At 46.7% G+C, this 258,471-nt stretch overlaps 2 protein-coding genes across 11 annotated transcripts; both read right to left on the bottom strand.

Moving 5' to 3' along the window:
- Window positions 1-44,068: 44,068 nt before the first annotated feature.
- LOC139226472 (septin-5-like) lies at window positions 44,069-182,363 on the bottom strand. Of its 10 annotated transcripts, none has more exons than XM_070857269.1 (13): window positions 126,748-127,091; window positions 124,942-125,093; window positions 119,268-119,609; window positions 108,778-108,874; window positions 107,649-107,735; window positions 95,835-95,958; window positions 93,709-93,843; window positions 88,315-88,432; window positions 83,978-84,079; window positions 81,958-82,054; window positions 79,003-79,165; window positions 48,098-48,197; window positions 44,069-44,402 (listed from the first exon to the last, which is right to left on the bottom strand). In XM_070857269.1, the coding sequence occupies exons 2-13, from the start codon at window positions 125,083-125,085 to the stop codon at window positions 44,331-44,333; spliced, it is 1,581 nt and encodes a 526-aa protein (XP_070713370.1). In that variant the 5' UTR covers window positions 125,086-125,093; window positions 126,748-127,091; the 3' UTR covers window positions 44,069-44,330. The 10 variants fall into 10 exon arrangements, 8 of the variants coding, with proteins under 8 accessions (XP_070713370.1, XP_070713369.1, XP_070713368.1 ...); XM_070857268.1 differs by lacking the exon at window positions 126,748-127,091 and adding an exon at window positions 125,654-126,351 and having other exon boundaries at window positions 124,942-125,100; XM_070857267.1 differs by lacking the exon at window positions 126,748-127,091 and adding an exon at window positions 126,237-126,351 and having other exon boundaries at window positions 124,942-125,100.
- Window positions 182,364-197,447: 15,084 nt separating this feature from the next.
- On the bottom strand, window positions 197,448-258,245 carry limk1a (LIM domain kinase 1a). The gene is made up of 16 exons (XM_070857265.1): window positions 258,139-258,245; window positions 257,571-257,667; window positions 239,921-240,059; window positions 238,114-238,223; window positions 236,946-237,152; window positions 230,754-230,859; window positions 229,544-229,722; window positions 227,293-227,467; window positions 223,349-223,435; window positions 217,307-217,438; window positions 215,858-215,917; window positions 214,014-214,079; window positions 213,290-213,461; window positions 208,678-208,733; window positions 207,371-207,528; window positions 197,448-203,184 (listed from the first exon to the last, which is right to left on the bottom strand). The coding sequence occupies exons 1-16, from the start codon at window positions 258,194-258,196 to the stop codon at window positions 202,977-202,979; spliced, it is 2,010 nt and encodes a 669-aa protein (XP_070713366.1). The 5' UTR covers window positions 258,197-258,245; the 3' UTR covers window positions 197,448-202,976.
- Between the last annotated feature and the right edge of the window lie 226 nt (window positions 258,246-258,471).

The raw sequence follows: 258,471 nt of genomic DNA, 5'->3' as shown, positions 1-258,471 counted from the left end.
TTCACTGCAGGATCAGTACCCGCGACCCAAGGCAGACGACCTATTTGCGATGCTGGCAGGAGGAAAGACGTTCACCAAGTTGGACCTGACCTCGGTCTACATGACGCAGGAGCTGGCAGAATCTTCGAAAGGCCTCACCTGCATCAACACGCACAAAGGTCTGTTCATCTACAATAGATGCCCGTTTGGGATTCGATCGGCCGCGGCTATTTTTCAAAGGAACATGGAGAGTCTGCTTAACATCGGTTCCGGGCACCGTGGTTTTCCAGGACAACATATTGATCACAGGTCGGGACACCATCGAACACTTGCAGAACCTGGAAGAGGTTCTAAGATGACTAGATCATGTGGGACTCAGGTTGAAATGCTCGAAGTGTGTTTTCCTGGTGCCAGAGGTCGAGTTCTTAGGGAGAAGAATCGCGGCAGACGGCATCAGACCCACCGACGCCAAGATAGAGGCCATCAAGAACGCGCCGAGACCACAGAATGTGACAGAATTGCGGTCGTTCCTGGGACTCCTCAATTATTTTGGTAATTTCCTACCTGGGTTAAGCACCTTGCTAGAACCTCTACATGTGTTGTTATGCAAGGGAGGTGTCTGGGTATGGGGGAAATCACAAGAGACAGCTTTTGAGAAAGCCCGAAATCTGTTATGTTCCAACAAACTGTTTGTCTTGTATGATCCATGTAAACGTTTAGTGCTAGCTTGCGATGCATCTTCGTACGGGGTCGGGTGTGTGTTACAACAAGCAAAGGAATCGGAAACATTGTAACCGGTCGCTTATGCATCCAGGAATTTGTCCAAGGCCGAAAGGGCCTACAGCATGATTGAAAAAAAAGCCCTGGCATGCGTTTACAGGGTAAAAAAAATGCACCAGTATCTGATTGGGCTTAGGTTCGAGTTAGAAACTGACCATAAGCTGCTCATATCTCAGAGAACAAAGGTATCAATACCAATGCCTCTGCTCGCATCCAAAGATGGGCGCTCACGGTGTCTGCATATAACTATGTAATTTGCCACAGGCCAGGCACAGAGAACTGCCCTGATGCCCTCAGTCGGCTACCATTGCCCACCACCGGGGTGGAAATGGCACAGCCTGCAGACTTGCTCTTGGTGATGGATGCATTTGAAAACAAAGTCACCCGTTACGGCCCACCTGATCAGGACCTGGACCAGCCAGGATCCTTTACTGTTCCTTGTAAAAAACTGTGTCCTCCATGGGAGCTGGTCCAGCATCCCAACGGAGATGCATGAAGAGATCAAGCCGTTCCAGCGGCTTAAAGACGAAATGTCCATACAGGCAGACTGTTTTTTGTGGGGTAATCGCGTGGTTTTGCCCAAGAAAGGCAGGGAAACATTCATACGCGACCTACACAGTACCCACCCAGGCATAGTAATGATGAAAGCTATAGCCAGATCCCATGTGTGGTGGCCCGGCATCGACTCAGATTTGTAGTCTTGCGGCAATAATGCAACACTTGCTCTCAACTGAGCAATGCACCCAGGGAGGCACCGCTAAGTTTGTGGTCATGACCCTCCAAACCAGGTTCTAAGATCCACATTGACTTCGCTGGCCTGTTTCGAGGCAAAATGTTCTAGTTTGTTGTGGATGTTTATTCAAAATGGATTGAATATGTAACAATGTCTGTAAGCACGTCTACTGCCACCATCGAATTCATGACCCGCAATGGGATCAAGCACATCACATCTGCCCTGTTCAAACCCGCATCCAACTGCCAGGCAGAACGGGCAGTCCAAACCATCAAGCCAAGCTTGAAACGCGTGTCGGAAGGCCCTCTGCAGACCCACCTATCCCGAGTCCTGCTCAGCTACCGCACTAGACCCCACTCGCTCACCGGGGTTCCCCCAGCTGAGCTGCTCATGAAAAAGGCGCAGAAAACAAGGCTCTCTCCAGTCCACCCTGATCTTCATGATCACGTCGAGGGCAGGTGGCATCCACAAAGCATGTACCATGATCGCACAAATTTATTATGCGATATTGAAGTCAATGACCCTGTATTTGTACTCAACTATGGACATGGTCCCAAATGGCTTGCTGGCACTGTCATAGCCAAAGAAGGGAGTAGGGTGTTTCAGGTCAAAATTCGCAAATGGACTAACTTGCAGAAAGCATTTGGACCAAACCAAACTGCGATTCACAGACAGCCACGAGCAAGCTGAAGAGGACACCACCAACTTCGACCCTCCGACACATACAAGTGGCAACCGACATCACGGTTGACCACGAAGCTGAACTCATCATCACCAGCAGCCCAGTAAGGCCAGCTTCGCAGCAGCCCAGTGAAGAACCAACCAACTCACCTGCAACTGCATTTGTACTGAGATGATCGACTAGAGAGCAGAAAGCCCCAGATCGTCTCTGCCTGTAAATAAGTGTACTATTGACTTTGGGAGCGAGTGATGTTATGTATGCAACTCGATGTAACCAGCATTCTACTGCCACCAGAGGGCGTATCTGTTGGAGTCCCAAGGGATCCCAGCATCCCTTGGGAGCACTGTATATAAGCAGACTCCCCATGCTGTACCAACACTCTGGAATTAGAATAAAGAGACTAAGGTCACACTTACACACGTCTACAGTACTCAGTCACATTATTTTATTCATGACTTAACACCCAGGGTGCAGGGAGCTATACAGTGCACTCACATCGCCATGCGGCCACCTTCTCAGAACCCGGAGCGTTTTCGTAACAGAAAAGGATTTCACTCCCTGAAGATCCAATTAGTTGTCGACCAAAACCAGATCATACTGGCAGTGAATGCCAAATGTCTGGGCATCTTCGATGAGGCTCACATCCTGCATGAGAACACTGTCTCTGACATGTTTAAGAGTCAGCCACAAGGACAATGCTGGATGCTTGGTGATAACTGATATGGCCTAGCCACCTGGCTGATGACCCCCCCTGCGTGACATCCACACCGAGGCCGAGAAGCGATACAACTGGAGCAACAGAGACACACACAATGTGGTCCATGTAATGTATGTATGGCTGGGTTTACCTGCCACCAGGGGGAGTGACCGTCGGAGGTCATTGGGCCACAGACACACACGTGCAGTCCTTGTATATAAAGAAAGCCTCCATGTTTAATCCTCACTTTGAGAGCCAATAAAGTAGAGTCAGGTCACACCTGATTGAGTTCACGGTACTAAGCCTATTGAGTTATTGCATATGCAACAGTCCAGAAAACAATAACTGTGCTTAGCAGCGCTTCAGATGTCTGGACCATTCAGGAGGGGAGCTACAATATAACCCTGAGCAAGTAGGTAAATTCGTGGTCGTGTGCTCCATGCTGCACAACCTGGCTATCAGGAGGGGACAAGAATTGCCAGGAGGGACTGATGCTCCACCTCAGGAGAGAGAGGAAGAGGACAACGAGGGGCTGGATGCTGACTTAGGGCCAGACAATCAGGCTGGCTATACAACCATGCCCACGACCCTCTCCAGACCGCAGGAAAGGGCCCGTGGTGGCTACATAGCTGCAATACTCTTACGTCAGGAGCTAATATCTGGACGATTTGCCTGAAAGAACGTTGCTGTAAGTGACAACGCTGACACACTGCTGTGTGTGTGCAGCTCAGACATCAATGGAGGGCATCACCTTGGTGCCAGTTAAAGTTTAAGTTGATTGAACTTAAGTTGTATTTAACCTTTTCATGTTAAGGAATCACCAGTGTGTAAAGGTTCAGCTATCTGAGACAATGTGTAACAAGTTATGTTCAATAAAAAATGTTTTATACCAACATTGGTCTGAAATCATAAGTATCACAGCCAATGACACCCCACCCCCATCCACACCCCACCTTTTCCACCATTGACATCAATCAAATGTTCAACATGTCCAGCAACACGGAATACAAAGGCAAAGCAGGAGGGTGGCCCCCTCCCCCCATACATTACAACAAATTGCATACACCCAGATGAAGATATAACACAGCCATCACCTACGGACATGCACCTCACTTTCCTTCCTCCCTCCCCTTCTTCTCCCCACCTCTATCCCTTCCGCTCCTCGCTCCATGGCACCTGGCCGAGGAGCTCCTCAGGCGGTGCCTCATTGGGGGGGATGAAGGCAGAGGCGGTGGTTGCACGGATACAGGAGCAGGGAGCGGGGGGGGTTGCCGAGGGGGTAACCTTCTCTGATGCAGAAGCAGGATCTTGGTCCTACCTCTCATCTGTTATTCGCAGTGGTGGTACGGAACCTAGGGATGGAGTGCCATGCTCTGGGGCCATTGGGAGGCCTGTGCCAGCAGTGTTCCTCACTATCGCATCCAGGGCCTCCGCCATGCGCGGAATGTACTCCGTCATGGTGACCACCTGTCGGGGTATGCCCTCCAATGTTTTGATGAGCTGGTCACCAATATCTACAGTCCTCCTGGACAACTGTACCATCTCTCCGCTCTCATGTGGTGCTCGTGGAACAGACCTGCCGCATCCACGAGGCTTCCGCGCGGTCGGTGCCGTCCTGGGGACAAATGGGGTGCCCTGTGGTGAGGTGCTTGGGGCTGGTACTTCCAGAGTGGAGGCGGGAATGACCGGAGGACCACTAGATGGCCTTGGGGTGGAATGGCTTCTGGAGCGCGGCGATGTAGGTTCCTCGAAGTTCGCGCTCTCATCCGTGGAGAACAGACCCAGCGGATTGACGGGCGAGAATCGGAACTCCTCAGCAGCAGATGTAGGATCTTCCGGAGAGTCGGGCCCCGTGCCCCCACCTTCTGGTCTCTGTGGTCTTGCATGGGGCCGCGCTGCTGGTTGAGCTGCAAAACACAAATTAGGTTATTAGAGGAGAAGGATGTGCTAGGGTCACAAGGTAAGCCCAGCGCTACACACAGCATATGCACGACAAAAGCATCACTGCTCTCAAAATCATCACAGGCATCACATTTCATGACCATCAACACATTTGCATTGCAATGATTTTCATTAGGCCAGTATTATTTCTATGACAATTTTAGAAATCATCTATCATATATGATTGTTCGGATATGAGTGGGTGTGGCATCTATTGACATTACATTACGCAATGGTGCAAGCTTTACTCAAGTGGCATCACTTCAGGGTCTGCAGATGCATCCGTGGCTGACCAGGGGTGCTTCCCCACGACTGTGAGCACCCGCTTCTCCATCTCAGTGATGTCGCTGGGGACTGGTGGCCCCCCACCCGTTCGCCTCGGCACAGACTTCATCGTCGATAGCTTCTTCTGTAAAAGGTGACAGGGCAACATGGCATGAGATCATTGGGTGATATCATTGCTAGGTACTGTCACAGAGACTGCTACAACACATAACCAACAGATGTAATCATGATTATTATGATAATTATCATTCTTTACCTAAAGACGTGCACTGTGACCGCAGGCTTTGAGTAAAACATTCCCGGTAAAAGTGAAAGACCTCACATCTGCTGATAGTCACTCATGATTGTTACAAATCAAATTATATAAATACATAATTACATGTAAATCAATGTAATATTTACTCTTGCGGATCCCACAAGGTCGTTCCATCGTTTGCGGCATTGGTTCTTTGTGTATGTAGGCACCTTGTAAATGATTCCACGAGGCAGGTATTTAAACTGTGAAGACTGTAGTCCTTTATTGCAGTTCCTAGAGTGAGGGCACCAAGAGGTGAGCTCTCTTTGTAGGCTTGCATACATAACAACAGTCCCCTCTAAGCATTTTTCAAGTCCTTATTGCCATGACCCGGGGAGATGATCAGTAGGGGGCTATGGGAGGTTGTGGTGAGGGTTGTGTGGGTGCCAGGTGTGATCCCTGTGCTTGAGGCTGGCCTCATACATTCCCCTCCCCCCCCCCCACTCACACACAGACCATGTGGGTGTGACTGTTGTGGGATCCCTCAGTGGGGGAGCCAGTGCAGCAGTGGATAGGGTACAAACTCTGTAGAGTGGGTAAGTGTGTGGTGGTTGTCCTCCATTTGTGAAGAAAGTCTGATCATCCCAGGGTCCGCCAGGGAAGCTGGAGGGTACTGGCCTCTCTCTCCTGGTGTTGGCCCTGGTGGCCAGGGGCTGTAAGGCCGATCTGGGGCAGGTTGCCAGTGGTGGTGGCTGTGCTGCCCATTGACCACTGTCCCTGCAGTGGGTCTGCTCCCACTGTGTGTGTGTGAGCCCTTCCTGGGGCATCACATTTGTCCCAAAAGTCCAGGCTACATGGTCAGGTAGCCTGCTGGACCTGGAGGTCTCCCACAGGGGGATTCCTCTAGCATTTACATTGTCCCTGTAGAACCTGGTGTCCTTTAACAGTCTACTACCTGTATACATGACACATTGGCTCCGATCATACATAGTCGAGTCTACATTGTTAACTCTCTTTACATTGTTAATTACAGTATTTACATCACTTTCTTGTATCTTGGTCTCTCCATACATGGTAACATTTGTCATTTTAAAATTTCTATCATCATTAGACATTACAAACTTGTTCTTAACCTTACTTACACAAGCATTCATTTCATTTTTCTCATCAGTTACTCCACGTTACATTATCATACCTGCATTCGCTAACTGCATTTTTAACTTTAAAGTCCTTGTCATCTTTAGATTGACACTGTCCCTTTAAATTCTTTGGGTTACCTGTCTCCTTTAAAGGGGGCCTTCCAATCCGGTTCGCTGCTAGGTGCCACGTGTCGCTCCTCCAACGCTGCCCCTCGTGGTCTGGTCGTGGCCATTTTGATTTTAGGTTCTTCTCCTTTTGGTGCGGCCGCCATCTTCTGGCTCTCTTCCAGGTAGGCTGTGGTGATCTTTTCCTTCTCAGGTTCAGCCACAGACGCCGGGAATCCACTTTTTTTGACGATTTTCTTCCCTTGGAGTTCTGCCACAGCCCGGAAGGTTAAGTCTGGATGTTTAGTTTTGGTGATTTCGCCACGGTGTTGTGAAGTCATCGCCGCGCTGTCAAGCTGGACGGTAGGATTTCTAGGTGCAGCGATGGTTCCATGTTCAGGACTGCATGGGATGTGGCTTGCTGGAGCCTGGAGGCCGTCGTCACTTCAACCGACTTGGACCGGCTTCATCCAACTTCTTCCCTGCAGCGTTGGACCATCGCCAGCAATGATCCACTGGGGGAGTTTGTTCATCACGCCGCCCTGGGAGACCTGGACAACCACGCTGCCAACGACCGGGATTTTGCCTTTGGTGTAGGTGAGCAGCTTCGCTTGGACAGGAGACAGTTATGGTCGTTTGGCAGGATTGATCCAAAGTTTTTCAAAGGTTCATTTGGCTCATCAAAGACTGGCTTGCCCCTGTGTCGATCTCCATTGAAACTGGAACTCTGTTGATGTCTACTTCCATCGTCCACGGAGAACTTTCGGTGGAGCAGGTATAAACTCCACACTCTTCTTCCAGGGGTTGAGCAGCTTCACCTTCATCTGTGTCGGAGCCTGGGTGATCAGCCAACTCTTAAGCGACGTGGTGAGTAAAGCTTTTTTTGCACATTCTCTGAAGGTGCCCTTTCTCTTCACAGCCTTTGTAGGTATAGTCTTTGTAGCGGCACTGGTGGGCCCTGTGGTTTCCTCCACAGCGTCAGCACGGGGCCAGCCGGTTGGCCCCATGTGGCGAACTCAGGGTTGCGGGACTCTGGACAGCCTTTCTGCCTTTAGAAGTATCCATTTGGTGCACTGCATTCGTTAATTTAGAGTCCTGGGTGTGGGTCAATAATGGCCTGGAGTCACCGACCGAAATCACGTAGGCCTAGCTCACTTTAATTGCCTTCTGCAGGGTGACTGTGGTGTCCGCAGAGAGCAGTTTGTGGAGGAGGCCCTCGTCGCCGATTCCAATAACAAATATGTCCCTTAGTGCTTCGTTAAGGTGGTTGCCAAAATCACATGGTGCAGCTAGTCTTCCTAAATCTGCAGCATACTTAGCAATTTCGTGGCCTTCGGGTCGCCGGTGAGTGTAGAACTGGTGCCTGGCTGTGAGGATAATTTCTTTGGGTTTTAATTGCTCTTGTATTAGGGTTACAAGTTCCTCATAGCTCTTGGTTGTTGTCTTCTCTGGGGCTAGCAAGTCCCTGCTTAGTAGTTGTGGACCATGGATAGTGGGCCCTGTGCTTGTTCGCCAGTGTGGCTGGTGTGTCCCCATCCAGGTCGCTCGCTATGAAGAAATGTTCCAATCTTTCCACAAAAGCATCCCAATCTTCCCCATCGGTGAATTGTTGAAAGTTGCTGAGATTCGACATGTTGTGCGTATAGTTCGTGACCTCGTCACCAGTTATTGTAGATGTAGGCACCTTGTTAATGACTCCACGAGGCAGGGGTATGGTACTTAAACTGTGAAGACTGTAGTCCTTTATTGCAGTTCCTAGAGTGAGGACACTAAGAGGTGAGCTCTCTTTTATACTGGGTTACCTGCAGTGACCCTTAGGTCTCCAGCAGCAACACCCTCTGGTGTACAGGTAAGGTGCGTACAGGGTGAAGGTACATTCAGTGTTACAGTACATCATAACATTGTAGGCATGCATAGATAACAGGTTGCCCTCACGAAACTCATTGGTCGCCGATGAGACCACCTCTGCTATCTCGGTCCATATCTTCTGGTAGGCCTTTGGGGTGGGCTTCCCACACCTTCCCTGTGTCAAATCACCTCAGCGTAATTCGACCTCCTGCAGAAGGGAAGCATTTGCCTCGTCCAAAAACCTCCTGGCTCTTTTGCGCCCTCCAATGTGCTCCTCTCCTGCCTCACTGCTCTCTCCAGCGTCAGTGTCCACAGCGTGCTGTGATGCCTCCTCCTCTCCCTCCATTATAGGCCAAATTCAGGCAAATATGTGGTTGGTATCAGCTAATTTTTCTTTCCTTACTTGCTGTGAAGCTCTAAAGTTTCCCTCCTTCCTCCCAAAGCAGCCACACCACACCTAGACACGCCTTCAGTCCCTCTGAGCTCCCTCTCTCTCTGTCCCTTCTTCTGCGCATGTCAAGATGACCCTTGACCTCCTGGATCGCGGGAATCGAGTGTTGCCATGCCGTTGCTAAGGACGGCGCCATTTTACGGCAGAAGGTCAACGAGATTTAACGCTACCACCCATTTCATATCGCTCGCGGTAATACCCATTTTCAAAAATGGAGACTAGGTGCTTTGAGAATGGGCGAGAAGACAGCGATCTGAAAACTCTTTTTTACCACCCACACAGGAAATAACGCCATTTTTGGGTGATAAGCACAAAAGTGGAAAATCTAGCCCATGGACTTGAATGTTGAGGGTATGATCAAGTAGTTTGCAGATGACACTAAAATCGGCTGTGTGGTTGATAATGAAGAAGAAAGCTGCGGACTGCAGGAAGATATCAATGTACTGGTCAGGTGGGTAGAACAGTGGCAAATGGAATTCAATCCGGATAAGTGTGAGGTAATGCATTGGGGAGGTCTAACAAGGCAAGGGAATACACATTAAATGGTATGACACTGAAAAGTGTAGAGGAACAAAGGGATCTTGGAGTGCAGACCACAGATCCCTGAAGGTAGCAGGCCAGGTAGATAAGGTGGTTAAGAAGGCATATGGAATACTTGCCTTTATTAGTCGAGGCATGGAATACAAGAGCAAGGAGGTTATGCTTGAACTGTATAAAATACTGGTTAGGCCGCACCTGGAGTACCGTGTGCCTTTCTGGTCACCACATTACAGGAAAGATGTGATTGCACTGGAAAGGGCACAGAAGAGATTTACAAAAATGTTGCCTGAACTGGAGAATTTTGGCTATGAGAAAAGATTGGAGATGCTGGATCTGTTTTCTTTGGAACAGAGGAGGCTGAGGGAAGATATGATTGAGGTGTATAAAATTATGAGAGGCCTGGATAGAATAGATAGGAAGGACCTATTTCCCTTGGCGGAGGGGTCAACAACCAGGGGGCATAGATTTAAAATAATTGGGGGCAACTTTAGAGAAGATATGAGAGGAAATTTCTTTATCCAGAGGGTGGTTGGGGTCTGAAACTCACTGGCTAAAAGGGTGCTAGAGGCAGAAAGCCTCACCACATTTAAAAAATAATTGGATGTGCACTTAAAGTGCCGTAACCTACAAGGCTATGGACCAAGAGCTGGAACGTGGGATTAGGCTGGATAGCTCTTGATCAACCGGCGATGGGCCGAAATGGCCTCCTTCCATTCTGTAAATTTCTATGATTTTATGATTCTATGAACACAGTGACCTACATGTTGGATACAGTGAATGTTAGTGATACAGTGACATAAATGTTAGAAAGACAGTGACACATGTTAAACATGGTCAAACATGTTGGAGAGACAGGAACATGCATGTTGGGGAGATAGGAATATGCATGTGGGTGAGGTGGGGCAACACATGTGGGGGGGACAGTGATATTTATATTAGCGAAATCTAAATGTTGGACAGACTGGAAACATGTCAGAGAGGTAGTGACATACACCTCTCAGAGAGGTTGGAATCGAGGAAATTGGGAGTGGTGACGAGCAGAACACATTCTCTCTGCAGCATGTTTGATTTTAATGTTGGAATTTTTCACTGCTGATCTTTCTGTCATTCTTCCATTTTTTAAATTATTATTTTTTAATTCTGCGATATGATGAACTATCTTTTAATTTCACAAATTGGTCCAACATAATTATCCCAAAAATTTATCTTTGTAAAATTCCCAGATGTCAATGTATGAAATCTGGGGATTTGTCGAAGAAGGATATATTTTTATACATGAAAAATGAATAGAGAATTCCTCCAGGAATATAAATAAATCTGTGTGATTTATGAATAAATATTTAAATCATTTTTTTTCAACTGCCCATGAATTTCACGTTTTTTTATTCAAAATTTCTGGTGAATTATTTTCCACGTTTCTTTCTCAAGTAATTCAGCAGCAAATTATTTGATTTCCAACATATATATGACATTGCTTTGCAATATTCCTTGAATTTTCTGTGGATTGCAATTTTCTAAATAAAAAGTTAAAAATTGCTAATATATTTAAAATTATTATTTAATATGCCCCTGGGATTTGTTGTAGATTCATTTTCTATCTTTTGATTTATGGAGAAACTCTTAAATAATCAATTTGCCCTTGAATTTTGTAAACCCTTTTTATAAAAAAAAACATTATTTACCGAATAATTGTGCAAATAAGGATCATCTTGGTTTGACATCTCCCTTTCAGTTAGAAGGAGGGAGGGAACTCCCCTTCTAGCCAGTAAATTAGTCAGGCCAAGTATGCCTGCTTTTCCCAGCCAGTGTAATTGTATAATGCTGAGACTGGCAGTCAATGCAGTCACACTAAGCTTGCTCAACAATTTACATCAACATAGTGTCTGCAGTGTCGCAAGATGCTTCACATCTGGGGGTTACTCCCAAACAGCAGTAGAGGGAAATTGGGAGAGGTAGGGGAAGGAGATGGCAACAAAAGGCAGGTTTTAAGTGGGCTTTTGTCGGCGGGGAGTGATGCAACAATAACTTGCATTTATATAGTGCCTTTAACATAGCAAACATCCCAAAGTGCTTCACAGGAGTGTTATCAGACAAAAAGTGATGCTAAGCCACATAAGGAGACAGCTGGCCAAATGCTTGGTCAAAGAGGTACCTTAAAGAAGGAGAGAGGGGTAGAGAGGTGGAGGTTTAGGGAGAGATTCCAGTGTTCAGTGTTTAGATGGCAGGAGGCACGGCTGCCAATAATGGGGCAAAGTGGGAGATGCACAAGAGGCTAGTTGGAAGAACGCAGAGTTCGCAGAGGGTTGTAGGGCTAGAGGGGTTAACGGAGATAGGGAGGGACAAGGTCTTGGAGAGAATTTGAACACGAGGATGAGAATTTAAAAATCGAGGCATTGCTGGACTGGGAGCCAATTTAGGTCAACGAGCACATGGGCGAGCAAGAGAGAGTGTTTGAGGGAGGAAGTTCTAGAACCAGGCTGAGATGGCTCTGGAACTGCTGTGTAAGACTACAGCATTTTCGCCGAATATTTTTCTGCGAATAACTGCTTTCTTGACTATTTCTAATGACCCAGCAAAAATGAACATTTAAGAGATCCCACAGCTGCAAAGTGACTTTTCCACAGGCAGTGGGAGATGTCCTTGAATTGTTTACAAACTGTGAAGAAAGCTATGGTGATAAGAAATTGTAAGAAATGACAAGATTTCTTCTGTCTACAAACTGTGACGAAAGCTATGATGATAAGAAATGACAAGACTTCTGCTGTTCATTTAAGAGCATTTTCCTTTGTCTTAAACTGTGCAATTACATATGCACCTTTAGGTTAGTTCCAGAAAAAATGGTATAATTAGTGGGCCTTGGGAAAGGTTGAGGGCTGCAGTCAGAGAAGCAGTGACATTGACCAGTTACTGCACGGCCGTTATTTTCCAATCGCTGATCACAACTGGGTTTAACGCGGCAAGTATTTTTGTTTTTTCATGAATCATTAAGGGATAAGCAATTGTAACCGTTACAAGAATTTAACGGGATAGTTTGATGTGAGTTGCTAATTAGGAAATGATTGTGCATTTGATGCTATCGGTATTGCTTGAATTTCTTTTAATTATACTAAATAAAAGATTGAACCCCTGGGATTGGTGTAATGTCCAGTTGGGGTGAGCAGATTAAGAAATTGTTGTACAATTGATCTGTATTGCTTGTATTTCTTTTAATTGTGCTAAGTAACAGGTCAATCATTAAGGGGATGGGCAATTGTAACCGTTATACGCATTTAATAGGATCGTTTGGTGCAAGTTAATAATTAGGAAATTATTGTACATTTGATGCTATCTGTATTGCTGGTATTTCTTTTGATTATTCCAAGTAAAAGATTGAAGCTTGGATTGGGGAATTTCAAGAAACATCCTGTGTCCGCATTGTTTTATTTCACAAGTTCGAAACCTGAAAGTTTAGAGATAAGCTTTGACTCCATTGATAACTAAGACAAGTTTTACATTGGTCAAGTCATAGATAAGACTTGATCCTGAATGACCTGTATATTGGTCAAGATGGAGATAAGTCTTGATCGCGAATTAGCTTTTATCGAAGTCAAGTCATAAATAAGGCTTGACCTGACTTGATTAAAGAGGTGGAGTGAAAGTCTTCCAGATGCTAGAGTGGAAAGAGGGATTGACTGCATGGTGGACCAGAATTGGATGGGCAGAGTGCACTGGCACATATCCATACACTCGGGTACTTTTAGGCGGCTGAGCAGTGGAGTTAAAATACCCAAGCCTTGAATCTACACCAGCGAGAGCGTTTTGCTCTCGCTCCCCCATCCCCTCTCCCACCCTCTCCCCCACCCCCACCCCACAAGCTCATCAAAACCCGCTGGGCTGGGAGTGAAGACCAGGAGCCATTTTGAGACACTGATCTCATTTAAATGGAACTGGCGAGTGGGCATTCCAACGCAGCTCACCGTCTTAGGGCCTGAGGATTTTTGGCTGGTGGAAACCGGTAGGGTGGCAGTTAAAACCGAGTCGGTTAGTTACCCGCTTGAAACTTGGCCTTTTCTCACTGCCTGCGAGCTTAACCTGCAGGATGCTGCAGGCAGCTGAGGTGTACACCTAAAACAACATGGTTATTCAAATTGGGGCCCTATTATGTCAATAGAGCTTTGAGCATTTGAACTCAGGCCTGAGCGGGAAAGGACTCAGGCTCCCTCAATAGGTGAAACCAAGTTGGCAGCTGTTGGGAAGGACAAAGAGACCCAAATGATAAGTGTCAAACTTTAGTTTGTAGGGTCAGGATGAGCTTCTCCTGCCCCAGACTCCCTCCCCCACCCTCCCCCACCCTGTCACTTTTCTCTCCCACAGGACCCTCCCCCTACCTGCTACTTCGCAACAGACCTTCCTTTGGTGCGAGACACCACCCTCTGGTTGCCTGAACTTCCTGTCCCGCCAGCTGCCACTTCCTGCCCATTTCAGGCAGGCAGGTGACCACATAGATAAGGCCCAGGAGTTAAAATATCCCAGGCTCAAACATACGCCAGCTGGTAAGTTTTGCACTCGCTCCGCACCACCCCTCCCCTTCCAACCAAAACCCACCGGGAATAAAAATCAACACTCTGCGGGCGAAGTTGCCGTGCGCCCTGTTTGGTGGCGGTAACCAGCTGGGGGTGGGACTTTCTGCGTCTGGTGCAGAAGTCCCACCCCCGCCGCTGAACTGGGCTTACCGCCCCTCAAAGTGAAGCACAATCTCGCGCACACCACTCCCTTTGGGGGCAGTAACTGGGGCGATACTGTGGCGCTGTGTCAAGCACTACGCGGATGTTCCATGGAATGCTGACGCCCTTCAACACCCCTCCCCTTCGCTTAAAGGGGAGGGCCGCCGTGCACTGGGCCACCAGGGCAGCGTGGGAGTGGGCCTGTAGCCCGGCACCCAAAACAGAGTGCCGTGCTGCATGATGGCGGCCCGGACCACACGAGGGCCGCCATCCTGGAGCCAACCCGAGAGTCGGCAAGCCAGAAAAGATGGTGGCCCGGGATGTAGGTGCCCTCCCCTTTAAGTAGCGCACCGAGAGAGTATGTCGGCCATTTCGCGACCCGTGAAGCTGGCGTTGACGTCCGCTCATGCCAGCCTCGGGCCCGCGGGGCAATTTCTCCAACGGGGCAGTAAGAGGCTGGCGCGGGGCGGTGAGGTGTTGCCGCGCACGGGAGGAGGTCATCGCCGGTTGTGTGGTAGCCTGGGGCGCTAACTGTAGGGTGCGGTGCTGCCATGGCAACGCCTCCGCAAACTCCCGAGCAATTTCCCTGGAGGCGCTAATGGACCTCTACAAAGAGGGACAATTTCGTCTGTTTCTTACACTATCCTTCTACTGCTTTATAATCTGCAGCTCCATAATATGATGGATATACGGGGTGTAACAATACTGTGTGCACCCAACTCAGTCTGCATTCTATTCCTGTCATAGTGACTATTTGTCCTAACTCTTGCATCTGTGCACATGTCTCCCGTCGCCTGTGTAGAAACGAGAGTTAGGACAAATAGTCACCGACTGGCCGCCCTCCCAGTGCAATTTACACAAACCCTTTTCTGCACATGCGTCCTCCTCTCTCCCTCCCTCCCCACCGATGCCTCATTCGAAACTGAAACCAGAACCGGCCCCAAACACCAAGTTGCAGCTCCGAGCTTCAACGGCAGCTTGAGTGAAGATTATGGAGGGCGGGGAGAGAGAGAGATGGGGGGTAGTGGGGGGGGAGAGAGAAAAATGGAGCGGGGGGTCGGGGGTGGGGGAGAGAGAGAAGTGGGGTGGCAGGGAGAGAGAGAGAGAGAAGTGGGGAGAGAGAAGTGGGGCGGGGGGGCGGCGGGGGTGGGGGGGAGAGAGAGAAGCGGGGCGGCAGGGAGAGAGAGAGAGAAGTGGGGAGAGAGAAGTGGGGCAACAGGGAGTGAGAGAGAGAAGTGGGGAGAGAGAAGCGGGGCGGCAGGGAGTGAGGGAGAGAAGTGGGGAGAGAGAAGTGGGGCGGCAGGGAGTGAGGGAGAGAAGTGGGGAGAGAGAAGTGGGCGGCAGGGAGAGAGAGAAGTGGGGCGACAGGGAGAGAGACAAGTGGGGCAACAGGGAGAGAGAGAAGTGGGGCAACAGGGAGAGAGAGAAGTGGGGCAACAGGGAGAGAGAGAAGTGGGCGACAGGGAGAGAGAGAAGTGGGGCAACAGGGAGAGAGAGAAGTGGGGCAACAGGGAGAGAGAGAAGTGGGGCAACAGGGAGTGAGGGAGAGAAGTGGGGAGAGAGAAGCGGGGCGGCAGGGAGTGAGGGAGAGAAGTGGGGAGAGAGAAGTGGGGCGGCAGGGAGAGAGAGAAGTGGGGCGGCAGGGAGTGAGGGAGAGAAGTGGGGAGAGAGAAGCGGGGCGGCAGGGAGTGAGGGAGAGAAGTGGGGAGAGAGAAGTGGGGCGGCAGGGAGAGAGAGAAGTGGGGCGACAGGGAGAGAGACAAGTGGGGCAACAGGGAGAGAGAGAAGTGGGGCAACAGGGAGAGAGAGAAGTGGGGCAACAGGGAGAGAGAGAAGTGGGGCAACAGGGAGAGAGAGAAGTGGGCGACAGGGAGAGAGAGAAGTGGGGCAACAGGGAGAGAGAGAAGTGGGGCAACAGGGAGAGAGAGAAGTGGGGCAACAGGGAGAGAGAGAAGTGGGGCAACAGGGAGAGAGAGAAGTGGGGCGACAGGGAGAGAGAGAAGTGGGGCAACAGGGAGAGAGAGAAGTGGGGCAACAGGGAGAGAGAGAAGTGGGCGACAGGGAGAGAGAGAAGTGGGGCAACAGGGAGAGAGAGAAGTGGGCGACAGGGAGAGAGAGAAGTGGGGCGGCAGGGAGAGAGAGAAGTGGGGCAACAGGGAGAGAGAGAAGTGGGGCAACAGGGAGAGAGAGAAGTGGGGCGACAGGGAGAGAGAGAAGTGGGGCGACAGGGAGAGAGAGAAGTGGGGCGGCAGGGAGAGAGATAATTGGGGCGGCCAGAAGTAGTTCATTTCTCATTCAGTATCAGTTTGAGTGAAGAGTCAAGCGGCACCATAAAGTGCTCCATGAGGAGAGAGACACGGGGTGGTGGGTAGAGACAGAGAGAGCCGGGGGGTGGCGTGGTGGGGGAGAGAGAGAGAGAGCCTGGGGGTGGGGGTGGGGGGGCGGGGAGAGGGAACAGAGCGAGCTTGGGGAGAGAGAGCTTGGGGAGAGAGAGAGAGACAGCGGGGGTGAGAGAGAGCTTGGGGAGAGAGAGAGAGAGACAGCGGGGGGCGGAGGGGGAAGTTGCAGGGTGGGGGAGAGAGAGAGCCTTGGGGCGGGGGGGGAAGAGAGTGACAGCCTGGGAGTGGGGGGTGGGGAGGGAGAGAGAGACACGGGGGGTGGGGGGAGAGAGGGAATTCAGGGAAGACGGATCACGTTCTTCCAACTCCCTGGTGCGTGCAAACTCAGTGCCTGTGTTACAAGGGACATCATTGGGGTGGATAAATCCAGAAGTCACGACACTGTCACTATTCACTTCCTACCCAATAAACCTGTGAACAATCCGTACACAATACCCCATCTATTGTGGGGGGGGGGGCAAGGGTGGGGATAAGGCTTGCGCTGGGGCACAAGGGACTTCGGCTGGGGGAGGGATGCACTTGTGTTGGGGTAATGGACTTCGGCTGGCTTTGGGGAGATCTATCCTCTGTGACTTCTGAAGTCAAAATGGATCGAATTACAAATTGGAAAGTCATTCAGAACTTGGGCTGGGTGATTCCAGTTACACATTCCAGAGAAACTTCAGGGTGTGGCTTATTCTGCAAGGGGACCAATCAGTATTAGATTATATGATAATGGAGAGCAAATCAGAGAAACGGCTTCTGTTATGTCTCAAATAAAGCAATGTGACTTGAGTACTGTAGACGTGAGTAAGTGTGACCTTAGTCTCTTTCTTCTGACTCCAGAGTGTTGGCACAACATGGGAGGCCTGCTTATATGCAGTGCTCCCAAGGGATGCTGGGATCCCTTGGGACTCCAACAAATGCGCCCTCTGGTGGCGGTAGAATGCTGGTTACAAGGTGTTGCATCCATAACATCAGCCCGCCCACCTCCCAATGTCAATAGTACACTTATTTACAGAGTGAGATGATCTGGGGCTTTCCGCTCCCTAGTCGATCGTCGCGGTACACACACAGGTGCAGGTGAGTTGGTTGGGCCGTCGCTGGGCTGCTGCGCAGCTGGCCTTGCTGGACTGCTGGGGATGATGGGTTCAGCTTCGTAGTCAACCGGGATGTCGGATGCCACTTGTGTATGTGTATCGGAAGGTCGAAGTTGGTTGGGTCTATTGTGTTCCTAACACAGATGAGGCTGCACACAGGGAGATTAAAGTAACAGTGACCTCAGTCTTTATTAAGACACTCCAGAATGAGCAACAGGCCTTAGGGGCCAGCTTACATACATTGCTCCCAAGGGATACTGGGATCCCTTGGGGCTTCAGGGGATGAGCTCCCTGGTGGCGGAACATGGGAGTGCATGCTTTACAGATACACAAAATCTCCCCCCCCAAAATCAAAGTGAAAACTATTTACAAGGTGAGGCGGTCGGGAGCCTTTCTTTCCCTGGTGGACCGCTTTGGTACAAGTGTCTGTTATGGTGTGTTGGCTGTGCCCTCGCTGGGCTGGCGTGTTGTTGGCCCTGCAGGGCTGCTGGGTGAGCCGAGCCTTGCTGGGCTGTTGGGCGTGATGGGTTCGATTTCCTGGTCCGGCGTGGTGTCATTGATCCTTTGGGTGTGTGTTGTGGGCTCGAAAAAGGTGGTGTCTGCTGTGGGTTGTTCAGGGCAGTCAGTGAACCACAGCCTCGTTTGGTCCAGGTGCTTGCAAATTTGTCCATTGTCCAGTTTGACTACAAACACCCTACTCCCTTCTTTAGCTATCACCGTGCCCACGATCCACTTGGGACCATGTCCATAGTTTAGCACATAAACAGGGTCATTCAGATCAATTTCCCGTGACACAGTGGCGCGACCATCATTTACATTTTGTTGCTGCCGCCTGCTTTCTATCTGATCAGGCAGGTTAGGGTGAACCAGCGAGAGTCTGGTTTTAAGTGTCCTTTTCATGTGTAGCTCAGCCAGGGGCACCCCTGTGAGCGAGTGGGGTCTCGTGTGGTAGCTGAGCAGTACTCGGGACAGGCGGGTTTGGAGTGAGCCTTCTGGCTCTGTTTGATTGTTTGTACTGCCCGCTCTGCCTGCCCATTGGAGGCTGGTTTAAACGGGGCCGAGGTGACATGTTTGATCCCATTGCGGGTCATGAATTCTTTAAATTCGGCACTGGTGAAACATGACCCGTTGTCACTGACCAGTATGTCAGACAGACTGTGGGTGGCAAACATGGCCCTCAGGCTTTCAATGGTGGCGGTGGCGATGCTTCCCGACATTATTTCACACTCAATCCATTTTGAAAAAGCATCCACCATCACCAGGAACATTTTATCGAGAAACGGGCCCGCATAGTTGACATGGATCCTCGACCATGGTCTGGAGGGCCAGGACCACAAACTTAGTGGTGCCTCTCTGGGCGCGTTGCTCAAATAAACACACACGCTGCATTGCCATACACAGGACTCGAAGTCAGAGTCGATACCGGGCCACCACACGTGGGATCTGGTTATCGCTTTCATCATTACTATACCCGGGTGTGTGCTGTGGAGATCCGAGATGAACGTCTCCCTGCCATTTTTGGGTAGCACTACGCGGTTACCCCACAACAGGCAGTCTGCCTGAATGGACAGCTCATCCTTTTGCCGCTGGAACGGCTTGATTAGCTCTTGCATTTCAACGGGGATGCTGGCCCAGCTCCCATGCAGTACACAGTTTTGACTAGGGACAGCAGAGGATCTTGGCTGGTCCAAGTCCTAATCTGGCGGGCCGTGACAGGTGATTTATCATTTTCAAATGTTTCTATGATCATCAACAAGTCTGCGGGCTGCGCCACCATCAACAAGTTTGCAGGCTGCGCCATTTCCACCCCCGTGGTGGGCAATGGTAGCCGACTGAGAGCATCTGCACAGTTCTCAGTGCCTGACCTGTGGCAGATGGTATAGTTATACGCTGATAGCGCAAGTACCCACCTTTGTATGCGGGCTGAGGCATTAGTATTTATCCCCTTGTTTTCAGCGAACAGGGATATGAGGGGCTTGTGATCGGTTTCCAGCTCAAATTTGAGGCCAAACAGGTACTGATGCATTTTCTTTACCCTGAACACACACGCCAATGTCTCTTTCTCAATCATGCTGTAGGCCCTCTCGGCCTTAGACAAGCTCCTGGAGGCATAGGCGACAGGTTGCAACTTTCCCGCAACATTAGCTTGTTGTAATACACACCCGACTCCGTACAACGATGCATCACATGCTAGCACAAGTCTTTTACATGGGTTATACAATACAAGCAGCTTGTTGGAGTATAAAATGTTTCTGGCTTTCTCAAAAGCAATTACTTGGTTTTTTTCCCCATACCCAGTTCTCACCTTTACGCAATAACACCTGTAGGGGCTCTAAGAGGGTGCTTAACCCTCGTAGGAAGTTACCAAAATAGTTGAGGAGTCCCAGGAACGACCGCAGCTCCATGACGTTCTGTGGCCTGGGCGCGTTCCTGATAGCCCTGCCTTGGCGTCTGTGGGCCGAATGTCGTCCGCCGCAATCTTTCTCCCCATAAACTCCACTTCTGTTGCCATGAAGACGCATTTCGACCTCTTCAGCCGTAGCCCAACGCGATCCAGTTGCTGGAGGACCTCCTCCAGGTTTTGTAGGTGCTCGGCGGTGTCCCGACCCGTGACCGATATGTCGTCCTGAAAAACCACCGTGCGTGGTACCGACTTGAGTAGGCTCTCCATGTTTCTCTGGAAGATCGCTACAGCCGACCGAATTCCAAACGGTCATCTGTTGTAGATGAACAGTCCCTTGTGCGTGTTGATGCAGGTGAGGCCCTTCGAAGATTCCTCCAGCTCATGCGTCATTTCGGCCGAAGTCATATCGAGCTTGGTGAACGTCTTGCCTCCTGGCAGCGTCGCAAATAGGTCGTCTGCCTTAGGTAGCGGGTATTGGTCCTGTAGCGCGAAACGATTAATAGTTACTTTATAATCGCCGCAAATCCTGACCGTGCCATCACTTTTGAGTACTGGAACAATCGGGCTGGCCCACTTGCTGAATCCCACTGGGGAGATGTTGCCCCCGCATTGCAGCCTGTCCAGCTCGATTTCCACTCTCTCCCTCATCATGTGAGGTACTGCTCGCGCCTTGTGCTGAATGGGTCGTGCCTTGAGACCAAGTGGATCCGCACCTTCGCCCCGAAAAAGTTTCCAATGCCTGGCTCAAAAAGGGAAGGAAATTTGTTAAGAGCCTGGGTACATGAGGCCTCATCGACATGTGATAGCGCTCGGATGTCATCCCAGTTCCAGCGGATTTTGCCCAGCCAGCTCCTTCCAAGCAGTGTGAGGCCATCGCCCGGGACAATCCAGAGTGGCAGTTCGTGCACCGTGCCCTCGTAGGTGACCTTGACGATGGAGCTGCCCAGGACAGTGATGAGATCTTTGGTGTACGTTCTCAGTTTCGTGTGGATGGGGCTCAGGGCTGGTCTGAGTGCCTTGTTGCACCACAGTCTCTCAAACATCTTTTTACTCATGATGGATTGGCTAGCGCCAGTGTCCAGTTCCATGACGACGGGTAAGCCATTGAATTTTACATTTAGCATTATAGGTGGCCATTTCATTGAAAATGTGTGCATCCCGTTTACTTCAGCATCTGCCTCCTCTCTCTGAGGCTCGAAATTGCTTTGATCCACCATGGATGGATCTTCCTCTGCCACGTGGTGGTTAGCAGGTTTTGCAGAGCTTGCAGCTCGTCTGACAGCTCGTTGGAGGTGCCCCATTGTTCCACAGATCTTGCAAATAACCTTTCAAGCGGCATGAATAGGCTGAATGGAAGCCTCCACAACGCCAACAAGGTGTGAATTGCCTTGCATTCATCCTTTGTTGCGGACTCTGAGTCATCTGGGTCACCTGAGGCCTGCTGGCAGTTGCAGACTCGTGGGTTCTGCCCTGTGCATTTCTGCTCGCAGACACAGTTCCAGGTAATTTATGAACATTACTAGCACTTGTGTGCTGAGAGATTTGTTTGGTGTTATCACTGGTAGACATAATCGCCTGTGATATTGCAATGGCCTTACTGAGGGTCAGTGTTTTTACAGTCAAAAGTTTTTGTAGGATGGGCTCGTGGCCAATGCCCAGTACAAAAAAGTATCTGAGCATCTGCCCCAGGTAGCCATCAAACTCACATTGTCTTGCAAGTCGCCTTAGCTCAGCAACGTAGCTCACCACTTCCTGACCTTCAGATCGCTGGCACGTGTAGAACCAATACCTCACCATCAGCACGCCCTCCCTCGGGTTAAGATGCTCCAGAACCAGTGTACACAGCTCCTCATATGACTTGTCTGTGGGTTTCACCGGAGCCAGAAGATTCTTCATGATGCTATAGGTCGGTGCCCCGCAGACCGTGAGGAGGCCCGCTCTCCATTTTGCAGCACTTCCTTCTCCATCCAGCTCGTTGGCTACAAAGCACTGGTCTAGCCATTTGACATAGACTTCCCAGTCCTCACCCTCCGAGAACTTTTCCAGGTTGCCCACAGTTTGCTGCATCTTTGCGTTGGATTCATATACTCGTCGCCAGTTATTGTGTTCCTAACACAGATGAGACTGCTCACAGGGTGGTTAAAGTAACAGTGACCTCAGCCTTTATTAAGACACTACAGAGTGAGGAACAGGCCTTAGGGGCCGGCTTATATACAGTGCTCCCAAGCGATGCTGGGATCCCTTGGGTCTTCAGGGGATGCGCTCCCTCGTGGCGGAACATGGGGGTGCATGCTTTACAGATACACAACAGTGTCCTCTTCAGGTTGCTCGTGGCTGTCTGTGAATTGCAATTTGGTTTGGTCCAAATGTTTTCTGCAAAATTGTCCATTTGCAAGTTTGACGTCAAACACCCTACTCCCTTCTTTGGCTACGACAGTGCCAGCAAGCCATTTGGGACCATGTCGATAGTTGAGTACAAATACAGGGTCATTGACTTCAATTTTGCATGACAAATTTGCATGATCATGGTACATGCTTTGTTGATGCCGTCTGCCCTCGATCAGTAGATCAGGGTGGTCTATAGAGAGCCTTGTTTTGAGTGCTCTTTTCATGAGCAGTTCGACAGAGGGAACCCCGGTGAACAAGCAGGGTCTTGTGCGGTAGCTGAGCAGGACTCGGGAGAGGCGGGTCTGCAGGGAGCCTTCCGACACATGTTTCAAGCTTTGCTTGATGGTTTGGACTGCCCGTTCTGCCTGGCCGTTAGATGCGGGCTTGAATGGGGCCGATGGGACGTGCTTGATCCCATTGCGGGTCATGAATTCCTTGAATTCAGCACTGGTGAAGCACGGCCCATTGTCGCTGACAAGGACATCAGGCAGGCCGTGTGTGGCAAACATGGCTGGTAGGCTTTCGATGGTGGCAGTGGACGTGCTTACAGACATTATAACATACTCAATCCATTTTGAATAAGCATCCACAGCAACCAAAAACATTTTGCCTAGAAACGGGCCAGCGAAGTCAACGTGGATCCTAGACCACGGTTTGGAGGGCCATGACCACAAACTTAGCGGTGCCTCCCCGGGTACATTGCTCAGTTGAGAGCAAGTGTTGCATTGGTGCACGCAAGACTCCAAATCTGAGTCGCTGCCGGGCCACCACACATGGGATCTGGCTATAGCTTTCATCATTACTATGCCTGGGTGGGTACTGTGTAGGTCGCTTATGAACGTTTCCCTGCCTTTCTTAGGCAAAACCATGCAATTACCTCAAAAAAGTCAGTCCGCCTGTATGGACATTTCGTCTTTGCGCCACTGGAATGGCTTGATCTCTTCATGCATCTCCGCTGGGACGCTGGACCAGCTGGAGGACACAGTTTTTTACAAGGGTCAGTAAAGGATCCTGGCTGGTCCAGGTCCTGATCCGGTGGGCCGTAACGGGTGACTTTTCATTTTCAAATGCATCCATCACCAAGAGCAAGTCTGCAGGCTGTGCCATTTCCACCCCGATAGTGGGCAATGGTAGCCAATATCAGCGCAGTTCTCTGGCCCTGTCCTATGGCGAATTACATAATTATATGCAGACAGCAAGCAGAGGCATTGGTATTAATACCTTTGCTCTCTGAGAATAGCAATATGAGCGGTTTATGGTCAGTTTCTAACTCGAACTTAAGCCCAAAGAGATACTGGTGCATTTTTTTCACCCCGTAAACGCATGCCAGAGCTTTTTCAATCATGCTGAAGGCCCTTTCGGCCTTGGGCAAACTCTTGGATGCATAACAACCGGTTGCAATGTTTCCGATTCCTTTGCTTGTTGTAACACACACCCGACCCCGTACGAAGATGCATCGCAAGCTAGCACTAAACGTTTACATGGGTCATGCAGAACAAGCAGTTTGTTGGAATATAACAGATTTCTGGCTTTCTCAAAAGCAGTCTCTTGTGATTTCCCCCATACCCAGTCATCTCCCTTGCGTAGCAACACATGTAGGGGTTCTAACAAGGTGCTTAACCCAGGTAGGAAATTACCAAAATAATTGAGGAGTCCCAGGAACGACCGCAGCTCCGTCATGTTCAGTGGTCACGGCGCGTTCTTGATGGTGTCCGTCTTGGCGTTGGTCCATTTGCCGCGATTCTTCTCCCTAAGGACCCGACCTCTGGCGCCAGGAAAACACACTTCGAGCGTTTCAACCTGAGTCTCACATGATTTAGCCGACTTAGAACCTCTTCCAGGTTCTGCAAGTGTTCGATGGTGTCCCGATCTGTGATCAATATGTTGTCCTGGAAAACCATGTTCCTTTGAAAAATAGCCGCGGCCGATCGAATCCCAAACAGGCATCTATTGTAGATGAACAGACCTTTGTGTGTGTTGATGCAGGTGAGGCCTTTCGAAGATTCCGCCAGCTCCTGCGTCATGTAGGCCAAGGTCAGGTCCAAATTGGTGAACGTCTTCCCTCCTGCCAGGTCGTCTGCCTTGGGTAGCGGGTACTGGTCCTGCAGCGAAAAACGGTTAATCGTTATTCTATAGTCCCCACAAATTCTGACCGTGCCATCGCCCTATAGAACCGGAACAATTGGACTGGTCCACTCGTTGAACTCAACCGGCGTGATGATGCCCTCTCGTTGCAGCCTGTCCAGCTCGATCTCCACTTTCTCTCGCATCATGTATGGCACCGCCCGTGCCTTGTGGTGGATGGGTCGTGTACCGGGAATCAAGTGGATCTGCACCTTTGCCCCAGAGAAATTTCCGATGCCTGGCTCAAACAACGACGGGAACTTGCTCAAAACCTGGACACATGAGGCGTTGTCGATGGACGAAAGCGCTCGGATGTCGTCCCAGTTCCAGCGGATGTTTCCCAGCCAGCTTCTGCCGAACAGTATGGGGCCGTCTCCTGGTACAATCCATAGTGGTAGTTCGTGCATCACTCCATCATAGGAGACTTTTACTGCTGCACTGCCAATTACAGGGATCAGCTGTTTAGTGTAAGTTCTCAGCTTGGTATGAATAGGGCTCAGCTTGGGCCTTTGTGCCTTGTTGCACCACAGCCTCTCGAAGACCTTTTTGCTCATGATGGACTGACTCGCACCCATGTCCAATTCCATGGATATTGGAATTTCGTTCAGTTCAACTTTTAACATTTCGTGGTAAAGGTGTGTACCCCGTACACTTCTGCCTCCTCGGTTCAAGTCTCTAGTTCAGTTTGATTCGCCATGGATCGGTCTTCCTCTGCAACGTGGTGGTTTACAGGGTTTGCAGTTCGTCTGCACATTCGCTGGAGGTGTCCCATTGTTCCACAGCCTTTGCACGCAGTGTTTGGAGCGGCATTGATAGGCTCGATGATCACCTCCACAGCGCCAACAAAGTGTTAATTGTTTCGCATTCACACTTGATGGCGGACTCTGAGTCATCTGAGGTCGTGCAGCTGCAGACATGTACGTACTGCCATATGCATTCCTGCCTGAAAATGATGTTACTTTGTGTACAGTACTTGCCGATGCATCTTTATGTTGTGAAATTTGTTATCGCTGCTGGACATAAATGCCTGGGCTATCATTATGGCTTTGCTCAGGTTTGGTGTTTCAACAGTCCATAGTTTGCGAAGGATAACCTCATGGCCAATACCAAGCACAAAAAAGTCTCTCAGAATTTGCTCCAGGAACCCATCGAATTCGCAATGTCCTGCAAGGCGCCTTCGTTCAGCGACGTAGCTCACCACTTCCTGGCCTTCAGACCGTTGACACGTGTAAAATCGATACCTTGCCATCAGAATGCTCTCCTTCAGATTTAGGTGCTCCCAGACCAGCATACACAGTTCTTCATACTATTTGGTTGTTGGTTTCACCGGAGCAAGAAGATTCTTCATGAGGCCATAGGTTGTTGCCCCGCAGACGGTGAGGAGGATCGCCCTTCGTTTGGCAGCATTCTCATTCCCTTCCAGCTCGTTGACCACGAAGTATTGATCGAGTCGCTCCACGAAGGCTTCCTAATCGTCACCTTCTGAGAATTTCTCCAGGATACCAACAGTTCTCTGCATTTTCGCGTTATCTATTATTCGTCGCCAGTTGTTATGTCTCAAATAAAGCAATGTGACTGAATACTGTAGACTTGAGTAAGTGTGACCTTAGTCTCTTTATTCTGACTCCAGAGTGCTGGCACAGCATGGGAGGCCTGCTTATATGTGGTGCTCCCAAGGGATGCTGGGATCCCTTGGGACTCCAACAAATGTGCCCTCTGGTGGCGGTAGAATGCTGGTTACTAGGTGTTGCATCCATAACAGCTTCCTTTCAGTTAGTACAAATAAACACATCCGTAAAATATAGCTGTGAATTCTTTCTGGCTGGAAAATAAAATGTTGAAGCAAAAAGTCACTACTGCTCTCAGGCAGCAGAGGTCAGTGTTGCACTGTGTAAAATTCTGAATTGTTCAGTAGAGCGTAAAGAAAAGACTTTACATTAATACATCTTCTTATCTCATCTTCAGGTTGTCCCAAAGTGCTTTACATGTAATTAATTACTTACTGAAGTGGGGCCAGTGTTGTTATTTGCATGTGTGTGCATGTCTTTGTGAATATAAATGTATGCGTATATGTATGTATGTATGTGTGTGGAATGTATATATATATAAATATATGTGTGTGTTTGTGTTTAATTATGTATGTATACGGGTATTTTCAATACATATAAACATATATATGTATGTGTGTATGTATGCATTTGTGTATTTATATATTGGCGTGTGTAAGTAATTGTGGGTCCATTCAGTTATGAGTGTATTCATATACATGTTTTTAATGTGTATATGAATTTATGTACAGTGAAATCTGTAAATTGTGAACACCCAGGGGACTTCCATCAGTTATTTTTTTTTTGTAGTGTCATTATTTTTAAAGATGTCCTTATTTTCAAAATTGTCATTGTATGTACCGTAAAAATAATCCCAGCAATCTTGAAGAATCCTCTGGGTCCGCGTGGGGTGTTTGCGCATCTTCCGACGTGTGTTGTTAACATGGACTCAGAAGTTGCACAAACACCCCACATGGGGCCCAAAATTCCACATTGCCTTTTTTTGGCGCTATTTAAGATGAACGGCCAATTTTGTAAGCCGACGTAGCGGCAAAAAAAATCCAAAGTTTCACCATTTTTCTCTTCGAATTTGGCGCTGTGCAGGAAGAGCTAATTGGTAGCACCGAAAAACTGAGCCCAAGCATTTAGGTTTCCAGGATAACGTGTAAATTTACAGCTTTACTCTGTAGCTAACCCATGCTGAACTTTCCTGTGCCGACCCGCTGAGATTTCCAACATTTTCTGTTTTTATTCCAGCATCCAGTATTTTGCTTTTGTATCCATACTGTACCTGCGCTGGGAGTGTTATGATGCTGAAACTCCCCGTCCCAGCCGGCAGCTCGCAAATGCCCCATTGCCACCCCTATCCCTGGCCGAATGGCCCCCCCCCATTGCCGCCCCTATCCCTGGCCGAATGCCCCCCCCCATTGCCGCCCCTATCACTGGCCGAATGACCCCCCATTGCCGCCCCTATCCCTGGCCGAATGGCCCCCCATTGCCGCCCCTATCCCTGGCCGAATGGCCCCCCATTGCCGCCCCTATCACTGGCCGAATGGCCCCCCCATTGCCGCCCCTATCCCTGGCCGAATGACCCCCCATTGCCGCCCCTATCACTGGCCGAATGACCCCCCATTGCCGCCCCTATCCCTGGCCGAATGACCCCCCATTGCCGCCCCTATCCCTGGCCGAATGACCCCCCATTGCCGCCCCTATCACTGGCCGAATGTCCCCCCATTGCCGCCCCTATCCCTGGCCGAATGGCCCCCCATTGCCGCCCCTATCCCTGGCCGAATGACCCCCCATTGCCGCCCCCTATCCCTGGCCGAATGGCCCCCCATTGCCGCCCCTATCCCTGGCCGAATGGCCCCCCATTGCCGCCCCTATCACTGGCCGAATGGCCCCCCATTGCCGCCCCCTATCACTGGCCGAAAAGCCCCACCACTGCCTCCCCCATCCCCAGCATGGCTTCCACCTTCCCAAGCGCTGAGCTCCTGTGTCCAGCCAAGGGAGCGAACCTGCCAGCTGGCACTCTGACCCTGTGTGCCTCGAGCCCGGTGAGCAGTGGTTCGATGGTGGAACTTCAACTCGCAATTTACTACAATAAATAAAGTTTCTCTAGTCCCTCCACATAAACAAACATTTTTAATTAGTTTGGATATAATATAAGTCTTGTTCCTTCCCTCCAAAAGCTATAACTCAGCTCCGATAAACAAGATGGCGTCTGTAACGCCGATTTCTATCTGACTCCGACTTGGTAAGGTAAGGTTTTACAAATCGGTCCCCAGGACCGTTTAAAAAAAAATCCTTATTGGCGAAACTCGCAAAAATGGCATTATCGGTGGGTTTGACACCGAGTGACGCCATAAAAACGTTAACTAAAAAAATCAGCTGTTATCTGTTGGCGTTATAACATTGGCGAAGCTTTCAAAATTAAGTTAGCCCCAAAAAACAGTTAGCTCAAAACAAAATGGAGCTAAATGGTGGCAAATTTTGGGCCCATGGACCCAGAAGATGCACAAACATCCCACACGGTCCCAGAAGATGTGTGCTTTTAGAAACATAGAAACATAGAAAATAGGTGCAGGAGTAGGCCATTCAGCCCTTCTAGCCGCACCGCCATTCAATGAGTTCATGGCTGAACATGCAACTTCAGTACCCCCTTCCTGCTTTCTCGCCATACCCCTTGATCCCCCGAGTAGTAAGGACTTCATCTAACTCCCTTTTGAATGTATTTAGTGAATTGGCCTCAACAACTTTCTGTGGTAGAGAATTCCACAGGTTCACCACTCTCTGGGTGAAGAAGTTTCTCCTCATCTCGGTCCTAAATGGCTTACCCCTTATCCTTAGACTGTGACCCCTGGGTCTGGACTTCCCCAACATCGGGAACATTCGTCCTGCATCTAGCCTGTCTAAACCCGTCAGAATTTTAAACGTTTCTATGAGGTCCCCTCTCATTCTTCTGAACTCCAGTGAATACAAGCCCAGTTGATAGGTCAGTCCCACCATCCCGGGAATCAGTCTGGTGAATCTTCGCTGCACTCCCTCAATAGCAAGAATGTCCTTCTTCAAGTTAGGAGACCAAAGCTGTACACAATACTCCAGGTGTGGCCTCACCAAGGCCCTGTACAACTGTAGCAACACCTCCCTGCCCCTGTACTCAAATCCCCTCGCTATGAAGGCCAACATGCCATTTGCTTTCTTAACCGCCTGCTGTACCTGTATGCCAACCTTCAATGACTGATGTACCATGACACCCAGGTCTCGTTGCACCTTCCCTTTTCCTAACCTGTCACCATTCTGATAATAGTCTGTCTCTCTGTTTTTACCACCAAAGTGGATAACCTCACATTTATCCACATTATACTTCATCTGCCATGCATTTTTCCACTCACCTAACCTATCCAAGTCACTCTGCAGCCTCATAGCATCCTCCTCGCAGCTCACACTGCCACCCAACTTAGTGTCATCCGCAAATTTGGAGATACTACATTTAATCCCCTCGTCTAAATCATTAATGTACAATGTAAACAGCTGGGGCCCCAGCACAGAACCTTGCGGTACCCCACTAGTCACTGCCTGCCATTCTGAAAAGTACCCATTTACTCCTACTCTTTGCTTCCTGTCTGACAACCAGTTCTCAATCCACGTCAGCACACTACCCCCAATCCCATGTGCTTTAACTTTGCACATTAATCTCTTGTGTGGGACCTTGTCGAAAGCCTTCTGAAAGTCCAAATATACCACATCAACTGGTTCTCCCTTGTCCACTTTACTGGAAACATCCTCAAAAAATTCCAGAAGGTTTGTCAAGCATGATTTCCCTTTCACAAATCCATGCTGACTTGGACCTATCATGTCACCATTTTCCAAATGCACTGCTATGACATCCTTAATAATTGATTCCATCATTTTACCCACTACTGAGGTCAGGCTGACCAGTCTATAATTCCCTGTTTTCTCTCTCCCTCCTTTTTTAAAAAGTGGGGTTACATTGGCTACCCTTCACTCGATAGGAACTGATCCAGAGTCAATGGAATGTTGGAAAATGACTGTCAATGCATCCGCTATTTCCAAGGCCACCTCCTTAAGTACTCTGGGATGCAGTCCATCAGGCCCTGGAGATTTGTCGGCCTTCAATCCCATCAATTTACCCAACACAATTTCCCGACTAATAAAGATTTCCCTCAGTTCCTCCTCCTTACCAGACCCTCTGACCCCTTTTATATCCGGAAGGTTGTTGGTGTCCTCCTTAGTGAATACTGAACCAAAGTACTTGTTCAATTGGTCTGCCATTTCTTTGTTCCCCGTTATGACTTCCCCTGATTCTGACTGCAGGTCAGTTTGATTAGTTTGTCTTTACTAATCTTTTTCTCTTTACATACCTATAGAAACTTTTGCAATCCGCCTTAATGTTCCCTGCAAGCTTCTTCTCGTACTCCATTTTCCCTGCCCTAATCAAACCCTTTGTCCTCCTCTGCTGAGTTCTAAATTTCTCCCAGTCCCCGGGTTCGCTGCTATTTCTGGCCAATTTGTATGCCACTTCCTTGGCTTTAATACTATCCCTGATTTCCCTTGATAGCCACGGTTGAGCCACCTTCCCTTTTTTATTTTTACGCCAGACAGGAATGTACAATTGTTGTAGTTCATCCATGCAGTCTCTAAATGTCTGCCATTGCCCATCCACAGTCAACCCCTTAAGTATCATTCGCCAATCTATCCTAGCCAATTCACGCCTCATACCTTCAAAGTTACCCTTCTTTAAGTTCTGGACCATGGTCTCTGAATTAACTGTTTCATTCTCCATCCTAATACAGAATTCCACCATATTATGGTCACTCTTCGCCAAGGGGCCTCGCACAATGAGATTGCTAATTAATCCTCTCTCATTACACAACACCCAGTCTAAGATGGCCTCCCCAGATGGAAGCATGGACAGTAGCCACAGTGGGGACTCAGACCCCGACACCAGCAGGGACCAGGGACACAAAAGGATTCAGTAATCGATCATCATGATCTTCAGACTCAGTCATGGTGCTTTGAACATTTTAGAGTGCGATATCAGGCGGTGTTTTAAGTCAGGGTACAAATTGTCCCCTTGCCCAAAACAGGGTGCTCCCACCCCGTTTCCATGGTTTTTACTACAGCTGCGGTTCAGGTTGACTCTTTTGTGAAATTGCACTCTTTGTTTTTTTTGTTTTGATCTAGAAGTCGGTGTAAGTGGGGGCGGTGACTACTCCTGGGGGGCGGTGACAGCAACTGAGGGGCAGAAGTTGGGGGCGTGCGGAGTCACCGCCGCGATGATGTCATCATGGCGCCGTGTCACAACGGCTCTCCCCTTCACTTAAAGGGGAGAGCCTTTGCTATTTTTAAACTTCAGCCCGCTGGGCCACCAGGGAGGGTTTTGGCTTGGCCAGCGGCCTGGTGCCCAAGAGGACGTACCAGGCTGCCTGTTGGTGGCCCGGCTGAACCCTGGGACATAATTGTTGGGCCGACATGGCAGTCGGCTGACATTAAAAAAAACATGGCGGCAGCAGCAGTGAGCCCTCCCCTTTAAGGGAAGCTGCACCGCCATTACAGAAGGCCATAGCCTCATTGGACCACCGGGTAAGGTTGTTTTGCCACCACTGGGTGGGCCGAAGATTTTCCGAGGGGAAGGTCACCGTCGGGGGGTTAGATCGGCAGCAGCGGAGCGGTAAGGGGGCGGATTGGGGCACCACCAGGAAAACTCGGGAGGGCAATTGGGCTGTCAGCGGCCATTGCACCAAATGTCGGCAACCACTCCACTCCGCAGCGTGGCCGCCAATTTGCGGTGGTAACAGGCCTCAAGGAGAGGGGCAATTTCGGCCCTGTAATGTGTTTGGTGCATTAAAGGCTGTTCATGTTTCGTAATTTGCGAGTGTTCAGGGCTTCAGAGTGCCTCTTGTACATGTTCCAGTGTAAGTGGGTCTCTCAATGAGTGTCTGTTTTTACAGTTTCAATGTCTATGTGTAAGTGTATGCCGTCTACGCCTCAAAACCCACCTGGTCAGCCTAGTCTAAACATCTCCCTATTCCTGCTGATTGTCCAATCTGCTGCCCCTTCTGATGCCCTTGGAATATTTCACTGCGTTAAAGGTGCTGAATGTAATTGTTATTTGCATGAAACTGTTCCTTAAGCAGACTAAAAGGGCAGGAAATATATATATCCCAGGGATAAATGACATTTACAAATATTAAGAGAGACAGGAGGAGATTTTGAATATATTTAAGGTGGAGATAGACAGATTTTTGAATGATGTGAGTCAAAGGTTATGGGGACTGGTCAGTGAAATGGAGTTGAGGCCAGGATCAGATCAGCCATGATCTTATTGAATGGCGGAGCAGGCTCGAGGGGCAAATGGCCTACTCCTGCTCCTATTTCTTATGTTCTTATGTGCGAGGCATTGATGGTTATTATGAGGGAGTCACTAGACATTAGTGAGGTGCCAGTAGATTGAAACAAGTTAACATTCTGCCCATATTCAAAATGATGGTGAAGCAAATGGAGAAAAATACAGACTCAGTTCAATTCCATGTAAAATAATGGAATTGATTATTAGGTGTAAATTTGCAGAGTAAACAGCAACTTACATGGATCCAGAAGAAAATCTGCCCGACCAAACATATTTGAGAAAATGTCATCAAAAGTGGATTGTGGAAAACCCAACAACCTACTATATCTAGATTTCCAGAAGGTGTTTGATAAAGTTCCACACAAAAGGCTTTAAAATAATGCTATGGGAATTCAGGGTAACATTGGGAAAGGATAATACATTGGCTGAAGGTTAGAAATAGAGTATTGGTTAGATGAGTTATGTCAGAGTGGGGGAGGGGGAGGGGTAATGCTAAGCGGGATGGACAAGGGATCAGTATTGTGATGCAAAAGCAAAATGCTGCGGATGCTGGGATCTGAAATAAAAGCAGAAAATGCAGGAAATCTCAGTGGGTCAGGCAGCATCTGTGCAGATTAAAACAGAGTTAACATTTCAGGTCTGTGACACTTCAGTATTGCTCCTATTGCTGTTAAATGTAGTATCTCCAAATTTGCGGATGACACTAAGTTGGGTGGCAGTGTGAGCTGCGAGGAGGATGCTATGAGGCTGCAGAGCAACTTGGATAGGTTAGGTGAGTGGGCAAATGCATGGCAGATGAAGTATAATGTGGATAAATGTGAGGTTATCCACTTTGGTGGTAAAAACAGAGAGACAGACTATTATCTGAATGGTGACAGATTAGGAAAAGGGGAGGTGCAACGAGACCTGGGTGTCATGGTACATCAGTCATTGAAGGTTGGCATGCAGGTACAGCAGGTGGTTAAGAAAGCAAATGGCATGTTGGCCTTCATAGCGAGGGGATTTGAGTACAGGGGCAGGGAGGTGTTGCTACAGTTGTACAGGGCCTTGGTGAGGCCACACCTGGAGTATTGTGTACAGTGTTGGTCTCCTAACCTGAGGAAGGACATTCTTGCTGTTGAGGGAGTGTAGTGAAGGTTCACCAGACTGATTCCCGGGATGGCGGGACTGACCTATCAAGAAAGACTGGATCAACTGGGCTTGTATTCACTGGAGTTCAGAAGAATGAGAGGAGACCTAATAGAAACGTTTAAAATTCTGATGGGTTTAGACAGGATAGATGCAGGAAGAATGTTCCCAATGTTGGGGAAGTCCAGAACCAGAGGTCACAGTCTAAAGATAAGGGGTAAGCCATTTAGGACCGAGATGAGGAGAAACTTCTTCACCCAGAGAGTGGTGAACCTGTGGAATTCTCTACCACAGAAAGTTGTTGAGGCCAATTTACTAAATATACTCAAAAAGGAGTTAGATGTAGTCCTTACTACTAGGGGAATCAAGGGGTATGACGAGAAAGCAGGAATGGGGTACTGAAGTTGCATGTTCAACCATGAACTCATTGAATGGCGGTGCAGGCTAGAAGGGCCGAATGGTCTACTCCTGCACCTATTTTCTATGTTTCTATGTTTTTAATTTATATCAAGTTCATCACGTTCAGAAACAAAGACATTTGTCAAATTTGCAGAAGATTCCAAATTAGGATTAGGAAGAGGCAGCTTGGGAAATAAAAATTGAGACGGAAAAAATATGTAGATGAGAAAAAAAATTGCAGATGTCATTTAATGTGGACAAGTGTAAATTATTGCACACAGAAAGAAGAAAATTGGCAATACATGGTACTCGGGGAATGGAGCAGGAATAGTTAAACCTGAAGTTAAAAAATACCTAATTTTATCCGACTCACTGCTTCCAGTCACTGCAGAGAAATAATCAACAATGCAAACACAATGTGGAACTATATAGAAAACAGTACAGTGAGTCAGAGAAAGTCATGCTCAAATTATATTGTACTCTAGTCAAACTACATCTTGGGCACTAAGTCCAGTTCTGATCACTGAGTCACAAGTTTGAACTGTTGCTCTCCACTAACTGTCCTGTGACAGTGGGAACTGGTGCTCTCCACTCTCTGTCCTGTGACAGTTTGAACTGGTGCTCTCCATTCTCTGTCCTGTGACAGTTGGAGCTGGTGCTCTCCACTCTCTGTCCTGTGACAGTTTGAACTGGTGCTCTCCACTCTCTGTCCTGTGACAGTTGGAACTGGTGCTCTCCACTCTCTGTCCTGTGACAGTTGGAACTGGTGCTCTCCACTCTCTGTCCTGTGACAGTGGGAACTGGTGCTCTCCACTCTCCCATCCTGTGACAGTTGGAACTGGTGCTCTCCACTCTCTGTCCTGTGACAGTGGGAACTGGTGCTCTCCACTCTCCCATCCTGTGACAGTTGGAGCTGGTGCTCTCCACTCTCTCTCCTGCGATAGTTGGAACTGGTGCTCTCCACTCTCCCATCCTGTGACAGTGGGAACTGGTGCTCTCCACTCTCTCTCCTGCGATAGTTGGAACTGGTGCTCTCCACTCTCTCTCCTGCGATAGTTGGAACTGGTGCTCTCCACTCTCTCTCCTGCGATAGTTGGAACTGGTGCTCTCCACTCTCTGTCCTGTGACAGTTGGAACTGGTGCTCTCCACTCTCTGTCCTGTGACAGTTGGAACTGGTGCTCTCCACTCTCTCTGCTGCGACAGTTGGAGTTGGTGCTCTCCACTCTCTGTCCTGTGACAGTTGGAACTGGTGCTCTCCACTCTCTGTCCTGTGACAGTTGGAACTGGTGCTCTCCACTCTCTCTGCTGCGACAGTTGGAGTTGGTGCTCTCCACTCTCCTGTCCTGTGACAGTGGGAACTGGTGCTCTCCACTCTCTCTCCTGCGACAGTGGGAACTGGTGCTCTCCACTCTCCCGTTGGTGTAGGAGGGAGGGCTTTAGTTTCCTGAACAATTGGGACCGCTTCTGGGGAAGGTGGGACCTGTACAAGTCGGACAGGTTACACCTCAACAGAGACGGGACCAATGTTTTTGCGGGTGGTTTTGATAGTATGGTTGGAAGAGCTTTAAACTAGCTTGGCAGGGGGATGGGAACCCAGGAGAGGGCTCTGAGCTCGTTAGAGTGGGTGAGAGCTCAGATGAACAGAACCCCAAGAAAGAATGCAAAAGGCAGGAGGCAACAGAGCAGAGTAGCACTGGGGTAAGTGTAAACCACAAGGTGATAGGAAGGGACAATATGTATGAATATAAAGGGGCTGCAGGAGGGGTCAAAACTAAAAATCATGGTTTAAAAACTAGTATTAAAAAACTCTACGTAAACGCACGCAGCATTCGAAATAAAGTAAATGAGTAGACGGCACAAATCATTACAAATGGGTATGATTTGGTGGCCATTACAGAAACGTGGTTGCAGGGTGGCCAAGACTGGGAATTAAACATACAGGGGTATCTGACAATTCGGAAGGATAGACAAGAAGGGAAAGGAGGTGGGGTAGCTCTGTTAATAAAGGATGATATCAGGGCAGTTGTGAGAGACGATATTGGCTCTAATGAACAAAATGTTGAATCATTGTGGGTGGAGATTAGAGATAGTAAGGGGAAAAAGTCACTGGTGGGCATAGTTTATAGGCCTCCAAATAATAACTTCACGGTGGGGCGGACAATAATCAAGGGAATAATGGAGGCATGTGAAAAAGGAACGGCAGTAATCATGGGGGATTTTAACCTACATATCGATTGGTCAAATCAAATCGCACAGGGTAGCCTTGAGGAGGAATTCATAGAATGCATACGGGATTGTTTCTTAGAACAGTATGTTACAGAACCTACAAGGGAGCAAGCTATCTTAGATCTGGTCCTGTGTAATAAGACAGGAATAATAAACGATCTCCTCGTAAAAGATCCTCTCGGAATGAGTGATCACAGTTTGGTTGAATTTGTAATACAGATTGAGGGTGAGGAAGTAATGTCTCAAACAAGCGTACTGTGCTTAAACAAAGGGGACTACAGTGGGATGAGGGCAGAGTTGGCTAAAGTAGACTGGGAACACAGACTAAATGGTGGCACAATTGAGGAACAGTGGAGGACTTTGAAGGAGCTCTTTCATAGTGCTCAACAAAAATATATTCCAGTGAAAAAGAAGGGCGGTAAGAGAAGGGATAACCAGCCGTGGATAACCAAGGAAATAAAGGAGAGTATCAAATTAAAAACCAATGCGTATAAGGTGGCCAAGGTTAGTGGGAAACTAGAAGATTGGGAAAATTTTAAACGACAGCAAAGAATGACTAAGAAAGCAATAAAGAAGGGGAAGATAGATTATGAATGTAAACTTGTGCAAAACATAAAAACAGATAGTAAAAGCTTTTACCAATATATAAAATGGAAAAGAGTGACTAAAGTAAATGTTGGTCCCTTAGAAGATGAGAAAGGGGATTTAATAATGGGAAATGTGGAAATGGCTGAGATCTTAAACAATTATTTTGCTTCGGTCTTCACAGTGGAAGACACAAAAACCATGCCAAAAATTGCTGGTCATGGGAATGTGGGAAGGGAGGACCTTGAGACAATCACTATCACTAGGGGGGTAGTGCTGGACAGGCTAATGGGACTCAAGGTAGACAAGTCCCCTGGTCCTGATGAAATGCATCCCAGGGTATTAAAAGAGATGGCAGAAGTTAAAGCAGATGCATTCATTATAATCTACCAAAATTCTCTGGACTCTGGGGAGGTGCCATCGGATTGGAAAGCAGCTAATGTAACCTCTGTTTAAAAAAGGGGGCAGACTAAAGGCAGTTAACTATAGGCCGGTTAGTTTAACATCTGTAGTGGGGGAAATGCTTGAAGCTATCATTAAGGAAGAAATAGCGGAACATCTAGATAGGAATAGTGCAATCAAGCAGACGCAACATGGATTCATGAAGGGGAAATCATGTTTAACTAATTTACTGGAATTGTTTGAGGATATAACGAGCATGGTGGATAGAGGTGTACCGATGGATGTGGTGTATTTAGATTTCCAAAAGGCATTCGATAAGGTGCCACACAAAAGTTGCTGCAGAAGATAAAGGTACGCGGAGTCAGAGGAAATGTATTAGCATGGATCGAGAATTGGCTGGCTAACAGAAAGCAGAGAGTCGGGATAAATGGGTCCTTTTCGAGTTGGAAATCGGTGGTTAGTGGTGTGCCACAGGGATCGGTGCTGGGACCACAACTGTTTACAATATATATAGATGACCTGGAAGAGGGGACAGAGTGTAGTGTAACAAAATTTGCAGATGACACAAAGATTAGTGGGAAAGCGGGTTGTGTAGAGGACACAGAGAGGCTGCAAAGAGATTTAGATAGGTTATCGAATGGGCCAAGCTGCAAGATGGAATACAATGTCGGAAAATGTGAGGTCATCCACCTTGGGAAAAAAAACAGTAAAAGGGAATATTATTTGAATGGGGAGAAATTACAACATGCTGCAGTGCAGAGGGACCTGGGGATCCTTGTGCATGAATCCCAAAAAGTTAGTTTGCAGGTGCAGCAGGTAATCAGGAAGGCGAATGGAATGTTGGCCTTCATTGTGAGAGGGATGGAGTACAAAAGCAGGGAGGTCCTGCTGCAACTGCACAGGGTATTGGTGAGGCCACACTAGAGCACTGTGTGCAGTTTTGGTCACCTTACTTAAGGAAGGATATACTAGCTTTGGAGGGGGTACAGAGACGATTCTCTAGGCTGATTCCAGAGATGAGGGGGTTACCTTATGATGATAGATTGAGTAGACTGGGTCTTTACTCGTTGGAGTTCAGAAGGATGAGGGGTGATCTTATAGAAACATTTAAAATAATGAAGGGGATAGACAGGATAGAGGCAGAGAGGTTGTTTCCACTGGTCGGGGAGACTAGAACTAGATGGCACTGGCTCAAAATACAGGGGAGCCAATTTAAAACCGAGTTGAGAAGGAATTTCTTCTCCCAGAGGGTTGTGAATCTGTGGAATTCTCTGCCCAAGGAAGCAGTTGAGGCTAGCTCATTGAATATATTTTTAACCAATAAGGGAATTAAGGGTTATGGGGAGCGGACGGGTAAGTGGAGCTGAGTCCACGGCCAGATCAGCCATGATCTTGTTGGGTGGCGGAGCAGGCTCGAGGGGCTAGATGGCCTACTCCTGTTCCTAATTCTTATGTTCTTATGTTCTTATTAATGTTGGGGAAGTCCAGAACCAGGGGTCACAGTCTAAGGATAAGGGGTAAGCCATTTAGGACCGAGATGAGGAGAAACTTCTTCACCCAGAGTGGTGAACCTGTGGAATTCTCTACCACAGAAAGTTGTTAAGGCCAATTCACTCAATATATTCAAAAAGGAGTTAGATGTCGTCCTTACTACTAGGGGGATCAAGGGGTATGGCGAGAAAGCAGGAATGGGGTACTGAAGTTGCATGTTCAGCCATGAACTCATTGAATGGCGGTGCAGGCTCGAAGGGCCGAATGGCCTACTCCTGCATCTATATTTTATGTTTCTATGAGACATTTGAGTGTTGGAGGCAGAACAGAGAAAGGGCAAAGGGCTTATTCCTGGTGTCAAGGGTCTAAGGAATGAAGAAAGGAGGTGAGTGAGAGGTGATGTTATTGAGGTATGCAAGATAGTAAGTAGCATGGAAAAGGTAAATCCATAACATTATTTTCGACTAAACCAAAGTGTCGGACAAGGGCACAGGTTCAAACTAGTGAAAGGAAAATTCTGGACGAGTATCATGAAATTCTTATTTGCACAGAGAGTGATCAATACTTGGAATGGACTCCTGGATAGAGTGGTGGAATCAGTCTAGAAACAACCGGATGCTGCAATGGGGCGGGGGAGCGGGAAAGGGTGGGGGACATGGGGAGAAGTGGGGGCTTTCTAATTAGGATTAGCTAAAATGGTCTGTATGGCCTTTCTCATCTATAATTGTCCTGTGATGTGAACCTCTGTCCCAGCTCAAACTTTTTAATGCAGCACCTAGGGTCCTGGGCCCTTCCAAACATGACTGTCCATCCCACACTGGACGACATATTTACCCACTGAGCTTGGAATGCTGCCTTCACCTCTGTGAGTGGACGCAACATCTCCTTGGAGATGATGTAAGCTGGCTGGGCAAGAGCTCGTGGGGTCAGCTTCCAATCCTGAACCCATTAAATGAAATCCTGCATATTACAAAATTGCAGAGGATCGTGTGCCTATTGACCACTTTAGTTCACAATGTGAAGATCCTGCAAGTGTGCAGTGATGATATTTACTAACCAAACGGAGCCTGTCTGATAGTAGACAATAGATGATTGTGATGAGAGAATAAACGTCTCCATATCAGGCAATTATGGTTAAGTGACTAGCTGCCACAAACCACTGAAAAGTATAGAAACATTTTGCGTTTTGACCTACATTTGAAGAGAAAAACAAGGTCGCTAACTTCTCCATTGGTAAGAAAAAAAGCAGATGACACACCAGTTCTCTCAGGATGGAGGTTTGATCACCCGAGTTCTGAATCACATTGCGCAGTGGTAATGATGAGATGCTTAAACTTTATTTTTATTTATTCGTTCCCTCATTGCCCTTGATAAGGTAGTGGTGAGCTGCTGTCTTGAACCGCTGCAGTCCGTGTGGTGAAGATACTTCCATAGTGCTGTTAGGGAGTTCCAGGATTTTGACCCAGCAATGATGAAGGAACGCCAATATATTTCCAAGTCAGGATGGTATGTAAAGTGGAGGGGAGTGTGGAGGTGGTGGTGTTCCCATGCGTTTGCTGCCCTTGTCCTTCTAGGTGGTAGCGGTCGCAGGTTTGGGAAGTGCTGCTAAAGAAATCTTGGCAAGTTGCTGCAGTGCATCTTGTAGATGGTACACACTGCAGCCACAGTGTGCAGATGGTGCAGGAAGCGAATGTTTAAGGTGGTGGATGGGGTGCCAATTAAGTGGGCTGCATTGTCCTGGATGATGTTGAGCTTCTTGAGCGTTGTTGGAGCTGCACTCATCCAGGGAAGTGGAGAATATTCCACAACTTTCCTGACTTGTGTCTTGTAGATAGTGGAAAGGCTTTAAGGAGTCAGGAGGTGAGACACTCGCCACAGAATACCTAGCCACTGACCTGCTCTTGTTGCCACAGTATTTGTGTGGCTGGACCAGTTAAGTTTCTGATCAACGGTGACCCCCAGGATGTTGATGGTGGGGGATTCGGCGATGGTAATGCCGTTGAATGTCAAGAGGTGGTGGTTAGACTCTCGCTTATTGGAGATGGTCATTGTCTGGCACTTGTATGGTGTGAATGTTACTTGCCACTTATCAGCCCAAGCCTGAATGTCATCCAGGTCTTGCTGCATGCGGGCATGGACTGCTCCATTATCTGAGGAGTTGAGAATGGCACTGAACACTGTGGAGTCATCAACGAACATCCCCATTTCTGACCTTATGATAGAGGGAACGTCATTGATGAAACAACTGAAGATGGTTGGGCCTAGGACACAGGAACTCCTGAGGACCTGCTGCAGCAATGTCCTGGGGCTGTGATGATTGTCCTCCAACTACAATCACCTTCCTTTGTGCTAGGTATGACTCCAGCCAGTGGAGAGTTTTCCCCCTGATTCCCATTGACTTCAGTTTTATTAGGGCTCCTTGATGCTACACCCAGTCAAATGCTGTCTTGGTATCAAGAGCAGTCATTTTCACCTCACCTCTGGAATTCAGCTCTTTTGTCCATGTTTAGACCAAGGCTGTAATGAGGTCTGGAGCAGAGTGGTCCTGGCAGAACCCAAACTGAGCATCGGTGAGCAGGTTATTGGTAAGTGCCGCTTGATAGCACTGTCGATGACACCTTCCATCACTTTGCTGATGATTGAGAATAGACTGATGGGGCGGTAATTGGCTGGATTGGATTTGTCCTGCTTTTTGTGGACACAATATACCTGGGCAGTTTTCCACATTGTCAGGTGGATGCCAGTATTGTAGCTGTACTGGAACAGCTTGGCTAGAGGCACAGCTAGATCTGGAGCACAAGTCTTCAGCACAACAGCCGGGATGTCGTCAGGACCCATAGCCTTTGCTGTATCCAGTGCGCTCAGCCGTTTCTTGATATCACGTGGAGTGAATCGAATTGGCTGAAGACTGGCTTCTGTGACGGTGGGGACCTCAGGAGGAGGCCAAGATGGATCATCCACTTGGCCCTTCTGGCTGAAGATGGTTGCAAATGCTTTAGCCTTGTCTTTTGCACTCCATGCCACCATTGAGGATGGGGATATTCATGGAGCCTCCTCCTCCCGTTAGTTGTTTAATGGTCCACCACCATTCACGACGGGATGGGGCAGGACTGCAGAGCTTTGAGCTGATCCGTTGATTGTGGGTTTGCTTAGCCTGCCAATGGCACGCTGCTTCCACTGTTTAGCTTCCCCTGGCTGGCACCTCATTTTTAGATACGCCTGGTGCTATTCCTGGCATGCTCTTCTGCATTCCTCATTGAACCAGGGCTGGTCCCCTGGCTTGTTGGTAATGGTAGAGTGAGATATATGCTGGGCCATGAGGTTTCAGATTGTGCTGCAATACTATTCTTCTGCTGCTGATGGCCCACAGCGCCTCATGGGTGCCCAGTTTTGAGCTGCTAGATCTGTTCTGAATCTATCCCAGTTAGCACGGTGATAGTGCCACACAACACGATGGAGGGTGTCCTCAGTGTGAAGACGGGATTTCGTCTCCACAAGGACTGTGCGGTGGTCACTGCTACTAATGCTGTAATTGACAGTTACATCTGCGACAGGTAGCTTGGTGAGGATGAGGTCAAGTAGGTTTTTCCCTCGTGTTGGTTTGCTCACCACCTGCCGCAGGTCCAGTTTGGCAGCTATGTCCTTCAGGACTCGGCCAGCTCGGTCAGTAGTGGTGCTACCGAGCCACTCTTGTTGATGGTTAAACTGTAGTAAAAGATTGTCAGTGAAACATTTGACTTTCGAAAAATCAATTGCCAAGTCTCGCTTCTTGGTCTTTCAAGGCTGAACACCTTACACCAGCCAGAGGGTTGCTTCATCAATCAGTATTAAGGAGCATTGTGCAACCCCCTCTTGTATAAGTGTAGCTGATAAAGGCGTGGGTGAAGTAGCTGCAACTGATTTATTGAAAGACAAGGTGAAGATTAAAGTTGAGTAGCTGAGAACAGTTCGTAATGTGGAACAAAGAGGAAATGTGAACAGTACACCATTTTTAATAGCAGTATTTATTCAAATTTTAGCAATTTACTGGAGAGGAGGGGTCTCATTAGATTGGCAAATGCTATCACACTACCTAATTACACCCGTGGAGCTAAAGCTTGGTTAGTGCTTGGTTGGGAAGCCAACAATCGTTTCATTCAGAGAACCCTATTAAGCAGTAAATTTTAGACGGGAGGTTTTACTTCATCATCATCAGTTTTCTGTCCTCATTCTCCCGGAGGTATTAACTTATGCTAGAGTACAGTTCCACAGGCACCAGCTGCTCTCTAATACCTCACCCAAATGGGCATTCTTCATTCATCAGTAGGGTGTTAGATTGAGGGTGGGAACAACATAGCGAACGCTGACACAACCCCTGCCCTCACCCCCTCATACACAGCCATCTTTTCCAGCAAGTGTTATAGGAAGCGATGTGAAGGGGAACCCTTGGCTCAATTCTCCATTCCCTCGTCCAAGGATACTAAGGTCCATTGCAGGGCCCCTCACCATTGCCCTGACTGGGATCAGCAAATATAATAGAGACCAGGGATTGAACCCTGGGCCTACTTGGTCTGCATGGCTAGCAATCACACTGGGCAGTGCACACCCCTGCTGAGCCATGGGCCACCCTTGTCTCATGGTTTATAGATCACTTGACTTAAAAAGGAATACAGTATTTTTGAGTCTACAGTTTCTTTGAAGGAGCTGATGCCAACCTATATCAGTTATATTTATTTTATATCAACTTAATGATGGATATTATTGTATAGGGATTTGAAAACCTTTTAAATAAGAATTAGTAAATCACTGTTACTGTGTATTTCAACATTTTCTAGAAACACCAAATATCTGTTCAAGAGAAGCCTTAAGTTGTTCTTGTCCTCACTCAGAATGACCTTGTAATGGTTCCAAATATTAATAGTCTGCTTTCACATTGTTTATTCCTGCTGCCAGCTTGTTTTTCCCCAAATTTCCAGTGTTTTTCTCCATATTCCGGTGTCCTCTGTCATTTCCATTTTTAGACCATTGCGTTTCCACTAGATCAGCCGTTTTCTTTCAGTAAGGTTAAAACCCGGCAAACCCTGAAACAGATGTGAGGATGTGACTCTTGACTTTAGTGGTGCGAAGCTGCCTCGGGACTAAGTTGAAATTTGGAAGCAATGAGTAGAAAGCTTGTGCTGCCAAAATGTTGTGCAAATCTCTGTCAGGTTCTATCCGTGCCATAAACGCTGACCGCAAATGTTCTGGCTGGAGGTGTTTTAGTAGTCTAACTGCGACTGGGAAACCCTAGTAACATAATAGGAGCAAGAGCAACTCTTACACCAGCAGGATAGATCATTGCTACATCAATCTGGGAAAAGAAAGAGATCCAACCTGTTCTCAGCAAAGCAAAATGGGATTCTGAAATCATCTTTAAAATACCTCAAACTTATGGTCAACACCCAACATTTATTACGGTTATGAATTCTAGGTTTGATTCCTATTTTAAGTGCTTTAAATTAGTGGGACTAATAAAATGGATACATTTATTCCCAGTGAAAGGCGAGATGTCGAATTCTGAAGTTAGTGATTTAGACAGTCCAAGCTCCAAGCCCTGAAGCTTTGTGATGAGGAAGGGTGTCCGTGCCCTTGGGCAGGGGTGAAGACTGTAAACTCCTCAAATCCCTGAAGAAAGTGGCGAGCACCACGTGCTACAATCCTTCGGGCTTCTGGCTGTTCATTTGTTGCTGAATCTTCTGCAGCTTTTCTTGCATCCGCCGCAACTAGAATACAAAACAAGCAACAAGGCTATCAGTTATTTCACAAAATAGAAACGGCCTCCTCCCGACCTCCCCCTCTCCCTCCCCCTCCCCAGGAGGGCTGCTGCTGCAGCTGGGTGTGCTACTGGGCACTGGCAACTCTCTGCTATCTTACCCAACTGGCAACGCTGGGCATTACGGCCAAGTCTGACCCTGTCCTGACCCCCAAGTCCACACACATGCATTTTCCAGCAGGGGTCATTAGACAGCAACTAATAGCAGGACCCTTGGCTGATTTACCCCCCCCCCCCCCTTGCTCGTGAGCCCTCGGAACAGTTGTAACATCCCATTACTAAAAAAAAATAAAGATCTTGCATTGATATAGCACCTTTCCTGCCTCGGTTTTGCTGCTTGGAGAAGGCTAGAAGGAAAAAGGCAGATTTAGGTCAATGGAAGGCAGACTGAATAACTTTTCTGCCGATCTGACCACTTCCCCTCTTCCAACTCCTTCACATTGACTGTTATAAGAACATAAGAAATAGGAACAGGAGTAGGCCATACTGCCCCTCGAGCCTGCCCCGCCATTCAATAAGATCATGGCTGATCTGATCATGGACTCAGCTCCACTTCCCTGCCCGCTCCCCATAACCCTTTATCCCCTTATCTTTCAAGAAACTGTCTATTTCTGTCTTAAATTTATTCAATGTCCCAGCTTCCACAGCTCTCTGAGGCAGCGAATTCCACAGACTCACAACCCTCCGAGAAGAAATTTTTCCTCATCTCAGTTTTAAATGGTTGGCCCCTTATTCTAAGATCATGCCCTCTAGTTCTAGTCTCCCCCATCAGTGAAACATCCTCTCTGCATCCACCTTGTCAAGCCCCCTCATAATCTTATATATTTCGATATCATCTCTCATTCTTCTGAATTCCAATGAGTAGAAGCCCAACCTACTCAACCTTTCCTCATAAGTCAATCCCCTCATCCCCAGAATCAACCTAATGAACCTTCTCTGAACTGCCTCCAAAGCAAGTATATCTTTTCATAAATATGGAAACCAAAACTGCACACTGTATTCCAGGTGTGGCCTCACCAATACCCTGTATAACTATAGCAAGTGTTCCCTGCTTTTGTACTCTATCCCCTTTGCAATAAAGGCCAAGATACAATTGGCCTTCCTGATCACTTGCTGTACCTGCATACTATCCTTTTGTGTTTCATGCACAAGTACCCTCAGATCCCGCTGTACTGTGGCACTTTGCAATCTTTCTCCATTTAAATAATAACTTGCTCTTTGATTTTTTTTCTGCCAAAGTGCATGACCTCACACTTTCCAACATTATACTCCATCTGCCAATTTTTTGCCCACTTAGCCTGTCTATGTCCTTTTGGAGATTTTTTGTGTCCTCCTCACACATTGCTTTTCCTCCCATCTTTGTATCGTCAGCAAACTTGGCTACATTACACTCAGTCCCTTCTTCCAAGTCATTAATATAGATTATAAATATAGACTGTTCTTTGTTAGCTAGGCTCATTCAGAGGTAATTCAAAATTGAGTCCGGCACTTTTGTTTAGTGTGGCTCTACAACGCATTTGCAATATTCATATTTAAATATGGCTCAGAAAGGTGGATATGTAAAGAAGTGATTCATCAAATTGATGGGTTTGATTCGAGATTGCCTTGCACACTGTGAGCGGTTAATCCTCAGAACCAAATCTAAATGAGACTGTACACAACATGACTAATCAATCATCGTCAACCCGTTTCATTGATTATTACCAACTCCTCCAGTATGGGCACCTCATGCCCGAGTCTGACCTTGCCAGGGCATTCACCACCAAATCACCACCAACATGACAGATACCTCGAAGCAGGCTCGGGATGACAATATACAATTGTTCCTCAACAACACGGATGATAAGTAACGTCCTGCTATGGATAAGCCCTTAGATGATGATGAAGTTTGTTTCACTGCAGCTAACTCCTCTATGACCTGGACGGCCGTTTTTCACGCCACAAAGAGCGCCTAAAAAAAAACTTATCTATTCTACGGCTCCCTGCAGGTCGTTTGCAGCCGGGCGCAGCGCAGCAGGAGCTGTAGGGGGCGGAGCTAGGTTCCTGTGCTGAAAACAGTGCCGGGACCTCTGCACATGCGCGCTACAGTGGGCGCGCATGTGCAGTAGCTCCAGGCACCCAAAGCTGTGTGGGAGGGGCCCGAAGCACGCAGCCCCTAGCCCTGGCTGAATGGCCTCACTGGGGCTGCGTGAATAAGGCTCCTCCCACGACCAGCTCTTGCTTCCTCCCGACCCGACTCGACTCCCGCTTCCCCCCCGCCCCCCGGACCTGACCCAACCCCCCGGACTGGACCCAACCCGACTCCCGCTTCCCCCCTGCCCCCTCCCCAGACTGGACCAGACCCGACTCCCGCTTCCCCCTCCCCACCCCCCGCCCCGACCCCCCGGACTGCACCCGACCCGACTCCCACTTCCCCCCACCCCCCGACCTGACCTCCCTCCCAACGACCCGAACCGACCTCCCTCCCACCACCCCCCCGACCCGACCCAACGCCACCTACCTGTAAATCTAGTGCTGGGGACGGGCCCTGCCTGAAGTCTGGGCCCGGCCCGTTCAGCCTCCTTCCCCCTTCTCCTTTCGCCCCCCCCCCCATCTCCTTTCGCCCCCCCCCCCCCCCCCCATCTCCTTTCTCCCCCTCCTCCCCGTCCTCTCGCTGTCAGAAACACAGACACTGACAGAGAGAGTGAGAGACACACAGACAGACAGATAGAGACACTGACTGGGGGGGGCATCCCAGCACGCTGTTGGAGGGCTCCCGGTGCTGCAGTCGGTAAGTAGGAAATGTTTTATTTCTTGATTTAAAAAAAAATTTTCTTATTAATTTTTTTTGATTGATTTATTGGTTGATTTATTGATGTTTTTATCATTTATTATTGATAATGGCTCTTTATTTGTAAAACTGAAGTGTTTAATGTTTGTAAACTTCCCTTTAAACCCCCCCCCCCCCATTCCCTACGCCTGATTTGCAACCTACACCTGATTTTCTAAAGTGTAGACAAGGTTTTTTTCGAGCGTACAAAAATCTTCACTTACTCCATTCTAAGTTAGTTTGGAGTAAGTTTTCACTGACGAAACTTTGAAAACAGGCGTAAGTGGCCGGACACGCCCCCCTTTGAAAAAAAAATTCTGTTCCAAAGTGAAACTGTTCTAACTGACTAGAACTGGAGCAAACGAAATGGAGAGAATTCCGATTTCTAAGATATTCCGTTCTACACCAGTTGCTCCTAAAAATCAGGAGCAAATCATGTCGAAACTTGGGGCCCCAATGAGGAGTAGAGAGTAGCACTGGGAGTTTTTCCTGCCTACTTAATTGATCCCAACCCAGGAAAATGAGATGAGATGACAGTGGGGTTGATCCAACACGTGGAAATCCTGCCCCAATTCTGGCGACAATTCCGCCCTTGAGAAAGACCCACACTAAATGTCAGTGTCACAGCAGGAGATGTATGTTCCTCGTGAAGTGTTGGAGTGAGCGAAGTACATGCAGTATAAGGTCAAGCTGCACATTTACCTCACGAATACCAATTTAATCCCGGCATTCTTCAATACACTAAGTAAAATTGTAATTTTCCTCACAGTCCTACAGGTCTCAGAGCAACCAAACACTAAAAAAGTGTTAATTAAATTAGACAGAGCATTTCTTACCTCCTCATCCTTCTCCCGGATTATTTTCTCCGTCTCGGTATCCGTCAATCCTGATACAATGGGAATTGGGAAATCTGTGCCACTCTCCCTCGTTAGTTTGCTAAAAATAGATTATAGGGACATTTGAGTAAACTTCCCACAGGGTGTGTATGTTGTAGGAATGGTCATCCTGTGAAAATCTGCAGTGTACAATAGTGTAAATTAGTGAAACAGTTAGACAGCACCTACATCATCACGGGACTTAGGAGATCCCAGAACAAAGCCATGGAGGCAGATTACAAAAGGCACTTCTATTCCATCCTGGTTAAATCCCCACTTCCCACTACTTGATGTATGTTGAAATAATTCACAATACTTATGCCATTTAATACTGTATTCACCTCAATAATATGCAATCTATTCACCTCAATGATATGCAGCCATAATCATTATTTGCAAAGCAACCTGTGCTCATGCAGAGAAATGCTACCAGGAATATAGCAAGGAAGTGGAATAGCAGGATAATAAAGTTATATTATGTTTACTCTGATGGGAAAGCGAATATACTGCAGGAATATATTCAGAATGAATTTCTACCGGTTAAATCACCCTGTCGACATCTTTGGTCAAATCACCTTGTGCATATACTCACTGCTCCATCTCTAATAGAAAAGCTGATTTATAACTAGAGGCTGCAAGCTGCAAGAGGTGCTCACATCAGAAAATTCGAACACCCCACAATAGACAAAAATGAGTGAAGCCGAGAATTTCACCTGCTGGATAGTGATGAGGTGTTGGAATCGCAGGATGAAACTAACCCAGGCTGTACCTGACCTGGGAGTGCTAATGGGACATTGTAAATGGAGATTTACTCTGTATCTAACCCATGTAATACTTGACCATGCGAGTTTTTGAAGGGACTGTGCAGAGAGTTCTTTACTCTGTAGTTAACCCATGTTATACCTGACATGGAAGTGATTGAAGGGGCAGTGTAAAGGGAGCTTTACTCTATATCTAACCCATGCTATACCCGAAATTGGTTTTGCTGACACTGGGTGCCTCAAACAGCATAGTGCACTGAGCACTAATATACATCATTTGATGAAACCCCAAAATGGAAATAAATTTTTGAACTGAACAGTCACTCAGGGACTGTACCTTGTCTCATTGCTAAGCCATAGCAGCAGATTGAACCCAACAGCATCTATATTAATACAAAAGCAAAATACTGCGGATTCTGGAATCTGAAATAAAAACAGAAAATGCTGGAAATCTCAGCGGGTCAGGCAGCATCTGTGGAGAGAAACAGAGTTAACGTTTCGGGTCTGTGACCCTTTGTCAGAACTGGAAAAGTTTGCGATGTAACAGATTCTTAAGGAAGTGCAGGGGCAGTGAAAGGGGGAGGGGAGGAAAGAACAAAAGGGAAGGTCTGTGGAGGCAGGCAGGAGAGATTAGAGAGACAAAAGGGATGATGGGCAAAAATGAGATGGTAATGGTACGTTAGGAAACACAAGCATCGATATTAAGATCTTACAGCTGTGTGCACTTCCTGTCAACATTTTCCCATCATAAATTCCTCTGTCCACATTTATAATGGAAACCATCCATTTAGAACCTCAGCCATGCCCTCTGCCTCCACAAGATTTCTTTTTTGTCCTTAATCGGCCCCACCACTTTTTTGACTATCCTTTTACTCTTTATATGTTTATAACAAACTTTAGTGTTCCCTTTTATGTTGCCCACTAATCTTTTCTCATCCATTCTCTTTACTCCTCTTATTTCTCTTTCAGTTCGCCTCTGCATTCTCCTGTATTATGAACTTGAAATTTATCGTAAGCCTCCTTTTTCTGTTTCTTTAGTCATCCAGGGAGACCTAGCCTTGGATGCCCTTCCTTTCTCCCTCATAGGAACATCTAGTCTGTACCCGAACCATCTCCTCGTTGAAGGCCTCCCATCATTCATTTACCATTTAACCTACCAATCTGTGTTTCCAATCCATCGGGGCCAGATCCCTTTTCAACTCACTGAAGTTAGTCCTCCTCCAGTTGGGTATTTTCACCTTTGATTGTTCCTTTTCCCACAGTTACTCGAAACCTGATCATATTATGATCACTGTTCCCAAAATGCTCCCCCACTGTAACATGCTGCACTTGCCCCACTTCATTCCCCAGAACTAGATCCAGCTCTGCTTATTTTCTCGTTATAAGTTATAATGGAAATAGGAATAAGGATTTTAAAATGGGAACTGAATTATGCTGCATGCCCTGGCCCAATGATCCCCTACGCTCTAACTTGAGTTCACCTGAAGATGACCCTTGTTTTGACTCCCTGGACTTTGTACGATCGTGTAAAATAGGTGATAATGACTCAGCAGTCTATTTTACATCTCTTTCTATTTTGAATTCCATCAAAAACAATGGAAATAAAAGCAGGAGAGGTGTAAAAGGGGCTGCCGATTTGCTATCAGCCGTTCTACACGATCGCACAGTCAAAGTCTACGCCATTGTGTGCAATATCACCGGAAATCGACTAGGATAGAAATTACACTCTGGCAATGTTGTAGTCTGAATGTTTAACTTGCTCATATCAAATCCCTCTCTGCTATTTTACCCTGTTGATACAAACATGTTGAACTCATAATAACATCACAGACAGTCATTTCTACCCTTACATATCAACTCTTTAAAGACAGAGGAAAATGGTATGAAAGCCCATATATTTATTCACATTTTACCATTCAGTAAAGGTATCCAGAATGTATTGAATCCGATAAAGCACATCTCTCAGTGAAGTGTTCTAAGTGACTGAACTTTTGACACCGAGCCACATCAGGAGAAATTAGGGCAGGTGATCAAAAGCTTGGTCAAAGAGGTAGGTTTTAAGGAGCATCTTAAAAGGAGGAAAGGGAGGTAGAGAGGCAGATAGGTTGCGGCAGGGAATTCACGAGCTTAGGGCCTAGGCAACAGAAAGCACGGCCACCAATGGTTGAGCGATTATAATCAGGGATTCTCAAGAGGGCAGAATTAGAGGAATGCAGCTATCTCGATGGGTTGTGGGGCTGGAGGAGATTACAGAGATAGGGAAGGGCGAGGCCATGGAGCAATTTAAAAACAAGGATGAGAATTGTGAAATCGAGTCGTTGCTTAACTGGGAGACAATGTAGGTCAGCGAGCACAGGGGTGATGGGTAAGCGGGACTTGATGCGAGATAGGACGTAGGGTAGAATGTGGGAGGCCAGCCAGGAGTGTATTGGAATAGTTAAGTCTAGAGGTACCAAAGACACGGATGAGGGTTTCAGCAGCGGATGAGCTGAGGCAGGGGTGGAGACGGGCGATGTTACAAAGATGGAAATAGACGGTCTTAGTTATGCTGCGGATATGTGGTCGGAAGCTTATTTCAAGGTCAAATATGACACCAAGGCTGCGAACAGTCTGGTTCAGCCTCAGACAGAAGTTGGGGAGAGGGATGGAGTCATTGGCTAGGGAACCGAGTTTGTGGTGGGGAACGAAAACAATGGCTTCGGTCTTCCCAATATTCAATTGGAGAAAATTTCTGCTCATCGGACAAACAGTCTGACAATCTAGAGACCATGGAGGGGTCAAGAAAAGTGGTGAGGTAGAACTAGGTGTCATCAGCGTATATGTGGAAAGTGACGCTGTGTTTTCGGATGATGTCGCCAAGGGGCAACATGTAGATGCGAAATAGGAGGGGGCCAAGGATAGATCCTTGGGGGACACCGGAGGTAACAATGTGGGAGCAGGAAGAGAAACCGTTTCAGGTGATTCTCTGGCTAGGATTGGATAGATAACAATGGAACCAGACAGGTGCACTCCCACCCAGCTGAACGACGGTGGAGAGGCATTGGAGGAGGATAAACTGGTAAACCATGTCAAAGGCTGCAGAAAGTCAAGAACGACGAGGAGGGATAGTTTGCCTTTGTCACAGTCACGAAAGATGTCATTTGTGACTTTGATGAGAGCCGTTTCGGTACAGTGGCAGGGGTGGAATCCTGATTATAAGGGATTCAAACATGGAGTTGCGGAAAAGATGGGCGCGGATTTGGAGAGAGGTGCGGGGAGGGTCGGTGATGGCTGCCCCACTGCCTGCGTCCACAGGGTCAGCGCTGGGGGGATGAGTTGGACAAGGAAGAGATTGGCAAGATTAGCCCCCAGTGGGCACGCTGGGCGGGAAACGTGGGCGAGAGAGTAGGATGGGACAGTTGGGGTTGTAAGGAGGCAGCGATGATTGCCTCGATGGGACCTTTGTAGGAAGCCAAGAGAGGCACAGAGGGAAGCTGTAGGCTTATCTAGGAGGGAGTAAAGCCTGGGATGGCGGCAGGAGAGTAGGAAGGTCGAAGAGTAACGAAGCAGGAAAGAAAGGTGCAGAAATCAGTGTGAGAAAAATAAATGGAGCTGAAAAGGATCGAAAACAAAAAGTCAAAACATGAGGACAAGTGAGCGAGCTGAGAGTTGATAAATTGTTGAAATAAAAGATTCTGGTACAGGCAGAATGAAGGAGAGGAGAGACCAGAAATAGAGGAGTAATACGAAAAAAAGTGTGTGCGCATAAGGGGCAAGTTTGGTACAGTAAACCCAGACTGAAGAATGTGATCACTGGAGAGCCCAGACTGAGGGCGACCCCCCCCGTCCCCCGAGAGCCAGGACTGAGGGTGACCCCCCCCTCCCCTGAGAGCCCAGACTGAGGGCGACCCCCAACCTCCCCTCCCCCGAGAGCCCAGACTGAGGGTGAACCCCCCCTCCCCTCCCCCGAGAGCCAGGACTGAGGGTGAATCCCCCCCCCTCCAGAGAACCCAGACTGAGGGTGACCCCCCCATCCCCTCCCCCGAGAGCCCAGACTGAGGGTGAACCCCCCCTCCCCTCCCCCGAGAGCCAGGACTGAGGGTGAACCCCCCCTCCCCCGAGAGCCAGGACTGAGGGTGAACCCCCCCCTCCCCTCCCCCGAGAGCCAGGACTGAGGGTGAACCCCCCCCTCCCCCGAGAGCCCAGACTGAGGGTAACCCCCCCCTCCCCTCCCCCGAGAGCCAGGACTGAGGGTGAACCCCCCCTCCCCCGAGAGCCAGGACTGAGGGTGAACCCCCCCCTCCCCCGAGAGCCCAGACTGAGGGTAACCCCCCCCTCCCCTCCCCCGAGAGCCAGGACTGAGGGTGAACCCCCCCCTCCCCCGAGAGCCCAGACTGAGGGTGACCCCCCCCCTCCCCTCCCTCGAGAGCCCAGACAGAGGGTAACCCCCCCTCCAGAGAGCCCAGACCGAGGGCGACCCCCCCTCCCCTCCCTCGAGAGCCCAGACAGAGGGTGACCCCCCCTCCCGAGAGCCCAGACCGAGGGTGAACCCCCCTCCCCCGAGAGCCCAGACCGAGGGTGACCCCCCCTCCCCTCCCCCGAGAGCCCAGACAGAGGGTGACCCCCCCCTCCCCCGAGAGCCCAGACAGAGGGTGACCCCCCCCCTCCCCCGAGAGCCCAGACTGAGGGTAACCCCCCCCTCCCCTCCCCCGAGAGCCAGGACTGAGGGTGAACCCCCCCCTCCCCCGAGAGCCCAGACTGAGGGTGACCCCCCCCCTCCCCTCCCTCGAGAGCCCAGACAGAGGGTGACCCCCCCTCCAGAGAGCCCAGACCGAGGGCGACCCCCCCTCCCCTCCCTCGAGAGCCCAGACAGAGGGTGACCCCCCCTCCCGAGAGCCCAGACCGAGGGTGAACCCCCCTCCCCCGAGAGCCCAGACCGAGGGTGACCCCCCCTCCGAGAGCCTGGACAGAGGGTGACCCCTCCCCTCCCTGGCATTAGAACATTGACTGCAATTCAAAAAGTACTTCATTGGCTGGAAAGTGTAGTCAATGTTGTAATGCAGGGCAATGCTGCAGCCAATTTGCACACAGCAAGTTTCCATAAACAGCAATGTGATAATGACCACATAATCCGTTTCAGTGATGTTGGTTGACGGATAAATAGTGGCCAGACTCCGGGGTGAACTCCCCTGCTCTTTGAAATAGTGCCACGGGATCTTTTACGTCCACCTGAGAGGGCAGACATTTAACATCTCATCCGAAAATATGACACTTCCGACAGTGCAGCACTGCCTCAGTGCGTTGGAGCAGCAGCCTAGATTGTGTGTCCAAGTCTCTGGAGTGGGACTTGAAACCACAAGCTTCTGATTCAGAGGCGAGAGTGCTACCCACTGAGTCATGGCCAGCAACATTAAGGCTGAGGAGTGAACAAATTTAAAATGTTAAAAGAATTCAATACAGTAGATATAGAGAGCCATTTCCTATGGGAGGGAATCCAGAACAAGGGGCACAATCTTCGAGCTAGGCCATCCAGGAGTGAAATCAGGAAGCACTTTGTCAGACAAAGAGTAAAGGAAATGTTGAACTCTCTCCCCAAAAGGCTGTGGATGCTGGGTCAATTGAAATTGCCAAAACGGAGATAGATAGATTTTTTTCAGGTAAGGGCACCAAGAGATACGGATCATATGGATCAACGGTGGGTAAATGGAGTTGAGGTCCAGATCAACCGTAGTCCAATTAAATGGTGGAACAGGCTTGAGGGGCTGAATGGCCGACTCCAGTTCCTATGGAAGGGCCATCTCGGTTAAAGTTAGATGTGCTAACAAGGATGTTCTCTGCCTTTTCTGCTTTTTGTGTTTTATTTCAAGTCATCTACAGGATCAAATCTTTCAGGTCCAGTTCGCCCGCAAAATATCTTGATAAGATGAGAAAATGGAAGTGTTACTTTTTCCATCCTACCACAAGGGATTGGTCATGATCTTGCTTAAGGTGGTGAGATTCTTTTTCAGGGCCTGTATTGGCACTAAATAAAGTGGCTTCAATCTGAGGCAGTAATACCATTACCGAATGCTACTTTTCCATGTGATAAAATGGGTGCTAATGTTTGATCCAGATCTACTTAGTATTACTCGAGGAAATATTTATAAATAACCAAGGGACTACAAAACTTTCTTTCCAGCTTTAATTGGTCTTGTTTATTGGTGGTTTTACGACAGACAGGCTGAGAAGACTACAGGATCTTGAGTAAAACAGGCCTGAAAATGACGATTTGAAGGGGACTCGACCTAGCTCAACCTGCAACAGAACCAAAAACATTTTTAATTTAAATTCTTAATATGGATTTCAACATGATTCAGTTCACTCGGTCCCGAGTCATTCCACACAGTAAAACTCGGAAACAGGCTGGCCTCGGTATAACTGGGACATGGGCTGATCCTAAGTCGCTCTTTTTTTCGGGCCGGTGGGTGGAGAATTCATTCAGGTATAGGAACAGGAGTAGGCTATTCGGCCCCTCCGCCCTCGGTCATTCAATGAGATCATGGCTGATCTGTACCTCAACTCCATGAAGTCGCCTTTGCTCCGTGATACCCTTACCTAACAAAAATATATCCATCTCGGACTTAAATTTCAACTGACCCAGCATCCATTCTTTTGAGGGAGAGACTGTTGTGTATCTGCAAAGCATGTACTCCCATGTTCCGCCAACAAGGAGCGCATCCCCTGAAGTCCCAAGGGATCCCAGAATCCCTTGGGAGCACTGTATACAAGGCGGTCCCTAAGGCCTGTTCGGCACTCTGGAATGTCTTAATAAAGACTGAGATCACTGTTACTTTAACCTCCCTGTGTGCAGCCTCATCTGTGTTAGGAACACAATAACTGGCGACGAGTATACAAATCCAATGCAAAGATGCAGCAAACTATGGGCATCCTGGAGAAGTTCTGGGCGGGTGAGGACTGGGAACCCTATGTTGAACGGCTAGACCAGTACTTTGCAGCCAACAAGCTGGACGGAGAAGGAAGCGCTGCAAAAAAGAGAGTGGTCCTCCTCACGGTCTGCGGGGCACCGACCTACAGCCTCATGAAGAATCTTCTGGTTCCGGTGAAACCCACAACTAAGTCGTATGAGGAGCTGTGTACACTGGATCGGGAGCATCTTAACCCGAGGGAGAGCGTGCTGATGGTGAGGTATCGGTTCTACACATGCCAGCGATCTGAAGGTCAGGAAGTGGCGAGCTACGTCGCCGAGCTAAGGCGACTTGCAGGACAATGTGAGTTTGATGGCTACCTGGAGCAAATGCTCAGAGACTTTTTTTGTACTGGGCATTGGCCACAAGACCATCCTACGAAAACTTCTGACTGTAGAGACACCAACCCTCAGTAAGGCCATTGCGATAGCACAGGCGTTTATGTCCACCAGTGATAACACCAAACAAATCTCTCAGCAAACAAGTGCGAGCAATGTTCATAAATTAACTGGAACTGTGTTTGCGAGCAGAAATGTACAGGGCAGAACCCACGAGTCTGCAACTCCAGCAGGCCTCAGGTGACCCATATGACTCAGAGTCCGCAACAAAGGATGAATGCAAGGCAATTCACACATGGTTGGCGTTGTGGAGGCTTCCATTCAGCCTATTCATGCCGCTTCAAAGGGTATGTTTGCAAGAGCTGTGGAACAATGGGGCACTTCCAACGAGCTTCCAGACGAGCTGCAAGCTCTGCAAAACCTGCTAACTACCACGTAGCAGAGGAAGGTCGGTCCATGGTGGAACAAAGCAATTTCGACCCTCAGAGAGAGGAGGCAGATGCTGAAGTACACAGCGTGCATTTTCAACAAAATGTCCACCTATAATGCTAAATGTAAAATTCAATGGCTTACCCGTAGCCATGGAACTGAACACTGGCGCAAGCCAATCCATCATGAGTAAAAAGATATTTGAGAGACAAGGCACTCAGACCAGCCCTGAGCCCCATCCACACGAAACTGAGAACGTACACCAAAGAGCTCATCACTGTCCTGGGCAGCATCATGGTCAAGGTCACCTATGAGGGCACGGCGCATAAACTGCCAGTCTGCATTGTCTGGGGTGATGGCCCCACACTGCTTGGAAGGAGCTGGCTGGGCAAAATCCGCTGGAACTGGGATGACATCCGAGCGCTATCACATGTCGATGAGGCCTCATGTACCCAGGTTCTTAACAAATTTCCTTCCCTTTTTGAGCCAGGCATGGGCAAAGGTGCGGATCCACTTGGTCCCAGAGGCATGACCCATTCAGCACAAGGCACGAGCGGTACCTCACATGATGAGGGAGAGAGTGGAAATCGAGCTGGACAGGCTGCAACGCGAGGGCATCATCTCTCTAGTGGAATTCAGCAAGTGGGCCAGCCCGATTGTTCCAGTACTCAAAAGTGATGGCACGGTCAGGATTTGCGGCGATTATAAAGTAACTATTAGTCATTTCTCGCTACAGGACCAATACCCGCTACCTAAGGCAGACGACCTATTTGTGACGCTGGCAGGAGGCAAGGCGTTCACCAAGCTCGATCTAACTTCGACCTACATGACGCAGGAGCTGAAGGAGTCTTCGAAGGGCCTCACCTGCATCAACACGCACAAGGAACTGTTCATCTACAACAGATGCTTGTTTGGAATTCGGTCGGCTGCAGCGATCTTCCAAAGAAACATGGAGAGCCTACTCAAGTTGGTACCACGCACGGTGGTTTTTCAGGACGACATATTGGTCACGGGTCGGGACATCGTCGAGCACCTACAAAACCTGGAGGAGGTCCTCCAGCGACTGGATCGCGTAGGCCTGCGGCTGAAGAGGTCGAAATGCGTCTTCATGGCAACAGAAGTGGAGTTTTTGGGGAGAAAGATCGCGACGGACGGCATTCGGCCCACAGACGCCAAGACAGAAATGCGCTCAGGCCACAGAACATCACGGAGCTGCGGTCGTTCCTGGGAATCCTCAACTATTTTGGTAATTTCCTACTGAGGTTAAGCACCCTTTTAGAGCCACTACCTGTGTTATTGCGTAAAGGTGAGAACTGGGTATGGGAAAAAAACAAAGTAATTGCTTTTGAGATAGCCATAAACATTTTATGCTCCAACAAGCTGCTTGTATTGTTTAACCTGTGTAAAAGAATAGTGATAGCATGTGATGTGTCGTCGTATGGAGTCGGGTGTGTATTACAACAAGCTAACATTGCGGGGAAGTTGCAACCTGTCGCCTATGCTTCCAGGAGCTTGTCTAAGGCCGAGAGGACCTACAGCATGATTGAGAAAGAGGCATTAGCTTGTGTGTTCGGGATAAAGAAAATGCATCAGTACCTGTTTGGCCTCAAATTTGAGCTGGAAACCGATCACAAGCCCCTCATATCCCTGTTCGCTGAAAACAAGGCGATAAATACTAATGCTTCAGCCCGCATACAAAGGTAGGCGCCTACGCTTTCAGCGTATAACTATGCCATCTGTCACAGGCTAGCACCGAGAACTGTGCGGATGCTCTAAGTCGACTACCATTGCCCACCACGGGGATGGAAATGGCGCAGCCTGCAGACTTGTTGATGGTCATGGAAGCGTTTGAAAATGATAAATCACCTGTCACGGCCCGCCAGATTAGGACTTGGACCAGCCAAGATCCTCTGCTGTCCCTAGTCAAAAACTGTGTACTGCATGGGAGCTGGGCCAGCATCCCTGTTGAAATGCAAGAGTTAATCAAGCCGTTCCAGCGGCGAAAGGACAAGCTGTCCATTCAGGCAGACTGCCTGTTGTGGGGTAACCGCGTAGTGCTACCCAAAAAGGGCAGGGAGACGTTCATCTCGAATCTCCACAGCACACACCTGGGTATAGTAATGATGAAAGCGATAGCCAGACCCCACGTGTGGTGGCCCGGTATCGACTCTGACTTACAGTCCTGTGTACGGCAATGCAGCGTGTGTGCTCAGTTGAGCAACGCGCCCAGAGAGGCACCACTAAGTTTGTGGTCCTGGCCCTCAAGACCATGGTCGAGGATCCATGTCGACTATGTGGGACCGTTTCTCGGTAAAATGTTCCTGGTGGTGGTGGATGCTTTTTCAAAATGCATTGAATTGTGAAATAATGTCGGGAAGCACCGCCACCGCCACCATTGAAAGCCTGAGGGCCATGTTTGCCACCCACAGCCTGCCTGACATACTGGTCAGTGACAACGGGCCATGTTTCATCAATGCCGAACTTAAAGAATTCATGACCTGCAATGGGATCAAACATGTCACCTCGGCCCCGTTTAAACCAGCCTCTAATGGGCAGGCAGAGTGGGCAGTACAAACAATCAAACAGAGCCTTAAACGAGTCACAGAAGGCTCACTCCAAACCCGCCTGTCCCGAGTACTGCTCAGCTACCGCACAAGACCCCATTCGCTCACAGGGGTCCCCCCGGCTGAGCTACTCATGAAAAGGATACTTAAAACCGGACTCTCGCTGGTTCACCCCAACCTGCCTGATGAGGTAGAGAGCAGGCGGCAGCAACAAAATGTAAACGATGGTCGCGCCACTGTGTCACGGGAAATTGATCTGAATGACCCTGTGTATGTGCTAAACTATGGACATGGTCCCAAGTGGATCGCGGGCACGGTGATAGCTAAAGAAGGGAGTAGGGTGTTTGTAGTCAAACTAGACAATGGACAAATTTGCAGAAAGCACCTGGACCAAACGAGGCTGCGGTTCACAGACTGCCCTGAACAACCCACAGCAGACACCACCTTTTTCGAGCCCACAACACACACCCAAAGGATCAACGACACCACCCTGGACCAGGAAATCGAACCCATCACGCCCAACAGTCCAGCAAGGCCAGGCTCACCCAGCAGCCATGCAGGGCCAACAACACCTTGTAAATAGTTTTCACTTTGACTTTGGCAGGGGGGGAGGGAGGGGGCTGCGGAGTGATGCTGTGTATCTGTAAATCATGCACTCCCATGTTCCGCCACCAGGGAGCGCACCCTCTGAAGTCCCAAGGGATCCCAGCATCCCTTGGGAGCACTGTATATAAGCCGGCCCCTTAGGCCTGTTCCTCACTCTGGAGTGTCTTAATAAAGACTGAGGTCACTGTTACTTTAACCTCCCTGTGTGCAGCCTCATCCGTGTTAGGAACACAATAGAGTTGTCTAGACTTTTGCTTTCCATGGTGTGGAAAAGTGCTTCCTGAATGGCCCAGCTCTAATTTTATTATTCCCCTTGTTCTAGATTCCCCCATCAGAGGTATTAGTTTCTCTGTATCTACTCTATCGAGCACTTTTATTGGGCCGAAAATTGCAACCTTGCCGGGTGCGTAAGAAGTTTGCAGACACCGGGCGAGGCCTCGCAAAAGCTGGTTCTCGGGGCGTGATGCACGTGTGTCGAGAACTGGCTTTTCCCATCTGTCAAAATTTCTTTAGATTCTATGCATCCCCGCAGGAAGTGCAGCTGCATGGGAGGGATTGGGCTATTTGCCCAACTCATGCCCACGAATACCCTTCAAACCTTTACGCCTGGTTAAAGCAGACGTAGAGCCTAACTTTTACCAGCGTAACAATTTTAAAACATAGAAAAATTAAATGTAATCATTCATTTTTATATTAAAAAGTCTATTAAGGGAAGATTATTTTGAATCCTGTTAAAACACATTAAAAAAAATTCTCCAAAATATTTTTTTTTCTAAAACATTTAATTTCAATTAATTTTAAATATGTGAGGTGTTTTTTAATTTATTGTGCTGTGTTTCTTGTTTTAGGCGGTTATTCTCATTGATAGTAATGGGAGGCCCGTACAAACAGAGCTCCATTATTATTAATGAGACTACTGCATAGTTCAGGCCCACATGGTGATTGGTGGTCCAGGTCCACATGGTGATTGGTGGCCCAGGTCCACATGGTGATTGGTGATCCAGGTCCACATGTGATTGGTGGTCCAGGCCCACATGGTGATTGGTGGTCCAGGCCCACATGGTGATTGGTGGTCCAGGCCCACATGGTGATTGGTGGTCCAGGCCCATCGATTCCAATCTAGACTTATGTATGTGGAAGACATCTCCCCATACGCTGCGTAGCAAATGAAGGCCTCAAACCTCTGGAACAGCCAGGAAAAAGTGGTGGTTAAAGAGTGGTTCTCGGGCAGAATCGCTCAGAAAGGAAGGTAAGTTTTTCTCTTTATTTGTTTCTGCGTGCTTTCATTAGTTTTAAGAGTGGGAAGTGTGTGTGTGGATCGGAGAAGATTTAGGTTTTTTTCCCCCAGCCTGGCGGCAGCCTCCCATTGTAAAATTGAACCCGCCTCCTGAGCTTCCGCCCCTTGGCGCGAGGATGAGTGTGCAACGCCACCAGGTATTTTCACAGATTTTTTGGGGGGGGGTTGGAGACGCTCGGACGAAGGAAACCTCCGACCGCAATACTCGGCCTCAATTAGATCATCCTTCAACCAAGCTTACGTAACCTATCTTCGTAATTTAACCCTTCCAGCCTTGCATCAGTCTGGAAAATCTCTTCACTCTACCGCCCCAAACATGGGATTCGACAAACATGCACAGCCCCTGAGCTCAAACTGTCTACAGCCCAAACAATATTTTTGTACTTAGGAAGGTATTATCACGGTGCACCTCAATACTTCTGTTCCATTACATTACAGGGTTAACTCTAGAGCCATCTACATCACTGAAGGCAGCCATCAGTGCCGCTGGAGGTGGTAGTGTGCCCTGTGCACCTGGCTGCAGGGATGCACTGACTGGCTCTGGGTGCTAATGTGACATTTTACTTCTTGCTTTCGGGCATTCCTCACTTCTGCATGAACTAATCTGCCCAATTGTTCTGTTGTTGCCAAAACCACTCCACAATATCATTTTGGGATTCAACATAAACCTTGTAAAGGAAAAGGTTCTGTAATACACAGAACATCGGATGCACTTCCCTGCCTTTCACAGTAGACCCTTAATACTCCTTTAGTATCTAAGCAACAGCCTATAGACATGAGGGGGGGAAGGGGAGCTTCCTCTAAACTACACGTTTATCATTCAACCTGAGAATTTGCAGAGAGAAAGGGTAATCGTTACCAAGCACCAATAAATTTACAGTTTGTTACTAATTTCTTTCATTTTCCATGGATTGGCCCAGGGTCATTTACGCCCTTGTTTAATATCTCGGGGGAACCATTTGTTTGTCATTCATCTATTTTTGTTCAATTACCTATTTAATGAGATTTGACATTCCAGATGCTTCCCATGTGCTTCTGGGATTCCTCGTTCATCTAGAGTCCATGTCAAGAACATCTTGGGCTGCTTATTTTCCTTTTAGAACACAAAACAGTAGGAATGAGAAGTCTACTGGCTCACCCCATCACTTACATTCAAGTACAGCCCTGTCTTCAATCTCCCTCCTGCAGTGGTGTTTCTACGTATGGACTCAGTGGTAGCACTCTCATCTCTCAGTCGGAAGGTTGTGAGTTCAAGCCCAGCTCTAGGAATTGAACACATAACCTAAGATGACACTGTACTGAGGGAGTGCTACAGTGTCGGAAGTGCTGTCCTTCAGATGAAACATTAAACGGAAGTCCCGTTTTCCCTTGCGGGTGGATATAAAAGATCCCACACAATATTTAAAGAAGAGCAGAAGAGTTATCCCCAGTATCCTGACCAACATTTATTCATCAATCAACTAACTGGTCATTTATCTCACTACCGTTTGTGAGACCTTGCTATGTACAAATCGATTGCCACATCTCCTTACGTTACAACAGTAACTCTGCTTCAAAACTACTTCAGGTGCTTCCGGACATCCTGAGGTCATGGAAGGCACTATATAAATGCAAGTTCTATCTTTACTTCTTTCCTTCATTTCTATTGTGGAACTAAATTGACTTTTGAGAGAGTAGATGATGCATTTTCAAGAACTGAAGTGTAACTGGAGTGGGCACGGGTGGAAAGCTCGTTATCAATCATTATGCTGCCTCCCTCCTTGCCCCATCACTTCCATAACCTTCTGCCTGAAGCAACAAAGGACATACATTAGCCTGGTCACATGTAGGTAGGTGTACTGCAACCCTTCGCAAATAACATGAATACACCATCCGATGTAGTTTCTGTCATTTGTGCCATCGAAATGCTGGATGTGAGGGATACCCGTTTATTCCTCACATCCAATGTTGCTATGGCAGCAGGGGAAGGTGTAATATTTAGCTCTTAAAGTTTGGAAAGTCTGCGCAATTGATTACAGAATGATTAATTCTACAAAGAATGTTTTTAAATGTAAGTTGTTGTTAAAATGTTGTTCCCTTTGGCAACTTGCTGCAGCCGATCTATGCCGCACCCCATTCCCCTGAAGACTCGTTGACAGAGTTTGGGGAGACTGCCACAATTATCCACCGTGCCCGACCCCAGGAAATCAGCCAGGTTCAGAATGGTCCTCCCGCAACAACTCACATGTGCCGGCTGTTGTGTATCTGTAAAGCATGCACTCCCACGTTCCGCCACCAGGGAGCTCATCCCCTGAAGTCCCAAGAGATCCCAGCATCCCTTGGAAGCACTGTATATAAGCCGGCCCCGAAGGCCTGTTCCTCACTCTGGAGTGTCTTATTAAAGACTGAGGTCACTGTTACTTTAACCTCCCTGTGTGCAGTCTCATCTGTGTTAGGAACACAATAACTGGCAAGGAGAATACGAACCCAACGCAAAGATGCAGCAAACTGTGGGCATCCTGGAGAAGTTCGCAGAGGGTGAGGACTGGGAAGCCTATGTCGAATGGCTAGACCAGTACATTGTAGCCAACGAGCTGGACGGAGAAGGAAACGCTGTAAAAAGGAGAGCAGTCCTCCTCATAGTCTGCGGGGCACCGTCCTACAGCCTCATGAAAAATCTTCTGACTCCAGTGAAACCCACAGATAAGTCGTATGAGGAGCTGTGTACATTGGTTCGGGAGCATCTTAACCTGAGGGAGAGCGTGCTGATGGCGAGGTATCGGTTCTACACGTACCAGCGATCTGAAGGTCACGAAGCGGCGAGCTACGTCGCCGAGCTCAGGCGACTTGCAGGACAATGTGAGTTTGATGACTACCTGGAGCAAATGCTCAGAGATTTTTTTGTACTGGGCATTGGCCACGAGACCATCCTACGAAAACTTTTGACTGTAGAGACACCGACCCTCAGTAAGGCCATTGCGATAGTACAGGCGTTTATGTCCACCAGTGATAACACCAAACAATCTCTCAGCACACAAGTGCAAGCAATGTTCATAAATTAACTGGAACTGTGTTTGCGAGCAGAAATGTACAGGGCAGAACCCACGTGTCTGCAACTGTCAGCAGGCCTCAGGTGACCCAGATGACTCAGAGTCCGCAACAAAGGATGAATGCAAGGCAATTCACACATGGTTGCCGTTGTGGAGGCTTCCATTCAGCCTATTCATGCCGCTTCAAAGGGTATGTTTGCAAAAGCTGTGGAACAATGGGGCACCTCCAACAAGCTTGCAAACGAGCTGCAAGCTCTGCAAAACCTGCTAACCATCACGTGGCAGAGGAAGATCAGTCCATGGTGGATCAAAGCAATTTCGAGCCTCAGAGAGAGGAAGCAGATGCTGAAGTACATGGGGTGCACACATTTTTGATGAAATGTCCACCTATAATGCTAAACGTAAAATTGAATGGCTTACCCGTAGCCATGGAACTGGACACTGGCCCTAGCCAATCCATCATGAGTAAAAAGATGTTTGAGAGATTGTGGTACAACAAGGCATTCAGACCAGCCCTGAGCCCCATCCACACGAAACTGAGAACGGCACCAAAGAGCTCATCACTGTTCTGGGCAGCGCCATGGTCAAGGTCGCCTACAAGGGCACGGTGCACGAACTGCCAATCTGGATTATCCCGGGCGATGGCCCCACACTGCTTGGAAGGAGCTGGCTGGGCAAAATCCGCTGGAACTGGGATGACATCCGAGCGCTATCACATGTCGATGAGGCCTCATGTACCCAGGTTCTGAACAAATTTCCTTCCCTTTTTGAGCCAGGCATTGGAAACTTTTCGGGGCGAAGATGCGGATCCACTTGGTCCCAGAGGCACGACCCATTCACCACAAGGCACAAGCGGTACCTCTCATGATGAGGGAGAGAGTGGAAATCGAGCTGGACAGGCTGCAATGCGAAGGCATCATCTCCCCAGTGGAATTCAGTGAGTGGGCCAGCCCGATTGTTCCAGTACTCAAAAGTGATGGCACGTTCAGGATTTGCGGCGATTATAAAGTAACTATTAATCGTTTCTCGCAACAGAACCAATACATACTACCTAAGGCAGATGACCTATTTGCGATGCTGGCAGGAGGCAAGACGTTCACCAAGCTCAACCTGACTTCGGCCTACATGACGCATTAGCTGGAGGAGTCTTCAAAGGGCCTCACCTGCATCAACATGCACAAGGGACTGTTCATCTCCAACAGATGCCCGTTTGGAATTCGGTCGGCTGCAGCGATCTTCCAGAAAAACATGGAGCGCCTACTCAAGTCGGTACCACGCACGGTGGTCTTTCAGGACGACATATTGGTCACGGGTCGGGACACCGCCAAGCACCTACAAAAGCTGGAGGAGGTCCTCCAGCGACTGGATCGCGTAGGGCTGTGGTTGAAGAGGTTGAAATGCGTATTCATGGCAACAGAAGTGGAGTTTTTGGGGAGAAAGATCGCGGCGGACGGCATTCGGCCCACAGACACCAAGACAGAGGCTATCAGGAACGCGCGCTGGCCACAGAATGTCACGGAGCTGCAGTCGTTCCTGGGACTCCTCAATTATTTTGGCAACTTCCTACCAGGGTTAAGCACCCTTTTAGAGCTCCTACATGTGTTTTTGCACAAAGGTGAGAACTGGTTATGGGGGAAAAAAACAAGTAATTGCTTTTGAGAAAGCCAGAAACATTTTATGCTCCAACAAGCTGCTTGTATTGTATAACCCGTGTAAAAGACTTGTGCTAGCATGTGACACATCGTCGTAAGTCGGGTGTGTATTACAACTAGCTAACGTTGCGGGGAAGTTGCAACCTGTCGCCTGTACTTCCAGGAGCTTGTCGAAGGCCGAGAGGGTCTACAGCATGATTGAGAAAGAGGCATTAGCATGTGTGTTCGGTGTAAAGAAAATGCATCAGTACCTGTTTGGCCTCAAATTTGAGCTGGAACCCGATCACAAGCCCCTCATATCCCTGTTCGCTGAAAACAAGGGGATAAATACTACTGCCTCAGCCCGCATACAAAGGTGGACACTGGTGCTGTCAGCGTATAACTATACCATCCGCCACAGGCCATGCACCGAGAACAGTGCGGATGCTCTCAGTCGGCTACCATTGCCCACCACGGGGGTGGAAATGGCGCAGCCTGCAAACTTGTTGATGGTGGCGCAGCCTGCAGACATGTTGATGGTCATGGAAGCGTTTGAAAATGATAAATCACCTGTCACGGCCCGCCAGATTAGGACTTGGACCAGCCAAGATAATCTGGCGGGCCGTGACAGGTGATTTATCATTTTCAAACGCTCCCATGACCATCAACATGTCTGCAGGCTGCGCCACCATCAACAAGTTTGCAGGCTGCGCCATTTCCACCCCCGTGGTGGGCAATGGTAGCCGACTGAGAGCATCCGCACTGTCCCTAGTAAAAAACTGTATTGCATGGGAGCTGGGCCAGCATCCTCGTTGAAATGCAAGAACCAATCAAACCGTTCCAGCGGCGAAAGGACGAGCTGTCTATTCAGGCAGACTGCCTGTTGTGGGGTAACAGCGTAGTGCTACCCAAAAAGGGCAGGGAGACGTTCATGTCGGATCTCTACAACACACACCCGGGTATAGTAATGATGAAAGCGATAGCCAGATCCCCCGTGTGGTGGCCCGGTATCGACTCTGACTTAGAGTCCTGTGTACAGCAATGCAGCATGTGTGCTCAGTTGAGCAACGCGCCCAGAGAGGCACCACTAAGTTTGTGGTCCTGGCCCTCCAGACCATGGTCGAGGATCCATGTCGACTATGCGGGCCCGTTTCTCGGTTAGATGTTCCTGGTGGTGGTGGATGCTTTTTCAAAATGGATTGAATGCGAAATAATGTCGGGAAGCACCGCCACCGTCATCATTGAAAGCCTGAGGGCCATGTTTGCCACCCACGGCCTGATCGACATACTGGTCAGTGACAACGGGCCATGTTTCATCAATGCCGAATTTAAAGAATTCATGACCCGCAATGGGATCAAACAAGTCACCTCGGCCCCGTTTAAACCAGCCTCCAATGGGCAGGCAGAGTGGGCAGTATAAACAGAGCCTTAAACGAGTCACAGAAGGCTCACTCCAAACCCGCCTGTCCCGAGTACTGCTCAGCTACCGCATGAGACCCCACTCGCTCACAGGGGCGCCCCTGCCTGAGCTACTCATGAAAAGGACACTTAAAACCAGACTCTCGCTGGTTCACCCCAACCTGCATGATCAGGTAGAGAGCAGGCGGCAGCAACAAAATGTAAACGATGGTCGCACCACTGTGTCACGGGAAATTGATCTTAATGACCCTGTGTACGTGTTAAACTATGGACATGGTCCCAAATGGATTGCGGGCACGGTGATAGCTAAAGAAGGGAGTAGGGTGTTTGTAGTCAAACTAGACAATGGACAAATTTGCAGAAAGCACCTGAACCAAACGAGGCTGCGGTTCACAGACTGCCCTGAACAACCAACAGCAGACACCACCTTTATCGAGCCCACAACACACACCCAAAGGATCTACAACACCACCCCGGACCAGGAAATTGAACCCATCACGCCCATCAAGGCCAGGCTCACCTAGCAGCCCTGCAGGGCCAACAACACGCCAGCCCAGCGAGGGCACAGCCAACACACCAGAACAGACATTTGTACCGAGGCAGTCCACCAGGGACAGAAAGGCTCCTAACCGCCTCACCTTGTAAATAGTTTTCACTTTGACTTTGGGGCAGGGGGGTTGGTGGGGGAGTGATGTTGTGTATCTGGAAAGCATGCACTCCCATGTTCCGTCACCAGGGAGCTCATCCCCTGAAGTCCCAAGGGATCCCAACATCCCTTGGGAGCACTTTATATACGTCAGTCCCCAAGGCCTGTTCCTCACGCTGGAGTATCTTAATAAAGACGGAGGTCACTGTTACTTTAACCTCCCTGTGTGCAGCCTCATGTGTGTTCGGAACACAATACCGGCAAAATGAAACAGGAAATCCCAGCCAGATCAGGAAGCTAGTGTGTGGTAATAACTGCTCCCACTAGATGGTGCTGCATTCTTATGTTCACACCACATCTCCCCTTTTCATCTTCGTGTAGTTCGAGAGCCTCAGTAATAATGTATTTCAAATGTCCATTTGACGTTTTATTTTACTATTGTGCATTAGAGTTCTTCACCTTTTTTTTATATTTACGTTCATAACGTGATCTGTTGTTCTGAAGCAAAAGATTAACTGGAACATTCAATCCAGCTGTGTGTGTCTGTGGTCACTTCATGTCCATCTTTTCTGTTCCTTCATCCAACTACATTTTAAGTACAGGATTAAACTTGAGAGGAGTGGCTGTGGGCTCTTCACCATTGAGCTGAGTCTGTACCAGTCATTTTCTATCAGCAAGTTTCAATCAAATCCTCTGGTTTCTGGACAGCTCCAGGAAATCACCAACCATGATCAGTTCTGGCAGATTTTAGAGGTTGATCAGTGAGTGGCTTTTCACTTTTCGGTCCTGCTGCATTGATATTTCCACATTTGCTTCTTGTTTGATGACTAGAAGTAGTTTTGTTAAATTGTCTGTCTCTACTGAGGTGCTATTTCTCAGTGAATGGTGCCTTGTGCAGACCATATATGATCTCTGGGATTCTTTGTTCAGATTCAATTGCCAGTGGGGAGTAAATTGCACTCTGTTTGCTCATAGTACGTCTTCCATTTGTATCTCTGCACTCATTTCTTCTCAACCATCTCTAAATCCTCTGAGTGAAGCAAGTTTTCATTCCTGTGCAAAGTTTGGCTTTACATTTCACAAGTAGCTCCATTCGAACATTGTGCCCCCGTGAAGCAGAAGACAGTTGCACACAGCTCAACTGCTGTGTTTCGTGCTCTGTGATTTCTCCACTAATCCACTGGATTGGTGGTGAGGACCGGACAGAGTATACCGTCCTGTGCACGTGTTGGCATTATGACCAACTGGACTGTGGATCATTACCTGAAGAGTCTTCACCCAGTACTCACTGCACTGCATTTAGAGGGAGCAGGGTGCAGTGGCCCGGCCGGAAATCGGCGTGGTCCCGGCCTGCAAGACCATCAGCAGGCCGGGGACATCAGAGGGAGCAGCATGCGGCAGCAGCATACCACTGCAGGGGGGGCGACGGCTGCGAAGTCAGGCTGCTAACTGCAGTGCGGGCAGGCACAGCTGGAGGGGCGAAGGAGTGGCAAGAGTTTGTAGATGGAAGTGATCGGGCCCAGGAGAGGTGAGAGTTCAGGGCCAGAAGAGACAAGGGCCCAGCGGCAGCATGAGCCAGCCCACACTGCTATACGTGTGCGCACTAGGTCCGTGCAGCAGAACTGGTCTCCAGTCGTCTTGGGTAATCCTTGCCACTGGACCAAGACCTAGCTCTGTCAAGTCCGTGTGGTGGCTGGTGTGTAACAGCGTCACACTTTAAAAAAAATCCAAGCACAGGCATCTTCCCCCCTCCAAGATGTAGTTCAGGACCTGGAATATTAGTTCCTTCATTGAAACACTGAACTCATTCCTTTTTGGCGTGGAAGCAAGTCATCCTCATTTCGAGGGACTGCCTATGATGATGATGATGACTGCATGGTGAATATTGATCTCATTGTATCTATCACAGCCCTGCTTGTAGTGCCACTCGGGGAAGTGTTCTGTGCATAGAACATATTCTTGTCCGGCCAATGTAAATACCCTCTGTGTAACTGGATGGAGATTCAGCGGTTTAGTTTGTTGTCTAGGCTTGTACAAACTGTCATACACATGTTGACACTATCCGTATGATGTCCTGATTCAGTTTTGGCCTATATATTTTGATTGTAAATGCCTTTCATTGATCAGTGAAATTCTAAATATACTTTTATATAGTTACTGTGATTAGCTTCCTTTGTTGGTTTTTTGATCATTTTACAATACCAGCTGATGGTCACTGTAATATACGCACCTGTGAGTATGTTCACAGGTTTGCAAAGCTGTTGACCCCCCCCCTCCTTTAATAAGGAGGCACTTGATTGAATTGTTTTTTGTTTTGCAACAAAATAATTGTAGAGCTATTGAGCTCAAGCACGTGGGGCGATTCCGTCTGAACTGATCCCCGTCCGCTGTGCGGAGGAGATTCCTGTCCGGGTTGCTCCTGCACACTCCACCTGGCCATCCTCGGCTGCCGTCCGGACACGCCATGGCGCACCATCTTGTCGGAGGAGGCGGGGTCCCCAATGGAGTGCACTCTACGCAGGAGTCCTCCCTCTGTTTATTGGGGACTTGGCCTGAGGGTGTTGCATGGAGCAATAAGTTTTTAAGTCGGTTCGCGGGCTCCCAGGCCGCCTGCAATTTCTGCGGTCTAGAGGAATCCGTGTTCCACGTTTTTACTGAGTCTGCGAGATTGCAGCCCCTATTCCATTATTTGAAGGGGCTGCTCCTCAAATTCAGGTTGCACTCCAGTCCCACACTCCTGATCTTTGGGCACCCTGTGCGGAGGGGAACGGGCAGGTTGGAAGGCCTCCTCATAGGAATGCTCCTGGGCACAGCCAAGAGGACCATCAGCCGGTCCAGGCAGCGGGCGGTCGAGGGGGTCGTTCAGCCCGACTGCCTGCCTCTCTCCCGCGCGTACATCCGAGCCAGGGTGTCCCTGGAGCTGGAGCACGTAGTATCCACCGGTACGCTCGCGGCCTTCCACGAGAGGTGGGCGCTGGAGGGACTGGGGTGCATCACCCCCAGCAACCAAATTTTAATTTGATCCATTAACGTCAGAAGTTTAATTGGTTTATTTTGTTGGTTTTAGCGCCCCCCTGATCTACGGTTCAAATTTTAAAACAGTTGTAGAGCTGTTGAGTTAGGAGTGGCTTAGCCAGTCACGTGATGTTCACAAGACTCAATAAAACGCCAGTCAGTTGGGTTCAGGGGATCCACGATGAGGTTGTGAGCCTGTGGATGAACTGGTAATATGTCGTGTGATTGTAATCGCTTTGTTAATAAATCGACTAGTTCTTAATAGCAATGTGTTGCTATGAATTCTTAAGCAAAGAACCCATGAAGCAAATATATTACAGTCACAGCATTGAAAATAAAAATGTAATCAGACAGCATGGCAGCCTGGTGCAATGACTTTATTCTTTACCTGAGCTCGGGCCTGAATCCAGTCCAGACAAAAGTCTGTTAAAGGAAAGAACTTGCATTTATAGCGAAGCCTCAGGATATTCCAAAGTGCTTTATGGCCAATTAATTCCTTTTGAAATATATTCACTATCGTTATTGAGGCAGACGTGTCAGCTTTTTTATGCACAGCAAGGTCTCACAGACAGTGAATGAATGATCAGATTAACCCCTTATTGGTGGTTGAGGGGCGAACCTTGCCAGAATACTGAGAGAACACCTTGTTCCTCCTTGAATAGTGCAATGAGATTGTTTACTTCCATCTGAGGGAAGACAGTGCCTCCACTTAACATCTGGCACACAGGACCACTAGACCAATTAAGAAATCACTCTATCCGTAGACCCCAATGGACAGGCAAACTCAGCATTATTTTCAACAAATATCCAGCATTCCCTCGGCTGTTATCTGCTGTAACAAGCAGATAATCAAAAGGTAACCAGATCATCTGTGATTGGTAATGCATTGCTCCTCTATCCATTCCTCAGGAAAATTGAGAATCTGTTTGCCCTTTTGCAACGTAACAACTTTCCTTGGCTGAAGGCAGGTAGCTTCTTTCCTTGGACCATATTGCAGCTGCTACTGTAGCTGCTTGAGTTTGACCTGATGTCAGGGTGAGGCCCTGTGACCTGCCTGGTTTCAGTCGTGCCATGCCTACTAGAGGAATTACAGTGGTTATCTTAACAAGGCTGACTACATACTGTGATAGACTTTCAACAAGATATCATATTGAAGAGTCGAGAGAGAGAGAGACCTTGCCGTGGGTGGGGGGTGGGGTTTATCAGGGGTTGGAGAGGCTCTTCATTTTGCAAGAAGAATTCATGGAACATGAGGGTCAGTTCCATGCCTTAGACCATGTCCTTTGGGGCAGGGACTTGGATCAACACTTGCTCTGCAATCTGGTCACTTAATGAGAAGCAGCACCGGTCGCCATTGAGCCGGGCTGAAGATGCTGGTTGGGCTGATTTGTGACCAATGAGGGTGCAGAGGCAGCTTGCGTTTGTATAGTGCCTTAAACATGGAGAACCATCCCGAGGTATTTTACGGAGGCATAAGGAAAAGAAATGGACACTGGGTCAAAGAAAGAGACCCAAAGCTTAGTCAAAGAAGTTGGTTTCGGAAGACGTGAACAGGTGGAGAGGCAGAGGGGTTTCGGAGATGATTCCACAGTGTGGGGTTTAGGTAACTGAAGACATGGCCACCAACACTGGGGCAAGTGTGGACAGGGAGAGGGGAGGATGTGCAAGAGGTTGAAGTCAGAGGAACGGGGTGACAGAGATAGGGAGGGTTGAGGCCATGGAGGGATTTAAACACAAAGATGAGAACTTTAAATAAGGCACTGGAGGACCGGGACAAAGATCAGAGAGTACAGGGGTGATGGGCAGCAGAGTTTCGGGTGAACTGAAGTTTATGGAGCGCGGAGGTTGGTAGAACATTAGAAAATGTTAAATCTGGCGATGACAAAGGTTGAGGTTTGCAGCGGCAGGTAGGCTGAGGTAGGGGCAGAGGCAACGTTCCCTTTAAGCTGCACTCGGCAGATCCCACGCAAGTAGAGAGCCGGGAAACTGCGCATGTGCGGAATTTTCAACGGCCCCAAAAAATTAGAGGCAACATCGAGCAGAGGTGGGCAATGTTGGGAGGGTGGGACAGGTGGGCTTTCTGGAGGAGAGAATATGAGGTTGGGTACTTGGTGGGGGTCTGAGACACTGTGGTTGCCAACAGTCGGGTTGAGCCTGAGCCAGTGACCAGGGAGTGGGAGATGGAGTCAGCGAACAGTTTGTTGTTTCGTAAATCTCTAAATTCAATCAGGATGAACACACCAAGGACAAGGAGGAGTGACCCAAAGCTTGGCCAAAGGAGTGGGTTTTCGAGGAAGCGAGCAGGTGGAGAGGCGGCGAGCTTTAGGAAGGCTGAGCAAAGTGGCGGGGGTAGGGCGGGAATGCACAAGAGGTTGTAGATTACCTTGGGATGTTTCTCTACTCTAAAGGCGCTATACAAATACAAGCTGTTGTTGCCACCATTGCTGCCTCAGCACCCACATAGGTACAAATCAGCTCACCTGGCAGGTTCAACCACCAGCTCGATGTTGGCCAGTGTTGCTTCTCATTAAGTAATTCATTCAAATAACTCATGGCCTTTGTGGCTAGGTGGTCTTCTCCTACTCTGCTGTATGTAACCACCTGTTCTGGGCCAGGCCCTCGTATCACCCATTCTTGCCAGTAACTTTCTTTTCTTACTTGCTCAAGTGAGAGTGTGTAGTTTCTGTTCCTTAGATATCTGTTAGGAGACAGATTAGGGCCTTGCCTGTAGTCTGAGGGTTGGTGGAGAGAAACCATTCTCTGGACCTCTTCAACACTCAGAGAAGCCTTTAGAGAGAAATTACCTTCAAACTCGAATCAAGATTGTCTACATTTATTTTGTTTACTCAGACTAAAGTTCTTGCATCATTTTTATTTTCCATTCATGCCATCTTGAGGGGCATTCGACTTTTATCTAGCCCCTGATGGGTTACATTGCTCAACATCATCTCTGGAGCCAATTGCCATGGATTCTTCCCACTGACTGCCTGCCATCTTTCAGAATTTCTGGGACGTTTTTCCACAGAAAGGATTTGAAAAAAATATTACTTTTACCACTTTCATTTGGCAAAGTGCATACTTACAGGTTTAAAAACAGGCAAAGGGTGCTTATTAATATGCTAAACGGATGTTATTTTCCCCAGATTCTAAATAATAACCAATTTGTTAGCTTATCTGAGTAATCAAAATCACCTCAAAACCATTGTGTTGCAAATTCCTTTGATTTCTGATAGTCTGTGGAAAAGCTGATATAGAGAGAGAGAGAAGAGAGAGAGAGAGAGAGAGAGAGAGAGAGGGCCCGAATTTGATGAAGGCCTTTTCCGCCCATGGGACCGTCAATGGCCGCCGAGGTACCGGACGGTACTTTGGGCGGGGTTTTCATCAACAAGGTCCCTTGAAGGTCGACGGGCGGCAAATGAGGGACTTACGCCGCCAATCTGGGCGGCAGCCGGCGGGAGCTCCCAATCTCGGCGGCAAAGGCGCTTGCTGCCCAAGTGCCGCCAAGGATGGAGTCGGGCCCACGGAGGGTCGAAGACCTGCAAAGAAAAAGCATTAAAAAAAACCATCGGAACACCTTCAGGGGACCCCATCCAGGTAAGTCTCTGTAAAGAAAAAAAATTTAAAAATGTTTACTCACCTTTTTCTTTCAGCTCTTCAGACCGACCGTCGGGGACAGACCAGTCTCCTCGCAACGGTCCTTGCCCGTTCTGGCGCCGACTCCCACCTGCACCAATCTGGCATCTCGGTGGGCGGGAGTTCACTTAGGCCACTCGGCCGGCCGCTGACGTCAGCGGCCGGTTCCCGGCGGTTCTCCCCTCCCGCCCACTCCTGACCAGATCGAAAGTGGCACTGGGCGCAACCCGAGGAGGAATGTCGGTGGCAGTGGGCGGTGAGTCCATCAATTTCGGGCAAAACAGAAAACCCGTCATGGAAGTCAGACTTTTCAAACAGAATGCTTCAAAAGCTTTCGAAAGGTTCAGAAAGTCAGCTATGCCAGAGGAACAACTAAAGTTCAGGTTATGTCAGCTGACCCACTAATGTGGCGTCTTTGTTATTTTGTATCATTACACAAATATACAATGGGGTAAAAAGCCTCCGACCTGCAAAAAAAATCTATGGATTTACCTGGTGGTCCGGGAGGTTAGTGGATTCGTGGTCCTGGGCCTCTCGAGTACCCACGGGTACAGGCCCACGTATCCCAGGGGCGCACGCGGTTCGTTTGGGCTTGGCCAACCAATAAACGAAGAGAATCCCCATTCATACTTATGGGGAGTTCTGAACTCTCATAAGTATGAATGGGGATCACTTAAAAAATACACGAACAAATGAAATAAATATATTTTTTGAATACATATTTTAAATTAATTAAAATGCCATTTAATTAAATATTTAAAACAAAAATACATTTTTTTGGAAAAAAAATTTACACAGGGATTTTCGGTTCTGCTCATTTCGGGGCGGTAAAGTTTGCAGTCAGGAACAGTTTGCACCTCGTTCAGCAAAATTCATTAGCTGGGCCCGGAGTGTGGGGTGGAGTGCTAAGGAGCGTGGTGATCCCGACCGGCGAGGAAACACCAGCGGCAGGTCGGGGCCATAAAAGGCGAGCGGCCCCTGGAACCACTCCAGGGAGCAGCGCTAGCTGGTGCAATAGGGCGACGACTGTGAAGAGGATTGAACATCACCAAGGTCCAGATCGGTGATTGGAGCGTGGGCAGGTACGGCGAGGTTGGGGCGAAGGAGCAACGAGTGATCGTGGAGCGACATGATCGGGGCCTAGGAGAGGCATGAGTTCGGGGCCCAGAAGAGGTGAGGGCCCAGGGGCAGCACGGGCCAGCCCACACTGCGATATGTGTGCGCACTAGGCCCGTGCAGCAGAGCTGGTCTCCAGTTGTCCTGGTTAATCCTTGCCACTGGACCAAGACCTAGCTCTGTCAAGCCCGTGTGGTGGCTGGTGTGCAATGGCCACCACACGTTAAAAAAATCCACGCACAGGCATCTTCCACCCTTCAGTATGTAGTTCAGGAACGGGAATATCAGGTCCTTCATTGAAACACCTGTGAACTCATCCCCTTTTGGTATGGAAGCAAATTATCCTCGATACGAGGGACCACTTAAGAAAAAGCAGCTAAGGCAGCATTTCACACCTCTTAAGGCCCTAGGCCGGCTGAACAAGTGAAAATTCGAAGCTAAGAGCTAAACGCTCTAAGAGAGGCCTGGGGGTAAAAAAAAACCTTTTAAAAAAAACCCACCAACAACATTCCCAAGAGGAAGTGCTTCCCGCCGCCATCGCTGCCCCTCTGGGGCGCTAATAAGGGCGGCAGAAGACTGAAAATCCAGTCTGAGATGTTTTAACGGGGCTAAAGATAAACTGACCTTATTGGACAAGGTTTTTAATGTACAAATGAGTGATAAAATGTTATTCTATTTTTAAAAAACTTTTACGCTGGTAAAAACAGGCCTTATGCCTGCTTTTACCAGGCGTAAGAATTTCAAGGGCATTCACTGGGCAGAAGTTGGGTAAATAGCCCAAATCTTCGCCCGCAAATGCCCTTTTCCTGGAGATGTGGTGGATTTGCCAAGAGGATTCTTGACAGAGCGCAAGTTCCGGGTTTCAGCGCATGCGCAGTGCATGCCCAAACCCAGAACTTGCAGGGCCCCTATGGGCACGTGTGCACTTCGTATGTAACCGTAGGAACTACAAATTCAGGCCCAATTTAATCAACAGCCCCCTACTGCAACATTATGGCATTCACAGTCAATAGGTAGAACATGTAGCACTCAGAGTGTCAGCATCAGGTCAGTATCAATCTAGCATTGCCAGGTCAGATACATTATGTTATACCTGTAGTTCCTTCTACTCAGCCCCAACAACATGCTTTATCCACCGTCTCAGAAGTGCAACCCTAACTGCACGAATGTGACATTTTTCTATTTCCCATACCAGCTTTCCTGTGGCCTTCTGAGTGAGATTGACAATTTACTCATTTCACACACCAGTGTTACAGAAATCAAACAGAGGATTTTTATGCCAGCAGTCTGAGCTGGATTAGAATCCAGGTCCAAGAGGTGAACAGTGTCCAACTCATGCACCACCCAATCACTCTTTCCAAAAGAATAGTGAGCAAAATCTAGTCATGTTACCATGGTTTCAAAGCAAATAAGGTATCATAAAGACAACACAAATACAGGTTGGACCTCTCTGGACCGGAAACATCCATGGTTTGGCATTAGTTGGACCTGAGGGAGAGGAGGATTTCTTTTTAAAGTTTTGATTGGCTGGAGCGGCTGTCAGTCAGTGAGTGAGTGAGTTCGGCGCTTGGCTGGTGCGGCTGTCAGCCAGTGTGTGTGTTCGATGATTGGCCGGAGCGGCTGTCAGTCAATGAGTGTGCTTGATGATTGACAGCCACTCCAGCCAATCATCGAGCACACTCATTGACTGACAGCCACTCCGGCCAATCATCGAACACACTCACTGACTGACAGCCCACCAGCCAGTCAGTGAGTGTGTTCGATGATTGGCTTGAGCGGCTGTCAGTCAGTGAGTGTGTGTACGGGTGCTGAGGGTGCTGCCCAGACACACATACAGGAGCCCGGGCGCTGTCGACCGGTACGGGTAAGCGTGACCTCCCGTGGTTCGGAAAAATCTCTGTTCCGGCACCGGTCAGGTCCCGAAGGTACCGGGCCAGAGAGGTCCAACCTGTGTCATGACTGTTTATTTTATTGGTTCTCAGGATATGGGCATCACTGCCAAGTCGGCCTTTATTGCCCAAGTGCATCAATTACATAGGGCTCAAGTTTCCACGTGATTTGTGCCTGATTTTTTTAGGAGCAACTGGTGGAGAACGGACAATCTTAGAAATCGCAATTCTCCACATTTTTTTTTCTGCAGTTCTAGTGAGGTAGAACAGTTCTACTTTGGAACAGAATTTTTTCTTCAAAAGGGGGCGTGTCCAGCCACTGACGCCTGATTTCAAAGTTTCCACAGTGAAAACGTACTCCAAACTAAGTTAGAATGGAGCAAGTGAAGATTTTTGTAGAACTGAAAAAACCTGTTCTACACATTAAAAAATCAGGCGCAGGTTACAAATTAGGCGTAGGGAACGAGGGGGGGAGGGGGGGGGGAGGGGGGGTGGAAAGGGAACTCATTAAATTCTACAATAAATCCTTATTTATACTTCTACAAATATTATGTTTATTCAGGTTGGATTTATTTGTATAAGCAAAGAAAAGATTAAATAAACCATCTTCCTACCTGTGTGAAAGTGCTTCAGGCACGGAGAATGCTGCAGTCAGCCTGAGGCACCCGTTCTTCCCGCCTGGGGGGGGGGGGGGAGAAGGGGGAGGAGGAGGCGCCCGTTCTTTCCCGCGGGGGTGGGGGGGGGTGGGGGAGGGGAGAGGAGGCGCCCGTTCATTCCCGTGGGGGGGGGGGGGGAGGGAGAGGAGGCGCCCGTTGTTCCCGCAAGGGGGGGGGGGAGGAAGGAGACAGTGAGAAGGCTGCAAGTGCTGATGTGCTGATGGCAATGTGCTTTTATTTAAAAAATGTTCAAAAATTAAACAGCTACAAAGAACTACAAAAATGGCCGAGTGCCAATGTTTTTTTCACACTGCACGTGCGCGAACGCTCCAACGCGCAGCGTTGCCGGCAGGAAAAAAATGAATTTAAATAGTACCCGCCCCCTCCCACTTACAAAATCGGCGCGAGTGTAGGCTCCGCCCCCCTGGGCGCCGCGCCAGGCAGACAAGGTGCTGCAGAACGCTCCAGAATCGCGAGGTTTTTTTTAGGCGCCGTTTTAGGCGCGAAAAACGGGCACCCAGCTCGGAGGGGCGCCCGTTTTTTATCGTGTGGAAACTTGGGCCCAATGTGTGGGACTGGACTCATGTGTAGGCCAGACCAGGCACGCATAGCAAATTCTCTTCCCTGAAGGACATTAGTGAACTAGTTGGGTTTTTACAACATCCACGGCAGCTTTTGTAGTAACTTTTTTCCAATACTAGCACACAAATGATCAGATTTATTGAATTCCATTTTACATCTTGCCATGGTGGGATCTGACCTATGACCTCTATGGTTACCAGTCCAGTATCATAACTACTACACTATTATACACACACACATGTGATGTGTATTTTGGCAGCAATGTATTAACAACTAACACATTCCAGCTCGGTAAAAGTGAATGCACTTACTTCCTGTTTCGCTCTTTCACCACCATCCTGGTCATACTCTGAATGCAATGTGCTCGGTAATTTTCATAGTGTATGTCACGTGTCACATCTTTCAGGTCCTGCATATGTGTTCGGATCAACATGTTTCGTAACCTCACAAAGTCACAGTGAGCTGGATTCTCCACTGCAAAGGGACGTAGGATAAAAAGAACTTGTGGTTATAACACCATCACGTAATGGAAGATGTTCTAAAGCACTTCATATATACGGAATTACCTTGGCATGCACGTTTGTTATGTGGGCGAATGCAACAGACAACTTGCATACATTGAGGTCCCACAAACAGCAATGAGATAAATGACCAGTGAATCAGGTTTTAATGGTGTTGTTGAGGGAGGAATACTGGCTAAGACACTGGGCCATCTCTCTGAATAGCGCTGCACAATCTTTAACATCCACCCCAACAGACAGAAAAGGCCTCAATTAGCATCTCACGTAAAGAACAGCACTTCCAACAAAGCAGCACTCCCTCAGTACTGCATGTAGTGTCAGACCAGGTGATATGCTCAAGTACCAGAGTGCGGCTTGAACCCACAATCTTGTGACCCAGAGGCAAGAATGCTACCAAATTGCCAAAGAGGCTTTGGAAGATTAGTAGACACCCATCAAACCCAAATCACCAAAATGGGACTTTTGTTTCATGTGAGACAATCTTCATCATCAGGGGAGTTTAGACTGAAAACGTGTGCTGCTCTTCGGTCTAGTTATTGGCTAGAAGGGGTGAAGGTTTCCCCTTTTATAGCGCGTTGGTAGGACAATGCAGTGCTTTGCACCGTGGCATTGCTCATGAGTATGGGTTTTAGCTGCTAAGATGGAGTGAGCTGTATTTAACCTGGCCCCTCGAAGGCCACTGCTCAGTTGCGCCCTGTGAAGATGTGGTCAATCAGAGGCCGAGTGCTGGGGGTAGTTTCAGCAGATTGGTGGGTGCTCAGGAACCCCTCCTTGTCTTTGATGAAAGGCCCAGATTATCAACGTGGAACCAGCAGAAAATGACTGGCTTTTTTTTTCTTGTTTTGCATCTGTAACAAGGTGCAACATCTGGAATGATGCAGAGGTGTCCTAGACACGTATTAGGGACTGGGATCTGCAGTTTACTTCACAGATTCCATGGCTCAAATGTTATCAATGTGCTAAACAATTGGAACATTTTTTAACGAGGAAATCAAACTGACATCATGAGGGAAGATTGTGTGGTCCTTGCATGGAAAACATAATGATCTGATGATGTGCTCAGTTATACACTGACCCTTGTTAAGGACTTGAACCAAATAAAGAGAAAAACTCCCAAATAACAACTGAAATATATATTTTTAAGGGGATAGGCTTGTTTTGCCATTAATGAGGTGCTCCTGGTGCTTCCTGTCCACCTTGTGAGGCTTCAAACATGCTCATCAGTCGACTGACAAGTGACTATCCTTGGGAAAAAGGTGGTCGGTTAGCAGGGGTCAAGGTGGCTCCAAGATGATTTGGCCATCTACAGAAGTCAACCTTCTGTGGCCAATTAGTAATCAAATGCCTGAATCAGGCAGGCCCACAGTCCCCCAGGCATGGTTGATGATTCCCTCGCCAGTCTGGATCAAAAATGGAACCTTGAGGATTAGCCTGTCACAGGGGGCCAGGATTATTCCCACCAGGCTTTAGATTGCAAGCCAATATCCTACAGGCTGGGCTAGTCCCACTGGAAGCAGTTCTGGTAAATTGCATAGTTTTAGTTAGTTAATCTCCAGTCGGCACATGATAGAGGCTGGGGGGGCTAAGCTTCAGATCTGTCAACTTGTGCCAAACTCTCTGGACTTGGAGCAGTGGGATATGTCCCTGTGGGAAGTGTGTGCATTTAGCCCGGGCAATCAGAAACTCTGCAGGTGGGTATAAATTTATCAGTAGTTTGGCTTGGAGTCGCTCAAACATGATGTGTGTCAGACATCATGCTGACCAAAATAAAAGTACCCACCTTCACATTAATATGAAATGTTCAACCAAATAGAGAAGCATCCAAAGGATAGAGAATAATCTACTTTTTTGCCTTCAATTTATATTTTTTTATGAAGCCATTATTTTACAAAACCAGGGGATGGAAATTCGGTCTTTTGCCACCTCTGTTTGTGCCCCGGAGGGGCGGTAATGGCAGCAGAAATAATTTCCGGGCGGGCAGCCAGCTTCCAGCACCCCGCTGGGACATTTGGTGCCGGTTTTGCAGGTGGCACGGAGCAGTACCGCCCTGGGAGAGAGGCGAGTCGTTGTGCAACATCGCTAGTTGTGTCACCGTTTTGAAATTTGTTTTCTGGGGGACCTGTAGCATCTCATTGCGCCCCCTAGTGGGACCGCCTGGGAAAGCAGGTGGTCCGAGCTGTACCGGCGGCAGTGAGGGAAGGAATGTCTACTTGAGGTAAGTGTGACTATTTTATTTGTTTAATTTTGAGATTTATGTTTATGTGGCATCAGTAAGGTATTGGGAATGTTTTTGGTGGGTTTTGTGATAATTTTTTTCCCCACGCAAGCCTCTCTTAGGGCACTCTGAGGCCGGCTCTTTAGCTCGGGATTTTCAGTTGCTCAGCTGGCCTAGCACCCTTTGAGAGGTGTGGAACGCCTCCCTTAGTGCTCCGCCCTACACTCAGGGCCCAGCTGATGAATTTTGTGGCTGCAGACGCAAACCATTTCCCGCCGCTAAATTTACTGCCCCGCCGCCATTAGCGCCTCAAAATGGGCGGTACCGAATTTCCAGCCCCAAGTATTTAACATTGTTTTCATAGACAGAGCACGTGTGTGTTTTGGAACTTTGAACTTTTGAAATGGTGCCTGATATTGGTGCTTAAAAGACATCGATCCAATCAAGTCACCATCTTTTTCCTTTAACCAGAGGAGCAAGACACAGTTTAGATTCAACAAACATTAGAAAAGATTTGTGATTGTGCATACCTTCTACAATACCCCAGGGATACAGTCGCCCCCGAACTCTCCTTCCTTTGGCTTCAACCACAGTATTGCTACCAATCACAGTGAATGGGATGCTGTCCTGGAACAGAAAATTAAAGGCCAAATAAAAATAAAACAATTGAAATGAATAAACTCTTTGGAAGCAGAATCCACAGCCTCTTCAGTGTTGGGTATCGAGCAACACTCGCTAGAATTGACTCCGAGACTGAAGTGAATGAACATTGTACACAGAACGGTCAGAAACTGGATCTGTTATTTAGATAACCACATGCTCCAATTATTTGGGAGTTCTGTGATTGTTCCATGATGCTGCCAGAATCTAGTGAAAAATTATTTGGTGAGCTTTACCTCCACAACGGCTGCTTTGAAAGTGCTGACGTACTTAATGGTAAGTGAAGGGTTCTCATCATCGAGGGTTACAATCCCAGAACAACACTGGGGACGCAGGACTGAGACACACTGTACGAGTTGTGAGCCCTGCTATAAGTCTGCCCCCAATTTTCATCCCAATTCTTGCCACATTGCAAACTCACCTGTTTTCACCTTGAGAGGATTGCTGCCCTGTTGTTTCCTCTCTCGGCCTCAGCCACATTTGAGTTCCAGTTCACTGCCACTCGTGACCCTCCTGCAACTGCACACTAACTCTGCTGGTGAGGAGTCCACATCTTTGTTTGTGAGGCTCAAATCTAGACCCATGTGACCGCAACATGGAATAAGATCACCAACAGGGGACAGGTTCTCAGTCGAGATACATCGGCCCCAATTTGCAAGTGGGAGGGAGGAGGTCTGGTCCCTCCAACAAACGCCATGGAGTTTCGACCCCACAGCATGTGTGCATTGTTTTCAACAGGATCTACTCCTGGAAGCCAGCCTGATTGGAGGGCTTGGCTCCCAGTTGGATTGGGAACATTGCAGCAGAGACCACAGCCCAGGAGCAGGGAGGTCTCCTGCTGCTGGGGTAGGGATTGCATGAGGGGAGTTGGTGGTTCGGGATGTTCCCGGGGGTTTGGAGACAGATCGGGGTACAGAGATGGGGGCTCGGGGGTGGGGGTCGGTGATCATGGGGAGAAGGTTGGGGATTGCGGAGGTAGGTTCATGATATCGCGTGCGGGATGCGATCACGGGGAGGGAAGCAGGTTAGTTTGGCGGACTGAGAGGAAGCCCTCCTGCTCTTCCTGGTCCACAAGCAGTGCTGGAAAGGCACTTTCCTCTTCCATACAGCAGTCCTCACCTGCCTTTAGCGAAAGTATCAGGCTTGCAGCCTCATTAAATATTTAAATGAGCAATCCAGCTTCTGGGAGGCAACGTGTCACAGCCCAACCAATGCCGTACTGTGTCACGCCCCAACCAATGCCACACTGTACCATACCCCAACCAATGCCAGACTGCGATACATCTCAACCAATGCTGTACTGTGATACATCCCAAATAATGTTCTGGGAACTCTGAAGGCTACTTCTGCAATCTTTTCCTGCACACACAGAAAATCACTCCATTTCTGGACCATGTTATTGAGACTGTCACAAATAGATCCGTTTACTCCAATATACTGTACAATCACCAAATTGGCGTTGAGATACAGCCATAATTTATGTCCAATAGATCCCATCGAATCGATAGGTACAGTGTTTACCTTTATAAAAAGCAACTGGGCAAATTATTCGTATAGGATTCTACAGGGCGGTAGGCAGCATTTACACTGTAACTGCAGTGTCGGTACCAAATGGTTTTGTTCCCCATCGATGCTATAGTTTTAGTGTAATTCCGGAGTTAGGGATCGACCCTGATCTCACGCAATGGAGAGTGCGGCTCCCCGGACCGTGTAAATGCCACCCGTAATATAACAGGTATACGCACTTCAACCATTCTTTACAGTTCTATTCATGACTGTAGTGTCTCTGTTTATTACACACTTTACATTATCATACAAGAAGTGTGACTGACCCTCACATTGTAGCACATCTTGAAGAAATTCAACAGACTCCCATTCGCTCCTCCTCACCTTCAATTCCTGATCCTGCCGTTTAAATTCTTCATCCTCATCGGAGTCACAGTCTGGGAACTGGTAGATTTTGATCCCATAGGATTTGATTTCTTCGCGGATCTGTGGGGAAAGTTTAACCAGCAATGGCAGGTTACATTTCAAAGGTGCAACAGAGATTTCTTTCCTGGTGGAGGTTAAGAGAATGTTGGACCTTGAACATTAACTGAATCTGGAGTCCTTGTATTTTTGAGTCACCGATCTGGTAAGCACAACCACAGGCCTCTGGCCTCAGTGTCAGCAGCCCTTGCGATGCTGCTGGGGCCATACTTTTGTGCAGAATGAACAGCCCAGACACAGCTCACACAATACACTTTGGCATGGAGTAAGCCATCCTCATCCAATCCAATGGTCTGATAGGTCTTGATCAGCACCAAGCTCTGGGTTAGGGGATGATTGGGTTTTCTCCACCATGTGTTGACAGGGCTACGATATTCAGTGACGGGATAACTCACTTATAAGCACGCCCACCCAATCAGTGAACTACATTCTGTGTGTGCTCTTTTCACGGAGGTGTTAAAATCCTAAAGTGTAAGGGAGGTGTTTCCATGGCGATGAGAGAAAATTCAGCACTAATTGGAAATCTTGCTCAGCAAGATCACAGCATGGCTGGTGTGGGAAATGGAAGAATGTCACATTGGTGACATAGGTTGGAATTGGATCTGCCGGTCAGTGTAGAGGCATCTAGCCAGGCTGTAATTGGCCTTGGAGCGCTTGATAGCAACACTCGGTGCCTGAAACTGAAAACATTCCATTCCCTAGCACTGACTTTCTACATCGAGATGAGCACAAAATTCACAAAAGGAGTGTTTTTTTTCTGACTTTATTAAGTCGTATTAGGACCCAAATCATCATCCCATCATCATCATCAAACAGAACCACAGTAAGCTTGAAAGCATCGGGTTGACTTTTTCAGTAGCAGTTTAATGGAGGCATTTTACTTTTTTTTGATGAGACTATCGAAGGATCCTTTAAAAAGACAGTGTGGCTGATTTTATTGAACACATCCCATGTTTTTTTCCTCTTTCAGACGTCTATGTAAAATTTGAAAAATGGGCAAGCAGGAAAAAAACCTATCCAGGAACATGTAAATCATGCAATTTATTGATAATTACTTATAAATATGAACTTTGGATCACTGTATAGACTGCTAAAATTGATTTCTTTCTTATTTATCATACTGTTGAATAAACTGTGTGCAACAGCGACACAACCTGTTTAACAAATAACAAGGTGGCACCAGATTCCGGCCGTGGTTGTTTGCTGATATTTCACATCGAGGGCAAGGTTCCACTGGCTATTGTTGATTGAAATCTCTCGGTGATGTTACTGAAGGTTCTCACATTAATTTCCCTAACCGCTATTTTAATGGCGGTGGGGGGGGGGGGGGGGGCGGTTATCCTTTATTTTTCAGCATCACTGTGTAACAGCATCATAAATGTGTATGGGAAACTTCTCACTGCACAAGATACGGAACAGAGGAAAGCTGCAACACAAGATTGCATTTATATCGCAGCAGATCACAGTTCAGGAACAAACGTGACGTGACGTACAATAAATTACTTTGAAGCACGATCACAGTTGTTATAGAGGTGAATGCGGCAACTGTTTTGGGTATAGCGATCCCACACACAACAATGAGGTGAAAGACCAACTAATCGATTTTGATGGAGGTTGTTGAGGAAGGAATAATGGCGAGGACACCAAAATCCACATCCCCTCCCCTCACTCTCTGTTTAAACCTGTGTGTGTGTGGCCTGATCAGTGAGCTTATGTTTGGCTGAAAAGGCTAAATCCACTAAATCACTATATGCCTCTTGTATCTCTTATCTCCTCCAGCCCCACAACCCTACCCCGAGATGTCTGCGCTCCTCTAATTCTGCCCTCCTGAGCATCCCTGATTATAATCGCTCAACCATTGGTGGCTGTGCCTTCTGTTGCCTCGGCCCCAAGCTCTGGAATTCCCTGCCTAAACCTCTCCGCCTCTCTTTCCTCCTTCAAGACGCTCCTTAAAACATACTTATGTGACCACCTGCGGTAATTTCTACTTATGCGGCTCGGTGTCAAATTTTTATCGCATAGTACTCCTGTGAAGCGCCTTGGGACAGTTCACTACATTAAAGGCGCTATATAAATAAAAGTTGTTATTGTATCCAATCGGAAAGCGGGATCAAGATTACTCTACAACGTAAACTCAACCACGTTTTTCAACTGATTTAAACCTTGAAGCCACCAAAGGGTTTACATTCAGTATAAATGGTACGTGGCAAGTATCTGAGGTTATTCTGCTTTCTAACTCCAGATATTTTATCTGCTACAAAACTAATCTGCTTCACGGCTGTGTGGCAGAGGGTATGGAGCCAATCCTGGTTCTAAAAACATTGAGGCGGTGGGGGATGACAGACGGGCCGCTGTGTGATTGGGGTTTAGCTGATGTTGACCCCTGCTGGTCACCAGAGGAATGGCACTGCTCTGCGCAGCAATGCTCGTGCCACGGGCTGAAGTGCCGACTGGCCAATGTTTTCGTCACACCAGGAGAATCAAAACTACCACCAGGAAAACAGAGCATCTTCTGAGGGGTTGTTCTCCTGAGAGCAGAGAAGGCTAAGAGGAGATTCGATAGAGGTGTTTACAACTATGAAGGGCTTAGAGCATATAGACAGAAACAATTTCCAAAGTCTGAAGGGTTGACAAACAGAGGCACAGATTTAAGGTGATTGGCAAAAAACCCAGAGCTGACATGAGGAAGAATGGTTAGGATTTGGAATGCTCTGCCTGATAAGGTGCTGGAGGTAGATTCGATACTAGCTTTCAAAAGGGAATTGGATAAATAATTGGAGAAAAAAATTGCAGGGATTTAGGGAAAGAGCCGGGGGAGGGGGACCAACTGGATTGCTCTTGGAAGGAGTCAGCGCAGACTCGATGGGGCGAAGGGCCTCCTTTTGTGCTGTATAGGTTGAACCTTCCTTATCCGGCACCCTCGGGACCTGGCCTATCCTGAACGAGGGATTTTGCCGGATATGGGGAGGTCACATGTTTGGGTGGACTACACCTTTAAGTGCTGTTGCTGGGGTAAATGTGTGTGTGCGCGCTGATTGGCTGGACTGACTGTCAGTCAGCTAGTCAGTCAGCCAGCCAGCCAATCAGTATGCAGGAGGCCCCGAAGAGTCGGCAGGCCCAGAAGAGTTGGTCCGACCTCCCGGAGGGAGCGTTGTGGGAGGAGCGGCCGGCCCGAGGACTGTGCCTGTAGGAGCTCCAGCAGGGCGACGAGGAAGAGACAGCTGATCGAGGAGGAAGATTAGGATTTTGACGGTCACGTTCTGCGCATGCGCCACCCGGCGTCCGGGAATGGTCCCGGACGAGGGGTGGTATTGGAGAAGGGAGTCCCGGATAAGAGAGGTTCAACCTGTATTATGATTATACAAACAGAGCGTGACTGAAATGCACAAGTAGATCAGCATCTGAAAGAGAAAAGACAGGTTAAAGTTTGAGGTGGGACTTTCCATTAGAACCGTAGTGCATTGCGGTGAATGTCATGTGATCAAACATCATACAAATGCAGCATCCAGAATCCGGAACTCTCGGGACCAAGGCCATTCCGGATTCAGGGCTTTCGATCGTCTTTCTGACGTCATGAATCCAGAAACACCCGAGCCCAGGTTCAGATATTTCAAGATTTCGGAATGTCAGAAAGTGGGGGAGGAGGGGGGGGTGCTCGCTGAGTAGCTGTTCGGGCCACTGGCCCCATTGATCTGGTCGTCGGGCGGGGCCCCGTCGTCGAGGAAGTGTTCGGGCGGGCCGGCGAGGAGCCCAAGGTAAGGTGCAGCGGCGGTGAGGCGAGGCCCGAGGTCAGGCAGCGGCGGGACCGCGAGGTCGGCAGGTCCGGACAACCCTGCCGCCAATCGTTCCGGAGTCTGGATTCCAGAACATTCCAGATTCCAGAACTCCGGATTTTGGATGCTGCACCTGTATAACCAAATGTCATGTGATCAAGCCGTTCCGAATATGTGCAATCAGAGTTGGCAACCCTCGCGTGAACCCGCAATCTTCTGACCCAGAAGTGAGAGAGCTGCCAACTGAGCCAAGCTGGTATTTGAAAACACACTTATAATATTGCTAAGGGACGAGAGCACAACCGTCCCCAGGGTTACCAGCTGGTTATATCGAGTTGTAAATAGTCCATGCCTTTCCCATTCATTCCCACTAAACAGTGAATAAATGACCTTGAGAACCAGACACAGCAGAGGTTTATTGCACAGTGCAGTGCTTCTTGTGACTGATATAAACAATCCAATTACCTTTGTCTTCATTTTGGTAACCTCTGGAGGGGTCAGTGTATCTGCTTTGGCAAGGAGCGGTACAATGTTCACCTTATCGTGCACAGCCTTCATAAATTCCACATCCAGCGGCCGTAACCTTCAAAACCAAACAAAGCTCAATCACAAGAAAGACTCAGGTCAGGTTAGCGGTGTTTTGTAAGTGTTATTTAGAACGCCGTTTGAACTAAAACCTATCACAACATTGATTAGCGTGTCCAGGCTTTCTGTCTTCATGGGTTTTAGGATTGTCCCATGGAGCCTAAAGCGCCACATATGATGTATATATCTCAAGCTGCTGATATTCGTTGATTTTGGTGTGCTGAGTTAGGAACTTGTCACCAATGAGGAGGCAGCAGTACTAACCACAGCCCTTCAGGCCCACGAAATTCAAACTTTCAGAAGGTATTCGATGATTATTAACAGAAATGAGAGCACATGGAATTGGATGTAGCCGTGTGATATGGGTTGGTAATTGATTGAGAGGTAAGAGGCGGGTTTGTTCTCAAATTGGCAGGATTTGATTAGTGGGGTTCCCCACGGATCTGTACTGGGGCCTCAGCTTTTCACCATATAGATTAATAACTTGGATAAAGAAATAGTGAGTTGGTTATCCAAGTTTGCAGATGACACTAAGGTACATAACCTAGTCTGTGCTGGTTACACTCCTCACAAGGTTCCTCCCATTCAGTTGACTTTATCTCAGTCTTTCAGCATACCTTTCTATTCCGGTCCTCTCATGTACTTGTCTAGTTTCCTTTAGAAAGCATCTAAAAGAATGCTTTCAAAAGGGAATTGGATAAGTTCCTGAAGGAAAACAATTTGTAGGGCTACGGGAAAAGGTGGGGAAGTGGGACTAGCTGAATCAGCTAGTCCCACTTCTGTGGTAGCGAGTTCCGCATTCTAACCACTCTGAGTGAAGACATTTCTCCTCATTGCCCTATCGGAATAATTAGTAATTATCCTGTAATTATCTCCACATCCACCATATCGAACCCATTCCTGATTTTAAGACCTCTGTCAGGTTACCTGTGTCTTCGTTTTTCTCAGGACAAAAGCCTCAACCGGTTCAATCTTTCTCAGTAACTGTAAATCGCTCAGTTCTGGTACCATCCTTGTAAATCTTTTTTGCACTTTCTCCAGTGCTTCTCTGTTCTTTTTATAGTAAGGAGACCAGAAGAACTGTGCACAGTGCTCCAAGAGATGGACTATGTAAAGTACTTCATTGGCTGTAAAGTGCTTTGGGATGTCCTGAGGTTGTGAAAGGTGCTATATAATCATAGAATGGTTACAGCACTGAAGGAGGCCATTCGGCCCGTCGAGCCCGTGCCGGCTCTCTGCACGAGCACTTCAGCTAGTCCCACTCCCCCACCTTTTCCCGTAACCCTACAAATTGTTTTCCTTCAGGAACTTATCCAATTCCCTTTTGAAAGCCACAATTGTGTCCGCCTCAACCACCCTTTCAGGCCGTGCATTCCAGATCCTAACCACTCGCTGTGTAAAGAAGTTTTTCATCATGTCGCCTTTGGTTCTTTCACCAATCGCCTTAAATATGTTGGGCCAAAATTTGATGAAGGCCCCCACTGCCCAAAGGAACGTCGATGGTCGCCATGGTACCTGACAGTACTTTGGGCGGGGTTTTCATCAAAAAGGTCCTTAAAAGGTCGGCAGGCGGTAAAAGAAGGACTTACGCCGCCAATCTGGGCGGCAGCTGGCGGGAGCTCCCAATCTCGGCGGCAGAGGCGCTTGCCGCCCAAGTGCCATTGAGGATGGAGTCGGGCCCACAGAGGGTCGAAGACCTGAAAAGAAAAAGCATTAAAAAAAAACATCGGAACACCTTCTGGGGACCCCATCCAGGTAAGTTCCTGTAAAGAAGTAAAATTATAAAATGTTTACTCACCTTTTTTTCAGATCTTCATACAGTCACGGACAGACCAGCCTCCAGCCAGCAGTCCACCCCCGTTCTGGTGCCGACTCCCGCCTGCACCATTCTGGCATCTTGGCGGGCGGGAATCCACTTACGCCATTCGGCCGTTCGCTGAGGTCAGCGGGCGGTTCCCGATGGTTCTACCCTCCCGCCCACTCCAGACCAGATCGAAAGTGGCACTGGGCGCAACTCGAGGAGGAATGTCGGTGGCTTTGGGCGGTGAGTCCATCAATTTCGGGTCCTGTGTCTTCTGGTTCTCGATCCTTCCGCCAATGGAAACAATTTCTTTCCATCTACTCTGTCCAGACTCCTCCTGATTTTGAACACCTCTATCAAATCTCCTCTCAGCCTTCTCTGCTCTAAGGAGAACAACCCCAGCTTCTCCAGTCTATCCACGTAACAAAAGTCCCTCATCCGTGGAATCATTATTGTAAATCTATTCTGCACCCTCTTCACATCATGCCTAATGTGCGGTGCTTAGAATTGGACACAATACTCTAGTTGAGGCCGAACCAGTATTTTATAAAGGTTCATCATAACTTTCTTGCTTTTGTACTCTATGCCTCTATTTATGAAGCCCAGGATCCCGTATGCTTTCTTAACCGCTTTCTCAACCTGCCCTGCCACCTTCAACGATTTGTGCACATATACCCCCAGGTCTCTCTGTTCATGCACCCACTTTAGGATTGTGCCTTTTAGTTTATATTGCCTCTCCCTTATTCTTCCAACCAAAATGTATCACATCGCACTTTTCTGCGTTAAATTTCATCAGCCACATGTCTACCCATTCCACCAGCCTGTCTATGTCCTCTTGAAGTGTATCCCTATCCTCCTCACTGTTCACTATACTTCCAAGTTTTGTGTCATCTGCAAATTTTGAAATTGTGTCCTGTACTCACAATTCTAAGTCATTAATATACATCAAAAAAAGCAGTGGTCCTAGTACCGAGCTCTGGGGAACACCACTGTATATCTTCCTCCAGTCCGAAAAACAACTGTTCACCACTACTCTGTTTCATGTCAGTCAGCCAATTTCATATCCATGCTGCCACGATAAGTACATGCCACTAGAAATACAAGTTTGTTCTTTCTTTCAGAAAGATAGCTTTATTATTTTCTATGTTATGAAGAATTTTATGAACTAGAATGAAATACTATAACATTTATTCTGTTCTTCCACAATGTCCTTGTAAAATCATCAACCTATTTCTTTACAATTGGGCTTGTCTAACTAGAGTGTGTGGCAGTCCACATTCTGGAAGATTGGAGAAACGCTCCTGGGGACAGGTGTGAGTTTGATGGTCCAATTCTCACAACGATCAGTTTCATTGGTATGACCTTCTATCATCTGACTTGATATCGGTCAGTAAATATAAACTGATCACAGGGGACATGGGGCCCCCTTCTAGGAGATACTAGCGATGCTGAGTCTGAGAGAATATCGCGTAGACCCGAAACTTGTAACAGTGCATTACTGGCAGGGAGCTTCACTCACTAGCCATATATGTTGGAAAGTGACTGGGACATTGCACATGACAAGCACACCTCTGATTTCCCAGAATGCACAGCTGATGGATTGACCTTCGCATTTGGAAAAGCGGCCTCAATAGTTTTGTGGTCTCAGCATGTCAGAAGCCATCAATTTTCAAATCATTAATTTGCCTCAACTTGTACTTATTCTAAATTCAGTGCTATCCTGATAGGTCTGCCTTCTCTTTTTGTAGTTTGTTTCTCCCCATTTCTTCCTCTTCATGCTGAGGTACAGTTCCACAACACAAGTAGAACCTCAGTACTTCCCTCACTCAACCATTCACAGACAGTGACTGTCAGCTGGCTACCTGACTGGGCGAAGGGCAATGGAGCTGAGCTAAACTCCAACTGGAAACAAATCTGAAAGAGACTCGTGATTAGAAATATTATTTTTTTGTTAGACAAAGCTGGTGATATGTGGGATGGACTTAGAGAAAACAGTTGCTGCTACTCTGAGTAACACCTTGGAGAAACAGATGGACCTCTATTTAAAAATGGCACTGATCAGGATACAGATACGCTAACATTGGGAGGAACACAAGAGTTACCCATCTACTAGGACAATGGAGATATCATAAAGGACCAAGGAGGGAAAATGGGTCTGGATGTAAAATACATGCAGGTGGTGATATTCTCTAGCCTTGCTTGATTTGTCATGGAAGGCCGAGAGAAACTTCACAGAGCTTTTCGCTGCAGATTAACGGTTAGAGTCCACAGTAAATGCTTTCATTTCCTACACGTGAGCTTTATCCTCTATAACTAAGTATGTGATACCTGACCTGGGAGTGCTGGCAGATGACACCAGAGAGTACATTTTCTGACTCCTCACCCAATGGGATTCTTGCTCGACTGGAGGCCAGTCAGAGAATTGGGAGCAGAACTCAGCAAGCCCATTTGTGGAAGAAAACTATCTAAGTCCTATTTTAAAGGAAAGGGTTAAGTTCACTTTTTGCTGATTTTGTAGAATTAGGGGAGCTAGAAAAAACACCCAAACCTCTCAGATCTTGGAACAAAGAATGTTGTAAATACATGACTATCTGGTGTTTACATGAGTTTCCAGATACCCTGCTTATCAGAATACGGACAGGGAGAAACTATGCAAGGACAAGATAAAGTGTGCCTCCTGGAATGACCTTTGTATTTACAGGATGTATGATTAATGCTCAGATGAGGTGTTTTAGATAAAGTTCTTGCTTTGATTGCATTTACAGAATGTATGATTAATGCTCATGTGAGGTATTTTAGATAAAGTTCTTGCTTTGATTGCATTTACAAGAATGTATGATTAATGTACATGTGTGGTGTGTTTTAGATAAAATTCCTGTTTCAACTGTATAAAGATAGAGCGGGTTTACTTGTAAAACTCAGAGTTATTGCCTCGGTACGGACTGAGCAAGCTCTCCGAGATATCTCGTTAGAAAAATTCTCTCGAAGCACGACTTTGAAAGCCTCCGCCCGAGTTAATTTAAGCTAAAATTTCCTCGACAGTTTCTGGCGTAGTCGGCAGGATCTCTAAAAAACGAGATCCAAAAGAACTAAATTTAACTTTTAAAGAGAAAAGAGGAATTTCCTCGACACCATTTCAGGACACTCCGGATTTTCTGTCCATTAAAATTCATGGCCGGCAAATCAGGAGCATTCCAAATCAGCCACTCTGGCCTGTGTGTCTGACTGGCACTCGGTCGAATGAGACTCCTGTCGGGTATGGACTCTCAGAATGGGAGCATAATCCATTCCTCATCATTAATACACCTCATCGTGCAAAGTGTAACATTTACAGGAACCTTGCTAAGTTCCCGGATTCTTAGCTTCCCATAGCTCTAATTGTGAAGCAAATTGCTGATTTTCAGGAGCAACACTCACATTGGACTGGAGCTTAGACAGTAAATGTGGCCTGCTGTTTAACCCTGTCTGCTTACCCATGGCCAAAAGGAGAGATGAAGTAAAGGCAGCAGTGAATTCGGTTGTCGACAATGTTTTTCCTGTTCAGACCACTCTCGTCACGGAAGTACTGCTCAAACTGCTGGTCTATGTAATCGGCAACCAGTTTCCAGCTGAGAACAAATACAAACAAAATGATTCACAAAATACTACACTGGAGAAGCTCACAGATTCGCTTCAGTAACATGGGTGAGGGGAAGTGCAACATCAAGAAATCTATACAATGAGCGAGGAGGTCATGTTAACAGCACCGTGCCACTATTCCATTGGGGAAGGGAATGTGAATTGATTTTATTACACAGGGATAGGATGCCAAGAGCACTGTACCATCGCGGATGGTGACGGTCACTGGCTCTGGGTCATGGTGACACAGAAACATAAATACCCTGGGGAAGGTGGGACATCAATAGCACTGTGCCAAAGGGAGGAGCAATGTTAATAATAACTAAAGAAGGCATGCATTAATAACATAAATTTTTAAAGGGCTAGAGATAAATCCATTTCATGTGAAGGGATGTAGCAGTAATAGGAATGTGAGCAATACAATACCACAGCATGATAGGGCAAGTGACAGGTATCTTACAGGGATAGGGCAATGACAGGAATAATAATCAGCCATGGTGTGAAGGGACATCATTCGATCAGTAACACTACAATGGGGAAGTGATGGGAACAAAAACTCAATGGCTTCTTATCTCTTAAAGTTTGTTCATTATTCAAGTGGATGAACGCAGATGTTAATCTCATACATCATCCTCCAGTTCCCAAAACACAGCCAATGTGCCAGCCAACTTCCTTCTCAGCTGTTGTTCTCCAATATGTTTGTGTCCCTCTTTCGCCCGATTAGCACCAAGTTCCCTTCCTAGCCATTTGTGTGAGTCAGAGTCACGGTTCCCTCCTGCTCTCTGAGAAAGGGCACACTGCTGTTCCCAACTTCACGTTTGATCATTACTCGATACAGGCCTGGCTTTTCTGTGCACTTCCACTGGTCACTAGCCCTACTTATACCAGCAGAAATAAAAGGAGTCCCATCTTCTTATTATTGAGTTGTAGCCAGGATTGTCTGATGGGTTAATAGGAATGTGAACACTACTATACCACAGCAGGATAGGGCAAGTGATAGGCATATTACAGGGGTAGGGGCAATGGCAGTAATAATAATCACCCATGGTGTGGAGGGACACCATTCGATGAGGGAGGGGATCAGTAACATTACAATGAGGAAGTGACCGTATCAAAAACCTGCTTCCAATGGCTTCGGATTTAATTTCAATTTAATTCTCAAATATTTTCTTAATCTTTTTCATTACTTATTACCAAATCATCTGAAGCATTGAGCAAACCCACAATACAAGGACAGCACATCGACTCGTGGCTTTAGGAGATAGGCAGCGAATTTTCTCAAAAGCCTCTTGAATCTTAAGAGACATCCGCACGGTGCGTGAGAGATGGATGACCCACAGTCCCTTTGACAGAATGGTCTAGATTGGGAACTGGGGGGGGGGATACTTGCACACCACTCTGAAGCATAATGCACTGCACCGCCACATCATCTAATGGCAATCATTATGTATTTAATTTATGGGCTGGTGGGAGGTGGGGAGGGTGGGGGGGGAGTGGGGTGGTATTGAGTCAACTTTCTCTCCTCCTTTCCTGAAGGCACAGGTTCCTGCTGGGGTATAGTTACACAGGTCCTCCAGTGCCTCAACTATATAACCATTTATCACGTGTGAGTATAGGCAGCAAGTCCCTGCAGGTGATACCAACATGGGAGACATCACATTGAAGCCTGATCTGGTTCTTACCCAGTGTGCACTTTGTACTAGATAGCCAGCAATCAGGAAGGATGGCTCGTTTTCTCCTCCCTAACCCAGGGCACTGAGGCTAACTACAGTACCCCTAGACCTGTCCCAGCTGAGGTCAGCTAAGACAGCACAGACCAGGAATCAAACCTGGACCTTGCAGTTTGTACAGTCAGCACTGCACCAGGCTGCGGCTTTACCCACTGGGAGCTTGCAGTCTTTCAACACTCAAATCAGTGTTCATTCCATCTTGCCTTAAATGATTCTATGAAAGCTTATATGTTATGGCCGGTTCCATGTACCATTCCTGGTTATTGACAGCATCACCAAATCCCGGTGTATCCAAAATAGTGAGCCGGAGTCGAACTCCCTTCTCCTCAATCTCCACCGAATGTTTGGTGATATCAACAGTCTGGGTGATCCTCTCTGGAGAGAAAAATGATGACTGGGTTAGTGCAGAGGTTAAATCTTGTAAAATTCAATGACGAGGACAATATTTAATCCATCGAATATAACGTCCTTATTTCCTGAATAAAGACCATTGTTTGATTTGAAGTAAAGTCACTTTCTTGTGTATCAGTCCAGACTAGGAGATGAAAGTTTCCCCTTTGTTAGCAGTGCACCCCCAGGTGAAGTGAGCTTGGGAAATCTCAATCCAATTCTTTAACGGAATGCACCAGTGCACAAAACTGGCATCAATTCAACATGATACTGGCAACCTTGGTCAGCGGCCACAGCATGGTCACTGTGGGAAATGCAAATGGAAAGATTGGTGCAACAATGGGGGTTCTTCTGAGTTTATAACTGAGTTATGTTGGGCAGAGTGGAAGCAGCTTTATTCTGCATCTATCGTACTATAACCAACCTGAGAGAGCTTAGTGCTGACATTGTGTGCTCAAAATGTGCTAATTTCTCTGATGATTAAGATGAGAAATAATGAGCACAAAATGAATTAACAAGTACTTTACAAAATACAGTGCTCCTTTCAGATTGTAAGAGCAAATAATATTCAAGGTCAAGTTTCAATGGTTCCGATCCATTCGTTACATGAAGAGCTAACCGGGCAGAAAGCCAGATGACACTGCTTTGATTTTTATTGCCTCATTATGCAGGATTAGGGGAACAGCTGCCACTGTCAGCACACTGTGCATCACTGACATGGGAGGGAGTGGCCCTGGGAGTTCTCAACATTGACTCCGGACCCACGAAGTCTCATGGCTTCAGGTCAAGCATGGGCAAGGAAACCTCCTGCTGATTATCGCCCTTCCTCAGCTGATGAATCAGTACTCCTCCATGTTGAACACCACATGGAGGCAGCACTGAGGGTAGCAAGGGCACAGAATGTACTCTGGGTGGGGGACTTCAATGTCCATCACCAAGAGTGGTTTGGTAGCACAACTACTAGAAACATAGAAACAGACAATAGGAGTAGTAGTAGGCCATTTGGCCCTTCGTGTCTGCAACACTATTCAATATGATCATGGCTGATCCTCTATCTCAACACCATATTCCCATTTTTTCCCCATACCCCTTGATGCCTTTTATTTCTAAAAATATATCTATTTCCCTCTTAAATATATTCAGTGATTTGGCCTCCACAGCCTTCTGTGGTAGAGAATTCCACAGGTTCACCACCCTCTGAGTGAAAAAGTTTCTCCTCATCTCGGTCCTACCCAGTATCCTGAGACTGTGACCCCTTATTCTAGACTTCCCAGCCAGGGGAAACATCCTCCCCGCATCTAGTCTATCCAACCCATTCAGAATTTTATATGTTTCAATTAGATCCCCTCTCATTCTTCTAAACTCTAGTGAATACAGGCCTAGTCGACTAAGCTGGCTAGGTCCTGAAGGACTATAGTCTATAGGCTAGATAGCTCTTGATCGGCCGGCGCGAACACGATGGACCGAAATGGCCTCCTTCTATGCTGTAAATTTCTATGATTCTATTCTATGATTCTAGAACCCAGCTGCCAGATTGGGCCTGCGGCAGGTGGTGGGAATCAATATGAAGGAAAAACCTATTGACCTCGTCTTCACCAATCTACCTGTCGCAGATGCATCTGTCCATGACAACACTGGTAGCAGTGACCACCGCACAGTCCTTGTGAAGATGAAGTCCCGTCTTCACACTGAGGACACCCTCCATCGTGTTGTGTGGCACTACCACCGTGTTAAATGGGATAGATTCAGAACAGATCTAGCAGCTCAAAACTAGCATCCATGAGGTGCTGTGGGCCATCAGCAGCAGCAGAATTGTATTCCACCACAATCTGTAACCTCATGACCCAGCATAGCCCTCACTCGACCATTCCCATCAAGCCTGGGAATCGTCCCTGCCTCAATGAGGAGTGGAGAAGAGCATGCCAGGAACAGCACCAGGTGTACCTAAAAATGGGATGCCAACCTGGGGATGCTGCAACACAGGACTACATGCATGCTAAACAGCAGAAGCAGCGTGCTATAAACAGTGCTAAGCGATTCCACAACCAGTGGATCAGATCAGCGCTCTGCAGTCCGGCCACATCCAATTGTGAATGATGGTGGATAATTAAACAACTAACATCCCCATCCTCAATGATGGTGGAGCCCAACACCATTACAGAAGCCAATGTTCAGCCAATGATAGAGAATTCAAACAGGCCACATTCAGACAGGCTGTGAGAATTCACTGACTTCCCAGTCAGAGATGCTACGTGAGTGGGAGCATGTTGCATTAAGTCATCAATCAACTTGACATTTTAGGACCTTTGGTAGCGAGCCAATTAAAGGTTAACAGTATATCAATTGAGCCAATAAGGTCAAAGAAGGCACGTTCTTTTCTGTAAACGGAGCCAGGTATAAGAACAGCCATTTTGGCCATGTGGTCTCAGTAAGACAAAGGAACTGGCAATCAGCCAGAAGTTTGTTGCTGCTGCAAGAATAAAAGTTATGTTAAAACTACAACCGGAGTTCGCATTTCATTGAAAATGAAGAGATCTAACAATGTTGGCATCGCGAACAGGATCGCTGAGGGAAGAAATCGAATTTTGGACATCGGACCTACATACTGAGGTGAGGACTCCTCTTTATAAAATTCCTCGGTCAAAAGTCTAAATTCGCCTCTCCTTCTACGCGATTCCGAAAGCCTCCGGTTTGCGAACCCTCTGGTTGGTAGTCGGCTCGAGCTCCCATAGACGTCTAACTTCGGCGGTGTGTTAGTTAATTAATTAATCACCGACCCACTGATCGGCTGGAAAGCCTACGACTTGAGACCCCAGTAAAGAAATCAGTATTATGGCAGCAGGAAATAAGAGCAAAGAATTGCCAACAACTGTTAAAGGTGGGCAGGCACCACCTGAGGTTCCGATCGATGAAATGCTCCAACAGTTGAAAGAATACATAGAGCAACAATTCGACTTATCTAAAACCTGTATTAAGATCGAACAAAAGTACGGAACCTCCAAAGGACAATGGTCCTTGGACGAGATTAAAAGGGTCTGGGGAAAAACGACTCGTATGAAAAATAAAGAGCAAATCCGATGGTCCCTAACCGTTATGGGACAGATCCGAAAGCAGAATGAAATTATAATGCGCTCTCAACATGATGGGGACCTGACCAGTACAAAGGACGAATTGCAAGCTGTTTGTGCACAGCTGCAACAGAAAAGACTTGAACTTGAAAAGTCGGAAGCGGAAGTTAAAGATCTTAAAGGTGAAATTAAAGAATGGAAAAAATCATTAGGTCAAGAGACAGTAATAGGAAAAGGAAAATGTATCGGTCAATTCCCAGGGTACCCATGTTTGGATAAATTAAAAGCGCAAACCCGAAGACACGACCGAGGAATAGATACAGATTCTGAATCCTCTGACGATACAGGGTCGGAGGATGAAGAATTAGGGGTGCGCTTTGCCCCTTTTAAAAAAATACGAGTTTTAGTCAAATCCGAAGAGGATGAGGACGAAATCAAAACAACGAAGAACAGGGGGTATGCAAAATATTTAGTTCATGATCCGGCGGACCCAGAGAAAATTGATAAATGGTCCAAGGAACTGCCCAATCCAAAGAAAGGGGGAGTGAAAACGTGGGACCAATTGGACCGCTTAAGAAATATATATCAACTTCATCCCTGGGATGGAGTGCAAATTTTGACCATAATGGTGCCAAAAACACAAAGAAGAAAATTGCACGATAAGGTAGAAGAAGCTTTGGGGCAGGATGAGCAAGAATTAGACGCAGGGTGGGAGGCGATTAAACACTGGCTGCAAGCCTTCAGTCCAGCTAAGACAGACTGGGGAAAAATTGCAGCCTGCCAACAGAAAGGAACAGAGGAGGTCCTGGAGTATGACGAGGGGTTTAGATGCACGTGGCTAGAACATTCAGGTATGAATAATATGGATGAGGAAATGGATGAACAAGTGTTTGGACCCCTGAAAGCAGCTTTCGTGGCAGGTCTAAAGCCAGAATGCTTAAGGTAGTGTTACCGGACTGGGAAGGTAGAGGAACTACCTTTGCAGCATTGGTGGATCGATGTAACCAATTAGATCGGGATATGGGAGCTAAAGTCCGAGCTGTATAGGCTATGGGATGGAAATCCCAGGATTCCGATAAACAGTCATTCGGAAAATTACCTGGAAAATTTCATTATTGTGGGAAAGAAGGTCACTGGGCCAAGACGTGCAGGGCAAAACAGAAAGGTCGTGGCTGGGGAAGAGGACGCAGCCAGGGATACAATTCAGCCAACAAACCAGGCTTGTCACAAGATAATAACCTCATAGAAACATTTAAGCGACTGACAATACAACAACAGAAGGAGTTACTTGGGATAGCAAAAAACGATTAGAGCCCACCCTGGTCCACCTCCTCGCACTAATACAACAAAGGGGAGATGGGCTATATATAACTGTGAGGGTGGGCGATAAGGATGTGGACTGTCTTTTAGACACAGGGGCGGAATTAACATGCTTACCCCTACAATATGGAGACTTTTTGCCGTTGGATGGTAGAGCACGTACAGTCTATGGAGTTGGGGGCCATAAAATAGAAATTAAAAGGACAACACCGGTACTTATAGGGCAGGGTCCACATGAACTAACCATGCCGGTCTGGATAGGCCCAGTCGATCAACCCCTTTTGGGAATGGACGTTTTAATCCAAGTAGATTCATCGTTGCATTTTGAGGATGGTCGGGTGACATGGTCAATTAGAACTTTGAAGAAAGAAGAATTGAAGGAACACCCGATATGGGCTAAAGATAAGAACGATTGTGGCCTACTCCAGATGGAGCCTGCGTCATTTACCGGGACCAAGCCTCCATGCACTAAACAGTATCCCATCAGTCCAACTGCAATTGCGGGAATCTTACCGGTTATTCAGCAATTGGAGAAACAAGGGTTGCTTATTAAAACGCAAAGCTCCTCCAATAGCCTCGTGTGGCCGGTACAGAAATCTAATAAGACTTGGCATTTGACTGTCGATTATAGGAAAGCTAACCAGTGTATTAATCAAAAAACTCCTTTGGTTGCAGATCCCTCCACAATTTTTAATGCCCTCAAACCAGAACATAAATATTTCTCGGTTATAGATATGGCCAACGGATTTTGGTCGGTGCCTCTGGCACTGGAGGTTCGACAGTGGTTTGCTTTCACGGTCCAAGGACAACAGTATACTTGGACCCGGTTACCGCAGGGTTTCCACAACAGCCCTACGGTATTCCACATGGCTTTACAAAGCAATTTGCGAGAATTACCTCCCCTGTCATCCACAGTCATCCAATATGTAGACGATATCCTGCTCGCTTCAAACACGGAAGAACAGCACGAACAAGATAAATTAGCTTTTCTGGACCACCTTTGGTTAAAAGGACATAAAGCCAGCATCGACAAAGCACAAATATCCCAAGAAGAGGTTGTATACCTGGGACAAAAGATTTCACAAGGAAAGAGAGAACTTACCCAGGATAGAACTGCAGCCATTCGGGCTGCGAAAAAAAACACCACTATTCAGGAACTAAGGTCTTTTTGGGGATTGTGCAACTTTAACAGAAATTGGATTGACTCCTTCACACAGCTTGCTCAGCCATTGAATGATATTTTAAAGGGGAAATGTGCCTCTAAAGAAGCCATCACCCTCAATAAGAAACAGCAAGAGGCCTTCCTTAGTTTGAAAAAGGCTTTGTGTTCGGCACCGGCTCTGGGAATCCCCGACAGTGGTAAGCCATTTACCCTGTTTGTCCATGAGAAAGAAGGATATATGACAGCTATACTGACACAAGAACATGGGGATCGGCAAAGACCTATTGGCTATTATTCGGCAAACTGGATGCGGTAGCCCTCGGATGGGGAAGTTGCCTAAGGGCCATGGAAGCTACATGTCGAGCGGTAATGACCACTGCGGGTCTAGTCCTCGACCAAAAGCTGATTGTCAAGTGTCCCCACACCGTACACACTTTGCTGTCTATGAATAGAATGTCTCAGGTGACGGCAGCTAGATGGACCCGCTGGACAGCAGTTTTGGAAGCTCCGAATCTCCATATCGTCCGGGCCAGCCCGGTTAATCCCGCAACTATGCTCCCGATGTCAGAATCGAGGGAGCAAGAGGGGAGAGAATGTGAAGAGCATGAATGCGTGGAGATTTTAAAAGAAACAGAAGAAGCAGCCTTAGCAGCAGAGGAGCCTCTGCACAACCCAGACCTCATCCTGTTTACAGATGGTTCCTCCTTTGTTGACAATGGTACCAGAAAAGCAGGATGGGCAGTTACAACCTTATATGAGGTAGTGGCAAAAGGATGTTTACCCTCAGGAACGTCAGCACAACAGGCCGAGTTACGGGCCCTGTCAGAAGCGTGTCGAATAGCAGAAGGACAGACAGCTAATGTCTACACAGATTTGCGTTATGTTTTTGGAGTCGCTCACAACTTTGGTCTGTTATGGCGGAAAAGAGGATTCCTCACTGCTGCTGGTACACCTATCCGAAATGGAAAAGAAGTCCGAGACTTACTGGAGGCCATACAATTACCTCAGGAAGTGTCCATCCTGAAGTGTAAGGCCCATACCAAGGCAAATACCACGGAAGCACAGGGAAATGCCCTAGCCAACCAGGCAGCTAAAGATGCCGCCTCACAGGGCGCTCCCCCAGAAGAAGCAACACAGATGTGCAGATTGAAAGCACTCAGGACTCTGATACGAGACCTTCAAACAATGCAAGGCGAGTGCTCCCAAGAGGAAAAATAGACATGGATTGAGGCAGGAATTAAGTTATGTGAAGATGGTGTCTGGAGACAAAGAGTTACCGACAAGCCAGTCGCGCCACAAGCACTTATGTATTTTTTAGCCCAACAGATCCACTCGTGGGGACACTTGGCCTCACAACAGATGACGGCACAGTTCCAGAAAAGCTGGTGGGGTCGGGGATTTAAAAAACACGCCCAGCTGGTAGCAGACCGCTGTGTGGTCTGCCAGAAAAATAATTCTGGACCCATCACGGTAATGCCCCAACTGAGGCCCCCTGCCCCTGTCGGACCATTCCAGCATCTGCAGGTTGATTATATATCTCTTCCTTCATGCCAAGGATACACTAACATTCTTGTCATGGTCGACAGATTCTCTAGATGGGTAGAAGCTGTCCCAACTAAAAGAGCCACAGCCAATCACATTGCAAAGGTCTTGTGTAAGGATTACATTCCCCGATGGGGAGTTCTGAGTAGCATTGATTCAGATCAGGGAACACACTTCACAGGTGCTGCCTGCCAAGAAGTCTGTAGGCTACTGAGCATTACGTGGGATTTACACTGTCCTTATCATCCACAATCATCAGGACAAGTAGAGCGAATGAATCGAACTCTGAAAAAACCGCTTGCCAAATATCACCAAGAAGGAACACCATGGCCCCAGGCACTACCAATAGTGCTATGTAGTATTAGGGCAACCCCAAACAGAACTACAGGTCTAAGCCCATTTGAAATTATAACAGGAACGACCCATGTCGCTGCCAGGAACTATTGATTTACGGAAAGCTGATGTTCACTTAATGAGTGACACTTTGTTATCATACTGTCAGAAGCTAACCAATGCTATTAGTTCTGTATCCCGACAGGTATCAGCAGCTTGGGGTAATCTACCCGAAGGAGGACACGACATCATCCCGGGAGTCTGGGGTGTATGTGATAAAGTTGCATAAAGAACCTTTGGGTGCCAAGTGGGAGGGACCTTACCAAGTGTTATTGACCACCCAGGCAGCTGTTAAAGTCCAAGGAAAGAAAGCCTGGATCCACGCTTCACACGTTAAACGAGCACCCGTAACTGAAGCTGAAATCTAATAAGGACAATTACTTTTTGCCAAAATGTATAAATTTACTGTATTACTGATTGTAGGTATTCTAGGCATAGGCCTACTTCTTACTAGCTGACCCTCTGCACCAAAGGGAATAGTAGGGTAGCAAGGGAATTACATGTAAATACCTTTTTATATATGTCATACATTTATGCCAAACAAGGTAACATTTCTAGTTGTTGGATGTGTGCGCATATTCCTATTCACTCAAAGGGAGGGATTCCCTTGAGGCCAGTTCCCTTGAATATCTCGGAAATGGCTGAGTGGATAATTAATCAAAACAAAACAGGCAATGCATTTCAGGATATGGAAAACTGGGGACGTAAATGGAAGTCAGCAGGTTACAATCTGACTACCTTTGAAGGGGGATACCAACCGTGGTACAATAATTCCAAACGGCCCCCATTTTTTGTTATCACTAATACAACGGGAATAGGAAGACCAGGGGAATCGGTCTGTCTGATTAGAAACATCAAAGGAGGCCAAAATATGGGGTATAGTAACTGCTCCCGGAATTATAATGTAATCAAGCCACAGAACCGGCCAAACTGGGCCGATGTGGGAATTCTTAACGTAACGGGGATTCTGAATAAAATAGATGGAGAAGCCTGGACAGACCCCGGAGTGTTGCTGACAAAGAAACAGCTAACATTCATTGCCTATAATGGCACCTATTGGGTGTGTGGCCACAAGGCCTACCCTTGGCTGCCCCAGAATTGGACGGGATCCTGCTATTTAGCCTATATTGTGCCATATATGTATCATATAAAGTCACTGTCGGAACATTTACACCGTCCTAAGAGAGCTATCACAGAAACAGCAAGGTTCTTTGCCATTCTGACCCGCAGGTATGGGACCGCCAGACTGGCAAGGGAATCCATTAACATGGCATCCGTTGTGGAACGGGTAGCCAATGATACCTCAGATGCCCTAGTTAAAATCAATGCAGAAATGGTAGCAATCCGCACAGTAGCGCGACAGAATAGACTGGCCCTTGATTCCATCCTGGCTGAAAAGGGAGGTACTTGCGCCCTACTCGGAACTGAGTGTTGCACGTATATCCCAGATAGCTCCACTTAGCGGAGCATATCCAAAAGGAGGTAGAAAAACTTAAGCAACCCCCATCATTCACTTTGTGGAGCAGAGCCACTGAATGGCTAGGTTCAATAGGAACTTCATTGGTGAAAGGTTTAATTCTATTTGTTGTAATTATTTTACTTTTATATTGTTTGTTTATGTTGATTAAATGTTGTTGCGACCAGGCGGCTGTAGCTGCTGTCCCACAGGTGAGACACCTTGCAGGTCCCAGCAGACCGTCTGTACGTGGCACAGGGGTATGTTATGCTTAAGGGAAGGTTGTTTACTGGTTGAATTAAGATATTGATTTGGATTAAATTGGAATAAGGTTAATTAACCTACTAAAACCAGATGAAACACATCAACAAATTTTAAAAGGAAACTCGATTAACATGTATGAAATTATTTTGTAGAATGTTTAACCAGTGATAGCTGATGTTTTATGATTCAGTTTGTGAAAGAATCAAAGGGGGGATTGATAGAGAATTCAAACAGGCTGCATTCAGACAGGCTGTGAGAATTCACAGACTTCCCAGAGATGCTACGTGAGTGGGAGCATGTTGCATGAAGTCATCAATCAACTTGACATTTTAGGACCTTTGGTAGCGAGCCAATTAAAGGTCAACAGTATATCAATTGAGCCAATAAGGTCAAAGAAGGTGCGTTCTTTTCTGTAAACTGAGCCAGGTATAAGAACAGCCATTTTGGCCATGTGTTCTCAGTAAGACAAAAGGAACTGGCAATCAGCCAGAAGTTTGTTGCTGCTGCCAGAATAAAAGTTATGTTAAAACGACAACCGGAGTTCGCATTTCATTGAAAATATTAAGAGATCCAACAGCCAATTCGATTCACTCCACGGGATATCAAGAAACGGCTGAGTGCACTGGATACAGCAAAGGCTAAGGACTCCGACACCATCCCAGCTGTTGTGCTGAAGACTTGTGCTCAAGAACTAGCCGCACCGCTAGCAAAGCTCTCCCAGTACAGCTACAAGACTGGCATCTATCCGACAATGTGAAAAACTGCCCAGGTATGTCCGGTTGATAAAAAGCAGGACAAATCCAATCTGGCCAATTACCGTCCCATCAGTCTACTCTCAACCATCAGCAAAGTGATGGAAGGTGTCGTCGACACAGTGCTATTAAGCGACACCTACTCATCAATAACCTGCTCACCGATGCCCAGTTTGGGTTCAGCTAGCACCACTTGGCTCCAGACCTCATTTAAGCCTCGGTCCAAACATGGACAAAAGAGCTGAGTTCCAGAGGTGGGGTGAGAGTTTCTGCCCTTGACAATAAGGCAGCATTTGACCGAGTGTGGCATCAAGGAGCCCTAGTAAAATTGAAGTCAATGGAGATCGGGGAAAACTCTCCGCTGGCTGGAGTCATACCTAGCATAAAGGAAGATGGCTGTGGTTGTTGGAGGCCAATCATCACAGCCCCAGGACATCACTGCAGGAGTTCCTCAGGGCAGAGTCCTAGGCCCAACCATCTTCAGCTGCTTAATCAATGACCTTCCCTTCATCATAAGGTCAGACATGGGAATGTTCGCTGATGATTGCACAGTGTTCAGTTCCATTCGCAACTCCTCACATAACGAAGCAGTCTTTATGTATGCAGCAAGACCTGGACGACATTCATGCTTGGGCTGATAAGTGGCAAGTAACATTCGTGCCACACAAGTGCTACGCAATGACTATCTCCAACAATCGAGTGTCTAACCACCGTTTCTTGATATTAAACAGAATTACCATTGCCGAATCCCCCACCATCAACATCCTGGGGGTCGCCATTGACCAGAAACTTAACTGGACCAGCAACATAAATACTGTGGCTACGAGAGCAGATCAGAGGCTCTATTCTGTGGCAAGTGTCTCACCTCCTGACTCCCCAAAGCCTTTCCACCATCTACAAGGCACAAATCAGGGTGTGATTGAATACTCTCCACGTGCCTAGATGAGTGCAGCTCCAACAATACTCAAGAAGCTCGACACCATCCAGGACAAAGCAGTCCACTTAATCGGCAGCTCATCCACCACCTTAAACATTCACTCCCTCCACCACCGTCACACTGTGGCTGCAGTGTGTACCATCTACAGCACTGCAGAAACTCATTGAGACTTCTTTAATAGTACCTCCCAAACCCACAAACTCTACCACCTAGAAGGACAAGGGCAGCATAGGAATTCCAACACCTCCTAGTTCCCCTCCAAGTCACACACCATCCTGACTTGGAAATATATCACTGTTCCTTCATCGTCGCTGCTTTAAAATCCTGGAAATCCCTCCCTAACAGCACTTTGGGAGTAGCTTCACCACAAGGACTGCAGCGGTTCAAGAAGGTAGCTCACCACCACCTTCTCAAGGGCAATTAGGGATGGGTAATAAATGCTGGCCTTGCCAACGACGTCCACATCCCATGAACGAAATAAAAAAAACATCCTCTTCGAAACTGGATAGGCATGAGAGCTAATTATCCGCAGAGTGAAGGACAGGAGAAAAGGACATTAGTGCTATTTTACCACATCCAGTGGTGGTACTGTTCCCAAAAAATATTAGCCTCAGAGTTTGATTGAGAGATTACAGAGATCCAATATTTAACGGCAATGATATTTTCTGCAGCTGCTGATCTCATTAAATGCTGACTCTCCCATTCCCATTGCTGTCTGAATACTGAATTTCAATCAGACTAGTTCAGCAAACAGATTATCCTGATGAAGTCTGAATCTGACCTTCTGTGTTGAGGAACTTCTTCTCCTTGTACAGCTCTGTGAGGAAAAGGCTGTTGACCAGGGTTGATTTTCCAAGGCCCGATTCTCCTGAAAGGAAGGAAAAATACAAATGGGTCAGATTTGAGCTGCTAAACATTTTGGACTAATTTTACAGCTCTAAGCTAGCTTACTTTGGATAACATTTTTGGATCTGGTTTCGGGCCTATTAGACAGGTCTGGTTTATTAGGGCCTATTATAGAGGTTTGGTTTATTAGGGCCTATTATAGAGGTTTGGTTTATTAGGGCCTATTATACAGATCTGGTTTATTAGGGCCTATTATACAGGTCCGGTTTATTTAGAATGAGGCATACAGGTCTAAACGAGGTTATTCAGGACTTCTTGCACAGCTCTTGTCTGGTTTATTTAGTACTGAGCATACTGCCTACTATGCATTATTAATTGAATTTCAAACAGCTGAAACTTGGCTAAAATAGCCAGTTTTACATGTACAGTTGTTTGAAAACTGAGATGTGTGACTTTATTTTCTGTCTGCTGAACCCTTCCTATGGTTGGGAAGGTTTGAGTGCCCAGTGATTGGGAAACTGTGTTGTTGCCCTGTATGGCTGGAGTACTCAGCCTGCCCATAGCCAGAATAAACTGATAGTCGTGCTATGGGAGGCAGCATTTACATCGCTGCAACAGCCTCTGGGGTGCTGGGGGAAACCATCTCTGTAGGTAGCTCTCAGTGCCTCTAAAGGGGATACTGCTAGTTCATGGTATCAGGCCAGCTGTTGATGACAGTGCTGTACATGGTCACATATATGTACTGTAACAGTGTCAGTCATCACCAGACTGGCAAGTCTGAAATTACCAATGTGGGGTGTGTGGTATTGCCAGAGCGGGGTGCCTGGTCTTATTAGAGATGGAGACTTGGTATTGCCAAAGTGGGATATGTGGTATTGCCAGAGCGGAGTGCCTGGTTTCACCAGATTAGTGTGTCTGGTATTGTCAGAGCAGAATGCCTGGTTTTATCAGATAAATAGGATGTGTATTGTCAGAGCAGAGGCCTGGTATTACCATGGACCATATTTGATTGAGGTCGACTGTTATGGTAATAAACAAAATCCTACTGTTACAAACAGTTTTACCTGCCACCAGTAGCGTGAAATCAAACCCTTTCTTGACTGACTTGCGATGTACCTGGCTGGGTAATGTTGCAAACCCGACATACTCTTTCTCCTGGTCCTGTGGAATTAAATATGGCAGCATCATTCACCAATTCATGCGTTACTGAAAATCATAGACATCAGTCACATCCTTTGAAATTCCTAGATGTGCTCTCCATCTTCCATTTATTTACAGTGCTCGTGGTTCTCTTTTTTTCCACCTTCCCATTTTCAACCCTCTTCTCTTTGTGCACTCTCTCAATTTCATAATGTTCCCCTTCACCATCTCATTCCTTTCCTGTAAATTTCTTTTGAACCTCCACTTTCTGCTCTTTTTACACTCTCCTTGCTTACTGTCTGGGTTCTTTCTTTGGTTTCATTTCCCTCCTCCATTCTGCATTTCCTTTTTCATACTGTTCACACTCATTTCCACACACTTCCCTTTCCATACATTACACATCCCTTTCTACACTTTACCAACTCAAAACGTCTATCTGATTCTGCTGCACGCTCTCCTTTCGCTGTTGTTCTTGGAATCTCTTCTTCCCTTTCTTCACTCGATGCTTACTTTCCACCCCACCCCTTCCTGCCGCTTTCTCTCCTGCGCACTATGTAACTTGCTATTTTTCTTTTCTACATTTTCCATAAACTTGAATTGATCCAAGACTCTGCTGCTCATATCCTAATCCACACCAAGTCCCGTTCACCCATCCGCCCCCCGCCTCCCCCAGTGCTCGCTGACCTACATTGGCTCCCGGTCTGGCAAAGCTTTGATTTTAAAATTTTCATCCTCGTTTTCAAATCTCTCCATAGCCTCGCTCCTCCTGGTCCAACCCATTCTTAGATTGATTTATACTGGCATTTATAATGGAGAAAGTCTGGTGAAAATGCTGTACCCTCCCACTCCCCAGTATCGCATATTGATGCTTCCCTTGTAATCACTCCCTTTCTGTTCTCTTCCCATAAAGTTTAAGGAAGCAACACTAGCATGTTATAAAGTACTGGTGAAACCACAGACTGTGCCCTTACTTACACAGAGATGGAGGCAAAGGAAAAGCTCAAGAAAGGATAGCATGGGCAGTATTGTAGGTTTAAATGAATGAGCTATGAAGAGAGACTAAGGGAACTAATCCAGTTCTGGTTATTAAAAACATCATAACATAATTATAGTTCGACATAATTCCTGCACAAATAGCATTCTGTATTACTATGTATAAAGAATACCAGGTCATTATAATCAGTTTAGGTACAGAACATGATGCATTAAGGGCATAATGTGCTTTTGCATTCTTCTACAAATGGCCAGAGAAAGAGACCAACAATAATTAAGGACTAAGTGACAGTCTAAATCACTGTGAAAATAGGTTCAAAGGTCAGACAAGGACCCAAGTCCACACTGCGAGTATAAACCTCGTATAGAGTAACATTATGGAGCAGGAAGTTCTTTATTATATTTAATGCGGTGGAAATTCGGTCTGCGGTGAATTTTGCGAAGAGAGGCCCGTTCGAAACATGAAAACTTAAAGCCAATGCCGTCCTATCGTTGTTTTTTTAAATACATGAGCGCACACACACCACAGTCTGCATAAAACAGGAAGCAGGGAGTAGGAAAAAAAACACAAGATTGGTTAGGTGAGTGGGAAAATGCATGGCAGATGTAGTATAATGTAAATATGTGAGGTTCTTCACTTTGGTGGCAAAAACAGGGAGGCAAAATATTATCTGAATGGTGACAGATTAGGAAAAGGGGAGGTGCAACAAGACCTGGGTGTCATGGTACATCAGTCATTGAAAGTTGGCATGCAGGTACAGCAGGCGGTGAAGGCGGCAAATGGTATGTTGGCCTTCATAGCGAGAGGATTTGAGTATAGGAGCAGGGAGGTCTTACTGCAGTTGTACAGAGCCTTGGTGAGGCCACACCTTGAATATTGTGTACAGTTTTGGTCTCCTAATCTGAGGAAGGATATTCTTGCTATTGAGGGAGTGCAGCGAAGGTTCACCAGACTGATTCCCGGGATGGCAGGACTGACATATGAAGAGAGACTGGATCGACTAGGCTTATATTCACTGGAATTTAGAAGAATGAGAGGGGATCTCATAGAAACATATAAAATTCTGATGGGATTGCACAGTTCGATGCAGGAAGAATGTTCCCGATGTTGGGGAAGTCCCGAACCAGGGGTCACAGTCTAAGGATAAGGGGTAAGCCATTTAGGACTGAGATGAGGAGAAACTTCTTTACTCAGAGAATTGTGAACCTGTGGAATTCTCTACCACAGAAAGTTGTTAAGGCCAGTTCGTTAGATATATTCAAAGAGAGTTAGCTGTAGCCCTTGCGGTTAAAGGGATCAAGGGGTATGGAGAGAAAGCAGGAAAGGGGTACTGAAGTTGCATGATCAGCCACGATCATATTCAATGGCGGTGCAGGCACGAAGAGCTGAATGGCCTGCTCCTGCACCTATTTTCTATGGTTCTATGTTTCCCACCAATGTTTGCACCCCGGAGAGGTGGAAATCATTTCCAGGCAGGCGACCGGCTTCCAGCACCCCGCCGGGACATTCGATGCCGGATTTGCGGGGGGTGCAGAGCAGTACCACCCAGGGGAGGCGACGTCTCTAGTTGCAACACCATTTTGAAATTTGTTTTCTGGGTGATCAGTAGTGTCTTGTAGCGCCCTCTAGTGGGGCCGCCTGGGAAAGCGGGTGGTCCAAGCTGTACCGGCGGCAGTGAGGGAAGGAATGTCTACCTGAGGCAAGTGTGATTGTTTTTTATTTTTGCGATATGTGTTTATGTGGCGTCAGTAAGGTATTGGGAGTGTTTTTGGTGCTTTTTTTACCGATTTATTTGTCCCATTGAAGCCTCTCTTCGGGCACTCTGAGGCCGGCTCTTCAGCTCGGGATTTTCAGTTGCTCAGCTGGCCTAATGCCCTAAAAGAGGTGTGGAACACCTCCCTTAGCGCTCCACCCACACTCAGGGCCCAGCTGATGAATTTCGCGGCTGCAGACACAAACCATTTCCCATGCAAAATTTACCGCCTGCCGCCATTAACGCCTCACAATGAGCAGTATCGAATTTCCACCCCAATAGGTTTTATTTTATTTTTAAGTTAATTAAGGTTGTAGTGCAGGAACTCTTCCCATTTCAGGTACGCAGTGGCAGCATCAAGAACCCCCGAGGTTGGGTATAGCAGAGTGACGCTTAAGCTACTCTTCCCCAACACCATTTCATAGCTCCCACCCTCACAACAGTCTACCGCTCTGAACCAGTACAACACTTTGTCCATTCCCCACACAGCGCTGTAAGTGAGATTTCCAGTTAGTGCCGATGCAAGCCAAGAACTGAATTGGCACTATTCAAACTCACTCTACACAGTACTCTTACGGCCAGCAGATGGAGGGAAATTCATCTGTCTGAGCTGGACCCAGCTCGCAGAGGTGAACGGTCAGTGTCTAACCCACTGCGCTTTCATGAGGATGAAGATCATCTAGCATCCTTCTCATGGGACTGCTTCTCATACAAATCCCAATGATTGATATATCACAGTATATGAGCTTTAGTTAAACTAAAGCAAAATGAATAAAAATTGTTTACACAATAGCAAGTGTATTTCTTCAATTTTTTTTGATGTTTCAAAAAATGTTGTGTATTAATGCTTGGGGGCCACCAGTCCCTAGAGGGCACTGCAGTCGGAGGTCAGCGGGTTGTACGCATATGGCATGTGTGCTTGGTCACCTATATATAGGCTGGGTATCTTTGTCACGCAAGCACTCTTGGGCTGGAATAAAGATGGATCAGGTTGCACCTGAGTGAGTTTACAGTAACTGGACTTGAGTCATTACAATTGGCGACGAGGTAATTTAAGAACCTTTGCATGCACAATGGGCACGGTTGGAATTCTGGAGAGATTCATGGAGGGCGAAGATTGGGTGGATTTTATCAACCGCCTGGCTGGAAGACATGCTGAGTGATGTCTTCGTGATAGGCAGCAGCCATGATGCGATCCTCAGGAAGCTGTTGGCTGCAGAGACGCTGGATTTGAAAAGGCCATCGCGACTGCATGACAACGGATGATAATTTGAGGCAGATATCATAGACGAGTCGGAGTTCCACGGCAAGTACTGTAAACAAGATGCCGTTTTTGGGCAGAGCTGCTTACGCAAAACCTGTCGCTGCTCAGAGTCCGCCAACTGGTTCGAACCAGATTTCCCCCTGTTGGCGTTGTGGGGGCAATCATTGGCCTCATCAGTGTCGGTTTAAACAATACTCATGCAATGGATGTTCGAAAGTGTGGCATCTTCACAGGATGTGCCCACAACGGAGCAAGCGTGGTGCGGCACACCACGTGGTTGATGAGGACTAGTTCAGTGATGGCCCGGATATGCAACCCGAGGAGAAAATGAATGGACTGTATTCGTTCCTGAGCAAGAGCCAGCCAATAGTCGTTAATGTGAAGCTGAATGGTGTGCCTGTATCAATGGAGCTGGACACGGGTGCGAGCCAATCGATAATAAGCCAAAGGACATTCGACAAGCTGTGGGACACTAAGGCTGCAAAACCGAAGCGGAGTCCAGTCAATGCCAGGTTGCGTACTTACACTAAGGAACTCATACCAGTGCTCGGCAGTGCAGCAATCAAAGTGTCACATGACAGTGTGGCTCACGAGCTACCATTATGGATCGTCCTAGGTAATGGTCCAATGTTGTTCGACAGGAATTGGCTCGAGAAAATCAAGCTGAACTGGAATGATGTCAAGATGTTGTCCTCGGTGGATGATACTTCGTGTGCTCAAGTATTGAAAATGTTTCCTTCTTTGTTTGAACTGGGCATTAGTATTTTACGGGAGCCAAGGTGCAGATTCACCTGGACTCCAATGCAAGGCCTGTCTATCACAAAGCTCGGTCTGTTCAGTACATAAGGGAGAAGGTTGAAATTGATCTTGACAGACACCAGCGTGAAGGGATCATATCACCGGTCGAGTTTAACGAGTGGGCTAGTCCCATTGTTCCTGTGTTGAAGAGTGATGGCACTGTCAGGATTTGTGGAGACTACAAGGTTACGATTAACTGATTTTCGAAACAGGATCAGTATCCGTTACCGAGGGCTGATGACCTGTTCACCATGCTAGCTGGTGGAAAGTCATTCACGAAACTGGATCCGACGTCGGCCTAAATGACCCAGGAGCTTGTCGACACTTCGAAGAAACTCACCTACATCAACACCCATAAAGGACGTTCGTCTACAACAGGTGTCCTTTGGGATTCGTTCGGCTGCAGCCATATTTCAGAGGAATATGGAGAGTTTACTGAAGTCCGTTCCTAAAACTGTCGTGTTTCAAGATGACATTCTGGTCACAGGTCGTGACACTGCTGAACATCTAAACAATCTTGAAGATGTCCTACAGCGTCTGGACAAAGTGGGACTCAGGCTGAAACGCTCGAAGTGTGTATTCATGGCACCTGAAGTCGAATTCCTCGGGAGGAAGATTGCGGTTGATGGCATCAGGCCCACTGATTCGAAAACCGAGGCCATCAAAAATGCACCCAGGCCTCAGAATGTAACGGAGCTGCGTTCGTTCCTTGGGCTACTCAACTACTTTGGTAATTTCTTACCCAGATGTGAGCACTTTACTAGAGCCACTGCATGTGTTACTAAGAAAAGGTGACAACTGGGTCTGGGGTGCATCTCAAAATAGAGCCTTTGAGAAAGTCAAGAATCTGCTATGTTCAAACAAGTTGCTTGTTCATTAAGATCCGTATAAGCGGCTTGTATTGGCCTGTGATGCTTCATCATATGGGGTTGGCTGCGTACTCCAACAAGTAAATGAATCGGGCAAGCTACAATCTGTTACGTATGCTTCGCAAAGTCTGTCTAAAGCGGAAAGAGCTTACCGTATGGTAGAGAAAGAAGCTTTGGCCTGTGTGTATGGGGTAAAAAAAATGCACCAGTACCTGTTTGGTCTTCGTTTTGAACTAGAAACGGATCACAAGCCACTCATTTCACTGTTTGCAGAAAACAAAGGTATTAATACCAATGCATCATCCTGCATTCAAAAGGTGGGCGCTGACATTGTCTGCCTAGGATTATGTCATCCGTCATAGACCTGGTACTGAGAATTGTGCCGATGCACTGAGTCGTCTGCCCTTACCCACAACTGAGATGCCTCAATCTGCAGATCTACTATTAGTAATGGATGCTTTTGAGAGTGAAGGAACCCCTGTCACTGCTCAACAAGTTAGGATCTGGACCAGTCATGACCCTATTTTATCGGAGTGGTGATTGGTCTGCCATACCTATGGAGATGCATGAGGAGACCAAACCTTACAACCATCGCAAGGATGAGCTGTCCATTCAGTCAGATTGTTTACTGTGGGGTAATCGTGTAATCATGCCTAAGAAAAGTAGAGAAAAATTTGTACGTGAACTTCATGGCGCTCATCCTGGTATTGTCATGAAGAAGTCCATTGCTAGGTCTCATGTATGGTGGCCTGGAATTGACTCTGATCTGGAATCATGCGTACATCAGTGCAATACTTGCATGTAGCTAAGTAAAGTACCAGCGGAATCTCCGCTGAGTCTTTGGTCGTGGCCATTCAAACCATGGTCGAGGATCCACATTGATTTTGCGGGCCCGTTCCTGGGAAAGATGTTTTTTGTCGTAGTAGATGCATATTCTAAGTGGATAGAGTGTGTTATTATGTCATCCAGCACGTCTACAGCTACCATTGAGAGCCTTCGTATCATGGTTGCTACTCATGGTTTGCCTGACATTGTTGTGAGCGACAACGGATCTTGCTTCACAAGTCTGGAGTTCCAAGAGTTCATGAAACTCAATGGCATCAGATGTGAGATCAGCTCCATTCAAGTCTGCTTCTAATGGTCCAGTAGGGCGTGCCGTTCAAACGATCAAGCAAAGTATGAAACGTGTAACTCAGGGCTCACTGCAGAGACAGTTGTCCTGTATATTGCTCAGTTACAGGTCAAGACCTCATATGCTTACTTGGGTTCCTCCTGCTGAACTACTGATGAAGAGAAATCTCAAGACCAGGCTTTCTCTTGTTCATCCTGATTTGAATGATAGTGTTGAAAACAGACGTCAAAGTCAGCAATGGTGTCATGATCGTGTTGCCGTGTCACGTGACATCTCGGTGAACGATCCGGTTTATGTACTGAACTATGGTCAAGGCCCAAAGTGTATTGCAGGCACTGTTACAGCCAAGGAGGGTAACAGAGTGTTTATTGTCGTGCTCAAGAATGGACAAACATGCAGGAAACACCTTGACCAGGTTAAACTGTGGCACACGGATGAACTGGAACTGAGTGAGGAAGATGCAGTCAGTGACCAACTAACCATTGTTCACTTATCAGAGGACTCTGCTGACATTACTGACTCTGAACCTTCAGTCTCTGATGTGGTCATGACCACTCCCATCAGATCGGCTACTCAGCCCTCAGAGCCAAAGTTGAATTGAGACGATCAACTCGTGAGAGGAAAGCCCCAGACTATCTTAATTTGTAAAAAGATTGTTAAGATTTTAAAAAGGGAATGCTGTTATGTATTAATGCTTGGGGGTCATCAGACACCAGAGGGTGCTGCGGTCGGAGGTCATTGGGCTGTACGCATGTGGCATGTGTGCTTGGTCACCTGTATATAAGCGGGGTGTCTTTGTCACGCAGGCACTCTCGGGCTGGAATAAAGATGGATCAGATTGTACCTGAGTGAGCTTACAGTATCCAGATTCTTGAGTCATTACACAAAATGACACTCAAACTCACAAAAATATAAGAAAATTCACACGAGTGATATTAATGTGACATTTCCACTGAATTAAAACTAATAATTTTAATGTTACCGGATAACACAGTACACTACTCATTGTAATTATTATTAAAGGAATGATTGTACGCACAATTCTTACCATCTGGGCCACACCTAAGCTACTTTCAAAGTATTTTATAATGAGCCACAGCAACACTTGTCCTGACAGATAATCAAAATAATCTCAGATCACATCTCTCAGGTGTTTGAAAATAATCTTCAAGGGAAGCCCGTTGATTAATCACGTAATGTTAAATTTTCCATCGCACTCAGTAACCAGCAGCCACAGACCATCCAGCTCTTGTCGCTGGCATTCCAATAGCACTTTAGTATTAAAGTTGTCAATCCTTGTCCTGATGCCTATGTTAGCTTAGTCTTTATATCAATGCATGTTAGCACCTAGTCTTTCTATCAAAGTCTGTTAGCACCACATCCTTGTGTAAATGCCTGTTGGCACCTAGACTGTACGAATGCCTGTTAGCATCAAGTCCTTGTGTTAATGACTTTCAGCACCTATTCCTAGTATAAATGCCTGTTGGCACCAAGTCCTTATGCTGGTGTCTGTCTTAGCACTGGGTCTTCCTGCTGCCCCTCCTGTCACCAGGGCATTCTGCTGCCCCTCCTACTACCCTCTGCCTGTGGTAATGTTGTACTGCAACAATTTTGCCCATCTCCAGTGGGAAATATGGGAAGAACATAAGAAATAGGAGCATAAGTAGGCCACCTGGCCCCTCGAGCCTGCTCCGCCATTCAATAAGATCATGGCTGATCCGATCCTGGCCTCAACTCCACTTCTCTGCCCTCTCCCCATAACCCATGACTTCCTTATCTTTCAAAACTCTATCTCCAACTTAAATACATTCAATAACCCAGCCTCCACTGCTCTCTGGGGTAGATAATTCCAAAGACTCACAACCCTCAGAGAAGAAATTCCTCCTCATTTCCATTTTAAATGGGCAATCCCTTATTCTAAGACTATGCCCCCTAGTTCTAGACACCCCCACAAGGGGAAACATCCTCTCTGCATCGACCCTGTCAAACCTCCTTAGAATCTTATACCTTTCAATAAGATCACCTCTCAGTCGTCTAAACCCCAATGAGTATAGGCCCAACCTTTCTTCATAAGACAACCCCTTCATCTCAGGAATCAACCTCGTGAACCTTCTCTGAACTGTCTCCAATGCAAGTATATCCCTCTTTAAATAAGGAGACCAATACTGTACGCAGTACTCCAGGTGTGGAAGACACCCTTCACCAGACTGAATGATCCAAACATCTGAAGGGCTGTTCAAATTGCAGGTCTGTGGATCTGCATTACTGTAGCTTTGCTGGAAAACAGAGATTAAGCAGAGGTGCCAAACTCCATGGGCATCGTGTAGCTCTTACCTCCCAATAGCCAGCTTTTTAGCCTCTTCCAATAGTTCAATGACATTGGACTGCCTCAATATTGAAATCATGCAAAATCTCAGGGGAACACGCATAAAATGCATGATTTTCATGCTGGGCACATACCATTTGGAGTTGAGGCCCTTTTGATTGACGTATGCCCCAGGGCTATTGTTAGGTGCATGACTGGCTACAAGCATATATCTGGAATGGAAATGTCGTGTCCGAGGTAGCTTATTCTTTGTTAGTGTTGTCTGCCCTCCCTGCTACATAATGAGATACACCATAGTTTGCACTTTTCTGTAACTGCAGAAGAGAGATGCCAGACTGAACCCAGATCCTTTGATTGTCCCTTCAGAAACTAATGTCAGATCGGAGTGGAAGTTGCTGCCTGCCATTCTGTTTATATTAGAATCACAAAGCACAGAATTCAGCTCAATGTGCATGTGCCAACTCTTTGAAAGATGTATCCAATTAGTCCCACTCCCCCTGCTCTTTCCCCATAGCCCTGTAGTTTTTTCCTTTTCAAATAGATACACTAGTTTACTCAATTTTACTATTTTGAGATACTTTACAACTAGAAGAAAATTTACCTCCAGGTTTCCATATCTAAAAGTACTAAATAAAGTTGTTACAAACACCGCTGTAGATGGTGAGATATTCATCCCAACACACCCTGCTCTCCAGATAAATGTGACTTGTGATCATAACAGGAACTATTCCTGTCAGTCCTGTCTTGAATTACTGCTGTGACAAGTAGCATTGGAAAATACCATTGACCAAGGTATTGTCCAAATTTCTTCATCTTCATGTGCCACATAGGTATGTAAAATGGAGTTTCAGGAGCTACATATAAAGTCTAAAACCATGCTTTCATTATTACAAATGTTACCAATAATATGCATGTTGATATTAATATGCATGTTGCCATTATTGTGCATGTTGCCATTAGAATGCAGATTTCATTAATATGCATGTTACTATTAATATACATGTTCCCATAATATGCATGCATTTCAAACTTTTGATGTGGACATATTTTGCAGTTCTGATTTATCCACCAATGAGGCAAAAGCACTTAAAAGGGTCTTTTCCCAAACCTTTGTAAAATTCAGAATGAACCAGCAAATATAAAATGTAAAGGGACAAATACAACCAAGTTGCCTGGGCTTCAAGGGTGAGATTGCCAGGACTTGGGTCCACATATGGAGCTAGGACTGAGGTTGGACATCCTACCACAAATTAATGCAACTTCTAATTCTAACATTACCTCACATGAGTCGTACGGGTCCAGTTTTCCCCAAGGACTCTTTGCCCTGGTTGTGCAGTTATGTGGCATCGGCTCAACAGCCACAAGAAGACTATCGCCCTGCTGCCCTTTGAGTTTCTGCTTCCAGTTCTGCTCTTTCTCTACGTTTGACGTTCCTGGCAAACATGAACTCAACTGTTCTGGTATTCCCAACGCAGGTATGTTCTCTATGTTTTCATGGCATGGTACATTTACTAGGGAATTCGCCTGGGCAGAATATAAAGGATATTTCTCAATGGCAGACTCTTTCATTATCCATTCTACTTCAGAGTCATCCGAGTCCTCCTTCAGAAAGTGAGCAAGCTAGCGGGGAAAATGGAAGCAAACATGGGAGGGGTTATATGATGACCAGAGATTACAAGAAATCACAGACATAGACAGAGAGAGAAAGGAGAGAGAACACATATTGGGAAGGGTGGAAGAAAAACAAATATTACACAGAACCAAAGTCATGAATAAAACACATTATAAAGAAGTGAATGTTCCCATTTTTCAAAAAGAAACAATTTAATTTCAACCAAAATAATGATTTAATGTGAAGCTCGATTAATGCTGAACAACCCCATGCAGCCCTCACTGTTTACACTGCACCGACCATCACTTAATGAAACACAAGACAGCCACATTTAATGTCACATTGTACTAGGGTGATACCCGGCTATTCACTATTCAGTTCCAGTGGAGCAGTTCTCTTAATAAGTAAACCCGATCATAAATGCAAAACTAACAGACTATAAGGTTCATATTATAAAGTGTACTTGTCTCATGATGTGCATCAGCTTCAATAAACTCTAAAGATTGGCATTATCATGTTTCATACTTCTGAATGTGCAATAAGTGAGCCACTGACTGGACACCCCGAAATGGGTTCTAATATTAATCCTCTAAACAGCTTCCTGGGTGGTTAGTGGTAAACACACTGCTGGTGAAACATTAATCCAAATACAAGAAATGCCTCATGTTCAGTTCCTGAATTGTCCTACGATAACTGATCTCAGACCACAGGTGGGGCTCTTACAACTGACCTAAGCTAAGGGAGCGAAAATTGACTAGGGTTGTTGCTTCTGATTCCTTTCAATATACCCCACTAGAATATCAGGAAATCCTTCTGCACAAAAATAGTAATCAACTGGATAGATTAGTGGAGGCAAAATCCTTGGAATCGTTTAGAAACCAACTGGATGCTGCAATGGGGACAGGAGGGGGGACTTTAGGATCATTCTGGATGGATGGACTAATATGGGCCGAATGGCCGTTCTCATCCGTAATTATCTTGTGATCGTGTGAAAAATTGCATGTGTGTGGATGTCAGGTGAGGACAGAAATGAGTGCAATTGTGATGCAATATGTAGTTGAATTGCCTGACAAAATGCACTCTCTAGTCAATACAAGAACAATACTTGGCTGAAATACTGAAGGGCACCTTCAAGTAAGGAAAGGACTAAACTGGGGGGAAAAATACTCTTAATCTGGCGTCATACATGAATTATGTATCACAATTGCTTCCGTATGGCTGTTAAAAACTAGTGTTACAACTCAGGGTATAGTCCAAATAAGCAACTTTGACTGGGATAACTCCAGTGTTACCAAGTGTTAGACTCCCAGTTATAAATCGGTCACAATGTTGCACTCCCAGTTATAATCCAGAATTCAAATTTCAGCCCCAGTCATAGGAAATCCACTTGGATCCAAGCTGAGGATGAGTCTGTCAGTGACAAGTAGAATACCCAAGGGAGACTGAGAGCTTGAGGGGGGTTGGAATTATCCCAGAATTCTGAAATTGGTCTCCCAAATAGTTAGAGAATGAAGAGCATCCAGATCGGTGCTGTGGTCAGCCTTGGAAAAAGACAGCAGTAAATAATTACATTTAGAAAGTTGAAATTGTGAACATAAAAATGATTCAGAACGTCAGTTTGTTATCTAAACTATAATTGTGAAGGAAGGATAAACACCTATAAAATGGAAGATATATGCACCAACTAAGCAACGAGGAGATTCTAATCTGATCGTAAACAATGAGGAAAGTTTACTATCTGATAGCAAACAAGGTGGAGATTGTCCTATCCAACACAGATTAAACAATAAGTTGTTCCTATCCAATATAGATTAAACAATGAGGAGGATTCAGGTGAGCGAAAATTTTAAAAGTTAAAGAATAAGAAGAAGGCAATAGAGCAGGGTGGCACTGGGGAAATGAAAACCAGAGTGTGACAGGAATGGACAGAATGTATAAACATAAAGGTGAATCAGAATGTGGGGTCAAAGCAGGAAAAAAAATGGTAAATTTTTTTTTTAAAAGCTCTTCATCTGAATGCACGCAGCATTTGTAACAAAATAAATGAGTTGACGGCACAAACAGATACAAATGAGTATGATCTGATAGCCATTACAGAGTCTGGTTGCAAGGTGACCAGGACTGGGAACTAAATATTCTGGGTTATTTGACAATTCAGAAAGACAGACAGAAAGGTGGGATAGCACTGTTAATAAAGAATGGGATCAGTGCATTAGTGAGAAACGATATTGGCTCAGACGAACAAGATGTTGAAACAGTTTGGGTGGAGATAAGGAATAATAAGGGGAAAAAGTCGCTGGTGGGCATAGTCTATAGGCCCCCTAACAGTAGCTACACTGTTGGACGGAGTATAAATCAGGAAATAATGGAGGCTTGTAAAAAAGGAACAGCAATAATCATGGGCGATTTTAACCTTCATATTGATTGGACAAAGCAAATTGGCCAGGGTAGCCTTGAGGAAGAGTTCCTAGAGTGTATCTGGGATAGTTTCCTTGAACAATACGTGGAACCAACCAGGCAGCAGGCTATGTTAGATCTGGTACTGTGTAATGAGGCAGGATTAATAAATTATCCTGTTGTAAAGGATCCTCTAGGAATGAGTGACCATAACATAGTTGAATTTCAAATTCAGTTGGAGGGTGAGAAAGTTGGATTTCAAACCAGTTTCCTAAGCTTAAATAAAGGAGACTACAAAGGTATGAGGGCAGAGTTGGCTAAAATGGACTGGGAAAATAGATTAAAGTGTGGGACGGTTGATGAGCAGTGGCAGACATTGAAGGAGATATTCCATAACTTGCAACAAAAATATATCCTAAAGAGAAGGAAAGACTAAGAGAAGAGATAACCATCCGTGGCTAACTAAGGAAATAAGGGATGATATCAAATTGAAAACAAGGGCATACAATGTGGCCAAGACTAGTGGGAGGCCAGAGGATTGGGAAACTTTTAAAAGCCAGCAAAGAACGAATAAAAAAATGATAAAGAGGGGGAAGATAGATGATGAAAGTAAACTAGCACCAAATATAAAAACAGATAGTAAGAGTTTCTACAGGTGCACAAAAAGGAAAAGAGTGGCTAAAGTAAATGTTGGTCCCCTCGAGGATGAGACTGGGGAATTACTAATGGGGAACAGGAAAATGGCAAAGACTTTGAACAAATATTTTGTATCATGGTAGAAGACACTAAAACAGCTCAATAGGGGATAATCAAGGGGCTATAGGAGGGAGGAACTTAATACAATCACTATCACTAAAGAAGTAGTACTCAGTAAAATAATGGGACTAAAGGCGGACAAGTCCCCTGGACCTGATGGCTTACACCTAGGGTGTAAAAAGAAGTGGCTTCAGAGATCGTGGATGCAGTGGTTGTAATCTTGTAAAATTCCCTGGATTCTGGGGCGGTCCCAGCGGATTGGAAAACCACAAATGCAACGCCCCTATTTAAAAAAGGCAGACAGAAAGCAGGAAGCTATAGACCAGTTAGCCCAACATCTGTCATTGGGAAAATGCTGGAGTCCATTAATAAGGAACAAGTAGCAGGACATTTGAAAAAGAATAATTCAATCAAGCAGATTCAGCAGGATTTTATGAAAGGGAAGTCATTTTGACAAAGTTGCTGGAGTTCTTTGAGGATGTAACGAGCAGAGTGGATAAGGGGGAACCAGTGGATGTGGTGTATTTGAATTTCCAGAAGGCATTCGATAAGGTGCCACAAAAAAGGTTACTGCACAAGATAAAAGTTCACGGGGTTGAGGATAATATATCATCATGGATCAAGGATTGGCTAACTAACAGAAAACAGAGAGTCAGAATAAATGGGTCATTTTCTGGTTGGCAAACGGTAACGAGTGGGGTGCTGCAGGGATCGATGCTGGGTCCTCAACTGTTTACAATCTATATTAATGACTTGGATGAAGGGACCGAGTGTAATGTAGCCAAGTTTGCTGAGGATACAAAGATGGGTGGGAAAGGAAATTGTGAGGAGGACACAAAAAATCTGCAAAGGGATATAGACAGGCTAAGTGAGTGGGCAAAAATTTGGCAGCTGGAGTATAATGTGGGAAAACGTGAGGTCATCCACTTTGGCAAAAAAAAAAATAGAAAAGCAAATTTTAATATAAATGGAGAAAAATTGCCAAGTGCTGCAGTACAGAGGGATCTGGGGGTCCTTGTGCATGAAACACAAAAAGTTAGTATACAGATACAACAAGTAATCAGGAAGGCAAATTGAATGTTGACTTTTATTGCCAGGAGAAGAGAGTATAAAAGCAGAGAAGTTCTGCTACAACTGTACAGGGTATTGGTGAGGCCACACCTGGAGTACTGCGTACAGTTTTGGTCTCCATATTTAAGGAAGGATATACTTGCATTGGAGGCTGTTCAAAGAAGGTACACGAGGTTGATTCCGGAGATGAGGGGGTTGAATTATGAAGATAGGTTGAGTAGGTTGGGCCTCTACTCATTGGAGTTCAGAAGAATGAGAGGTGATCTTATCGAAACATAAGATAATGAGGGTACTCGACAAGGTGGATGCAGAGAGGATATTTCCACTCATAGGTGAAACTAAAACTAGGGGACATAGTCTCAGAATAAGGGGCCACCCATTTAAAACAGAGATGAGGAGGAATTGTTTCTCTCAAAGGGTTGTAAATCTATGGAATTCTCTGCCACAGAGAGCTGTGAGGCTGGGTCATTGAATATATTTAAGGCAGAGATGAACAGATTTTTGAGTGCTAAGTGAATAAAGGGTTATGGAGAGCAGGTAGGGAAATGGAACTGAGTCCATGATCAGATCAGCCATGATCTTATTAAATGAAGAAGCAGGCTTGAGGGGCCAAATGGCCTACTCCTGCTCCTATTTCTTATGTTATGTTCCTATCCAATATAGATTAAACAATGAGATGTCCGTATCCAATATAGATTAGAGAATGCGGAGACGTTCCTATCCAATATTACTATCTGTTAGGAACTAAACATTGAAGAGATGTTATTATCTGATATGGACCAAAGAAAGAGGAGACAAAATTGCTTGAAAATGACTACACAATAAATAGATGTTGCTATGTGATACTAAACAATAAGGAGTTGGTACTATTTGATACAGTCTGTACATTAAAGAATTGTTACTATCTAATACTTAACAATAAGGAGACATTACTAATAGTAAATAATGAGGAAACATGGCTATCGGATAGTAAACAATGAGTTTGCATTACTAACTAATAGTAAAGGCAAAGCATAGAGTGGGAAGCACTGTCAGTGGTACATGGAGTGAATGAAGAAGTTACTGTCCAATTCCTAGCCATTAAAAGATTAATATTTCAGTCCGCACAATTGTTACCTTTTTCTGATCCACATAGCACTGGGTAAAACTTGTCCGTCTGGAACAGTTGCCACTGTGAGGATGAAATACCTCATTGCGGTTGGGATCCTCTGTGTGGAAATACGCAGAGTGCTCACCATCTTCAGAGTTGCCCTGAGGCATGTCACATTCTGCCATCTCAGTGCAGGAAGGGAATGGCAGTGCAAGCAGCGGGAACAGAGCCAGTGAAGAACAGGGAAAGTGGTGAGAAAGGAGCATGCCAAAGGAAAGGTTTAAGTAAAAAATAAAAATGAAATGTGATCTGGTTAACAAATAATAGCAGCAAAATATTAAACAGTTTCAGCAAAATTAATCAGCAACTCTTCAGGTCTTAAATGGTTCACGCAGTTTATGCCACGTTAAGCTCGTCAGGGCAGAGGTGTTCTTTAACCATACTGTGCAACACATGAATCAAACTTACTACTCACAGGATGTATCTTTATGGTTATCACAGCAGATGCACACACCTGTTGTTCTAGTAACGTTGGAACTTACACAAGTTCTGTAGCATGTGGTGTACTGGGTAAATGAAATCCACCTCCTACACCAACAACATACCCTGTTGTGCCCACAGATTGTATCTCCTTTGCACAATTACCCAAGTTTACACAGTACTGGTACAGCAATAGGCGCAAAAGTATTCACATTGTCAGCCATGCCTGATTGAATCAATAGTATCATTAAGCAATACCTTCTCACCAATAACCTGCTTACTGATGTTCAGTTTGGGTTCTGCCAGAACCACTCAGTTCTAGGGCTCGCCATTGCCTTGATTCAGACAGGGACGCAAGAGCCAAGTTCCAGAGATGAGGAGAGAGTAGTTGCCCCAACATCAAGGCAGCATTTAACTGAATGTGGCACCAAGCAACCCGAGCAAAACTGGTCAATGGGATCACGAAGATTCATACAAAGCACACAGAATGATGGGAGGGGCCAATCGTCACAGACCCAGGACATCACTGCTGAGTTCATCAGTGCAGTGTCCTCGGCTGAACCATCTTCAGCTGTTTCATCAATGACCCCTTCATCATAAGACTAGTTCAAAGACTGTAAATTGCAACCCATTTTGGGCGTGGAATGATTATCTGAGCCGGGGAGGGAGGAGTGAAGAGGAACTTGGGACACAGCCCGATCTCGGCACATACTTCTTCCCACCAGCCCCATCCTAACATCATATTAGGAAGTGGTGTTGCTGGGATGCTCGGCTCCACAGGAAGTTCTGCCAGTTCAGCACAGCATGCAACCAACAGACAGTGGGAAGCAAGCGTACTTACTGTAAGTGGGGCCAACAGGTTCATATCCAATCAGCAATCCATCTCAGCGATCAATCGTCATTAAGAAAAACAACGGCAAATTGACACGAGAGCAGCAATCAAAAAAGTTGTGATCTTCAGCCATGGCAGAACAGCACCCCCCCCCCCCCCCCCCCCGACCTGGAACTCCTGTGCCCCTGTAAGGCGAATGCCCCAGAAGCACCTGTCTCTATTGTGGAAACAACCCTGTCCCCAGGATCTGAGTCTGGGGCAGACGGCACCACCGCACCTCTTGGCTCGAGATTCTCCAGCCTTTCTTTATACCTCAGGCCTCTGACATTAGGATCAGCCTCGTAGCTTTTCTCTACGCTGCCTCCAGTGCCTGAGGTAGAACCAGACACAGTACGCAAGGTGCAGTCACGCCAGAAATCTGCACTTCGTACACAATGTCCTCTAACTAGTATTCTACTTTTTTCCTACATAATAGAGTTCTATTTTCTCTTTAATTTAGTATATTATATTCGCTGCTCACATTGCGGTCTCCGGGAAAACCAAACGCTGACCACCACCGTTCAGTCCGCAAGCGTGACCCGAAGCTTCCGGTCGCCTGTCACTTTAATTCTCTGTCCCAGTCCCACGCTGACCTCTCTTGCCTCGGTCTCCTACACTGTTCCAATGAAGCTCAATGGAAGCTCGAGGAACAGCACCTCCTCTTTCGATTAGGCATTTTACAGCCTTCCGGACTCAGCACTGAGTTCAACAATTTCAGACCATAAGCTCTGCTCCCATTTTTTCGGGCAGCCGGTGCTGATAATAATTCAGTTTATTTAATCACTCCTGCCATCAACCCTATCTCAGACCTTCCCTTTTGTCCTTCCCGTGCACCCCTTTCCCTGCACCTGTACTTGCTTAAAACCTGTTACACCTGTAACATTTTCCAGTTCTGATGAAAGGTCACCAGCCTGAAACGTTAACTCTGTTTCTCTTTCCACAGATGCTGCCTGACTTGTTGAGCACTGTGTGTTTATATTTCAGATTTCTAGCATCCGCAGTATTTTGCAGTTTCTATTTTCTCGCTTTCTTTCTTGCGTACATTTATAGCTACACCTTGTAGACCCACATACTGCATCTTTAGATACGGCTTTAAATATCAGATCTCCAGATACATGTGCATCATATACATACATGATAGACCACACATATACATACACCCATAGACTCCCATTACGCATCCATCTACATAAACCTACTGCTACACAATGCGCAAACCATGCACACCCAATGTAATGTCCGAATAAGATCTCTCCCATCTCACCTGTAGGTCTTGCCATCCCCAAGAATGTTAAAGCTGCTGCTTTTTTCCTAACTCTGGACCAGGATTTAACTTGCAGAGGCTGGTGAGGCTGTAGCTGTATTTAACTGCCTGCACAAAGTGGACTGAATGTCCTTCATCCACATCGATCCTGAAACCCCAGCGGCTACAATTAATCAAATGAGGACAATTTTCATTCTGACAACTGTATTTGTTACTCCCTCTGCTTTCCATTTCTATGGGTCACCCAGAGTAGGACTCCCTTCTGGTATAAGACCATCAGTTAGAGCAATCCAGAGGGGGAAACGAGTTATGTATGGACAGGGAAGGAGGAGAAAGACATGGATGTAGGAAAGGACGGAAGGAAGAGAAGCGAAGCAGAGATATTACATGTAAGGAAAGGAGATTTTACATAATTTCGGTAATGGGAAAGGCACAAAGACACTGAGCGGAGTTAAAGAATATGTTGAGTTACTGTAAAGAGGCAGGAGAGAAGATAGAGAAATAAGTGAATTGGGGAAATAAGCAAGGATGAGAGTGACAAGCAGAAGAAAAAAAGCTAACAGGGCCACATGGAAAGAGAATGGCCAAGAAAGAGAATGGCCAAGAAAGAGAGAGCAACGTAAAGGAGAAGTGGAGAGATCGTCAGAAGGAGAGGAAAGTGAGATGATGAAAGTACATAAGAACATAAGAACTTAAGAAATAGGAACAGGAGTAGGCCATACAGCCCCTCGAGCCTGCTCTGCCATTCAATAAGATCATGGCTGATCTGATCATGGACTCAGTTCCACTTCCCCGCCTGCTTCCCATAACCCCTTATCGTTTAAGAAACTGTCTATTTCTGTCTTAAATTTATTCAATGTCCCAGCTTCCACAGCTCTCTGAGGCAGCGAATTCCACAGATTTACAACCTTCTGAGAGAAGAAATTTCTCCTCATCTCTGTTTTAAATGGGCAGCCCTTTATTCTAAGATCATGCCCTCTAGTTCTAGTCTCACCCATCAATGGAAACATCCTCTCTGTTAAGCTCCCTCATAATCTTATACGTTTCAATAAGATCACCTCTCATTCTTCTGAATTCCAAGGAGTAGAGGCTCAACCTTTCCTGATGTCAACCCCCTCATTTCTGGAATCAACCTAGTGAACCTTCTCTGAACTGCCTCCAAAGCATGTATATCCTTTTGTAAATATGGAAACCAAAACTGCATGCAGTATTCCAGGTGTGGCCTCACCAATACCTTATATAGCTGTAGCAAGACTTATCTGCTTTTATATTCCATCCCCTTTGCAATAAAGGCCAATATACCATTGGCCCTCCTGATCACCTGCAGTATCTGCTTACTATCCTTTTGCGTTTCATGCACAGGTACCCCAGGTCCCGCTGTACTGCAGCACTTTGCAATCTTTCTCCATTTAAATAATAACTTGCCAAAGTGCATGACCTCACACTTTCCAACATTATACTCCATCTGCCAAATTTTTGCCCACTCACTTAGCCTGTCTATTTCCTTTTGCAGATTTTGTGTCCTCCTCACACATTGCTTTTCCTCCCATCTTTGTATCGGCAGCAACTTGACTACGTTACACTCAGTCCCTTCTTCCAAGTCGTTAATATAGATTATAAATAGTTGGGGTCCCAACACTGATCCCTGCGGCACCCCACTAGTTACTGGTTGCCAACCAGAGCAATATATTATCCCGGCTCTCTGTTTTCTGTTAGTTAGCTAATCCTCTATCCATGCTCATATATTATCCCCAACCCCTTATCTTGTGCCTTTTATGTGGCACCTTGTCAAATACCTTCTGGAAGTCCAAATACACCACATCCATTGGTTCCCCTTTATCCACCCTGTTCGTTACATCCTCAAAGAATTCCAGCAAATTTGTCAAACATGACTTCCCCTTCATAAATCCATGCTGAGTCTGCCTGACCGAATTTTGCTTTTCCAAATGTCCTGCTACTGCTTCTTTAATAATGGACTCCAATATTTTCCCAACCACAGGTGTTAGGCTAACTGGTCTATAGTTTCCTGCTTTTTGTAGAATGCAAGAGATAGACAGAGGAAGAAAAAAAAAGAGACAGCAATGGGAAAGAAGCAGGAGACAGAGAGAAAAAAGAAATGGGTGAGGAAGAGGAGAAATACAAAAAGGGGCAGGAAAAAGGAGGAAGGGATTCGGAGGAGTCGGGAGATCAGGAAAATAAAGACAAGTGGAAAGAGGTACCATCAGAGCAGTGGCAAGAGATTTTGGACAGGAGGAAAGGTGAGGACTCAATGGATGGGGTTTTAATCACAAATCTCACTCCTAACATTTCTTCGGTGTTGAGGTTCTGCCTTCACCCCTGCATTCAATCAGGAGGAACAAAAAAGTGACACGAGAATGTATGACACGTATAGAAATTGGCAGTGAGTGTAATTTCACTGTAAAACAAGGAAAATGATTTGCTGATAATAATCGAGATGGAACGTGAGGGGAGGAGAGATGTAGCTGACACCAGTCACTGATGTCAGCGCAATAACCCGCGTGAACTGATACTATCATGTATTCAACTGTCATTGTAACCCATGTATAAACTGACCCAAGTTGCACACCGTGAGAACATTGACCACTAGGTGGTGAACTAGTGGGAGACACTCCAAACCTGGACTTTCAGGTATAAAATGGGAAGCTCCACCCACCTTCATCATCTCAGTGCTGGCTAATAAAGGTTACTGTCACAGAGTGACCTTCTCTCTAGTATGGGCCTCGTGTGCATTTGTATTGTATAGTAAGCACATATTACTGGTGACGAGAAACTGGGATTTAAACCACACGAGCATGGCCACTAGCAGCACAGATGAGCGGTACTGTGTTGGTGATGATTGGGACGATTTTATTGAGAGACTACAGCAAAGTTGTGTCACTAAGGAATGGCTGGGACAGGATTCGGCCGACAAACGCAGGGTTCATCTCCTGATGGTTTGTGGATCCAGGACGTACTCCCTGATGAAGGACCTTCTAGCACCAGAGAAGCCGGCGGACAAGACTTTTGAAGAGCTCAGTAAGTTGATCGGGGAAAACTTTAAACCGACGAGCAGCACGCACATGGCGAGACACCGGTTTTACACGCACCGGCTGCGAAAAGGGCAAAGCGTTCCAGACTTCGTGGCAGATCTCCGGCGACTGGCGAGCCTATGTAAGTTCCCAGATGCATGCAGAACAGAGATGCTGCGAGACTTGTTTATTGAGGGCATCGGGCACGCTGGGGTTTTCAGGGAACTGATCGAGAACAAAGACTTGACCCTGGAAACGGCGGCTTTGATGGCCCAGACACTTATCTCAGGGGAGGAAGAGACCAGAATGATGTTTGACAAAAATCTTGGTTTAAATGCAGCAAATGGACAGGGAGTCAACATTGTTAACGCGGCATACAGTTCTCCAGGCAGACAGGGGCAATCATTCATGCCCGTGCATGTAGTCGAACCCAAAGGGGAAATTCAACAGAGACAATGGCTAGCTGAACGGCGCTTCATGGCATCGCAAGAGACAATGTGGCCAGTAATGGGGCCATCAACACCTGTTAATGGTGCGCTTAAGGACAGTTACAGAGACAGTCAGAGATGATCGACTGGTAATGACCTTTTGATTCCAACAATGGCTCATGTTGGAGGTGTGGAGGCAACAACACAGCCAGAGCTTGCAGGTATCAGCAATATATCTGCAGAAACTGCGATGTCAGCGGTCACTTGGCGCGTATGTGCAGGAAGCCTGCAGCCAGGTTGATGTACGAGGAGGACGGGGACGACGTAAGCCCTACGAGGCCAATTGGACACTGGGGGAAATCGCTGGAAGCTGAAGTTCAGCGAGTTCATGTGGAGCACATATACAGTTCATACACCAGGCGCCACCGATAATTATGAAAGTGCTCCTCAATGGCATCTCAGTATCAATGGAGCTAGACACAGGGGCCAGCCAGTCCCTGATGAGTATCAAACAGTTCGACAAGTTGTGGGCGTCCAAGGCCAGGAGGCCAAAATTATTGCCAATTGACGCACAGCTACGGACATATACAAAGGAGATCATTCCGATGCGAGGCAGCGCCACGATAATCGTGAGCCACAAAGATTCGGAGAACAGGTTGCCACTTTGGATTATCCCGGGGGACGGTCCCGCACTGCCGGGGAGGAGTTGGCTTGCTGTCATGAACTGGAAATGGAGCGATGTCAATGCAATTTCTTCTGTGAAGCGAATATCATGCTCACAGGTCCTGGACTCACTATTTCAACCTGGAATTGGCACTTTCATGGGGACCAAGGTAGTGATTCACATCAACCCGGACACCAGGCCAGTACACCACAAGACCAGAGCGGTGCCGTACGTGATGCGGGAAAAGATAGGTGAATTGGACCGCCTGCTGAGAGAAGGCATCATCTCGCCAATCGAATTCAGTGACTGGGCGAGCCCGATTGTGCCGGTGCTCAAGGTGGATGGGTTGGTCAGGATATGTGGTGATTACAAAGCCACCATCAATCGGGTGTCACTCCAAGACCAGTATCCGCTACCGAGAGCGGGGGACCTCTTTGCGACACTATCCGGTGGCAAACTTTTTTCAAAATTGGACCTGACCTCAGCTTACATGACCCAGGAGCTGGCGAGTGAGTCAAAGAACCTGACCACCATCACGACATACAAGGCGTTGTTTGAATACAACAGATGTCCGTTCGGGATTCGCTCGGCCGCCGCGATCTTTCAACGAAATATGGAAAGCCTCCTCAAGTCGATTCCAAGGACAGTGGTTTTTCAAGATGACATCCTCACCACGGGTTGTGATACTGAAGAACACCTCCGCAACCTGGAGGAGATGGTACGCAGACTGGACCGGGTAGGTCTGCGACTGAAAAAGGCGAAGTGCGTCTTCCTAGCTCCAGAGGTAGAATTCCTGGGGATAAAGGTAGCAGCAGACGGGATCAGACCTACCGCGTCCAAAACAGAAAGCGATCCAGAGAGCACCCAGACCCCGTAACTCGACAGAGCTGCGTTCGTTCCTGGGGCTCCTGAACTATTTTGGTAACTTTCTTCCCAAATTGAGCACGCTGCTAGAACCACTACATGTGCGCCTACGCAAAGGTCGCGAATGGGTCTGGGGGGCTTTTGATGGAGCATAACAAATTTCGTGCTCTAACAATCTGTTAACGCTATATGGCCCATGTAAGAAACTTGTTTTAACGTGCGACGCGTCGTCCTATGGTGTCGGGTGCGTGTTGCAGCATGTCAATGCCAAGGGTCAGTTACAGCCGGTAGCTTATGCCTCCAGAAGTCTGTCCCAGGCAGAACAGGGCTACGGGATGGTAGAAAAGGAAGCACTTGCATGTGTATATGCTGTAAAAAAAATGCACCAGTACCTGTTTGGCAGGAAATTTGAGCTGGAGACAGATCACAAACCCCTAATGCCCCTTTTGGCCGACAACAAGGCCATAAATGCAAATGCATCGGCCCGCATAGAGGTGGGCACTCATGTTGGCCGCCTATGGCTATACAATTCGGCACAGAAAACTGCGTCGATGCACTCAGCAGGCTCCCATTAGCCACCACTGAGGGGGCAACTGAGCATGCTGCTGAGATGGTCATGGCTGTTGAAGCTGTCGAAAGCGAAGGCTCACCTGTGACAGCCCGTCAGATTACAGTCTGGACTAATAGAGACCCACTACTGTCTTTAGTCAAGAAATGTGTCCTGAATGGAGACTGGGCAGCCACGTACGGGGCATGCCCTGAGGAATTCAAACCATTTCACAGGCATTAGGATGAACTCTCAATTCAGGCCGATTGCCTACTGTGGGGAAACAGAGTAGTCATGCCCCAGAAGGGCAGAGAGATGTTCATCAGAGAACTCCACAATGAGCACCCGGGCATTGTCATCATGAAGGCAATTGCCAAGTCACAGGTTTGGTGGCCAGGGATAGATGCAGACCTGGAACTTTGTGTTCGCAGGTGCAACACATGTGCCCAGTTGGGCAATGCACCCAGGGAAGCCCCCCTCAGCCCCTGGTCCTGGCCCGCCAAGCCATGGTCACGCATCCATGTCGACTACGCAGGTCTTTTCATGGGAAAAATGTTTTTTGTTGTAGTAGACGCCTACTCCAAATGGATAGAGTGTGACATCCTCAATTCAAGCACATCCTCCGGTAGAAAGTCTACGGGCAATGTTCGCCGCCCATGGTCTACCGGACGTCTTGGTCAGTGACAATGGCCCCTGCTTTACAAGCATTGAATTCCAGGACTTCATGGCAGGAAATGGTATCAACCATGTCAGAACGGCACCGTTCAAGCCAGCCTCAAACGGCCAGGCAGAACGAGCAGCGCAGATAATCAAACAGGGGATGCTCAGAATCCAAGGGGGTTCCCTACAAAGCCGCTTATCACGCCTCCTGTTGGCCAATAGATCCCGACCTCACTCGCTCACAGGGGTCCCACCCGCAGAGCTGCTAATGAAAAGGACGCTCAAAATCAGATTATCCCTTATACACCCCACCATGAAAGAAATTGTTGAGAGCAGGCGCCAGTCACAATGCGACTGCCATGATGGGAATGCGAGGGCGCGATGTATTGATGTCAATGACCCTGTCTTTGTCCTCAACTACGCTGCAGGGCCCAAATGGCTTGCAGGCTCTGTGACTGCCAAAGAGGGGAATAGGATTCTGGTAGTTAAACTTACCAATGGACAAATCTGCCGCAAACACGTGGATCAAACAAAAAGGAGGTTCAGCAACCCCACAGAAGAAGCAGAGGAAGAACACGATGTAGAGTTCACTCCTCCACAGGTGACCGAACACCGGAACCAAAGGGAGGAGAGCCCAGTCACTGTGGGCAGTCCGGACAGGCCTGAGGCACCTCAAACAGCACTCAGGCCAGCGCCCAACAACCGGAGCCCCAACTCAGGCGCTCTACAAGGGAGCGTAAACCACCAGAGAGACTTAACCTGCGATCCCAATAAGACTTTGGGGGGAGGTGATGTCATGTATTCAACTGTCATTGTAACCCATGTATAAGCTGACCCAAGTTGTACACCGTGAGAACATTGACCACTAGGTGGTGAACTTGTGGGAGACACTCCTAACCTGGACTTTCAGGTATAAAAGGGGAAGCACCACCCACCTTCATCACTTCAGTGCTGGCTTATAAAGGTTACTGGTCACAGAGTGACCTTCTGTCCAGTACGGGCCTCGTGTGCATTTGTACTGTATACTAAGGACATATTAGATACCATTCTTAATCTGCAACATCAAGCGCAGAAAACAAGATGCTGCAGGTGCTGGATATATGAAACAAAACGAGAATACACTGGAAACACTCAGCAGGTCAGGCAGCATCTGTAGGGAGAGAGCAGACAAGACAATTCGAGTACGGATACTTCCTTCGTTCTATCTGGTCAGTTTTCTCCCTGGATGATGCCTAATCTGCTGAATGTTTCCACCGTTTTGTTGTTTAATCAAGTACAGACCATGTTGTGAGCAGGGGTGAGGGAGGGTGGTTGGCACAGCCAGACTGCGCCTTATCAATGATATTGATGGGACTGAAAATGTACAGATGCCATCGGCAAAATCAGATCAGTTCAATTAATCACAGAAAGCAGTCAGACAAAGCCAAGTCAATACAGCTCATTGCCAACACTGCTAGTCAGTTCTGGTTGAATTTAAATTTCACCTGAATGTGTCAGAATTACAATCTAATCAGAGGGGACCTCTGAATGAGTCTACAGTCCTGGACAAGTACCATCAAGAAGGTATTATATAGAATATACAGCATGGGACCTGTCCATGAACAATCACCACCCTCACACACACAAATCTGATATTAACCTTCACCTGCTATACCCAGTAAGCTTTATCTAGAATACACTGGAACCTGCAGCATCCTTCCAGAAAGCATATGTTAATGGTGGATACTTTTCCACTTCTTAAACCAGATTTCCAAGTATTTCACATGCTGTTGTACATCCCTAATCATTAATATTCATGACAAGTTCAATCTTCATCATAAATTGGCACCGATGAGATTCTGTAGCACGGCTGACATTGACATACCATCAGTATTACCACGGACAGCATGAACTGTGATCGCATCCACAGCGTGCGGGAGGGGGAAGGTGTGGAACATACTGCAACCCCATCGACAGTGAGCGACACTATAATCCCATTGATAGCAAAAGGACATGTTTGTTCCATTTGAGTTTTAGATAGACTCAAATGGAACTGTGCTGTTTTCACCTGATTGAGAGGTTAGCACATTTGCACAACTTCAGGTGCAGATCTGGACATGTAGAGGGAGCACACCAGAGGCCAAATAGCACAGAACTAAAATTTATTTTACTGTTAAGAGAATATCTAAAGCAGACCCGAAACTCTTAGGTGCAGAGATGTTGGTCACTCCTGCAAGTGGTCTGGTGTCTTATCTTCAAGAGTGTACCTATATTGCCCAATTTCTAAAAAGCATAGCCCTGGGTGTAACAATGTTAGACCACAATATCCATTTATGATAATGTCGGTGTAATAATGTTACACCCACATCATAAATGGATATTGTGGCCTAAAATTCCACCCAGTGAGTTGCACTGCTTTTAAGCCAATGGAAAATGAGTTGTGTCTGCCAATGGTATGGAGGTATTTACACCAGAATCTTCTGGGTCAGATCATTTGCACATCCAATGAAGTAGTGACTGGCATAAAATCCAAGGGGAGTAAACTGTTGGTGTGCATGGAAATTAGAATGTAGCCTTTATAAACCTAGTTCTGGCTGAGGATTGCAGTAACAGGCTGGAGAGCAGTGGATGAGTAAGGAACAGTGCTGGCTCAGTCAGGTGACTGTCAATTCGCTTGACTGGATGTCATAGGAGATGGGAAAATAGGCGAAAGAAAGGCAAGTGTAGCCACCGAGGGAGAAGCACAGTATTAGGAAAGAGTCGGATATTTTGTGTTCACTTGTAATGAAACAATGTGCGTTTATCGGGTGCTTTGTTATTCATGAAGGTTAAAGTCGTACAGGAAAGGGTTCACCTATTTGGTGCTGACATTGAATCAGGTGATGATTATTGTCATTGTCAAGTAGGGTGTTAGGAGGGCTGCTGTGTTATGTTCTAGGATGGGAACTGAATTGAAGGGCTGTTCCTTTGTTCGAGAATGGGGAAGAAGGTAAGGTAGCCTGTGTTAGACAATGATGCGATGTGCTCTGATGCCCCGTGCAACTGTCACTGAGGAGTCATGTGAATGTAGGTCATCGTGATGCTGTCCTCCATGTAGTTTTTTTAAGGCAGCAAGGGCCGCCTCCCCAGGAATGTCCAACTGTAATTTTTTTTGTATGCTGAAGTTACACAGGGTACATCAGGCTACAACTATACAGGACATTGGAACTGAAGCTGTTCACAGGCCTCTCCCAAGGCATGTCGAGGCAGCATAAGTGTGTCTTTAAGACTCCAATGACCCTCTCAATGACTCATCATCATCATAGGTGGTCCCTCGAACGAGGATGACTTGCTTCCACACGAGTTCACAGATATTTCAATGACGGACCCGATATTCTAGTCCTGAACTCCAATTGAGGGGATGGAAGATGCCCATGCGTGGATTTTTTTTAATGTGTGGTGACCGTTGCACATCAGCCACCACATGGGCTCGACAGAGCTAGGTCTTTATCCAGGATTAACCAGAAAGATTGGAGACCTGCTCTGCTGCATGGACCTAGTGCACACACATATCGCAGTGTGGGCAGGCCCGTGCTGCCCCTGGGCTCTTGCCTCTTCTGGGCCCTATACCCTCACTCGCCGCACTTCTGCCACGATCCCTCACCGCTCCTCCACCACAAAAACACTCGGCGCATCTCCGCCACAATCTCCCGCCGCACCAAAACCTTCGTCGAACCTCGGTCACGATCACCCACCAAATCTCAGCCACGATCCCACTTCACTCCTCCGTCCCGATCACTCGTCACAAGTCCACCACGACCTTCCCACTCCCCTGCTGTATCAGGGACCCGCCAATGTTCCTGCCCACGCTCCAAACGGCAACCTGGGTCCTGATGATGTCACCCAGTCATCCACCTCGAAGCCGTCACACATTTGTGTCAGCTCGCGCTGGAAGCTGCAGTGGCTCACTCCAGCTCTATTTTTTAGCTCCGACCTGCGGAGATGTTCTCTTGCAGGTCAGGGTGGCCCACAAAATGACTACTCTTGTAGAAGCATGAGCCCCATTGTAATAAATTTCGGTTACTGGGAGGGGAAAAAAATGGAAGATTTAAAAAAAAATCAGAACAGTGAGAAATGTTGTAGCAGTGGCCCGATTGCTTAGAGTGATGGTTTATATAAGCATTTTCCATTACAATTATGGACATAGAACTATGTCATCAAACGCAAAGCACTTACATTACCCTCGGATGTTTAATGGCTTTGGGTCAAACAAGGCTAAGGAAACCATCTTCTGATTATCCCTGTAACTGATCAGTACTGCTCCATGTTGAACATCGCTTGGAGGAGGCACTCAAGAAAGCAAAGACACAGATCACTTTAGGTGGGGGACTTCAATGTTCACCAACAGTAGCTCGGTAGCACCACCACTGACCGAGCTGATTGATTCCTGAAGGACATAGCAGCCAGACTTGGGCTTCATCAGATGTGGAGGAAACCAAGACAAGGGAGTAAACTATTTGATGACATTCCCGACAATCTGTTAGACATGTTCGTCCACAATAACACTGATAGGAGTGACTGCCACACAGCTCTTGTGAAGATAAATTCTCGTCTTCACAGTGAGGACACCCTCCATTGTGTGGTGTGGCACTACCCCAGTGCTAAATGGGACAGATTAAGGGACAGTCTAACAGCCCACAACTGGGCATCCATGAGGCTCTGCGGGTCATCAGCAGGATTGTATTCCACCACAATCTTTAACCTCGGCCTGACATATCCCTCAGTCCATCACCATAAAGGCAGAAGACCAGCCTTGGTTCAATGGGGAGCGTAAAAGGGCAAGCTAGGAACAATACCAGGCACATCTTAGAATGAGGCACTAATGGTGAAGCTGTAACAAGGGCTACCTGCATGCGAAACACCAAAAACAACAGGCTATAGACAGATCTAATTGATCCCACAGCTAAAGGATCAGGGCAAAACCCAGTAGTACGATCACTTCTAGTTGAGAGCAGTGGGAAACAATCAGACAACTAATTGGAGGAGGCTCCATGACTATAACCAACCTCAGCTATGGTGGAGCTCAGCACGTGAGTATGAGACAAGGTTGGAATACTTGCAAATGTCTTCAGCCAACAGCGCCAAGTAGAAAATCTCATTTGGTCTCTTCCTGAACTCCCCAACATCATAGATACCAGTCTCCAGCAATCTGGTTTACTCCACATGGGATTAAGAAGTGGCTGAGTGCATTGGACACAACACAGGCTAAGGCTCTGACGATATCCCAGATGTCATGCTGAAGACCTGTACATCAGGACTAGCCGAGCTAATCCACTCCAGCTACAATACCAGCATCCACCGACAATGTGGAAAATTGCCCAGGTATGACCGATCCACAAAAAGCAGTATGTGACTTGCTGTCTGACTCCTTCGGATTAAGCATTTGTCCGGTTCCTTGACATGTATCTGTCAGAATACCTAAATCCATTGTTCTTCCAATTGTGACAGCAGGAAGCAATATCATTTACTCTGACGACAACTCTCAACCCTCTGACTACCACCTCTGAGGACAAGAGAAGCAATTCCATTGGAGTACCTACACATTCATGATACGGCATCCTGACTCGGACATATATCACCATTGCTTCATTGCTGCTAGGCAAGTACCCTGGAATTCTCTACTTCACATCATTGTGGGAGCACCAGTAGCACAAGGACTGTAGCAGTTCAAGAAGGTGGCTCAGCACCACCTTTGCAGGGCAACTAGGGCTGTGTAATACATTCAGTGTGCAACTCGTGCTCCAAACATCACACTCCAGTTGTCACTGACTAGATATCATGTTTTGGTAAAAAAAAAGTTAATTTCATGAGGGGTTCTTCTGACCCAGAGCTAGAAATTTACGCAGCTACAATTACCTGGATTTGCCTATTTATACTATTTCCTCACAGGGATTACACGAGCAATGATCTTAAAAGGATAGTCCAAGTTAGCAGTTAAATATCACTGAGACTAGCTTTTTATTCCAGATTTTTAAAATGTAATCGAGTTTAAATTCCCCAGCTGCCATGGTGGGATGTAAACTCATGTGTCCGGATTATTGGGCCAGGCTCTGGATTACTAATCCAATAACATAGCCATATGATATAGTGCACGTTCTTGAAAGGAACCTATTGCTATATCTGTAAGATACGCTCTTACATAAGAACATAAGAAATAGGAGCAGGAGTAGGCCATTTGGTCCTTCGAGCCTGCTCTGCCATTCAACAAGATCATGGCTGTTCTTTTACCTCAACTCCACCTTCCCGCAATAGCCCCATATCCCTTAATTCCCAAAAATGTATCGACCTCTGTCTTGAATCAACGGCTGAGCATCCACAGCCCTCTGGGATAGAGAATTCTAAGGATTTCCAACCCTTTGGCCAGATTTTTGCGAAGTTTGCGACCGGATTTTCACCGCAATTTAACCCTCCACGGGAATTTGACGTACCGCCTGGGAGAGGAGCGCCGACCTGCAACGCCGCAGAGTGCGTTACCATCGGACTTTCGGCTCTCTTCCGACCCATACGCCATGCCCAGAATACCGACAGGTCAGTCCTGCCAGCAGCGTTAAGTTACCTGCACAAAAGGTAAGTTAAAGTTTTTATTTTTAAAATTTTTTTTCAGCGATTCAATTGTTAAGTGTCTTATGAATGTTTTGTTGATTTTTGGGGGATTTTTTTTCCTCCCTCCCAAGGCCTCTCTCGCAGCACTGCCGGCCCCGGACTAAATTTGGTGAAACTCGTGTTTTTGGGTCGCATATCCTCGTGCAACGCCCCCCCCACCCCTTACCGCAAATAGAAACCCGAAAGTTCGGCCTAAAAATGGTAGCGCAGCGAAAACAGTAAGTTTCAGGTATCACTATCATTTTCGCCCAAACACCACGAAAGCTGAAAATCCGGCTCAGAGTGAAGAACTTTCTCCTCATCTCAATCCTAAATGGCTGACCCCTTATTCTAAGACTGCGACCCCGTGTTTTAGATTCTCCAGCCAGAGGAAACATTTTCTCAGCATTAACCCTCTCAAGCCCCTTAAGAATTTTATATATTTCAATTAGATCACCTCTCATTCTTCTAAATTCTAGGGAATATAGAACTAGTCTACTCAATCTCTTCTCATAGGGCAATCCCCTCACCCCAGGAACCAGTCTAGTGAACCTTTGTTGCACTCCCTCTTCGGTAAGGAGACCAGAACTGTGCACAGTACTGCAAGTGTGGTCTTTGTAATACCTTTGTAACAAAAGCTAACATACCATATGCCTTCCTAATTGCTTGCTGTACCTGCATGTTAACTTTCTGTGATTCATGTACAAGGATACCCAAGTCCCTCTGAATGCAAACATTTCCCAGTCTCTCACCAATCAAAATATATTCTGCTTTTTTGTTTTTCCTACCTAAGTGGATAAGATCACACTTCCTCACATTGTAATCCATTTGCCATGTTCTTGCCCACTCAGTCAACCTGTCTATAATTGCTCAGCATCCACCTCACAGCTTACCTTCCCACTTAACTTTATATCATCAGCAAACTTGGACACGTTACACTCAGTCCCTTCATCTAAGTCATTAATACAGATTGTAAATAACTGAGGTCCAAGCATGGATCCTTGCGGTTCCCCGGTAGTTACAGCCCGTCAACCCGAAAAAGTCCCGTTTATTCCTACTCTCTGTTTTCTGTCAATTAACCAATCCTCAATCCAAGCTTATATATATTACACAAAATCAGGGCTCATGGGATTGGGGGTAATAACCTCTTGTGTGGCACCGTATCGAATGCTTTTTGAAAATCCAAATACACTACAGCCACTAGTTCCCCCTTATCCATCCTATTAGTTACAGCTTCAAAAAACTCTTAACAGATTTGTCAAACATGATTTCCCTTTCATAAAACCATGTTGACTCTGCCTAATCATATTACGATTTTCCAAGAACCCTGTTACCACGTCCTTAATAATAGATTCTAGCATTTTGCCTACTACTGATGTCAGGCTAACTGGCCTGCAAGTTCCCCGTTTTTCTCTCTTCCTCCTTTCTTAAATAGCAGGGTTATGTTAGCTACCTTCCAATCTTCGGGGACTGTTCTAGAATTAAGGGAATTATGGAAAATTAATACCAGTGCAACCACTATCTCTGCTGCTACCTCTTTTAAAATCCTGGGACGCAGGTCGTCAGGTCCAGGGGATTTGTCGTCACTTAGGCCCATTCATTTCTCCAGACTATGGGGCAGAGATTTGAGCGATACTGAGGTCTTTGTTTTTTTTTGGTGTCGGTGTGGTGTTCCGGGCAGAGCGGAAGTGCCATTGTGATGGGTTGGCCGCCGCTCTGACTCATCAGCGCAACACTGATGACATCAGCGTGATATGAATGTGCCGCATCGCACTAACACGTCACAATGTCCCTCCCCTTCAGTTAAAGGGGAGGGCCAGTGCGAACTCTGCAGATATTTTAGTTATGTCCACAGGGCCGCCAGGGAGGGTTTCGACTGGGCCAATGGCCTGGCACCCAAGAGGGGATGCCGAGCTGCCTGTTGGTGGCCCGGCCGAACCTGTGGTTACATTATCGGGCCGACCTCGGAGTCAGCCGACAATTAAAATAAAATGACGGCCGCAGCAGTGCACCCTCTCCTTTAAGGGCAGACGTGCCACCCAGGCACACACAGCTTCCCGACTGGGGAAAGCTGTCAGTGGCACCGACTGGCTTCCGATCCGCTCCCAGGGGGCAATTTCCCACACGGGGCATAAAGGGGGTCACCACCAGTCAGTAAGGGGTCGGGGCGGGAAGATGGCGGGGCAGTCCTGTAAACCGCTCCAAAAATAAAGTAGGGCAATTTACAAAATGTTGGCCCCTCCGCGCTGACCGAGTGACGAGTGCTTTCCACACCATTGCCACCTCCTTGAGGCAGTAACGGCTCTTAAAATAAAGGGGAAATTTTGGCCCCTATATCTTTACTTATACTGATTTCTTTAAATTCCTCATTCTCTCTTGACCCATGGTTCCCCACTATTTCCGGAATGTTTTGTGCGTCTTCTAGCATGAGGACAGATACAAAGTATTTGTTTAATGTCTCTGCCCATTATAATTTCACATGTCTTTGCCTCTAATGGGCCCATGTTTACTTTTATTAATCTCTTCCTATTGTATAATTCAATTTGCCCCTAGTTCTCCCAAGGTTGAGGAGTTTAAATGTATACCCTTGATTTCCCCCCACCCCCGCCATGGTTCTTCATGCCCCAAACCCTCTGTGTGCTTCACACTGCTGACTAGTTCCCCTCCCTCGCTGTGCTCCACTCCATGACTCAGAAGGGCATCAGCTAAACATTGCAGTCAGACTCCAGATCCCAATCTATCTGTGGGCATTGGCATGAGAGATCAGTTAGTGCACCAAAGTGTTATTCACAGAAGGAACAAAGCTCATGTACTGTAACAGGTAACACCGTGTCTCAAATGCATCCACACACCCAGGACCTCTCCGAAGCCTACTCTCTGAAAATGCTTTTCCATATCCTTCCCATCACTCCTGGAGCTGCCAACTAATGTCATAGCGTGGTATGTTCCTGGCCAACAACTGCCTTTCAATACATCACCCAAGTGATGGATCATCTTGTGCGAGCCATAAACTATGGGCCAGATTTGAGAAGTTTGCTGACTAGGTTTGCGCCACGATTTGACCCTCCGCGGCAAAAACCCGGTGGTAAAGCCCAGGTGGGAACCTCGGGTAGCTGTTTGCAGCGGTACTTCCAAGTACCACCGGGAAGAGGAGCGCCGATGTGCAATGACGCGCATTGCGTTTGCATCGGTCTTTTGGCTCTCTCCCAACCCATACACCATGCCCAGAATACCGACAGGTCAAAGTATGAAAACCTGTAAAAAAAAGGTAAGTTAAAGTTTTTATTTTTTTATTTTTTTTTTAAGTGTTTTTCAGCGATTCGATAGATAAGGGTATTGTAAATGTTTTTGGAATGTTTTTTGGAGTTATTTCCCCCCCGCCCAAAGCCTCTCTCGCAGCACTCCCAGCCCCGGACTAAATTTGGCAAAACTCGCGTTTATGCGCTACAAATCCTCGTGCAATGCCCCCCTTACTGACGTAAAAGTTCGGCCTAAAGACAGTAGCGCAGCGAAAACGGTAAGTTTCACATATCGCTACCATTTTTGCTGAAAAACCCCAAAAGCCGAAAATCTGGCCCAATCGGTGTTAAGCAGCCTATTCATCCATTGGAGGTGTTCGCGGCACAGTGGAGCTCGATTCTGTTTTCACTCAATGTGCGTTTCCAGCAGTAATGTCAGTCAGCAATGGAAAACCTAGTGTGGCATCCACTCAAATCAGTTAGCTCAATACTGACCAGGGCTCTCTGAACTTTACCTACAGCAGATTCTATTACAGCAGCTGATCAATATGTAAGTGGTGGTTTGAAGTGCATGCCAATTGATTGAAATGACTGAAGCATTGTAAAGCGTGGATGTGCTGTGATGCCTGAATTTATCATAGTGCGCACTAACAGTGAGCAACATACAGTCCGAGCCCTCACATCACAATAACCAAGTCACAACTACAACTTTTAAGCTGGGAACCCAAGCATCAGCAGCACAAGTCACAGCCCCTCATTAAACGCTGCTGCTTTGTGCATTAGGTTTTTTAGTAATCAGAGCTCTCTCGAAGATAATTCATCTCGAATAATAAGGATAAACACTCCAAGGTTTATCAGGAAGGTTGTCTGCCTGGATCAGAGAAAATCTCCTCAATCCTGGCCAAAGGAGGTGCCGACCGATGTCTCGTATTTATAACCTAGAAGCGGCCAGTGCTGATGCAGGGAGAGAGCTAATTCACAACACAGCCACGTACCTCTACAACTCCAGGCATCTCTGTGTAACAAGCCATATTCAAAGTCAGTCTCAGCAACAATCAATGGACACTCTGAAGAGGCAGTGTCTGCTGGTTCCCTCGCACTGCAATGAGTCACAGCTCGCCAAACAGATACTGCTACACAATCTCATTGACATATTCCCACCCACCATCAGCTCTGATACTGCATCCCAACAGCAACAGGCACAGACAGCAGGAACACGCAACACATCCCAGTGGCAAGGCTGGGATGGGAATATTGTTAATATCCAGATACTTTTATTCTGAATTGTAGAGGAAGCAACTGATAAATATTTTAAAAAATATAACCCCTTAACTACCAAAAGTTTCAAGCTTTTGAACGATAAGGGAATAAGGGGTTATGGGGTGCGGGCGGGGAAGTGGAGCTGAGCCCAAGATCAGATCAGCCATGATCTCATTGAATGGCGGAGCAGGCTCGAGGGGCCAAATGGCCTACTCCTGCTCCTATTTCTTATGTTCTTAACTCCATAACAGTCTCTCAACAGCTTCTCGTGATGAAAACAGATTCAGAAAAAAGGACTTGGTCACAAAGGCGACTAACTATAGCTAAATATCCCGAACACAAAAACAGATACTTGATAGACGAGAACAGTCACAAGGATCAAATCCAAAATAGAAGAAAACATGATACAATAAAATCGATTCAGCCTGACAAACTTGCTCCATCGAATGGGCTGGGTACACAATCTACAGTCACCAGATCTTCCCAATTCAATGTAATCTGCTGAGGGGGACACAGAGAAAATTGGCACGGCAAGCAATCGTCAATGTTTTTTCTTCAGACTCTTGAAGACATTTGAGGAAAACTGAAAGTTATTGATATAGAAACGTTTGACACGATTAACCCTCACTTTTTGCATTTCCACAGGTGTTGGTCTCACGAGAGCTGGTTCCATATTGTTCCATTGTATATGTGATAATCTATTTCCATTATCCTATAGTCTTTCATTCCTGTCCCAGCTAGATATCTATTCAGCTCCTTTTTGAAAGAGTTGATTCACCAAATGGTGTACTGCCAGAGTTATTCCTCATATTGGGCACTCTGTGAAACAAAATCCTGAAGTTGCATTTACACGCGTCCAGCTCAGTGAAAAGTGCTTCTGTTCCAGGCTGGCGATTAAGTTAAATTGTGATGAATTGCAATCAGAAGTTACGAGAACAAACATTTATATTACAACTGTGGCATTGGTGAGAAGCAGCTTTGTTTCACACTGATACTACACACTTACACTTGTGTAAGGAGTCAGGGTGGAGCTTCACGATGGATTCAGCTTGGGCTCTGACTACAGATTAAATAACAGGGAAGCGAACGGTATAAATGGGTCAAAAAGCAACTAGGTTTGACTCTGGAGAGAGATGGGAGTCAGCAATATCAACACAATCCACAATATGAAATGAGCTAAGCCTCAGTGATGTGTCATTCATAACAAAGCAATCCCGACAGGTTTCTAATACAGTTGACTGATCCAAACCTCGTACCTAGCATTATATGTCTGCTTTGCTCTGAATGGACACTGAAGATGAGTTTACAATGGAAACATTTTTAGGAAAAAAAAACAGGCACCAGCCAGGCCACCTTCTACATGAATCTATAAAACACAGGTGAAAGATAATGAGTTGGACCTTGCTGGAATGGGGCATCACACGGCATATTGCATTAGTTAGACCTTTTCCTGCACCCTTCAGCTCAAAAAGATTTTCGCTGCAATTTGCTGGAAGTGTGAGCTGATATCAGCATGGCGAGGGGCCTCTGGGTTCTTAGTGTACGACAAGACCAATAATATCTCCTTAACCAATATTTAAGGATTGAGAAAGAAAGAAACAAAGGAACCTTGGAGAAGGAGGGTGAATTAGAGTCAAATCAGGTACAGAAAGAGAGAGAGGAAAAGAAAGACTGGATTGAGGGAGAGAGAGAAAAAAAAGACACAGAAAGGGATTAAAAAATTTTTTTTTGACATTTTACAAATCTCCAACAATAATTTACGACTCGCAGAAATGAGATTGAACACTTTAAATCTTTCCCTTTCTGGACCAGAGTGATTGATTGTCACATTGTTAAAAGGCTACTTACGCTGTTAATTATGAACCCTAATGTTCTGTGGCGAGTTTAATGGGCAATTAACGTACAAATCCAGCAAGTTCTTAAAAATAATGGGGAGGATAAGAGCGAGAAGCAAATGGCGAAGTGGCATAAATCGACCAGCCAGTTGTGGAGATTCACAACTCAACATGTATGTCTTAATTCCCTGAACTTGCTGGCTGATCTGAGCATTAATAACGGGTGTGTCATTAACACTTTATATTGTTCCAGATAAATTCAGTCCCTATTTTATGGAAAATGCTAGAAGCGAAGTGCTGAACACAGGAGGGTTTAGAAGTTATCGAAGGATAATATTTCACCGGTGAATAAATAATTCTTGTATTTCACATTGTTTAATAGGAAAGGATGGTTAAAATCACTGCAGAACTTTCTAAAAGGAAACAAGCATAAAATTGCATCAATAGGCCTACAATTCCGGCCTCGCCAGGTCCGTACAAAGTGAGCAAGGACCCGGTAAGGCCTCGCAAGTTTTCCGATGCGCCGAAAACCAGCCTTTCCGATTGGTTAAGATTTCTCTTGACAGATCCTCCACATTCCCGGGAGAAGGACATCTGCGGAAGAGATTGGGCTATTTGCCCATCTCTTGCCCAGCGAATGTCCTTTAAACTGGTGAAAGCAGGCGCATAGACTACTTTTAACAGTGCAAGAGTTTTGACATGTAAAAATTACATTTAAAAACACATTTTTACGTCCATTAAGATAAATTTATTTTAAACCGTATTAAAACACGTAAATAAAAAATTTCAAGTAATATTTTTTCTCCAAGACATTTAATTAACTTTAATTTAAATAAATTTTAAATATATGTGAGGTATTTTATTTATTTATGATGTTGTATTTCTTGTTTTAAGGGTTTATTGTCATTAATAATGGGAACTCGGAGAAATGGAGTTCCCATTACTATCAATGAGAATACTGCAAAGTGATTGGTGGGCCAGGCCCACGTGACTCCAGGTCTTTCGCACTTACGGGGAAGTCCTCTTCCCGTGCGCTGCACATCGAAAGAATGCCTCCGACCGGAATCGAAGGCACCTCCGGGACCACCAGGTACTTTCGCAAAAACATTCCGGGTCGGAGGCGTTCGTCCGAAGGAAGCCTCCAACCGGAATTTTAGCCCCAATATCTTTACAATATAGTTATTATTAATTAAATACAAACCAAAATAAAAGGGGAGACTTTTTTTTGATGAATTAAATAATTAAAAAAAAAACCTTTTTCCAAAACTGTTCACATATTGCCTACATACAGAATTGAAAAGGAAAATTCCCACTGAGCTTTGAAAGAATCCCTCACGGTCACTCTCTGGATGCAGGTAACACATCAGCCACAGCTTAATTGGATGCTGCCCTGACAACCTCACAGATTAGCCTTCAGAGGACTCAAGTGGAGATCTGAACATCAGAGCTGGGAGGAGACAACTTGCTGGTTTCTGACCGGATTAATCACTGCACCAGCTCACTCCACCATCTGCACCCAGGATGATGTAGTGCGTACACAAGATCCATGTCAAGAAGCACACCTCCCCCAATCCTAATTAAACAAAACACCTGGGACAGTCCAATTATGGAATATTGTAAGGAAAATGATTGGGTCTATATGTGTAGGTGTGATGTATGGAAAATTATTGGGTCTATATGTGTAGGTGTGATGTCAGGAAACCGAGTGGGCCTGCCTGTGGGTTTGCAATAGACTTAGACTCAGCCCTTTATAACAACATGAATGTATAAAGGTCGGGGATTGGATCATATAAATTACGTCCAACGTCAAATGGGCGCTTATTATGTCACCACTCGTGCCAAATCAAACCGACATGGGCAGATTGAATGTCCAATAGCTTATCCCACTTTTTGCTTTAAACCCATCCTACCAGTAGTAATTCACAATATTACCGAGCTATGGGCAAATCTTTCAATGCAGGAAGAAGCCTTGAGAGCAGTTGTTAACTTTGGGCATCCAGTCCACCTCTCTCTCTTCCATACATCACATCTACACATGTAGACCCCATCATTTTCCATACATCACACCTACACATGTAGGAGCAGGAAGGTCTTACTACAGTTGTACAGGGCCTTGATGAGGCCACACCTTGAATATTGTGTACAGTTTTGGTCTCCTAATCTGAGGAAGGACGTTCTTGCTATTGAGGGAGTGCAGTGAAGGTTCACCAGACTGATTCCCGGGATGACAGGACTGATTAATGGAGAAAGACTGGCTTATATTCACTGGAATTTAGAAGAATGAGAGGGGATCTCAGAGAAACATATAAAATTCTGACGGGATTGGACAGATTAGATGCAGGAAAAATGTTCCCGATGTTGGAGAAGTACAGAACCAGGGATCACAGTCTAAGGATAAGAGGTAAGCCATTTAGGACAGAGATGAGGAGAAACTTCTTCACTCAGAGTTGAGCATGTGGAATTCTCTACCACAGGAAGTTGTTGAGGCCGGTTCATTGGATGTATTCAAAAGAGAGTTAGATGTGGCCCTTACGGGTATGAAGAGAAAGCAGGAATGGGGTACTGAAGTGCATGATCAGCCATGATCATATTGAATGGTGGTGCAGGCTCGAAGGGCCGAATGGTTTACTCCTGCACCTATTTTCTATGTTTCTATGAACCTCAAGGCTATTGTGGAGAGAACTTTGACTTCACAGATGCACTTGGTTCAAACTGACAGAGCAATGTCAAAACCCAGAGATCATGGCCCGAGGGAGTAGCAGTTGGTGGGAGACTACATATAATGTACTGCAACATCCATTGTACAGAACCATTTCTATGATAATTTTATCTCTCCAGATGATCCTGATGATCATTGTGTTAATGATATGTTACTTGCAATGTTTAATCTGTAGTGATTCTAGACGTGCTATTACCATCCATAACTGAGAATTACAGCAACACTTGCTGAATAGATTAAACTAGGCGAAGAATCAATGTTTAAAACATTTCATCCTCGAGGTGGGGATTGTGCGGAAGGCTAGTACTGCGATGTTTTCAGTAATAATACGTATATAAGTGTGAGCGTAAAATCGTTAACTTCCCATTAACCAAGTATCTATAACCAACTTGTAAGATTCTGAATGACCTGTAGTAACTTGTACATGAAATGCTGAGGTCTGCTTAAGATGAAACTGCAAAGACAGCCAGCATGATGTGATCTTATTCATAACCCATGATGTGATCTTGTTAAAAACCACATGTGGACATTAATTTAATCGAAGGTTGAGTAAGAAAATGGATAAAGACCTGGCACCCAAAGGGGAGCTTCACACTGATCTACAACGGAAATCCAAGAGTGAGAGGACAGACTGAAGACAACGTCACCTGTGTCCGAGAGGCTCCAGAGACCTAGGGCTGTGAGCAACTCGTCAAACTATCGGCTGTTGTTAAGTATATGACACTGTGAATGGAATATATTTCTGATCTATTATTCGAACATCACTAATTGCTGCCTATTTTTATGTTTTGTTCAAGAACTCTGAAAAATCTTACAAAGCAATTGCGATAAGTTCTTTCTCCGCATTGTCAGGTTAGAAGGTCCTCTCCTACCGAGAAGGACTTGGCCAAGAGGCTGCTCCTGTTTTCAGTTGTGTGTCTGGCTGGGATCAAATTGTACGATTTCAGTGACAAAACCCCTAAACCCCAACAGCAGCCACAAACACTCTGCTACAGCCTAGAATAGCTGGAACAGCAACTGCCCGGATGGTAGACGGCGAACTAGATGGACCTTGGTCTTTCCTCGTCAAGCAATTACTACCACAGTAATGTTGCAAACATCCCAGTATAGCTTCGGATATACTTACAACATCCCCAAGGCCCCATAACAGCTCTAAAACCTGGTTAACCCTAATATCGTACAAAAGCCCTACATCTTTACCTTAGAGCAGCGTAGACTATGGGGGGATATGATTGAGGTTTATAAGATAATGAAGGGAATAGACAGTGTTCCAGCTGACCGTTTATTTCAATTAAATAGGTTAGGCAGGACCAGGGGCACAAATTTAAGTTGTATAGGGCTAGATCTAAGTTACACGTCAGGTGGTGGTTCTTTTCCCAGGGAATAGTAGACCTCTGGAACAAGCTGCCATTTCATGCGGTGGATGCAGACTCACTGAATTTCTTCAAGCAAAAGCTGGATTTGTTTCTGGCTGCGGCGGCAGCGATGAACTCTTACAGAAGGTAGGTACTGCAGGGAATTTAATAGCCAGAGTGATCTCCTGGACTAGTTTCGATCGCCTAGACGGGTCAGAGAGGAATTTCCCAGATTTTTTCCCCCAAATTGGCCTGGGGTTTTTTAATCTGTTTTTTTTTTGCCTCTCCCAGGAGATCCCTTGGTTTGGGTTGGGGTGCAGTGTATATGTTGTGATACACAGGGTATCGCAATTGTGTGGGGCAGGCTCGATGGACCAGAGGGTCGTTACCTGTCCGTCACTGTTCGTATGTTCGTATCTAAATACAACCCCTAATACTGTGTGGGGCAGGCTTGATGAACCAGTTGTCTTTTCCTGCCTGTTGTCTGTGTATCTTTACATATTTGTACTCTAGAACAGGCAGAAATCCCTTAATAACCCAAAATCCCATACATCAGCTCCTAAATCCTATGTTCTCTAAAACAAACTTGTTTGTTAGATTTGCAATAGCTTTCTGAGTAGTGAGCACAGGAACTGTGTAATCCCAGGGGAGCGCAGCTGTGGGACTGAATACACTGAAACATTGTAAACTGGGAATTGTTCTCTGGCCTGCAGATGTGCTTCATACACATTGAATACGCAGCTCAATAACTACACACTGTCAGACTGTGCATTGCAGTGAAGGTATCAGTGTATAGCTACAAGGATCACTGCACGCGGGTTCAAATAACAATCTGAATCAGATAACAATAAAGGTTTTCCTGAGATACGGATTTAACAATTAACTAACTATTCTTTGATTAATTGGACCTAACATTTTGGAGGAATCCAGCCAGGGGTTCTGCTAATTTTTGTCTGGTAACTCACGCTGAAAAATCAACGTCAGGTTAGAGTAGTCAGAGTTGATACAGTCGTGTTACACGCCTCTGGAACATGCTGAGGGTGTAGATTACAGGGCAGGAATAATCAGGCCCAATTAGTAACAGCGTAGGTCAAAGGGCAAGGATAATCTGGCACAATTCGAAATGGAGAGGGGCACAGGGCCGGCGTAATCAGGTACAATTAATGGAGATGTGGGTCACAGGGCAGGAATATGTGGGCACTGATTATCCAGATTTAATTTGGTTATGGTCCTAGAATATAATTATCATTAAATCTAAATTACATTGTTACAACAGATGTACATAGCCATGAAGAGCAGTCCTGTAGTACAAGATTAACCATATAAATACTTTGCAATTCTGGGACAGGCAGTAGAATATACGGCTATTGGTCTGTAAAGCCTCTAAGAGGTTGGGTCAGGCCTTTAAAATTCCTTGCCAGGCTTAACAGAAAAATGGATCAATCTCAAAACCACCAACTGCTTTCAAGGCAGCACATATTCAAATTGTATCTCTGTTTAGCACCTTTTTTTTGTTGGATTGTAGCACGGGGGACGATTTTAACCCTACTCGCCTGGTGGAAACCAGGCAGTTAAAATCAGCCAGGTCACTTCGCCGCACATTGCATCATATAATTCTCCATTATTTCTAAAACATTGAGGAAGGGGCAGATTTTCCCCTTGCTGCATGGGGAGTATTGGATCATCAGGGCACTGCACATGTGGTACCGAGGATCATACACTCACAAGAAGCCCGCCCAATTTTCAACCAATGTGCTCAAGTACCTTCTTCAAACTACTTTCAGTTGCCATTTTCCTTCCTCATTCTAGTTGGTCTACACAGCTCAAAATAAAGATTCATCACATAACAAACTTAAAAAAATTATACAATTCTTAAGGAAAACCTCCACTTAACACCCATAGTATTAATCGCTTGCTGGAAATGCAAGAGGTTCCCCTGGATCTGCCCTTCTGTCTGGGGCTTAATTTCTGCTTCAATCCCCCAGCTTGGAAATGCCACCTGGGCCTTGACTGCTGGGGTGTTCAGGCTGTTGACTAATTCTCTCTGGGTGAGACAGAAATGTAATGGGAGCTGTAGTTTTTACCCTGTTCTTATGAAACAATGCAACAACTGGAAATAAGAGTTTTGGGAGAGAAGAAACAAAGTTACTGAACAAGTAGGCAAATAGCAGAGAGATATAATAAACACACACACACACACATACATATATATATATATATACACACATCTACCTACACACATATAATATACACAAACCTGTATAATATACAGATCTATATATAATATTCACACACACATATATAACATGCACATATGTATGATATGCCCACATATATGATGCACACATAATACATACATATATAGATATATATAACATTCACATATTTATACATCCACATAATAAACACATCTACAATATATATATACACATTATATAATATTCACATATAATATTAACATGTATCCAACACACACATAATATATACACATATATAATATATATAAACATATATTTGTAATACTATTTATCTATCACTTTAATAACTTTCTTACTGAAAGATACAGGCCTCAAACTATAATATAGGTGAGGCCTTTATCTTTTAGTATCAATAAGGTGCTTCATACTTTGATCTTGTACCAGACAGGTGAAGGCCAATCTTCTGAATGCTGCTCTTGTCACGCAGTATCACCCACTGGAAGTGAATACTGGGAAATCGATGGCATACTTCCCTTAATCTTACTGTTGATTAAAATGAATGGATGGAAAAATGTGGGCTGTGTGTCCGTGATTATCCGATAACCACGCTTGATGGTTGACGCTCCGTCAGGATTGGTCGGTTGTGTGATATTCCCGTCAGTAAATGTTGCTGTATCACAGCGACGTGTGAGCCAGTGTTAGGTGTAGGCTGCAGATGGACTACAGGAAACCTCAGGAATTGTATCCCATGTTCCAAGCTACCCGTGAGTAATGTCTCTTCAGAACAATATAATGGCCTAGAAATTCATCTCGGGCTGTGGTGCATAACGCCCATCATACGCAGCGCCAGATACTCAGGTGGATTGCAGTCGATGGAACTGAATATCGGACGCTGCGTATAATGGGCTGGCGATATGATACCACCCGTTTTGAGCCACTGCCCAAACCACATCGCTAGGCCAATGTCATTCAGTAAGTGTGTGACACATTTGGACCATGCAGAGGGATCAGAATACAGCATTTGCATGGGATCATCATTAACCACACTGCGATCTATAACATTTATAAACAACCATGTCATATTGAACATTCTGTCGTGGGTTTTCTTTAAAATTCTAAGCTCAAGAGTTTTGCTGTGATGCCTTCACAGTAGAACAGTTACCACTCACACTTGTAGAATCACCATTTGATCGATGTAGCAGGGGATATAAGAACTGTACCCCAGTATACACCAATGCCATCTACACAGGAGAGGAGGAGAGGAAGGACAAGAATGTACGTCTCTCCTGCTTGTTGGTTGTTAAGAGTCCTAAATGAAATGATTTTGAGCAGCCTCAACCGAGATCCCAGTGGGATGGATCCACAGCACAAAATCTCCCCTAATTTGGCACTACACTGGCAATTTCAGAGAGCTAACAGATTGCCGAGCATGGGTGATGAAAGAATGTCATACTGATACATAACAGGACTTGACCTTCTGAGCTTTGGGTTGAGCCACGTTGCTGAGTAACTGACACTGTTATACCTGGGAGCACTTGATAGAAAGTGTACCAGTCCCAGGCTCTGTTCTTAATGGGCTGGCTTGGGGTTTTTAAGTTATTGTAATCCTCTACTGCAGTGTTCAATCCTCAGGCGAAGACACAGCCAGCCAGCAACACACTCAAAAGTCCCCGCACCATTTAAATCTCTCTTTACAGTAAGTGCACACTGAAACATTCTATCAAAAATCTCTCAAATGCTACCCAATGTTTTAAAAGCTCAGGATTGTAATGATTCTTCTGGTCACTGTGGCTGAAGGTGCTGACAGCCACACTGCACCAAGGCCCTGTGTAAGGAGGATATGGCAAACAGAATAAGGGGACACTTTGATGCTGCGTGGTGATACACCCGAGCCTAGTGCTTCAGCACCTGCCTGTGTCTGTGCTGGTGTCCTGCTTTCTGCACCTACAGCCTGCCTGACAGCAGTCATCCTGGAGACACTGCATCAGCATAATCAATCCTTTCTTGCAAGAGAGACTTTTCACAGACAGCAAGCACACTACAGAGAGAGAGAGAGAGAGAGAGAGAGATAGATGCTCACCTACACCCATCACTCCAATGTGTGCTCACTGATAGTGAAGTAGAGGATACTGCTGGGGGCATTCCTGAAACATGCCGCATTTAATAGGGTTTCAGTAGCCACGTGAACCTGGCTGAATCCTATTAAAGTTGAACGAAGTACAGCAGCTGATCAATCAGCCCTGTCCTGCGTAATATGAAAGGTCCGACTTACCATGTCTGGATTCTCCTGAGCTGGCACTGCTGTATACTGCCTGTGGACCTTGTATGATGATGATGATAATGCTGGCGATAAGTGGGAACTCTCCTTTGCTGAGGTGCTGAACACAAACTGCAGTCCTAACCCTCTCCACACATACACACACGCACACAGGAAATAGACCAAAAAGCCAGCTGACATGGCTCCGATTGGAGAACTCTGGGATCATGTGACAGTGCCCTTGTTTGCCCGAGGAGAGCGATATAAATAGTCAGTAATATCTGGAGGGATTGTTAGGAAATGCCAGCACTTTGAGCTGCTCACACTTCACCTGCTGAAATTATTATTGAAGTAAGATTTGAAATGACAGATGCATTGCACTGGGAGAACTGCCCCTCTTTTCTAATTATACAGGCTGGGCAGCAGATACTGGCACACACTTTCCCTGAACCAGCAGGAAGCTCTGCATTACATCGCACAGGCCGGGCGGGAGGTTCCTGTTCTGTATCAAACAGGCCAGGCTCGAGCATACATTCTCTGTAAACCAAAACAAGCCTCGGTACTGTCTGAGGCCCGGCAGGAGGCTCTACTGTATCACACTGGCCAGGTTCGGGGCTCTGTACTGTATCACACTGGCCAGGCAGGGGGCTCTGTACTGTATCACACTGACCCAGCAGGGGGCTCTGTACTGTATCACACTGACCAGGTTCAGGACTCTGTACTGTATCACACTGGCCAGGTTCAGGGCTCTGTACTGAATGACACTGGCCAGGTTCAGGGCTCTGTATGTGATATATTCTTTACGACATCACAAGAACACACATTACACAAGATGCATCCAAACTGTTATCATGTGACTTGTCACATAACACTTTTATTGTTATACATAAATAGTTACATTATCACAGTAGCCCATTAGGAGGAGCGCGATATTACACTTCTCCCTCCTTAATGAAGAAGTAATCATAACAAATAATCATCATACATAACTTGCATGGTTATGCTCAACAAAAGATATGAACTTATTTTGCCATATTTACAAATCAAACTTAACCACTGGTTTTCTGTATCGAAGAGGATACCTTCACTCTCGAACAGAAATTTCCAAACTTGGTGTTGAAGTTAGACTCATTCTAGGCTGAGCCTGAGGAGAGTTTTTCTCTAAGGGTAACCCTTGATCTATATTTGGACTCTACAACTTCAGACTGTTTATCTGCCTGACTCGGACTCAGACTTAAATTCTGACTTTCTTGGACGTGTTTCTAGTATATCTGATGTAGGATTTGCTACTGGCACTGTACTCGTAACAAGACTATCTGACTCATCAGAAACATCTGTAGGTAAAATATGATCAATGTGAACAAACCTAACCTCTCCATGATCAAACATCTTGACCAAATATGTGCGAGGACCATCTGTAGTGGGTAAAATGATGGAATCAATTATTAAGGATGTCATAGCAGTGCATTTGGAAAGAGGTAATATGATAGGTCCAAGTCAGCATGGATTTGTGAAAGGGAAATCATGCTTGACAAATCTTCTGGAATTTTTTGAGGATGTTTCCAATAGAGTGGACAAGGGAGAACCAGTTGATGTGGTATATTTGGACTTTCAGAAGGCTTTCGACAAGGTCCCACACAAGAGATTAATGTGCAAAGTTAAAGCACATGGGATTGGGGGTAGTGTGCTGACATGGATTGAGAACTGGTTGTCAGACAGGAAGCAAAGAGTAGGAGTAAATGGGGACTTTTCAGAATGGCAGGCAGTGACTAGTGGGGTACCGCAAGGTTCTGTGCTGGGGCCCCAGCTGTTTACACTGTACATTAATGATTTAGACGAGGGGATTAAATGTAGTATCTCCAAATTTGCGGATGACACTAAGTTGGGTGGCAGTGTGAGCTGCGAGGAGGATGCTATGAGGCTGCAGAGCGACTTGGATAGGTTAGGTGAGTGGGCAAATGCATGGCAGATGAAATATAATGTGGATAAATGTGAGGTTATCCACTTTGGTGGTAAAAACAGAGAGACAGACTATTATCTGAATGGTGACAGATTAGGAAAAGGAGAGGTGCTACGAGACCTGGGTGTCATGGTACATCAGTCATTGAAGGTTGGCATGCAGGTACAGCAGGCGGTTAAGAAATCAAATGGCATGTTGGCCTTCATAGCGAGGGGATTTGAGTACAGGGGCAGAGAGGTGTTGCTACAGTTGTACAGGGCCTTGGTGAGGCCACACCTGGAGTATTGTGTACAGTTTTGGTCTCCTAAACTGAGGAAGGACATTCTTGTTATTGAGGGAGTGCAGCGAAGGTTCACCAGACTGATTCCCGGAAGAGTAGTGAAGATATAGAAACATATATCAACTGGGATCAACTGGGCTTGTATTCACTGGAGTTCAGAAGAATGAGAGGGGACCTCATAGAAACGTTTAAAATTCTGACGGGGTTAGACAGGTTAGATGCAGGAAGAATGTTCCCAATGTTCCCAATGGAAGTCCAGAACCAGGGGACACAGTCTAAGGATAAGGGGTAAGCCATTTAGGACTGAGATGAGGAGGAATTTCTTCACCCAGAGAGTGGTGAACCTGTGGAATTCTCTACCACAGAAAGTTGTTGAGGCCAATTCACTAAATATATTCAAAAAGGAGTTAGATGAAGTCCTTACTACTAGGGGGATCAAGGGGTATGGTGAGAAAGCAGGAATGGGGTACTGAAGTTGCATGTTCAGCCATGAACTCATTGAATGGTGGTGCAGGCTAGAAGGACAGAATGGCCTACTCCTGCACCTATTTTCTATGTTTCTATGTTTCTATATCTTCACTACTCTTCCTGGTAACCACTTTAACCATTTCTGGATACTTTCCAACATTATATTCCACCTGCCAAATTTTTGCCCACTCACTTAGCCTGTCTATGTCCTTTTGCAGATTTTTTGTATCCTCCTCGCACATTGCTTTTCCTCCCATCTTTGTATCGTCAGCAAACTTGGCTACATTACACTCAGTCCCTTCATCCAAGTCGTTAATTTAGATTGTAAATAGTTGGGGCCACAGCACTGATCCCTGCGGCACCCCACTAGTTACTGATTGCCAACCAGAGAATGAACCATTTATCCCGACTCTCTGTTCTCTGTTAGTTAGCCAATCCTCTATCCATGCTAATATATTACCCTCAACCCAGTGAACTTTTATCTTGTGCAGTAACCTTTTATGTGGCACCTTGTCAAATGCCTTCTGGAAGTCCAAATACATTACATCCACTGGTTCCCCTTTATCTACCCTGTTTGCTGTTTGTTACATCCTCAAAGAATTCTAGCAAATTTGTCAAACATGACTTCCCCTTCATAAATCCATGCTGACTCTGCCTGACCGAATTTTGCTTTTCCAAATGTCCTGCTACTGCTTCTTTAATAATGGACTCCAACATTTTCCCTTCCACAGATATTAGCCATTCATATAGACCAGTTAGCCTATCATAATGTACAATTGTTGTCCTCCTAGTTCAGCAAAATCTACATGTAACCTTTTCCACACCCAGGGAGGCCATTTCCATGGCTGTAATGGTACTGATGGTGGTTTCTTGCTTACTGATTGACATGTTGTACACTAACTAACGATGTACTCTGTATCTTTATCTAAACCTGACCACCATAAGTAACTGCGTGCAAAACTCTTGGTCAAGCACATTCCCAGGTGTTGGTCATGAAGATCTCCTAATAATTTGGACGTGAACTTATTTGGGATAACCACTCTTGCACTTGACATGATACAATCTTTATCCACTGATAATTCATTCCTACGAACGAAGTATGGATGAATATCTTTCTTGGATACCTGGATTGGCCAGCCATTTGCGATGTAATCATACATCTTTGACATAACTGGCTCATGTTTGGTTGCTCTACCAATCTCTTCAGCTGTGACTGGCAGTTTATCAATGTATGAAAACTAGAACAGTTCTTCTACCTTAGAGATAATGTCCGCAGATTCTAGTCTTTTGAGCTCTTGCTCAACGTTCTCCTTGAATGTTTATGGTACATGACGTGGCTTGCAGTAAACTGGTCTTGCATCCTTCTGTACTCTGACACTTGCCTTGAAGCCTTGGATCGGACTTTTGTTTCATGGAACACCTTTGGATATTGCTTGATGATGTCACATTTTGATGCAAATTTTGTTTCCACACAAAAAATCTCATTCCAATCCAGCTTCAGTGATCCTAACCAATTTCTACCTATTAAGGCAGGCTTGTCTCCTGACACTACTTAGAGAAGCAAGCTCTGAAACTTGTATTTCACTGGTACGGTGATGCGTCCTACCACGGGGATTTGCTCTCCTGAGTAGCCTCACAGCTCTAACTTCGACTTCTACGGTGGAAAATCACTCAACTAGTCGAGATATAGCGATTCCGGTACTACCTTCACGGATATACCAGAGTCAATTTCCATGGGTATCCTGGTTCCTGCAACGTGTACTTGGATGACGATGCTTCGCGAATCACTGTTAGATACACTTTGTGCTCCTGATGATGTGTATCTCCAGAACCTCCTTGTCCTGTTGCTTCTCTTCTATGCTATGTAGTCTCTGGCGATTTCTAATAGCATTGAAAGTTGCTTTACTCTTCAGTCGGCATGCCTTCGCAAGATGCTCTGTTTTCTTGCAGAAGAAGCATCCTGCCTTCACATAGGGACAGTTTTGAGCAATGTGTTGTCCCAGGCACCGATAGCATGACTTCAATTTACTGTTACCCTGGCCAGTTGCTAAGGCCTCGTGGCCAACTGCCTTTTACTTCAGGCGATTTACCTCGGTTGGCCGACGACTGCAAATGGCAAATTCTCGGGAGTATTGGTCGGCCATATCCATCGACATTGCAGTCTGACAAGCTAAATCAAAGGTCAGGTTAGGGGTTGTCAACAACTTTCTTCTGATCGCTTCATTTTTCATCCCACAAAGCGGTCATGCAATGCTCGGTCCTGAAAGTTTCCAAAATGACAGTGAATGGATAGCTTTTTTTAATGCTACAATGTACTCACTGATACTCTCGTCGGTTAATTTAGACTCGAGCCTTTTACCTCTTTTACACTTCCTTCTCCCACGTTTTCTCTCTTTCCCTCCCTTGTCAATATCTAATGTGTTGAAGCGCCTTGGGCCATTTTACTACATTAAGGGCACTATATAAATAAGTTATTATTAATAATTGATTTCATATTCCTAAATAATAACTTTCAGCAATTTCCAGGGGCTCAGGACTGTAATGTTGTTAGAATCTCCGTCAGTGAAGTGACCTTCGGCTTGACAGGAACAAGCACATTTTTCAGGGTTTCATTCACCTCAGGGCCTGCTTCAATCAGGAAAATAGCCTGTTTTCTTTCTAACACCATCTGGTTACAGTTTATCATCATTGGGGACTTCGACGATACTATTTGCGATGAAAAACATTTCTAGTCTCTCATTCGCGATGGAACTCACCCAAGCGCTTTATTATTCCCATAGGCGGGGCCATCTGGACTCTGGCAGTTCAGACAAGTGTGTTTGCAATTTACCTTGGATTTTTAGTTGTGCTGCAAAACAAAGAACCTCTCAAAGTGTCTCTGTTGTTTGGCTGCATTCATCCATCAACACAAATTTCAGCTAGGTAATTCACTTATCCCATCCTCATTCGCCAATATGATATATTCGTTGCAACATTTCAAACACAAACGTTACACAAGGTGGCTCCAAACTGTTATCATGTGACTTGTCACATGACACTTATTGTTATACATCAATAGTTGCATTCCTACTGTAGTCCACTAGGGGGAGCAGTATATTACACTGTACTGTATCACACTGGCTAGGCAGGCGGCTCTGTACTGTCTCACACTGGCCAGGCAAGGGGCTCTGTACTGTCTGGCATAAGTCAAAAACCAAGTGCCTATTACTGAAGTCAAGGGACAGCATGAAAACTCATTATACAGGAGCAAGACCCTCACTTATTTAGAGTGAGACTCACTCACCGCGGTTTAATTTTCTATTTGTGCAGTGATGGTACACTTATTTTTCTTTCTTTACAGTGCCCGAATAGGACGCACTCAGCTTATTCTTGGAATTTAGATACATTACAATGAGCACATAATACCAGAGAAAAATCTGCTCTTATGATGTGAAATCAACAGTAAACCACCCTAACTGTCACATAAACAATATAAACAATACTCAGTGCAATTAATCCAACTGTGGTGTTCTCAAATTGGAGCAGTGATGGCGGGAACTGGGCAGTACTTCACCAATGAGGTGCGGCAAATCATTGTGGGCGGTAGGAGGAAATGAAGAAATTCCCTTTTTGTTCAGACCCACAACAACACAGCAGGTGCAGCAGACATGAAAGGCATTGGCTTGGAAGATTAACTGATGTCAATAAGCTGCCCTCCTTGGAAGGATGCTCAGCAAAAGGTGTTCAATTTGAAGGAAAGTGCCGTGATAAACAATGAGTATTACTGTCAACTGTGTCACAAGGCGTCCAGTTATTGTTGCTGCTATATACAGGTGATGTCTGTTTGGCAGGCTGAAAAAGCCTATCCAATGAGATTGCAGGTGAGAGCCAGGTTTGCCTGAATACTTTTACAGCAGAATATTGTTGAACCAAAATTTGATGAGTATGAAACAAAAGTAATGAGATATTTCTGAACTATTACAACAGGTGTCAAATGACATCTGCTTCCAGCAACTGATAAAGATTATTCAGCAACTCTCTTGATTCACTAATAAAACTGACTACACAAAAGGGCTCACTGCAGTGTTCCATTTTCCACCAGCAAGGTATTTTACATTTCATTGTACTCGATTTTCTTTCACTAGATATGTGAGAGAAAGTGGAAAGAGCGAATGAGAGGGAATACAAGTGAGACACATTGGGGGAGAAATTGACATTGTTTGTGTATCCTGGGCGCGGGAGTTAGCGGTGGCATACACCGGCGGTGCCCTATTCCTGCCAGTAGCGCCTCAGGCTGCTGCGCCGGCGATGACAACATCATCGCAATGCACACGACCTGTTTTTGCCCTGGAGCGGAATTTGGGTAGCGCCTGTGAGGCCTCCGTGGGCGATGCTCACGCCAGCCTCGCAGGTCGCGAACCGAGCCGCACTACGCTCGCAGGGTGAAAATTAAAGGAAAGGTGCGTGGCCCCATTTTGTTTAAATCGCCGGCGTACTTTGAAGATTTCGTGGGGTCCCTGCCGCCATGTTGTAGCCCGGCACTCCGCTTCTGTGTTCTGTGCCGGGCTGCTGCCACGCTTCCCGGTGGAGAAGTGGTGGCTCCTCACTGCACTTTAACAGAAGGGGAGGGCCCTGTTCTCCCACCAGCGCTATGCAACGCTCCGCGTACCGCTGGAAAATTCCTGCACTTACCGCCCCGGTCCCACCCCCGACAGGAAGTGGAACGTCCGACGGTGCGCTCCACTTTCTCTCGGGGGCGGTAACTCCAATTTCACAGCTGGGGCGGGACTTCCTTGTTGGGCGCAGAAAGTCCCGCCTCACCTTGGTTACCGCCCCCAAAACGGGGCGTTGCTGAATTTCAGCCCTTAAATGTGATCTTAATAGGAAGAGAAGAAACAGAGAATCTTGATATTGTCTGCAGTTTTGACATCACTCTGCACAGATTTTAACCTCATAAAGCACACATAATATGAACAGTCAAGACTGTCTCTGACTCATACTTCCCTCTTATTTACAATCGGTCATACTCTCACATTTTATCTTTCCCTCTTGCTGTCTCGGTTTCTTTTCACCCTATTAAGATCACATTTCGTCTCTCACTTATACGCCCTCCTTTTTCGAAATCTTATCCAATTCCCTTTTAAATTAAGTTATAGGCTTTGCCTCAATAGCCACTTATCAGAAAGCATTCCACATTGTAATAACTCTGAAAAAACAATTCTTCTAACTCGTCCTTTACTCTTCTAATTTTGGGAACTAAAATGCAATCAAGAACAAAGACTATTCCTATAATAGGTCATGTAAAATTGTCCATTTGTTCAACTTCCGTGCACAAATAAATTAGACAGTGCTACAAAAAATAGAAGAGCAAAGCCTTTGACCATATATTAAGGCCAACTTGGGCAACCAAACTAGTTGCCAACTTAAGTTACATGGAATTACATAGAAGCTACAGATCGCATCAAAAGAAATTGGACATACGTTGGACACAAATTATGTAGAAACACCTACAAATGTGGCTCTTGGCCAACCAAGAAATAACATAAAATAAATTCTACAATCAAGTAACTGGTCTCTGTTTAGTGATGAGTTTACCCAAGGTTTTGTTTGCTAACAAGACAAAGCATTTGTCTGTGTGGGATGTGCTAGCTCCATATACACCAATAAAATAGTCCTTCTTTCCAATAGAAGAGGCACACAGGAGCTGGTAAAACATACAACCAATGACAGACAGGAAAAGACCTTCCAGTCCATCCAGCCTATCCCACATAAGCATCACAATATATACATTCCATACCCAACCCGAAAACCATGTGATTTCTTGGGAGAGGTGAAAAACCAGATAAAAACCCAGACCAATTTGGAAAAAATATATCCTGGAAATTCTTCTCCGACCAGCATGTCATCTCAGTTATTTTCTGACAAATGGAACATACATTTTAATTTGGACAGATAGAATGGTTGGGATATTCTGATTGCTCATTCTGAACACCAATTAAACTAGGTCTAGCTCCAAAACATGAAGCTCATTAACCCTGAGAATATCACACTTATTAACACAGAGCTAAGTAGGAGCAAGCAGAATTACAGGAAATCTATCAAAAGAAACAACAGCTTAAATGTATCCTACGTACGTTTACGTAACGCAAGGCTCAATCCCAGGTAGGTACAAGAGGTTCAACTTACTAGGTGTCTTTTGCAAATCTGAATGTCTTATGCTGTTGCTAGAATTTCACATTTATTTTACACAAGATATAAAAGCCAAACAGCGCAAGCACCATCTGTCACTTCTACAGCTGCCCTCTAATCCACAACGCACAATCCACATTCAGGATGGTCAGATGACCTTGAGGCACTCATCAACTAATTCAGCAAATTAAATCTACACAAAGGCATCAACAGATGGTGGAAGAAAGCAGCTCACAGACCTCCCTCTGCTGGAACACCTTTGCTACTGGTCTTAACCCACTCCACACAAACCAGGAAGTGACATCTCCAGTGCCAGCCAATAAAAACTAACAAGACATCTATCGAGCACCATATCACAGCCGATCATTCTGAGCACAGTAATCTCATTGGGTCAAATACAGTGCCGGATCTCAGTAACTCTTTGCTCCTTATTGCCAGCATTCTAGAGCCTCATTAACAGATTGGAACTCTGCAGGAAGGGATTACAGTCAGCGCTAAAGTAGACAGGGGAACTCAGCACTGACTGCACCTCAAAGAATGAACAACAGTGAGCAGCAAGCAGAAACAGTCACACTCTTTAAAATTAACAAAACAAGTTGCAAACTGATTGAGGCGCTGAAGATTCTACACAGAAAAGTTTGTATAACTGGAAGCCAAAACCTTCAAGTTAGGACTGTCAGCTGAACGATTGAGACAGAAAACAAACAGTTGTTAAAAAATACGTTTTTTTTTAAATGTGTTCCGGGATGTGGGCATCGCTGGCAAGACCAGCATTTATTGCCCATCCCTAATCGTCCTTGAGAAGGTGGTGGTGAGCCGCCTTCTTGAACCGCTGCAGTCTGTGTGGTGAATGTTATGTGTTATGTATTTAACCCCTCGCAACCTGTATTACAATACCACCTGAGGGCCTACCTGTTGGAGTCCCAAGGGATCCCAGCATCCCTTGGGAGCACGGCATATAAGCAGGCCACCCACGAGATACCTGCACTCTGGAGTCTTATTAAAGGAGCTAAGGTCACACTTGCTCATTGTACACAGTACTCAGTTTCATCCTTTATTATGAACTCATCAGTGAAGGCACTCCCACAGTGCTGACTTTGTCGTAGTGGTTTGGTACAACTGAGCGGCTTGCTAGGCCATCTCAGGGGGCAGTTAAGAGTCAACCACATTGCTGTGGATCTGGAGTCACATATAGGCCAGACCGGGTAAGAATGGCAGATTTCCTTCCCTGAAGTGTCAGGTTTTCTCCTTACTTTTGTACCTCACTATGTGGAAGTGTTAATTATTAAGGTTCTGATGAATTTTAATCATGAGCGAACCAATCATCCGAGGGGTAATTTTACAAACTCGCACTCCCAATGTGAAGTTTCATCCCTCACCCTCCCATATCAGGAATTCAGGTGTGGAAGTCTTTGTTTTTAAATGGGAAATCCTGTTGGCATCAAATCCCCGCACGCTCCTCCTGGTGGATGAGGCTCCACATTGGGAACACAAACTCATACAACTACTCTCTGTCCCACCTCGTGTCTAGTTTTGGACCTACTACACCTGTCTGCAGTCAGATATCACATTTAGGGCTCCCCTCTCTATCCACTGAGATTGGAGCTATAATTACAAACTCCACATGTTCAACTGTTTTGTGAACAGATAAAGTGACAGTGACTGAAATGAGGCTTGTTGAAAGGGGGGGTTATCGACAGGGAAGAGTCTTTTAATCTTATCCTGGTGGTGTGCAAACAAAGCCACACCATGACCTAATCTGCATAACTATGATATTATTTGTGCCATTATGTCATCCCATTACACCCTTTCCTCTGAGGGTGTTATAAACAGAAAGGGAGAGAAGGTGTGTGAAAGACCTTCAGAGTGGAAGCTAGATACAGAGAGAGAAAGGCAACAGGAGGGTGGGAGATATTCAGACGAGCAGAGGCAAAGGGAAGACTTACAGAAACAGAAAGAGGGAGAAACGAGTCATAGATACAGAAATACACAAGCAAAAATGAGACAGAGAAGCTGAATTTACATTTATCACTCCCAATGGTTTGTGACTCAGTGATCAAAATATGCTCAGCATATTTTGCCACGATCAGTTATGGAGGGCCCATCTGCCAAAGGTTTATTTCCACAGAGTCGCAGAACAAAAGCACTGTTAAATAAAGACACTGTCAAACCTATTTTTCAATCATTTTGGCAGTAATGAAATCCAGCTCTGTGCTATTTCACTGAGCTAACTCCCCTGCTTGTCAGAATTCTAGTTTGGAATTGAGTCATGTTTCAATGACATCATCAGGCACGAGGTTATTGGAATATGATCACTGCTCTGGGGAATGTTATCATTAAAATATGGGGAACATTTGTTTTCAAATTGTTTACTAGGTGATCTGTTTCGTAGATTGTCTGGTACATTTTACATTTTTATATTATAAATTGTCTCAGGTTGCTTTGTGACATCATTGCTAATGGTACCACCACCCAATTATTGGGACACCAATTGCATATTATCATACACAAGATATGAGATTACAGATTTGTTTTGGGATACTGTATAAGACAAATACTGGGGTGTTGATTAGATTTTTTAAATTAATTCACAGGATGTGAGCATTGCTGGGAAAGCCAGCTGTTCGTGCCCATCCCTAAGTTCCCTTGAGAAGGATGTGGTGAGCTGCCTTCTGACAAGTGAGTGGCGTGGTAGACCACTTCAGAAGGCAATTACAAGTAAATCACATTTTTGTGGGTCTGGAGTCACATATAGGCCAGACCGGGTAAGGACGGCAGATTTCCTTCCCTGAAGGACATTAGTGAACCAGATGTGTTTTTACAACAATGCATTAGTTACACGGTCACCATTACTGGGCTGGTATCAGATTTGATGCACGATCTGCCATTATGGACTACGCAAGCTCCTTGTAACGGCCTCTCCAAATCACCAGATCGAGCGTTCAGCAGCAGGAAGGACCCCCATCCAGTGCTATTTAAAGAGATCAGCAACAACCTGCAGCTGACTTACTTTTTCATTTTTACTGGCTCTCTGTAAGTTTGTGCAACTGTTTGGAGCTTTCTACAGTTATTTAAAGTTGCTGAGGTGACAGGGAGTGTTACTGCAAGTGGTGAATGCCTTGCTTCTCATTTAAAGGGTTCTGCTCACACCACTGGCTTCTAGTCACGGAGGCTCTACTTGCAGTCCCCCTCGCGCTCAAGTGTGATAGAGAGATGGAGTGGAGGCAGCAAAGAAGAGGACAAGATGCTCACAGAGGGAAGAGGAGGAGGGGCAAGGGGGCTCTCAGCAGGAGGCCTTACCCACCTCGGTTCTTTAGGGAGCAACTTCTCCCACCTGCACTTAGGCCAAGTATATTAGGAAGCTCCACTTCACCATGGAGGTGGTCACAGAACTCCGCCACCCCCTGCAAACCAGACCTCCAGCTTCGGAGCAGAGTGATGACTGCGCTGCCACTGGCCCTCAAGGTCACCGCGGCCCTCAATTTTTTCACCACCAGATCCTACCAGTCTGGAGCAGGAAACATAGCTCACATCTCCCAGTTCCGTCCATCGCTGCATCAAGGCTCTGCAATCCAGAAGAGACTTCATTGTCTTCTTTCTAAACAACAAGAAGCAGCGGGAGCGCGCTTTGCCAGGATATCGGGCTTCCCCATGGTGCATGGAGGCATCGACTGCACACACTTGGCTTTGTGGGCACCACATAACAGTTCTGAGATGTTGCATAACTGCAAAGGCTTCAGTAACTCACTTAATGTGCAGTTGTGGTGTGACCACGCCCAGCGCATCTATACCAGTCCAGTGTGTCAGTAATCTTCCAGCCTCCATGTCAAACCTGAGGCTGGATGCAGAGATAAGCACTATCCGCTCTACACCTGGCTGTTGACTCCCCTCCGCAACCCCTCCACTTGTGGCCAGCAATCATATAATGACAGCCATGCTGCCACGAGGAACCTCATCGAGCAGATCATCGGGGTGCTCAAGCAATGGTTCCGCTGCTTTGACTGCTGAGGAGGAGCCCTCCAGGAGTGGGTGTCCCATTTCGTGGTGGTCTGCTACATGCTTTACAGCTAGACCATCATGAGGGAGCAGCCTTTGCCACCACGGGTTCGTGGACCGCCTGAGGAGGAGAAGATGGAGGAGGAAGGGAGGAGGCAGGCAACAGATCCCTGTTCCAATTTTTTTTTTATTTGTTCATGAGATGAGGGCGTCACTGGCAAGGCCAGCATTTATTGCCCATCCCTAATTGCCCTTGAGAAGGTGGTGGTGAGTCCCCTTCTTGAACCGCTGCAGTCTGTGTGGTGAAGATACTCCCACAGTGCTGTTAGGGAGGGAGTTCCAGGATTTTGACCTAGCGACGATGAAGGAACAACAATATATTTCCAAGACTGGATGGTGTGTAACTTGGAGGGGAATGTGGAGGTGACGGTGATCTCATGCGCCTGCTGCCCTTGTCCGTCGAGGTGGTAGAGGTCACGGGTTTGGGAGATGCGGCCGAAGAAGCCTTGGTGAATTGCTGCAGTGCATCTTGTACATGGTACACACTGCAGCCACGATACGCCGGTGATGGAGGGAGTGAATGTTTAAGGTGGTGAATGGGCTGCCAATCAAGAGGGCTGCTTTGTCCTGGATGGTGTCGAGCATCTTGAGTGTAGTTGGAGCAGCACTAACACATCCAAGTGGAGACTATTCCATCACACTCCTGACTTGTGCCTTGCAGATGGTGGAAAGGCTTTGGGGAGTCAGGAACTGGGCTGTCCGTGAAGACCTCATCCAATGAATGAAACCCCAGATCCCTGTTGCTCACCACTTTCCCACATTACCATCACGGATCAGTATCCTCCTGGGCACAAAGCTGAAATGAGAGCCACCACGAAACAAACATTCCAAACATCATTTATAGATTTATCAAATCCAAATTAAAACAACAACAGCAACTAATCATCTTTGTGCATTCCATTAGTGTCTCGTCTTTCATGTTCCCTTTCCTACTCTAGAGCTCCTACTCAGTGTTCCCCCAGTGGCTGCAGCATAGCTGGTGGAAGGCTGCTGACTCTCAGTGGGGGAGACTGCAGATGGCCTTGCAGGATGGCCTCGACCAGCTGTGGGCCTAGAAAAGCCTGGCTGTAGACTGCACCGCCTCGGCTGCCTGGATGACAGGCAGCAGTAAGGGCACTGGTGCAGTGGCAGTGGTGAGAGTAGGAATGCTGTCATCCTGAGAGGGGACAGCAGGTTTTTGCTCCAAGGAGCCGCTGCCACTCCCCCGAGGCGGCGCCTCAGCATTCCTAGCCACCTGTTGGAGGACAGATTGCTGGAGCACTGTGAGACCCTGCAAGCCCCATTCCAACTAGTAAATCTAGCCATGATGGCAGCAGTCTGAGCTTCCACTGCAGCACCAAGACGTTGGGTCGCTTTCACCTGTGCTACAATAGAAGCTGCAACATCGCCCATCACACGCTGCATCATTGTTTGGTCCACAAGGACTCTCAGGGATTTTCCCATCACATCTATCCTGGAAATCATGGACTCCGAGTTCCGCAGAAAGCCCCATGCGTTGTTGGAGCTGGACTGCTCCATGCTCCTTGACACTGACAAGAGATTCTCTGTGGCAAGCTTGCCATTGCACCAAGCATTTCTGTGTGCATGCCCAGTACCCTGTTTCTGAAGGCCACCCTATCAAGGTCATCATCTGAGTCCTGTGCGGCAGAACTCAAGAGCGTGAACTCGCCCTCCTGGAGGCTGGCATCCGAGCTACCCTTTCCCTCTGGCCTGACTGCAGCCCACTGGTGCCCAGTGACATACTCCCGCTCTACACTGCTCATTACTAATCCTTCTTCTCCCATCTCACTTCCCCCCTCATCCCACAATCTCTTCTCACTTACAGGCTGCTGATGGTGTCTGCATATATAGCTCCCTTTCCCCTCCCCTCCCCTCACTACAAACCGACCCTTGTGCCTTTCTCCTTTCTTATTCTGCTTCACTCTCCTCCGTCACTTTGGGGACTGCCTGTGCTGGTGGGACGTCTTGGGCATCTGAAAGGAGAAAGGCACAAGGGTCGGTTTGTAGTGAGGGGAGGGGAGGGGAAAGGGAGCTATATATGCAGACACCATCAGCAGCCTGTAAGTGAGAAGAGATTGTGGGATGAGGGGGGAAGTGAGATGGGAGAAGAAGGATTAGTAATGAGCACAACATCATCATCAGCAATGCTTTCAACGTCCCCACTCACCATGGACTCTGTCACTGCCTCTCCAAGAATCTCCAGCACTGCATCCCCCAGCACTGTGTCCTCCAGCGTACTTCACTTTCACCCGTCTGCTGCCGCTCCCGGCGGTTATGAGCAACCTTTGCCTATAAGAGAAAGGGAAGTGTGTCAGTGAGTGTGGCGCAATGTGTTTGGGTGATGTGCCTGCCATGGTTGAATAGCTAGCAGTGTGTGCAAGCTGTGTGAGATGTGGGTACGAGGCTTGTAAGTGTGTGAGAGTGAAGAGAAGCTATGATTGTGAGGTATGACGTGTGTTTGCTAGAGATTGCTGGTAGATGAGTGATGGGAGTGTGGTGCATTGAGCAGCGTGTGAAGCTTGTGGTGAAGATGGTGGGATAAGGCATCCGAAGATGCATTCGCTCACTTTGACCACTCATGTGGGGTCATTGAACTTTTGCGGACCTAGATCCAGGTCCTGGGGCCAAGACACATCGTACTGACGGCTTCAGCGATCTCCTCCCACAGCCTTCTGCTGTTCTGCCTCCTGCGGGTAGAGGACCTGACCTTTGAACCCCCAGGACCAAGGCCTCCAGTGTTGAGTCAGAAAATCTTCTCGACTTTACTCTTGGCCGTTGTGCCATGGCTTTCTCCACAATGACAATGAGGTGCTTGTGCAACAATGCACCTTCCCTTTAAGTAATGTAGAGAGCCTTGGCCAGACTTTATTGGCCAGTAGACTGCACCCGATATTGGCCCACCTGTTGAGTGTGGTGCAATGTGTTTGGATGATGTGCCTGTCATGGTTGAATAGCTGGCAGTGTGTATGAGGCTTGTATGTGTGTAAAGCGCTGAGCCAATCAGCAGCACATTCAGCGCTATAATCATTATAATGAGCAGTCAGCACGAATTTTGCACCACTTTGAATGGGCGTGGGCAGCGCAAAGCGTGAATGGGCATGGGCTCGTTTTCAGACTGTTATGTATGTAAACATATAAATACCATGTCTAACCACCAGCGGGCTTATCCCCTGGAGTCCCAAGGGATCCCACAATCCCTTGGGAGCACCTGTATATAAGGAGGCCTCACAGGCTGGAGAGTCACTCTGAGATCTGAAATAAAGGACTATGGTCACACCTTACTTTAAGCTTGCAGTATCTAGTCTGACTCTTTATTCAAGACTTAACAACTGGCGACGAGATACAAATGATGAACCCCACCGCAACAATGCAGAAAACAGTGGGCATCCTGGAGAAATTTTCGGAGGGAGATGATTGGGAAACCTTCATGGAGTGACTCGACCAATACTTCGTGGTCAACGAGCTGGAAGGAGAAGCTGCCAAACGAAGGGCGATCCTCCTCACTGTTTGCGGGGCACCAACGTATGGCCTCATGAAAAATCTGCTCGCTCCAGCAAAACCCACAGACAAGTCGTACAATGAGTTGTGCACACTGGTCCGGGAGCATCTAAACCCAAAGGAAAGCGTTCTGATGGCGAGGTATCGGTTCTACACATACAAGAGGTCTGAAGGCCAGGAAGTGGCGAGCTACATCGCCGAGCTAAGGCACCTTGCAGGACATTGCGAATTTGAAGGACACTTGGAGCACATGCTCAGGGATTTCTTTGTACTTGGCATTGGCCATGAAGTAATACTTCACAAATTTTTGACTGTAGAGACCCCAACCTTGAGTAAAGCCATCGCGATAGCCCAGGCGTTTATCGCCACCAGTGACAATAACAAACAAATTTTTCAGCACACGAGTGCAAGTACTGTGAACAAAGTAACGTTGTTTTCAAATCGAAATGTACAGGGCAGGACTTACACGCCTGCAGCTGCATGTCCGCAGATGACTCAGTGTCCGCCATCAAGGGTGGTGAATACAAGGCCATTAACATCTTGCTGGCGCTGCGGGGGTGATCATCGATTCCATTAATGCAACTTCAAAGGATACATTTGCAAGGGCTGTGGAACAATGGGACACCTCCAACGAATGTGCAGGCGAGCTGCTAAGCCTGTTAAACCTGCAAACCACCATGTTGCAGAGGGGGATCACGACGAACCAGAGCCTCAGACCGAGGAGGCAGAAGTATATGGGGTGCACATATTTACCACAAAGTGTCCCCCGATAATGCTGAAGGTTGAATTAAATGGACTCCCGGTGTCCATGGAGCTGGACACGGGCGCAAGCCAGTCCATAATGAGCAAAAAGACTTTCGATAAATTGTGGTGCAGCAAGGCCTCAAGGCCAGTCCTGACTCCCATTCATACTAAACAGAACGTACATAAAGGAACTGATTCCCGTAATCAGCAGTGCTACCATAAAGGTCTCCTGCGATGGAGCGGTGCACAAGTTACCACTCTGGGTGGTATCGGGCAATGGGCCCATGCTGCTCGGCAGGAGCTGGCTGGGAAAGATACGCTGGAACTGGGACAACGTCCGAGCGCTTTCGTCCGTCGACGACACCTCATGTGCCCAGGTCCTAAACAAGTTCCCCTCGCTGTTGAAACCAGGCATCGGGAAGTTCCAAGGAGCAAAAGTGCAGATCCACTTGATTCCGGGGGTGCGACCCATCCATCACAAGGTGAGAGCGGTACCTTACATGATGAGAGAGAGGGTGGAGATCGAGCTGGACAGGCTGCAACGAGAGGGCATCATTTCGCCGATCGAATTCAATGAGTGGGCCAGTCCGATTGTTCCAGTCCTCAAGGGAGACGGCACCATCAGAATCTGTGGTGATTACAAAGTAACTATCAATCGTTTCTCACTGCAGGATCAATACCCGCTACCAAAGGCAACGACCTCTTTGCGACGCTGGCGGGAGGGAAAACGTTCACGAAGCTGGACTTGACCTCGGCCTACATGACGCAGGAGCTGGAGGAATCATCGAAAGGCCTCACCTGTATCGACACGTACAAAGGTCTCTTCATTTACAACAGATGCCCGTTTGGGATTTGATCAGCCGTGGCGATATTCCAGAGGAACAAGGAAAGCTTGCTGAAGTCGGTCCCGCGCACCGTGGTCTTTCAGGACGACATCTTGGTTACAGGTCGGGACACCGTCGAGCACCTACAGAACCTGGAGGAGGTTCTTAGTCGGCTCAATCGTATGGGGCTCAGGCTAAAATGCTCAAAGTGCATTATCCTGGCGCCTGAAGTGGAGTTCCTGGGGAGAAAAATCGTGGCGGACGGCATCAAGCCCACCGATTCGAAGACGGAGGCAAATAAGAACGCACCGAGACCACAGAACGTGACGGAGCTGCAGTCGTTTCTAGGACTGCTAAACTATTTTGGTAACTTCTTACTGCGTAAAGGAGATGAATGGGTATGGGGTAAAAGCCAAGAAAATGCCTTTGAGAAAGCTAGGAAGCTGTTATGTTCAAACAAATTGCTTGTGTTGTACGATCCATGTAAGCGTTTGGTACGTGCATGTGATGCGTCGTCGTACGGGGTTGGGTATGTATTGCAACAAGCTAATGAATTTGGGAAATTGCAACCGGTTGCTTATGCATCCAGAAGTCTGTCTAAGGCCGAGAGGGCCTACAGTATGATCGAAAAAGAAGCGTTAGCGTGTATTTACGGGGTAAAGAAAATGCATCAATATCTGTTCGGGCTCAAATTTGAATTGGAAACTGACCATAAGCCGCTCATATCCCTCTTTTCTGAAAATAAGGGGATAAATACGAATGCATTGGCCTGCATCCAGAGATGTGCGCTCTCGTTGTCCGCGTACAACTACGCCATCCGACACAGGCCAGGCACAGAAAACTGTGCCGATGCTCTCAGTAGGCTGCCATTGCCCACCACGGGTGGAGATGGCACAGCCCACAGATTTAGTCATGGTAATGGAAGTATTCGAGAGTGAGCAATCACCTGTTACCGCCCGACAGATTAGAACCTGGACAAGCCAGGACCCCTTACTGTCCTTAGTAAAAAACTGTGTGCTCCACGGGAGTTGGTCTAGTGTCCCGTTAGAGATGGGAAGAAATAAAGCCGTACCAGCGGCGCAAAGATGAAATGTCCATACAGGCAGACTGCCTCCTATGGGGTAATCGGGTAGTGGTGCCAAAAAAAGGCAGGACACTTTCATCAGTGACCTCCACAGCACTCACCCAGGCATCGTAATGATGAAAGCGATAGCCAGATCCCACGTGTGGTGGCCCGGTATCAGTGCAGACTTAGAGTCCTGCATGCACAAATGTAATACATGTTCACAGTTAAGCAATGCACCCAGGGAGGCGCCGCTAAGTTTATGGTCCTGGCCCTCCAAACTGTGGTCCAGGGTCCATGTCGACTATGCAGGCCCATTCTTGGGAAAAATGTTCTTAGTGGTTGTAGATGCATACTCCAAATGGATTGAATGTGTGATAATGTCGGCAAGCATGTCCGCTGCTGCCATTGAAAGCCTACAGGCCATGTTTGCCATGCATGGCCTGCCTGATGTCCTTGTAAGCGACAATGGGCCGTGCTTTACCAGTGCCAAGTTCAAGGAGTTCATGACCTGCAATAGGATCAAACATGTCACATCTGCCCCGTTTAAACCAGCGTCCAACGGTCAGGCAGAACAAGCAGTTCAAATAATCAAGCAGAGCTTGAAAAGGGTAATTGAAAGCTCACTGCAGACTCGCTTATCCCGAGGCCTGCTTTGTTACCGCACAAGACCCCACTTGCTCACTGGGGTCCCTCCCACTGAACTGTTCATGAAAAGGACACTTAAGACAAGGCTCTCGTTAGTACACCCTGATCGACACGAACAGGTAGAGAGCGGCTTCAACAGAATACATATCATGATTGAGCAAATGTGTCACGCGAAATTGAGATAAATGATCCTGTATTTGTGTTGAACTATGGACAAGGTCCCAAGTGGCTTCCTGGCACTGTTTTGGCCAAAGAGGGGAGTAGGGTGTTTGTGGTCAAACTCTCAAATGGACTCACCTGCAGGAAACACTTGGACCAATCCAAACTCAGATTTACGGACTATCCAGAACAACCCAGAATAGACTCCACCTTTTTCGACCCTCCAACACACACACAAGTGGCAACCGACCCAGCGGTTGACCACGAAGCAGAACCCATCACCCGCAGCAGCCCAGCAGGACTCACCACCCCCAGCAGCCCAGCAAGGGCCCAACAAATGACTCACCAAAACCAGCATTTGCACCGAGACGATCAACCAGGGAAAGGAAGGCCCCAGATCGACTTACATTGTAAATAGTTACACTTTCGACTTTGAGGGGGGAATGTTGTTATGTATGTAAACCTGTAAATATCATGTCTAATCACCAGAGGGCTTATCCCCTGGAGTCCCAATGGATAAGGTCTCACAGGCTGGAGAGGCACTCTGAGATCTGTGGTAAAGGACTACGGTCACACCTTACCTTGAGCTTGCAGTATCTAGTCTGATTTATTTATTCAAGACTTAACACAGACCTTAACCAATTTCTAGGCCTTTGGGTTTTATGAGCAGGGGCTGAGAATACGAGATTAAAGAAATAATGGCAAATTTTATACAGAGGGTTAAAGAGAACAGATTCCATCATTAGGCCCACAACCAAGTTCACTCTGTGCCTTGGTGAGTTAAGACAGTGTGTAGCTGAATTATAGACCAGAGAGGTCCCAGGTTTGATCTCTGGTCTCTGCTGAGTGAATTGATCTGTGCAATTGACCCCCCTATCCAGTGTGACACATGAAGAATGGCCAGGGGTGAGGGAGCAGAACTGTATCCTAGCAGGAGTCAGCACCTTCGGGAAGGAAGATAATTGGCAGAAAGAGAAGGAATACTTTATATTGTATATAGCCATAACCAATAGTGTACAAGAGGTGGGTCAGCCAAGTACATGCCAATACCCAGACCAACTCCCTATCACAGTGGATACCGAAGTACATACAATCTGATCAAACAATTTTAGGAAACTGCTGCTTTGATACCAAACCATTTTATTAATCAAGTATCAGCTTGGCTCAGTGGAATAGCACTCTTGCCTCTGAGTTAGTGGGTCCTGGGTTCGAGTCCAGTCCAGGAACTTTAGCACATAATCTAGTACTGACACTGAGGTGACTATTATAGTGTTAGAGATGCACAGGGCTATTTTGACTAAAGGGTGAAAACAGGCGCTAATTAGGTGCTGTGCTAATAAGACTAGCCTGTTTGAAATTCTGGTTTTAGCACACAGTTTTGATGCTAATTGCTGATAATTTGAATTTGCCGGAGCTGCTAAAACAGACACCTGCAGGTTTCGCACTCGCGCTGATTAGACGCAATATAATCCTGCACCCATTTCCACTGGAGGTGTGGAGAGCTCTGGCTGCCACACAGCGGCACATTGCAGGATGGCTCTGGGACTGAGGGTGAGGTGCACAGGTTCTCAGACATGGCACTGGAGGTCCTGGTGGAGGAGGTCCAGAGGAGGAGGGAGGTCCTCTACCCGCGGGGGGGGGGTGGAGGAGCCCACCTCGCCCTCCTTTCCCTCTCCTGCAGCAGCTGGTGCTGCTCTGCCTCATGTCCTCCTCCCATTCCTTGTCCAGACCTAGGGGGACCCCAAGCAAGATGCCCAAGACCAAGCACTCCCTTTCTCCTGGTGACTCCTATGAGGTGGACAACCTTTCCTACCGTTAGCTTCAACTCCTTTACCAAGATGGCATCTTGGGCTAAATGCGGACTAAACTGGCATTGCAGGTTAAGGCCCCATCTTGGCCACTTCGTAAGCTCTTTAGCGCCTAAAGTACCCACAAAAATTGCCCCCGCTATCTCTTGGATGAGAGCTTAAACTCGGATCCCATCTCTCTTTTCAAGTGGATGTAAAAGATCCCATGGAAAGTATTCGAGGAAGAGCAGGAAGGTCACCAGGTATCCCGGGAAACGTTTATGCATTAATCTACACCACCAAAACCAAATTAACTGGTCAGTGATCTCAATGCTGTTTGTGGGACCCTGCTGTGCACCATTTGACAATCACATCTGCCTCCAAAACAGCAGTGACTCCCCTTCAAAACGATTTCATTGACTGTGAAGTGCTTTTGGATGTCCCCGCATGGTGCTGTAGAAATTGAAGTTCACAGAATCATTGGGAGGAATTTAAGCTAACGCGCCGGTCCGGAAACCCATGGGATTGGGAGTTCGTTGGTTTTACACTCGACCTGTATTACTGGAGTAAAAATCAGTTTTCTGATGGATTGTTTAGATTAAAAGTGGCCCCTGAATCTTACAGCACAGAAGGAGGCCATTCAGCCCATCTTTCTTTGATTTTGAGCACAGAGCTGGGAGAACACAATCGGAGTGGATCGCAAACAGAGTGGAAGAATTTGGAGAGAACAGGAATCGGTGGGGATGAGAAATTCATTAGTAGGTGTAAGGTAAGTTGGGTAATTAATCATCAGACTGGAATTTGACATTAAAAAAACTGCATGGGCCGTGGCAGTTAGCAGTTAACAGCTATCAGCTGTAAATGTTTGCTTGATTAGGTGGTAAAAGCTGTGAGCTAGAAGCTAATGGGCAGGTCGGAAAGCCTCCGCATGGACCTAGCCAAGGTGGCCATCAACAGGTCTGAGCAGCGGGCGGTCATTCAGCCCCACTGCCTCCTCTCTTCCACGGTTATATTCTCACCCTGGAGATGGAACACGCGGTGTCCACCGGCATGCTCAAGGCCTTCCATGACCGGTGGGCACCAGAGGGACTGGAGTGCATCATTACAACAGGGAACAGAACTTAAATTTCATTTGTTAAGGTTCCTTTTAAAGTTTTTTTGTTAATTTGCAGGTTTTGCTGGTTGTGTCCCTTTAACAAGGGGGCGCATGTTTGAATTCAATTTGCAAATTGTATTTAAAAGAGTTGTGAGCTAGAAGCTGATTAAGCAGTCATAACTTGTTTGACTCTCAAAAGATATATATTGGCCACTAGTTTTCAAAAGTACGGAGCTTGGAGACAGAGCTCGGAGAACGCAATCGGAGTGGGCCGCAAGCACAGTGGAAGAATTTGGCAAGAGCAGGAATCAGTGGAGAGGAGGAAAGCGGTTTAGACGTCTGACTGAGAAGGAGTCGAGCCACAGAATCAAAGTTAATAGGCACGAGAGAAGATCTGTGGGAGAGCGAGAGGAGCGGCTGCAGACAAAGGTAAGACCGAGAGCCCAGAGGGCGCGCGAGTGTCAGGGAGCGAAGTGCAAAACCTACAGTGACTTCAGCACAAGGGAAGGAGCTGAATGGTGAGTAGCTGGTGGTTGGTTTTTTTTAAGTCTTGAGTTTATTTCTGTTAAGTTAGTTAATAGTCTATTAAGTAGAGGCATGGTAGGGCACCTAAGTCTCATGGAATGCACATCTTGTGTCATGTGGTAACTCTCGGACGCTTCTCGTGTCTTGGACAACCACATGTACAGGAAGAGTCGTCAGTTGGAGGAGCTCAAGCTCCAGGTTTCAGAGCGTGAGCAGCAGCTGGCATCACTGCGGTGCCTCCATGAAGCTGAGAATTATGTGGCTAACACGTTTCAGGAGGTGGTCACCCTGCAGCATAAGAATATGGAGGCAGAGAGGGAATGGGTGACCGTCAGACAGGCAAAGAAGACCAGGCAGGTAGGGCAGGAGTTGCATCTCACTCTCTAACCAGTCTCAGTACTGAATACTGGTGAGGACAATGGTTTCTCTGGGGTGGGGAGTACAACCGGCACCACGGGTGACTCAGCTGTATGGGACGGGGGCGGGGGCGAAGATCGGGAAAGCAATAATGATAGGAGATTCAATAGTCAGGGGAACAGAAAGGTGTTTTTGCGGTCGCAGGCGTGATTCCAGGATGGTATGTTGTTACCTCCCTGGTGCCAGGGTCAAGGATGTCACTAAGCGGCTGCAGGACATTCTGAGGAGGGAATGTGAACAGCCAGAGGTCGTGGTCTATATCGGTATTAGTGATGTAGGTAGAAAGAGGAATGAGATCCTGCAGGTGGATTTTAGGGAGCTAGGAAAGAGTTTAAAAAGCAGGACCTCAAAGTTAGTGATCTCCGGATTACTCCCGGTGCCATGAGGCAGTGAGTACAGAAATAGAAGGATAGAGAAGGTGAATGTGTAGCTGGAGAGATGGTGCATGAGCAAGTGCTTTAGATTCCTGGGACATTAGGACCGGTTCTGGGGGAGGTGAGACTTGTACAAGCTGGACGGGTTGCACCTCAACAGAGCCGACACTAGTGTCTTCATGTGGGGGGGTTGCTAGTGCTGTTGGGGAGGGTGTAAACTAATTTGGCAAGGGGACGGGCACCAGGATGTAGCATTAGAAAGGAGGACAAAGATTGGGAAGGACAGATAGCACTAGAGTAATACACAGTATTGCATTAGGTGGGGTCAGACTAAGAGAGAGACAAGAAGGTCTAAGATAGATTTACAGTGCATGTGTGTAAACGCACGAAGCGTGGTAAATAAGGTTGGTGAGCTGCACGTGAAAATAGACACATGGGAATGTGATGTCGTGGCGATAACGGAGACATGGTTCAAAAAAGGGCAGGATCGGGTATTAAATATTCCTGGATATAAGGTGTTCAGGAAAGAAAGGATGTGGGGCGGTAGTATTGATTGAGGAGAATGTTACATAGAAACATAGAAAATAGGTGCAGGAGTAGCCAGTGCTGGAGGGAGAGAATGTCCTGGAGGGGTCAAAGACAGAATCTATTTGGTTAAAATTAAGAAATAATACAGGTGCCATTACACTGCTAGGTGTAATCTATAGGCCACTAACTAATGCAAAGGATATAGAGGAGCAAATTGGCAGGGAAATTACTGAGAGGTACGAGAATTATAGAGTAATGATAATGGGGGACTTCAACTATCCTAATATAAACTGGGATAGTAATAGTGAAAAGGGCAGAGAGTGGGCAGAATTTCTGAAGTGTGTTCAGGAGAACTTGCTTGCTCAGTATGGTTCCGGCTCAATGAGGAAGGAGGCATTGCTGGATCTGCTTCTGGGGAATGAGATGGGTCAAGTGGAGCAAGAGTCAGTTTGGGAACATTTAGGGAACAGTGATCATAGTATCATAAGGTTTAGATTAGATATGGAAAAGGACAGGGAGCAATCTAGAGTAAAAATACTTAATTGGAGGAAGGCCAATTTCAGTGTGTTGAGAATGGATCTGGCCCGGGTAAATTGGAATCCAAGATTGGCAGGCAAAACTGTAATTGAACAATGGGCTGCCCTTAAGGAGGAGATGTTTTGGGTACAGTCAAGGTACAGTCCCACAAGAGGGAAAGATGGGGCAATCCAAGCCAAAGCTCCTGAATGATGAAAGAGACAGAGTAAGATGAAGCATAAAAAGGGGGCCGATGTCAGATTGAGAATATAAGTGAGAACCAAGCTGAATATAGAAAGTTCAGAGGGGAAGTGAAAAAGGAAATAAGAGAGACAAAGAGAGAATATAATAGATTGGCAGCTAACATAAAATGGAATCAAAAAATCTTCCAAAGACATATAAATAGTAAACGGGTAGTAAGAGGGTGGGGCTGATTAGGGACCAAAAATGGAGCCCTATGCTTGGAGGCAGAGGGCATTGCTGAGGTACTAAATAAGTCTTTACCAAGGAAGAAGATGCTGCCAAAGTCATAGTGAAAGAGGAGGTAGTGGAGATACTGGTTGGGATAAAAATTGATAAGGAGGAGGTACTAGAAAGGCTGGCTGTACTTAAAGTAGATAAGTCACCAGGACCACATGGGATGCATCCTAGGATGCTGAGGGAAGTAAAGGTGGAAATTGCAGCAGTACTGGCCATAATCTTCCAATCCTCCTCAGACACAGGGATGGTGCCAGAGGACTGGAGAATTGCAATTTCTACACCCTTGTTCAAACAAGGGTGTAAGGATAAACCCAGCAACTACAAAAGCCAGTCAGTTTAACCTCGGTAGTGTGGAAGCTTTTAGGAACAATAATCTGGGACAAAATTAACTGTCACTTATACAAGTGTGGATTAGATAAGGAAAGCCAGCACAGATTTGTTAAAGTCAAATTGTGTTTAACTAACTTGATTGAGTTTTTTGATGAGGTAACAGAGAGGTTTGATGAGGGTAATTCGGTTGATCTGGTGTACATGGACTTCCAAAAGGCCTTTGAGAACGTGCCACATAATAGGCTTTCCAGCAAAGTTGAACCCGATGGAATAAAAGGGACAGTGGCAGCATGGATATGAAATTGGCTACGTGACAGGAAACAGACAGTAGTGGTGAACGGTTGTTTTTCAGACTGGAGGAAGGTACACAGTGGTGTTCCCCAGGGGTTGGAACTAGGACCACTGCTTTTCTTCATATATAATAATGACTTGGATGTGGGTGTACAGGGAACAATTTCAAAATTTTCAGATTGACACAAAACTTGAAAGTATAGTGAACGGTGAGGAGGATAGTGATAGACTTCAGGAGGACATAGACAGGCTGGTGGAATGGGTGGACATGTGGCAGATTAAATTTAACCAAGAAAGTGCAAAGTGATGCATTTTGGTAGGAAAAACGAGAAGAGGCAATATAAACTAAAGGGTACAATTCTAAAGGGGGTGCATGAACAGAGAGACCTAGGGGTATATGTGCACAAATCATTGAAGGTGGCAGGGCAGGATGAGAAAGCGGTTAAAAAAGCATAAGGGATTCCTGGGTTTTATAAATAGAGGCATAGAGTACAAAAGCAAGGAAGTTATGATGAACCTTTATAAAACACTGGTTCAACTGGAGTATTGTGTCCAATTCTGGGCACCACACTTTAGGAAGGATGTGAGGGCCTTAGAGAAGGTGCAGAAAAGATTTACCAGAATGTTTTCAGGGATAAGGGATAGATTGGAGAAGCTGGGGTTGTTCTTAGAGCAGAGAAGTTGAGAGGAGATTTGATAGAGGTGTTCGCTAAACAGAGTAGATAGAGAGAAACTGTTCCCATTGGCGGAAGGGTTGAGAACCAGAGGTCACAGATTTAAGGTGATTGGCAGAAGAACCAAAGGCGACATGAGGAAAAACTTTTTTATGCAGCGAGTGGTTAGGATTTGGAATGCACTGCCTGAGAGGGCGGTGGAGGCAGACTCAATCCTTGCTTTCAAAGGGGAATTGGATAAGTACCTGAAGGAATAAAACATTGCAGGGCTACTGGAAAGGTTGGGCAGTGGGACTGGTTGAAGTGCTCTTGCCAGCACGGGTTCAACGGGCCGAATGGCCTCCTCCTGTGCTGTAACCAATCTCTGATTCTTTGATTGGAGCTTTGGTTTCCATGGTGGCAGCTGCTTATGACAAAGATGAATAGTCAGTTAAGGAGCTTGAGCGCTTACCTCGCAGTCTGGGCCATCCGAGCACCGCGATCAGGTGGTGGTGGTTCCCAAAGTCAGTTGCGATCGGAGGTTGGAGCGGAGCGGCGAGCCGGCAAAGAGAAAGGGAGAGAAGGGGAGAGCTGTAAATAGCGGCCGGGGGCTGGCAGTCAGTCAGTGTGAAAGTGTCCCGGGACTTACCCATGCTCAGCAGCGCCTTCTGCAGCGCTTCATCGGTCGTCATCAGCGGGGCTCGGCTCCTCGCAGCCGGGCTGCGGTCTCTGGGCTGCGGGTGTCTCGGCTCGCCCTCTCTCTGTCTCTGTGTCTGTGCTCCGAGCGCCTGTCTGATAACTGACCTTTCCTCAGCAACACCCGGCCCCCATCACAAAGGGCGCGGGCACCTCCCGCACACGCCACAATGTAGCCCAGGGACCGCTGGCCGTCTGACCCTCTCCAACAGGTGGATCAGAGGGGCAGGACCCCCCCCCCCCCCTGTCTGGGGCAGGACCCCCCTGTCTGGGGATAGACTCCCCCTCCCCCCTGTCTGCAGCAGGACTCCCACACCCTCCCCCTGTCTGGGGCAGGACTCCCCCCTGTCTGGGAATAGTCTCCCCCACCCCCCCCCCCACTGTCTGCAGCAGGACTCCCCCCTGTCTGGGGATAGACTCCCCCTCCCCCCTGTCTGCAGCAGGACTCCCACACCTTCCCCCCCACCCCGGCCTGGGGCAGGACTCCCTCCTGTCTGGGAATAGACTCCTCCCTGTCTGCAGCAGAACTCCTTCCCCTAGCTGCAGCAGGACTCCTCCCCCTGTCTGGGGCAGGACTCCCTCCTGTCTGGTGATTGACTCCCTCCCCCCTCCCCCCTCTGGGGATAGACGCACCCCCTCCCCACCCGCCCCCGTCTGGGGATACCCCACACTGGAAGGTCAGGACAGCTCTGACATTACCAGAGGTGATCAAATAGAAGCGTAGCTGCAAATGAATAGCATGGGTTTAATGCTTACAACTGCGGTACCTGTGATACTTGAATGGGCGGTGGTCTTCCCCAAAATGTGTAGGGCAACCAATGATGTCACATTTAAAGAGGCACTGTCTTCACGGGAAAATGCTTGTCAGCTTCTGCTTGTGTGGAGAGGGAGTGATTTTTTGTTACCAGCTCCCTTGCAGAAGGCATGGCCGTAGATGTACACAGTGCAGGAGAACGAGTGTTCTTCAGAAGACAGAGGGTGCAGTACTAAGCATTGGTCAGGAAGGACCTGCAAATGTTGGTGTTGATGAACGGCCAACTGGTACAGGGCAGAAGCCCAGCATGCTAAATGCATCTGTTGTGTTGAATGGGAGTACTGGCCTTAGCAGCCCTACATTGAAATGGAGACTTAGTACAGCAGCAACACATCTCCTTGGATGTACTGGTTTACATTGGACGGTAACCAGTGTGCTGCTAAGGAGTCTAATACTCAAGATATCTGATAGCATCTTTACATGAGTGATGTCATGGAGCACCATCGTAGTGTGCAGTCGAGTACATGTCAACCTGTGGTATCTCCTGTGAAAGCCTAATTTACGCAGATCCTAAGCAAAGTATGAACATCTCTCATTTAGAAAGACACGGATTAATCAAGGACAGTCAGCATGGATTTGTTAAGGGAAGGTCGTGTCTGACTAACGATTGAATTTTTTGAGGAGGTAACAAGGAGGGTCGATGAGGGTAGTGTGTTTAATGTGATGAATATGGATTTTAGCAAGGCTTTTGATGAGGTCCCACATAGCAGACTGGTCAAGAAAGTAAAAGCCCATGGGATCCAGCGCAAAGTGGCAAGTTGGATCCAAAATTGGCTCAGAGGCAGGAAGCAAAGGGTAATGGTTGATGGGTGTTTTTGTGACTGGAAGGATGTTTCCAATGGGGTTCCGCAGGGCTCAGTACTAGGTCCTTTGCTTTTTGTGGTATATATCAATGATTTGGACTTGAATGTAGGGGGCATGATTAAAAAGTTTGCAGATGATACAAAAATTGGCCGTGTGGTTGATAATGAAGAAGAAAGCTGTAGACTGCAGGAAGATATCAACGAACTGATCAGGTGGGCAGAACAGTGGCAAATGGAATTCAAACTGGAGAAGTGTGAGGTAATGCATTTGGGGAGGGTTAACAAAGCTAGACAATAAATGGTAGGACACTGAGAAGTGTAGAGGAACAAAGGGACCTTGGAGTACATGCCCACAGGTCCCTGAAGGTAGCAGGCCAGGTGGTGCAGTTCTGGTCACCACATTACAGGAAAGATGTGATTGCACTGGAGAGGGTACAGGAAATTTATGAGGATGTTAACTGGACTGGAGAAGTTTAGCTATGAGGAAAGATTGGATAGGCTGGGTTGTTTTCTTTGGAACAGAGGAGGCTGAGGGGAGACCTTATTGAGATGTATAAAATTATGAGGGGTCTAGATATAGTGGATAGAAAGGACCTATTTCCCCTACCAGAGGGGTCAACAACCAGGGGGCATAGATTTAAAGTAATTGGTAGGAGTTTAGAGGGCATTTGAGGGGAAATGTTTTCACCCTGAGGGTGGTGGGGGTCTGGAACTCATTGCCTGAAAGCCTCATATTTAAAAAGTATTTAGATGTGCACTTAAAGTGCCGTAAACTACAGGGCTACGGACCAAGAGCTGGAGAGTGGGATTAGGCTGGATAGCTCTTTGTCAGTTGGCACGGACACGATGGGCTGAAATGGCCTCTGTTATGTATTTAACCCTTTGTAACCTGCATGACACCTGACCACCAGAGGGCCTACCTGGGAGTCCCAAGGGATCCCAGCATCCCTTGGGAGCACAGTATATAAGCAGGCCTCCCACGAGGTACCGGCACTCTGGAGTCTTATTAAAGGAGCTAAGGTCACACTTGCTCACTGTACACAGTACTCAGTTTCATCCTTGATTATAAGTGTACCAGCCTCCTTTGGTGCTGTAAATTTCTATGATTCTATGAATGTTCCTGTTGTGTATCTGTAAAGCATGCACTCCCATGTTCCGCAACCAGGGAGCTCATCCCCTGAAGTCCCAAGGGATCCCAGCATCCCTTGGGAGCACTGTATATAAGCCGGCCCCTAAGGACTGTTCCTCACTCTGGACTGTCTTATTAAAGACTGAGGTCACTGTTACTTTAACCTCCCTGTGTGCAGCCTCATCTGTGTTAGGAACACAATAACTGGCGATGAGAATACGAATCCAACGCAAAGATGCGGCAAACTGTGGGCATCCTGGAGAAGTTCTCGGAGGGTGAGCACTGGGATGCCTATGTCGAACGGCTAGACCAGTACTTTGTAGTCAACGAGCTGGACGGAGAAGGAAGCGCTGCAAAGAGAGCGATCCTCCTCACAGTCTGCGGGGCACCGACCTACAGCCTCATGAAGAATCTTCTGGCTCCGGTGAAACCCACAGATAAGTCGTATGAGGAGCTGTTTACACTGGTTCAGGAGCATCTTAACCCGAGGGAGAGGGTGTTGATGGCGAGGTATCGGTTTACAGCGATACCTCGCCATCAGCGATCTGAAGGTCAGGAAGTGGCGAGCTACGTCGCCGAGCTAAGGCGACTTGCAGGACAATGTGAGTTTGATGGCTACCTGGAGCAAATGCTCAGAGACTTTTTTGTACTGGGCATTGGCTACGAGACCATCCTAAGAAAACCTTTGACTGTAGAGACACCGACCCTCAGTGAGGCCATTGCGATAGCACAGGCGTTTATGTCCACCAGTAATAACACCAAACAAATCTCTCAGCACACAAGTGCTAGCAATGTTCATAAATTAACTGGAACCGTGTTTGCGAGCAGAAATGTACAGGGCAGAACCTACGAGTCTCAGGCTTCAGGTGACCCAGATGACTCAGAGTCCCCAACAAAGGATGAATGCAAGGCAATTCACACCTTGTTGGCGTTGCGGAGGCTTCCATTCAACCTATTCATGCCGCTTCAAAGGGTATGCTTACAAGAGCTGTGGAACAATGGGGCACCTCAACGAGCTTGCAAACGAGCTGCAAGCTCTGCAAAACCTGCAGAGGAAGATCCGTCCATGGTGGATCAAAGCAATTTGGAGCCTCAGAGAGGAGGCAGATGCTGAAGTACACGGGGTGCACACATTTTCGACGAAATGTCCACCTACAATGCTAAATGTAAAATTGAATGGCTTACCCGTAGCCATGGAACTGAACACTGGCGCTAGCCAATCCATCATGAGTAAAAAGATGTTTGAGAGACTGTGGTGCAACAAGGCATTCAGGCCAGCCCTGAGCCCCATCCACACGAAACTGAGAACGTACACCAAAGAGCTTATCATTGTTCTGGGCAGTGCCATGGTCAAGGTCACCCACGAGGACATGGTGCATGAACTGCCAATCTGGATTGTCCCGGGCGATGGGCCCACACTGCTTGGAAGGAGCTGGCTGGGCAAAATCCGCTGGAACTGGGATGATATCCGAGCACTATCACATGTCGATGAGGCTTCATGTACCCAGGTTCTTAACAAATTTCCTTCCCTTTTTGAGCCAGGCATTGGAAACTTTTCTGGGGTGAAGGTGTGGATCCACTTGGTCCCAGAGGCATGACCCATTCAGCACAAGGCGCGAGCGGTACCTCACATGATGAGGGAGAGAGTGGAAATCGAGCTGGACAGGCTGCAACGCGAGGGCATCATCTCCCCAGTGGAATTCAGTGAGTGGGCCAGCCCGATTGTTCCAGTACTCAAAAGTGATGGCACGGTCAGGATTTGCGGCGATTATAAAGTAACTATTAATCGTTTCTCGCTACAGGACAAATACCCGCTACCTAAGGCAGACAACCTATTTGCGATGCTGGCAGGAGGCAAGACGTTCACCAAGTTTGACTTGACTTCGGCCTACATGATGCATTAGCTGGAGAAGTGTTCGAAGGGCCTCACCTGCATCAACACGCACAAGGGACTGTTCATCTACAACAGATGCCCGTTTGGAATTCAATCGGCTGCAGCGATCTTCCAGAGAAACATGGAGAGCCTACTCAAGTCGGTACCACACACGGTGGTCTTTCAGGACGACATATTGGTCACAGGTCGGGACACCGTCGAGCACCTACAAAACCTGGAGAAGGTCCTCCAGCGACAGTATCGCGTAGGGCTGTGGCTGAAGAGGTCAAAATGTGTCTTCATGGCAACAGAAGTGGAATTTTTGGGGAGAAAGATCGCAGCGGATGGCATTCGGCACACAGACGCCAAGACAGAGGCTATCAGGAACGCGCCCAGGCCACAGAATGTCACGGAGTTGCGGTCGTTCCTGGGACTCCTCAACTATTTTGGTAACTTCCTACCAGGGTTAAGCACCCTTTTAGAGCCCCTACATGTGTTATTGCGCATAGGTGAGAACTGGGTATGGGGAAAATAACAAGTAATTGCTTTTGAGAAAACCAGAAACATTTTATGCTCCTACAAGCTGCTTGTATTGTATAACCCGTGTAAAAGAATTGTGCTAGCATGTGACGCGTCATCGTACGGAGTCGGGTGTGTATTACAACAAGCTAACGTTGCGGGGAAGTTGCAACCTGTCGCCTATGCTTCCAGGAGCTTGTCTGAGACCGAGGGGGCCGACAGCATGATTGAGAAAGAGGCATTAGCGTGTGTGTTCGGGTAAAGAAAATGCATCAGTAGCTGTTTGGCCTCAAATCACAAGCCCCTCACATCCCTGTTTGCTGAAAACAAGGAGATAAATACTAATGCCTCAGCCCACATACAAAGGTGGGCATTCGCGCTATCAGCATATAACTATACCATCCGCCACAGGCCAGGCACCGAGAACTATGCGGATGCTCTCAGTTGGCTACCATTGCCCACCACGGGAGTGGAAATGGCGCAGCCTGCAAACTTGTTGATAGTGGTGCAGCCCGCAGACTTGTTGATGGTCATGGAAGCGTGTGAAAATGATAAATCACCTGTCACGGCCCGCCAGATTAGGACTTGGACCAGCCAAGGTCCTCTGCTGTCCCTAGTAAAAAACTGTGTACTGCATGGGAGCTGGGCCAGCATCCCCGTTGAAATACAAGAGCTAATCAAGCCGTTCCAGTGGCGAAAGGACGAGCTGTCCATTCAGGCAGACTGCCTGTTGTGGGGTAACTGCGTAATGCTACCAAAAAAGGGCACGGAGTCGTTCATCTCGGATCTGCACAGCACACACCCGGGTATAATAATGATGAAAGCGATAGCCAGATCCCACGTGTGGTGGCCCGGTATCGACTCTGACTTAGAGTCCTGTGTACGGTAATGCAGCGTATGTGCTCAGTTGAGCAATGCGCCCAGAGAGGCACCACTAACTTTGTGGTCCTGGCCCTCCAGACCATGGTCGAGGATCCATGTCGACTATGCGGGCCCATTTCTCGGTAAAATGTTCCTGGTGGTGGTGGATGCTTTTTCAAAATGGATTGAATGTGAAATAATGTCGGGAAGCACCGCCACCACCACCATTGAAAGCCTGAGGGCCATGTTTGCCACCCATGGACAGCCTGACATACTGGTCAATGACAACGGGCCATGTTTCACCAATGCCGAAGTTAAAGAATTCATGACCCGCAATGGGATCAAACATGTCACCTCGGTCCCGTTTAAACCAGCCTCCAATGGGCAGGCAGAGCGGGCAGTACAAACAATCAAACAGAGCCTTAAACGAGAAGGCTCACTCCAAACCCGCCTGTCCCGAGCACTGCTCAGCTACTGCACGAGACCCCCCTCGCTCACAGGGGTGCCCCCGGCTGAGCTACTCATGAAAAGGACACTTAAAACCAGACTCTCGCTGGTTCACCCCAACCTGCATGATCAGGTAGAGAGCAGGCGGTAGCAACAAAATGTAAACGCTGGTCACGCCACTGTGTCATGGGAAATTGATCTGTATGACCCTGTGTATGTGCTAAACTATGGGCATGGTCCCAAGTGGATCGCGGACACGGTGATAACTAAAGACAATGTCAAACTAGACAATGGACAAATTTGCAGAAAGCACCTGGACCAAACGAGGCTGCGGTTCACAGACTGCCCTGAACAACCCACAGCAGGCACCACCTTTTTCGAGCCCACAACACACACCCAAAGGATCAACGACACCACGACGGACCAGGAAATCGAACCCATCACGCCTAACAGCCCAGCTCGGCCAGGCTCACCTCGCAGCCCTACACGGCCAACAATATGCCAGCCCAGCGAGGGAACAGCCAACACACCAGAAATTTGTACCAAGGCGGTCCACCAGGGAAAGAAAGGCTCCCGACCACCTTACCTTGTAAATAGTTTTCACTTTGACTTTGGGTGGGGGAGTGATGTGTATCTGTAAAGCATGCACTCCCTTGTTCCGCCACCAGGGAGCTCATCCCCTGAAGTCCCAAGGGATCCCAGCATCCCTTGGGAGCACTGTATATAAGCTGGTCCCTAATGCCTGTTCCTCACTCTGGAGTGTCTTATTAAAGACTGAGGTCACTGTTACTTTAACCTCCCTGTGTGCAGCCTCATCTGTGTTAGGAACACAATATTTCCCACTGCTGTTATGGAGCCTATGTTGTACAAATTCCATAGAGACAGGGGGACTTTCTTATCTGTGCTCAAATGGACATTGATGTAACACAGAACACCAAGTTTTGTTGAATATTTACTTAAAACATATATCTCAGTAATCTGATTTTGAGTTTTTCTTCGAAAAAGGTGGTTTGATGAAAGAATGGTGTTAAAGCAAATGGTGCCTGTTACGCAGTTTAAAGTTTATCCTGAGGCAATAAGTGTTATGTATTTAACCCTTTGCAACTTGTATCAGACCACCACCAAAGGGCCAATCTGTTGGAGTCCCAAGGGATCCCAGCATCCCTTGGGAGCACTGTATACAAACAGGCCACCCACGAGGTACCTGCACTCTGGAGTCTTATTAAAGAAGCTAAGGTCACACTTACTCATTGTTCACAGTACTCAGTTTTATCCTTTATTATGAGTGTATCAATAAGTAACCAGGTTTTATCAATCGGCTGGCACTCTTAATGAAGTTCTGGAGTCTTGGTGCTCTGGACAGATATGAACTCCGAGTGATATGGGACGATCGATGAGTCAGATTGCTGGAAGTATTCTTTGATCTTGGTTTATTTAAAGGGGAGATTTTTTCAGCGGAAATCATTTGAAAACAAAATTTCAAAATCATATCAGAAAGAGGCCTGGACAGAAGTAGAAGGTGGAGAAGGAATGAAGACGGAAGGAAAAGTACACACAGTAAAGTATAATTCAACCGTTGAACTGTGCAGTTAAGTCCACAGGAGTATGAGAAATACACTGAAACACTTCACATGGGTGCATGATGTTAACGAGCCAAAGAAGACAACAACTCACAAATCCGATCGGATGCTTACGACTGGCTTGCTGAAGATGTGTCGCAGAGATGGAGCCAGCTGCCGTCAGAGGAAGCAGAATTGTTTCAATATAGTGGCGTGAACAAAGAGGCTGTGTGAGCTTTATTAACTTCCAACTGAAAGAGGAAGGGTCTGATTGTATCTGTTACTTTGCTATAGGAGCCCAAGGTACTGCAATTCTTAGCTGAGTTATTATGGTGCATGTTCCAGTCATATTGTTACTCATTTAAAGTAGTGAGATCTTGGTCTACTTTCCCCTACTTGGCCCAGGAGCCAATTATCCAACTCCTACTGTCATCCTGGCTGACATTAGCTAGCTCAGGATGGGCCGGTGACTAAAACAGGTGATGGGAGATTTTATGAGATGAAGGATGCTGGAACAGCACTTTGTACCTAGCTTATTGTTGTAACAAACACAGCGATGATCATTATTTATTTTAGACTGGTGGTTGTTACTAAATGGAAAAAAGATTCTGGCTTCTTTTAATATGAGCCCCTCTGTTTGGAAGAGGCCTAATTGTTCCCGAGGCCCTGGGTTACACAGCAGAAAACCCGAAACTAGAGGTGATCCAAAACTCGGTTGCCCATGTCCTAACTCGCACCAAGTCCCACTCACCCATCACCCCTGTGCTCACTGACCTACTTTGGCTTCCAGTTAAGCAACAACTCAATTTCAAAATTCTCATCCTTATTTCCAAATCCCTCACTATCTCTGTAACCTCCAGTCCCACAACCTCCCAACCTCCCGAGATGTCTGCGCTCCTCTAATTCTGCCCTCTTGAGCACCCTGATTATAATCGCTCAACCATTGATGGCTGTACCTTCTGTTCCCAAGCTCTGGAATTCCCTGCCTAAATCTCTCCGCCTCTCTTTCTTCTTTCAGGACTCTCCTTAAAACCTACCTCTTTGAACAAGCTTTTGGTCACCTGTGCTAATTTCTACTTATGCGGGCATCTCGGTGTCAAATTTTTATCTCATAATACTCCTGTGAGGCGGGATGTTTCACCAAGTTATATAAATATGTTGTTGTTGAACATTGTGAAGCCTCCGGTTCCAGTGAACCAGGGCTTCGGCCTACAGCACAGGATTATGCTGTGACTGAATCATCATTATCATCATAGGTGGTCCCTTATATCGAGGATGACTTGCTTCCACGCCAAAAAGGGATGAATTCACAGGTGTTTCAATGAAGGACCTAATATTCCAGGTCCCGAACTACATGTTGAAAGGTGGAAGATGCCTGTGCATGGATTTTTTTAACGTGTGTTGACCGTTGCACACCAGCTACCACACAAGCTTAACAGAGCTAGGTCTTGGTCCAGTGGCAAGGATTACCCAAGATCACCGGAGACCTGCTCTGCTGCACGGACCTTGTGCGCGCACATATCGCAGTGTGGGCTGGCCTATGCTGCCCCTGGGCCCTCGCCTCTTCTGGGCTCGGAACTCGCATCTCTCGGGCTCGGAACTCGCATCTCTCCTGGGCCCCGGTCACGTCGCTGCACGATCACGCGCTGCTGCTGCTGTATCTGCCCACAATGAAACGCTGATGGTGATTGTCAGCTTAATTCCCTGGCGGCCAGGGATGCGATTGTATCGAGCGGCGGGCTGCAGATAAACAGCGTTCCATGAATTGAATGCTGGTGAATGCTGGCTCCTGATTAATTACTGTTTTTTGGTCTATGTTATTAGCTAATTTCCCTCTTTACTAACACTTTGTTTTCATTAATTTGCCATTCAAAATCCTTGACAGCTTATAATTTTCTCTGTATTTCACCAATCTCTAGCTGTATCTTTACTATGTACTGAGGCTCTATTCATATTCTCTTAACAAATCTCCCAATATATTTCTACTCGTTTTTTTTAGGAACTTGGGTGCAAGGTTCAAACCGAACGCCAGTTATTGTTATTTCATTATTGAATGTGGTATTGTCCCTGGCATGCACTTCCTGTTTGGCACACTAATTTCCTGTGTCACATTTTGTGATGTTTGGGGCAATATTCAGACATTTTCCAAGTCCTAGATTTTTTTTAAAGTGCAAATTGTTTTCTGTACTTGCCATTACATACCAATAGGCCTCCCAACATTCGGTGCTCGAGGACCATCAGCAGCAGGCCGGGGCCTTAAAGGAGGAGCAGCATGGAGCTTACCACTTCAAGGTACAGCGCGGCTGGTGCAGGAGGGCGATGGCTGTGAAGAGGGTGACTGGATTGGATGTCACCAAAATCCAGGTCGCTGATTGGAGCGCAGGCAGGTACATCAGGAGCGGCGAGGTCAAGGCGAAGGAGTGGCGAGATCGTGCAGAGACATGATCGGGGCCCAGAATAGGCGAGGGTCCAGGGGCAGCACGGGCCAGCCCACACTGCGATATGTGTGCGCACGAGGTCCGTGCAGCAGAGCTGGTCTCCAGTCGTTTTGGTTAATCCTTGCCCCTGGACCAAGACCTAACTCTGTCAAGCCCGTGTGCAACGGCCACCCCACGTTAAAAGAAATCCATGCACAGGCATCTTCCACCCTTCAACATGTAGTTCGGGACCTGGAATATTAGGTCCTTCATTGAAACACCTGTGAACTAATCCCTTTTTGGCGTGGAAGAAAGTTATCCTCGATACGAAGGACCGCCTATGATGATGATGGTGCTGCTACATTACCAACGCCATCTCCCAATTCCATCCATGGTTGGCTGACCGGTCACAAATATGTTTTGTAATCTTTTAAATATTTTTTAAAATGTCTAACATTGAATTGCTTCTTTTTGAGCCTCCATTTATTTAATTTTTGTGGTAAGCCTTCTTATTCCTCACTGAAGTTGCTTTCTTTTAATTAATTCACAGCAAGAATCCATATAATTCAAATTTTATCTTACTTTAACAAGTTTACATTTTTTTTTTAATTTCTTTAAACTGTGATTTATTTAAGTAATTACTTCTTGCAAAGCCTGGGCTTACTTCTCCCAAAGGCTGGTTTTATTTTTTTTCAAGAAAGCTTATTCTCTCAAAAGTCTTCAGCCTCACTATCTCCTTGCTCCGCATCCATTCCTCTTCATTTCCATCCGGTTCCCTTCTTCTTTTTCTCCTCAGTTATTTCTACTTGATTCCATCGCTTCCATTTATGGATTACCTCCCATTTTAACCCTGTCCGCTCTCCATTCCTCCATGGCTGCCTGTGCTTACTTTGGTGCTCCACTCTCTACACTTCAGTGAGGTGCACCTCACTCTCTCATCCTCCATAGTCGTTCCACCCTCCAACTCTACTCCCCTCCCTCTGCATTTATTTCAAACTGCTACCCTTACCGGTTTCCCCGCCTGCAATCTGCATGCACCAACCCTGCAACATCCATTACCCCCATGCTCATTAGACACCATCCACACTTATTACCTTTCCAGTACTCATTACACACCCTCTCACCTAATCATTCCACACATATCCACTACCCTTCCTCCAAATACTAACTGCTACCTCCACAATTATGAATTTTTCCTGAACAAATTTAACTTCCCCATGTCACTCATCTTGATTGCCCCATCCCCCTCTCTCTCACTTCACTATTAGTACCCTTCCCACAATCCTCAATACTTTCCTCCCTTAAATACTCACTACTTCCCACAAAATACTCATTTACCCTACAGTATGTCACGTCACTTAACTTCTCCAGTTCAGTAAACAATTCCACACCATCTCGCAAATTGTCACAACGGTATATCCTCTCACCTTAGTGTCAGCCGTGGCTCAGAAGTCACGGATTTATATCTCACTCCAGGAACTTGAACACAAAATCTAGACCGACACTCCAGTGCAGTGCTGAGGAAGTGCTGCACCGTCAGTGGTGCTGTGTTTTGGATGAGATGTTAAACTGAGACCCCGTCTGCTCTCTCGGGTGGATGTAAAAAATGTCATGCCAATATTTATCCCTCAATCAACATCACAAACAGATTAACTGATCATTATCATTGCTTGTAGGATCTTGATGTGCCAAATTGGCTGCCATGTTTCCTACGTTACAACAGTGACTTACACTTTAAAAGTACTTTATTGGCTGTAAAGCACTTTGGTGAGGTTGTGAAAACTGCTATATAAATGCTTTTATTTCACTTCCATCACCAAAAGCACACTATGCCCACTTCTTTATACAGCAATAGATCTGATTTTTCCATTAGTGTAAGAAATCTAGTAATATATAAATCAAACCCTGAAATCCCGGCCGCGCAGCATACATAGACCCGGCGAGGCCTCACAAAAGCCGGGTTTTTGGCATGCAATGCACATATAACCGACTTTTCCGATCGGTCAAGATATCTCGACAGATCCTCCGCATCCCCGCAGGAAGGACATTCACGCGAGTGAGATTGGGCTATTTGCTCATCTCTTGCCCAGCGAATGTCCTTCAAACTCTGGCACCTGGTAAAAGCAGCCTACTTTTACCAGCGTAAGAGTTTTAAAACCTAAAAATAAAATTCAAAAACACAAATTTATGCTAAAAACCCTGTCCACTAAGGTAAGTTTATTTTAAACCCTATTAACACAAAAAAAAATCCCCCCCAAAAGTATATTTTTTCTAAAACATTAACTTTAATTTCAATTCATTTTAAAATTGTGAGGTGTTTTATTTAGTGTGTGTTTGGGTGTTTTTAGGGGTTATTCTCATTGATACTCGGAGATACGGGGTTCCCATTGCTATCAATGAGAATACTGTACCGTGATTGGTTGTCCAGGCCCACATGACTCCAGCTTCTATGTCCGAGCCTCAAAGACAGGGCCGCGCTCCATTGAGCAGGAAAATAAGGCCTCCCACCGCAATCTAAGACGCCTCCTGGACCACCAGCTACTTACGTAAAGAATTGAGAGTCAGAGGCGTTCGTCCGAAGGAAACCTCCGACTGGAATTTCAGGGCCAGTAACTACTTATTACTGTTAATGTTATGATTGTAATTTCTTTATAAATAGCTCATTGGGAGAGGAAACTACAAACACACTTGGATACGATTCCCCTACATCTTTTCTGTGGCGCCTGTGTCTTTCTCCACCAGAGGATGCTGTTTATTCATACGTGTTAAACCTTAATAGAGGATCGCTGTGTGACTGCACTGTTTCTTGTACTGTGGCCATTTTTGTTCTGGACCCTTCCTTGCGAAGCTCTCAGATGTGTGTTCAGCTCATGTATAGCAGAGCCAAATGTAGTGCAAAGCCAGGGAATGGAATACTTTCCATTTTGGATACCCCACGTCAATGTGACCCTGAAATGAGCTTTCGACCACATATCGGCAGCATAACTAAGACCGCCTACTTCCACCTCCCTAACATTGTTCATCTCCGCCCCTGCCTCAGCACATCCACTGCTGAAGCTCTCATCCATGCCTTTATTACCTCTAGACTTGACTATTCCAACGCATTCCTGGCTGGCCTCCCATATTCTACCCTACGAAAGCTAGAGGTGTTTCAAAACTTGGCTGCCCGTGTCCTAACTCGCACCAAGTCCCGCTCATCCATCACGCCTGCGCTTGCTGACTTACATTGGCTGACTTCCGGTTAAGCCACACCTCAATTTCAAAATTCTCATCCTTATTTTCAAATCCCTCCCCCATCTCTGTAATCTCCTCCAACCCCCACCCCCGGCAATGTCTGCGGTCCTCTAATTCTGCCCTCTTGAGCAGCCCTGATTATAATCACTCAACCATTGGTGGCCGTGCCTTCTGTTGCCTAGGCCCTAAGCTCTGGAACTCCCTGCCTAAACCTCTGTGCCTCTTTCCTCCTTCAAGATGCTCCTTAAAACATAACTCTCACCTGCACCAATTTCTACTTATTCAGCTCGGTGTCAAATTTTTCATCTCACAATACTCCTGTGAAGTGCCTTGGGATGTTTGACTACATGAAAGGTGCTATATAAATACAAGTTGTTGTTGGTTAATCATCCAGCTCAGACACAGTATGGTTAGCTGCTCCTACTCTGCCCCTCAGCCCAAACCTCAAGAGCACCCTCTACCTACTGGTCGAAAGTGTTATTTGGCAATCTCGCAGAGACTAAGAACAGGTTTGTGCTGTGGGCCAATGTTGACCCAGTACTTGATTGAGACAGCATTGCTCATTTGATGTGTCACTTGACCCTTCATTCAGAAGACAAATTAGACTTTTATCCCCTCGGTCTGGGCTCAATTTTGACCAGTCGCAGAGGTGAGAGCAGAAAGGTCAGTCTAACTCAGTGCACCACCAGTCCCCAATTATTATCGGAGAATGTCGACCAGACTTTCTAATAGAGAATAAGCCCTTTCTCACTCCTTTCCTGTTAATGTTCTCCCCATGGGCTACAGTTCCTTGCTTGCTGGTGACTTGAAGGTTAGCTCACCAAAGTCTTCATGTACAACCTAATCAATGATTGATGGCAACATATTTAACCTTGGGCATATCACAACCTCGCCCATGTTCACACACTTGGTTTCCAGCACTGCACAGTGATCGGGAGCAGCAACTCTGGCTGATTAGTCCCCCTCAGCCTTTATTAGAGCGTCTCTGTATTTTTACAGGATGTACAAGAAGGTGACAGAATTTCTGGTTTGAGGTGAAGCTGGTTTTATTCAATTTCTCCGTTACAATACTTTACAGACTTGCTGTCATAGTCACCCTCCTGTGTGTAACGTGCACTATGTTCACAGCTTGAGTTGCAAAACATAAGCATGAGGAATTAAACACTGGAATGATGTGACTGAATCCACAGGAACAATAAATTAATGTTAGAAAATGCATGTTTTGAATTCAAAAACAACACAAGCCAACCACTGGTCCTTGGCAGCTTGGACTAAACAAGGCACAGATTAACTTAGTTTGATGAGTCTCACAGGTTTGCACTGCAGGTTTTCCAGTGACGACATCAGGTCCCGAACACTCTTGTGATGGCAGAGGTTTTGGTGTCATTTTGTTCAAACCTCATGCTTACAATGAATATAATTTGCACATAATTATTCTATTAATAACTCGTGCCTTTTGATTGGGCATGGCACTGTACAATACGATTGTGTAAAGTTTAAGTACAAAATTGATACCATCATCAAACGGCAGGTAACATTCCTCCATTTTTACTGAAGTTTTTCTCTCGACTACTGAAGGCACCAACTATTGCTGGGGAATGGTTCTACATCCACCAGCAGCACAAGCTGCCAATCTTTACAGAGCATTCTAGGCAACGAACGTCACCAGGCTATTTAACCATCGACGACATTGCAACCGAGCTCAATTCCGTCACACATGTGCACTTTTCAGTCGGGCATCCTGGATGGAAATCAGGAGCAGGAACCTGCTCGATTTGCTCACCGTTTCCAAGCCAGGAGCATTGAGGCCTACCTCTAATTCAGCACAGATCAGGGATGGAATGTGGGATCTTCCTGGTGTATATGGCTCAGTACCATACCAACGCATTCACAGACTGAGCCAATTGATACAGTTATGTATATTGGAAGTAATTTGGATAAGTACAATATTCAAACGTGCTGGGGTTTCTGAAGTAATTGAAGATTGAGACACACGCTTCATGAGAATGAGATCCTTGTGCTCTGTGTCACCTTTCTTTTGACATTATAGCTAATTCCATAAAGCTTAAGGCTGAAAGTTTGCATTCACAAACAAAACTATATTCGAGCCGTGGGAGTGGTTTGTAAAATTCTGGGAGGATCCAAGCTTGCTTTGGGGAGTTTTATAACCTGCAGCTGCATAAAAAGGACAAGTAGGCGCTACCAAACTGCAGGAGCGCTGAGTGTAGAGTGCCTACCTCCCTCAGTAGAGCTTGGATATCGAGGCACAAACCTCGGAGATGAAACTGGTCCAATCGGTTCATTATCACAAGCTGCATTTAACTCACTGAGTAATTGCAACTCTGCCTCCATTAAAACTAACTAAACACATTTAAACCTGAATGCCTAAGCAAGAAGCCAATGCCCCTTACTACTAGTAACCTGTAAAGGCAACTATTTCAGCTTTATCCTTTTCTCTCGGCATTTGTAAACACAATATTTTAGGAGTGGAATGATGTGGATACTACCATCTACACAGCATGCATTGCAACGTTAGCCTTCAAACTTACTGAAGACAGTTGCAAGGATATAATTACATGATATGTATCATGATCAGGCTGCTAACACTAAGTGCAGCGAAGTGATTTAAGGCCAAGCATCGCAGGAGCCTACCACAGTTACAAATGTTAACCTCATGGGGGTCCCACATCTGCTGTCAGGCAGTTGATGCTGAACGTTTCCAGAGTTTTATCACAGTACAGACACGATGACACGGTGTGCTGCAGAATTAACATGGGGTTGCTATTGAAGCAGGGATACTTGGGTATTTAGCCTTACTCATGGTTGATGTACAACTTCTAATTTCTTGAGCAAGACAGCAGTGCTCGGAATACCCGATTCTAATTTTCCAAATATCAGCTGACAGACCACAATATAAACTGGTCAGGCTAGCATATCAGAGATGTCATCAAGCTTTTCCTTCCTTGCTTTGTAAAACCAGAGTGGTGACTCTCCACCTCGTCAGTAAGCTCGACATAGGACCCAACAGCTTTATTTTACTAACTCAGCATGAAAAGTCAACAGAGCATCTGATAGTTCAAAGTTCACAATATACTGGCGCTAAGCCCATGGGTGTCTAGAAATCTGCATTGGGTTTAGTAAGCATCCCTATATGTGATTTGAATGGTCATATTCAAGTCCACTGCCCCGTTGGGTTGTGAACTGGAGGGAGATGAAGATTAATATGCTCACATCAACCTTCATTTTCTGAAGTCTAATATTCGGTAGGTCCTGCCTGATACAAAGAGCTGGGTCTGGAATGTCTCTACTGATGGGTGGCCCACGGTTGACTAATGGTAAAAGGTCTAAGGACAATTTGCTGTAACCACTTCATGATCTGAAGAGTCAAAGAGACAAGAAGCATCTTTAGAATTGCATCTCGGGTGAGGGGATGCTAGTGCTGGGAATGGAACACTTTCTATTTTGGCTAACGTGTCAGCATCGAGTGCTCACAGATCAGGTACAACATGGGTTAGATGAAGAGTAAAGCACCCTCTGCACTTTTCCCCACCATGTGCCTCCACCCAAATGCACTACTGTGCCATTTTTCCAATTCATGCACTGGCCATTCAAGAGTGAGATTATCATCAGGGGCAGTTTTGTGGCTGTAGGATTGGGATTATGTTGGCAATACACGATGTACTTGGGCAGAGATGAGATTTTCAACTCCACAGTCTGGGGTGGATTAGAGCCCAGGTTCCAGAAGTGAAATAGCATCTCAGATATTACATCACCTATTTCTTGAAATGTAACTTCCAGTCTTGTGCTCATTATGACTGGTGAAAGTGACCAGTAATAGTGACTCTCCTTGGTCCACCAATGTAAATCAAGCATTGTGATGTGAGCAGGATATATAGAACACAGGGAGAGGGAAGAATACAGTGAGTCTGGAAGCTCAACAATAGTAGACAATCGACAATAATGTAGATGTAAATCTGATGTAGAGAAAGAGACGCGAACACACAATCCCAAATAGTCTACGAAAAGCAGGAATTATGTAAATTACAGACCAGAAACATCAATCACAGGGAATGAAGTACAGAAAACAAAGTGAATTCTATCCTTTGGAAATGGTGTGTGTGTGTGTGTGTGTGTGTGTGTGTGTGTGTGTGAGAGCGAGAAAAGTGATGCTGGGCAGCCACTAGTGCTGCAGGCATGGCCATCGGCCCTAAAGATATTTGAAGAGTGCCCTGCATTGTTCTACCAGGAGCTTTATGCCAGAATCCAGGCTCCAACCCGAGGTAGGCCCCACTACTGAACAGTCCTGAGCGCTGAGTTCAACCCAGTGTCCAGGTTACTTGGCTATTAGGCTGCGGCCAATTAAATGCCTGACTTGAGAATTCCCTCATACCAATCCCACTGACATTATGAGCCATGTTTGGGGCAGGGGGAGGTTCTGTCCTAACCGGGCTCTGATGGAAACGCATGGCCTGGCCCTGAGCTGGGAGCCGGTGTACTCAGGCCGGGGCCGGGAGCCGGTGTACTCAGGCTGGGGAGCTGGTATCCCAACCAATTTCCCAATGGTCACACTGCCTTCCCGACTGACGTACTCCAGGAGCGTGCTGCTGGCCTACTGCAAAAATTCAGGGCCGCATCTAATTAGAGTTCACAGAATAGAACAGCTAGTAAGAAGCAGATGAAGTTTTCCCAGAAAACTGAATGGATTGGAAGTTATTTTGAGTTTGTACATCGTTGGTCTTGGGAGGGCCACAACCCAAACCTAGGGCTTAAAGAAAAGCAGCAGCTGCATGTTGGATGGTGCATCTGTGATTAAAATGACATTGATATAGGTGGATACGCTATACTTAGATCAGAGGCCAACTTAATCTCAAACTCTCCAAGGGGTGCCATGCCATGATGGGTCATGAAATGGTTCAGAAAATGGGAGAAGTGGAGTTACGCATCTTGGCCGGGGGTGGGGGGGGGGGGGAGAAACAGGAAATGAAGGGGAGGAAGAGAGTGCCACAAGTATGCTAGAGATTAAGTGCGATCGGTACCATATTAAGTAGCCACCAACTTAAAGCCGACATCTTGGAAATTCTACAACCTATGGTTAAGATTGCAAAGGAGAGTCCAGGCTAATGAAAATGGTTACGACACTAAGGATAGAAGAGGGCCAGGAACGGAGATTCTTGGAGCAGAACGTATCATGCATAGATACACAACACCAAAAAAAGGCCAAATATGTGGGATAAAGACTGAAGAAAAGGGAAGAGAGACTAGCACAGAGATCTCCTGAAAACAAATGATAAGAAAGAAGTCAAATAAATATTGGGTTCAAATCCGGTGGTGATGTATAAGCTGGACTGTCAGATGATGATGAGGACCTTGGCACCTCTGTTCAAAAGTAGTGGGTTACGGTCAGTGGGTTCGGTGGGTCAAGGCCGCAGAGGTTGAACAGACAGTGTGTAAATGGGGAGACTGGGTGAAGCTAGGAAGGTTGGAGAGACTGTGAGTAGGTCAGGTCAGGAGGGGCTCAATCCGAGTGAACACTCCGAGTAAAGAGTGACAGAGTGACTCACAGATTCAATAATCCAAACTCGGAGTTCCTAAATCGATACTGCAGTCACCATTTTGAAAATCCTTCATTCAACAGATACCTACATTAAGCAGATAATAGATTTCTCATTCTATTAACGAGGCTTAATGTTAATTAAGCAGCTCCTCTATATGCCGCACAGCTACAGACCCTGATAAAGTAACAAGCAATCTCTATATGGCCCTCTTCATGGAATAAACAACTTATCTAAGTCATGGGACGTAATTGCTGTTTAAAACTTCAGCTGTGGTTGTTGAACACCCAATTGTCAATGTTTCCAAATTGGGATGAACGACAAGCAGTTTGCCTCCCTGTGGGACGCTTAAAGGCAGTTTCTAATTCAGTCCTCATTGAGATAAGGGTTGTTAGTGCCTGGAATGGAATACTTTAGTTTCAGGTACACGCTGTCAGTATCGTGTATACCCAGTGCAGACACAGCACTCATCAGATGCAGGTTAAAACTCTCCTCTACTCTGCCCCAACCTAAACACCTCCCATCACACAGTGTGGCAACTTTCCAATTCTCAAACCAGCCATCCTGTGGCACTTTGATTAGTGGAACTGCCAAGTTAGAGGCATTTTTCTACTATAGGTCCATGCCTACTAGAAGCTGGGTGGCGCTGCCCAGATGTCTTCACACATTACCCCCAAAGCAGGTTTTTCTGTATCCAGAGTTTGAGCAGCAACTCTGTCCTGCAAATGCAGGATTCACTTATCTACAAATCTCATGTCAGGTGACCTGGGCACGGAGGAACCATGAGCACCCCTGTGGAAATAGCCACTTATACCAATATCCTATATACTGTATTTGTCCTTTCTGGGTCCAACTGGATGTGGCCAGCTATTTACATTACTTGAGTCTTGCTGTCTGGTGAAATGTTAAAGCTGAAAGGTCAGCCTGCAGGATTATAAATAGCACAGTGATGTACTTGCAGGTTTGACTGCGCCCAGTATGCAGATGAAATGTGTGGTTTCGTGGAGGTGGTCAGCTGAACATCAGCATGCTTGTAGGTTATACTGTAATGGCTCAGCTTCCTGCTCAGTAGGGCCGGTTCGCATGGTTTCCAGGAGTGTCTCTTTGCTTCTTGAATGATTCTGAAAGAAGGAATGATTGATCTGTTCCAGGTCAGAGGTGAGAGCAAGGTGCATCTCCAGGTGCAGTTTCAGGGCTAATAACCACTGCTCCAGCTTCATAAAGGATGGCCTGCGGAAAAGAATCAAGAGCATCAGGACCAGGGTGATGGGCCGGTTACCATGGCAACACAGTGGCCTCTGGAAGAGGTCGTGAAAATGCAGTTCAAATGCTACAGTTCAACAAATATATAGTTTGAAATTAATTCACCAACACTCAAATCTTCCCACTCATTGAAGGAGGGAACCCCAGCCTTGGGTGCCTGTCAACATAAGAACATAAGAAATAGAGCAGGAGTACGCCATTCAGCCCCTCGAGCCTGCTCTGCCATTGAGTAAGATCATGGCTGATCTGATCTGATTTCAGCCTCAACTCCACTTCCCCGCCCGCTCCCCATAACCCTTTATTCTCTTATCACTCAAAAATCTGTCTATCTCCACCTTAAATATATTCAATAACCCAGCCTCCACAGCTCTCTGGGGCAGAGACTTCCACAGATTCATGACCCTCTAAGAGAAGAAATTTCTCCTCGTCTCAGTTTTAAATGGGCGACACCTTATTCTGAGACTATGCCCCCTAGTTCTAGATTCCCCCACGAGGGGAAACTTCCTCTCTGCATCTACCCAGTCAAGCTCTCTCAGAATCTTATACATTTCAATAAGATCACCTCTCATTCTTCTAAACTCCAATGAGTATAGGCCCAACCTGCTCAACCTTTCTTCATAAGACAACCCCTTCATCTCAGGAATCAACCTAATGAATCTTTTCTGAACTGCCTCCAAAGCAAGTATATCCCTCCTTAAATACAGAGACCAAAACTGTACACAGTACTGCTCTAGGTGTGGCCTCACCAATACCCTGTATAGTTGTAGCAAGACTTCTCTACTTTTATACTCCATCCCCCTTGGAATAAAGGCCAACATTTAATTTGCCTTCCTAATTACTTGCTGTACCTGCATGTTAACGTTTTGTGTTTCATGTACAAGGACCCCCAGATCCCTCTGTACCTCAGCATTTTGTAATCTCCATTTAAATAATAATTTGCTTTTTTATTTTTCCTACCAAAGTGGATAACTTCACATTTTCCCACATTATAATCCATCTGTCAATTTTCTCCCACTCACTTAACCTATCTGTATCTCTTTGTAGATGCTTTGCGTCCTCCTCATAACTTGCTTTCCCTACCCATCTTTGTACCATCAGCAAATTTGACTATATTACACTCGGACCCTTCATCCAAATCATTAATATAGATTGTAAATAGTTGCGGCCCCAGCACTGATCCCTATGGCATCCCACTAGTTACAGTTTACTAACCTGAAAGTGACCCATTTATCCAGACACTGTTTTCTGTTAGTTAGCCAATCCTCTATCCATGCTAATATGTTACCCCCAACCCAGTCAAACTTTTGCATTTATTTGCAAAACTACCAAACCTGCCCGTCCTCATTATGCAAGCTTGGGAGTAGCTGACCTCCCTGCCTCTCCCAGAAATGGTTGCTGGATTATTGAGGTTCAAACCAGTCCCTGACAGATTGAGGGAAGAGATGAACCAGTGAGAGGAAGCCGAATGGGGAAACTAAACTAGATTTTTCCCAAAATTCATTGTGTTTAATTCCAAGAGTTCGACACAAGTTTGTGTACATGAATGCAAATGCAAAAACCTAGCCAAACATATTAGTTTGTAAAAGCTTTTCCATGTGCACTATTGTGTAAGTTAGTATTAGGAAGTATTTATAGCACAGAAACAGGCCATGTGGCACAACAGGGGATTAAACCAAAGAAAATGTGGTTATGATGTTAATTTTAAATGGCCAGAGGCACAGAGGTGGGAAAGTAACCAGAAATACCAATAAAACTAACAACAGTCCCTACAACACTCAGCATCTGAGAAAGCCACCAGCCAAACCGTTCCACTCAATTCCTTCTACTCCAACTGTCAGGTCTTGGGCTGTTGTAGACTAACTGGTAGAGATTAATTGCTATGATTAGTCAATAACTCCATTATCATTGTATCATGCAACTACCAGAATGGTAGAAGGCAAACTAGATCGACCGGTTACTTTGTTTTCCTTTCCTCTTTTTTTTTTTTACAACCCTCCGTTTTTTTCTTTCCCAGAGCAGCTAATGATGATTCTGCCATTCACACCCCATCTAGACTCATCTTTTATTTCTTAACTTGTTCCATTACCATCTCATTTTTGTCTCTTAAATCTCGTCTGCCTTCCACCCAATCACAGACCTTCCCTTTTGTTATTTCCTCCCCTCTCCCTTTCACTGCCCCTGTTACATCTCAAATTTTTCCAGTTCTGACGAAGGGTCACAGACCTGAAACATTAACTCTGTTTCTCTCCACAGATGCCACCTGACCTGCTGAGATTTCCAGCATTTTCTGTTTTTATTGCAGATTCCAGCATCCACAGTATTTTGCTTTTGTAGATAGACATTAGGGTCTCTTGTCTAGCAATTCCTAGGTTCCTAACTGCAGTGCCAGCCAAACTGTTCCATATTAAATGTTGGTAGTGCACTACATACAAGCCTTTTCACCCCAAGCACCGCTCGGGCCCTTCCAGCCAACTTCAAGCAAACCCAGGCACCCCAAGTGCAGGGTCATTCCACCGACGTAAACTAGACGTGATCCAAAACTCAGCAACCCACACCAAGTCCCATTCACCCATCACCCCTGCGCTTTCTGACCTACATTGGCTCCCGGTTAAACAACGCCTCGATTTCAAAATTCTCATCCTTGTTTACAAATCACTCCATGGCCTCGCCCCTTCCTATCTATAATCTTTTTCAGCCTCACAATCCCCAGATGTCTGCCCTCCTCAAATTCTGCCCTCTTAAACATGTCTCATTATAACTGCTCAACTATCGGTGGCCATGCCTTCAGCTGCTTGGGCCCTAAGCTCTGGAACTCCCTCCCTAAACCTCTCCACCTCTCCACCTCTCTTTCCTCCTTTAAGACGCTCCTTAAAACCTACCTTTTTAACCAAGCTTTTAGTTATCTGCCTTAATTTCTTCTTTTGTGGCTCGGTGTCAAATTTATCTGTTTTGTCTTATAACACTGCTGTGAACCGCCTTGGGACGCTTTACTACGTTAAAGGCGCTATACAGGTTGAAACTCTCTTATCCGGCTCCCTCGGGACCTGGCCTGTGCCGGACAAGGGATTGTGCCGGATGAGGGGAGGTTTATGTTAAATTGGATGGTACAGATACTGAGCAAGGGGATATTGGGGCTGGCTGGCTTGGGGCTGGGAGTGTGGCAGAGAGATCATGGGAGGGGGGAGGGGGGAGGGGAGGGGGGTGGCGGTGGATCGCAGGGTCAGGCCAGCAAGGAAGGACTTCAATTTGTTCATGTCGGAGCGACCGGGAATGGTGCCGGACGAGGGGTGGTGCCGGATAAGGGAGTCTTGGGATAAGGGAGGTTCAACCTGTATAGGTAAGTTATTATTATCTCTGTAATCTCCTCCAGCCCCACAACCCCGAGATGTTTGCGCTCCTCTAATTCTGCCTTCTTGATCATCCCAGATTATCATCGCTCAACTATTGGTGGCCATGCCTTCTGTTGCCCGGGCCCCAAGATCTGGAACTCCCTGCCTAAACTCTCCGCCTCTCTACCTCTCCTACCTCCTTCAAGACGCTCCTTAAAACCTACCTCTTTGATCCAAGCTTTTGGTCACCTGCCCTAATTTCTCATTATGCAGCTTGGAGTCAAATTTTTAAATCTCATAATACTCCTGTGAAGTGCCTTGGGACGTTTCACTACGTTAAAGGCGCTATATAAATACAAGTCCAAACCCTTACATCCCAATTGCAGGGTCATCCAAACCCTTACATCCCAATTGCAGTGTCATCCAAACCCTTACATCCCAATTGCAGTGTCATCCAAACCCTTACATCCCAATTGCAGGGTCATTCAAATTCTTATTCATCAAACCATGGTGTCATCCACAATCTTCCCTAGTTGGGCTTTATACAAACCCTTGCACTTTAATCCTTAGCACCTTCCAACCTACTGCAGCAGCATTCAATCTCGCCACCCATCCCCCCAACCCCAACTTTACTCATTCAAACCCTTCCATTCCAACTTGAAACTATTCAAATCTTTCTATCTCCAACCTCAGCCCAACTCTATCCATCCCAAGACCTTCCACTTCATACATTAACTCTCAGTACCTCCAAACAACCCTTTAACACCTCAACCCTCAGCTCCACCCAAACCCTTACACCTTAGATCATTGTGTGACAGACTCGCCTCTTTTCAGGATCCAGGTCGCAGCACATGACTGCAATTGGAAAGAAGGCAGCTGGACATTCTTCAGGACAGTATCGATCCAAGAAAACCGGGACATTCAGACCAAAGTTCGATGACCTGGGCAGATAATCTGGGTCTGCGTTTACTCTACCAATCAGCTGGAAGTAAAAGGATGAACACATTAGGAAGGAAGCTGCTGCCCTCAGTGAGCCCATGCCAGTGTCATAGTGTCATACTGGAGAGAATCCATTCATAATAGTGGGTACATTCTGCCTTCAGCTCACGGGCTTCATCATAGACTGGTCAATCAGTACTGTGGAACGAACTGCTCAGAGACTTGACTTCTAAAACCGAGACCAACAGAGCTCTTTGTACAGCAGTCCCCGTGAGTATTATAGTGCGTAATAACTAAAGACAGAAGGATATGGGGGTGCATGGGTTTCAGGAACAATTTACCTCTTCATAACCAATGCGGTCACGAGGATTTCGCTCAAGTGAAACAGTAGGTGCATCTGATCTTGTCTGCATTGGTTTTATTTGAACTGTCGGAAACCCCTGGCTTAGTACAGATGGATCCCTTTCAAATCTGGGTTGAGTGACAATGTTGAGCTGTGTCACACCAGTGTGAAGTAGTGGTTGGTACAGGTCTGCCTCTGGTGGGAACACTGAGCGATGGATTAACGCTAGTGCCATCCATTAAAGCATTAAAAGGCAGAACGCAACTGGCACAAGGGAACTTTTCTCAAAATATATTGGTACCGTTACCAGGTCCTACCATCGTGGAGCCTCCATTTCCCTACAAACAGAAGCCCTTGAAAAATCCAAGTTCCAAACATCTTTTTCTCATGCACATAACGCAAAGCAAGACCACACAGTATGTCTTTCAGCACTTTTTACTTCCTTCAACCTCGCTGCCTGGGGAAAGTCTCCTCCCACTCCAGGTGCAATTATCTTTTAAAGGGGAGGTTCTTAAAGGGCCATACCCTTCCTCTGGAATCAGGGCCCTCATCAGCCTGTGGCTGATATATCGGCCCTCAGACTGCCCTGCTACCCCACTCACCAAACTACCCTGTTACAGTACCAATACACAAAATAATCTTAGTGACAACACAGACAATGGCGTGAGCCTCAATCAAAAAGGAGGGGACATGCTGTGAAACCACGCAACAATCTGGTAGGAATTCTCCACATGACTGAATTTACAGAACAGATGGATCGGAAAATTGCCATGAAGATGGTTTCCTTGTCTTTAATCTCTTAACAAGCAGTCAAGAGCAGAGCAGCAGCTACTCAGTTTAATGTCTTACCTCACACAGCATAATCCCAAATGAAAAGATGTCAACTTTCTCATCATAGCTTTTTCCTGAGAAAATAAAAATAGATCAGTGAAGATCACTACCAGAGAATACCAGTGAACATCAGGGAGTACCACCAAGCACCACAGAGTACGATCAAGAAATATAAAAATAGATTGCAAGAGCCTTTACAAGTATGTAAAAAGGAAGAGAGTAGTAAAAGTAAGCGTTGGTCCCCTTGAGGCTGAGACAGGTGAAATTATAATGGGCAAGGCAATGGCAGAGACTTTAAACAAATATTTTGTATCTGTCTTTACAGTAGAAGATACAAAATGCACACCAAAAATAGTGGGGAATCAAGGGGCGAATGAATGTAAAGAACTAAAAGTAATTAAAATCAGGAGAGAAAAAGTTCTTGAGAAGCTGACAAATCCCCTGGAGGTGATGGCCTACATTTTAGGGTTTTAAAAAAAAGAGGTGGCTGCAGAGATCGTGGATGGTTTGGTTGTGATCTTCCAAAATTCTCTAGATTCTAGAATGATTCCCAGCGGATAACAAATGTAACACCACTATTCAAGAAAGGAGGAAGAGAGAAAAGAGAACTACAGGCCAGTTAGCCTGACATCAGTCGTCGGGAAAATGCTGGAATCCATTGTTAAGAAAGTGGTAACAGGGCATTTAGAAAATCATAATATGATTAGGCGGAGTCAACATGGTTTTATGAAAGGGAAATCGTGTTTAATTAATTTATTAAAGAGTTTTTTGAGGATATAACTAGCAGGGTAGATATAGGCGAACCATTGGATGTAGTATATTTGAATCTCCAAATGGCATTCAAGAAGGTGCCACATAAAAAAGGTTGTTATGCGAGACAAGGATATATTAACATGGATAGAGGATTGGTTAACGGACAGAAAACACAGAATAGGAATAAACAGGTAATTTCCGGTTAGCAGGCTGTAACTAATGGGGTGCCATAAGAATCAGTGCTTGGGCCTCAGCTATTTACAATCTATATTAATATTAATGAAGATTTGGCCAAAGTGGACTGGAAACAGCTACTTGAAGGTAAACCAGTGTCAGAGCAGTGGGAGGCATTCAAAGAGGAAATAGTGAGGGTTCAGGGCAAGTATGTTCCCTTAAAGAAAAAGGGTGGGACTAACAAATCTAGAGCACCCTGAATGTCAAGAAGCATACAGGGTATGATAAAGGAAAAAAGGGAAGCTTATGACAGATACCGAGGGCTCAATACTGCAGAAACCCAAGAGTAGTATAGAAAGTGCAGGGGCGAAACCAAAAAGGAAATTTGGAAAGCAAAGAGAGCATGAAAAAATATTGGCAAGTAAAATCGCGAAAAACCCAAAGATGTTTTATAAATACATTGAGAGCTAGAGGATAACTAAAGAAAAAGTGGGGCCTATTAGAGACCATAAAGGTACCCTGTGTGTGGAGGCAGAAGATATGGGTATGGTTCTTAATGAATACTTTGCATCGGTTTTCAAAAATAGAGGGACGATGCAGACATTGCAATCAGGGAGGAGGAGTGTGAAATATTAGATGAACAGTGAGAGAGCATGTATTAAGGGGTTTAGCATCTTTGAAAGTGGATAAATCTCCAGGGGCCCAGATGAAATGTATCCCAGGCTGTTAAGAGAAGCAAGAGAGGAAATAGCAGAGGCTCTGACCATCATTTTCCAATCCTGTCTGTGTACAGGTGTTGTTTCAGAGGACTGGAGGACTGCTAATGTGGTACCTTTGTTCAAGAAGGGAGAAAGGGATAGACCGAGTAATTACAGGCCAGTCAGCCTAATCGCAGTGGTGGGAAAATTATTGGAAAAAATTCTGAAGGACAGGATAAATTTTAATTTAGAAAGACACGGATTAATAAAGGACAGTCAGCATGGATTTGCTAAGGAAAGGTCGTGTCTGACTAACTTGATTGAATTTTTTGAGGAGCTAACAAGGAGGGTCGATGAGGATAATGGGTTTGATGTAGTGAATATGGATTTTAGCAAGGCTTTTGATAAGGTCCCACATGGCAAACTGGTCACGAAAGTAACAACCCATGGGATCCAAGGCAGAGTGGCAAGTTGGATCCAAAATTGGCTCAGAGTAGGAAGCAAAGGGTAATGGTTGATGGGTGTTTTTGTGACTGGAAGGATGTTTCCAGTGAGGTTCTGCAGAGCTCAGTGCCCTTGCATTTTGTGGTATACATCAATAATCTAGACTTGAATATAAGGGTTATGATTAAGAAGTTTGCAGATGATACAAAAATTGGCTGTGTGGTAGATAATGAAGAAGGTGTAGACTGCAGGAAGATATCAATCTATTGGTCAGGTGGGCAGAACTGTGGCCAATGGAATTCAATCCAGAGAAATGTGAGGTAATGCATTTGGAGAGAATAACAAGGGAATACACAATAAATGATAGGACACTGAAGTGTAGAGAAACAGCGTGCATGTCCACAGATTCTTGAAGGTAGCAAGACAGGTAGATAAGGTGGTTAAGAAGTCATACGGAATACTTACATTCTATTCCTCAACTAATAAAGGCAAGAGCAGGGAGATTATGCTTGAACTGTACAAAACACTGGTTAGGCCACAGCTGGAGTGCTGTGTGCAGTTCCAGTCACCACATTACAGGAAAGATGTGATTGCACTAGAGAGGGTACAAAGGAGATTTACGAGGATGTTGCCTGGACTGGAGAATTTTAGCTATGAGGAAAGATTGGATAGGCTGGGTTTGTTTTCTTTGGAACAGAGAAGGCTGAGGGGAGACCTAATTGAGGTGTATAAAATTATGAGGGGCCTAGATAGAATGGATAGGAAGGACCTATTCCCCTTAGCAGAAGGGTCAATAACCAGGAGGCATTGAGTTAAAGTAAGTGGTTGGAGATTTAGAGACAATTTGAGGAGAAATGTTTTCACCCAGAGGATGGTGGGGGTCTGGAACTCACTGCCTGAAAAGGTGGTAGAGACAGAAACCCTCATAGCATTTAAAAAGTACTTGGATATGCACTTGGAAGTGCCGTAACATACAAGGCTACGGACCCAAGAGCTGGAAAGTGGGATTAGACTGGATAGCTCTTTGTCGGCTGGCACGGACACAATGGGCCGAATGCCCGCCTTGTGTGCTGTAAATTTCTATGATTCTATGAAGGGACCGAGTGCAATGCATCCAAGTTTGCTGACAATACAAAGTTAGGTGGGAAAGTAAGCTGTGAGGAGGAATGTAAAGAGCCTGCAAAGGGATATAGACAGGTTAAGTGAGTGGGTAATAAGGTGGCAAGTTGAGTATAATATAGGGAAATATGAGGTTATTCACTTTGGTAGGAAGAATAGAAGGTGAGAAACTATTGACAGGGTAGATGCCGAGAGGTTGTTTCCCCTGGCTGGAGAGTCTAGAACTAGGGGGCATAGTCTCAGGGTAAGGGGTTGGCCAGTTAAGATTGAGACGAGGAGGAATGTCTTCACTCAGAGGGTTGTGAATCTTTGGAATTGCCTACCCCAAAGGGTTGTGGATGCTCAGTCATTGATTATATTCAAGGCTGAGATTGATACATTTTTGGACTCCAGGGGAATCGAGGGATGCTGAGATCGGGCGGGAAAGTGGACTGAAGTCGAAGATCAGCCATGGTCTTATTGAATGGCGGAGCAGGCTTGAGGGCCCGCATAAGAACATATGGTCTACTGCTGCTCTTAATTCTATGTTTCATGTCCCACGGAGGACCAGAGAGCACTGCTGGACAGCAAACAGTACAGCAAGTACCAGAAAGTAACAGAGGACCAGACAGCACGAGAGAGAAGTGCTGAATGCTGGATACTGGCAACAGTACACAGAAGCACGGATACGCTATAAATAGTATTGAAGGGAACTACTTGAGCATCACCTTCTGTCTCACTCATATACACACAGGCTGATGCTCTTCCCCTGCTCTGCCTGTAGTCAGGAATCATTAGTGTACGGCTGAACTGTCTGCAACTGGTTGAGAGGGGAGAGTGTTAGAGACTCTCCGAGCACTTGGATAGCACATATTTAACTTTACACATGGGCGACCCAAAACCAGGAACAACTTTCCACCACGGGTCACCACACAGGACAGCAAATGTGTGGCCAGCCAGGAGGGATAAGAGTCTTTCCTCTAGAACACTGATTTGATCAACTTAATTTGAGCCATCCCTGTTGAAGATGCAGTGTCGACACCTGCTCCTGACCAGTACTGGAAGATCATTTTCAAATACAGGTCATTGTGCTGTGTGAAAAGACCCACCCAGTTGCTCTGAGGCCCATTGGGTAAAGCCACGGTCAGATGTACGGTCTGAGCCACCAGACACGAAAGCTCCAGGTCTGATCCCATCTGTGCTGAATGGAAGCTGTGCTCGGAAGGGGAAAAGAAAAAAAATAAATCAGCTGGAAGACGCTCATTCCTGATCACAGACTCCCCTGTGGGGAAGAATTGACTTGTGGAGGTTATGCGAGGAAAGGATCATGTCCTGAGCTGCTGAATGGCTTACTGATGTTCACTTCCTTGCTCACATGGTCCAATCTCAGCAACACTGAGCACCCAAGGAGAGATGGATGGATAACTGGGGAAAAGATATCCTCCCCTCTATTACATGCTCACCGTTAATCATCTCCGGAGCCATCCAGTAAGGGTTTCCCACCACAGTGTAGCGCTTCTTCCTGTCTGGCTTCCTCATGGTGGGCAGGTTTCCTGGTGACTGATTGTCTGTCTGCTTCGCATCGTCAATCATTAGTCGAGACAATCCAAAATCTGCCACCACGACAGTTTTATTCTGAAATACGAGACAGGAATTGATGGGAAAGTCCACATACGCAATCTGACGGGGTCCGCCTTCACTCAGGACCCCCCCCGGACAGGATCCGCCATCATCAGGTCACCCCCCTCCTCCTCCCCTCCCCCATCACCCAGGACCCCCTGTTGAAAGGGACCGACATCACATGGGACCCCCCCCCCTTCACCCCTCCCTCCCTGACAGGACCCGCCATCGCCCAGGATCCCCTCATTGACAGGGTCCTCCAGTGTCCAGGAACCCCCCCGCCCCACAACAGACCGTCGCCCAGAACCCCCTGCTGGGAGGGGCCGACATCGCATGGGAGCCCCTCGCCCTCCCCCGACAGGACCCGCCATCGCCCAGGGACTTTGACCTGGCCAGGAAAGGTGTTATTGGCCGTGGGGAAGGAGCATTGATTTTGTGCAGGTCCAGTAGGCTGTAATATCACAAAGGACTATTCAGCACAGTTCTGTGGGAAATGCTACATCTTCTGTCCCCCACTTTCAACAGAAATCGCTCTCTCCCATTCGACCAGGTTTCATTGATGCTTACCTCACGCACTAGGCAGTTATGAGAGTTCAAATCTCGATGGATAATATTCATGGAATGCAGATAGCACTGAAATCAGAAAGAGAGAGAGAGAGAGAGAGAGAGAGAGAGCGCAAAATGAAGAGTATTTAAATAATTATCATTTCTCCTTTAGTTTATTCAGCGACGCATTCACTTTTCTACAGCGCGGAAGACAGGCGGACAAACCGAGAAGATCGGGGGCGGAGGTTCCCTTAGCTGCAGTGCCCAGCCCTCTGGCACACTGCCAAAACCTTCTACAGAGCAACTGTCCCCACATCACACAACCACTTTGCTGTTGGATCGCAGTGCATCGGCACTAGTCTTTTGGTGGAATTATAAAAATGAACCAAAAAAAGACAAGGGACATAGAAACATAGAAAATAGGTGCAGGAGTAGGCCATTCGGCCCTTCGAGCCTGCACCGCCATTCAATGAGTTCATGGCTGAACATGCAACTTCAGTACCCCATTCCTGCTTTCTCGCCATACCCCTCGATCCCCCTAGTAGTAAGGACTACATTTAACTCCTTTTTGAATATATTTAGTGAATTGGCCTCAACAACTTTCTGTGGTAGAGAATTCCACAGGTTCACCACTCTCTGGGTGAAGAAGTTTCTCCTCATCTCTGTCCTAAATGGCTTACCCCTTATCCTTAGACTGTGACCCCTGGTTCTGGACTTCCCCAACATTGGGAACATTCTTCCTGCATCTAACCTGTCTAAACCCGTCAGAATTTTAAACGTTTCTATGAGATCCCTTCTCATTCTTCTGAACTCCAGTGAATACAAGCCCAGTTGATCCAGTCTTTCTTGATATGTCAGTCCCGCCATCCCGGGAATCAATCTGGTGAACCTTCGCTGCACTCCCTCAATAGCAAGAATGTCCTTCCTCAAGTTAGGAGACCAAAACTGTACACAATACTCCAGGTGTGGCCTCACCAATGCCCTGTACAACTGTAGTAACACTTTCCTGCCCCTGTACTCAAATCCCCTCGCTGTGAAGGCCAACATGCCATTTGCTTTCTTAACCACCTGCTGTACCTGCATGCCAACCTTCAATGACTGATGTACCATGACACCCAGGTCTCGTTGCACCTCCCCTTTTCTTAACCTGTCACCATTCTGATAATTGTCTGTCTCTCTGTTTTTAACCACTAAAGTGGATAACCTCACATTTATCCACATTATACTTCATCTGCCATGCATTTACCCACTCACCTAACCTATCCAAGTCACTCTGCAGCCTCATAGCATCCTCCTCGCAGCTCACACTGCCACCCAACTTAGTGTCATCCGCAAATTTGGAGATACTACATTTAATCCCCTCATCTAAATCATTAATGTACAGTGTAAACAGCTGCAGCCCCAGCACAGAATTTTGTGGTACCCCACTAGTCACTGCCTGCCATTCTGAAAAGTACCCATTTACTCCTACTCTTTGCTTCCTGTCTGAAAGTCAAACGCACTAAACCAGACTGGTGCGGTTTGAAGTGGGCACTCTCATGTATAAATACAAGTAAAAACTGAATCTAGCGGCAGGGTTACAAGAGCAGCAGTTCACACCTCTGTTCTGTCCCGATCAGAGTTTGAGAAAGATGATAGAACCAGACTTCACAGACACAAAGCTCAACTTCATTACTCTATCCTGTGATGAATCGAAGCATGGGGTGTGTGAGTCGGACGACATTTTAAACATCCATGGGTTGTCCCACCCACTTGGAACAGACACTAACAACCCCTTTGGCTGCTATCGGTCTGAATTCAGGCCAGAGGTAATTGTTCTGGTCGCAGTTCCGTTCAACCCTCCGCAACAAGACCCAGAAGCTTACCATTCCCTCAGCAATGTCCCTGGCAAAGCTCACACGATGATTCCATGGCAACTGGCTGTCCTGTTGGGAGGGAGGAATCAAAGAGGGCCCAATTAGTGTTCTCACATTTAACTTTTCATCGAACGAAAGCAACTCCCATGAAACAACTCTTCCCTGGTTATATGCTTTCTCCCACTGCTGTTACCTCAATCAGCCATACTACAGCAAACAGCTTAAGCACCAGGAGCAGAAATAAAACATGCTAAAGTTAGGAGTATGAAGGGAAGTCAGGTGGAACATGTTACCCAGAGGGTAATAAAACTGTGCAGTAAGTTACTATATAAGGACACTGAGGGGGTCAAGAGGCACTGATGTGTTTCTGGAGAGAAGGGGTTGAGTGACACAGTGAAGAAAACAGTGGGCAGGGCTCATGTATGGAAAAGGAACAGGCTTGTTGGGCCAAATGGCCTTTTCCTGTTATGATAAATTCACCTGGTATACTGCTTTCTCAGAGAAGAGCTAGAAATTGGCATGCATTGTGCCCATTTTTTCGGGGTCATGAATGGGGGTCAAAGCATATCAATTTAGCAATGGAACGGCCTGCATCCAATCTGCACAGGCGTTGGTCCCACTGCTAGTATCGTCGGTCCCAGGCACACACCTAAAATAGGCCCCTTGAATGTGCAAATGAGGGGCCAAGCACCTGTTGATGGCTCCCGTTTTAATTTGCCTCCGATGGGCGGGGCAAACAACAGGCCTGCCGCCCACCCTGCCCCCGCCTCAGGAATCTTCAGCGGCCCCAGTAGGTTGGGAAAAAGATGTACTTAATAAAAATCTTTCTTGTGGAGTTGGAGGAGCAGAAGTTCTCCTTCACCCCCGCCTCATAGTGAGTTGTGATTACCCCGCTCCCCCTCCACAGCTGCTCCAACACCATCTCTCGGGACTGACCCGGGAGTCACTGCCGGCAAGGCAGGCAGCCCAAAGATGAAGTCTTTGCTTAGGACAGCTGCCCAGAGCCACTTGGCACGACCAACCAAGAATGCTGTTGAGGCCAGAGGATCAATTTCTATCCAAAACTGGACCCGGAAATGGATCCAGACTGATTCCTACCCCAATTCCTCGGTTTCCACTTTGTGCAGAATTCTCTCGCAGTCTTTAGATTAATCAGCATTCTATGTTCAGACTGTGTGCTTGGGACAAACCGGGAGAGGCTTCCGAACCTGTTCCTCCTACATGGACAGCATTATATTTTGGTAATGCTGCCTGTACTCATGGACAGTCTGCCTACACTACAGAAAATTGGTAGCTATGACTGCTTTCACCATGACAACCATCGCAAGAAACCACTTGGCCAAAGGTTCAACGGAGCCTTCCCTGGGATACACTTCCTAGTATTACTGTGGTTCTGAACTGGAGCAATCCTGCACACCGTCCAAACAACGAGACGGTGTTCGTTCTGTCATCACTTACTAAATCTTTGATGATGCCTCTCAGTGTTCCTCCTTTGATGTACTCTGTAATGAAGTTCAGCCTCTTATCTTTATAAAGGACACCAATGAACCGGAGAACATGTGGGTGGTCGAGGCAGCGCATCACCTTAACCTGATTAAAGGAGGGAAAGGCAAGCTTTATTAATAAGCCACAAACCAGAGAGAGTATAAAATTAGCAATCCCTCCAGTCTCCTGTGATTTCACAAAACTGATCCACTCACCTCTTGCACAATAATGTTGGGAGATACTCTCAGCCATTTTGCAAACTCTCCCAATCAGATCTCAAAGCGGAGGGTTCAACACGGAACAGTGCACTCAATGTAGAGCATGTTATTAAGCATGAGCTCTCCCTGATATTGCATCATTAACTGAACCATCTAGTATGCAACTTAGCCACGCAGCCTACGACGATCCCAGTCAGAGCTTGTTGTGTATCTGTAAAGCATGCATTCTCATGTTCCGCCACCAGGGAGCGCATCCCCTGAAGTCCCAAGGAATCCCAGCATCCCTTGGGAGCACTGTATACAAGCCGGCCTCAAAGGCATGTTCCTCACTCTGGAGTGTCTTACTAAAGACTGAGGTCACTGTTACTTTAACCTCCCTGTGTGCAGTCTCATGTGTGTCAGGAACACAACAACTGGCGACGAATATAGAATCCAACGCAAAAATGCAGCAAAATGTGGGCATCCTGGAGAAGTTCTCGGAGGGTGAGGACTGGGAAGCCTATGTCGAATGGCTAGACCAGTACTTTGTAGCCAACGAGCTGGACGGAGAAGGAAGTGCTGCAAAAAGGAGAGTGGTCCTCCTCACGGTCTGCGGAGCACCGACCTACAACCTCATGAAGAATCTTCTGGCTCTGGTGAAACCCACCGATAAGTCGTATGAGGAGCTGTGTACACTGGTTCGGGAGCATCTTAACCCGAGGGAGAACATGCTGATGGCGAGGTATCGGATCTACACGTGCCAGCGATCTAAAGGTCAGGAAGTGGCGAGCTATGTCACCGAGCTAAGGCGACTTGCAGGACAATGTGAGTTTGATGGCTACATGGAGCAAATGCTCAGAGACTTTTTTGTACTGGGCATTGGCCAAGAGACCATCCTACGAAAACTTTTGACTGTAGAGATACCGACCCTCAGCAAGGTCATTGCGATAGCACAGGCGTTTATGTCCACCAGTGATAACACCAAACAAATCTCTCAGCACACAAGTGCTAGCAATGTTCCTAAATTAACTGGACTGTGTTTGCGAGCAGAAATGTACAGGGCAGAAACCAAGAGTCTGCAACTGCCAGCAGGCCTCAGGTGACCCAGATGACAGAGTCTGCAACAAGGGATAAATGCAAGGCAATTCACACCTTGTTGGCGTTGTGGAGGCTTCCATTCAGCCTATTCATGCCGCTTCAAAGGGTATGTTTGCAAGAGTTGTGGAACAATGAGGCACCTCCAACGAGCTTGCAGCTAACCACCACGTGGCAGAGGAAGATCAAAGGAATTTCGAGCCTCAGAGAGAGGAGGCAGATGCTGAAGTACACGGGGTGCACACATTTTGACGAAATGTCCACCTATATAATGCTAAATGTAAAATTGAATGGCTTACCCGTAGCCATGGAACTGGACACTGGCGCTAGCCAATCCATCATGAGTAAAAAGATGTTTGAGAGACTGTGGTGCAAAAAGGCACTCAGACCAGCCCTGAGCCCCATCCACACGAAACTGTCCTGGGCAGCGCCATGGTCAAGGTCACCTACGAGGGCACGGTGCACGAACTGCCACTCTGGATTGTCCCGGGCAATGGCCCCACACTGCTTGGAAGGAGCTGGCTGGGCAAAATCCACTGGAACTGGGATGACATCGGAGTGCTATTACATGTCGATGAGGCCTCATGTACACAGGTTCATAACAAATTTCCTTCCCTTTTTGAGCCTGGCATTGGAAACTTTTCCGGGGCGAATGTGCGGATCCACTTGGTCCCAGAGGCACGATGTGCGAGCGGTATCTCACATGATGAGGGAGAGAGTGGAAATCGAGCTGGACAGGCAGCAATGCGAGGGCATCATCTCCCCAGTGGAATTCAGCGAGTGGGCCAGCCCGATTGTTCCAGTACTCAAAAGTGATGGCACGGTCAGAATTTGCGGCAATTATAAAGTAACTATTAATCGTTTCTCGCTACAGGACCAATAGCCGCTACCTAAGGCAGACGACCTATTTGCGATGCTGGCAGGAGGCAAAACGTTCACCAAGCTCAACCTGACTTCGGCCTACATGACGCAGGAGCTGGAGGAGTCTTCGAAGGGCCTCACCTGCATCAACACGCACAAGGGACTGTTCATCTCCACCAGCTGCCCGTTTGGAATTCGGTCGGCTGCAGCGATCTTCCAGAGAATCATGGAGACCTTACTCAAGTCGGTACCACGCACGGTGGTTTTTCAGGACCACGTATTGGTCACGGGTCGGGACACCGTTGAGCACCTACAAAACCTGGAGCAGGTCCTCCAGCGACTGGATCGCGTAGGACTGCGGCTGAAGAGGTCGAAATGCGTCTTCATGGCAACAGAAGAGAAGTTTTTGGGGAGAAAGATCGCGGCGGACGGCATTAGGCTCACTGACGCCAAGACAGTGGCTATCAGTAACGCACCCAGGCCACAGAACGTCACGGAGCTGCGGTCGTTCCTGGGACCCCTCAACTATTTTGGTAACTTCCTACCGGGGTTAAGCACCCTCTTAGAGCTCCTACATGTGCTATTGCATAAAGGTGAAAACTGGGTATGGGGAAAAAACAAGTAATTGGTTTTGAGAAAGTCAGAAACATTTTATGCTCCAACAAACTGCTTGTATTGTATAATCCGTGTAAAAGACTTGTGCTAGCATGTGATGCGTCGTCGTACGGAGTCGGGTGTTTAGTACAGCAAGCTAATGTTGCGGGAAAGTTGCAGCCTGTCGCCTATGCCTCCAGGAGCTTGTCTAAGGCAGAGAGGACCCACAGCATGATTGAGAAAGAGGTATTAGCGTGTGTGTGTGTGTGTGTGTGTTCGGGAAAATGCATCAGTACCTGTTTGGCCTCAAATTTGAGCTGGAAACCGATCAAAAGCCCCTCATATCCCTGTTCGCTGAAATCAAGGGGATAAATACTAATGCATCAGCCCGCATACAAAGGTGGGCACTCACGCCATCAGCGTATAACTAGACCATCCGCCACAGGCCAGTCACCGAGAACTGTGCAGATGCTCTCAGTCGGCTACCATTGCCCACCACGGGGGTGGAAATGGCGCAGCCTGCAAACTTGTTGATGGTGGCGCAGCCCACAGACTTGTTGATGGTCATGGAAGCGTTTGAAAATGGCCCGCCAGATTAGGACTTGGACCAGCCAAGATCCTCTGCTGTCCCTAGTAAAAAAAAACTGTGTACTGCATGGGAGCTGGGCCAGCATCTCTGTTGAAATGCAAGAGTTAATCAAGCCGTTCCAGCGGCGAAAGGATGAGCTGTCCATTCAGGCAGACTGCCTGTTGTGGGGTAACCTCGTAGTGCTACCCAAAAAGGGCAGGGAGACATTCATCGCAGATCTCCACAGCACACACCCGGGTATAGTAATGATGAAAGCGATAGCCAGATCCCACGTGTGGTGGCCCGGTATCGACTCTGACTTAGACCTGTGTACGGCAATGCAGTGTGTGTGCTCAGTTGAGCAACGCACCCAGAGAGGCACCACTAAATTTGTGGTCCTGGCCCTCCAGACCATGGTCAAGGATCTATGTCGACTATGTGGGCCTGTTTCTTGGTAAAATGTTCCTGGTGGTGGTGGATACTTTTTCAAAATGGATTGAATGTGAAATAATGTCGGGAAGCACCGCCACCGCCACCATTGAAAGCCTGAGGGCCATGTTTGCCACCCACGACCTGCCTGACATACTGGTCAGTGACAATGGGTCATGTTTCACCTGTGCCGAATTTAAAGAATTCATGACCCGCAATGGGATCAAACATGTCACCTCGGCCCCGTTTAAACCAGCCTCCAATCGGCAGGCAGAGCGGGCAGTACAAACAATCAAACAGAGCCTTAAACGAGTCACAGAAGGCTCACTCCAAACCCGCCTGTCCCGAGTACTGCTCGGCTACCGCACAAGACCCCACTCGCTCACAGGAGTGCCCCCGGCTGAGCTACTCATGAAAAGGACACTTAAAACCAGACTCTCGCTGGTTCACCCCAACCTGCATGATCAGGTAGAGAGCAAGCAGCAGCAAAATGTAAACGATAGTCACGCCATTGTGTCATGGGAAATTGATCTGAATGACCCTGTGTATGTGCTAAACTATGGACAAGGTCCCAAGTGGATCGCAGGCACGGTGATAGTTAAAGAAGGGATTAGGGTGTTTGTAGTCAAACTAGACAAGAGACAAATTTGCAGAAAGCACCTGGACCAAACGAGGCTGCGGTTCACAGACTGCCCTGAACAACCCACAGCAGACACCACCTTTTTCGAGCCCACAACACACACCCAAAGGATCAACGACACCACCCCGGACCAGGAAATCGAACCCATCACGCCCAACAGCCCAGCAAGGCCAGGCTCACCCAGCAGCCCTGCAGGGCCAACAACACGCCAGCCCAGCGAGGGCACAGCCCACACACCAGAACAGACATTTGTACCGTGGCGGTCCACAGGGAAAGAAAGGCTCCCGACTGCCTCACCTTGTAAATAGTTTTCATTTTGACTTTGGGTGGGGGAGTGATGTTGTGCATCTGTAAAGCATGCACTCCCATGTTCCACCACCAGGGAGCGCATCCCCTGAAGTCCCAAGGGATCCCAGCATCCCTTGGGAGCACTGTATATAAGCCGGCCCCTAAGGCCTGTTCCTCACTCTGGAGGTGTCTTAATAAAGACTGAGGCCATTGTTACTTTCACCTTCCTTTGTGCCGTCTCATCTGTGTCAGGAATACAACAGAGCTGACTCAGCAGATCCCAGTCTGCATGTTGGGTGTGGTGCAAGTAATGTTTTTGCCCTGGGGCTAGGAAGAAAGGAAAGTTCAAACGGGCACCATGTATCCAATCTCGATCCAATAACTTCTTCCATAAAGCGCATGCCAGGATCAGGCTAGCTGTGATACCCCCCCCAACTACTGACCATACACCGGATCCATCTAAAGACATATAAACTCTCCGGCCTTCGCCCACCCTCCTTACGGCAATGGCCATAATTGCAGTTGGACAACGGTTCAACCCCCAACAGAGTACAGAGGATTATTGGGTCCCAGCCTAGTTTGCAGGACTTCTGCCAAAGCCCTGCAGACTTTCAGGACCACCATCTTCTTGCTGCTTCCCAGATGCTTCGAATTTAAAATTTCCACCAGGACCAATGAGACGCCAGTAACATTCCACCAGGACCAATGAGACGCCAGTAACATTCCACCAGGACCAATGAGACGCCAGTAACATTCCACCAGGACCAATGAGACGCCAGTAACATTCCACCAGGACCAATGAGACGCCAGTAACATTCCACCAGGACCAATGAGACGCCAGTAACATTCCACCAGGACCAATGAGACGCCAGTAACATTCCACCAGGACCAATGAGACGCCAGTAACATTCCACCAGGACCAATGAGATGCCAGTAACATTCCACCAGGACCAATGGGAAGTCAGTAACATTCCACCAGGACCAATGGGACGTCAGTAACAATCCACCAGGACCAATGGGGCGTCAGTAACAATCCACCAAGACCAATGGGGCGTCAGTAACAATCCACCAGGACCAATGGGACGTCAGTAACATTCCACCAGGACCAATGGGACATCAGTAACATGGCCAATAGAACCCACTGTACATCATAAACATCTCCAATCGAGCCAATAGTACATTAGTATCGTCTCCAATAGCATCTTCAACAGGCTGAATAGTAATATTAAAGTATTTAACCTATTTGGTTGCAATGTGCAGTGTTACACTAGCACACAGATAACTTTGATACAAACACATTAACTACTATACTACCAGCAGAAATGAAACTCTTATTTAACAACCTCTTTCAGAAAGGTCCTTTGGGTTTCATCATCAAATCGGATCAGTTCCTTCATCGCCATGACCTCTCCTGTCTCTCTGTGTGTCACCTGATCAAAGGAAGAATAAGGAAATGTGAAGAGGGAAATGGATATTGATGCACCGAGCGTGCCCACAACCGCAATGCAATCCCACGTCATACATTCAGGAGTGAAACAGGCACATATATCTATGGAGATGAATATTAAAACTGGGATTACAGTTAACAAATTGAATTTTGGGCTAGAGTAAGGTTTATGTTTGGGTTGGGAGTATTGTCGGCTGCTGGACTAGGGCAAGGTTTGCTGCATCAGGCTAGGGGTAAGGTTTGAAATGTTTTTATATATATTTGTTCATGGAATGTTGACGACACCGGCAAGGCCACATTTACTGCCCATCCCCAATTACCCAGAGGTGCTGGTGCTGAATATTCTTCTTGTGGCCATAGTGCTCCCACAATGTTGTGGGGGGGAAGAACTTGCATTTATATAGTGCCGCTCACCACTTTAGGATGTACCAAAGTGCTTTACAGTCAATGAAGTACTTTTGAAGTCACTGTTATAATGTAGGAAACATGGCAGCCGATTTGTACGCAGCAAAGTCCCACAAACAGCAATGTGATAATGACCCGAGGGTCTGTTTTTTTCCAGTGTTTTCGATTGAGGGATAAATATTGGTCAAGACACCAGGGAAAACCCCCCTGCTCTTCAAAATAGTGCCATGGGATCTTTTACATCCACCCTAGAGGGCAGATGGGTCCTCGGATTAATGTCTCATCAAAGATGGCATCTCCGACAGTACAGCATTTCCTCTGAAGTGTTTGCCTAAACTTCTCAAGTCTCTGGAATGGGGTTTGAACCCATAACCTTCTGATGCAGAGTTCTACCACTCTGTAAATGCAGACACTTGCTTTGTATACTGGGCTGGAATATTGTTTGGTTTTATTGGTGTCAGCTAGTGTAACATCTGAGCTTTGGAAGTAAGGTAGGGTTTGAGCACAAGGTTTGGATAAGGCTTCATATTAATTTGATACTTCATCTCATTTTGAAGTCCATTTCAAAATGAGAGATCTTTGCTAATGGCTCTGAAATTCCGGCCTCCCCGGGTCTGTACGAAGTTTGTACGGATCCGGGAAGGCATCGCAAAAGACGTTTTTTGGCGCGCAATGCGTATGCGCTGAAAACTGGCTTTTCAGATCTGTCAAGTTTCTGGCTTGACAGATCCTCCGCAGATCGGAAACGAGGACACTTGCAAGTGGAAATTTCCGATATTTACGCATATAAATGTCCTCAAAAATCTTGCGCCAGAAAAAGCAGGCGCATAACCTACTTTTACAGGCGCAAATGTTTTAAAAACATTAAAACATAAAAATAAAGTTATGAAAACATATTTTATCATTAAAAACCTTTCCCACAACGGTAAGTTTATTTAAAAAAACTTTAAAAAAAATCAGAATATATATATTTTTTTAAGACATTAAGAACTTTAATGTAGTGTATATTTTCTATTTTCTATTAGTGTTTTGGGTGTTTCCCAATCAATGTACTAGGAGTTAGGACCTTTCGGAACTCCTATTACTATGATACTTTACCTGATTGGTTGCCCAGAGCCATGTGACTCCAGCTCCAGGCCTGCGCACGTCCCGACGTGCACGTGCTGCGACGCGCAGTCAGCTGAGGCCACAGCATCAGAAAGTCGAACGTGGGCAGCAGCTTATGTAGGTGTGTATTTTTTTCTCTAAAATGCCCGCGGGAAGGACAAAACGGAATTTCAGGGCCATCTCTCCACTCAAGGTAACAAGTTGTACATCACCCCATTCAGGTCCACTGTCACACAGGTAGAAATAAAGGGCCCAAGTTTCCACACGATAAAAAACGGGCGCCCCTCCGAGCTGGGCGCCCGTTTTTCGCGCCTAAAAAAAACCTCGCGATTCTGGAGCGTTCTGCAGCACCTTGTCTGCCTGGCGCGGCGCCCGGGGGGGCGGAGCCTACACTCGCGCCGATTTTGTAAGTGGGAGGGGGCGGGTACTATTTAAATTAGTTTTTTTCCTGCCGGCAACGCTGCGCGTTGGAGCGTTCGCGCACGCGCAGTGTGAAGGAAACATTGGCACTCGGCCATTTTTGTAGTTCTTTGTAGCTGTTTAATTTTTGAACATTTTTTTAATAAAAGCACATTGCCATCAGCACATCAGCACGGAGGCTTCGTGCAGCCTTCTCACTGTCTCCTCCCGCCTCCCGCGGGAAGAACGGGCGCCTCCTCTCTTCCCCCCCCCCCCCCCCCCCCCCCCCGCGCGGAAGAACGGGCGCCTCAGGCTGACTGCAGCATTCTCCGTGCCTTCACACAGGTAGGAAGATGGTTTATTTAATCTTTTCTTTGCTTATAAATGTTTATTCAGGTTGAATTTATTTGTATAATATTTGTAGAAGTATAAATAAGGATTTATTGTAGAATTTAATGACTTCCCTTCCCCTCCCCCCCCACCTCGTTCTGGACGCCTAATTTGTAACCTGCGCCTGATTTTTTAATGTGTAGAACAGGTTTTTTCAGTTCTACAAAAATCTTCACTTGCTCCATTCTAACTTAGTTTGGAGTACGTTTTCACTGTGGAAACTGTGAAATCAGGCGTCAGTGGCCGGACACGCCCCCTTTTGAAGAAAAAATTCTGTTCCAAAGTAGAACTGTTCTACCTGACTAGAACTGCAGAAAAAAAAATGTGGAGAATTGCGATTTCTAAGATAGTCCGTTCTCCACCAGTTGCTCCTAAAAATCAGGCGCAAATCATGTGGAAACTTGGGCCCAAATAGTCTTGCTTTTTATTTAGACTCATGGTAAGGTTGGTGTGTTGGGCTGGGGGTATTTATTTGCAGTATTTCCTGTGTAAGTTGAGGTACTGTAGAATACAGCCTTCCAACTAGAGGAGCCAAGCATGTGGGCTTATTTGAGGCAGCCCATTCAATTGAAGACACTGCTTTGCACAAGAGATGCAGTAAAAAAAAACTGGAGAGAGCATAAAAAGCTACAAAGTTTTGGGTTTACACAAATTTTCTTCTGACTACCAAACTTTAAATGTTGGGAACAGCACAGTCAAACATGGCTGCAAAGTGTTGATGCCACCTTGTCAAAGAGCATTTTGGGGTCAGGTCACCCTTTCTGTATAGCTGGAGACCAATGGTGATGTTTGCCCTCCTTGGCAACGATCACCCATCTCTCTCTGCAGGAGGAGACTGGTATGGGCCTCTCGGAAGGATCTTAATCCACAGGTTGGTGATGGGAAGGGTGGGTTTTGCCAAAGTGGGGGTTGTAGCTTCTTGTGACTAGCAGCAAGAGTTGTACTCATCTGTAGATCTCAGTTTGAACTCTTAACCCCGAGGACAGATCTAGCAGACAGGGTGGTGGATCGGAGAGGATGTCAAGGCTGGTATCCAACTAGAGCATATATATAAATAAAATATATATATATAAAAATATATATATATATATACACACACACACACTAGGACAGAGCACTGCCATTAGGAAAGGGGATACGATAGAGATTTACACAGTAGCAATTTTGGTTCTATTTAGCGTCTTTGGCTGAAGAAACAGCATTTTCTAGCCTTCTCCATCCCAGAGGCTGTACCTCAGTGTTTATTAGAAGACAAATAAAGGGAAAGCAGAGACTGGTTGTAATATTCATCAGTCTCTCAAGCGAATACGAGTCAGTGATCAGGTGGGTTATGAATGATAAACCACTTTGTGACGCAGCCAGCGTCACTCAGCAGTTTATATTGTCAACAACCCTTGCTCAACACGGATCCACGATGGAAAGTATTCTCTAGGACAGAGCTTGCTAATGAGACCGAGAGAGGCAGGGAATAGAAAGTGATCACCAGTAAAATTCATCCCAAAGAAGCAAGAGAGGAACAGGGATTTGTGAAAAACATACCTTAATAGCTTGTCCAAAATAGCCCTTTCCCAGCACTTCCCCGTGGATCAGGTCAGAAGGGCGGAAGATACGATGCATTTTGGAGGCAATTCGCAGGGACTCAGAGCGGCTCAAATCTTTCCTTTGAGAGGCAGGTGATCCTGTGCTAGGAGATTTATCAATACTGCAACTTCTCCTGGAGACGGAGAGAGAGCAAGAGTCACAACAGGCGATAGGGACACTGGTTCAATAAATCAAACTCAATGTGTTCCAGTCCATGTTGTGTTACATTAAAATAACATTAATTATTAAACAAACTGAAGGCTCTATCCAGGAGTCGATATAGTGGGTAACACGTGTATACACACACCCACACACACACAGTTACAGATACTCAGCTCAAGTCAAGACAAAGGGCTGCAATGAGAAAAACACTAAGTGACACTCTAGGTTAGGTCAATATTTTAGACCTGAATTTAACACGTCAGGGGCAATATTGATTTTGGGAAACCAATTGGGGGAGTGTGTCCATCAGTCATCCATTCCTGCGGCAAAGAGGTTCCTGCGAATTATGAGGCCCCAGCCTCGTTTAAATTTGGCAGGCGAGTTGCAGGAGGCACGATGCAGCACGCCAAAATAAGGCCGCGATCGGACCAGGGTCACAGGGTGACAGTGGCTCACATTATTCTCGTGGGCCCTGGAGGAGCACTCTTGCTGAGATGTGATAAATGGTATGCAATGCACACTGTCCGAGTGCCATCCAATTCAGAACTTACTGTACTTTGTGCTCTATCCAATCAATTCAGATGTCTAAGTTACTCCAAAAATTACAGGCTTAAAATTCTGCACAGATTCTGTCAGGAGACTGGGGAGGCCCTGTGGAATTTCAGGGCCCGTCTCCTCAGTGTCCTGCTCTTAACCAACGTTCAGTAGTGGCCAGTGACCAGCAATTAGGAGGGGATACCTGCTCTGGCTTTTTTTAAAAGCCAACTGTTGCATTATCAGCTAACTGTTAAAACCAAGAGTTGAATCTGGGGCCTTTATGGCTCTGTGATTCACTGGTGAGTAAAGGAATCAGAGTGTTCAGAGAGCTGCGGATTACAACTTTATCCTGGATTGTCTGTGGAGAGCTTTGTCAAATGGTTAGTCAATCAAGGTACACTCTCATCCACCATAACACTTATACTGTTAGGGAACTTTTCAGTTAATGAACATTAACTGGTGTTCAATCATTGCTGTTGATAAATATATCTGCAGTGACACTTCACTTTGAAATATCTCAAGTCATTTCACGTGTGAATCACGTCACATGGTGAATCACGTCACGTGGTGAATCACTCTGAAGTGCAATGAATGCTGTTGTGTCGGGAAACACGGCAGCCATTCTGAACCTGTAACATCTCAAAACAATGAGACAAAGCCCACTGCATTTGGTTTTTGGTGTTGTTGGTTGAAGGTGTTGTTGGTTGAAGGATGAATGTTGACCACGAGGGAACACCCAGTCCCTTTGCGAACTGCGCCATATGATCTTTAACATCCAGCCAAACCTCCAGCCAGAGACTCGAACCAACAGCTCATCCCAAAAGAAATATCCCTGAATTCCTTCCTTTGTAATTAAGTTTGACATTATTGCCAGAATAGAAACGTTCGTCATTCCCAGGGTCATGCTAGGAGGTTTTAGTGAATTGGGCCTTTTATTTGTAAAGTGTTTTGACTTCACTGAAATACCACCACTGAACAGAACCGAGAAACCAATTTTAAAACAGGAACTTACAAGTTGATGCTCTTGGCTGGAGTTCAGCTCCTTTCAGTTCCCCGAATGTTAACAGGTCATTCAAACTCCAGCTCAATCCATGTCCTCTGACTGAAAGGGGTCAGTTTCAACTTCAGTCACATCTTTATCAATGCCACTCTCAACCAGTCGCAAAAGAGGCAAAGGAAATTGCTCAAGAACGATGAACAGGCTGATTTCATCCCTCCAACCTTGTGGCAAGCTACCTGTCTTGCTTGATACAAGGTTGAGAATTTCATGAAATGAAGGATCGAGTATGTGTCCTACAGCTTATTTATTGCGACAGCAAGAATGAATGCTTGAAAAGAAGCATGCATCTTTCAAATTGCCGGCAAAGGCATGATGGACTGAAAGGCCTCCTTTTGTCCTGGATCAATTCAATGATTCTATGTGTTTTTAAAAAGTTAGATTATAGGGCGGCGCATATTAAGAAATGGCAGGCCACGTGGACATTCCATACAGACTGCAATGTGCCCTTACATGATGGGCCGTTTTTTGACCGTGCTGGCGTCGCCATTCGGGGAGCGTGCTCTCTGTGGGCTGTAGATGTCTGACACCGGGCTGATAGTGTCCACTTGTTCCTCCAGCAACCCATCATGTGGATCGTGTTCAATGGTTAACTGAAGCAAGCGACTGGTCTCCTGAATCAGGAGGTCAATCTGAGGAGATCAAACATCATACTATCAAAACACTGCCAGCTTCAGGATGCAAGCACAGTAAACCCCTCTCAGGACAAGGTATGTTCTAGGTAGAATGTCAGGATCACACTACCCTCCAGCAGTACAGGTCAGCATTACTCCCCTCACGACTATATATAGATGGCAGTTCCCATTGTTTCCCATCCCCCCAACTATGTAGGACTGGTTTATCCCATTACACCCATAAGGTGGTCCCTCCCAGTCCCTTCTCTCAAATATATGGCCAGTAACATCCATTCTGTCCCACCACATACAGCTGATTCTTCCGACTCCTCCAAACTACGTATGGTTAGCGTTTCCCATTCTCCCCTTTCAACATACACGGTTGGCGTCTCCCATTCTCTCCCCTCCCCCCCGCCCCCCATACACAGTTGGCATCTCCCTCTCCCCAAATCCATTATTTCCAGTTGACTTCCATCACTCAATATATTGTTGGCATCTCCCTCACTCCCTCCCCATACACAGCTGGCATCTCCCATCCACTACTTTATACAGTTGACATCTCTCACTCCCTTCCCTATCATATACAGTTGACAATCCAGCTCGCAGTGCCCATCCTACTATACAATTTTGGTGTACATACTTCTCACTATATACAGCTAGCATTGTCATCTCCCTTCTCCCCACTCTATACAGCTGGAATCTCTCATCCTTTTCCAACAAGTTACAGTTGTTAACTTCCACTCTTCTCTAGCCCACTTTGTATGACTGGTTCCCCCTCCCCACTATATGGACCCAACACTCCCTTACGTAAAGTCTGTCTCCCCTCCCCCACTATATGGAGCTGGCTTCTCCTAATCTCTCTACCCCACTATATACAGTGGGCACCTCTCTTTCTCCCTGAAGAGACTGCCATTTAATTATGGTCAGTTTCATTCAATAGACTTGCATTCATTTTAAATGTGGGCAGCTTGATTAAAGTGTGCATTCGGATTTTGCCGAGTGTCAGATAGTGTAACTTGCTGGTGTACTGCCTTCCCTTCTCAGCTTACCTCATCCAGAGGCACATTCCTGATTGGTGTTCCATTGATTTCCAGGATCCGATCACCAACATGAATGGAGTTTTTCACATCTGGACTGATGCAGTCCATGTCGACTCTGCAAGAAAGGGTGTCAGAGGAATTATAAATGACCATTACGGAGAGTTTCCCAGATACGAGGGAGCTAGGTTATTCGCGATTATATCACTGGCACTTGCAAGACAAGGTTTTGATCAAGCTCCTCAATAATTGGTGATGCCCATGAACTCTACCCGATTTTGTGGACCAGAGATAGTAAAATCTCTGGATGGGCCACCCAAATCTTCAGAAGCATGTTCCAATTACTATTGACTGTAATGACTATACAAGCCCATCGTCAGTATGCATTAGGTCAACCACATACATTACAACAGCAAATTAAACATGAATTGCACCAAGAGATAACCAAACACACACAATATTGGGAAACACATTATTCCAGAGTTGCTAATCCCCCTGAAGATAAGTGGAACCAACAAGGAAGAGCGTGGTCAGGGTCATCAGGAGCCTTAAGATGGCGGCATTAATCTCAACTTTACTCAGGAAAAACAGCTACTCCCAAGTTCTGGCAGTCACCACAAACCATGTCTTGTAACCCAATTCGGCCTCATTTTCAGGAAAGGAATGGGCACAGGTGATTCATGCAAATAATATACCGTGGTTTTGGGTTCAAATACCAAGTTAATTCATGGATCACACCACTCTTCATCAGTATTTGTCAACATTCTCCCCCTCCCCATAACCACTGCATACAGTTAGTAACTCCCCTCCCCCCCGATGGCATTTCCCACTCCCCAACTATGTACAGTTGGTTTATCCCACTCCCCTTTTGTATACATTGGTCCCTCCCACCACCTTCCCTCGGTATATAGTTGGGCATCTCCACTCTCCTCCAATATGTATAGCCTTTGTTTGCTACTCCTTACATGCTATATATGGCTGTCATCTCCTATTTCACTGTTGTGGTTTTGAAGAGAAGGGATCAGGGGGAAGGGTGAGCAGGTGGGCAAGGGAGAGTGGCATGTTTTAAAGGAGCAGTCTTGTTGAGCCTATTGGCCAGTTCCTCCTCTTCATTGATCTACTTGTGTATATAAAAGTTTTGATAGCATCGTAACACTCCAGTGTAACATCACACTTTGAATGAAACAAGCAAATCAGCACCATACACACAAGCCACATTAACGTCATGGCTACTAGAGCTGGGTGTTCTGCAGAGTGTGTCTCACCTGCCGACTTCTCCATGCCTCTCTACCACCGACAAGACACAAGTCTGGAGTGTGATGGAATACTGCATTTGGAGTTCGGGTTAGGAGTGTGATGGAATACTCTGTTAGCCCTCAGCTCCAACAACACTCAAGAAGCTCAACACTATCCAGGATAAAACAGTCCACTTGATCTGCACCCCATCCACTGGCTTAAACATCCACTCCCACCACCACTGGCACAATGTGGCTGCAGTGTGTACTATATGCGGGATGTGCTGCAGCAACTTGCCAAGGCTTCTTCGGCAGCACCTACCAAACCCATAATCTCCATCACCTAGAAGGACAAGGGGCAGCAGGTGCATGGGAACACCAATCCCTTTCAAGTTCCCCGTTCTGACCTGGAGATATATCGCCATTCCTTCATTGTCGCTGACCAACAACCTGGAACGCTAATAGCATTGTGAGAGTATCTTCACCACATGAACTGTAGTGATTCAAGAAGGCAGCTCACCACCACCATCTCAAAGGCAACTAGGGATGGGCAAAGAATGCCGGTCTTGGTAGCAAGGCTCGCATTCCGAAAATGAAATTTTAAAAATCCAATCTTAAAAAAAGGGAAAAAAAGCTAGTTATTTTCTCCTCTTTTTAAAAAAAAACACTATGGAGATGTGAAGCCAAGATATCATGGGATGGAGCCAAGCAGCCGTCAATTTAGAGAAACGTCCAACAATTAACTGCTAAATGATCTCAAGATGTCGTTAGAGCATTGCTCCACAAGACATGCTGAGCAACGCTCTTTACAGGAAAGGTTGGGTTTGCATCTAAACGTTGCCAGCTGTGATCCAGACCTCAGACTTCCCAGGGTTAAATTGCTATGGGAAATCAGGAAGTTCAGTAACCAAATACGAAAACAAAGCACTACACTACACAGATATTGAGATGTGTGAATCTAAAGCTATGTCTAGATTATCCATCGCTTTTAAACCAGGCCTATCGCATAGCCGAAAAAATAAATGACCAAAGTGAGGTCAGTGCGCAATACTCCGGTCACCACACCCAGGAATTCAGACTGCTGCGCCAGGCCTTGACAGTGCAAAACCCCAACTGCAATATGTTCAAAGCCATTACTGTCGCAGTCCCTGCTGCAGCCCAGCAAAGCCGCTTCCCCTAGCTGCACCCAGAACCAGATGTGTCTCGTCAACACTTCTCTGGTGTCCAGATGTTTGTTGATATTACTCAATCAAACATATTGAATATGTTCCCAATTTGCTAATAAAAATTAACAGTATATTTTCTGGAAAGACCTGATAAAATCTGAAGTTACAGTGCTGTTAATTCGGTCCTCCAACTAGCTCAGAAGGAGGCTGTTACTTTGAACTCTGGTACTAGGATTGTTGGATTACGTTTGTTACTTTTTTCCCCCCATTCATTCCTGGGATGTGGGCGTCGCTGGCAAAGCCAGCATTTATTGCCCATTTCTAATTGCCCTCGAGAAGCTGGTGGTGAACCGCTGCAGTCCGTGTGGTGAAGGTACTCCCACAGTGCTGTTACAGAAGGGGTTCCATGATTTTGATCCAACAACGATGAAGGAACAGCAATACATTTCTAAGTCAGGATGGAGTGTAACTGGGAGGGGAATTTGCAGGTGGTGGTGTTCCCATGCTTCTGCTGCCCTTGTCCTTCTAGGTGGTACAAATGGCAGGTTGGGGAGGTGCTGCCGAAGAAGCCTTGACAAGTGGCTGCAGTGCATCTTGTAGATGGTACACACTGCAGCCACGGTGCGCCAATGGTGGAGGGAGTGAATGTTTAAGGCAGTGGATGGGGTGCCAATCAAGTGGGCTGCTTTGTCCTGGATGGTGTCAAGCTTTATGAGTGTTGTTGGAGCTGCACTCATCCAGGCAACTGGAGAGTATTCCATCTCACTCCTGACTTGTGCCTTGTAAATGGTGGAAAGGCTTTGGGGAGTCAGGAGGTGAGACACTTGCCTCAGAATACACAGCCTCTGACCTGCTCTTGTAGTCACAGTATGTGTGTGGCTGGTCCAGTTAAGTTTATGGTCAATGGTCACCCCCCAGGATGCTGATGGTGGGGGATTTGGTGATGGTAGTGCCGCTGAATGTCAAGGGGCGGTGATTAGACTCTCATCTTTTGGAGATAGTCATTGCCTGGCACTTGTATGGTGCGAATGTTACTTGCCACTTATCAGGCCAAGCCTGAATGTCGTCCAGGTCTTATTCCATGCGGGCATGGACTGCTTCATTATCTGAGGAGTTGCGAATGGAACTAAACACTGTGCAGTCATCAGCAAACATCCCCACTTCTAACCTTAAGATGGAGGGAAGGTCATTGATGAAGTAACTGAAGATGGTTAGGCCCAGCTTCAGCGCCTCAGTCAGCTGCCATTCTCCTTGCTCCCTCTCTGCACCGACCCGAGAAAGGAGGGAACACCGGAGGCAGCGGGGAGAACAGGAGCAGCCAGCCCCAGTCGCGACCCCCACCAGGAATGATGCCGGACCAGGGATGGTGCCGGACCAAAGAGTCCCGGATTGGAGAGGTACAACCACTCAGATCGGGCAGGGCCAGCGTTCGCCCCACAATGGGTGGCAGATTTCGAGGGTTCCCGGACCCCTGGAACTAGGTTTGTGCTCAAGCTGGTGCTGCAGGACTCCACAGTGACCAGTGAGAGCCGGGGGGGCGGGGGCGTGTGCTGACCCTGGCCGAGGACATCATTCTGAGATATGCATTCAAACTGCTGTCAGATTTCAAGGCCAACCTCTCCCAATCAATGTTAGTAAAAAAAAACAATTTGGATTTGAGCTGGATAGGCCAGGAACTCCTCGATTCGAGTTAGTTAAGAACATAAGAATTAGGAGCAGGAGTAGGCCATTTGGACCCTCGAGCCTGCTCCGCCATTCAATAAGATCATGGCTGATCAACTCCACTTGCCTGCATTATCCCCATATCCCTTAATATCCAAAAATCAACGATCTGGGTCTTGAATATATTCACAGACTGAGCCTCCACAGCCCTCTGGGGCAGCGAATTCCAAAGAGTCATCACGCTTTGAGTGAAGAAATTTCCTCATCTCAGTCCTAAATGGCCGACCCCTTATTCTAAAGCTATGACCCCTGGTTCTAGACTCCCCAGCCAGAGGAAACACCCTCCCTGCATCTACCCCGTCAAGCCCTGTAAGAATTCTGTATGTTTCAATGAGATCACCTCTCATTCTTCTAAACTCTAGAGAATATAGGACTAGTCTACTCAATCTCTCCTCATAGGACAATCCCCCCATCCCAGGAATCAGTCTGGTAAACATCATTGCACTCCCTCTATGGCAAGCATATCATTCCTTGGGTAGGGAGACCAAAACTGTACACAATACTCCAGGCGCGGTCTCACCAGGTACCTATACAATTGCAGTAAGACGTCTTTACTCTTATACTCAAATCCTCTTGTAATAAAAGGCCAACACAGCATTTGCTTTCTTAATTGCTTGCTCTACCTACGTGCTAACTTTCAGTGATTTGTGTACAAAGACACCCAGGTCCCTCTGAACACCAACATTTCCCAATCTCTCATCATTTAAAAAAAATACTCTTTTTTATTTTTCCTACCGAAGTGGATAACTTCACATTTCTCCACATTATATTCCATTTGCCATGTACTTGCCCACTCACTTAGCCTGTATATATCCCCTTGAAGCCTCTTTGCATCCTCCTCACAACGTACAATCCCACCTACCTTTGTATCATCAGCAAACATGGATATATTACTTTTGGTCCCTTCATCCACATCATTGATTTAGATTGTGATTAGCTGAGGCCCAAGCACCGATCCTTGCAGTACCGCTCGTGTTACAGCCTGCCAACCCGAAAATGACCAGTTTATTCCTACTCTCTGTTTTCTGTCTGTTAACCAATCCTCAATCCCATGAGCCCTAATTTTCTTTAATAACCTCTTGTGTGGCACCTTATCAAATGCTTTTTGAAAATCTAAATACGCTACATCCACTGGTTCCCCCTTATCTATTCTGCTCATTACAACCTCAAAAAACTCTAACAGATTTGTCAAACATGATTTCCCTTTCATAAACGGTGTTGCCCAATCCTATTATTATTTTCTAAGTGTTCTGTTCCCACATCCTTAATAATAGATTCTAGCATTTTCCCTACTACTGATGTCAGGCCAACCGGTCTGTGGTTTCCTGTTTTATCTCTCCCTCCTTTCTTAAATAGCAGGGTTACATAGCTACCTCCCAATCCGCGGGAACCGTTCTAGAATCGATGGAATTTTGGAAGATGACAACCAATGCATTCACTATCTCTACAGCCACCTCTTTTAAAACCCTAGGATGTAGGCCATTGGGTCCAGGGGATTTATCTGCTTTCAGTCCCATTAATTTCTCCAGTGCTTTTTTTTTACTAATACTAATTTCCTTCAATTCCTCATTCTCATTAGACCTTTGGTTCTCCACTATTTCCAGGAGGTTTTTTGCATCTTCTTCCGTGAAGTTGATCTTAGCCAGAGGAGGCAGCGGGCATGCTTCAACTGGGTTCAGCATCCCTTGCTCGAGAGGACAAAAATCAGCTCGGGTCCCTGCGCCTGACTGCTACCCAGCCACTGCTGCTGGGAAGTGGACGAATGTGGCCATCGGGAGAGGACAGTGATGCTCTGCATGATCAAATCGCCCAACAACACTCACTGCCTGGGGCCACATTTGGATAGTGGCCATTGGTACAGAGATATTGGGTGAAGTCTGGCAGGGGACATCCCCGGGTGTAAACTGGCACCTTGAGGAAAGGAAACAAGCTCACACCTACTGCCCCCGCCAGTCACTCTACTCCCACTAACTGAGGTGGGGTCACCGGCTGCAGAATGACGTAGATAAACCCCACCACATCACCGTGAGTGACAGTAACAATCTCTTTCTTGTCTGTTTATCGTGATTACTCGCACTTACTCCTTGACCCGTACAGTGTGCACATACTCAGAAGAGCAGCTCCTGGGACTGCAGAGCTGATCGATAGCCACAGAGAGGCCTCGCTTTCCCTCCGTGGAGGCTGGGATTGAAACCAGTGTCACAGTGTGCGGAATCCGAGGGCAGGGAGAGTCTGGTAGGGTCTGTTCAATGACGGGCGTGACTATCGTCTGGTAGTAGCAGCAACCACTGCAGAAGAGACAATGAACAAGTGAAATACAAGAACACAAAAACCACAATCTAGATGGCTACCAAACTGTGCGAAAGATTAACAATCACATCTTTAATGCATCAAAGCCTTATGACTCCAAAGCATAAAACTAGAACATCTCATGTTCAGTCTGTGCTGAGACAGCTGATCTTAGCTTTAGTGGGGGGGGGGGGGGAGGGGGGGGGGGAAGAAAGAATAAAAATTCAGCCCCTGTTGCCACGGCGAACCAGTGCTCCTCAGACTGAGAGCGTGTGGACATTGGGGGAGGAGTGGATCTGGCTAGCTTTGGTGCCTCCCTTGGTTGATGAGCAAGAGGTGAGGAGGGAGAAAACTGACAAGAAAAACGGTCATATCCCCAAGCCTTTTGTTCAAAAAACAGTTTGCTAATGCAACTGATGCCTCAAACACTAACTGTTCCCACACCCCGAGTTACACTGAAGAGGAATAGGTCTTGTTGTTCTACAACATTTAGAAGAATGGCCAAGAACCACAGAATAATGTAAACATCTTTAAAGTTTATCGATGGACAGCCTTGAACAAATTGCACACATGGAGGTAATACCAACAGAGCTCTCTAATGCCAACACAATCCATGCAGGAACAACACGGTCTCAGATTTCAGCACATCAAAGAAGCGTTCAATACTCCTGCAATTGTTGGACATGGATATCTACAAGCGCATCACTGGCTGTGTCGGCTGACGGTCCCTCCCCTCCCTAAGTATCGAAAACACCACTGGATTTTGATGCTCCTCTTAGTGTGCAACAAAGTACTGACAAAACTATTACAGAACAAATAAATGGACTGGATTAAAATCACAAAACTCAGGTGGAATTAATCCCTTCAGTTTATCTATTTAATATCACATCAAAACAGACCAAATATAACTGACAGACAGCTTATGGTCTAAAGTGTCCAATCTCCACACTCAGTTCTTACCAGTAGAGTTTGGAGCGCTCCACCAGTGCGTACGTGTCTCCATCGCCGATAAACGCGCCGCACTTCAGGCACGCAAAGCATTCTGGGTGGTACTTGTGTTCTCCAGCGACCTGCAGGACAAACCAACAAAGATTCACAGCGCTGATTGCTACATCCAACGGGTCACATTGGTGCTGCCAGAGAGGGTTGGAAGTGCTCGGGTTGGCAGGGGTGTTGGAGGTACTGGTGTTGTTGACCTGTTTTTGGTGGTGTTGAGATGGTTGGACAAACTGATGGTGTCGGTGCTGCTGTTAGGGTGGTCGGATATACTGGTGTGGTTGATGGCATTGATGGGATGGTTGAGGTGCTGGTATCACTAGGCTTAGGTTGCTATTGGAGGTGGTGTTTCAGTGGGTACAGAGAAACAAGGAAAGCTCAGAACTGCAGTCCATTCTGTCAATCCCCAAAGCTAACCTCCCTCAACTGCCCATTATCTGAAATATCTCCAATTCTCACTTTCGTTTTTCCATACTATCTTGGGTCAAATTCCTCACATATACCAGGCTCTTAATCAGGAACTTAAACCTAGACTACCTGTGCATCTTCACCCTTCAAGGCTTGGCTCCATCTGCCTATATTATCGGGGTTCAATTTATCTATTATCTTAAAGAATGTTGCGTAATCTCTCCTCCCAGCCTGCTCAGCACCAGAGCAAACAATCTCCAGCTTTTCAACTTCTCACAGCTCAGTTACTTGAAGACAGGTTAACAATTTGGTTGTCCATTTCTGCACCGCCGCTGATCTCTGAATATCTATACTGTGAAATAAGGACCAGAATTGGACAGTTCTCCAGATCAGGCGTGCCAGTGTCTTGTACAGTCACTATCACTTTCTGGGACTTATACTCTGTCCCCGACTGTTCTAGCGGCGCAGTGGGTCACTGGAGGTGCTGGGATTGTTGGGAATTGCTGGAGTTGGACGTTGGAGTTGTTGGAGAGGGCACGAGGTCACTGGGCATTGGCTGAAGTTGAGGGTTGTAGATGATTTCTGCCCAGTGGATACATCAGCCACCCCATGTGCATCTATGTTTCCAGGGAAAATAGTTGAGTTCAATTCACCTCCCTCCAGTTTCACAACCCGAGCTGTACCCATTGCGTTCTCATGAGCAGGTACACAGGGTGACTCCGTGCGTTCTGTTACAGCTGCCTCAATGCACACGTGTGGACAATTACTCCTCAAATTCATGCAAGATGCTTTGATTTGAGGTGGTCTGGAGACTCCTGGTTATTGAGAGGGCTGAGTGAGGGTCAGAGAACAGCACTAATCACTGTGTCCCTGGCACATAGTTCGCATGCCCAATACCAGACTCCCAAAGCAAGCGCTCTACTCGGAACTTCTTCACGGCAAATGAGCCAAAGGTGGGCAGCGGAAATGTTACAAGGACACCCTCAAAGCGTCCCTGATAAAGTGCAACATCCCCACCGACACCTGGGAGTCCCTGGCCGAATACCGCCCTAAGTGGAGGAAGTGCATCAGAGAGGGCACTGAGCACCTCGAGTCTCATCGCCGAGAGCATGCAGAAATCAAGCGCAGGCAGCGGAAAGAGCGTGCAGCAAACCAGTCCCACCCACCCCTTCCCTCAACAACTGTCTGTCCCACTTGTGGCAGAGACTGTGGTTCTCGTATTGGACTGTTCAGCCACCCAAGGACTCATTTAGAGTGGAAGCGAGTCTTCCTCGATTCCGAGGGACTGCCTATGATGGTGAACTTTAGAGAAGACATGTGCAAACACCCCCCCCCCCCCCCAAACCCGGTGCAGGCCCCTTACCATGATCAGCCCTTTAGTGATACGCTCACAGCAGCCATGGCACAGCTCCCCGAATCGGGCCCAGTAATCCTTCTTGCAGTAGAGCCGTCCCTCCTTCTCGTAATACCAGTGAGAGAGCGAAACGTTACACTCGCAGCACCTGTACCGGCAGAAACAGGGGATGTTAGCAACAAAGGGCAGTGTAGGTTACCTGATGGAGCTCCTGCACTCCTTTCCTCCAGGTTAATGAGCCCAGGACCTCCCGCGCATAATCACGCTGCGATTTGCCGAGCTACAAACCGGACCTCGGGCGAACGCATGAATTGAAAGCACACACAGAACACATTAACAGCAGCTCAGTTAAACAGGACTTGTGAACAGGCCAAGCAAGCACGGAGGGTGAGCACAGAGGCATCAGCATCGTCTCCGTGCATCTCACCAACTACAGATCTGGCTGGTCGCACAGGCACACATCGCAATCCAGGTCAGGAAAGTTACTGATCTGAAAAGAATGCATTTTCAGCCACTGCTCTGTGGGAGGGAAGGGGAGGGTGGGCCAGTCAGCGACACCGTTAACAGCCGATAGCTAAACTGGGAACGCTGGATGGCAGGACTGGAGTGGAGAGGTGTCCCGGTGTAAACCTTATAAAGGATGGTGGAAATCACCAACACCTCAGTCCCACTGGTCAGTTTGGACTGGACAGTGGTTTTTAAGTGGATTATCCAGAAATTTCTAAGATGCAAATCAGATGCCAAACTCGTTATTTTTAGAACTCTTTTCCACTTTTACTTTGTGTCTTACGCTATGGGCACTTTAAATGATGGAGCTGATTAATGTTCCTGCTGAATTTTCAAGGTCAGCTGTGACCTCCCCCACTGCCTCCAAGCTTGCCCCTCCCTCTGACAGCAGCAATCACTAACGCTTCATCTTGTATAGTTAAACATCCCATGCAGAGAGCATCGGTCAGGGAGTCTGGGATTAGCAGAAAGATTCGGCAGTCAGACAATGAACACAGGGGTTTTGATGTGCTTCTCCGCAGCCAAACAAGAACTGTCAGCAGCTCGCGCATCCATCCTTCCCACCTCTTGTACGGCAGCAAACAGCTCTCCAGCAACCAAGCAAGGGAAGCGACATTACTCAGGGCCTCAGCTAATTTCTTCGACGTTTCAGAAACTGGATCCCTCAAAGATGGGAATAAAGCACAGCTCTGACCCATGACCTCTGGACCACTTGGCGTCTTTTGAGGTCAATGCAGCGACTGGCCTGGCCCTCCCCTCCCCGTCTGCAGTCAGCAGCACTTGCTGGCCAACTATGTGAGCACCCTGAGTTAGTGGGATTGGTTCGGAGCAGGAACTGACACAAGCTGTCATCCCACTTACAAAATTCTGCTGGGTCCCCAGTCACCGCCTTGGCAATGGTGAAAGCAACGTTCAGGCAGCATGCCACAGCGAGGCGGAATCACTGCCACCAATAGAGCGAGGGGAGCGCCACGCAGCCACCTGGGCGCACAGGGCAGTGCTCGGGCTGCCAAAGCCTCTGGTTCTCCAACCGGCCATGCTGGGTCTGGAGTGGCTTGAATGGAAATACTAATGAACCGGCCCCCCAGGATTCCCGTTTGTAAAACAGAACTGTTTTATACCCTCCTCCAATTATCTCCGTAAAACCGCAGGTTGATAGTCCGGACGCCATCTCGTCAGGAGATAGTGGAGGGCCGGCCAGCCAATCTCCTGACCTTCACCAAGGTGCACTGTGAGTGGCTGTTGACAGTTTTGCTGCTTTCACCCCATTCCCATAGCCTTTTGGAGAAATGCTCTTAAAACAGAGGCTGCACCTGGATATTCAGCCATAGGCTGCCTCATAAAAGGAGGCAACAATATGAGAAGAGACCGGAATGGCTGTAATAATCACCATAGTGACATCACTTAGCTATTACATGTGGCTCTCGTATTTGACTGTTCAGCCACCTAAGGACTCATTCTAAGAGTGGAAGCAAGTCTTCCTCGACTCCGAGGGACTGCTTATGATGATGACATCGCTCTGCTTTATAAGTTTAGTGACTCCCGAAAAATGACCCAATCTCCTGCTTCATAAAACCCATCAAACTCCTCCCCGACAATTCAGGATGCCAAGTGCTGGTCAAACATCCTCCAGACTGCAGCTCGAGATGTCCTACACTGAACTTGTACAGCTCCCAACTGGCTGGTGTTTCTGTGCAATTAACAGCAGTGCTGCTCAGTCACACTGCGTGGTCCAGAAGCCAGTCGGTCAGGTTGGAGTATTTCTGAGTACGCTGGGTGCCTGCAGTAAACTAGTCTGACCATGGACCCCCAAATAGGCAAGAGATCCCTTCAGGCATACAACAACAAGTAGAAAGGGGACTGGCTGTGCAGACACAAATCTAGAACCTGCCCCCAATCTCAGCAAGTTGCCCAGCTTTCGATTGACCAAATTACCGGCAGCCAGCCTGCGAATCTGACTGGATGGTCCATGTAACTGGGCACTGCACACGTGGCATCGAGTGGGCCAGGCGGGCGGGCAAGGGTGGTGAAGGGAACAGAATCAAAGAGTTGCCTGCGATTCCAGGTCACCGTTGGACAAACACGCAGACAGAAATATTCAGTGAAAAGAGAACAAGCCAACAGACAGCAACTGAGATCGACTAAAAATAGAAACAGAAAATACATCAGGCCCCGATTCACCAGGTCACAACCTGAACAACCCACTGACTAAAGAAAAGGCTGCACCCTCGGTGCGATCCGTACCCAGCTAGGGTGAGGTCTGCTTCTAAATGGACGAGATGGGCCTCGCTCGAGTCTGCACACAGCTATTTTATTTTAATAAAGTGCGTAAGTCAAAAACCAACCTTTCACTCTTCAGTCTCCCAAATTATTGGCAGCTATCTGGATTGTGGTCACAACATCGAAGAGGCCTGACTACCAGGACACATCCCCATGCACATTGAGATTTAAGAAATGAACTGTTGTGAAACTCTGTTGTATCTTTGTGCAGCAATGATATAAATGGAGAGATCACTTCACAGCCAATATATTCAACCTCGCCTTTATAAACAAACACTGCAAATCGGCCTGGGCGGGCCCCTCAGAGGCCGGGCGGTGGGGCAGGTGCTGATGCCGTGTTGAAGTCCAAGCTGACAAGATATTCCTCAAACCACTACATTCAACGCCTTGATGCCATCTATTTAAAACTGGAAGTTGCACAAATACCCTGACGCCATCAGTTACATAAGAAACATAAGAAATAGGAGCAGGAGTAGGCCATTTGGCCCCTCAAGCCTGCTCCGCCATTCAATAAGATCACGGCTGAGCCGATCATGGACTCAGCTCCACTTCCCCACCCGCTCCCCATAACCCTTTACTCCCTTATCACTCAAAAATCTGTCTATCTCCGCCTTAAATATATTCAATGACCCAGCCTCCACAGCTCTCTGCGGCAGAGAATTCCATAGATTTACAACCCTCAGAGAAGAAATTTCTCCTCATCTCAGAATAAGGGGCTGCCCATTTAAAACTAAGACTATGTCCCCTAGTTTTAGTTTCCCCTGTTATGTATTTAACCCCTTGTAACCTGTATTACACTACCACCAGAGGGCCTATCTGTTGGAGTCCCAAGGGATCCCAGCATCCCTTGGGAGCACAGTATATTAGCAGGCCACCCACGAGGTACCTACACTCTGGAGTCTTAAAGGAGCTAAGGTCACACTTGCTCATTGCATACAGTAATCAGTTTCATCCTTTATTACGAACTCATCATCCCCTATGAGTGGAAATATCCTCTCTGCATCACCTTGTTGAGCCCCCTCATTATCTTATAAGTTTCAATAAGATCACCTCTCATTTTTCTGAACTCCAATGTGCATAGGCCCAATCTACTCAACTTATCCTCATAAGTCAACCCCCTCATCTCCGGAATCAACCAAGTGAACCTTCTCTGAACAGCCTCCGATGAAAGTATATCCTTCCTTAAATACGGAGACCAAAACTGTACACAGTACTCCAGGTGTGATCTCACCAATACCCTGTACAGTTGTAGCAGGACTTCTCTGCTTTAATACTCTATCCCCCTTGCAATAAAGGCCAACATTCCATTTACCTTCCTATTACTTGCTGTACCTGCATACTAACTTTTTGAGTTTCATGCACAAGGACCCCCAGGTCCCTCAGTACTGCAGCACTTGGCAATTTTTCTCCATTTAAATTATAATTTGCTTTTCTATTTTTTCTGCCGAAGTGGGAGAGTGACGGCATTCCAATAAAAACATCTTACAATTATATATATATATTTATATGTGTGTCTTTAATGTAGAAAAATATCCCACAGTGCTTCAGTGAATGAGGTAAACAGACACTTAGCCAAAAGAGGAAATATTAGGAGGAGTGACCAATGCTTGGTCAAAGAGAATCTTAAAGGAGGAAGGAGAGGCAGAGGGGTTTAGGGAAGGGATTCCAGTACATGAGGCCTCAGCAGCTGAAAGCACAGGTGGGGCAAAGGGTGGGAGTGTGTGCACAAGAGACTGATGTCAGAAGAGCAGAGAGTTCGGGGGGAGGTGTGGTTTGTAAGGTTGAAGGAAGTTACAGAGACAGGGAGGCTGTCGAGAGATTTAAACACCAGGGTTATAATTTTATATCAGAGGTACGGTGGGGAGTGGGGAGGGGATCTGGAGTAAAATGTAGGTTAAAAGTACTGGGGTGATGGACAAGCGGGATGTAGTGCCGGATGGGATATGGGCTGCTGAGATTAGTATGAGGAAGTTTATGGAGGATGGAATTCTGTGCAGGAAAGCACTGGAGGTGAAAAAGGCATGGCTGAGGGTTGGAATGGCAGATGGGCAGATCTGGGCAACTTTATGGAGGTGGAAGTGATGGAGAGGATGAGAGATCTGAAGTCTAGTTTGGAGTAGAACAGGACATTGAGGTCGCAAACAGCTTGGTTCAGCCGGAGACAGCAACCAGCGTGGGCGCTGGAGTTAGTAGCAAATGTCTGGATTTTTGTGTGGGAGCCTAAGGTGATGACTTTGGTCGAACACTCCCCTGGGTGCATTACAGGAAGATATAAAATTATAACCCTGGTATTTAAATCTCCTGATGCCCTTACTGTCTCTGTAACTTACTCCAGCCTTACAAACCACCCTTTCCGCCCCCCCGCCAAACTCTCTGCTCTCCTGACATGAGTCTCTTGTGCATACACTCCCACCCTTTGCCCCACCATTGGTGCCTGTGCTTTCAGCCACCAAGGCCTCATGTACTGGAATTCCTTCCTTAAACGCCTCTGCCTCCCCTTCCTCCTTCAAGATCCTCTTTAACAATGGTCCTGTCACTTTAAGATGCTGCAGCAAGCGCCCCTCTGGGATACAGTACTGGTGGGTACAGGTCGGTCACTGTATAACACTGGGGTACAGGTCTGTCACTGTATAACACTGGGTACAGGTCTGTCACTGTATAACACTGGGGTACAGTACTGGTGGGTACAGGTCTGTCACTGTATAACACTGGGGTACAGTACTGGTGGGTACAGGTTTGTCACTTTATAACACTATGGTACAGTACTGGTGGGTACAGGTCTGTCACTGTACAAGACTGGGGTACAGTACTGGTGGGTACAGGTCTGTCACTATATAACACTGGGTACAGTACTGCTGGGTACAGGTTTGTCACTTTATAACACTATGGTACAGTACTGGTGGGTACAGGTCTGTCACTGTACAAGACTGGGGTACAGTACTGGTGGGTACAGGTCTGTCACTATATAACACTGGGTACAGTACTGCTGGGTACAGGTTTGTCACTTTATAACACTATGGTACAGTACTGGTGGGTACAGGTCTGTCACTGTATAAGACTGGGGTACAGTACTGGTGGGTACAGGTCTGTCATTATATAACACTGGGGTACAGTACTGGTGGGTGCAGGTCTGTCACTATATAACACTGGGGTACAGTATTGGTGGGTGCAGGTCTGTCACTGTATAACACTGGGGTACAATACTGCTGGGTACAGGTCTGTAACTATAATACTGGGGTACAGTACTCGTGGGTACATGTCTATCACTGGGGTACATTACTGCTGAGTACAGGTCTGCCATTGTATAACACTGGGGTACAGTACTGCTGGATACATGTCTATCACTGTATAGCACTGGGGTTCAGTACTGCTGGGTACAGGTCTGTCAATAGTGATGGTGATGAATTAGGATATCACACAGTATTGAAGCACTTTTCCTTAAGTACGGATTTCCCACGAGTATACTGGTGCTAATGTAATCTAAATAAACAATCGCAACACTTGGCTGGGAAACTGCTGATGGTAACTTGGAGCTTCAGAGGGGAAAGGGGCAAGGAGATGGGGAGGCGCGTTATCTCCAGCAGTAACCTGTATGAACTGATGGCTTGCAATTGGTTCTCACGGTATCACTGATTATAAATGACTTTGCTCCCTGTCTGTCAATAGGTGGAGGTAACCCTGGGAGCTCTGCTACTCACCTGACCCCATGGTTTGAGGAGCGTACTCTGTAGCAGCGCGTCAGCATTCTCCGTCCCTCTGGACAACAGCACTCCGAGTTCTTGTTTCCAACTGCTGAGTGATTTCTAAAACTCGGACTCTTCAGTCAAAGGGCTGCACCGACTAACTCCACTGAGACACAAACGCTGCAGGAGCAGTGATGGCCCGCAGACTCTGCAGATACCTGCCTAGCCGCACTGCCTCCAAAATTAGCCACTTGCCAGAACAGACATAACAAGCAAAGCCACTTCCTGTTGCAACCCACATCAACAACAACAGATAGAGGATGGGGGGGCGGGGGAAAGTGATCACTGAACTCCACCTCCTGCTCCAGCCATAAAACAAAACATCTATCTGAAACATCATTTGCATTGCTGCAGTTCTGTGACAATTTCTTTATGACATCAAGGAGGAACTGGTCTGGAGAAGTTAATAATCTGGAAGTGGATTTGATTCACAATGACAGTCTAACTTCCCAGGTTTCTGAAACTAACATCTTTGGCTCCAACCCAACTCCCCTTGCTTTGGCACTCATTCACACAGTCACTCTCCCCCAAATCCACTGGAGCGTATTCATCCACTGGTCCAATGCACTACAGCAGCAGTGTGCAAACTGTGGTCACATGCAGCTCCAAGTCCTGGCAATCTGGCCCCCACGGCTCAGGTAACTCAGTTCTATTTGGATTTAATATTTGCTAGCTTGCCTAGGTTTACCAATCCTCCAGAAATTAAAGATTAATCTCCACTACTGAGAGCAACCTGGAAAAAAATAAATCATGGGGCATTCACAAAGAGTGTGCTTTTTTCAATTTCTTTGAATACTTTCGTAGAGTGGTTATAAAGATATTGGAGATAGGGAACAAAGTTCCGCCTCCAACTGGGCGTGACAGTTGGAGGCGGAACCTCCAGGAATACACCCAACCAGAGTTGTAACCCGAAGCTTGCCCTGCTTGAACTTCGTGAGTGAGGATCGGCCCTTCGTGCCGTTATCTCATTAATGGATAAAACCCCAAATCAGAACACCAAGATTGGTTAGTGTCAGCAACTTGATCAACCTTCTGCCTCCGACAGTTCACAATGACACGCTCGATGGCAGAGTATACGGAACAGACTTTATTCATATACTGCACAGGTGATCAATCTCGGACGTAACTTTTTGGTTTCTGCATCTTTCGAGCTCTCCAAGCAATTGTTGAAAACCAGGTTCCTTTCTACAACTTAGTTTGCCTGCATCATAGATAAGATCTCATGACATATCTGTTGTTGAATCCTTTGAGAATTGTATCCTCTGATATAAAGAGTCTTAGTTGTTTACTTCAAATATATTTTCCTCAAATAAGGCTTCCTTTGACCTATCTGTTCTTGAATCCTTCGAGTAGTTTTATTATCAGCTTTTCTTCCTGCACATCCCCCTGTACTATAGTTAATGAACCTCTCTGCCTAGGTTATTACACTAGCCACGAAAGTATACTTTACTTGCTCATGGTCGATGTTACCCAGTCACATTTCCTTGTGAAGGCATCCCACTGTTTTCCTGTTTTGGAAAGCATTTGCTCTGTGACCAGTTATAGTGTAAGAGTTCTGTTTGATTATTAACCTTTACCTCTCCAAGATGTCCAACAGATGTATGTACAAATGAATAGGAACATGGATTTAAACTTTGCATGTGATCGAGGCTCCATGGTGCGCTCAAAGACAATGGCCTAGAAATTGGATAAGAACCAAAAATGGCCGCAGGTTTCACAACGCGCGACTACCCCGCGCCCGTTCCTTTCGATGCAGGCAGCACGCAAACTTGATGCTGCCTGTTCATTTAAATAACTGCAGCGTGCAGCCCAGCACTAAATGCAGAGAGTGGCTTCACACTTCAGCGGTGGGGCCAAGTTTGTGCAAGGCTAGTAGAGATAGCCTGCACTTAAAACCAGCCTACACCTCTTAAATGGGAGGTGTATTCTGGCTGCAGCAGGTCGTGGAAGTCGCTGTATAGGAGTGTGTGACCTATAGGCAGAGGTTAAGATGGCGCAACATGGCAGAGAGAGTTCTCTCAGATTGTCGGACACAGCGCTCGAGGCCCTGGAACAGTAGGTGGACAGGAGGAGAGGTATCCTCTATCCACAGGGGGCCAGAAGGCCCTCCAGACACACGTTGAGAAGGGAATGGGAGCAGACAGACATCGCTGTCAATGCCAGTAGTGTAGCCCCAAGGACCTGGGTGCAGTGCAGGAAGATGTTTAATGACCTCAAGGGGTTAACGTCAATGAATTAATTTTCAAATCCCATACCCCACCATCTGCACCACAAGCCTCACACATGCTAAATGCACCACACCCCATCACTCACCTACCAACAATCTCTATCAAACAAGACTCATAGAAACATAAAAAATAGGTGCAGGAGCAGGCCATTCAGCCCTTCTAGCCTGCACCGCCATTCAATGAGTTCATGGCTGAACATGAAACTTCAGTACCCCATTCCTGCTTTCTCGCCATACCCCTTGATCTCCCGAGTAGTAAGGACTTCATCCAACTCCCTTTTGAACATATTTAGTGAACCGGCCCCAACCACTTTCTGTGGCAGAGAATTCCACAGGTTCACCACTCTCTGGGTGAAGAAGTCTCTCCTCATCTCGGTCCTAAATGGCTTACCCCTTATCCTTAGACTGTGACCACTGGTTCTGGACTTCCCCAACATTGGGAACATTCTTCCTGCATCTAACCTGTCTAAACCCATCAGAATTTTAAACGTTTCTATGAGGTCCCCTCTCATTCTTCTGAACTCCAGTGAATACAAGCCCAGTTGATCCAGTCTTTCTTGATAGGTCAGTCCCACCATCCCGGGAATCAGTCTGGTGAATCTTCGCTGCACTCCCTCCTTCCTCAAGTTAGGAGACCAAAATTGTACACAATACTCCAGGTGTGGCCTCACCAAGGCCCTGTACAACTATAGCAACACCTCCCTGCCCCTGTACTCAAATCCCCTCGCTATGAAGGCCAACATGCCATTTGCTTTCTTAACCGCCTGCTGTACCTGCATGCCAACCTTCAATGACTGATGTACCATGACACCCAGGTCTCGTTGCACCTTCCCTTTTCCTAATCTGTCACCATTCAGATAATAGTCTGTCTCTCTGTTTTTACCACCAAAGTGGATAACCTCACATTTATCCACATTATACTTCATCTGCCATGCATTTGCCCACTCACCTAACCTATCCAAGTCACTCTGCAGCCTCATAGCATCCTCCTCGCAGCTCACACTGCCACCCAACTTAGTGTCATCCGCAAATTTGGAGATACTACATTTAATCCCCTCGTCTAAATCATTAATGTACAATGTAAACAGCTGGGGCCCCAGCACAGAACCTTGCGGTACCCCACTAGTCACTGCCTGCCATTCTGAAAAGTACCCATTTACTCCTACTCTTTGCTTCCTGTCTGACAACCAGTTCGCAATCCACGTCAGCACACTACCCCCAATCCCATGTGCTTTAACTTTGCACATTAATCTCTTGTGTGGGACCTTGTCGAAAGCCTTCTGAAAGTCCAAATATACCACATCAACTGGTTCTCCTTTGTCCACTCTACTGGAAACATCCTCAAAAAATTCCAGAAGGTTTGTCAAGCATGATTTCCCCTTCACAAATCCATGCTGACTTGGACCTATCATGTCACCATTTTCCAAATGCGCTGCTATGACATCCTTAATAATTGATTCCATCATTTTACCCACTACTGAGGTCAGGCTGACCGGTCTATAATTCCCTGTTTTCTCTCTCCCTCCTTTTTCAAAAAGTGGGGTTACATTGGCTACCCTCCACTCGATAGGAACTGATCCAGAGTCAATGGAATGTTGGAAAATGACTGTCAATGCATCCGCTATTTCCAAGGCCACCTCCTTAAGTACTCTGGGATGCAGTCCATCAGGCCCTGGGGATTTATCGGCCTTCAATCCCATCAATTTCCCCAACACAATTTCCCGACTAATAAAGATTTCCCTCAGTTCCTCCTCCCTACTAGACCCTCTGACCCCTTTTATATCCGGAAGGTTGTTTGTGTCCTCCTTAGTGAATACTGAACCAAAGTACTTGTTCAATTGGTCTGCCATTTCTTTGTTCCCCGTTATGACTTCCCCTGATTCTGACTGCAGGGGACCTACGTTTTTCTAACCTTTTTCTCTTTACATAGTTATAGAAACTTTTGCAATCCGCCTTAATGTTCCCTGCAAGCTTCTTCTCGTACTCCATTTTCCCTGCCCTAATCAAACCCTTTGTCCTCCTCTGCTGAGTTCTAAATTTCTCCCAGTCCCCATACCTCACATTCATAGCTTCACCTCACCCTCACACACTTACCCCCCACATAAAAGGTTACTGCACAAGATAAAAGTTCACGGGGTTGGGGGGTAATATATTAGCAGGGATTGAGGATTGGCTAACGAACCGAAAACAGAGAGTCCGGATAAATGATTCATTCTCGGGTTGGCAATCAGTAACCAGTGGGGTGCCGCAGGGATCAGTGGTGGGACCCCAACTATTTACAATCTATACTAACGACTTGGAGGAAGGGACCGAGTGTAATGTAGCCAAGTTTGCTGATGATACAAAGATGTGAGGACACAAAAAATCTGCAAAAGGACATATACAGACTAAGTGAGTGGGCAAAAATTTGGCGATGGAGTATAATGTTGGAAAGTGTGAGGTAATGCATTTTGGCAGAAAAAAACCAAAGAGCAAGTTATTATTTAAATAGAGAAAGATTGCAAAGTGCTGCAGTACAGCAGGACCTGGGGGTACTTGTGCTTGAAACACAAAAAGATAGTATGCAGGTACAGCAAGTGATCAAGTAGACCAATGGAATCTTGGCCTTTATTGCAAAGGGGATGGAGTATAAAAACAGGGAAGTCTTGCTACAGTTGTACAGGGTATTGGTGAGGCCACATCTGGAATACTGCGTGCAGTTTTGGTTTCCATATTGCTTTGGAGGCAGTTCAGAGAAGGTTCACAAGGTTGATTCCGGAGCTGAGGGGGTTGACTTATGAGTAAAGGTCGAGTATGTTGGGCCTCTACTCATTGGAATTCAGAGGTGATCTTATCGAAACGTATAAGATTGTGTGATTATGAGGGGGCTTGACAAGGTGGATGCAGAGACGATGTTTCCACTGATAGGGGAGACTAGAACTAGTCTTAAAATATCTTAGAATAAGGGGCCGCCCATTTAAAACTGAGATGAGGAGAAATTTCTTCTCTCAGAGGGTTGTGGATCTGTGGAATTCGCTGCCTCAGAGCTGTAGAAGCTGGGACATTGAATAAATTTAAGACAAAGATAGACAGTTTCTTAAACGACAAAGAGAATAAGGAGTTATGGAGAGTGGGCAGGGAAGTGGACCCAAGTCCATGATCAGATCAGCCATGATCGTTTTAAATGGCAGAGCACGCTCGAAGGGCCGTATGGCCTACTCCTGCTACTATTTCTTATGTTCTTACCACAGCTGAAAGCCTCACACCCACTTAACACACCTTGCACACAATGTCAGCTATTCAGCCATGACAGGCACATCACCCAAACACACTGCACCACACTCACCGACACATTTCCCTTTCTCTTGCAGGACCGAACAGGTGGGGGACAGGCGTGTCTGCAGGATCTAACTACCATGAGGGAGACAACTGAAGCGGCCATCGCTGGGCCCGAGGCCAGTGACACGGCTGAAACAATACAAGGTGACAGTATCCTCAGACCTAATCTTCCTTCTCACATCCCACTTGCCCCCATTAAACAATCTCTACTGATTTACAAGCTGCACATGGTGTAAGCATGCACCTCTTGCTCCCCCCCCACCCCCTCCTCTCACCGCAATCTTACCCGTATGCCTTTCTCCTTTCAGATACCCAAGAACTGCAACCTGGCCAGGCTGTGGTGGAGGAGCAGGAAGGCGGCAGTGATGCAGAAGGCGCACCGTCAGTGGATTTCACACTCGCAGCCACCAGCCCAGATACTGACACGCTGCGTACTTTAAGACTGTATGTGGTGAGTCATTGGGTATGAGTGGCTGCAACCAGGGCAGGGGGAAAAGGTAGCACAGGTACCAGCTCCCCGGAGAGCGAGGTCGCACACGAGTTCTGCTGCACAGCACTCAGATGAAATCTTTGATGGGGCGGCCTACAGAAGGCAGCCGATTGGCTCCCTTTCATTTTTAGGGGGCTTTGAGGCCCTTTAAATAGGCTACGCAGCCCGTTCAAACTACAGCGCACGCGTGGGTTTTCCTAAAGAAAAAGCGGTGAGCCGGCTGTGCAGGAGTTGCCTAGCGCAGGCCTGCCAGAAAGCTGGAGTGCAATGTCGAGGGGCATGGAGGAGTCCGGCACCGACCTTGGAGGCCAACCTTTCCAGCCAGGAAGTGATGGGCAAATCCATTAGTGACTTGTGGACCCAACCATGATGCAGCATCTGATCGCTGATGTCTCAGCTTCCATTGCAGCAAAAGCAGAAGCCACCCAATAACTTGAGTGCTGCAATGGAAGCTCTGACTGAAGGCATGCAAGTTCAGCTTGCCGCCACTCAACCACAGACTGCTGCCATCATGGCTGTGGTTACCAGTGTTGAAAGGGCCTTGCAGGGTGTCATAGCACTCCAGCAATCTGCCCTCCGACAGATTGCTAGGATTGCTGAGGTGCCGCCCCAGGGGAGAGGCAATGGCCCCATGGAGCACGAACGTGCTGTCCTCGCTCAGGAAAGCATTAATACTCCTACCACTGCCACTCTGCCAGTGCCCTTGCCCGTCAGCCAACCAGTCCAGACTGCTGCCGCCCAGGCTGAGGTGGCGCAGTCTAAAGCCTGGCCTTCTAGGCCCAGATCTGCTCGAGGTCATCCTGCAAGGCCATCTGCCGTCTACCCCACTGAAAGTCAGCAGCCTTCCACCAGCCATGCTGCAGCTACTGGGGTAGCACTAGGACAGGCAAAGGCACATGGAAGACAGGAACTAAGGGATTAGGAACATAAGAAATAGGAGCAGGAGTAGGCCATTTGGCCCCTCGAGCCTGCTCCGCCATTCAATAAGATCATGGCTGATCTAATCATAGACTCAGTTCCACTTCGCTGCCCATAACGCTTTACTCCCTATCACTCAAAAATCTGTCTATCTCTGCCTTAAATATAGTCAATGACCCAGCCTCTAGATTCCATAGATTTACAACCCTCAGAAGAAATTTTGCCTCATCTCAGTTTTAAATGGGTGGCCCCTTATTCTATGTCTCCTAGTTTTAGTTTCCCCTATGAGTGGAAATATCCTCTCTGCATTCACCTTGTTGAGCCCCCTCATTATCTTATAAGTTTCAATAAGATCACCTCTCATTCTTCTGAACTCCAATGAGTAGAGGCCCAACCTACTCAACCTATCCTCATAAGTCAACCCACTCATCTCCGGAATCAACCTAGTGAACCTTCTCTAAACAGCCTCCAATGCAAGTATATCCTTCCTTAAATATGGAGACCAAAACTATATGCAATACTCCAGGTGTGGGCTCACCAATACCATGTATAGTTGTAGCAGGACTTCTCTGCTTTTATACTCTATCCCCCTTGCAATAAAGGCCAACATTCCAGCTGCCTTCCTGATTACTTGCTGTACCTACATTCTAACTTTTTGTGTTTCATGCACAAGGACCCCCAGGTCTTTCTGTACTACAGCACTTTGCAACTTTTCTCCATTTATATTATAATTTGCTTTTCTATTATTTCTGCCAAAGTGGATAACCTCACATTTTCCCACGTTATACTCTATCTGCCAAACTTTTGCCCACTCACTTAGCCTGTCTATATCCCTTTGCAGAGTTTCTGTGTCCTCCTCACAATTTGCTTTCCCACCCATCTTTATATCATCAGCAAACTTGGCTACATTAAACTCGGTCCCTTCATCCAAGTCATTAATATAGATTGTAAATAGTTGAGGACCCAACACCGATCCCTGCGGCACTCCAGTAGTCACTGTTTGCCATGTTTGTCCCATTTATCCCGACTTTGTTTTCTGTTTGTTAGCCAATCCTCTATCCATGCTAATATATTACTCCCAATCCCACATGCACATAATTGATCAGTTGACTTTGTCATGTAATATTGGATGGATTGATGTATAAAGTTGGATTGGGATGTTTGTTTTGTGTTGGCTTTTATTGTAGCCAAGAGGACCCTGTGATGGTCTGTAACATAGGGAAGGCAAGATGTGGGACTATTGTTAAATGGGGAATTGGGATTGCGTTCACTAGGACCATAGTCAGATCAATTGGCCAGAAAGGGGCAGTCTTGGTTGACTCCTCCGTATGCCTTGTGGCAAGGGCTGTGCCCTCATGATGGTGAAGTTGTGGAGCATACAGCACACCACGACCAATCTTGACACCCGCTCTGCCAAATACTGCAGGGCTCCTCCAGAGCGGTCCAGGCAACGGAAGCATTGTTTAAAGGACCCCAATCAATTGCTCTATCAGATTCTGTGTGGCAGCATGGCTTTTGTTATACGAATGCTGCCCATGTTTGCGCAGCGGAGTCCTGAGCCAGGTGGTCAGAAGGATAGCCCTTGTTTCCCAGTAGCCACCCTCTGGTTTGTCGTGGTGGCTCAAATGTTGATGGCACAGCAGGCTGCCTCAGAATGAAGGCATCATGGCTGCTGCCAGGGTACAAGCATCGACTTGTGTGATGCACTGAGTATGGTCGGACTCCAGCTGTACAGTGAGGGGGTGGAATCCCTTCCGGTTGCGATACATCTCTGAGTTCATATACGGCGCCCGCAAAGCAATGTGCGTGCAGTCAATGGGACCCTGCACCATGGGAAAGCCTGCTATCCTGGCGAAGCCTTGTGCTCAGCCTGCCTGCTTCTCTCTGGTGGGGGGGGAAAGAGTGGGCGAGGGGATTTATAGTTCGAGGAGAGGGTCAGTCTTGGCTCAGCAGTAGCACTTTTGCCTTGAGTCAGAAGGTTGTGGGTTCAATCCCCACTCGAGAGCACATAATCCAGGCTGACACTTTAGTGGAATGCTCAGCGACTGTATAATGTTACTGGCTCCGTCTTTCGGATGAGATGTTAAACCAAGGCTCCATTTGCCCCAGTGTTCTGGCCAACATTTATCCCTCCACCAACATCACTAAAAACAGATAATATGGCCTTTATCTCTTGGCACTTTGCTGTACTTCAGGAGCAGTGAATCACTTTGGGACATCCTTGTGCTGTGAAAGGTGCTGTATAAATGTGTCCATCTATCTCTCTGCAGTATTCGCTTTTTATCCTACGGATGGTTAGTATTCAATGGTGGCATTACTCAGTACCCACAGCAGTATTCCACAGACTGGCAAAAAACAGAGCTTGCGAAACATCATCAGGCACTGTGTAATGGCAAGGTCCTTCTTCCTTTATAGCTTGGTAAGGAGTAATGGTCATTACTCCACAACCTGGCAATATCCATTGCTGAGAGTCCTCTATAGACAGGCAATATAGCGCAGACTGTCACTCCCGGCCAGTCATCCAATTATTGATAGCAAGTCAATACTCATCAAATGCACTACAGCACAGAATGCCAGCTTCACTATGGAAATGGGCATTATCCAACAAAGCACCATTGATATTACTACAGACTGTCAGTGCCCACTGCTCTTATCTGGGCAATATTTACTGCCTGGGTTTTAAACTGTCCCTGTCTGATTCTACAATAGTGTACACACATACACGTCACGCACACTCACCTGTGTGAAAGACTAACATTGCAATATACATGGAATTACTGTGCAACACATTGACCCTACAATAGTGGAAATAGTCACTGTGCAACCGATCTAAGCTATAACACTGCACACAATCACTGGGCAGCAGCGCAACTCTACAATAGTGTTGATTATGGTTACAGAATGACTCTATAATGCTGCAGACATATCTATATAACCTATTGATCGCAGAATAGTGTGTTGGATGAACTTTACAATAGTGTAGCCATTGACTCATTAATAATCACCAACAAAAAAGTCTGGGTCTGGCAGACAATAGGCCACAAATAGATCTTTACAGTAATGTAATCTGTTACATTGTTAATAAATCCCCCAATGCTGGCTGTTCAGACAGTATCACTGCAGAGTGAAACAAGGCAGAAGCCAACAGCATGGGGATGGTTAGTACTTATTTCAGTATACAGCACATGTGGTACACTCGTGTCTGCTGTGCATTATTACATGCAGTATTGCCACAACATTTATTGGTACAACTACCTGTAGGTAAAATTGTATTTATGCCAATACACTGCTTGTGTGATATTCTTAATTCAAATTGCTCCCACACCAGTGCTCTCATAAGTACTTCACCTCAGTATTATGCAGCTCAAAAATTCTCTTCAGACACAACCTAAATGTGGAGGGACAATCAAGAATTCTGCCACATTGTTTTTCACTGTTGTGGCATACATAGTTGGAAAACGTCACAAGATCATCATTACAATCTACTGAAAACCCATGGACAATACTGGTACTAAGTGCATTATGCACTGCACAGTAAAATGTGCAGTGCATATGATGCACACACTATGTACTGTGTATATTATATGCTGTGTACTGTATGCAATTTACAGAATACATGAGCTGAATCTCAGGTCAACAATCCCCTATTGCTTTAACTGAGCATTCAGATAGGGCCCAGGTACTGCAGAGGGGTGTGGAGGTCGGGGTGGAGGTGCGGCAAGAGTTCGGGTCCCAGGAGAGGCAAGGGCCCAAGGGCAGCACGGGCCAGCCCACACTGTGATCTATGGACAGTAGGAGTATGTGTGCGATAGGGTTCGTGCAGCAGAGCTTGGTCTCCAGTCATTTTGGTTAACCCCTGCCACTGGACCAAGACCTAGCTCTGTCAAGCCCGTGTGGTGGCTGGTGTGCAACGGCCACCCCACATTAAAAGAATCCACGCACAGGCATCTTTCACCCTTCAGTATGTAGTTCAAGACCTAGAATGTCAGGTCCATCATTGAAACACCTGTGAACTCATCCCTTTTTGGTGTGGAAGCGGGTCATCCTCGACACGAGGGACTGCCGAATACTACTACTAATACTACTAAGTGAGCGTTGGGAGGATGTGGACCGGGTTCAATGCTGACCGAGATGGGTGGAGACTAGGTATACAGTGCCAGGAGCTTGGTTTCCTACCTGAAGCAGGCGTTGTGCCAGTCTGTATTAAGAGCCTGAAGGTACTGACCATCATAGATGGAGCGGCCACATCCCGCGCAGCATGGCAAGCATCCCCCTGCAAGCCAAGGCAGAATGTTAAGACACAGCACAGAACCCAGTGCGACACAATGGAGCCCAGCTCAGTCCATGCACCCATCCTGCAGCCACACACGGTATGGCAACTGACACAACTGAGGGCCCATCTGGACATGCACAGAGACAAAGCAGAATGCAACTGACTGGAGCCCAGCAAGGCCACGAGTCCTGCTGCAACCAGGCATTAAAATACAGAATACTCAATGCAACAGAGCATGCAACCAGAGAAACACTGGGACAGCGCAATGCTACATAATGCAACCTCGAGGGGATGGACCAGGCAGGACGGGCACGTTTCACGCTCACAAGCACCTCCGATATTAAAATGCAATTGAATGGAGCTCGGGACATCAAAGTCCTCTTAAATGAGGCAGAGGTGTTGCAGTAAGCCGGTGTTACTGACTGCACTCACACACCGAGGGTCCTGTCCCGGCAACCCGGCCGTACCCACCCTCCTCCTCTCCCATCCGATCGTCCCTCCAGGTGCAGCACAGCAGCATCAACCACATCCAGACCCGACAGTCTGACACTCCTGAATCGCACTGCACTCCCAGCGGCTGCAGCTCTCCGCTCACTCTCCGCACTCACAGGCAGCGGGCTGGCCAACCGGCTACTGATCCTGAGATATGCACAAGGGTGGCTGCAAACTGCACAGCAATACAACGCCTGCAGCACGCGGGACACACAGCAGTGCAATTCCTGCAGCACTCGGGGTACACAGCAATGCAACTCCTGCAGCACTCGGGACATACAGCAATGCAACTCCTGCAGCACGCAGCAATGC

Source organism: Pristiophorus japonicus, chromosome 16, assembly GCF_044704955.1.
Source record: "Pristiophorus japonicus isolate sPriJap1 chromosome 16, sPriJap1.hap1, whole genome shotgun sequence".
Lineage (NCBI taxonomy): Eukaryota > Metazoa > Chordata > Chondrichthyes > Pristiophoridae > Pristiophorus > Pristiophorus japonicus.
Note: the sequence above shows the minus strand (reverse complement) of the source record. Positions and strands in the feature narration are given on the sequence as shown.

Bases quoted from the DNA above. Each gene is read 5' to 3' on its own strand.
- LOC139226472 (XM_070857266.1), bottom strand. From the start codon at position 125,181: ATGCTCCTTTCTCACCACTTTCCCTGTTCTTCACTGGCTCTGTTCCCG. The intron at 119,610-124,941 runs GTAACAATTGTG...TTTCCCCGCTAG, and splicing joins GCTATGTGGATCAGAAAAAG to CTTGCTCACTTTCTGAAGGA. The intron at 48,198-79,002 runs GTAAGTGCATTC...ATCTATTTTTAG, and splicing joins GTGAAAGAGCGAAACAGGAA to CAAACTAACGAGGGAGAGTG.
- limk1a (XM_070857265.1), bottom strand. From the start codon at position 258,196: ATGTGGTTGATGCTGCTGTGCTGCACCTGGAGGGACGATCGGATGGGA. The intron at 257,668-258,138 runs GTGGGTACGGCC...CTTGGCTTGCAG, and splicing joins TCGGATGGGAGAGGAGGAGG to GGGGATGCTTGCCATGCTGC. The intron at 229,723-230,753 runs GTAAGCTGAGAA...TGATCTCCTCAG, and splicing joins GGAATGTGCCTCTGGATGAG to ATTGACCTCCTGATTCAGGA.